The 288,358-nt window shown below is 38.7% G+C and overlaps 3 protein-coding genes, 1 long non-coding RNA gene and 1 pseudogene across 4 annotated transcripts; 4 read left to right on the forward strand and 1 right to left on the reverse strand.

Moving 5' to 3' along the window:
- The first annotated feature begins 17,484 nt into the window (after window positions 1–17,484).
- Window positions 17,485–18,483, forward strand: LOC143636451 (uncharacterized). Its single transcript, XM_077104039.1, has 2 exons — window positions 17,485–17,875; window positions 18,101–18,483. The coding sequence occupies exons 1-2, from the start codon at window positions 17,485–17,487 to the stop codon at window positions 18,481–18,483; spliced, it is 774 nt and encodes a 257-aa protein (XP_076960154.1).
- Window positions 18,484–34,172: 15,689 nt separating this feature from the next.
- On the forward strand, window positions 34,173–193,833 carry LOC143636452 (uncharacterized; annotated as a pseudogene).
- Window positions 69,554–81,318, forward strand: LOC143636444 (flavonoid 3'-monooxygenase-like). The gene is made up of 3 exons (XM_077104033.1): window positions 69,554–70,018; window positions 70,300–70,737; window positions 80,571–81,318. The coding sequence occupies exons 1-3, from the start codon at window positions 69,575–69,577 to the stop codon at window positions 81,213–81,215; spliced, it is 1,527 nt and encodes a 508-aa protein (XP_076960148.1). The 5' UTR covers window positions 69,554–69,574; the 3' UTR covers window positions 81,216–81,318.
- LOC143636438 (uncharacterized) lies at window positions 71,947–73,433 on the reverse strand. The gene is made up of 4 exons (XR_013154243.1): window positions 73,388–73,433; window positions 73,246–73,318; window positions 73,001–73,150; window positions 71,947–72,047 (listed from the first exon to the last, which is right to left on the reverse strand). It is a non-coding gene; the product is annotated as an uncharacterized LOC143636438 (long non-coding RNA).
- Window positions 193,834–194,665: 832 nt separating the features above from the next.
- On the forward strand, window positions 194,666–195,019 carry LOC143636453 (uncharacterized). The gene has a single exon (XM_077104040.1). It carries the CDS (start codon window positions 194,666–194,668, stop codon window positions 195,017–195,019), a length of 354 nt encoding a protein of 117 aa, XP_076960155.1.
- The last annotated feature ends 93,339 nt before the right edge of the window (window positions 195,020–288,358 follow it).

Genomic DNA, 288,358 nt, shown 5'->3' on the forward strand with positions numbered 1-288,358 from the left:
AACACTTCATAGCTAAGATCAATTACTTGTATTTTTTCAGCTAGACTGGCTTTAAGACTTCTGATATCTTTCTCACTAGCTTTTATTTTAACCTTGTAACTGTTTTCTCTAGTTTTAGTGTAATAATGATCTTCTTTTATTGTTTTAAATTGAGCATCCAAACTAACAAACTGATCAGTTATTGTTTTCAATTGTTCAGACAGATTTTCACATTTCGTACAAGGGAGTTTAGGACTTACCTCAGAAAGTTGATCGTTCACTTCTGCCATGTAAGCTCGATTTTCTCCAGTCACTTTCTCACTTCCTGCAGTTTCGATGTTCACCAAACTGGCCTGTTCGAACACTTCCTCAACTTGCAGATTCCAATTGTATTCTCCGTTCTGTCTGGATATCATCGACCTATTCTCGTTACTTCCCCCATTCGGTTGTGTTGGCCTGTTCTGACTACGTTCCACTCGTTCATTTGTGCATTCTTTAGCAAAGTGTCCATTCTGTTGACAGTTATAACACCGAACCTTTGACTTATCAAACCCTGGTCTTTCACCAACAAATTTTCTACCAGTCTTCTTCATAAACCTTTTAACTCTTCTTACTATCATCGCCATCTTCCACTGCAGATCCATTTCCTCCAGATCATCAGCATCGATCTGATCATAGTCTTCGTCTAAAGTTGCAGGGTCAACAATTTTACCTTTAATGTAATTTTCGTACGAAGCAATGAAAGATGCATAGAGAGCAAACTGCTGTTCAGCAGATTTAACACTCATGGGCATCTAAGAGTAGTTGTTGTTCGGAACACTTGAAGAAAAACTACCCTTTGTTGTTTGAGGTTTAGAAGTATTTGTTCCACCAGCTACGAAACACACATCACCGTCCATGTTGAGAGTTACATGACCATCATGAGTTGAGTTAGAGCTCGAGTCTCCCTTTGAGTAGTAAGCAGATGATTCTGACTTCGAACTTGAACTTGAATTAACTTTTGCACCATACATTCCCGGATCCTGAACCTGATCAGTTGGTGTCTCTTTTCGAACCATGTTAAGTTCAAAAGTTCGTAGTTTGTTGACAGCTGTTTCCAAGTCAATGTTGGCAAACTCTTTATCTTCTCTCATCAAGACAGTGTACATCTCCCATTTCGGTGGGAGAGCATCAAGGAGTTTTTCTACGATCTCCTCTTCTTTGTAAACAATGGAATAATTGCTGAGTTCGGTCATCAGGTGATAATATCTCGTGATGATATCATCAAGTGATTCATTCTTCAAATACTTGAACACCGAGAATTGGGTTTTGAGTAGCTTAATCTTGGATGTACGTATCCCCACATTACCTTCAAATCGGTTTTCAAGCGCTTCCCATAGCTCTCTAGCGGTTTTATATTTCCTGAAGGTGTGAAGAATCTCTTGTGGAAGAGCCATTGTTATCGCAGCATGAGCTTTGCTTTCAGCCTCATACATCTTCTTTTCTTCCTCTTCCATCTTGTTGTATTTCTTAATTTGTTCACGACCATCATACAAAGCCGTTGGTGGAATGTATCCATCTTGAATGCACACCCACATCTTAGTATCTTGATATTTAACATACTGCTCAAACCGATCTTTCCAAGCCACGAAATCGGTTCCCTTAAGCATTTTCGATGCCTTAGTAGCTGAACCTGCTTCCACTTCCATTTTCACCAGTTCTGTAATATTTATAGAAGTCATCTTTGGAAGAAATATAAACGAGCACTCAAAGAAACTAAAAATAAAAATTTTATTCTGAACAGTACTGTAGGCGAAGTTAAACTTAACTTCGCTTAAGTCTTAACTTCGCTTGAATTCTTAACTTAGCTCCTATTTAAATTCGCCTGATTAGGCGAAGTTGTAGATAACTTCGCTTAAGTTAAGCGAACTTGTGAGGTAGGCGAAGTTGTTAATAACTTCGCTTAACCTTATATCTTCGCCTAAACCCTACAAACAGTAGCGGCAACTTCGCCTGATGAACAATTGTTTTTGCAGGTTTGATTTTGACGTTTTGCGAGGTATGCGAAGGTGCAATGGGTTGTTTTTGATGGTGGGAGGTGAGTAGGACACAAAAACTCGGTATATTAACGTAAACTCGTCCCGCGAATAGTCGAACGGTACGATTTCTACACCCGTGTGATAATCCCGAACCACACAATCACGAGCAAAAGCTCTGATACCAATTGTAGGTTCCCAGCCGGATCTACACGGAATATCTCGTTCTACGTAGGTGCGGAATCCCTACGTAAGACGATACGAGCGTAGAAGACGATACACGTTAAACACAATCAAACACACGTTACAATACACCAAGAACACGTTGTATTGCAACTGATAACACGTGATACACCGATCACTGATTACACGTAATGAACAACTCTATTACAAACCTAGCCGCAGCTAAACACTTATAACATACGACAACTTCGCCTAACATGTTTAGGCGAAGTTGTTACTAACTTCGCTTGTTCCACAAGTTCTCTCATATCAGGCGAACTTGAGACAACTTCGCTTAAATCTAAATACAAAACATACTAACTCGATTACAGACACTATATACTGAACTACTGACATCATGTACCAACCGTAACCTCGAACGATGAGGTTTTTGCTAAAGTGGTTTCGAGTTGAGCTTAAGTTTGTAATTGTGATTTAGTTTTTAACTTAATTATTGATAAGCCACAATGGGTCGAGACCTAAGTTACGTCTCGAGGGGTAATTAAGTAAATAAAATATTTTATGCGTCAGCTTATTCACCAGCAAGTGTTGCTGACGTATTTTTATAATGTTTTACAGGTAACGAAGATTAGGCGCTTGGGGAAACGAAGTGATCACTAGGCGATCTGATGGCTTAGATAATTTTGTTAAATATTAAACTTGAAATGTGGTTTTCAATAAACAATCTTTTGTAAACACCAAACGAGTATTTTTATAATCCCGTGTTTTGATATGCAAATATTGATATTTTAATCCATGACAATATTTCCGCAATTAAACCGTAACTCTGATTTATTTACAAAAACGGAAACAACTAAGAGTCACACGCCTAGGCCTAAGATGGGGGTGTGACACCTCACCCAAGATGCATACCCGCACTAGGTTTGAATAATTACTCACATCTTCACCACTGTGTTCCCCACCTATACCGTTTTTTTAAATTTCACGATTCAATTGTTCTTGTAATTGTTAATCCATAGAAACTTGCCATATCACTGAGTCAATCCCTATACCCACGCTATCCAATTGAACATGGGTTGTAGAAACCCTTTTTTCAACTTCCCTATTTTCCTCAACTTCCATCTCACAAGAATCAGTAACCTGTAATCCTTCTGCGATAGCTATTGATTGTCTCTAGGCCCCTTTCCCCTATCAGGCCCATGTTCATTTAGGCCTTACAAAACATCAAGCCCAAAAGGATCTTCCACTCTGAAACATTTCTTTAATGTTCCCTCTCAACTGCACAGTTGGAAAAAACATGTGCCATAGACTTAGGCCAGAACCCAAGAGGCTTTATGGATCTCTTTGCATTATCTTTGCTGGATTTTGCAGAAAAAACGTGTTTCCCACCATTCGTTTGACCAGACTCATTAGTGACTTTCCCATTCCCCCATACATTGGGATCCCACAAAAACGGCTCCTCTACCTGCATGTGATCTTATCGAGGCTCCTCTTTCGACTCACGCCTCCCTTCTAGTAGCTCCTCACCTACCTCTTGACTTTTTGACTCCCCCACACTTGACTCCTTTGCCATCATCAAAGCTCCCTGGCCTTTAGTATCCTTCTCCTTCACCACCTTATTTCTTGTCAACTTCACGATATCAATCCTACCGATACAATCAGGGATCCATTCTCTTATATCATCTGTCACACAAGCCATGTTCCCCTTCCAACACAATAAAACTTTATTTTTAATTCGATCCCTAACCCCCACTAAAATACCCACACAGTCCACTGATAGGTCCCCATTGTTCCAATTAATTTGTGACTTATGTATCACCTTGCCAAACCTTTCTCAAATTGAGTTGAAGACTGAATCTATCGAGAGATGAAGAGGCACCCAAGTACTTTGAGCCAAACAATTCTATTAACCCGAAGAGGCTAGCCGAACCACTTCTCCAACACTGAAAACCATACAGACCTGAAAAAACACCGATCCAATCCCCTAAACAGGTCTTGGATCTAATGAGTCCACAGGGCAGGATACAACAAAGACTAACACGATATGAGCACAACCTCCAGAAGTCCAATGACAGAAACCTGCAAAACAAGCACCGTGAGCTCGTTATGGGAAGGACAAGATGGGGGGTCTTTCCGTAACCACCTCCGGAGTGAAAATATGTACAGTTCTAATGGAGAGAAAGTACTTAAGTAATTTAAGTAGATAGTGGGGAGTGAATGAATACCTCATGCAGGTTGAGAGAGTATTTATAGCCGAAGGACGTGGGAAAATGATTGGTCCAGCTGTCACATTCTAGAAGATCTCTCGTAACAGTCTGGATATGTGTTCTTATGTGATAGATTGAGCTATACGTACCATGTGTATCGGTATAACAACCTGGACGCACGTCGCTCTATGATAGGACTAATTAATCCCTGGCCATGTGCACGGTTATAACAACCTGGTCAGCTGTCCTGAATTCATTGGTTGACGGTCACGTAATCTTCAAGTAACGATCTTGGTAAATCTTCTAGAAGGTAATTAGTTAATTACAGTTGTCATGTGGCATTGCCTTCCGTTCATCCTAGCGGGTGAATATGTTACCCTGCGGATGACTTTTGAGGATGACTAGATGCTTCCGTGTGTGGTTAGTTATACGGTGTGATCCATATGTCGCGCGGGTGAGGTATGAGGAGCTTCCCTCTGACCCGCAGGTGATACTTAAGGGTATTTGGGTCTTTTTTGGTACCCTACCTCTATAAGTCTCCCAGTCCATTGTTTCTTCCGCGTAAATTTTTCTGCGGGTGGAATATTGGACTTAAGGTATAATTTGGGGGTTTTTGAATTTTGTAATTTGGTGGAAACATCTTCTGTTGGTGGTGTTCATAACCATGAAACGGACAAGTTGAACACTTGCAGGTGCGTGCACAGGTGACGAGACATTTATGCCGCTGTCACTGTACCCGACTGTGCACCTTTTTCTCTTTTTCAAATTGCCCGCGTGACGTGGCGTCTGACGAGTGGGTGACAACTTTCTCTCTCCACTGTTCGTATCCCATCGAATTAATTGCGATGGGTATAAATAGAGAAGTTATATTTTTGTTGAAGTTTTATCGCCTTTTATATCTTATTTCTTCTTCGTTTTTTTCTCAATCTTTTGATTAGTCCATCGATTCCGTTCAAGATTGCTGGTTGTTTTCCGTTCACTATTGGGTCGATGGCTAGTGATACGAGATCTTTGGTACCGAGCATCGATACTACAGAGACCAATTAGGATATCTCTAAGTAAGAAACGCTTCTTCATACTTACGGTATTTCACCCGAATGGGGACCAGAATTCCCTAACGCCGGGTCTGTTGCAAGTATGCCCCTTGCTGGCAAGATGGCAGAGTACTCCGACTTTTTTTACCTATGGGAATCTTCGGTTTCCGATAACCAAGTTCTAGGTATTAAGCACTTATGGGATCCATCTATCCCAGTTACATCCTCTTGCACTCATATGAATCTGACACTTCGAATTCTTGTGTAGGGCAAAGGGGATGTTTCCTCAAATCGACCGATTCCCCGTGTTCTATCGAATGACCAACCGCGGCGGGTGGTTCAAATTAAATCCGATATCTGAAAGTATTATCGGAACTGTGCCCGAGGGGGGCTCTGAAGATTGGCGCAGCAAGTTTTTTTGGATTACAGAGGACGTCGTTCCAGACGCTATGGTCCGTCGTCCTGCTAACGAGGCACTCCCGGAGGTCTTTACGGCTCCTCATGAGGGCCAAGAATGGTTCCGCGTCTTGGTTTCGAAACCATCACCAATGCAGGCCATGCCGGAGGAGGCCTTAGTATGGGCGGGTATGAGCCTCCTGTGGCCATATCTGGATTTGGAGCTCGTCTTTATGGGCGAGATTGAACGTGAGTTTTATTCCCATTTTTCCCTTTTATGTCATATAAAACTTCTGACTGACTTCTTGTTATGTGTTCTTTAGGTGAAGGGCCTATGCTGAATGCCCTCTATGAGAATAGGGGTTGCACAGGAAAACGTATCGGTGACGTGAAAGAAACGGCTGTCCTGGAGAGGATACGGGGTCAGTTTCTTTTCCCTACAAAGGTGCGTGCGGAACCGATGGATTTGGAAGCTATCTTCAAAACAGGTGCGTATATCTTTAACCCTCATCCGCTCAACGCTCTTACTTCTTATTGGGTGATCGTCATTCTTTCTTAAAGTAACGAGTCGTCATCCCAGAAGAGGAAGATTCCGATGATGCTTCTGAAATTTCATCAATCTCGCATCTGTTGGCAGAACTGGATCGGAAGAGAAGTCTCTGATCCTCCCAGGCAAGGGACGCGGGCGTTAGCCATGCGGATGCCGAGGGAGGTCCGGCGACGAAGAAACGTCGGACACAACGTCCAAAGAAGCAAAGGTTCAGCCTTGCTGACCGCATTAAGCGGATGGCCGGTAAGTCAATGTGTTAACTGTACCTTTTCTTTTTATGTTTTCATTGATACTTAAGTAAGTTCTTTGTTGTATGTAGATCCAACTGTTATTACTGGTGGGAGTGTATCCTCGGAGAAACCACCAACTCCACCAGCGGAAGACGAAAAATTACCATCCTCTCCAAAAGATCAAGGGGCTCCTCTTCCTCAATTGGAATCCGAAGATCCTCTGGCCTACTTGTTTGGGACTGACGATGCTTCAAGTTTCAAGGGGAAGGATCTAGAGGTGGAGGATGAAGCATTGAAGGGGCACGAGTCTTTGCACCAGACTCCACCACGCTCTGTGGCCTCTCCAGCACCTTTTTCAACATGTGATGTAGAATGGTTGTACTCTCAACGTCCGCCTTTCGGACGTTGAACGAGTAGTGGCGAATGACGCGTCTCGTCAGTTGCCCCCTCATTCTTCTTCTTCTACCTGGGTGCATCCCCAAGCATCAAACTTTGATTATTATGGGGAGCCTAATTCGGGGGAAGATGACCACCTGTTTATCTCCAATTGGGATATCGTGAATGGGTCCCGCTTCACCGATCCAGACACTTGTGCGACGTTTGTCAATCATTGTGTCCCGACTGCGGAGCTGATCCATCCGCGTAGTCATTCTCGCCATGATCTTTATATGGACTATTCTTTGTCCCTAGCCAATACCATGGCTTGTGGACAAGAAATTTTGCGTGAATGGCGATCGATGGAGCAGCGGTGGGGCGAATTGACCCGAGCCACTAATGAGGCCAAGAAGCAAGCTCATGAGCAACGCTTAGCAGCTAATACTACTAAGTGGAAATTGTCTGACGTCGAAATTGCTTTGAAGGCTGAAGTTGATAGACATGTTGTTGCATCCCGTCAGTGGAAGGAGTCTTGCATCAAGCAAAATGCCATCCTTCAAGCTGCTCAAGATGAAACTCAAAGAAAGAAGGAGGATTTGGCCATAGCGCTTGATGCCAACTCGGCCTTGGAAGCCCAGGTGACCCGCCAAGGTGCTCTTATCCAAGAACGTGAGGCAGGGTTGAAAGTACAGAAGGAGCAGGGGGAGCTCAACGAAAAGAGAGATGTTGATATACATGCTACCTATGACTCGCTTCTGCAAGCGCGTGATGAAGCGGAAGCCCGTGCAGCTGAATACCTGGACGATAAACAGAAAATTGTTGACAGGTTTCATGGGTTCCAAGAACGGGCGGAGCAGGCGGAATGGGAGCGACGATGGCTGTTGAGCCAAGGTCTTATCGTGGTACGTTTCTCTCCTTGTTCCCTTGTTACCAATATTTTTTTGTTGCTAATTTTGCTAACGAATCTCTTTCTCGTTGGCAGGTGATTAAACATATTAAGAAAGGAACATAGCTGACAGATAGCCTTGCTTTTCTGCTCACTGCCTCCTCCAATTCCGGCCGCGTGACAGGCTTTAATGAAGGAGTGGCATATTCTCAAGCCGGTCGTTCCTTTGAAGAACATCCGCTGCACGGACTCGATGTCGCTCAGGAATACGACATGCGTATTAAGGAATATGATAGTTTGACATTTCTTTTGCAAGAGATGCTTCTTGAGTTTGCAGTGGCGAGAGACGGCGTGGATCAATTGAAGGAATATCTAGAGGGGGAGCTAGAGGATGCTCCGACTATTCCTCCGGAAGATATCCCTCCTCAAGACCCATAGAATAGATTTTGTAATTTCCATTCATATTTTGTAATTATCTTTTAATATTAATGAAAAGAGATCCTTTTTGTCAACTTGTGAATCCTACATTGTATTTCTTAATATATTTTGAGATACTTTTTTGAGATATTTGAATGTGCAAGTGGGGGGGGGGGGAATGATGACGTGGCGAAAAGAGAACTGTCGTGAAACAATTGATAAGATGTGTATGACATCTTTATAGTAGTCTATTTGCTTTTTAGCCTTTTCCGCCTGACGTGTCACCCTCTAATTTGGATGTGTTTTCACTCTCCCGGGCGTCTTATCTATCGCATTAATTGCGATGTGTATAAATAGGGGGTTCCAACTTATATTCATTCTTATCTCCTTCTAATTCTTAATCTTTTCCTCTCGAACTCTAGATCAGAGATCCCAGGACTCATTCTTGAATCTTCAGATCTAATCTTTTCGAGAACGTGTAGACGTCTTGATATTTTTTGATGGCGGGAAACAAGAAGAGTACTCCTGCTATTGGTGAAGTTGTGATTAATTTTAAGAAGCATTACAGCGATATTGTCAACGTTTACGGCCTGGCTTCGGAATGGGAGCCTGAATACCCAGCGGTTGGGTCTGTTGCCACCAATCCACCGGCCAAGAAGATGGCCGTCTAGGCGCATCATTTCACTACAGGGAATTTCAAATTACCTGTAACGAACTTTATTGAGGCGATCTTAACGACGTATGGAGTCCACCTATCGCAGGTCCATCCCTTCGGGATGTTGATAATTCTTCATTTTGAATTCTGTTACCAAGCCCGCGACATGGAACCATCCGTTGGTATGTTTACGGTTTTTTACAAAATAACCAGTCGCGACAGGTGGTTCAGTTGGGCACCACCGGAAAGGAGATTATTGGTACCGAATGGTACCGTACCTCCATGAATGGAAACCAAAGTTCTTCTAGATCCAGGAGGATGTCATCCCATTCGCGATGACTTATCGCAAATCCGATGCTGAGATGCCGGTGGTCCATGGCACCACACAGGTGAACCTCCCGTGGTTCACAACTTTAACCAGTACACCCACCCCTATGCGTGCGATACATGAGGGAGCACTGGTGAGTGCAAGGATGGCCCTCTATGGCCGTTTCCTGATTTGGAGCCATACTACAAAAAGCCCAATAAGAGTAAGTTTGTCTTTTCTTTCCTAGGGTTCTACTTGAGTTCTGACTGTTCTATGTTGTTTATTTAGGTGAAGGTTCCGTCCTCAGCACGCTCCTAGACCACGAGGAAGGTCTTATGGTGTGCCGTCCTATTGATCCAAAGGACGCCCATTCTTGAGCGCACCCGCAACAATTTCTTATTCTCCACCACTCTCCGCCCTGAACCCGTGGTTTCCGAGGCAATGTTTGCCAAAGGTGAGGAGTTCGTCGCCAAAGTTGAGGGAGTTTTGAAACATCGTCCCTTAACTACACTCACTTCCAGCAGGGTGATAGTGCTTCTTTCTTCGAGAGAGGAGTCGTCACCCTGTGAAGAAGAAGAGTTGCCCATTGGTGCTACTGACTCTTTGAATGTCCCGCGTTTAACTGTAGGTTTGACCCGCAAGCGAAATTAGAATCCGTCCACCAGTAAAGTGGCGGGTAAAAAGGGTGATGATGTCACCATCGAAGATGAAGATCGAGCTCCTAATGTCATCTCCGAAGAAGAACATCGAGCTACTGAGATGTCATCATCAAAGATGAACATCGAGCTGCTGCTGCGGATGTTTCCAAAATATCCGGGAAACGCAAGGTGCAGTCCACCAAGCCTGCCTCAACCAAGAAGCATGAAAGGACGAAATTGGAAGATCACCTTCTGCAGCTTACACCTACAAGAGTTTCTTCAGGTATTCTTAATACCGCTAAGTTCAATAATTGTTTTTATTGTACGTTTCTGATAGAGGGATATTGTCTTACAGAATTTATAGAGATTCTTCTAAGGATCTTTCAGATCTGAGTGGATCTACTCCTCCTCTTCCGCCACCAACCTCTCCGTCAAAAGTTGTTCAGGAGCCGATTACTATTGTTGAGACTCCTCCTCACGAGGGCGAGAAAGAGGTTAACCCCAAGGAAACCTCTATTTCTTCACCTCTTCGTGTGTTATTTAGGTTTAAAAACCAGGAGGGGCCTAGCATCTTTGCTGATGGTCTGAAGGCTTCTTCATCTACACGTGAAGAAGATCCCATTATACATCGTCCGCGTTGGTTTGTGAGTCAAGACTCGGCCTTTGTAGAAGCAAATGTTTGTCATGAGTATCTGATCAAAAGCCTTCCTCTTGCAGAGAGAGAACATCAACGTGGGCATCCGCATCAAGAGTTGTTGAGTTCTTATTCGCACTCCATGGCTAATACCATCTCTACCAGTCAGGAAATATGTCAAGACAAGCTAGCCATGAATGGTGTGTGGGGGGATTTGGAGGTCAAAGCAGCCCAGGCGGAAAGAAGACGGAGAAGCTATGAAAGAAGCCAAAGACAATAGCATGGCTGCTGATAATGCTGAACGACAGTTGGCGGATGCCAAAACAGCAATAGAGGCGGAGAAAGCTCGCCGATTTTTTGCTGAGGAAGCCAAAATTTCCCTCCAACATCAATTGGATGAATGGGACGAGCTGATAAAAACTCTAAAGGCTGAGTCAGCGGCCAAGGACGAACGCCTTGCTACTCTTGCAACCATGAACAGGGAGCAAGCCTTGGAATGTGCTGAGCACAAGATGGAACATGTCCGAGCCAAGGCGGACAAAAGATGGTTACTAGCGGAAGGCGTTCCGCGAGTAATTTCCACTTTTCTTCTGATTCTTTTATAAAAAGTGACTATATCTAAACTTTTTGTTCATACCCTTTGTTTCAACAGGTTATTTCCCATATCCGGGAGGGAGATGAACTTGAAAACTGTCTTTCTGTGCTACTAACCTCCTATTCTCAAGCTGGTCGTCAGACAGGCTTTCAAGAAGGTCTTCGATTTGCAGAAGAAAAAAGACTTCTTGAGGAGTTTGCCTTTCATGGTCAGGACATCGCCAAAACTCTCATTGAGAAGACGAAGACATTCGATAACTTGAAGTTTGTTATCGAAGAGCAGATAACAGCGTTTGCCGAGAAGGAGGATGGTATTGACCAACTAAAGGCGCTCCTTATTGCTGATGAAGATCAAGAAGACGCGGAAGACGAAAATGCAGTATAGTAGTTGTAATTTTTTGTAAACTGTATATACTTGTCTTTCTTGTACTCCTTATGACAATCTTGTAATCCCATTTGATCATAAATAAGAAGTTTTTTTTATCCGGTATACTTTGTCTTATGCTTCATAATATAAGTACTTGTAGGATCTTCTTATTTGTGAATAAAGGATTGCATAGTGGAATGCGGACCAGAAAATGTATGTTACGTAAAACTGAAATGTATGCTTAATAAAACTTTCCATAAAAAAGGGCGTAAGCCAAACTGAATTACAAGCTAAGACATTAGATGTCGTTCTACTAATCTATTAGGCACGCAGACCAAAATAAAATGTAAATAACAAGTCTTGTTAAATGTAACACTTCTTCAACTGTGCCACGTACCATGTTCTGGGGAACTCCGTCCCGTCCAACTTCTCTAACTTATAAGCACCCTTGGACAATACTTCTTTAATCTTGTAGGGGCCCTCCCAAGTTGGGGCTAATTTGCCCGGAGGCTCTTGGCCCGATGCCTCATTGTTGCGGAAGACGAAGTCTCCCGCATCAAAAGTGCACTACTGGACCCGCGAGTCATAGTATTTCTGCAATTGGCATTTGTAATTATGTTCGTGGATCTGCGATAACTCCCTCCTTTCTTCAAGGAGGTTGAGGTTCATCCGCAACTCTTTGTTGTTATCATCGATCATCAAAGTTCGTGCGGATGGAACGCCGATTTCAGCTGGGATCGTAGCTTCAGTGCCATAGGTTAAAATGAAGCGCGTTTCGGAATTACTTGAATTCTTCTGGGTGAGAAAGGCCCAAAGTACATGTGGCAATTCATCGACCCATCCTGTTCATTTAGTACCCAATCTGGCTTGAACCCCTTCTTTGATCGTCCGGTTGGTCCGTTCGACCTGACTGTTAGCTTGCGGATGAGCCGTAGATGTGAAAATCTGGGTAACGTGAAGTTCTTTCAACCATTCTTGCAATCCGCTATCCGCAAACTGAGTCCCATTATCACTCACAAGTTCCAGCGGAAGACCAAATCGACATATTATGAATTCCCAAAGGAATTTCTTGACACTTGATGTCGTAATGGATGCGACTGGTTTGGCTTCCACCCACTTGGTGAAGTAATCAATAGCCAAGATTAAAAATTTGATACGTCCTGGGGCTTCTGGGAAAGGTCCCATTATTTCAATAGCCCATTTTTGGAACAGCCAAGCGGAAGTTACTGGAACAAGTTCATTCTTTGGTCGCAATGTATTGGGGGCATGACGTTGACAAGAATCGCATTTCCTGATCTCTTGTACAACATCCATATGCATCCCCGGCTAGTAGTATCCGACGTTCATGAGTTTTGCTACGACCATTCTCGGGCCCGCGTGAAGACCACAAATGCCTTTATGAACTTCCCTAATCAAGTAATTCGCGTCCTCGGTGTCTACACACCTTAGGAGTGGGCCAAGGAAGGATCGTCTATTCATGACGCCATCTAGAATTTGTTAGTTCAAGGACTTGTGCCTTATCTTTCGATTCGCGGTCTTCTCCTCTGGCAGAACTCCTGATGACAAGTAAGCCATGAGTGGTGTCATCCAGGATTTCGTGTTGGCTTTCGTGTTACAATATCTCTGAAAAAACATAACGTTACCCTTATTTGTTTAAAGCTCAACCAATTAAAAGCTAAAACCAACTAAAGCAAACCAAAGTTTAAAGTTCAACCAAATTAAAGCCCAAACCAAATAAAACCATCTTCCGTTGTTCCCTAATGCTTAGATACTTGGTTTAGGCCGGACATCAACATTCAGCATAACAAAGTTTCATTTAGCCACTGTCCACCCTACATTATCCAGACCCCTTGTTGCCCTCCTTCGATCACCGGAACCCCACGCCGCAGTAAGTAACCGACGGCCGGGGTAGCCTCAGTCTCTCTTCCATGGTTCGACTTCTACATGTTCAGTTTAGGTATTCTTCTACTTTTATATAAAATTAAAATTGTTAATTTATTTATATAAATTGTTAATTTGAATTTTTTTATGGGCAATTGAATATTTGAAAGAGAAATTTATTTTATTGAATATTTGGATAATGTAAATTGGAATTGATTAGAGATTTGGGGTTTATATATATTTTTTTCCTAAAATTAGGGAACTTGGAAGATGAAACGAAAAAGTCTTATTAGCAATTATTTTGAACGAAAATTCAAAAAAAATGATGATACTGGTCTAACACCATGTTAAAAAAAATTATTATATGAAATAAGGTAAAAAGGATATCGGTTATTATATAAATTACGGTTAAAATATTCGTTTAAATTTACATCGTATGATAAAAAAAAATTTGAACATTACTCCAAACACTTCTGTCTAAATCCGCCAATGTCACGAACATCCTGTTCAGACTGCAAATATAATAAATTTGTTCTTAATATATTTCATTGTAATTATGCGTGGTAGAGCGAATACTCTATAATATATATATTTATGCAGTCCTCTTAATTATTCAACATACTTAAAGTAAACATAATTCTCCACCCACCAATGAACAAAAACCTTTGAATGAATCCCAACGACTATGGAGACAATAATGCAACGACAACTACTGCTACAATATTATAATAAGGAACAATAAATTATAAATACTACACAAAATTTAATGACGACCCCGGCTTCGGTTTCAAAAGGAAATTTCATAGTTCGATGTTGATGGCTTAGTTTTAAATACTTAAAAGACATGGTTCGATTTTCAAGAATAACAAAATTTGTCATAAAAAAGAAAGGATATATCTTAACAGCACAATATTCATAATCGGAATAGATATATATTTTAAACTAATTAGTGTTAATTCAACAATTGAACACTTCAGCCGGCAGTAGGCATATAGTCTATAAAAAAAACAAAAATATATATATATATATAGGTATTGGATAATTTCAGAAGTTTTTTTACCAGCGAGAAGTACGAGAAGTGAATATGTAACTCCATTAATCCCTAATTTCACTCCATTTCTTATGTGTAGGTGCGTATATACGTGTGTAGCTACGTATGTTTGTATATGTGTATGCATGCTTGTATATGTGTATGTATGTTGTATGTGTGTAGGTACGTAGGTTTTAGTGTGGCTCGGTACATTTATATGTATGTAGGTAGGTTTGAATGTGTAATTAAGACATAAATACAACCAACCTACATACATATACGTAACATCATAAGAAATGGAGTGAAATTAAGGATTAATGGAATTATATCTTCACTTCTCGCACTTCTCGCTGTAATATCACATCTCGCAAGATCCATCCATATATATACATACATTAAGTTCAGGAGAGAATGATATTACTGAGATAAATGCGAGAAATGAATATGAGCCACTAGTTTTATTTTAGGTTTTAAAACCTTAAAGATAAATGAAAAAAATGTAAACGCAACAATAAATGCACTCTCAATTTAATTAGTATAACCATAATAAATCTCTCTCTAATTAATATCTACCTAATTAACAATAATAATTAAAAAAATAAAAACACAAACTTAGTTTTATAATATATTTACATCATCTTCACTTTATCCAACAAAAAATACAATTTATTCATATAATACTAGTTCTTTATATTATAAAAACAATATGTGTTCATTCAATTTATTAGCATGTATCAACGCGTAATTTTAGCAATAAATTTCAAAATATATTATATATTTTTTAATTGATATATCTAGAAAACTATCGCCATAAATAATAAAAAAAATGTCATACAAATGTGTTATTAAATAAAAACAATAAATATACAACTTACACAAAATTATATAAACTACACTTGTTTTGAGCATTAAAAACGTACAACATACAAAAAACATATAACTTACATATTTAATTCCAAATCAACATTATATAAACTACACAAAGATACATATTTCCTACACGTGTGTAGGTTATAAGTTTTCTTATTCTTCGAACAAGTGTGGGTTATATGTTTTTGTATATGTTGTATATTTCACATTTAATGCAAACATATGTAAGATAGTTTTTTATATTATTCATCACAATGTAACTACGTGTTGATAGATATTGATAAGTTGAGTTGGAAGAAATTGATTTCAAATAGAAAGAAATTTCAATGTACGAATAAATTGTATTTTTGTAGGATAAAATTTTCATGCGTATGTTATATGTCTTTCATATGTAGGTTATATGTTATCGTGTGCGTGTGTATTTTATTGATGAAAGAAGGAAAGTAAGAATTTAAGAATGAATATATATATATATATATATATATATATATATATATATATATATATATATATATATATATAGAGGTAAGGTACCAAAAGAACCAAATAACCATAAGTATCACCCACGGGTCAATAGGAAGCTTCATACGGGACATCCACGGGACGTATGGATCACCCGCATAACTATGTAAAGGAAGAACGTCCTTATACCACACGCCGAAGCATCCCGGCACCGTCAAACGTCATCCGCGTGATAATTCATCTACCCGTCAAGATGACCGGAAGGCAATGCTAGCAGAACAGTTGTAAATAACCGTCTGCTTTCAAGAAGATTTACTAATGTACTTTCTTGGGAAATACGTGATCTCTCAACCAATGGCTAGAAGACACCTGGCCAGGTTGATATAACCGTGCACATGGCCAGGAATTAACTCGCCCTATAATTGAGCGACGCGTGTCCAGGTTGTTATACCCATGCACATGCAATGTATAGCTCAACCTATCGGAAGAAGACACGTGTCCAGGTGGTTACGAGAGCATCTTCTAGAAAGGGACAGCTGGTCCAATCACATTCCCATATCCTTCAGCTATAAATACCCTCTCCATCAGCATGAGGTAGACATCCACTCTTCACTATGTACTCTCAATACTTTAGTACTTTCTCTGCATCAGAACTGTACTTATTCTCACGCCGAATGGTGGTTACGAGAAGCCCCCCCCCCCCCCCGTCTTGTCCTTCCCGTAACGAGCTCAAGGTGTCTGTTTTGCAGGTTCCAGTCACTGGAATTCGGGAGGTTGTGCTCATATCGTGTTAATCGTTGTTGTATCCTACCCAGTTGACTCATTAGATCCAGGACCTGTTGAGAGGATTGGATCAGTGTTTCTTCATTGGCGCCATCCGTGGTGGTGTTAGATATGCACGAGTTTTTGTTGGTTTTTTGGTTCGTACGATATGAGTAAGCTTCCTGAGGGGCCGACGGGATCTCATGTACCTATTTCATGAATCACTGATACTGAAGCACCTGTTGGCCTTACTTCAAGTGTATTGGCACGTATCACGGCACCTGGAAGTTCCACTCCAGGTGACCTAGGACATGCCAGACTCCAGCAGGTCCTACTCCGACGAACCTAGGGCATGTCACAGCGCCAGGAGGTTCCAGATCCGGCAATCCCGGGCGAATTACGAAAGAAACTCGTTGGACTCGCTCAGAATTAGGTCAGGAAGACGATTCTGACGAGTCCGAACCGGTGGGGACTTATCATCATAGTTCCATAGCTAGGGGACCCTAGTCTCTGGACGAGTGGTTCGGACTCCAGGCAGCGAGGAGGAGTCAGACTCCAGGCTACATGAAGAGCGACTCCAGGCTCGTACTCTAAATTATGAGGAATCTCCTAGGAAGTCTCTCTCCCCTCCTCCAACAGCGAGGAGGAGTCAGATCCGTCATAGCGTTCAAACGGAGAAAGATCCTAGGGAAGTTTGGAGACAGCATGACCGTCCCCGTATGGTCATGCGTGTGCCATCTTACCTTGACGAGTATTACAGTTACAACCCGTCATACCGTCCAGGTGATAACAGTTATTAAAGTGGTGATAGCCGCCTTCATTTGCACGAAGGAACTAGCCGTCCGCATGCGGTAGTTCGCCAGACGGGTTATCACAGTGATGCTGAGGAAAACTTTTCTAAGCATATCGTCTGGCTGCTTTCGCTGAAAAATCAAAGTTCATTGCACGAATTGCAACTGCCTCATTTCCAGTCAATGCTAAAATCCCAAAATGCGTAGGGAAGTATGACGGGATGACTGATCCTAGTGATCACTTACTGAACTTTGTGGCTGTGGAAGGAGTTAGCGGTTGGACTCTCCCATACTGGTGCCATATGTTCGCATTAACTTTTACTGGTGCAACGCGGGAGTGGTTTGAGAAGCTTCCGGACGGACAAATCAAGAGCTGGGATGACTTTGTAGCCAACTTTTCTCAGCACTTCAGCCAGCAAAAAAAACACACTCGTGATCCGTCCGAAATATTAGACGTTGTTAGGCGGAACAATGAGTCTATTGAAGACTTCATTACCCGTTTTAATAATGAAAGTCTTAATACCAGCGGAGTAAGTGAAAATATGTTGCGGGGAACGTTCCGCAAAAACTTGAAGAGTGACGAACTAATTTGGACATTGACTGGAAAAGATGGTATGCCCACGTCTTGGAATGATATTATGACTGCGGCGAAGCTGTTCGCAAGAACCCAAAAGACGTTGGCAACCAATAATCAGAAATAGAATTTAAAAGTCAAATTCCAAACTCCGCGGCTGAACAAGCAGGAAAAGGGAACTATTTGGTCTAGACTCCAGCCGTCCGTGGAGGCGTCTAAGTCATTTGATGCCAGATATCTGAGTGGCAATAAAAACAAAGCAGGCTCCTCAACTCGAGGCTCTAACAACTGGACTCCACTTTCAAAGACTCCCGCTGAAATCCTCACTACGGAGGATGTGAATTTTAGGAAACCACAGCCACTCACAAGGAGATCATTCCTTGATTCCAAGAAACATTGTTCGCATCATGACGACATCGGTCATAATACGAACGAGTGTGTTGCTCTAAAAATTAAAATTGAGGCGGCTGTGAAATCAGGAAAGCTTGGACATTTGGTCAAGGGTGGAAGACCCGGGATTGGTAAGGCTCCCGCGCGAGATAATCAGGGGCCGCCCAAAAAGCAAGTAAAGGATCTCAATGTCCATATGATTCAAGGTGGACACAGGGTTAGCGGGAAAAGGAGAGAATTCCTAGATGAAGAGTGAAAAAATGAGCCTGTGATTTTTCCACGAATCAAAGGCGGTCCTTGTAATAAGAATCCTTTGATTATCACCAATATTTTTGGCCATTATCGCTCACAGTACGTTTTCTTTGACACTGGTAGCACGTCGGATATAATGTACGAACTGTGCTTTGAGCAGTTAGATGAGGAAGATAAAGAGAGGTTGAAACCCATTACGCTCTTGTATCTGGATTTGGAGGCGAAGTGATGCACCCGCGAGGGGTAATATCCTTTCCGGTCACTCTCAGTGACGAAATCGATTCAAGAACCGAAGAGGTTGAGTTTTTGGTTTTACCAGCAAGATCAAAGCATGAAATTATCTTGGGTAGGGAAGCGATTGGTGACTTCAATGGCCATCATTCTATAGCACACGGTGCGGTCGGAGTTCTGACTCGCACTAGTGTGGCTATCATTCATATCAATCGCCATTGCTTCGCGACAGTGATGTGTTGTAAAACACACTTACTTTCCTTATGATTTTATCATGGTTTTTATGCTTAATTTTTTATTTTATGAAAGTATTGGGGGTTAAGTGCAATAATTTACAAAGTTTAAATGTTAATTGTAGATTTTTGAAAGATGGTGAAAAAAGAGTTAAGTTGGAAGATTCTAGGGGCCTTTTTGGTCAAGTTTCAAAACTACAACTCAAGGCCCGACCCAAGACCACAAGTTAGATAGAGAAGTTGTGATTCGAGTTGTAACGAGTTTACGAGTTGTGTAATCAGTGATTTGATATCACGTGTTTCCAGTTGCAATACAACGTGTCTTTGTTTATTGTAACGTGTGTTTGATCGTGTTAACGTGTATCGTCTTCTACGCTCGTAACGTCTACGTAGGGATTCCGCACCTACGTAGAACGAGATATTCAGTGTAGATCCGGCTGGGAACCTACAATTGGTATCAGAGCTTTTGCTCGTGATTGTGTGGTTCGGGATTATCACGCGGGTGTAGAAATCGTTCCGTTCGACTATTCGCGGGACCAGTTTACCGAGTTTTTGTGTCCTACTCACCTCCCACCATCAAAAACAACCCATTACACCTTCACATACCTCGCAAAATCCAGAAATCAAACCTGCAAAATCATCGTGTTCATCAGGCGAAGTTGCCGCTACTGTTTGTAGGGTTTAGGCGAAGATATAAGGTTAAGCGAAGTTATCCACAACTTCGCCTACTTCACAAGTTCGCATATCTCAAGCGAAGTTATCCACAACTTCGCCTACCTCACAAGTTCGCTTATCTCAAGCTAAGTTATCCACAACTTCGCCAAATCAGGCGAATTTAAAAAGGGAGCGAAGTTAAGAATTCAAGCGAAGATAAGACTTAAGCGAAGTTAACTTTAACTTCGCCTACAGTACTGTTAAGAATAAAATTTTTGTATTTCGGATTTCTTTGTGTTTTTGTTTCGTAAAAGATGACTTCAATAAATATTACGGAACTGGTGAAGATGGAAGTGGAAGCGGGTTCAGCTACTAAGGCACCGAAGACGCTAAAGGGTACCGATTTCGTGGCTTGGAAGGATCGGTTTGAGCAGTATGTTAAATACCAAGATGCTAAGATGTGGGTGTGCATTCAAGATGGATACATTCCACCAACTGCTCTGTATGAGGGTCGTGAACAGATTAAGAAATACAACAAGATGGAAGAGGAAGAAAAGAAAATGTACGAGGCTGAAAGCAAAGCTCATGCTGCAATTACAATGGCTCTTCCACAAGAGATTCTTCACACCTTCAGGAAGTATAAAACCGCCAGAGAGCTTTGGGAAGCACTTGAAAACCGATTTGAAGGTAATGTAGGGATTCGTGCATCCAAGATTAAACTACTCAAAACCCAATTCTCGGTGTTCAAGTATTTGAAGAATGAATCACTTGATGATATCATCACGAGATATTATCACCTGATGACTGAACTCAGCAATTATTCTATTGCTTACAAAGAAGAGGAGATCGTCGAAAAGCTTCTTGATGCTCTCCCACCGAAATGGGAGATGTACACTGTCTTGATGAGAGAAGACAAAGAGTTTGCCGACTATGACTTGGAAACAGCAGTCAACAAACTACGAACTTTTGAACTTAACATGGTTCGAAAAGAGACACCAACTGATCAGGTTCAGGATCCAGGAATGTATGGTGCAAAAGTTAACTCAAGTTCAAGTTCGAAGTCTGAATCATCTGCTTGCTACTCAAAGGGAGACTCGGGCGCTAACTCAACACATGAAGGTCATGTATCTCTCAACATGAATGGTGATGTGTGCTTTGTAGCTGGTGGTACAAATGCTTCTAAACCTCAAGCAACCAAGGGTAGTTTCTCTTCAAGTGTTCCTAACAACAACTACTCTAAGATGCCCATGAGTGTTAAATCTGCTGAACAGCAGTTTGCTCTCTATGCATCTTTCATTGCTTCGTATGAAAATTACATTAAAGGCAAGATTGTTGATCCTGCAACTTTAGACGAAGACTATGATCAGATCGATGCTGATGATCTGGAAGAGATGGATCTGCAGTGGCAGATGGCGATGATTATAAGAAGGGTTAAAAGGTTTATGAAGAAGACTGGTAGAAAGTTTGTTGGTGAAAAACCAGGTTTTGATAAGTCAAAGGTGCGGTGTTATAACTGTCAACAGAATGGCCACTTTGCGAAGGAGTGCACAAATGAACGTGTAGAACGCAGTCAAAATAGGTCTACAAAACAGAGTGGGGGTGGTAATGAGAATAAGGCCATGATTTCCAGACAGAACGGGGAATACAATTGGAATCTGCATGTTGAGGAAGTGTTCGAACAGGCCAATTTGGCGAACATCGAAACTGCAGGAAGTGAGAAAGTGACTGGAGAAAATCAAGCTTACATGGCAGAAGTGACAGATCAGCTCTCCGAGGTAAGTACTAAACTCCCTTGTACGAAATGTGAAAATCTGTCTGAACAACTGACAACAATAACTGATCAGTTTGTTAGTTTAGATGCTCAATTTAAAACATTAAAAGAAGATCATCATTACACTAAAGCTAGAGAAAACAGTTACAAGGTAAAAATAAAAGCTAGTGAGAAAGATATCAGAAGTCTTAAAGCTAGTCTGGCTGAGAAAATACAAGTAATTGATCTTAGCTATGAGGTGTTAGAAGAGAAAACCAAACTAATAGCTGAAAGGGATAAACAGATAGCTGATCACCAGGTGAAAGTGGTGGAACTAAACAGAAAACTTGAGCAATTTAGAAATTTCCTCCGCTATACTTGATCACCTCGTAAGTCATCAAAGTTCCCCAGTTAAAATGGGAGGAATTGGATATCATGAAGTTCCACCACCTTATAATCATAACTACACTTATGATCCTAGTAATCAGAAATCTGTTGATGTTGAAATTGGTCAGACAGTTCCGGTTAAGGTTACGATTAAAGATCCAGAAGTTAGTAAAGGCGAAACGAGTAAGCCTGTTTCTAATGTTAAGATTTCTGCTCCTAGTCCTGTCTCATCAAATTCGGACAAGACATCCGAGTCGAGTGAGACAAAAGAAGAGGCAGTATTACCAAGATGTGGAGAGGCACATAAATCAAATGAAAAGAATTCTCCACTAAACCCGTATGTCCCACCATATGTTAGACAAACGGGCAGTAATGCAGCCTCAACATCTAAAACAACTATTGATAAGAAAGTTGAACACAAGAGTTGTTTCCGATGCAATCAATTAGGACACCTGATTGCTGATTGCCCTCTGAAGCAGAGATTCAGAGGTATGAGGCATTCGAAAACTGAGAATAGAACTAACAGTAATCACTATAATGGTAAAAATGAAAACTCATCAAAGTTCAGAAATTGGACTAATCCAGGTTTTCAAAGAAATCGATCTCAGTTTTTCCCTGTTAACAACCAAATCATGAGTAATAATTCATTTAATTCACGAAGGTTTGGATGGCCTCATAGTCAATCTACAAGAAGGTATCCTTTTAGGACTTACAGATATCATACTAATACTAACTTTGGACAGCCAAAGTACGGGATGTATCGACCCAAGACCAATAGGTCTTGGGTCCCCAGATTTTAATCCTCTGCTTTAATCGTGCAGGAACAGTTGAACAGGGCTGCAAACAATCTATGGGTTGTGGATAGCGGCTGTTCCCGGCACATGACGGGTAACAAGAGTTTGTTACACGAATGGAAACCTGTTCAGGGAGGAAGAGTAAGTTTTGCTGGAGAGAGTGGTGGACGGATTACAGGAATTGGGACGGTGACTAATGGTAAAATGACGTTAGAGAAAGTGAATTTCGTTGAAGAACTGAAGCATAATCTGCTGAGTGTATCGCAGATCTGTGACAAAGATTACACAGTGCACTTTACCAAGAATGAAGCGATCGTACTGTATCCTGGTTTCAAGATACCAGAGGATTGGATAGTAATGAAGGCTCCAAGGGAAAAGAATACGTATGTTATGGACATGAGGTCGACTGAGATGGCAACAGAAGAATCTTGTCTTCTGTCAAAAGCAACTGAATCGGAGTCCGAGTTATGGCATCGAAGAATGGGGCATATTCATCTTCGAAAAATGAACTACATTGTCAAGAATGGGCTAGTGCTGGGTGTTCCCTTGAAGAATTTCAACTTTGAAGACCAATGCTTATCGTGCAAAAAGGGAAAGCAACACAAGAAATCCCATCACACCAAGAAGGTTAATTCAATTGTCAGTACCCTAGACCTACTTCACATGGACCTCTTCGGTCCCGTGAATGTAAAAAGCCTAGGTGGAACATCATACTGCTTGGTGATAACTGATGATTTCTCTCGATACTCTTGGGTAAATTTCCTGAAGTCAAAGGATGAAACGGTTCAGATGGTAATAAATTTGATTACCAAGGTTGAGAATATTATGGGGAAAAAGGTTAGTACATCAGGAGTGACAATGGGACTGAGTTCAAAAACTATCAGATGGAGATCTTCTGCTTACAGAAAGGGATAGAACACCAGTACAGCGCTCTGTATACTCCGCAACAAAATGGGGTGGCTGAGAGGAAGAACAGAACGCTAATTGTAGGACCCAGAACCATGTTGGCTGATTCAAAATTTCCTGTGGTGTTCTGGGCTGAAGCTGTTGCTACAGCCTGTTATATCCTTAATAGAGTTTTAACTGTTAAAAGATTGAATAAAACATGTTATGAACTTATGCATGGGAGAAAGCCTAACTTGAGTGTACTTGAACCATTAGGGTCCCCGTGTTCGATATTAAAGACAAATTCTAAATTTGGTGAAATATCCGACGAAGGTATTTTAGTCGGATATGTTGTTGGGACTCCCAACAGGCGAGTCTTTAATATATCTACCAGCAACGTTGAGGTGGTGTGTAACACTGATATCACGAGTTACAAATCACCAATACCAAGCACGGGACCCGCTGGGGCTTTCGACTATGATAGGCTTTTTAAATCTTTTAACATGCCTTACTTGGATTGTGCAGAAGTTGATGAGAGAACTGCTACGAAGATGCTTTATGATGAGGAAGACAATTATGTGCAACGACCGCAGTACGATGAATGTTAGCCTTCCTCGTCAAATGCTGTTAATACCCCTGCTGCCTCTACAGAAGAGGAATTCTTCAATCCGTTTCACTCTCAACAACAATCACCCATTGATGAGCTACCTTCGAACCTGGAAGACAATCTGCAAGTCAGTTCGGTTCCGACTACGAGAGTTCACAAAAATCACCCTTTGGAGAACGTGATAGGTGATCTGTCCGACGGTGTACAAACAAGACAAAGCTTGAATGAGCACACCTGTGTTTACACAAGCATTAAAGATACAGGCATCATTAACGAATGCTTGTACACCTGCTTCATAAGTCAGATTGAACCAAAGAACTATCAAATGGCTCTCAAGGACAGCTCGTGGGTTGAAGCCATGCAAGAAGAGTTAGCCCAGTTCAAGAAGATGGAGGTTTGGAATTTGGTTGCAAAACCGAAAAATGTGCATGCGATTGGCACAAAATGGGTTTTCAAATGCAAGAGAGATGAAAAAGGGATAATTATCAGGAACAAGGCGAGGCTGGTTGTAAAGGGTTTTAATCAGCAAGAGGGGATCGACTACAATGAAGTGTTTGCTCCTGTGGCGAGATTAGAAGCGATTCGATTATTTTTGGCATTTGCTGCACACAAGGAGATGAATGTGTTCCAGTTAGACGTGAAGAGTGCGTTTCTTAACGGTAAAGTCGATGAGGTTGTGTACGTTGAGCAACCTCCGGGTTTTCCTGACCCAGACTTTTCTGACCACGTGTACAAGCTAAGTAAAGCGCTTTATGGGCTACATCAGGCCCCTCGTGCTTGGTACGCAACTCTATCCGATTATTTGCTTGAGAAAGAATTTGAAAGGGGAAGGATAGATAGTACACTGTTCGTTAAGAGAAATGGAAGAGACTTTCTTCTGGTTCAAGTCTACGTGGACGACATCATCTTCGCTGCATCAAAAGTCAAATGTGTCAAGAGTTTGAAGCCATCATAAAACAGAGGTTTGAAATGAGTGCTATGGGTGAACTAACTTTCTTTTTAGGATTGCAGGTTGATCAGAAGAAAGATGGGATGTTCATTCATCAGACTAAGTATGTCCATGACGTTCTCAAACGCTTCAAGATGGAGGACAGCACTCCATTTGATACTCCAGTCTGCGTCAACCATAAATTGGGTGCTGATTCAGACAACGATGCAGACGTGGACCCAACCCAATATCAGGCAATAATAGGTTCTTTAATGTACTTAACTGCTTCTAGACCTGATATTATGTTTGCAGTTTGTCTTTATGCTCGCTTTCAGGCAAACCCAAAGGAATCTCACTTGAAGGGTGTGAAGAGGATACTGCGATATCTCAAAGGCAAGCCCAAGCTAGGGTTGTGGTACACGAAAGGAGGAGACTTGGAGTTAGTCGCCTACACGGATTCTGATTATGGAGGGTGCAATCAGAATCGGAAGTCAACAACAGGTGGATGTCAGTTTCTTGGAGGCAGATTAGTGTCATGGCAGTGCAAGAAGCAGACCTCAGTCGCCATTTCAACCTGTGAAGCAGATACATGGCAGCATCCAACTGCTGCTCCCAGGTTCTTTGGATTCAACAACAGTTGCGCGATTATGGTCTGAATTTCACTCATACTCCTATTTGCATTGATAATACTGCTGCTATCTCAGTAACTAACAATCCCGTAAAGCATAACAAAACTAAACATATTGACATCCGTCATCATTTTATACGGGATTGTGCTGAGAAGAAACTGATTGTGCTCGAAAAGGTTGATACGTTAGATAATTTCGCTGACTTGTTCACTAAAGCGTTTGACAAAAATCGTTTTCAAAACCTTGTTGAGCTAAATGGGATGATCAATCCCGAGTAACCGTGTTTTGTGACTTTGATTAAAAAAAAACGTCACTATCGCTTAGAATTTTGTCGGTTGCCTCAATTTGAAGGACATATCTTCGGATATGTTTGGTCCTCATTTCTACTTGTAGAATATGAGGATAGCCATTAACCAGATGACTGAAAGTGACTGGGGCGGTTTATGATGTGTTTTTAATTCTTTCGCTGAAAATTAGTCGTTCATACTTATTTAGAAGGACACATACTTGTATGTGGTCGGTCCAGCTGATCCATTGGATCTTTAGGATAGCCGTTTACCTGAAGACTTCGACTTGATCGGGGCGATAGAAGTTAAAATTTTTTTTGGGAGATGAAATTATTTTTCAAGTCTACTACTTTGTAAGAAGTTCCTTTACTATGTTTAACAGAAATTTGATCCAACCTTGGAAAGTGATAGATAAACTGATTCTGTGTGCTTAACTAGTGAAGTTATTAGGCCTAAAAGACATTAGAACAGTCATTGTATGTCATGGTAGCTTTTTATGGTGCGTAAAAGTAGAAGTGATACTAACTAAATCTACTCGATTTTACGTGGAAACTCCTTAAGAGTTGTGTAGGTCTCCGCATATATCTTTCCGAATGATAGGCAGAAAAGCGATTACCCAGTCATACACGAGCCCGTGAGTGTTCTGATTCCCGTGAAGAGAGCGTGTCAAGAAACTGCAGTGATCCAGATTCGGGACTTGCAGTTGTTTACTACTCTGAAGTTGTGTAAATACTTAAAAAAAAATGTGTGTGTGTTATTGAGACATTCTAGAGTTCATAATGTTAATACTTCTCAATCAAGATGTAAGAAAGAGAACGGGAAGAAGAGTCTAAAGATTGAAGAGGATTTACTATTTAATCAGACACTACGGGTCGAGGTCAACTCGGGGTGACTTGGGGAAAGCCAAATACGCTTTGAGAATAGATAGGAGGCATCATAATCTCTGAGGTGTTGCCCATTTAAATTTTGAGCTTAATTGAACCTAACCCGTATCACAGAAGTGATGAAAACCATTTTAAGTTATTTACCTGCTTACAACCTGTTTCTTTATGTCATAATACAGCTAAACATGGATCTGTGTGACAGTCACGTAATTAGTATGATTCCTGTTCGGATCTTTTCTAAAACATGGTAGTCCCTGTCGAGACTGAAATTTGATCCCGTGTACTTTATTTTAAAAAATTTTTCTACTTATGTAGTTGTATGATTTAATACCTGGTTACTTGGTCTTGATCGTATCATTTAACGCTTTAAAGGATGTTTTAAAACTTAATTGCAAATTGTTAAAATTATAGGGGTTTGTTGTGAAAATTTTCAAATCAGCGAAGTTATCCATAACTTCGCCTGCAATAGGCGAAGTTATCCAAAACTTCGCCTGTATAATCTCTGACCCTATATAAAGAAATTCTTGGTCAAAGCTTTTCATTATTTTCAAACCAAGCGAACTTATATCCCAGTAACCCTAAGCGAAGATATCTCGATCAATCTGTGTTTTCATTCTCAGTTTCTAATCCGAGTTATAGGTGTGTAGTGTCGATTTAATCGTATAATCACTGTCAATGATGTTAATCAAAGGTCGTATCGACCCGATTCGCGACCCGTTTTGTCGAAACCTCAACACCCGATTTTCAACCTTGTTATTACGTGGTCGTAATCAACTTGCGCGTCTAGATCGTCTCAAAAACATGTTTTACGAGATCCTCAATCTCCAAATTCACCAACTACACGTCGTATTGAAAGTCTAACTGTTGCCGATTCATATTCCGGCGAAGTTACAGTTTAGGCGAAGTTATCCGTAACTTCGCCTGAGGTTTAACTTCGCCTGATAATTAAATAGGTAACAGTATATGAGGCGAAGTTGTCGTTAGGCGAAGTTATCATTAACTTCGCCTGGCCCTTTTTACTTAACATTGATCAGGCGAAGTTCAAGTTGAGGCGAAGTTGTTCCCAACTTCGCCCCACCTCTAACTTCGCTTATACAGAATAAATCATAACTTCGCTCATGGTAACAGGCGAACTTGTGATTTGCCTCGACGTTTCTCTAACTTAGTCTGTTTTTATTGCAGAAATGGCAGCTGTAGCTGGAGCAGGTGGTGCAGGTGGTGATGAAGGTGGAGACAACAACCGACAGTTTTTCCCGGGGCATAACATGTACATCACATTGGACCCGGATGCGAGTGGTGTTGATGATTTCCGCGAGATCATCACATTTCTACTTCGCTTGAGTATATTCCACGCTATTACCACAACACTGCCTATATCTTTGCCAAACATTGAAGATTTCTGGCAGACAGTGGAATATGACTGTCGAGTCGAGCCCCCGGTTATGCGTGCAACGGTCAATAATCAGATAGTACAGTTCTCGTCTGAACAGATCAGGGTGGCGTTACAGTTTGGGGATGAAACGCGAGACGATCCTACAGACTTTGTGGCTCCATTTCGAGATGGTGCGTTTCTGAGAATGGGATATTCTGGTCCTTTGGGGGATACTCAAAGACGCAAGGGGTTCTTGCTAGACCAGTGGCACTTTCTCATGCACGTGATGATCGTGTGTATGTCGGGAAGAAAGGCCGGTACAGACGGGATGGGCGTGACCATGCAGTCGGCGATGACTGCACTGACTTACAATAAGCATTACACCTTTAGTCAGATGGTATTTTACGAGATAGATCGTCAGAGAAGAGCGGTGGCGCGTGAGAGATTTCTTATGTATCCAAGATTCCTACAAATGATCTTGAATCATGTTGCTCCCACGTTACCTCAGCGCCAACCAATTAGATATGTGGAAAGTGTAAGCAAGAGGATCTTCGCTCAGTGCAGATCATCCAGTGCAAGAAGCAAGCCTGAGCTCCGTCCTCGACATACTCCATTATTCGGGTACTTAATCAACCCAGAGTATGTTCCAGCTCGAGGGGACGAGTTTCGGGATCCTCAACCACAACAGGCTGGAGCACCTCAACCACCTGAGGTACAACAAGATATACCTGCTGCTCCTGTTGTGTCACCGGAGGAAAATGTAAACCTTGATGAAGCGTTTGGTGGTCAAGGCTTCTTTGATATGGAACGTGTTGATCCAGAGGAAAATGTGCAAGTCTCGGTTGCACAGGTTACTAGTGTGGATGTTGCTAGGGCAGCTACGACTGAGGCTGATTCTGATTCTTCAGATAATGAAGTGGCTGAAGCGAAACGAATTTTGGTAACACAAGAACGGATTCATGGGAAGAGGAAGAGAGTCGATGATGACAGTGAGTCAGACTTTGAGGAAGAAGTACATCAGTTGGTCCGTCGATCGAGAAGGGAACGGACAGGTGCAGGTTCGGGAGCTGGTGAGAGCTCAAGGGTGGTACGTTTCTCTCCACCCGCACTGTCTGGTATGACTATAGTCCCTACATCATTGCCTGTTACAGGGACAAGCGCCACGGACGTTCCCGTGGTGGCTACTTCATCCTCGTTTGGCATCCCACCCACTACATTCTAACTCTCGACTCCGGAGATTGTATCTTTGCCACCTCCAACTCTTACTCCAACGGAGGTCGTGGCAAGATTTATTGAGTCGACAGTTGTAGCTACTGCAGGGTTGTTAGTTACGATACCACCTGCGGTTACGTTTATGCCTACTTCTGAGGTCCCGGTTACATTGGAAATCCCTCCTCAGTACACTCAAGATATATCACATCTGAGGTTTGATTTCGATGCAACCTTATCCGATTCGGAACGAATAGCAGCACTTGAAAGTGTCGTGGCAGAACAATCAAGGGTAAATCTTATCCAGACCCATGCTATTCAGCGTCTCGTTGCAGAGAATCAGATACAGTCGTCCCTGCTGATCGAACATGGAAAAATAATTGACGCTTTGAAACTGTTCTTGGCATCTTAGGGGGAGACGAGCTGTAAGGGTGATGAGCTGAGGACGAAGAAGCGTAATGATAGAGACGATGATCCCAATGCATCGAAAGGTGCAGGTGGAGAGTTGCCAAGAACTGAACAAGCTCTTGGGACTTCCACATCTCAGGGGGAGTCAACGAGTGCAGTTGGAGGTTCGGGTGATGATGTGGTGGTCGTAGATGCTGAGATGATGTTAGATGATGTTATAGGTGATGAGGATGTGTTACCGGTTGATGAGATAGAGAAGATTGGGGCAGAGATTGTTATTGATAATGAGATTGAAGAGGGAGAGATTGTAGAGGAGAACATTGAGCATGAAATTCCGGAAGTTGATAAGGCAGATATGAGTCAAGATATGGGAAGCGATGAGACAGAATGGGAAGAGCAGCCAAGATGGAAAGAAGGCTACGCTCAGTGGTTTGTAAAGACTAAGAAACCGGCGGTCCCTACTATGTTCAAGAAAAGTTACAACATTAGAGGTTATGCTGAATCGAAAAAGGGGATTATATGCTGGTTATATGATGAGCAGTTGAGGCACTTTGTGATTAAAAGGTATGATGGGGTTCAGTACTTCAAGAGGCTGTTGAGATCGTTGAATACATTGCCTGAGTGTGAAGTGAAGGACTTAGCCAGATTGGGGTTGATAAACAGGAGTGATGATAACATGGCTAGGGTCATTGGAAAGATTGTATGGAAGGAAAGTATAAAGGAGAAAAAGTTCGAGCTGTTGAAACCACAGAAAGGAAAGCTTATTGAAGACACAGATAGAGGAATGAGAGCAGATGGCAAGCCTTGGATGATCATGAAGTATAAGCCGATCCGGTGTCTAAAAGAAGTACCGATGAAACAAATGCCCAAGGATGTGCTCAAAGATTTGAAGTGGTGGTATGTTGATTGTGAAACAGCTGAAGCAGTAATGGAGGATGAAGATGAACAAGAGCTGCTGAGAGTGTATGATCCGATGCACTTGGTGAATTTGTCTCAAGCTGATCTGCAGGTGCTGAACGAGAAAAAGATATTTTATATTCCTGCTTGGAAAAAAGAAGCGAGGAAATATCAAACAGTTGTATCAGTTTGTGTACGAGAAGGAGTTCATGCTTGAAGATGAAAGATACAAGATTGTTGAAGATTACAAGACACGTGCTTGAAGATAGAGATATGAAGCTACTGCCAAGGGGGAGTCTGTTGGTACATGATGTCAGTAGTTCAGTGTATAGTGTCTGTAATCGAGTTAGTTGGATTTGTGTTTTGGATGTAAGCGAAGTTCTCACAAGTTCGCTGATATAGGCGAACTTGTGGAACAAGCGAAGTTAGGGACATTTTCGCCTAAACATGCTAGGCGAAGTTGTCGTGCTTTATAAGCTGCTAGGTTACGGCTTAGATAGAGAAGTTGTGATTCGAGTTGTAACGAGTTTACGAGTTGTGTAATCAGTGATTTGATATCACGTGTTTCCAGTTGCAATACAACGTGTCTTTGTTTATTGTAACGTGTGTTTGATCGTGTTAACGTGTATCGTCTTGTACGCTCGTAACGTCTTACGTAGGGATTCCGCACCTACGTAGAACGAGATATTCCGTGTAGATCCGGCTGGGAACCTACAAGAGGTAACCAAAATTCCAACTGGAGGAACGGAAATCAGTCCGGCTTCCAGCAACGTCAGAGCCTATTCCAGGATTCCGGTGAGGGAACGAGTAGTGGGGAGAAGAAGCCCACGTTAGAGGAGATGATGGCACAGCAGACACAGATGCTGTCGCAACTCATGACTCGAGAGGAATCCCGTCACAAAGAAACTCAAGAGAAATTCCGGGATCACGAGTCATTCATGAGAAATCAAGGAGCGTCAATTCAAAATCTTGAGCGTCAGATAGGAGAGATAGCAAGTCGTCTAAATGAGAGGTCGCCAGGTACACTTCCAAGTAACACTAAACAAAATCCGAAGGCGTTCGCGAAGGCTGTGACAACAAGGAGCGGTGCAGGGGCACATAGCGAGCCCGTTATTCAAGAGGCGACGAGAGGAGTCGTTAACGAGCCTGCGGTAGATGTAGAGGAGCAGGTAGACGAGGAGATTCAGTTGGAGTCTCCACCGGCCAAGGTGCATCAGAGGCACAGCCCCAGAAGTTCAGCACAGGCCGAGAACCAACCATTACCCAGCACACCACCGAGAGTCTACAAACCTAGACTCCCATATCTCGGGAGAGTCCGTAGGGATAGAGACGAGGAGCAGAACTCCAAATTTCTTGATCTTCTGAAGCAACTTCATCTTAATATTCCTTTCCTTGAGGCACTTACGCAAATGCCCAAATACGCAAAGTTTCTTAAGGATATTCTTTCGAACAAAGAGAAGTTAGCCGAAGTCTCGTCCATTCCTCTGAGTGCTGGTTGCTCTGCAGTCTTGCAGAAAAAGTTACCAGTAAAGATGTCCGATCCTGGGAGTTTCACAATTCCCTGCATCTTGAGTGATAATACAGTCGTCCATGCGCTGGTAGATCTTGGTGCCAGTATTAATCTCATGCCGTATTCCGTGTATCGCAAGTTGGGTCTAGGCGAACCGAGGCTTACCGTATGAGTATCCAGCTTGCTGATCGTTCTGTGAAATATCCCTGAGGGGTGGTCGAGAACATGCTTGTTCGTGTCGACAACTTCATCTTCCCGGTGGACTTTGTCATCCTGGACATGAACGATGACGATAGTGTCCCACTCATCCTGGGCCGACCATTCCTTGCCACTGCACAGGCATTGATCGATGTCTGTGAGGGTAAATTAATCTTAAGAGTTGGGGATGAGAACGTCACCTTTGACGTTCGACAGTCACTGAAACACCCCAAGTCTGCTGATGACTCCTTATACTTCATTGATACCATCATGGAGCATGTCGGGGAGTTTCTCAGCGAAATTTGTGGAGGATCTGCCTCCGAAACCCAGATTCTCGATAGGGAGATTCCGGAGATTGAAATGGTTGTCGTAACCAATCAGTCCTTAAATGACGACACCGAGTCGCATACCCCTGAATCTGGCGTGTCTGCTGAGATCGTACGAGACGATCCGATGGACCGACCTTCAGTCGAGAGTCCTCCTTCTTCCTTAGAGCTTAAGGATTTACCTTCCCACCTTGAGTATGCATTTTTAGATGAAGAGAGGAAGCTTCCGGTTATCATTGCATCTGCTTTGACCGAGGTCAAGAAGGAGAAGTTGTTGAGGGCGCTACGAGAGCACAAGGAGGCTATTGCATGGAAGATTATCGACATCAAGGGTATCAACCCTTCGTTTTGCACTCATAAAATCCTCATGGAGGAAAATTTCAAAACTGTCGTCCAGCCGCAACGGCGGCTTAATCCGAAAATGCAAGAGGTCGTAAAGAAGGAGATCATTAAACTCCTTGATGCCGGGATCATTTTCCCCATTTCTGATAGTGCTTGGGTGAGTCTAGTCCAAGTGGTTCCTAAAAAGGGTGGCATGACTGTCGTCACCAACGAGAGGAACAAGCTTATTCCCACGAGGACTGTGACGGGATGGCGAGTCTGCACCGACTATCGCCGACTGAATGATGCCACCAGGAAAGACCACTTTCCTCTCCCATTCATTGATCAGATGTTAGAGCGTTTAGAAGGTCAGCAGTACTACTGCTTCCTAGATGGTTTCTCCAGGTACTTCCAGGTTCTGATAGCTCCCGACGACTAGGAGAAAACCACTTTCACCTGTCCTTGCGGAACGTTTGCTTACAAACGTATGCCGTTCGGACTTTGTAACGCTCCGGCCACATTCCAGAGGTGTATGGTGGCCATTTTCCATGATATGATCGAGGACTCCATGGAGGTGTTCATGGACGATTTTTCTGTATTTGGGAGTTCCTTCGATCATTGTTTATCAAATCTCGAGAGGATGATGTCCCGCTACGTTGACACCAACCTAGTCCTTAACTGGGAGAAGTGTCATTTCATGGTTCGCGAGGGCATTGTTCTAGGTCATCGGATCTCAAGTGCGGGGATAGAGATTGACCGCGCAAAGGTCGAGACCATTTCTAATCTTCCCCCGCCTACTTCTGTGAGATCAATTCGTAGCTTTCTAGGTCATGTCGGGTTCTACCGCCGGTTCATCAAAGATTTTTCTAAAATCGCGAGACCCATGACCAAACTTTTGGAGACGGATTCTCCATTTGTTTTTTCTAAGCAGTGTATCGAGGCGTTCGATCTTCTAAAAGAAAAACTCGTTAATTGGTCGTTACCATTCGAATTGATGTGTGACGCGAGCAACTTCGCAGTCGGAGCGGTTCTTGGACAACGGAAGGATAAACATTTCCATCCGATCTACTATGCGAGCCGGACCTTAAATGACGCACAGGAAAGCTATACCACCACCGAAAAAGAGCTTTTAGCTGTGGTGTTCGCTTTCGAAAAATTTAGGTCCTATCTGGTTTTGTCCAAAATGATTGTTTACACGGTTCATTCCGCTATTAGATATCTTTTCAGCAAGCAGGATGCTAAGCCTCGTCTTATCCGATGGATCCTGTTGCTTCAAGAGTTCGATATAGAGATCCGTGATAAAAAGGGGGCCGAGAATGTGGCGACTGATCATCTTTCACGTCTAGAGGGAGTTGATTTAGGAGATTCGGGAGTTAGGATCGACGATCATTTTCCGACGGAGAGTCTGATGTTTGTTACTGCACAAGAGGAAGGTTTTCCATGGTTTGCTGATTTCGCGAACTATCTCGCTGACGGATACCTCCCAAAGATGCCTTACCAGCAACAGAAGAAATTCTTTGCTGACATCAAATTTTACCTTTGGGACGATCCATATCTTTTCCGCATTGGTGCTGATCAGCTTATTAGAAGGTGTGTAGATGTCAAGGAAGGATGGCAAATTTTGAGCCATTGTCATGTGGGACCGACTGAAGGTCACCACGGTGTGAGTTCTACGGCAAAGAAAGTCTTTGATTCTGGTTTATACTGGCCGTCTATCTTTAAGGATGCTCATCTGTTCGTTAAGAGTTGTGATCGTTGCCAGCGTGTCGGTAACATTTCTTCGCGAAACGAAATGCCCCAGAATGCCATTCAAGTTTTTGAGGTTTTTGATATTTGGGGTATTGATTTCATGGGACCATTTCCATCTTCGCGTGGAAACAAATACATACTCGTGGCCGTCGATTACGTGTCTAAGTGGGTTGAGGCCAAAGCACTACCCACCAATGATGCCCGAGCGGTAGTCCGTTTTCTAAAAAGTCTATTTGCTCGTTTTGGAGTCCCGAAAGCCTTGATCAGTGATCGAGGTACTCACTTTTGCCACTCGCAGATGGATAAGGCGTTGAAGCGTTATGGGGTCACCCATCGGCTTGCGACCGCCTACCACCCACAGACTAGTAGGCAAGTAGAAGTGAGTAATCGGGGATTCAAACGTATTCTCGAGAAAACGGTTGGTTTAAATCGTCAGGATTGTTTCGACAAATTAGATGACGCTCTGTGGGCCTTCTATACAGCCTACAAGACTCTGACTAGTTCCACAGCATTTCGGATGATTTATGGGAAGGCCTGTCATCTTCCTGTTGAATTGGAACACCGCGCGTCATGGGCCCTTCAAAGGGTTAATCTTGATTTACCCGCCGCAGAGGGTAATCGTTTCCATCAATTACACGAATTAGAGGAGCTCCGGTATCACGCATATGCACAATCATTTCGGTATAAGTAGCATACGAAGGAACTGCATGACAGGAAATTGAAGGGTAATAAGCAGTTCAAGTGTGGGGATAAGGTTTTACTGTATAACTCACGGTTGAGGTTATTCCAGGAAAAGTTGAAATCCCGATGGTCGGGACCGTTCACGGTCACTGAGGTTTTCCCGTATGGCACGATTGAGATACAAGATCGAAGCGGGAAGTTTAAGGTGAACGACCATAGATTGAAGCACTACATAGGAGAGCCGATACCTGATCAGACAGTCGAGGTGTTCTACCTTGACTCATTCACCGAGAAATAGGCGTGATGGATGCATCACTCGGGAGACAACCCGAGTTGTAGAGTTTGTATTATGATTCTCTTTATTATCTGTTTTTATTTGTTTTATTTTTATTTATATTTATAAAAACATAAAAATAAAAAAAATCAAAAAAAATCAAAAACACAAAAATATGTTTATTTTTAATGTTTTTGTTTTCTGTTTTGTACGCCGCTACATGCGAGCGAGTTTGAGTTTTTACAGGTATTATTATGCGCATGGTAGCTCTGATGGCGTTTTGGAACTGGTTCACCCGAGGTTGCGGCCGCGAATGAAATGCTATAATGTCGTTCGTTCGAGTCATACACAGCTGATGAAGCATCTGCATCTAAACCAGGGGAGTAACCCGTTCTCTATTTTAATTTCTGTTCTTTCAAATTTTAATTTTATGCTTTACGTTTTATTTTTATTTTATTTCTTTTCCTTGTTCTCATCGAGGACGATTTCGTTCTAAGTGTGGGGATGGGAATTTATTTTACTTAGTTGTAGAAAAAAATTAAAAAAAAAAATAAAAGTTTTCGCTTGTTTTTCGTTTTCGTACGTTGTTTATGTTAAAAAAAATGTCCCTTGTTTTTAGTTTCTTTTGCATTAAAGTGGGAGATGATGATATTTATCGGAAATCGGTTTTTCAAACTACTAATAATATGAGATAAATAATAGAAAACGCACTTAACTTGGGATGTGTCGGTAGGCTCAGCCTTGAAAATGAAAGGGCAAATTTGATAAAACGGTTAAACGGAAATCTTTTGTGGGTAAAGCGTTTTGTCCGTGGAAAATAATCAATGAAAGGTCGGGCCATACTCAAGCCTCAAATTTTGGTATGAAAAAGTGGAAGTATCATGAGTTTTTAAAAATTTGAATACGTTATCATATGATGCTTGGGTAGGTTTAACGTTAGAGTATGCCGTGTAGCCTGTGATATAAATCTTAAACTGCTAGTTTAGTGTTTTACACCTCATTGGCGTATGGTTTTATAACCTTAAATCATGTATTGATGGGATGCTTCGGGTCCGGAGACCATGGGTCTGTATGCAATCTATTCATTTGGGTATTCACAATTCCTAAGTGGGATTGTGGATATTTAAAATAAAGCCAAAGAGCAAACCCTTATAATTCTATAAACATGATCACAAAAAGTACAAAAGTACAAATACACTACAGACTTGATCATCCACGCTGTTAGCCATGTGGGGTCCCCTTGCTCGCATCTCATTACCATTAAGAAACAGACCACAAGGGACACGCTACGTGTAAGCCCTACAGATGAAATTTTGCATACTCACCTATGGTGATGGATTTAGGGTATTGCTTGATAACGGGGGTATGTCATGTTGTGGGGAACACTAGCTATTAATAAATTGAACCTTAATCGTATCTAATGGCTGCTTGGTAGACTTTGATGCTTAAGCTTAGGTGGATAAACAATACCCTTGATCGTCTTAACTATTCATAAATATTGAGCAACAAAGTTTTAAATCTGCTAACTTTGAGGTTTAAGTCAAGTTGGGGTGGTCTGGTCCGGTAAAAGCTGAAAATAAGCGGGTCTTAATTGTGTAAACCACTAAGTAATATTATTGTCGGATCTTATTTGTCCCGGTAAAGATTAAGGCATGGGTTTAGGTGGACAACAATATCATTGATCGCGGTTTTTGCGTTTTCTGAGCTTTAAAATCTAACCTATATGTTTGATTTGACTTTGATTTTCCGATTCTGATCCAACTGCAGTCAAATCTTTTTCAGGGAAGAAAAAGTCTTAAGTGTGGGGATGTTTGATGTGTTGTAAAACACACTTACTTTCCTTATGATTTTATCATGGTTTTTATGCTTAATTGTTTATTTTATGAAAGTATTGGGGGTTAAGTGGCGGCTAGGGTTTGGTGGTTGTGACGGCTGGAGAGGAAGAAGAACACCAAGGAGAGTCTTGTGCAGCTGCTAGGCATCATCTAAACTCATAATCTCAGCCATAATTCATAAGTATTCATTCATAAACTTTATCTCTTGTTCAAGAACCCTAACTTGTTTAGTTTGATCTTTTTGTTGGATTGTTTTGAAAGTTACTTAGAGATTGATTTGTGTTTGATTGTTCTTGATCATTGAATGAGTTTTCTTATGTTTATGATGAGTTATATGATGTTTAATTCGAATGTATGATGCTGTCCAAACTTAATGAGTAGCTAATCTTGTTTGTTCTACCTAGGTTTGATGAATATTGTTAGGTTTTGACTAGTAATATGGATTGTTAATGATCATGGCTTAAATTGTTAATGTAAAGTTTGATTTAACAGTAAATTAGATTGTGTTTAGTGGCTGTGTTTTGTTTGATTATACCTAATAACCTCGTGCTTTAATTAATTGAATCGGTTTTGATTAGTTGTTGCATGTTTAAGGCTCTTTACTTTGTGTTTAGGGTTTATTTGCGGGAAGTACAACCGTAGGGATAAGTGGGTAAATTAATTAGATAAAATCAGTTGTGAAACACCTTTTTAGAGACCGAGAGGTGATAAGAAGTAAACTCGTCTCATTACTTTTACTTGTTAGAATTAAGATCGTGCGAGAGCGGTTTTTGTTCTTGTCGAGTTTGGGTGTTTGAGCGATTAGTTGGTCTAGTTTAAGTTAAGTTGAATTGTTCCTCTATCCTTGGTTGCGTAGTATTCGTTTCCATTAGGCTAGTGTGTCGGTGAGACCGAGAGGTGAGTCGGCATTAGAACACGTTAATAATTTGTTTTCCCGGTTTGTTCATAAAATCAACTAAGATAAGTTAGAGTTTGTTAGTGAGACCGAGAGGTGATCTGACCTTCTTGAGCGAACCTTAGTTGTGTCATCCTTTAGGACCGGTTTCGTGAGAGTTTTCAATCCATTGTCTTGTCATCTCCTTCAATATGATTCTTACCTATGTAGACGTTTTTATCACTGCAGTCAAAGTTTCTGTAGTTTTGTCAAAAGTTTTCACTTAGTTAAGTTAAGTAGTTAAATCAAATAAAAAAAATCAATTAAATATTTTGGTGAGTCTTGGTTAGAGTTTAGTGATTATAAACGTTTTCACGTGTCTTCGAGTTCGATATCCGGACTTTCCTCATATGTGCTATACGCGACCGGTACACTTGCCGTTTGTGTGAACTAGGATAGATTGTTTGGTTTTTAAAGCTTCGTTGCGACTTGTGTTTTATTTATATATATATATTTTTTCGCACATCAGGTAGCCCGCAGACATGACCGGGGTCTCGCGAAAGATTGTTGAACACAAGTTGCGAGTAAACCCAGTGTTTACTCCAATAGTACAGAAGAAGCTGTCATGTCCGAGCCCCGGTGCGGAAGCGTGAATAATAGTCACTACTAATCAACGGTGTGGAGCTCGGATCTAGGGTTAGGATCGAATCTAACTCGTATTCACTTTTGAATGATGTTAGTTGGACGGATGAGGTGTATTGGGAGAGAGCCTGATTTGATTAACAATCAACAATAAAGTAGGATGAACAATTGTAATCAAAACACAAACAAGATAGAAATTGTAGTATGAAATATTAGTCGAATGATTCTCATTAAGATGAAACACTCATACATACATTCATACATACAATCAATTAAGAAATATCTCAGCCGCCACCAGGAGAGCTCGTCCTGGAGGCAGAGACTCTCTCAAAGGGATAAAACCCTAAATCTCACATATACACAATACAGTCACTCGTACTAGACAAATGAATAAAAACATCTATTTATACTAGTCTAGCATGACTTGGTCTTCAAGCCATCCACCCTTGGTTGAGACCAAAATAACATATTTTTCACCCAAAGATTAATTCGATGCGTCGGTCTAAAATATAAATCCCAACAATCTCCCCCTTAGACCGATGCCATCGAATTTCTTCCATGATCATCTCATAACTCGTTGTCTTTCGTTGAAATTCTCCCCCTCACGTTAAGCTTCTCCCATTGTTCATTTCGAATCATCACTCTTATATCACTTTTGGATATAGTTGTATGGACATATGAACGAGGCTTTGAACTTCAAAGATCAACTTCAAGTAACAAGGTTATCACAAAAAGAAATAAACTCAATGTGATCATCAAATAATCTTCAATTCTTCAAAACCGTTTCTTCCCATGTAAATCATCTTCAAACCATTCCCTGAATTAAGATAGCATTCATGTTCAACCATAACCCATTCTGGACTGTTCAAGTGACTATTTCATAGGAGGTTTAACTCTACTGATCATCCTTTCAACATTGTTTCTTGAGATGACTCTATCTTCTCATCCGTACTAGGAAATCTGAAAACTGACAAACGATGAAACATCTTTGAAAAAGCTTGGATTATTAATCTTGATCAACTTTTCCTTAACTCGAGTCTTTTACTTGATTTGAAGCATGCCATTTGCAATGAAATTCAAAGATTTTTACTCCCCCAATTTCGTTGCAATTGTCTTTAATAAATGTGTCTTCAAATCAAGTGTGGGTGAAAAAATCTTGATCATCCTCATCAAGATTGTAAAAATCTCAGATAAAAATATTCAATAGTTGGTTGACACAAAAAGTGATTAAATCCTTAAGCTTGGTCAACACTTGTTCTTGTAAAGCTTTTGATGAAGTCGTGAAATTGGATGAGGTTTGAATTCCATAAGCTTATTGATGATTGGAGAAAAATTACCAAAATACCCCTGGTATATATCTTCTGTAGAGAAAAGCTTGGTCAAATGGTCAACGGCACCAAAAATCTCAAAAGTTTCTTCAAAACTTTTAAATGTTTCACAAACTCTGTTTCCTAGCACACAATGTGCTTGGGAGCACTTTCCTAGCACAAAGTATGCTTGGTTTCATTTCCAAGCATGTAGGTTCCCAGCCGGATCTACACGGAATATCTCGTTCTACGTAGGTGCGGAATCCCTACGTAAGACGTTACGAGCGTAGAAGACGATACACGTTAACACGATCAAACACACGTTACAATAAACAAAGACACGTTGTATTGCAACTGGAAACACGTGATATCAAATCACTGATTACACAAATCGTAAACTCGTTACAACTCGAATCACAACTTCTCTATCTAAGCCGTAACCTAGCAGCTTATAAAGCACGACAACTTCGCCTAGCATGTTTAGGCGAAAATGTCCCTAACTTCGCTTGTTCCACAAGTTCGCCTATATCAGCGAACTTGTGAGAACTTCGCTTACATCCAAAACACAAATCCAACTAACTCGATTACAGACACTATACACTGAACTACTGACATCATGTACCAACAGACTCCCCCTTGGCAGTAGCTTCATATCTCTATCTTCAAGCACGTGTCTTGTATTCTTCAACAATCTTGTATCTTTCATCTTCAAGCATGAACTCCTTCTCATGCACAAACTGATACAACTGTTTGATATTTCTTCGCTTCTTCTTTCCAAGCAGGAATATAAAATATCTTTTTCTCGTTCAGCACCTGCAGATCAGCTTGAGACAAATTCACCAAGTGCATCAGATCATACACTCTCAGCAGCTCTTGTTCATCTTCATCCTCCATTACTGCTTCAGCTGTTTCACAATCAACATACCACCACTTCAAATCTTTGAGCACATCCTTGGGCATTTGTTTCATCGGTACTTCTTTTAGACACCGGATCGGCTTATACTTCATGATCATCCAAGGCTTGCCATCTGCTCTCATTCCTCTATCTGTGTCTTCAATAAGCTTTCCTTTCTGTGGTTTCAACAGCTCGAACTTTTTCTCCTTTATACTTTCCTTCCATACAATCTTTCCAATGACCCTAGCCATGTTATCATCACTCCTGTTTATCAACCCCAATCTGGCTAAGTCCCTCACTTCACACTCAGGCAATGTATTCAACGATCTCAACAGCCTCTTGAAGTACTGAACCCCATCATACCTTTTAATCACAAAGAGCCTCAACTGCTCATCATATAACCAGCATATAATCCCCTTTTTCGATTCAGCATAACCTCTAATGTTGTAACTTTTCTTGAACATAGTAGGGACCGCCGGTTTCTTCGTTTTTACGAACCACTGAGCGTAGCCTTCTTTCCATCTTGGCTGCTCTTCCCATTCTGTCTCATCGCTTCCCATATCTTGACTCATATCTGCCTTATCAACTTCCGGAATCTCATGCTCAACATTCTCCTCCACAATCTCTCCCTCTTCAATCTCATTATCAATAACAATCTCTGCACCAATCTTCTCTATCTCATCAACCGGTAACACATCCTCATCACCTATGTAGGTTCCCAGCCGGATCTACACGGAATATCCCGTTCTACGTAGGTACGGAATCCCTACGTAAGACGTTACGAGTGTAGAAGACGATACGAGTTAACACTATCGAACACACGTTACAATAAGCAAAGACACTTTGTATTGCAACTGGAAACACGTGATATCAATCACTGATTACAGAACTCGTAAACACGTAAACTAAACTTGTTACAAAATAAGCCGTAACCTAATGAATATATATCACGACAACTTCGCCTGGCATGTTCAGGCGAAGTTGTCACTAACTTTGCTTATCTAACAAGTTCGCCTATCAGCGAACTTGTTAGCTAACTTCGCTTACATACAAACACAAATCCAAACGACTCGATTACAGACACTATATACTGAACTACTGACATCATGCACCAACAGACTCCCCCTTGGCAGTAGCTTCATATCTTTATGTTCAAACACGTGTCTAGTAATCTTCCAAAATCTTGAATCTTCGTCTTTAAGCATGAACTCCTTCACGTACACAAACTGATACAATTCTTTGATATTTCTTCGCTTCGTCCTTCCAAGTAGGAATATAAAATATCTTCTTCTCATTCAGCACCTGCAGATCAGCTTGAGACAAGTTCACTAGATGCATCGGATCATAGACTCTCAGCAGCTCTTGTTCATCTTCGTCCTCCATTACTGCTTCAGCTGTTTCACAATCTACATACCACCACTTTAGATCTTTGAGAACATCCTTGGGCATTTGTTTCATCGGCACTTCTTTCAAACACCGGATCGGTTTATACTTCATAATCATCCAAGGCTTGCCATCTGCTCTCAATCCTCTATCTTTGTCTTCGATAAGTTTTCCCTTTTGTGGTTTCAACAGCTCGAACTTCTTTTCCTTTATACTCTCCTTCCATACTATCTTCCCGATGACTCTAGCCATATTATCATCACTTCTGTTTATCAATCCCAATCTGGCTAAGTCTTTCACTTCACATTCAGGCAATGTATTCAACGATCTCAACAGCCTTTTGAAGTACGGAACACCATCATACCTTTTAATCACAAAGAGCCTCAACTGCTCATCATATATCCAGCAAATGATCCCCTTTCTCGATTCAGCATAGCCTCTAATGTTGTAACTCTTCTTAAACATAGTAGGGACCGCCGGTTTCTTCGTTTTTACAAACCACTGAGCATAGCCTTCTTTCCATCTTGGCTGCTCTTCCCATTCCGTCTCATCATTTCCCATATCTTTACCCATATCTGTCTTATCAACATCTGGAATTTCATGCTCCACATTCTCCTCTACTACCTCTCCCTCTTCTATCTCATTATCAATAACTATCTCTGCACCAATCTTCTCTATCTCTTCAACTGGTAATACGTCATCATCACCTATAAACTCATCATCCATCTCCTCAACATCCACTACCACCACATCATCACCACCAGCTGCACTTGTCGACTCCCCCTGAGTTGTGGAAGTCCCAAGAGCTTGTACAGTTCTTGGCAACTCACCACCTGCACCTTTCGATGCATTGGGATCATCGTCTCTCTCATTTCGCTTCTTAGTCCTCAGCTCATCGCCTTTACAGCTCGTCTCCCCCTGAGATGCCAAGAACTCCTTCAAAGCATCAATAATTTTGCCATGTTCTACCAGCAGGGACGACTGTATCTGATTCTCTGCAACAAGGCGCTGAATAGCATGGGTCTGGATAAGATTCACCCTTGATTGTTCTGCCACGACCCGTTCAAGTGCTACTATTCGTTCAGAGTCTGATAGGGTTGCATCGAAATCAAACCTCAGATGTGATATATCTTGAGTGTACTGAGGAGGGATTTCCGATGTAACCGGGACCTCAGAAGTAGGCGTATACGTAACCGTAGGTGGCAACGTAACTGGTAATCCTGCAGTTGCTACAACCGTCGACTCAATAAATCGTGCCACGACCTCCGTTGGAGTAAGAGTTGGAGGTGGCAACGATACAATGTCCGGAGCCGAAAGTTGGAATGTAATGGGTGGGAGGCCGAATGCAGATGAAGTAGCTACCACGGGAACATCTGTAGCGCTTGGCCTTGTAACTTGTAATGTTGAGGGGACCATTGTCATACCGGACAGTGCGGGTGGAGTGAAACGTACCACCCTTGAGCTCTCACCAGCTCCCGAACCTGCACCTATCCGTTCCCTTCTTGATCTGCGAATCAACTGATGTACCTCTTTCTCATAGTCTGACTCGCTGTCATCATCAGTTCTCTTGCTTTTCCCATGAGTTCGTTCTTGAGTTACCAAAATTCATCTCGCTTCGGCCAACTCATCTTCAGAATCAGAGTCAGCCACCGTTGTAGCTGCCCTAGTCACATGCACACTCGAAACTCTTTCAACTGAGAATTGCACATTTTCCTCAGGGTCCACCCTCTCCATATCAAAGAATCCTTGACCACCAAACTCTGCGTCAAGGTCTACATTCTCCTCCGGTGACACAACAGGGGCAGCAGGTATAGCTTGAGGTGCTCCTGCCTGTTGTGGTGCCGGGTCCCGAAACTCGTCCCCACGAGCAGGCACATACTCCGGGTTGATCAAGTACCCAAAAAGTGGAGTATGTCGAGGACGGAGCTCAGGTTTGCTCCTCGCACTGGAGGATCTGCATTAGGCGAAGATCCGTTTGCTCACACTTTCAACGTATCTGATCGGGCGGCGCTGAGGTAGCGTTGGAGCAACATGATTCAAGATCATTTGGATGAATCTTGGATACATGATAAATCTCTCACGCGCCACCGCTCTTCTCTGTCGATCGATCTCGTAGAAGACCATCTGACTAAAGCTGTAACGCTTATTATAAGTCAGAGCAGTCATCGCCGACTGCATGGTCGCGCCCATGCCATCAGTGCCCGCCTTTCTCCCATACATGCACACGATCATGACATGCATGAGAAAGCGCCACTGATCTAGTAAGAACCCCTTCCTTCTCTGAGTATCTCCCAAGGGACTAGAGTATCCCATCCTCAGAAACGCTCCATCTCGGAAAGGAGCTACAAAGTCTGTCGGGTCATCTCTTGTCTCATCTCCAAAACGCAAAGCCGCCCGGATCTGTTCAGATGAGAACTGAACAATCTGATTGTTGACCGTTGCTCGCATCACCGGGGGCTCGACGCGACAGTCATATTCCACGGTCTGCCAAAAATCCTCAATGTTTGGCAAGGATATCGGCAGAGTTGTGGTAATCGCGTGGAATATACGCGAGCGTAAAAGAAACGTGATGATTTCGCGGAAATCATCAACTCCGCTCGCCTCCGGGTCTAATGTTATGTACATGTTATGACCCGGGAAGAACTGTCTTTGGTTGTCTCCTCCACCATCACCGCCTGCACCGCCTGCTCCAGCTACAGCAGCCGTTTCTGCAACAAACAGGCTAAGTTAGATAAACGTCAAGGCAAATCACAAGTTCGCCTGTTACCATGAGCGAAGTTGTGATTTATTCTGTATAGGCGAAGTTAGAGGTGGGGCGAAGTTGGGAACAACTTCGCCTCAACTTGAACTTCGCCGGATAACAGTTAAGTAAAAAAAGCAAGGCGAAGTTAATGATAACTTCGCCTAACCACAACATCGCCTCAAATACTGTTACGTAATAAAATATTAGGCGAAGTTAAACCTCAGGCGAAGTTACGGATAACTTCGCCTAAACTGTAACTTCGCCGAATATGAAATGGCGACAGTTAGGTTTTCAATTCAACGTGAAGTTGGTGAATTTGGAGATTGCGGATCTCGTAAAACTTGATTTTATGATGATCTAGACGTTTAAGTGGATTACGACCACGTGAAAACACATTTGAAAATCGGGTGTTAAGGTTTCGAATAGACAAGGTCGTAAATCGGGTCGAAACGACCGATGATTAACGTCAATTGTCAGTGAATATACGATGTATCGACACTACACACCTTTAATCGGATTAGAACGAACGAAAAATAAACACAGATGAGATCGATAGATAAGTTCGCTTAGGGTTACGGAAGGTAAGTTCGCTGGGTTTTGAAAAGTAATAAACAGTTTAACCTTAAAATTTCTTTATATAGGGTCAAAATTTTACAGGCGAAGTTATGGATAACTTCGCCTATTGCAGGCGAAGTTATGCACAACTTCGCCGATATTAAAATTTTCAAAACAAACCCCTATAATTTGAACAATTTTCAATTTAGTTTTAAAACAACCTTTAAAGCGTTAAATGATACGAACAAGACCAAGTAACCATGTATAAAATCATACAACTACATAAGTAGAAAAAACTTTTTAAAAATTAAAGTACACGGGATCAAATTTCAGTCTCGATAGGGACTACCATGTTTTAGAAAAGATCCGAACAGGAATCTTACTAATTACGTGACTGTCACACAGATCCGTGTGCAGCTGTATTATGACATAAAGAAACAGGTTGTAAGCAGGTAAATGACTTAGAATGGTTTTCATCGTTTCTGTGATACGGGTTAGGTTCAATTAAGCTCAAAACTTAAGTGGGCAACAACTCAGAGATTATGATGCCTCCTATCTATTCTCAAAGCGTATTTGGCTTTCCCCAAGTCACCCCGAGTTGACCTCGACCCGTAGTGTCTGATTAAATAGTAAGTACTCTTTGATCTTTAGACTCTTCTTCCCGTTCTCTTTCTTACATCTTGATTGAGAAGTCTTAACATTATGAACTCTAGAATGTCTCAATAACTCACACATTTTTTTAAGTATTTACACAACTTCAGAGTAGTAAACAACTGCAAGTCCCGAATCTGGATCACTTCAGTTTCTTGACACGCTATCTTCACGGGAATCAGAACACTCACGGGCTCGTGTATGACTGGGTAATCGCTTTTCTGCCAATCATACGGAAAGATATCTATGGAGACATGCACAACTCTTAAGGAGTTTCCACGTAAAATCGAGTAGATTTAGTTAGTATCACTTCTACTTTTACGCACCATAAAAAGCTACCATGACATACAATGACTGTTCTAAAGTCTTTTAGGCCTAATAACTTCACTAGTTAAGCACACAGAATCAGTATATCTATCACTTTCCAAGGTTGGATCAATTTTCTGTTAAACATAGTAAATGAACTTCTTACGAAGTAGTAGACTTGAAAAATAATTTCATCTCCCGCAAAGAAAATTTTAACTTCAATCGCCCCGATCAAATTGAAGTTTTCAGGTAAACGGCTATCCTGAAGATCCAATGGATCAGCTGGACCGACCACATACAAGTATGTGTCCTTCTAACTAAGTATGATCGACTAATTTTCAGCGAAAGAATAAAAACCCATCATAAACCGCCCCGGTCACTTTCAGTCATCTGGTTAATGGCTACTCTCATATTCTACAAGTAGAAATGAGGACAAAACATATCCGAAGATATGTCCTTCAAACTGAGGCAACCGACAAAATTCTAAGCGATACTGACGTTTTTTTTTTTTTTTTTAATCAAAGTCACAAAACACGGTTACTCGGGATTGATCATCCCATTCAACTCAACAAGGTTTTGAAAACGATTTTTGTCAAACGCTTTAGTGAACAAGTCAGCGAAATTATCTAACATATCAACCTTTTCGAGCACAATCAGTTTCTTCTCAGCACAATCCCGTATAAAATGATGACGGATGTCAATATGTTTAGTTTTGTTATGCTTTACGGGATTGTTAGTTACTGAGATAGCAGCAGTATTATCAATGCAAATAGGAGTATGAGTGAAATTCAGACCATAATCGCGCAACTGTTGTTGAATCCAAAGAACCTGGGAGCAGCAGTTGGATGCTGCCATGTATCTGCTTCACAGGTTGAAATGGCGACTGAGGTATGCTTCTTGCATTGCCATGACACTAATCTGCCTCCAAGAAACTGACATCCACCTGTTGTTGACTTCCGACTCTGATTGCACCCTCCATAATCAGAATCTGTGTAGGCGACCAACTCCAAATCTCCTCCTTTCGTGTACCACAATCCCAGCTTAGGTTTGCCCTTGAGATACCGTAATATCCTCTTCGCACCCTTCAAGTGAGATTCCTTTGGGTTTGCCTGAAAGCGAGCATAAAGATAAACTGCAAACATAATATCAGGTCTAGAAGCAGTTAAGTACATTAAAGAACCTATTATTGCCTGATATTGGGTTGGGTCCACGTCTGCATCGTTGTCTGAATCAGCACCCAATTTATGGTTGACGCAGACTGGAGTATCAAATGGAGTGTTGTCCTCCATCTTGAAGCGTTTGAGAACATCATGGACATACTTAGTCTGATGAATGAACATCCCATCTTTCTTCTGATCAACCTGCAGTCCTAAAAAGAAAGTTAGTTCACCCATAGCACTCATTTCAAATCTCTTCTTCATGACGGCCTCAAACTCCTGACACATGGCGACTTTTGATGCAGCAAAGATGATGTCGTCCACGTAGACTTGCACCAGAAGAAATCGCTCCCTTTTCTCTTGAAGAACAGTGTGCTGTCAATCGTTCCTCTTTCAAAACCATTCTCAAGCAAGTAGTCGGATAGTGTTGAGTACCAGGCACGAGGGGCCTAATGTAGCCCATACAGTGCTTTACTTAGCTTGTATACGTGATCAGGAAAGTCTGGGTCAGGAAAACCCGGAGGTTGCTCAACGTACACAACCTCATCGACTTTGCCGTTAAGGAACGCACTCTTCACGTCTAACTGAAATACATTCATCTCCTTATGTGCAGCAAATGCCAAAAACAAACGAATGGCTTCCAATCTTGCTACAGGAGCAAACACCTCATTGTAATCGATCCCCTCTTGCTGATTAAAACCTTTTACAACCAGCCTCGCCTTGTTCCTGATAATAATCCCTTTCTCATCTCTCTTGCATTTGAAAACCCATTTGGTGCCAATCGCATGCACATTCTTCGGTTTTGCAACCAAGTTCCATACCTCCATCTTTTTGAACTGGGCTAACTCTTCTTGCATGGCTTCGACCCACGAGCTGTCCTTGAGAGCCATTTGATAGTTCTTTGGTTCAATCTGGCTGATGAAGCAGGTGTACAAGCATTCGTTTATGATTCCAGTATCTTTAATGCTTGTGTAAACACAGGTGTGCTCATTCAAGCTTTGTCTTGTTTGTACACCGTCGGACAGATCACCTATCACATTCTCCAAATGGTGATTTTTGTGAACTCTCGTAGTCGGAACCGCACTGACTTGCAGATTGTCTTCCGGGTTCGAAGGTAGCTCATCAATGGGTGATTGCTGTTGAGAGTGAAAAGGATTGAAGAATTCCTCTTCAGTAGAGGCAGCAGGGGTATCGACAGCATTTGACGAGGAAGGCTGACATTCATCGTACAGCGGTCTTTGCACAACATTGTCTTCTTCATCGTAAATCATCTTCGAAGCTATTCTTTCATCTACTTCTGCATAATCCAAGTAAGGCATGTTAAAAGATCTAAAAAGTCTATCATAGTCGAAAACCCTAGCGGGTCCCGTGCTTGGTTTTGGTGATTTGTAACTTGTGATATCAGTGTTACAAACCACCTCAACCTTGCTGGTCGATGTATTAAAGACTCGTCTGTTGGGAGTCCCAACAACGTATCCGACCAAAATTCCTTCGTCGGCTACTTCACCAAATTTAGAATTTGTCTTTAATATCGAACACGGGGACCCGAATGGTTCGAGACCACTCAAGTTGGGCTTTCTCCCATGCATAAGTTCATAACATGTTTTATTTAGTCTTTTAACGGTTAACACTCTATTAAGGATATAACAGGCTGTTGCAACAGCTTCAGCCCAGAACACCACAGGAAGTTTCGAATCAGCCAGCATGGTTCTGGCTCCTTCAATTAACGTTCTGTTCTTCCTCTCAGCCACTCCATTTTGTTGCGGAGTATACGGAGCGCTGTACTGGTGTTCTATTCCTTTCTGTAAGCAGAAGAGCTCCATTTGATAGTTCTTGAACTCTGTCCCATTATCACTCCTGATGTATTTAACCCTTTTTCCCATAATATTCTCAACCTTGGTAATCAAATTTATTACCATCTGAACAGTTTCATCCTTTGACTTCAGGAAATATACCCAAGAGTATCGAGAGAAATCATCAGTGATCACCAAGCAGTAAGATGTTCCACCTAGGCTTTTTGCATTCACGGGACCAAAGAGATCCATGTGAAGTAAGTCTAGGGTACTGACTATTGAATTAACCTTCTTGGTGTGATGGGATTTCTTGTGTTGCATTCCCTTTTTGCACGATAAGCATTGGTCTTCAAAGTTGAAGTTCTTCAAGGGAACACCCAGCACAAGCCCATTCTTGACAATGTAGTTCATTTTCCGAAGATGAATATGCCCCATTCTTCTATGCCATAATTCGGACTCCGATTCAGTTGCTTTCGACAGAAGACACGATTCTTCTGTGGCCATCTCAGTCGACCTCATGTCCATAATATACGTATTCTTTTCTCTTGGAGCCTTCATAACTATCCAATCCTCTGGTATCTTGAAACCAGGATATAGCACGATCGCCTCATTCTTGGTAAAGTGTACGGTGTAATCTTTGTCACAGATCTGCGATACACTCAGCAGATTATGCTTCAGTTCTTCAACAAAATTTACTTTCTCTAACGTCATCTTTCCGTTAGTCACCGTCCCAATTCCTGTGATCCTTCCACCGCTCTCTCCAGCGAAACTCACTCTTCCTCCCTGAACAGGTTTCCATTCGTGTAACAAACTCTTGTTACCCGTCATGTGCCGGGAACAGCCGCTATCCACAACCCATAGATTGTTTGCAGCCCTGTTCAACTGTTCCTGCACGATTAAAGCAGATGATTAAAATCTGGGGACCCATGACCTATTGGTCCTGGGTCGATACATCCCGTACTTTGGCTGTCCAAAGTTAGTATCGGAATAATTTCTGTAAGTCCTAAAAGGATACCTTCTTGTAAATTGACTATGAGGCCATCCAAACCTTCATGAATTATATGAATTATTACTTATGGTTTGGTTGTTAGCAGTGAAAAACTGAGATCGATTTCTTTGAAAACCAAGATTAGTCCAATGTCTGAACTTTGATAAGTTTTCATTTTTACCATTATAGTGATTAGTTCTATTCTCAGTTTTTGAAGGCCTCATACCTCTGAATCTTTGCTTCAGAGGGCAATCAGCAATTAGGTGTCCTAATTGATTACATCTGAAACAACTCATGTGTTCAACTTTCTTTTCAATAGTTGTTTTAGATGTTGAGGCTGCATTACTGCCCGTTTGTCTCACATATGGTGGGACATATGGGTTTAGTGGAGATTTCTTTTCAGTTGCTTTATGTTTCTCTCCACTTTTTGGTAACACTGCCTTTTCTTTTGTCTCACTCGACTCGGATGACTTGTCCGAGTTTGATGAGACAGGACTAGGAACAGAAATCTTAACACTCGAAACAGACTTACTTGTTTCGCCTTTACTAACTTCTGGTTCTTTAATAGTAACCTTAACCGGAACTGTCTGACCAAAATCAACATCAACAGATTTCTGATTACTAGGATCATAAGTGTAATTATGATTGTAAGGTGGTGGAACTTCATGATATCCAATTCCTCCCCTTTTAACTGGGGAACCTTGATCACTAACGAGGTGATCAAGTATAGCGGAGGAATTTCTAAATTTCTCAAGTTTCCTGTTAAGTTCCACCACTTTCACCTGGTGATCAGCTATCTGTTTATCCCTTTCAGCTATTAGTTTGGTTTTTTCTTCTAACACTTCATAGCTCAGATCAATTACTTGAATTTTTTCAGCTAGATTTGCTTTAAGACTTCTAATATCTTTCTCACTAGCTTTTATTTTTACCTTGTAACTATTTTCTCTAGCTTTAGTGAAATGATGATCTTCTTTTAAGGTTTTAAATTGAGCATCCAAACTAACAAACTGATCAGTTATAGTTGTCAATTGTTCAGACATATTTGCACATTTAGTACAAGGGAGTTTAGTACTTACCTCGATAAGCTGGTCTGTCACTTCTGCCATGTAAGCTTCACTTTCGCCAGTCACTTTCTCACTATCTTCAGTTTCGATGTTCGCCAAATTGGCCTGTTCGAACACTTCTTCAACATGCAGATTCCAGTTGTATTCTCCATTCTGTCTGGAAATCATGGCTCTATTCTCATTACCACCCCCACTCTGTTGTGTAGACCTGTTTTGACTGCGTTCTACACGTTCATTTGTGCACTCCTTAGCAAAGTGGCCATTCTGCTGACAGTTATAACATCGCACTTTTGACTTGTCAAAACCCGGTCTTTCACCAACAAACTTTCTACCTGTCTTCTTCATAAACCTCTTAACCCTTCTCACAATCATCGCCATCTGCCACTGCAGATCCATCTCTTCCAGATCATCAGCATCGATCTGATCATAGTCTTCATCCAATGTTGTAGGATCAACAATCTTACCCTGAATGTAATTTTCATACGAAGCAATGAAAGATGCATAGAGAGCAAACTGCTGTTCAGCAGATTTAACACTCATGGGCATCTTTGAGTAGTTGTTGTTCGAAACACTTGGGGAAAAACTACTCTTGGTTGCTTGAGGTTTAGAAGCATTTGATCCACCAGCTACAAAACACACATCACCATTCATGTTGAGAGATACATGACCTTCATGTGTTGAGTTAGCGCCCGAGTCTCCTTTTGAGTAGTAAGCAGACGATTCAGACTTCGAACTTGAACTTGAGTTTACTTTTGCACCATACATTCCTGGATCCTGAACCTGATCAGTTGGTGTCTCTTTACGAACCATGTTAAGTTCAAAAGTTCTTAGTTTGTTGACTGCTGTTTCCAAGTCATAGTCGGCAAACTCTTTGTCTTCTCTCATCAAGACAGTGTACATCTCCCATTTCGGTGGGAGAGCATCAAGAAGCTTTTCAACAATCTCATCTTCTTTGTAAGTAATGGAATAGTTGCTGAGTTCGGTCATCAGATGATAATATCTCGTGATGATATCATCAAGTGATTCATTCTTCAGATACTTGAACACCGAGAATTGAGTTTTTAGAAGTTTAATCTTTGATGCAAGAATCCCCACATTACCCTCAAATCGGTTTTCAAGTGCTTCCCAAAGCTCTCTAGCAGTTTTATACTTTCTGAAGGTGTGTAGAATTTCTTGTGGAAGAGCCATTGTTATCGCTGCATGAGCTTTGCTTTCAGCCTCATACATTTTCTTTTCTTCTTCTTCCATCTCTTTGTATTTCTTAATCTAATCACGACCCTCATACTCAGCAGTTGGTGGAATGTAACCATCTTGTATGCACACCCACATTTTAGCATCTTGGTACTTGACATATTGCTCAAACCGATCTTTCCACGCTACAAAATCGGTTCCTTTAAGCATCTTCGGTGCCTTTGTAGCTGAACCCGCTTCCACTTCCATCTTCACCAGTTCCGTAATGTTTATCGAAGACATCTTTCACGAAACACAAAGAAACCCGAAAAATAAAAATTTTATTTTTAACAGTACTGTAGGCGAAGTTGTGGATAACTTCGCTTAAGTCTAAACTTCGCTGATTCTGAACTTCGCTCCCCTTGTTAAATTCGCCTGATTCGGCGAAGTTGAGGATAACTTCGCTTAAGTTAAGCGAACTTGGGAGGTAGGCGAAGTTGTGGGTAACTTCGCTTGAGATAAGCGAACTTGAGAAGGTAGGCGAAGTTGTGGATAACTTCGCTTAACCTTATATCTTCGCCGAAACCCTACGAACAGTGACGGCAACTTCGCCTGATGAACATGATGGTTTTGCAGGTTTGATTTCTTGATTTTGCGAGGTTTGTGAAGGAGTAATGGGTTGTTTATGATGGTGGGAGGTGAGTAGGACACAAAAACTCGGTAAACTCGTCCCGCGAATAGTCGAACGGAACGATTTCTACACCCGCGTGATAATCCCGAACCACACAATCACGAGCAAAAGCTCTGATACCAATTGTAGGTTCCCAGCCGGATCTACATGGAATATCCCGTTCTACGTAGGTGCGGAATCCCTACGTAAGACGTTACGAGTGTAGAAGACGATACGAGTTAACACTATCGAACACACGTTACAATAAGCAAAGACACTTTGTATTGCAACCGGAAACACGTGATATCAATCACTGATTACAGAACTCGTAAACACGTAAACTAAACTTGTTACAAAATAAGCCGTAACCTAATGAATATATATCACGACAACTTCGCCTGGCATGTTCAGGCGAAGTTGTCACTAACTTCGCTTATCTAACAAGTTCGCCTATATCAGCGAACTTGTTAGCTAACTTCGCTTACATACAAACACAAATCCAAACGACTCGATTACAGACACTATATACTGAACTACTGACATCATGCACCAACAATATATGTATAGCGGATAGTGGAGCCACACATACTATACTTAGATCTAAAAAATATTTTTATATACTGAAACCAACAAAAGGGATCATCAATACAATATCAGGTCCTACAAACTTGATAGAAGGAGTGGGAAAAGCTAATTTAGCATTACCAAATGGTACAAAGCTCAAAATAGAAAATGCTTTATTTTCCCCAAAATCAACAAGAAATTTGTTGAGTTTCAAAAACATATATCATAATGGATATGATACTCAGTCAAGGACTATTAGTAATGAAAAATATTTGCATATCATAAGCAAAGATCAAATATTGAAAAAATTGCCAATGCTCCATTCTGGTTTGCATTATACATATATAAATGTGTCTCAAGCACATATGGCAGTCAAAGAAAATCGTTGCGATTCTGGTATCATAAACTTACGGCATGACAGATTAGGCCATCCAGGATCCACAATGATGAAAAGGATCATTGAAAATACACATGGGCGTCCACTGAAAGGTCAAAAGATCCACAAAATAGATAAAATGTCTCAATGTACATCTTGTTCTCTTGGCAAATTAATTACAATGCCTTCGCCATTAAAGGTCGATAAAGAACCACCAATGTTTCTTGAAAGAATTCAAGGTGACATATGTGGACCAATTCATCCACCATGTGGACCATTTAGATACTTCATGGTCTTAATAGACGCATCCAGCAGATGGTCTAATATCTCTTTATTATCGACTCGTAATGTTGCTTTTGCAAAATTTCTTGCTCAAATTATTAAATTACGTGCACATTTTCCGGATTATACCATTAAAAGAGTAAGGCTTGATAATGCGGGAGAATTTACATCACATGCTTTTGATGATTATTGCATGTATGTGGGGATTGTTGTAGAACACCCTGTTGCTCATGTACACACACAAAATGGCTTAGCCGAGTCATTGATCAAACGCCTACAGCTAATAGCTAGACCATTAATAATGAGGACAAAACTCCTTGTTTCTATTTGGGGTCATGCAATTATGCATGCTGGATCATTAATCCGTGTGAGACCAAGTGAAAATCATAAATACTCTCCCACACAACTTGTTTCTGGAAATGAGCCAAATATCTCTCACCTTAGGATTTTTGGGTGTGCTGTGTATGTTCCTATTGCACCACCACAACGCACAAAAATGGGTCCCCAAAGAAGGTTGGGAATATATGTTGGATATGAAACGTCTTCCATCATAATATACCTTGAACCTTTAACAGGTGATGTATTTATAGCACATTTTGCTTATTGCCATTTTAACAAGACAATATTCCCGGCATTAGGGGGAGAAATGAAAACACTAGAAAGAAATATATCATGGTGTGTGCCATCATTGTTACACCTAGACCCAAGATCAAAACAAAGTGAGACAGAGGTTCAAAAAATAATACATCTACAAGAAATTGCAAATCAGTTACCTGATGCATTTACTGATATAAACAGGGTCACTAAATCTCATATACCAGCTGCTAATACTCCAGCTCGAGTTGAGATTCCGAGCAAGCAAAATAATAATAATGCACCTCCTGAATCCCAAATACGTTTAAAACGTGGAAGGCCAATCGGTTCAAAGGATAAAAATCCTCGAAAAAGAAAGGGCTCTGAAAAGGATACTGACCCTAAGGATGGAATGATTGACAGAACCTTCCATCAGGAAAGAATAAATAATATAACATTCCCTCAGGAAGAAATACATGATTCCAATAAGGAACTGTCAATCAACTATGGTCAATCACATATAATGTGGGATAGAGATGAAATGGAAAATATTGATGATATATTTTCTTATTCTGTGGCAAGTGATATCATGGAAAAAATGATGACCCTGAACCAAAATCTGTAGATGATTGTAAAAATCGACAAGATTGAAACAAATGGAAAGATGCTATGCAAGCTGAATTAAACTCACTAAACAATCGAAAGGTTTTTGGACCTATTGTCATTACACCAAAGTCAATGAAACCTGTAGGATATAAATGGGTTTCTGTGAGAAAACGAAATGAGAAAAATGAAGTTACAAGATATAAAGCAAGACTTGTAGCCCAAGGTTTTTCTCAGAAGCCAGGAATTGACTATGAAGAAATGTATTCTCCTGTTATGGATGCTATTACGTTTAGATATTTAATCAGCTTAGCAGTCTCTAAAAATTTAGAGATGCGTCTTATGGATGTTGTCACAACTTACTTGTATGGATCACTAGACAGTGACATCTATATGAAAATTCCCGAAGGATTTAAACTCCCCGAAGCATTAAGCTCAAAGCCTAAGGAAATGTATTCCATTAAGTTACAAAGATCCTTGTATGGACTTAAACAATCTGGAAGGATGTGGTACAATCGTTTGAGTGATTATTTGATAAGCAAAGGACACACAAATAATCTTATTTGTCCATGCGTCTTCATCAAGAAGACAACATTAGGATATGTGATCATAGCTGTGTATGTTGATGATCTCAATTTAATTGGGACACAAAAAGAAATTAATGAAGCAATTGCGCTTTTAAATAAAGAATTTGAAATGAAAGACCTTGGAAAAACAAATATTGTCTTGGTTTACAAATTGAGCATATGCATAATGGGATACTTGTGCATCAGTCAACTTATACTGCGAAACTTTTAAAACGTTTCAATATGGACAAAGCAAACCCTTTAAGCACACTGATGGTTGTTAGATCACTAAATGTTGACAATGATCCATTTCGTCCTTGCGAAGATAATGAAGAAATTCTTGGTCCCGAAGTACCATACCTCAGTGCAATTGGAGCACTTATGTATCTTACTAACTGTACAAGACCTGACATTTCTTTTGCAGTTAATTTATTGGCAAGATTCAGTTCATCCCCTACTAGAAGACATTGGAATGGCATTAAACATATTTTTCGCTATCTAAAAGGAACTGCTGATTTAGGTTTATTTTATTCTAACGATTCAAAAGAAGGATTAGTTGGTTATGCAGATGCAGGTTATTTATCTGATCCCCATAAAGCAAAATCTCAAACTGGATACGTATTTAAGAATGGAGGAACTGCGATTTCATGGCGTTCTCAGAAACAAACACTCATTGCAACATCTTCAAATCATGCTGAAGTCATTGCATTGCATGAAGCTTCAAGAGAATGCGTATGGTTAAGATCTATGTCATGACACATATTGATTTCTTGTGGACTAGAGAAAGATCGAATTCCAACTCCTATCTATGAAGATAATGCAGCTTGTGTCTCGCAAATGAAGGAAGGGTATATCAAAAGTGACAGAACAAAGCATATACCACCAAGATATTTTGAGTATACTCAAGACAATCAGGTTGAGATGAGATATGTCCAATCAAGCAACAACTCAGCTGATCTTTTCACAAAATCACTTGGTTGAGATGAGATATGTCCAATCCAGCAACAACTCAGCTGATCTTTTCACAAAATCACTTCCCACAACAACATTCAGAAAACATGTTCATGATATTGGCGTGCGCCATGTACGGACAATGTAACAACCTGTAACTTGATGAGGAGCTATATACTGCACTTTTTCCCTTAGCTAAAGTTTTTTCCCATTGGGTTTTCTTTAGCAAGATTTTTAATAAGGCAGTACTTCAAGACCCTGAAGTTTGAAAAGTGTCATCCAAGGGGGAGTGTTATAAGAGTGTCGGTAAGACACTTGCAGGTGGTGGATGAAATTTTCAAACCAATAAGTGAGGATTGTCTCCTCAAATAGTGATTTTGATGTAACATAAATACCGAATGTATGTACGAGTAATATCATCTAAAAAACAATATCTATTATCATCAGCTCCAAGCTTCTTTTAATATCATTACTAATATGTCATTGTTATTAAAATTATAACAAAACACACTTAATTATTGCATCTAATTATAGTCGTCAAGCAACTTTTTTTTTCAGAATTCCACCTCAAAGTCTTCAACGCTCAGCTCAGCATTGATATTATTAAAGTTATCAACATGGTTCACTTCTTTCTCTTTTCCTTTGAGGGAGGCTTGGTACAGTTCACACAGATGTGGAGCTGTGCGACAAGCCTTTTCCCAATGGTTTGTACTTCCACATCTAAAACAAGAAGTGCCATTATTTTCGGACCTACCAGCTTCATTCCATTTATTGTGTTGGTTGGAATTGTTATTTTGTGGAACATGGTAATTGTTGGCTCTCTGGCTACGACCACGACCACGACCGTAAGAATTAGTGTTCCATTTAAATGAATGGTTACGATCATTAAAATGTCTTCTGTCAAAATGACCACGGCCTCGTCCACGACTTTGTTCCCATTTATGACCAGAAATTTTATGAGAATTTTTGTGAGCAACATGTGCTTCTGGTATTGCTAATGAACCCGTGGGACGAGATTGATGATTTTTCATCAATAATTCATTATTTTCTCTACTACAAGGAGTAATGCATTTAGATCAGAGTATCTCCTAAAATTCTGCAAACGATAATGTGTTTGCAAGTTTATATTTGATGCATGAAACGTGGAGAAAGTTTTCTCTAACTTTTCTTCCTCTGTTATGGAATACCCACAAAATTCTAGCTTTGAGCAAATTCGATATAAAGCAGAGGTGTAATCATTTACCCTCTTAAAATCTTGGAACCTAAGACTGTTCCATTCATCTCTAGAAGTAGGAAGTAAAACTTCCCTTAGATGACCAAATCTGCTTTTCAAATCTTCCCATATCATATATGGGTTATCACAATTAAAATACTCATGCTGTAGTAATTCATCAATATGTTTATGGATGAAAACATCAGCTCTTGATTTATCCTGGTCAGAGCAATCATTGTCTTCTTGGATTGTATCTAACACATCCATTGATTTCAAATGTCTTTTGACATTTGCTGTCCAAGACATATAGTTTTCTCAAGAAATGTTGAGTGCAGGGAATTCGAGTTTTGAGATATTTGACATTTTGTTGTAAAACATAATAGAGCAAGTAATAAGATAAATATTAGAATCCATATATATCAATCAACAATGAGATACAATACATTGGTAGAGCTATAAACATATAAAAGAAAAAGGAAATGCCGAAATCTTCATATGGGAGATTAAAAATTAGAATGAGAAGTAGTATAAGCATTATAGTGACTAACAGCAAAACCGGGTGAATCATTTTGAAAGCTTTATCTTGGATAAATTTTATAAGAAGAATGTTTGTTGTAAATTAAATGGGGTTGATAATTGGTTATTTATAGTGAAAATTTATAACCGTTTTAAAACGGTTATATAACCATTTTATAACGGTATCATTACCGTTTGTATGTGTGTGTGTGTATATAATATTAATTATTTTAAAGTGAGATAATAAATAAGATATTAAATAAAGTTTATTTTATAAAATATATAATTATTATGCATAATAATAAGAATAGAATTGTTAGTGTAAATAAATCTAACTTCTAAATGAAAAATTAGTGTGCATATATAAATAAAAGTTAGAATAGTTATCATATTTTAATAACAATGTATATACACATTACTATTGTTACTTAGTATATGTATATGCATATATATATTTCCAATGTACATAATTAAAAAAGTGTTTATGATGCTTATGTGGATACCTTTGTGTCTATTACCTTTCTTGATTAGGATATAAGCGGCTCGTGCTGATAACGTGTTATAATTTTAATAACAATGACATATTAGTAATTATATTAAAAGAAGCTTGGAGATGATGATAATAGATATTGTTTTTGAGACGATATTACTCGTACATACATTCGGTATTTATATTACATCAAAATCACTATTTGAGGAGACAATCCTCACTTATTGGCTTGAAAATTTCATCCACCACTTGCAAGTGTCTTACCGACACTCTTATTACAGTAGGTCAATTGTGAAATTTTGACTTGAAAGATAGCTTGGGAGCAGTGAAGAATTTTTTCAACATTATGCATACAATAAAAAATCACATATATTCAAGACTTATACATACCTGAAAAAGGTTTTGTGGTGGGAGATGTCGCACCAGCAAACTCTCAAACGCCTAATTTTTACTTGAAAGTTTAATGATTGATTAGGAAGTTTCAATTATAAATACCTGGAGGTAGAGAAGTCAGAGATGCAAAATTAATTCTTCAAAAAAGATTTTTTTTTTTTTTTTTTGGAGGGGGTGGGGGCGTCTGATATAGACATAGAAGAAGAAAGGTTAGGGTTTTCGAAAGATAATCAAATATAGACCCAAAGAACCATGTAAGGAAATGATTTCTTACCATAATACAAAGTATGTGATGATATTTTTTCCTCTGATGTGGTGACGCATAAACTGAGACACACAATCAAGAAGAAATAAACGAAAAAAATCAGTTCATAGAATTTATTAGAGATATTTATTAATTAACCTTGATAGAGTTAGGTTCTTACCATATTTTGAATACTAAGAATGATTCTGAGTTCATTGTTCTTCATCCTCCAGATTACCATTACCTTTCAAATCTATATCTTGATTTTCTCTTCTCTCTCTTTATTTGATAAAAATAAAGCAAAAGTATGACATATATATCTGCTAAAAAGTAAAAACTTTATGAATTCAAATTTTGAATTTGGTGTGAACGCGGGCTCAACCATCTATGGCTTGTTCTCTACTTATGCAATAAGCAATTGTACTTCATGGAATATCAATTGTAAAACTCTTAAATTTAAGAGTTTTTGTAAAATTACTCTTTTGTCCCTCCTATACATATATTTTAAGATAGTATAGATAAAAAAAGTCATTTCACACAAAACTCTTATAATTAAGAGGTATAATCATTTTAAACAGAATATACAAGTGTTTATTGCATAAAATATTTACCAACAAACGTTTTCAATAATCCCACCCAATCCTCACAATCCATTTCAAGTTTTGAATTCAGATCTAAACCCTAATATTCTCATACCACACTCTTCCTCAACTGTATTCCCCTTATTCAAAAAGCACCCACCATGACCATCACCATTTTCAATGTTTCACTTACACACCACCGCCAACACAGACAAGTAGTAATAGTTATTATTAATTAATTCAATTGACGTTAAACTACATCATACCACCATAGATGACTTCTCGTAAGCATCTTCAAACCAACTCGACTTGTAATCGTCAGACTCACTCTGATTACACAATATCCACGCCATAGTCTCATCATCCGTACCGTCACCGTCACCGTTACCGTTACCGTTACCGTTACCATCAACTGGACTCAAAGGCTCCGCGAGAGTATTAATATTAGCTTCAACACCGTCGGAATCTTCTAGAACTTTCGCCAGTCAAATCCATGGTGGTTGAGTCATTTATCACGGCATCATCTACAGAGGCGGTGACAGAACAGATAGATAAATCAGACAAGGTCTCCGGATTTCTTCGTGTCTTCTCCGTCTCCTGAAGCTCTGTCCTTACCATTTTTTTCTATGCAAATGGGTAGGCGGTGCTTCATTTTGGTTTCTAGGGTTCTAATTAATCATCGTCGTTTAATTCTTCATGATACACTGGAGGACTGGTTAACTGCTACCAATCTTTCTTCTATCTGCAGGTTAAAAAGGAAACCTAAATTTCACCGGATCAGGACTCCGTGGCAGATCCACAGAGCATGTATCTTGGGAAATTCCATGGCTTATAATTCACACATAAATTAATATTTCTTATTTTTTGGTTGACCGGTGGGTTATTTTGTCGGGAGGTTAAACCAATTGCTACTTTTACTGTCGTTAAGTTCTGAATTGCTGAGCTTCGAGAGGTTTGGGTGGGAATGGTGGTGATAAGTGCTACATTTCAATATGGTTTTGGCTTTTTGTTTGTGTTTTAAATTTTCTATATTAATGTTTTGTCAAATTTATCATTATGTGCTTTATGATTATTCATTTTTCCGTGTGTTAGTCGCAGAAAGGCAAATAAAAAGGGCAGGAAAAACTTAGCAGGCCTCCAACAAAGGTAGTAACTTTAATAGTTTTTGCTCTATATAGATTGTTCAGTTATAGTCCAACCTAATTTATATAAATGATATGATAATAGAAGGTCAAAGGGAGTGAGAACACGTTGGTATGCTTTTGGTTCACTTTATTTGGTTAAGGGCTTGCCTGTTGCTATATAGAAGATTTTTGACATTGTGTAAGTTTTATTCGTTTTCAAAACTTGTTATTTGTTACACATGAATTTTTTAGTAAGGGGATAATAATTTTTATATTTTAAATTCAGAGAACAAGCCGAGAAGGAATTTGACTTTAAGCAATTGGTCATGTTTGCCAAAAAAAAATTAGTTATCTTGGATATTGCTAGAAGAAACTCACATGTGTAGGTATTGTTAAGCCTTTTGTTTTCCTTGAATTTTATAACTTTTTGGACATAGTTATGTCTACATGTTTATTAACAAGCATGCAGATGACACTTTTTTGAATGAATTTGTAAATTATGCATTTTTTAATAACTAAAATAAATTTTTTAAAACTGTTTTTAATTAAGTAAAGGTGATAAGACATGTTTGGATTTTTTAATCACTTTATGATATAACTTGCTATTGTGTGAATTTGAATAAATATGCACATTAAGAACATTTAGTTTGAATTAAATTGTAGCTTCTTAAATCCTAATGGTATTCGTTTCAAACCTGTGACATTTATAGCCCCTTCCCTTAAATTGCATTAGGAATTAGGATGTAAGGGTTTGAAGTTTAAAAGAAATAGGGGTGCAATGGTCATTATAAGGTGTACTTGATGAAACGAGTAACCTATGCATCATGAACTTTCTTTTCCCTTGATTAAACTAATTATGTGTTTTTCAATCCTTAGATGTGTTAGCTGCGTATATTGTTTTCTGAATGAATTTTGCTTCAAGCTGATTTCATGTCTTGAAGCAGGGGCATTTTTGGCAATTTTCATTTATCTTTTGGTGTATTAATATTATCATCGTAAATTTTACTTCTGGTTTCTTGTGCTTATTTTTCTTGCAGTTATTACATCTTATACACATCGATTTAAAAGCTACAAATATTCTTTTGGTTTCATTTGAGTATACCAATGTGCCAGATCTTAAGGTATGATAATGATCTAAAAAGTTTGTGCATACATTATTATTCATATTAATTTGGGCTTCGTAACTTTAATGCAGCTGTTGTGAGATTTTCATAACTTACACTTGCTGATGTTCCTAACTTGTTTTTATCCATTTATTTCAGCCTCTCAAAAGTGCATTTGGTTGGCTTATACTGGCTGCTAATTCCATTTCGGTAGGGTTTATAATTATATGCTCATTTTAAAGGGGATATGAGGATCATAACAAAGATAATGTAGATTCATTCATCCTTTTATGCAGGTATGCATGTCGAAAGGGCTCGGTGCACCAGTAGGAAGTGTCAAGTAGGAAGTGTCATTGTTGGGACAAAAGCCTTCATTGCCAAGTTATACTTATACTGAAGCATTGGTTTTTAACTTTTGGTTAATTATCAATTATGGTTTTAAGTTACAAATATCAAACTTTGTTCCTATAGACAAGGATTTTGAGGGAGCCCTTAGGTGGATTATCACTAAATTGTAACATCCCGAAATTTCTAAAAATAATATTAATTATGGTAAGAAAGTTTACTCAAGATAGTGGAGAAATAATAAAATAAATAGGAGTTATTATGAGTCGGGTTTGTTTGGGTTAAGTAATATGGGTAATGGACTTGGATTAGAAAAAAAGGAAGATGGATCATGGGCTCAAGCTCATGACCTATAATATATATAAACCATAATTTACCCTTAATCTATTCATTTTACACGTATTCCATACACTACCCAAAACACACACTTAGCTATCTCTCATCCTACTTTCTCTCTCTAGCCGAAACCAAGAAGAAGAATCGATTTCCGACCTGAGGTAATGATAGTATGATATTGTAGAGATCCAAACCCGTTAGATCTAGTCGTGAAAAGACGAGCCGACACCTTAACCGTTAAAGTTATGAGATCCAGATGGAATCGGGTATAAACCGACCAAAAGATGAGCTTAGGGATTACCCTAGCTCAGATCTGGATCGAACAGGACGAAAAACGGTGGTGAAACAAGCGAGATCTCGCTTTTCCGGCGAGATCCCGGTTTTCCAGCGACGACGGCGCCGGAAAGGCGGCGCCGGAGAATGTGGTACGAGGCTAAGGTCTTGTCAGGGAATGTTCTGACCTAACCCTAGTTCGTTAGCAAGAGCGTAGCGAACTAACCCTGATTCGTTAACGGAGACATAACGAATTAGTAAGTAATTCGTTATGCCCTTTCGTTAAGCCGAGATGACGAATTGGAAACAGCTCGTTACGCAATTCGTTAAGAAGGGATAACGAACTAGAGGTAATTCGTTAAGGGAATGAATGACGAACTAACCTCAATTCGTTAAGTAGTTCGTTAAGGGAGAACTAACGAATGAACCCCCAGTTCGTTAAAGGTTCAGTTCATTAAAGGTTCAGTTCGTTATAAGGACCAGTTCGTTATAACGAATTAGTTCATTCGTTAAGAACCCCATTCGTTAAGAACTGGATAACGAACTAAAAGTTTGGCAGAATGACAGAAAGGTCCCTGGACTTAGAAAAGAATGATATAATTGCAAAGAAGCCCTCTAACTTTATAAGTTAGCAATTAAAATAATAATTTAAAATCCTAATGGAAAATGTGTTAAGACAGTTAATGAAAATAAAATTTTTCCAAGCTGACCTGGCAGCTTAACCCCAGCCAAGGGCTCTGCCCCTTGGACCCTGCTAGGGGCTGCCGCCCCTAGAACTCCGCTACCAGGGGCGCTGCCCTCGGACCCTGTTCGTTGAGAATTATAATTAATTAGAAATACGATATGGATAGTGATAGTAATTATTATGTGTAATTGTTATACAGTTCGCCATGCACAGCTAAAGAAAGGGATTACCATTAACGGTGAACGTAACCGAGTTCATGTGAGTTTCTAGCCCCATTCCTTGTTATATTTCCGGGGCTGTGTGCATACTCGATGTGATAGTTAATACACTTACCTTAAATGGTAAGTGTATGTCATGTATGATTTATATGTTATCTATATATGTCTTGAATGAGAATGAAGGCTTGTCGGTACGTGAACGATCTTCGGATATTGCACGTACTGTCAGGTTATAAATATAGATATGAATATTGTATGTGATGTAAAGATGAAGACTTGTCGGTGCGTGAACGATCTTCGGATATTGCACGTACTTTCATATTATAAATATAGATATGAATATTGTATGTAATGTAAAGATGAAGGCTTGTCGGTACGTGAACGATCTTCGGATAATGCACGTATTGCCGAGGGAAGTGATTAGCTCCTTACATGGACATTAAACAATAACTTATATACACTTTTCCTCTTATGGATAATATATATAAAGTTCCTTCCATGGATAATGTATAATGTTCCTTCTATGGATAGGCATCGTGTTCCTTCTGTGGATAACATAGTGTTCCTTCTATGGATAGAACAGTATTTCTTCTATGGATAATATATATAGGGTTCCTTTTATGGAAAGTATATAGAGTGTTCGTTCTATGGAAAGTATATATAGTGTTCCTTTTATGGAGAATATATATAGTATGAGAAATAGTAATAGTTCTTTTAATAAATATTACGTGACATTCCTCTTATGGATATTTATACAAGATTAAGATATGTATGTGTGTATGACATGTGTGTCTATTGTATGTCGCCTGATTAACTAGAACTCACTCAGCGTAGCTGACTTTTAGTATGCACGCAGATATATATATATATATATATAGTGAGCTGGCACGAGGATGGCACATGGCATGGATTGAACGGCTGGTATCTGAAGATGGAAGAAATGATGTTTTAAATTTGATGTTTTATGTTATGGCTTTAAAGAAAGGATTAAATATTTTGTAATGAATGGTTGAAGTTAACGTTTCCACGAAAGTTTTAATTAACTCTGATTTGTAGAACTGTGTTTATAAGTAAATCCAACGTCCAATGTAGGGCATCGGTAACAGGGCCTTACATGAAGTTTCAGCGTCTATAGGCCAAGCTTTGAACATGTCACCTAAAGAACGAGAAAAACACTATTTGCATAATTATTCACATGTCATGACCCACACCACTCAAGAATTGGCCAAAATTTTTGTAAGGTACATTTTGACCGATATACATGTTTTACAGAAATTTTGAAAATAACAAAACCAATTAATATTGTCGACTAAGATTATTAGTTGAAAAAGCTATTTTCATAATTATATATTAAATTTAGAAAGTAATGCTATTTTTAAAGGTTGAAACTTAATTATAGCATTTAACATTTTTGAACTTTGTGCAGAGAACTAAACGATACTTTAGTTAAAGCACACTATTACTATTAAATTTTGTTTGCTAGAATTTGATTGACCCGAATAGGTTCTCTGCAGAATAATTAACCTTTTACGAATAATTAGTGTTGTGTTTGATTATAATGCTTACACTTTCTCATGCGGATGCAACTTCAGCTTCTTAAATCATAACTACAAGAAAGTCAGGGGATGCCCTAAATGGTTAATTGAGTGACAATGAGCATCTACTTGCACATATCAAATCTTTGTTTCCGAACGTGTCTTTCCTAGAAGCGTGTTGCTCGTCAATGAGGAAAAGGTATACATTATTATTTTCGTTTATTTATTGAGTTTTTTTGTTTTGTCAAGTTTTATGTGACTACTTCACTCAAAGTGTTGGTATGTTAAGGGAAAATCTCTAAATAAATAACCAAAATGCCTCCACCAAAAGATTTGATAATTTTGACCAAAATAACCAAGTTAAGAGAAAATACACAGTTTAAACAAAATTGTGAAATGCACAAAATATACCCTTGAAACATTTGTGACCAAATTGCCTTTTACTTCTGTGACCAATACATGGTGGTGTCAGAACACTATAAGATCTCTTCATCTTTGACTTTTAAATGCCAAATTGTCCAATTGCGTAAATATATGTTCATCTTTGAATTTAAAAAGTCTAACTTTCATAATGCAATTTAATATTGACTTTTAAAAGTCAAACAATTATCATGAAATAAAATGGCATTTTTATTTCGATTCAGTTTTTATATATTACTTGGAAAAAAATGAAAATTCATAAATTCGATTTATTTTTTAAAGTGTTTTTGTTGCATGCAAAATCAAATCTGTACCCAAAGTTCAGTTTTTACAGAGCATAAAACCAAATTGTTGGTTTTTGTTTGGGTTCAATTTATGTTTTATAAATGATACATGATTTTTATTGTTTTATTTCATTATGTCTTTGCAGGTCGTTAGCTCCTGTCTATGACCACCGACTCTCCATTTAAAAAGATTTAAGATAAAGGCATAATAAAGAATGAAGCGAGACACCCTTTTTTAGTTTCAAATGTTATAACCTTTTGTTTTTTTAAATGATCTTCTCCGCACGGATACATGTATTTCCCTTTTATTGTGTGTAAGTTGTTTTCATATCTCGTCGCATCGCGCGAGTTTATACTAGTATACACACACACATATATACATATATAAATTATTTATGACGTCATTCGGGTCAAACACCGATCTGCCCTCCCGGGGCCAGGTCGGTCCGACCTATGACCCGGTAAGGCGTCCTGGTCGACGCCCGAGCCGGGTCCGAAAACATTGCAATTCAATTGATGTTAATTAAAGTGTGATTGAGGTAATTAAAGTATTTAAATTACAATATTCATGTTAATTCGGTTATTTAAACAAATAAGGAAAGTCAAATTAAATAAATTGTATTAATGGGATAATTAAATATGTACATGAATATACATGATTATTTAAAAAATAAATATACATCAATATAAAAAAATACATCTTATAAAGTCATCCTCAATCCGTGAAATTTGATAATATGAGTAGGACAATAACCTAAAATAATAAAATCGAATATTAATATTGATATTATGGATTATTTTAATTATAATTAATAACCGGAAAATTTTAAAGGTGTTACCAGAAAAACGAAATTGTGAGAATGACCATGGTATCTCGCGTTTTTTCGTAGAATTTAAATTGAAATTAGGTTGTATGACTCGTGACATTCACCTGAAATTATAAAGTATAATATTAATTTTAATGTTATGGAACATTTGATATTTAATTTATAACCGAAAAATTTAAATATCTTACCGGGAAATAACAAATAATGATAATAACCATGGTATCTTCGTTTTTTTGTTGAGAAACTAAAATCAAATTTTCCTTAAATCAATTGGGTAAATTACCTGAAATAATAAAGTTTTGTTATAACATTGATATTATGAAGTATTAGAATTATAATTTATAACCGGATAATTTAAATGTGTCTTACTGGAAAAAAGAAATAATAATACTGAATATGGATGAAGCTGATTTATATTTAGAACATAGAAGAAAAACATGTATAACAAAAAAACATGAAAAATATTAAACTTCAAATAAATATAAAACACCCATTGTTATAGGTATAACACATAAACGGAAAACTTACCGGATAACTTATCGGAATAACGTAAATGCGTAGAAATATTAGCTTCATCGCCGTTTTTGATTTAGAACATAATCTGATTTTAAAAAAATCAGTTAACAATGAAAATAAAGATAAAAAGGTTAGATCTACAACAACCAGAAGAAAATATGATGTCAGAAAATCATATAATATTGTTTGCCATTAAAGTATAATATATAACCTTACCGGAAAACGATTAATCTTGATCTACATTACCGGAATATAGAAGATGGTGGATGGTGGAGTTAGTAAGCTGAGAGAGAGAGAGATTAAAATGATTAGGGTGGAAAATTCTAAAGTTTAAATAGTGTGTGAGATGACACGTGACAGAATATTAGAGCACATAAGAATGTCCACATGCTGACTGGATTACACATGTGAACAACCTAGAAAAAGATTATATATCCAAATTATATTGTTTTAATAGTATATAAAGATGTTATCTAACAAAATTTGGGTGAGAAAACCAAGTTTGAGAAATAAAAGTCAAAACAACACTATTTTTGGTAATTATTCTTAGAGTGTCACTATTTTTATAAATACTTTTACCTACAGCACTATTTTGAGTTAAAACTCTCTATTTCGTTTATCAATAAGCTATAGGTATTAAATCTTTTACAATATTCCTATAATTTATTAAAATATTATTTTAAAGGATGGCATAGTCACGGCCATGCAAACCACCTTTCTACCACGCGTTCTACCTACCTTTCCAACGTATATAAAACTACTACTAATCTACTACGCAACACACTTTCCTTCCAACTGGCCCGTTCACAATCCCAACACCCGTCTCTAAAATGACGATTCTAACCCATCTACTCTACACCTCCCTCACTGCCATAATGTTGTATCTACTCCATAGCCTACGCACACGTCACCCTAACCGTCTGCCACCGGGCCCCACCCCATGGCCGGTCGTCGGAAACCTACCGCACCTCGGCACAGTTCCGCACCACTCGCTGGCGGCACTGGCGGCAAAGTACGGCCCGTTGATGCACCTCCGTCTCGGCTTCGTTGACGTGGTGGTGGCCGCCTCGGCGTCAGTCGCCTCACAGTTTTTGAAAACTCATGACGCGAATTTCGCCAGCCGGCCACCGAACTCCGGCGCGGAGCATATAGCGTATAATTATCAGGATTTGGTGTTTGCACCGTACGGTCCGCGGTGGCGGATGCTTAGGAAGATATGCTCCGTGCACCTCTTTTCCGGCAAAGCACTCGATGATTACCGTCATGTTCGCCAGGTTTTGTAACTTATATCCAAAACGAGACGGTTATATTAAAAACAAGTCCAGACTTTGTTAAATTTTTTAATATTTAATAGACTTGTTTTGATTTTTTTTACGCTTTTGTTTGTTTTTTTCCGGTCATTTTCAGCAGACTTCAATAATTGAAGTTAAAAGATTTACTATTTTAAAAAAGATTTCGGGGTCTTGTGTGACAAGAGCACGAGACACTAGCCAAACTGGGTCTAGGATGGCTCTACCGAATTTCAAACCGTGTGTGATTTGTTTTGTTTGTGCAGGAGGAAGTAGCAATACTCACGCGCGCTTTAGTCAGTGCCGGGGAATCACCGGTGAAGTTAGGTCAAGTGCTTAACGTTTGCACCACAAACGCATTAGCACGAGTGATGCTAGGCAGGAGAGTGTTCGGTGACGGTGATCCCAAGGCGGACGAGTTCAAAGATATGGTGGTTGAGATGATGGTGTTGGCCGGAGAGTTCAACATCGGTGACTTTATCCCTGCGCTTGACTGTCTGGACCTGCAAGGCATTACGAACAAGATGAAGCAGCTACACGCTCGATTCGATTCGTTTCTTAACACCATTATGGAAGAGCATAAATCCGGCAACGGTGGCGCCTCAACTCACAGGGATTTGTTGAGCACGCTGATCTCGTTAAAGGATGATGCCGATGGAGAGGGAGGGAAGCTTTCGGATATCGAAATTAAAGCTTTGCTTCTGGTATGCTCTCACTTCCAATCGATCTTCTTGATGGTTTTTTTTCTTAAAATGGTTCGAAACCAACCCGTGACCTACATCGGGTGATATTTATTGGGTTGTTTGGTAATTTAGTGTCTAATTAATTACATGTCTGACCGATTAAAAGATAGTATTTTAATTGTTCAACATGACTAATTACATGTCTGACCGATTAAAAGATAGTATTCGGATTGTTCAACATGAAGCCTTAACTTAACCATTAAAATGTTTCATGTGTCATTAAAAAGCATAACCAAACATAATCCGCTTGCCTATGATGTAACAAACAAACCTTAATAAATAAATAAGTATATAATAAACATATCAAATACCGTTAACACACCGTCATTGTATTATAGTCTTACAAATTTAATAATAAACACCACGTTTTGTTTTTGGAATGGTTTTAGTTTTTAAACACTATTTAAATAAACTGGAAATTTTTAATATTGCTAAATTAGAATATTAGAGGCATTTATATAATTCCTCTCCTAAGAAAGATCCTTTATTACATATTTTTCCTTCATAAAAAAGTCAATTACATATTTCTCCAATATAAAACATACATATTACATATATATCTATTTTACTAAAACTAGTAAAAACCCGACATGTGGCAACGCAATACTCGTTTATTTTAGTTTATCAATCATCTCATGATATATATATTGTATAGAAACACATGCGTACCAATAATTAAATTTTGGTGTCTCCTGTCATGCTTAAGCATTTGAATAGATGAGATCAATGAATAAACGCAACCTGATTATATTTTAGCAGAGTCAAAATCTTAAGAACCCCATCGAGGGAACCCGTAACCCAATTAAAGTACAGGAATTACACCCCTACCTTGAAGTTGAAAATCAAAGTTTTGTTTATATAAACATGATGTGAAGAACTTTTAAGACTCATCAAGTCTGTAAGAAAGCTCCAATCCTTAGGGTAAAATCATTTTTAACCTAGCAATTTAAAAGCATCATTAGGTAGGTGATCTCTTCTAGAGTTTGAGGGAGAGGCTTCCAATCAGGTTTTTCATACTAATACATGTAATAATGTGGCCCAGTTCATATTTTTTAGCACGACACCATATTCCAGCATATTGCTTCATGCAGTTCCTGAATTTTCTTCCATAGATTAATAATAAATAACAAACACGCTGAACTAAAAAAAAACAAATCAAGAGTCAGGCTTATACCTAGTTAAGCTCAGGCTCAGCTCGGCTCATTTACACCCTTAAGTGTGTATGATGATGCAATAACAGATCCATGATTTATTTGAACCACATTTAAAACCTGCATATATGAAGTTTTGACTATAAATCAAGCTGTAACAACATAGCCCTTTTGACTTTTGAGGTCAAATATGTCAAAAATGAAGTTCGAATACATCGCTCAAGAAAAATCCTTTACACAATTCTTGTTTTATATAAACCACACCATATATTAATTATTTTATTATGTTACATGCATAAAAAAAATAAAAGAAACATATTGTTTTCTTAGAGAATCTGTGTTGGCTCATCACCCATATCTGCCAGCCCATCCAGTTGAACAGGTTTATATTCGACTTGTTAACCAGTTAAAAATTAAAGGAAATTTTTTTTTTAAGAACGTGAAGTTGTCAACCCATTTTATATATAAACATATATTATGATGTAGACCCGTCAACCAATTTATTACCTGTGTAATCATTTATTTGGTTAACGGGGTTATATTTGTAGCTTCCCATGCCAACAACAATTTAGTGTATATTTTACATAACGTTGTAGACAATATTTTATTATAATAATTAATGTCTTAGTTATAATTAAAAAAAGAATAATAAGTATTGTTGTTTTTGTCAACTTGCCTAAACATTGGTCTCTCCTTCAAATCTAGTGAGTTTGCACAAGAAAACTTTAAAATTATAATAACTTTAAGACCTTCAAGAGTTGGTTTATTTTGTTTTCGGCCCTCAACATTTCTCTTTTTACAAAAAAATTACTAAAATTGCCTTTATAATTTATGTTCTTTTGTGTTCGCTTATGTTCGGGCTCGTTCGTTTGAAGTACTAACGAATGAACACGAGAAGTTCATCTTCTTACCGAACAAACACTAATAACAAAATTTGTCAAACTAAGTGTCCGTGTTCGTTCGTTTATTCAGTTAACATTAACCGAAAGAACACGAACATGCCCCATCGTGGTCATTCAGTTCATTTACATAACCATATATTAAAGCGTAAGAACAATAATTCAACAAATTACCGTTTTAGCCCACAACTTTTCAATAATGGGGCACGCCATGTCGGCTCGCATCGGTTTTTAAAAGAGCCAAGCCCAAACACCACCCCCGGTTCGGCTCGTTTGCAACCTTGGTTCGACTTGTGGGTAGCAAATATGAAGCTCTACTACAACCTAATAAAACAAAAGATAGAGTATAATAGTCAACATAAACACAACACATAGGCAAAATTCTAAATTAGTCAATGTAATTGAATTAAAAATTACACCTGAACATCAATGACCAATGGTGGTAGTAAGCAAACATGAAGATTTCACTCATTAAAAATAGCACATGTCATCCTACATAAACGCATGAGTATGAGAACAAAATGAAGAAGTACGGATGACATGAAAATAAAAGTTCAATACCTTTTTCCTTCATATATTATCAATGTGATTCAAAGTACTCGTAGTAGTACCATCTGTAACATAGTTTCCAAAAAATAAAAACAATAGGTTACATCTTCCAATATAATGTAAGAAAAATATATAATTAGTATCTAACGAAAATCTTAAAAATAAGAATCAGAAAACTAAGCTCTAGAAGTCTTAAATCTAATGTATACAATTAGAAATCATGGCAATCGGATTCAAACATTGAAAAAAATAGAGTATTACATAAGCATAATACATTTTGAAAACGACCAATTTCAGCCCGAACCCATTTTGTTTCGAGCTAACTGATATATTTTAAAAGATAACCCATTTTGACTCAAACCAAACTGATACACTTTAGAAGCGACTCATATTGTTTCAAAGTGATTTTGGTCTTTTTAGGAAATTTGTTTGGAAAACGCACTGTGTTCTTACAATGTAAGACTTGATTCTTGAAGAATCAACTTACGTCATGAATATCACCTTAAAAGGGATATACCATCACCTTGTTTATGTTCAAATGAAAGCTAAATGGCAGCTCGGAAAGGAAAATTCTGTTGCTTTAAGGCATCATCATCAACTGCAAGGAATAAGTTAAAATTCAGATACAACCATAAACGCTATGCAACTCGTTTGATAAAGTGTTATAATTTTAAAAATTAACGTCAAAACTGAATTAACCAACATAACCGAACTGAACTAACTGAACCCAACCCATGATGGGTTTAGTGTTATTTTCTCAAAAACCAAGTTACCTGTTCAATTTCAGTTTCGCATGTAATCGTCTGTCAAAATACACAATCGAACCAAACAAAAAAAAACTAAACCGAGCATGAAATAAATTGTGAAGTCCAAAATGTTTTAGGCCAAAAGATGTAATAACTAATTTATCATTAATTAAAAAAAATTAAAACTAAAAGTTTCATGCCCAACTTCATTATTTTGGGCCATTTTATCCCAAAGATTTCAAGAAACCAAACCGTACCCATCGTAAAAATCAACCTAAAACCTAAATGAACCCATTGTTAAAATAAAACAATACAGAACGCATTGTGAAAACCAAAAACTTAAAACAAAAAAAAATCGAAGCCAAACTGAACCCATTGTAAAAACCGAACACATAAACCCAAAAAAAACTGATACCGAATGGCACCTATCTTCAAACCATTCTTAAAACCGAAAAAACCAAAACAAAACAGTTTTCAAATGTATTTTTGTCGAATGACCTTTGTGTCGTATTCACCTGATTTAAGATTCAATAAATTCTCATTATACCATCATAACAGGATAAAAAATACATCAAATTTACAAGCACATTTAAAGCAATATCTACCTTGCAGAATGTATGTGTTTTGTAGTTGAGTGGACAGCTCCCAACTCAGTTCAAACTGTTAAGGTGAATATGAGCTTCATCTAATCCACTTGGCCTTCAAGTGTTGCGAGAATAGCTTGTTGTTTTGTGTTTTCAACTTGACCTTCTACCCACTACCTTTCATTGGTTCCTAAACTGCATATTTAACAAATAATAACAACAATAATAATAAAAATATAGACAAATATCAGGAAGAGAAAAAACAAAAACGAATATCAAACAGTTGCACACGTACATGTATTAAAGCCTTTGCAGTTCTGAAACGCGTTGATGTTGGGATTTATGTGAGTTGCCTTCATCACAAAACCACTACAAAAAAAAGGAATTAAAGCATTTTAGTAGAGCACGTTGAACAAAAATACAAAAGTGTGAAATGGAGTTAAAAGTTACTCAAAGTCCATTCTTAATGCAAACAACCACAATGACAAGATCATATTATCAAATAACTTGAATACAACCACAATAATCATATTAGCAAATAGCTTAACAGTTGCATAACCAAATATTTTGCTGCTACAGCAGACTTAATTTTCAAGGTGATAATGAACACCAACACTACTTTTAACCTAAATCAAAAGTAATTCATAAAAAAAATCTAAGAACCCTAATACATACCTCAAGTTCGAAATCCTAAAATTGAAATAAAATATGATGATTTGAATACAATACCTGCTTGTTTTTGTGTTCATCCACAATATGGTACCACCTATAAAGACGGTGATGGTGCAGATACGGAGACAGATGCAGTGGAACCCAGTCTTAGATTCGTAACCAATAATAAAATTGAATTCGTCATCACCCCAGCTTTCTTTCTAATTGTAATTGGTAGAAATTCATCGAATCTCAATGTAGAGAAAAAAATAGAAGATGAAATAAACCAAATTAGGGTTTGAAAGTTTACCTAAACTGAGCATGATTGTGGTATGGAAGGAGCGAGTTTAGGGTTTACGGAGAGATCAGAGGTAGGAGGTGGAATAGTGAACCGATGCCGTGGTTTGTTGAGAGAGTTTGATGATAGTTTGATGCAAATATTATTTGCAGATTAGAGGAACTCAAAATTTGAACGAGATTGTGAAAATAAGAAAATGAGCGGGCTCTTGAAAAGTTTTGTTGACCAAAATTTTATGCAATAAACACTTGTAATTTAAGTTTGAAAAGATTGTACCTCTTAATTTTAAGAGATTTTGATGAAATTACTTTCTTGTCATTCCTATATGTATATTAATATAGTATAGATTTACTTATGAATTGACTGTTTTACCCTTTATATAGAGAAAACAATAAAAATCTCAATTCTTTTATCTTTCTTCTTCTCTCTTTTTCCTTTCCTTGAACGGGCCTTTGCCTTTACTTCTTCCTCATACATGGCACTAAGCCGTCTTCACCTTTGACATCTTCTCCGGTCGAGAGCTACAACTTCCACCGAACGACCACCACCACCACACAAAGTCCACCGCCATCTTGTTTTACCAATTTGCTTGGTCTTATCTTTGACGACCCCGTGCTTTGAGAGCTGCATGGTAGGGGAATCGGCGTCTTCGGTGGGGCTAGGCAGGCGGAGGGAGACGGTGGAATTCATAGGAGAAAGAGGGAAAGTGTGACCGTGGTCATTTCAACGATGATGAAGTGGCCGGAAACTCGTCGGAGAATCGAGCTTGCCGGTACCGTTTGGCTGTTTGGTTGTTTGGCGAGGAGGGTTTTAAGAGCATTCACAGCCCGTCCCCCATTCTTATCCCTATAATTACAATATAAAACACTAAATTTCTCTTTCTTGTTTAATTAAATAATATTTTTTATACTTTTATCATTGCAGTTTTCTCTATCCTCACTCACAACCAATTCAACAAATATTAAAAAATAAATAGGGACAAACTTTGTTTCCCCAAATTTACAAAAAAAATCACTACATTTCTCTCTCCACCCTATAATTTACACTCAACCATTTAAAACTTCACCCTATAAGTTACCAATCCCCCTCACATAATTATGGGGGATGGGTTGGGAATGTTCGAAGATGGAGCTTGGAGGGAGTTGATTGAAGAACAGTTCTTAATAAATATTTGACAGGATGATGATTCGGGGTAGATTAGGGTCTGTGATATTTTGAAAATCAAGCTTCATTACAAACACAATAGTTGGAGAAGATGATGTTAGGGGTAAATAGGTAATTTCAAATGAAATGGGCAATATGTAATTATTATTTTTTTGGTTGAGGAAATATGTAATTACTAGGTGTTAGTAAGGGGAAATATGTAAAAATCCATTATTATTATTATTATTATTATTATTATTATTAAGGATAAGGGTTAGTGTGTGTCAAACGTGTCGGGTTGGCAAGTTGACAGGTTAACGGGTTGCGGGCTGGCAAGTTGACGGATTAAAATGTGCAACCTGAACCCGACCCTTATTATTATTTGTGTCAAATATGTCAACCCTAACCCGCCGAGACACATAAATTTGGGTTGACCCGAACATGACCCGTTTAACCCATATTTTTAAACAAGTTAATTTATATAATCAGACATACAAATTATAATAAGATCAAACCCATACATTGCAAAATTCAAATGAAATTTAAGCATGAGTCGATTTAGATATAGATGGATTTGACGATATGTTCATGCATATTGATGAATGGACAAAAGAAATGCATTTTGGGTAATGAAATTTTGGTTGAGAATTAAAAAGTGTCGTTGATGAAAAATAGAATTTTAGAGGAGACATAAAAATGTAATAGTGGGAATAAAAATAATTAAAATTTTCAACACATTTTAAAACTAAAGAGGGAATATAAAATTAATTGTAAAATATTTAAAATTAATAAGGTTAACGGGTCAATCCTTTTTTATACAGGTCAACCCAAACCCGACCTGTTTAGAAAACAGGTCAACCCGAACCCGACCCAAAGTCTGTTTATTTCGTGTCAGGTTCGGATTAGGTTTCGGGTCGTGTCAAGAATTTACACCCATAAATGAGGAGTGACCAAGTGGTTTTTTTAGAAAATATATTCAACTAAATATGAGATATTAAGTTAAGGTAATAAAATAAGATGATCAAATGCAATAATAAATTATGATGTTTGAAGTAATTTTTTTATATTTTTTTTTGAACGACCAACTAAGTAACGCCGAGTATTCCGTACATGGCTCCCATTGGCTAAATGTAGCCCGAGCCGGCCACTAGTCCGGACGGATCCAGTCCCTAGCGGTCCACCTATTGATGGATTCACCGGATAAAACCCGACCCCCACGCCCGTCAAATGGCACGACAGCGAGGAGCCGGTAAAATCGGGTGAGATTAGTAATCGAACCCTGGCAAGCCAGGGTCATCCCTCATATCTCCCATATAAATTAGTGATAATGAGTTTTGAAACCTCCTACCTCTCACTTATAAAATGAATGCTCTATCATTGAGCCATAACCGATTTATATGTTTGAAGTAATACTGATATATTACATAATCAAATGCTATATTTGAAAGAAAAAAGTCAAAAAGAAATAGATACTATAAAAAGAAATAAATATTCTAAAATTTGGCCGTTAAAGAAGACACGGTGGAGACGTTTTGATATTTGAAATGTAATGGGTTTGTGATATTTGATGTTTTTCTTTGGGTGTATTTTGGTTCATTATAGAACTGTATATAATTATATATAATACCTGTTGGTCATTAAAAAAAAGAAGAAGAAGACACGTACTTGGATGATTTTTGTGACCACAAGTGTAACTGTCGCAATCATGACTTTATGTGACAAAAATATATAATTAAGGTAAGGGATTCTTCCACACTATCCTGGACTTTCATACACCATTTTTTGTCCTATACGGCTCGTATAGGGCTATATGGTCGTATAGGACCTGAATCGTGTCAGAGGTTGGCTGCCATCGTTTATTGTGTGTCGTATAAAGCCTATACGGGTCGTATAGGCCTATACGGCCGTATACACTTCTTTTAAAAAAAGAAATGATGACCATATATACAATATATGTGATTTATACGGGTCGTATTTGGCTCGTTTATAGACACTTTTTTAAAAAAATAATGATGACCATATATACAATATATGTTATTTATACGGGTCGTATTTGGTTCATTTATCTTAACTGGTTTAAGTGTTGAGCTCAGGTTTAGCTCGTCAAAAGCTCAAGACTGTCTAGGCATATTTGTTGCTTGTATATAATAAAAATTTGAGGTTTTTTTAACATCTAGTCAACATACATTAAAATAAAAATGCACCCCAAAATTTGAGGTTTTTTTTAAATCGTTTTCCGGCGGCGATTAAGGCAGTCTGAATGTTTCTGCAAATGTTTTCTATACGGCCGTATAGCCCTATAGGACCGTATAGCTTTTATTTTCTATACGTTCTTATAGCCCTATACGACTGTATAGCTTTTATGGTTTTGTCTGAATGCAATACGAGACATTTAATGCCTATACGGTCGTATAGGTGTATACGGTCGTATAGGCTGTAAAAAGCTGTTTTTTTTTCCCCTTGTTAGGCATGTATACCCTATACGACCGTATAGACCTATACGAGCCGTATAGGCATGTGGAGGTGGTGTGGGAGGGTCACATCCCATAATTAATAACTAGTTATAAACTTCAACATCAATATATATTTTGAAAGTTGAAACCATTCAATAAAGTATGACAAAAAGACTTTTGCCATTCTTACTTTGGTGTGCCATTCTTACTTTGGTGAGGTGTAGATATAATTAAGATGCAAACATGTAGTAAATAGTTAAATACTTAAATCCCTATAATTTGTAATGTTTAGTCGTTTAAAAAAGAAAAAAAAAACAACGTATGATGTTGAGATGATGAAAAACAGGGGCGGCTCTTGAGGTGTGCGAGTCTCACCCTCGTCCGAGGCACGATTTCGGTAGAGGGCACAAAATTTTTAAACATATATTGGTTTTTTCAAACATTAACAAGTGAAATTGGAAAATGGCTTGTGAAATAATGAGAAAATGAGAAGGAAAACGTACATAACAAAGAAAAAAAAGTATTGCCGGAAAATTTTCCGGTGGGCTTTGAAGTTAAAGTAGGTAAGTTTGGAAGTTGGAGTGGTAATGAAGTTGGAGAAGACAATATAAGTAAAAATATTATTTTATTATTATTACTTTTCTACCACACAAGTTAATATCTTTTTCAAAATTAGCTTTTCCCTCTTTTTTTTGTTTTTTAAATTATACAAAGTTAAAGTAAATTGTTACTTTTACTTGGGTTGATGTGTGATTATAAGTTTATAATCCATAATTCTTCTTAAAATTATTGGATTTTAATCATTTAAAAATTATAGGGCATTTTTTTTATTCATACTTCATTTGGTAAAGTTTAGGTTATTGGACACAAACCAAAATCTATTTGGTAAAGAATGTTAGGCGTTAGTTATTAACAGATATTTACGAATAACCGCTTAGCGTTAGCTATTAATGTAACTGATTTAATTACTATATTTTTTCTATATTTATTGGTATAACGTTATTTTCATTTAAAGATATTAGTTTATATGCGTTTTTCGTTATGGTCTACGGGCCTTTTTATTTCGGTTTGACCGAGGTACGTAAATTCTCGAAAACGCCCATGATCAAAAACATTTCCACCGATAGCTGACTCTAAAGTTATACAAATAGTTAAATTATTGGAAGATATAAATTATATATACGTACACACAATTCGATAAAATTAACATTTGTTGACCGTATAAAATGATACAAGATTATTTCAGATAATCAAAACTTCTGATATTTGTTCATTACTAAATATCGTTTGATGTCTAACTAAAGCTTATCAATGTTCTAGAACTTATTTGTTGCGGGAACAGATACATCATCTAGCACAGTGGAATGGGCAATGGCTGAACTAATTCGCAATCCACAAATACTAAGACAAGCCCAAGAAGAAATGGACAATGTTGTTGGTCGAGACCGGCTTGTAACCGAATCGGACCTTGGTCAACTATCATTCCTCCAAGCCATTGTAAAGGAGAACTTTAGACTCCACCCGTCAACACCACTCTCATTGCCAAGAATTGCATCTGAGAGTTGTGAAGTTGATGGGTATTACATTCCCAAGGGGTCCACACTCCTTGTTAACGTGTGGGCCATTGCCCGCGACCCTAAAATGTGGACGGACCCACTTGAATTTCGGCCTACAAGATTCTTGCCCGGAGGTGAAAAGCCCAATGTTGATGTTAAAGGAAATGACTTTGAGGTTATACCATTTGGGGCTGGACGAAGGATTTGTGTGGGAATTAGCCTAGGGTTGAGAATGGTCCAGTTGCTTGTCGCGACGTTGGTACAAACCTTTGACTGGGAATTGGCTAACGGGATACAACCCGAGAAGCTCAACATGAATGAAGCTTATGGGCTAACTCTTCAAAGAGCTGAGCCCTTGATAGTGCACCCGAAGCCGAGGCTAGCTCCTCATGTATATGAAAGTGGTTAAGCATATCTTTTCGTTTGAAAGTTTAATAATTTTGTATTTCTATTTTGGTTTATTGTTTTAAGTTGAGAACACCCTATGGGAAAGGGTATTTATATTCATAAGTTAGTATTAATATAAGGATTGCATAAATACAAAACATCCTTATAGTACACACAGTTACATACAATAACGAATTTAGAAAAGAAATTGACGGGTTATCCCAAAAATAGTTTTTTGGACATTTGAGCTTGAGGACTAATTTTGCAAATGGTTTGTAGCAAATGTGATTGCAGTATATGATAAAAATAAAAATGCAACCAGCAAGTTTCGAACCCGTGCAGTGAGCGTCCGGCAATTTGGAGTCATGCAGAATAACCACTCCGGCAAGTACAATATGAACTATTTGTAACAATATTTGCACTTCGCCGACAAATTTGAAAAGTAACCCTGGGTCGTTATGGATCCGCCCCAGGTTACATAGCAAGATGCACAAAATATATATGCAAAAAGAACCTGCTCTCTATATCATTTCTTCCTTGATTACTATAAAATGATATTTTGACTTACCAAACTTTTTTTTTAATCAATCAAAATTAACAATTTGAACATTACAAATGATTACACCCAACAAAAGAAAATTTTCAAAGCATATGTATTTTCATAAAACAAGTTTTTAGTTTTATATATTATTTGCAAAAAATTATAGAAATTTGTATTTTAAACTAGTCGTGACGACTAGATTCTTGGTAGCAATGAATAGCTTACAAAGCTGGTTGGGGCGAGTACTTTAGGCTAAACAAATTTTTGGGACGTGTATTTTGAAGCACTAAACTTGTCAGGACGACTTATTTTGAACGAATTTTTATTACTTTTTAATAATCTATTATTCCAAATATTCTTACAAGTTGTCCCGACAAGTTTAGTACTTTAAAATACTCTTTCCTGAAATTTTCTTAGCTTAAAATAATCGTTGCAACCAGTTTTGTAAAATACTCGTTGACACCAAGAATAGAGTCTACTAATTTAAAATACATATTTATGAAATTCTATGTAAATAATACCTAAAACTAAAAACTTGTTTATGAAAATATCTATTTTAAGAATTTTCCCAATAAAAAATACATAAAATGTAGTAATAAATTTTGCACTAAAGACCGTATATCATGACAAGCTTTACATTATTTATTGGGATTTTTACATATATCCCCTTGCTAAGCTTCCTTATTACATATTTACCCAACACTTAAATATTAATTACATATTTTCCTTTTTGTTATGAAATTACCTATTTACCCTGCCATACCCATCAAAACCCATGGAATCACAGAGATTGATATCAAAGGAAATTCCATAAAACTTGTTTAAATTATTAATTTATTCAAAATCTTGTTCAATCCATCTTTAATTTTCTACACCACCAATGTTATTGTTCCTATTTTTCTTTTTTTTCTTGAACGAGTCTGTCTTCATCCTCACACAACACTAGGAGGGAAATAGTGGTGGTCGTCATTTCCGGCAGAAATTAAGTGGCCGGATACTCGTCGGAGATACGGGTTTCGACCACCAACTGCCGTCGGTTTCGTCTCTGTAGCTTTGAACCACCGTGAAGAATATGTTTGATACTTGATGTTCTTTTTCCGGCTAGGTTTTTCCAATTTAGGGTTTCGACGGTAAAAACATGAGAGAAAGAGTTGAAGCCCGAGGATGTCTGCAACTTGGTAGTTGGGTTTATATGTTATATGTATGTGCAGATATGCTTGTTTGTTTTTTATTTTAAAAAACCAATTACTCTAAATTCATAATTTCATTAAGGGTAAAATTGTAATTCAATAGAGTAAATTTAATAAAATGGATAAATATGTAATATATAAGATTTAAGAAGGGGGAAATATGTAAATTAAGGTTTAGGACTGGGTCTATATGTAATAAATGATTTTAGGAAGGAAATACATGCAAATGCCTCTTATTTATTTATTTATGAATTATGACTCGTGTTATTGTGCGACTCGCTTAAGTCAAACGCTAACTGGGCCTATTACTAAGATACTTCTCGTAGCTATAGCCTTGGCTATCTCGATGACACCATCTCGTCAATATAGCTCCTCTCGAGATAAGTCTCTTTTTGTATAGTGAAATTGCGTTAGTAGTTTTAGACTTTGTTCCAAAGTTTTATCGAGGCAAAAGTGGCTAACAAAATAAATATTTTTCACGTCCATTAACTGGATTTGCATTTATTGAGAGGTTTTTAGCAGTTAAATAACAAATACTTAAGAACATATTATTGATTATCTCAGTAATTTGTTTACAGCATTCGTCTCTTATTGCAATACTTTATTTTCATGGAAGTTGTAATTTTTGGCGTTCATATATCCATTCCAAGATAATAATGTTGATCAGTTTTTCAAGTTAGTGATGGAAAAACATGTTAATATGATAAACCTATAATTATACGCGTACCTGCTACAACAGGGAGATTAGTAATCGAATCAGAGAAGGATGTAGACGACATGATTGTCAGCTTGGTCGAGTCCTCCTTTAGGATGTATAGTTAATGATGGTGTTAGGGTTCTTGAGAGAAACCCGGTTTATGAGAGAAGAGAGACACAAAGTTGTATGTGTGTAAGATTAGGTTATGATGTTAATATTTATCTCTTTTTATATACACTCAAGAGGAAACCCTTTATTAGTTAATTAAAGGAAATGTGGTCCATCAACAATTACCAAACTAATATATAATAAGATATAATTAATATTTTGATATAATATTATATATATGATAATGATGGCCATGTCTATAATATATTTAAATGAAGACATAAAAATCTTACATGTCGCGATGTGGTCGTTCCCCATTTTTTTAGAGTCATCAGATTTGCTTGATTTTTAAATGGAGGCTTCTCATGCATTTGACCCGAATTCATGGGTATGAAACTTACCAAACCCAGATATTCCTTAAACGGGTTATAACATCTCATTAAATTAAAAATTATTCTTACCAAATTATTTATGTAAAAATCCTACAAAATAGGATATAATAAAAAATAATATCTTATTTATTTTAAAAAAGACATATATATATATATATATATATTGTTTAAATTAAAAAACCAATTTGATAGTAAAAAAAATAAACGGGCCTTGGGTCTCATCAAACCATAAGTATATTATTAACTTTCATAAATATTATTTATAATTAAAAAACCAATTTCATAGTAAAAAAATAAACGGGTCTTGGGTTTCATCAAAACCATATAGCTTTTAAACCGGGTTATAACATCTCATTTATTTGTGAAACAATTTATCATCAAACCATAAGTATATTATTAACTTTCATACAACAAAAAAAATTTAGATTAAAAAAATAAATAAATATTAGAACAAACAATACAAAACAACTCTCGTAATACGGGGGATAAAAACTAGTATGTGTATATATATATATATATATATATATTCTTAAAAATACATGTATTAGGTTAGTGTTAGGCTAGATAACGTAATAAAAATATAACATCAAATCTAGAGTAAACTGAAATACAAAGAGAGATAAAAATGAGAAGTGTGAGAAATATTTAGTCACACAAAAAACCTCTTAAAAATTTAAAAAAAATAAAATTAGAAAATTATAACTCCAAATATAAATAAAAAACGAAAAAAATTAAAAGAACCAAAATGTTTCCCCCGTCATTCTTGTTAAAAAAACGACGAAAAGATACAATGTTGAGAAAAAAAGGCACAATGCCGAAAATGAATAAACAACACAGTGATAAATAAAAAAAACACAATATATCGCAAAATTTAACACAATTCCGAACAAAATATAATACATTTTTAGTAATATAACACAATATCAAGAGAAAAAACATGTCAATGAAAAAAATACACAATCAATAACAAAAATAAACACAAAACACAATGATAAATAAAAGGGATATTGATTTTAATGATCCGAACTTTGGCCTATTGGCCGATATTAATCTCAACTTAAGAAATTCCCTATATTAATTCAAAATTTCACTATGTTAGCCTCCATTAAATCCTTTAAAAGGGATATTGATTTTGATAATCCGAACTTTGGCCTATTGGCCGATATTAATCTCAACTTAAGAAATTCCCTATATTAATTCAAAATTTCACTATGTTGGCCTCAATTAAGTCCTTTTTTTTAACGGGAACTAACCCGGTTAGTTTTAAATCAAAATATATCACCTTTTTAAGTTGAGGAAAACAAATGGAAAATGAAATTCAACTTAAAAACCCACCACCATGGCCTCTGCCGCCACCACCACCATTGACACCGTTGCCGACACCAACACCGTTTTCTCGACATTACCCTCCTCACATTCTACTTTAGCTTTGCTAGTGGTGGGATATATTAAGTATGATGATGATTATAATATTATTGGCTACTATTTTTCAATATAAGAAAGTCAACTTATAGATAATAGATACATGTAGACTATTAAACGTTTACTTTCAAATTTGTATAAGAACACGTTATTATACTATTTTAATCAAGGCATCAGGGTCATTCATATTGAAATTCTTAAACCATATCAATCACATAATTTAAGAAAAAAATTAAGATTTTCATTAATTTACACTGGGTCTGATTCTTTAAAATATAAAATAGATATATGGATACGAGGAATCAGATATAGAATGTTTTTATAAAATGAACAAATTTTAGAGAGAAATGGGTTTTTTAGTTTAACTATTTACTATGTGGATAGAGATGAGGATTAGAATGTGAATGCTCTTAGTGTAGTTTTCTTCTATAATGACTTTTTGTAAACTCTTTTTAGAACGGCGTTATGCAAATGGACCAACTATCATCATAGAAATCTGACAAAATTTGTGTACTCTGGTAAACTGTGACATTCATTAATTTTCAAACAAAAAAACCAGTCTATATATACATTTATTTGTTTTATCATTTGGATCTTCGATACTAAATAAAAATGAAGAGATAGTTATTTTATTTTATTATGTTTATTTCGTTATGCGTTGCTCGAATTAAGACCCCGTTACCGGTGCCCTACATTGGACGTTGGATTTACTCACAAACACAGTTCTAAATATCAGAGTTAATTAAAACTTTCGCGAAATATAAAACTTTCATTAAACATTACATAATAATTCATAGACATATCTTAAACAAACATTCTTGTCTTTCGTATTAAAACATCAATTATAAAACATCACGAGTCTTCAGATGCTAGCATCTTGTTCTTCTGTCATGTGCCCCCGCTCAAGCTAAAGCTGCCTCATTCTACTCACCTGCGTGCATACTAAAAGTCATCTACGCTGAGTGAGTTCTAGTTAATCATATAACATACAACACCTTCATAATTACATGCTTTCGTTCATACTTTATACTTTCATACATTCGTTCATTATACACTTACTTACCTTCATACATTCTTTCTTTCATGTTCATACTTTACGCTTTAAAGAGCATTACGCCCGACTTTCTTCGAGTATTATTAGGGCCCGGTTCCCTCTTGCCTCGACTATTATTAGGGTTTGGTTCCCTCTTGCCTCGAATATTATTAGGGTTCAGTTCCCTCTTGCCTCGAATATTATTAGGGTTCGGTTCCCTCTTGCCTCGAGTATTATTAGGGTCCGGTTCCCTTTCGTGACCATACAACCATAAATTACCTTTCTTTGTCATTATCATTATAACATTCATACATACTTTTCATAATATCATAAATGAAATGTTCATACATACTTTCTTTCACATACTCATTTCATACGTGCTACACTATACCTTCCTTAATAATACGTGCAATATACGAAGATCGTTCACGTACTGTCAAGCAGTCATTCATAATATAAACATAACTATCACATTCATCATTAAGACATACACTTACCATATAAGGTAAGTGTATTAACATTCACATTGAGTATGCACACAGCCCCGAAAACATAACAAGGAGATGGAGCTAGAAACTCACCTGAATCCTATTACGCTTTTCGTTAACGGTTATCTCTTTCTTTAGCTGAGCTCGGCTAACTGTATATGAATTACGGGTATCAATACTTGTCCTAATCACATTACTCAGGTTTCACAAGAAATGACTAAGTCTGGTCTATTCTAATGGCTTTATAAGGTATTGTATGCATTAGAATAGAATTTACTTAAAATATAATTTAACCCTTAAACACTAATGTATTCGAACACTTTGTATTCGAATACAATGTGTTCCTTTCTTTCTTTCCTTTTGTAATCGAATGGAGTTTACTAGAATACAATTGTATTAAAACCCTATGATATTCAAAGGACATGTAGGTATGCAAACACACCACGTATGCGGATACCTAGAGGGTGTGTGTGTGTGTTTTGATTGTGTAGGGAGGCTAGGAGATGAGAATGAGGGATTTAGGGTTTTAGGGAGGTTTAAGGGAGTATTTATACTCTCTTAAGCCCATGGACCTAAGGCCCATCCCATCCCTTATTTCATCTTTCCCCACCCAAGTCCATACTCTTTATTTTATTTAGTTTTAATTAAATATTAACACATTAAACAAACATAATCTCTTTTATTTATTATTATCCAAATTTAGGATGGTACATCGAATTTAATTGTTCGTCAAAGAACTATCTAATTAGTAGGGATGACAATGGGTCAGGTTTAGGTATTTCCAAACCCATACCCGGTTATTAAAGTCCATCCCAAACTCGTCCCATACTTGTCGGGTTTTAATCGGGTAATTACCCGTCGGGTTTCGGGTTTTCCCATCGGGTTTCAGGTTTCCTATCGGGTTTTGATAAAATACCCGCCGGGTATACATGGCTCGGGTTTTTGACAAAATATAACTAATCGATTACAAAGATGGTTGCCATAAAGATAAAATATCTCAAATAATTAGCATAAACACATTTCGACAAATAATATATCTGGAACATAGTGTGTATATATATAATATAATAAGCTATATCGGGAACATCAGGTATAAGATCGGGTGAATGAGTTTATGTTATCGGGTATATTAGAAATCCAAATCCGTCCCAAACCCGCGAAAAAATTATCCTAAACCCTAATGGGCCGGGTGTTACCCGTCCCATTTATGTCGGGTTTCGGGTTTTCTCATCGTGTTCGGGTTTCATTGCCATCCCTACTAATTAGTGCAAAATAAACCCTTGTATTTAACTTTTGTAGATCTTGACCAAGCACTCAAACCACACGGACCAAATTGCAAGTTTCTAAGATTTCTTTTTCTTCCCACCTAACCCGTCGGAACCGAACCCCCAATCCCCCCCACTCCACCCCTTTTGATCTATGACCCACAAAATAAGGCCGGAAATCAAGGAACTAGTCTCACTTAATCGTTAATTGATCTATCACGCACTCAATTGTTGTTTAATCGTGTAATTTGACTGCTTGTTGACATTCATATCATTAACTAAAGAACCATGACTACATTGACCCCATAACACTATAAAACTCAATCCATAATTCAATTAAATCGTCCTACGCTATCTTAAAAGCATTCCAAATCAAAACCCTCATTCAATTTTACCTCAGAAGGTGTTTAAAATCAAGTTCAAGCTCGTGATCAAGCCGCAAACATTAATATGTCATTTTAATTCAATTGATATACGAACATAGGGTTCTAGTTTGATTTTGCGTCCTCAATAAAATCCATGTCAATTGTAATTGACAGAGGGTATAAGACCTTCAATTGGGATTCCAGGGAGAGATCGATTTGTTTATGGTATAAATATTTTTTTTGTCTCATTTTCTAAACGAACTAGACAACAGGCCAGCTGGCTAGTGCTATATAGTTAAGGTTCTGGACTCTTCGAGGCGCAGGTTCGAGCCCCAGCCGACCTAGTTTTTACTTTTTAGTTTTTTTTGTTTTACTATTTTTCTTTTATTTGAATTGTAGCTATTTTGAAAACTAAGAATGTTTTTCGAGTATCTATTGTATGATTAGACATTATTGTATAGGATCTCCATTCTACACATATACATATACGTTGACGCTAAACGAGAATTTATTTTTTAGAAGTTTAACAGCTTCCGGTCCGTTATATTTATGGGATTACGAAATTGAAATTAAGAGATTCAAATGGAATCATTTGTGATTACGTTTTTAATTTATCACTCAAAATCGAAGAACATGACAAGTTTGTGCCGACGCCGGAGTTATGTTCTCGTTATCATCTTCCCAGAGCATCTAGTTCATTACATATAAGAAAGCATATTTTTGTTAATAGATTTTGAGAGTGGGTGTGGGGTATTTGGTTACTTCAATTTACGACAATTAATTGAGACATAATTCAATTTTGTTAAACTGAAAAACCTAAAGTTGTATTATCTCTGTTCAATTAAAAGTGTTCACATTTTCTTTTTTTGTTTGTCCCATTACAAATGTCAACTTTCAAAACTTATTAGTTAATTTCTAAGTTTACTCTTAAACATACACAACTAACATTAATAAACAATATTGATGTACCCAATTTCCAAGGGCAATATTGTCAATGACACTTTGTGTTTACCCTTGAACTTTGTGTTTTTTAAACCATGACACTTTAATGAGACGAGATGAGTAATAGGATTTGACAATTGAGGTGTAATCACAATTAGTTCAATACCTAAAATTGTAATTAATACATATTTAACCATCATAATTCAATTGTCAAAGCATAAAAACCCTAATATCGATATGAGCGTGAATTAGTTGATAATAACAGTGTTTAATTCGTAATATTCAGTGAACTAACAAACAGAGCGTTTACTTACGCAAAGTTGTTTTTGATTACGCTCAATTAAATTTCACTCTATTACACAACAAAAACGTTCAAATCTAGTTACGCTTAATTAGACCAAGATTGCTCAGTTAAAATACTCTCAATTAAACGCTACAAATTTGACGCTACTGAATGTTTGCGGGTCAATTGAAATTATATTCGTAGTAATCAATTATGTTATTGAAATCGTAAAATTTGGATTATTTAATTTGAATCGTGAAATTTGATCAAATTAATTTGATCATTTTGCTGGTCGCCAAAAAAATTACTGGTCTTAACATAAATGATTCTAGAAATTTGCAATAAACATGCAATAAACAATCAATTTATAAACGGATCTATTAATTTAAGGTTGGAATGAAATTGAATTAAATTACAATTTTTCCACCACTAGTTTTTACATTAGAATCAATGTTTTTATAACTGGATCGGACAGCGAACCGAACGGGTTGCCGATTCACCACTTTAAACGGTTGAATCGGTCGGATCTGCCGAACAACTTTGAAAAAAATGATGTGTGTGGCTGAAATAAAGATTTATTTTTTTAAAAAAACATTTTTTTCATAGTAAATCGGTTCAACCGGTTTGGTTTTCGGTCGGACCAGCCAGTTTATTGGGAGCTAAGTGATGTGCGTGGGGTTAAAAAGTGGTAAAGTGTTGGGCCTAGATTAGAGTGGTTTGTACTTAGTCTACTTATGTTTGGGTTTAGTTTGTAATATGGGCTTGGGCTACAGGCTACGTTTGTAAACCGAGATCCCATCCCTTGGGATCTCGGTGGGCTTTTGATTAGATATTGGGCTAGTTGTTTTGGTTCCATATATATATATAGCATACTTTGTATAGGGTTAAGGGTTGTTCGTTTGGTTGTTTTGTTAGCCGTCTACGTGTTTCATTAGACGAGGTTGTAATCGTGCTTAAGCACCCGACGTATAATATGATACGTGTGTTTTGAAGCATTGCTTGTGTTACGTGTTTGTGTTTGTTCGAGTTCTTGAGTCATCGGGTTTTAGGTTTCCGCACTAATACTTGGTTGGTTGATATCATAGTTATAGTGATTCAGATTCGGGACTTACAATTAGTATCAGAGCCTTAGACCTTATTCAAGCTCGTTATTGTGATATCGAAGATTCAAGATTTGTGTTCCCTGGTGATTTGGTTGTTTTTCCGGCGGGTCACTGTTCGGAGAAGAAGATAGGAGAAATTTTTGGTAAAGATTGGTTTTGGTTTGGGAAGGAAATCAAATCCCATTTTTTCTCAGAAGTTTGTTACATTTAGGTTGACTGTTGGTGAAAACAAGGTTCTCGGCTACTGTTGGTTCTCGGCTACAATTGGTTCTCGGCCAAGTGCAGTTCTCGGCCATAGTTGGTTCTCGGCTAAGGCAACTCTCAGTTGACTTGGTTTTTGGATTTCACCTGTTATCGATCACCAAGCTTAGTTCTCGGTCAACATTGATCGTTCTCGGTCAAAGTTTGGAAAAAATACTCGAGTTCTCGGTCAACTTGGTAATTTGTGATCGCTGTTTGGGCCTGATCAATCTGATTTGGGCTTGATATTTGGACTTTAATAATTTTTGGACGTTTAAAACTCAATTAAATAATCCAGTCTGATGGAACAGTTAACCAATAGTAACATTTCAGCTAACTCATCACTTCATCAAGAACTGGATTCCATCATGGGAACAACCACTTGCATACCCCGTCTCTTGTCTCATGAGGGGTTTAGTGAATGGAAATTTCGTTTCGAGAAATATGTTAAGATGAAAGATGCCAAAGTTTGGAGAAGCATTGTTAGGGGGCCTCAATGAATCACTTATCAAAGGGAAAACTCAATTGAGGTTATTGTGAAGCCTGTTGCACAGTATGACGATGATGATTTTGCCAAAGTTGAGGAAGATGAAAAGGCTCTTTCTACTCTAACCATGGCACTCTCACCCGAGATTGCCCTTCAATTTAGAGAAATTCAATCTGCTAAAAAGTTATGGGAGGCACTAATCGAGGTGTATGAGGGAAATGAAGACATGAAAAGAAGTCGCCAAGACTTACTGCGACAAAAGTTCAACATGTTTAATCATGTTCTGGGGGAAACATTGAAAACTCAACTTCAAAGGTTCATATAATTTGTGACTGAAATGAGATCTGCGAGTATTTATCTGCAAACTTTTGAAATAAACAACTAACTGGTGAACTCATTGCCAAAGAGTTGGGATATGAATGTTGCCATCATCAAGAAGACTAAAGATCTCAACAGAATGTCTATCTCTGAGATGATAGCTACTATAAAGGCATGTGATATGGATGATAAGCAACTTGCAATATATCATGCCAACTCCTACAGTGCAACTGGGTACAACGTTGCCTCTATCAATGCTCTCATCTCTCAAGGCAGTTTATCAATGTTCAAGGCTACTCAACAACCAGCTCAGGAAAACTTCCAAATGTTCACATCTACTCAAGGCCAATCATCTTCCATCCCACCCTAACCAGCTCCAGTATTTTTCACTAAATCTGGTCAATCTTCAAATGGTACTGGAAAAACCACACACTCAGGGGCCACTCCCAGTCAGAACTTCAGTCAGATTCCTTCCATCCCAAAGGAGACTTAGGAGAATATAGCTCTAATGGCAAGTTTCATGAACTGTTATAACACATTTTTAGCTGGAGACTTGGTTCAACCTGTGGTTGCTGCTGAACTTGATCAGATCCATCCTGATGATTTTGAAGAAATGGATATCTCTTGGCAAATCACCATGGCAGTGTTTCGGGCGAAAAAGTTCACTACGAGGACGGGTAGAAATAATTGGAACATGCCTAACAATCAGAAAGTGGGGTTCAACAATGACACTCTTAGGTACTACAACTGTCACGAGCCGGGTCACTTTGCTCGTGAATGCACTAACCCAGCAAAGGATGGAAACACGGAAACGGCATTGGTTCCAGTTGGGAATGCCAGAGGTGAGGCTGGAGGTAGCTCAGGAAATGGTGAAAGAGGAATTGTTGCTTAACAATTCTCTTGGGAGGGTCAGATGGCTGCACTCAACATTGGAAAATGCTACTGAGAAGAAGATCAAGGAACTTCAATTTGCATATATGACGTTCACTTCTCCAAACTCATACGAGGTAAGTTTTCAACCATACTATTTAGATTGTGTTGAGAAAATAAACTGTATAAGCTTCATAATGACAACTTAATTAGAGATATGGAAAGAATAAAATCTGAGAATTTTAAACTTAAGAAAAATGAAAAAGCTTTCCAAGATAAAATAGAAGCTCAACAAAAAGATATCTCTAAGCTTAAATCCGATTTTGGTATAAAGTCTTGTCATCATCTTGATGCCAAACAAGAAATCGCTGAATTGACTGCTAAACTGGAAGTCTCCAAGTTAGAAATTTTGAATCTAACTAGTAAATTTGAAAGGGCTGAACTAGACTTTAAAACATTCGATGGTTCCAGTAAAGTTGTCAACACAATGATTGAAAATCAATTGTGATGGAAAGAAAATGAAGGTGAGGGAATAGGATTCAGTCAAGTTCCCCCACCCTACAACCACAGTTATGTCCCTACCCCTGTTACCAAAGAACATGAGGAAAAGGTAAAGGACATGAAGTACGGTAAACAAGACAAAGATGATAGAACCAATTCCGTGAATGCTGGTCCGTCCACTTCAGATATGAACGATCCCAATGTGTCTACTTCATGTGCAGAAAAAGTAATTGTGAAGGAATGGACTGATGAGGATGACGACCCTTGTTTTGAATTTGATAATGAAATTATTTATGATGTGATGTGTAGTGAAACACACTTACTTTCCATATCATTTTTATCATGTTTTAATTACTTTTTAGTTTAATTATTAAGTTTTATGGTTTGTTTATGCTTGATATTACAAAGATGATTGTTTTCTTGTAGGTTATGAAGTTTGGTGGAAAAAAGAGTTAAATTGAAGAGTTTAGGGGCTTAATTGTGCAACTTTCAAAGTTATAAGTCAAGGCCCGACCCAAGCCCACATCTTAAAAGCCTTTTATAATATTATATTAACTTAATAACAAGAGTGTCCAGCAAATTCATGGATCACAAACCCGAAGTCAAAGACAAAAAAACCTAAACCCTAGAAACCCTAATCTGCCGATCGGAACAACTGTAGCAGCGGCTGGAAAAAGAAAAAAAGAGGCGGCTGAGGAGCTTTGGCTGCTGGAGAAGAAGGAGGCTCGGGGTGATCTTGGGCAGCGGCTAGGGATCTTTTACATCGTTTGTTTCAGCCATATAACTTAAGTAATTCACTCATAAACTTTATTTATTTTTCAAGAACCCTAACTTTATTGATTTGGTCTTTTGCTTTGAATTGTTTTGCAATTGATTGATAGTTTGTCTTGTGATTGATATTTTTTGGATCTTGAATGAGTTTAATCATGTTTAAGTTGATGTTTATGATGTTTTTCTTAAGTATGCATGGCTGTCCAAAATCAATGAGTAGCTAAACTTGCTTATTCTACCTAGGATAGATGATTGTTGAGTAGTTTTGACTTGTTTAATGGATTGTTAATGTTCAAGACTTAAATTATTGATATAAAGTTTAACTAAACCATAAATTAGATTGTGTGTGATGGCTGTGTTTTATTTGTTATTACTTATAATCCTCTTGCATTAGTTAATTGAATTGGTTTTGATTAATTGATTGCTTGTTAGACTCTTGACTTGGTGTTTCGGGTTTATTTGCGGGGTGTACAACCGTAGGGATAAGTGGGTAATATAATCATCTAAAATCAGTTAAAATACACCTTCTTTGAGACCGAGAGGTGATAAGAAGTAATATTGTCTCGTTGCTTTTACTTGTTAGAATTAAGACCGCGCGAGAGCGGGTTTTTGTCTTGTCAAGTTTGAGTGTTTATGTGCAATTAGTTGGTTTAATTTGGGTTAAGTTAAATTGTTCCTCTATCCTTGGTTGCGTAGTATTCGTTTCCATTAGGATAGTGTGTCGGTGAGACCGAGAGGTGAGTCGTCATTTGAACACGTTAATAATTGTTTTTCCGGTTTATTCTTTAAAATCAACTAAAATAAGTTAGAGTTTGTTAGAGAGACTGAGAGGTAATTTGACTTTCTTAAACAAGTTTTAGTTGTGTCATCTTTTATAACCGGTGTCGTGAATATTTTCAATCCATTGTCTTGTTATTTTTATCAAAATGATTCATTCCTAGGTAGACGTCTTTATTCATTGAATTTAAATCAAAGTTTTCAAAGTTTTGTTAAAAGTTTTCATTCAGTTAAGTTAAGTAGTTAAAATAAATTATAAAATAAAACAATTAAATATTTTGGTGAGTCTTGGTTAGAGTTTTGTAATTATAAACGTTTTCACGTGTCTTCGAGTTCGATATCCGGACTTTCCTTATCTGTGCTATACGCGACCGGTACACTTGCCGTTTGTGTGAACTAGGATAGATTGTTTGGTTTTTAAAGCTTAGTTGCGACTTGTGTTTTATTTATATATATATTTTCGCACATCAAGTTTTTGGCGCCGTTGCCGGGGACACGGTTTGAGGCGTATTAAGAACGACTCGAGTTAAGACTTGCCTTGTTTACTACTTGTCTTTCTTAATTGTTTTGTTTGTTAGTTTAAAATAGTTTAGTTTATTATAACTTCTTTTATTTATTTTAATAGTTGTATGCGACGTACTCGATCTCTAGGACCACCAGAAGTTGAAGGATTTCCCGAACCAGAGAGAGAGCTTCTTGAGAGACGTCGTCCAAAACCGTCTTCCAGTTCATCTACATTCGTCGGTAATACGTTCTCTTCTCCTACTTTTTCTGAACCCGTCATTAGGGATAGGATTATGGGCGACGCGAATCCACTACCGAGGAGGACAGTTGCAGACCGGGCCCGTCCGGTCGATGCTGGCGCGAGATCCAGCATTGCTCCACCAGCTATAGGAGTTCAAACGACTTGGCAGATTCCATCTAATGTTCTGAACACGATTGCTCATTCTGTTCAATTTCATGGTTTGCTCAACGAGAACCCGCATTCTCATCTCACTCGTATTACACGTATTTGCGACAGGTTTCATCTTGCTGGCGTTTCCGAAGACGCCATAAAACTCCGAATCTTTCCGTTCTCACTCGTTGATCATGCGATTCTGTGGCTTGAGTCCCTCCCACAGGGATCCATTGCTACTTGGGCTGCCATGCAGACCCAATTTCTTGAAAAATACGATCCTCCGGCTAAGGCCGCTCGTTTGCGTAACCAAATTCATTCTTTCCAGATGGAGGACACCGAGAGCTTCTACGAGGCGTGGGAAAGGTTCAAAAATCTACTTGCGTTATGTCCAAACCACGGCCTACAAGACTGGGCGGTTGTTGAGAAGTTCTACAACGGAGTGACGTACGCAAATCAGAGTATGCTCGACACAGCTGCAGGAGGTAACCTACTGACAACGAAGGATACGGATGAGTGCATTGCCTTGTTTAACGGTTTAGCCATGAGTGGATACCAGCGACCACCAGTTAAGAGTACCAAAACCGTCGATTCCCTATCACGCGGCATGCATTCGGTCGACACGAGCACCGCACTTGCGGCACAAGTTGAAGCGTTAGCAAATATCGTGAAGGACTTGCAGGTGAAAAGTAAGTTATGCGAGATCTATAGAGGGGGACACGATACCGTTCAATACCCCGTAGGTTTCCAGGAGGAGGCAGTCGACTTCGTTAATAATCCAAACCAAAATCAACATTCTTTCAATTCTTATAATTCGGGGTGGAGAGGTAACCAAAATTCCAACTGGAGGAACGGAAATCAGTCCGGCTTCCAGCAACGTCAGAGCCTATTCCAGGATTCCGGTGAGGGACCGAGTAGTGGGGAGAAGAAGCCCACATTAGAGGAGATGATGGCACAGCAGACACAGATGTTGTCGCAACTCATGACTCGAGAGGACTCCCGTCACAAAGAAACTCAAGAGAAATTCCGGGAGCACGAGTCATTCATGAGAAATCAAGGAGCGTCAATTTAAAAATCTTGAGCGTCAGATGGGAGAGATAGCAAGTCGTCTAAATGAGAGGTCGTCAGGTACACTTCCAAGTAACAATGAACAAAATCTGAAGGCGTTCGCGAAGGCTGTGACGACAAGGAGTGGTGCGGGGGCACGTAGCGAGCTCGTGATTCAAGAGGCGACGAGAGGAGTCGTTAACGAGCCTGCGGTAGATGTAGAGGAGCAGGTAGACGAGGAGATTCAGTTGGAGTCTCCACCGGCCAAGGTGCATCAGAGGCACATTCCCAGAAGTTCAGCACAGGCCGAGAACCAACCATTACCCAGCACACCACCGCGAGTCTACAAACCTAGACTCCCATTTCCTGGGAGAGTCCGTAGGGATAGAGACGAGGAGCAGAACTCCAAATTTCTTGATTTTCTGAAGCAACTTCATCTTAATATTCCTTTCCTTGAGGCACTTACGCAAATGCCCAAATACGCAAAGTTTCTTAAGGATATTCTTTCAAACAAAGAGAAGTTAGCCGAAGTCTCTTCCATTCCTCTGAGTGCTGGTTGCTCTGCAGTCTTGCAGAGAAAGTTACCAGAAAAGATGTCCGATCCTGGGAGTTTTACAATTCCCTGCATCTTGAGTGATAATACGGTCGTCCATGCGCTGGCAGATCTTGGTGCCAGTATTAATCTCATGCCGTATTCCGTGTATCGCAAGTTGGGTCTAGGCGAACCGAGGCCTACCCGTATGAGTATCCAGCTTGCTGATGGTTCTGTGAAATACCCCCGAGGGGTGGTCGAGAACATGCTTGTTCATTTCGACAAGTTCATCTTCCCGGTGGACTTTGTCATCCTGGACATGAACGACGTCGATAGTGTCCCACTCATTTTGGGCCGACCATTCCTTGCCACTGCACAGGCATTGATCGATGTCTGCAAGGGTAAATTAATCTTAAGAGTTGGGGATGAGAACGTCACCTTTGACGTTCGACAGTCACTGAAACACCCCAAGTCTGCTGATGACTCCTTATACTTCATTGATACCATCATGGAACATGTCGGGGAGTTTTTCAGCGAAATTTGTGGAGGATCTGCCTCCGACACCCAGATTCTCGATAGGGAGATTCCGGAGATTGAAATGGTTGCCGTAACCAATCAGTCCTTAAATGACGACACCGAGTCGCATACCCCTAAATCTGGCGTGTCTGCTGAGATCGTACGAGATGATCCGATGGACCGACCTTCAATCGAGAGTCCTCCTCTTTTCTTAGAGCTTAAGGATTTACCTTCCCACCTTGAGTATGCTTTTTTAGATGAAGAGAGGAAGCTTCCGGTTATCATTGCATCTGCATTGACCGAGGTCAAGAAGGAGAAGTTGTTGAGGGTACTACGAGAGCACAAGGAGGCTATTGCTTGGAAGATTATCGACATCAAGGTTATCAACCGTTCGTTCTGCACTCATAAAATCCTCATGGAGGAAAATTTCAAAACTGTCGTCCAGCCGCAACGGCGGCTTAATCCGAAAATGCAAGAGGTCGTAAAGAAGGAGATCATTAAACTCCTTGATGCGGGGATCATTTTCCCCATTTCTGATAGTTCTTAGGTGAGTCCAGCCCAAGTGGTTCCTAAAAAGGGTGGCATGACTGTCGTCACCAACGAGAGGAACGAGTCTATTCCCACGAGGACTGTGACGGGATGGCGAGTCTGCATCGACTATCACCGACTGAATGATGCCACCAGGAAAGACCACTTTCCTCTCCCATTCATTGATCAGATGTTAGAGCGTTTAGCAGGTCAGCAGTACTACTGCTTCCTAGATGGTTTCTCCGGGTATTTCCATGTTCCGATAGCTCCCGATGACCAGGAGAAAACCACTTTCACCTACCCTTACGGAACGTTTGCTTACAAACGTATGCCGTTCGGACTTTGTAACGCTCCGGCCACATTCCAGAGGTGTATGGTGGCCATTTTTCATGATATGATCGAGGACTCCATGGAGGTGTTCATGGACGATTTTTCCGTATTTGGGAGTTCCTTCGATCATTGTTTATCAAATCTCGAAAGGATGATGTCCCGCTGCGTTGACACCAACCTAGTCTTTAACTGGGAGAAATGTCATTTCATGGTTCGCGAAGGCATTGTTCTAGGTCATCGAATCTCAAGTGCGGGGATAGAGGTTGACCGGGCAAAGGTCGAGACCATTTCTAATCTTCCCCCGCCTACTTCTGTGAGATCAGTTCGTAGCTTCCTAGGTCATGCTGGGTTCTACCGCCGGTTCATCAAAGATTTTTCTAAAATCGCGAGACCCATGACCAAACTTTTGGAGAAGGATGCTCCATTTATTTTTTCTGAGCAGTGTATCGAGGCGTTTGATCTTCTAAAAGACAAACTAGTTAACGCCCCGATCATGGTTGCTCCCGACTGGTCGTTACCATTCGAGTTGATGTGTGACGCAAGCGACTTCGCAGTCGGAGCGGTTCTTGGACAACGGATGGATAAACATTTCCATCCGATCTATTATGCGAGCCAGACCTTAAATAGCACACAGGAAAGCTATACCACTACCGAAAAAGAGCTTTTAGCTGTGGTGTTCGCTTTCGACAAATTTAGGTCCTATCTGGTCTTGTCCAAAACGATTGTTTATACGGATCATGCCGCTATTAGATATCTTTTCAGCAAGCAGGATGCTAAGCCTCGTCTTATCCGATGGATCCTGTTGCTGCAAGAGTTCGATATAGAGATCCGTGATAAGAAGGGGGGCGAGAATGTGGCGGCTGATCATCTTTCACGACTAGAGGGAGTTGATTCAGGAGATTCGGGAGTTAGGATAGACGATCGTTTTCCGACGGAGAGTCTGATGTTCGTTACTGCACAAGAGGAAGGTTTTCCATGGTTTGCTGATTTCGCGAACTTTCTCGCTGACGGATACCTCCCAAAGATGCCTTACCAGCAAAAGAAGAAATTCTTTGCTGACATCAAATTTTACTTTTGGGTCGATCCATATCTTTTCCGCATTGGTGCTGATCAGCTTATTAGAAGGTGTGTGGATGTCAAGGAAGGATGGCAAATTTTGAGCCATTGTCATGTGGGACCGACTGGAGGTCACCACGGTGCGAATTCTACGGCAAAGAAAGTCTTTGATACTAGTTTTTACTGGCCGTCTATCTTTAAGGATGCTCACCTGTTCGTTAAGAGTTGCGATCGTTGCCAGCGTGTCGGCAACATTTCTTCGCGAAACGAAATGCCCCAGAATGCCATTCAAGTTTTTGAGGTTTTTGATATTTGGGGTATTGATTTCATGGGACCGTTTCTATCTTCGCGTGGAAACAAATACATACTCGTGGCCATCGATTACGTGTCTAAGTGGGTTGAGGCAAAAGCTCTACCCACCAATGATGCCCGAGTGGTAGTCCGTTTTCTGAAAAGTCTATTTGCTCGTTTTGGATTCCCGAAATCCTTGATCAGTGATCGAGGTACTCACTTTTGCAACTCGCAGATGGATAAGGCGTTGAAGCGTTATGGGGTCACCCATCGGCTTGCGACCGCCTACCACCCACAGACTAGTGGGCAAGTGGAAGTGAGTAATCGGGGAATCAAACGTATTCTCGATAAAACGGTTGGTTCAAATCGTCGGGATTGGTCCGACAAATTAGATGACGCTCTGTGGGCCTTCCATACAGCCTACAAGACTCCGACTGGTTCCACACAATTTCAGATGATTTATGGGAAGGCCTGTCATCTTCCTGTTGAATTGGAACACCGTGCTTCATGGGCCCTTCAAGGGGTTAATCTGGATTTACCCGCCGCAGAGGGTAATCGTTTCCATCAATTACACGAATTAGAGGAGCTCCGGGATCACGCATATGCACAATCATTTTGGTATAAGGAGCATACGAAGGAACTGCATGACAGGAAATTGAAAGGTAATAAGCAGTTCAAGTATGGGGATAAGGTTTTACTGTATAACTCATGGTTGAGGTTATTCCCGGGAAAGTTGAAGTCTCGATGGTCGGGACCGTTCACGGTCACTAAGGTTTTCCCGTATGGCACGATTGAGATACAAGACCGAAGCGGGAAGTTTAAGGTGAACGGCCATAGATTGAAGCACTACATTGGAGAGCCGATAACTAATCAGACAGTCGAGGTGTTCTACCTTGACTCATTCACCGAGGAATAGTCGTGATGGATGCATCACTCGGGAGACAGCCCGAGTTGTAGAGTTTGTATTATGATTCCCTTTACTTTCTGTTTTTATTTTTTTTATTTCTATTTATAAAAACATAAAAAAATACAAAAAAAAATATTTTATAAAAATCAAAAAAAAAATTAAAAAATTCAAAAACACAAAAATATGTTTAGTTCTTATGTTTCTGTTTTCTGTTTTGTACGCCGCTACATGCGAGCGAGTTTGAGTTGTTACAGGTATTATATTGCGTATGGTAGCTCTGATGGCGTTTTGGAACTGGTTCACCCGAGGTTGCGGCCGCGAATGAAATACTATACGGTCGTTCGAATCATACACAGCTGATAAAGAATTTACATCTAAACCAGGGGAGTAACCCGTTCTCTATTTTAATTTCTGTTCTTTCAAGTTTTAATTTTATGCCTTACGTTTTATTTTTATTTTATTTCTTTTCCTTGTTCTCATCGAGGACGATTTCGTTCTAAGTGTGGGGATGGGAATTTATTTTACTTAGTTGTAGAAATAATAATAATAATAATAATAATAATAATAATAATAATAATAATAATAATAATAATAATAATAATAATAATAATAATAATAATGATGAAAAAAAAAACAAAAAAAAATGTCCCTTGTTTTTTTTAGCTTCTGTTGCATTAAAGTGGGAGATGATGATATTTATCGGAAATCGGTTTTTCAAACTACTAATAATATGAGATAAATAAAAGAAAACGCACTTAACTTGGGATGTGTCGGTAGGCTCAGCCTTGAAAATGAAAGGGCAAATTTGATAAAACGGTTAAACGGAAATCTTTTGTGGGTAAAGCGTTTTGTCCGTGGAAAATAAGCAATGAAAGGTCGGGCCATACTCAAGCCTCAAATTTTGGTATGAAAAAGTGGAAATATCATGAGTTTTAAAAAAATTGAATACGTTATCATATGATGCTTGGGTAGGTTTAACGTTAGAGTATGTCGTGTAGCCTGTGATATAAATCTTAAAATGCTAGTTTAGTGTTTTACACCTCATCGGCGTATGGTTTTATAACCTTAAATCCTGTATTGATGGGATGCTTCGGGTCCGGAGACCATGGGTCTGTATGCAATCTATTTAGCTGGGTATTCACAATTCTTAAGTGGGGTTGTGTATATTTAAAATAAAGCCAAAGAGCAAACCCTTATAAGTCTATAAACATGATCACAAAAAGTATAAAAGTACAAATACACTACAGACTTGATCATCCACGCTGTTAGTCATGTGGGGTCCAATTGCTCGCGTCTCATTACCATTAAGAAACGGACCACAAGGGACACGCTACATATAAGCCCTACAGATAAAATTTTGCATACTCACCTATGGTTATGGATTTGGGGTATTGCTTGATAACAGGGGTATGTCATGTTGTGGGGAGCACTAGCTATAAATAATTGAACCTTAATCATATCTAATGGCTGCTTGGTAGACTTTGATGCTTAAGCTTAGGTGGATAAACAATACCCTTGATCGTCTTAACTATTCATAAATATTGAGCAACAAAGTTTTAATTCTGCTAATTTTAAGGTTTAAGACAAGTTGGGGTGGTCTGGTCCGGTAAAAGCAGAAAATAAGCGGGTCTTAATTGTGTAAACCACTAAGTAATATTATTGTCGGATCTTATTTTCCCGGTAAAGATTAAGGCATGGGTTTAGGTGGACACCAATATCGATGATCGCGGTTTTTGCGTTTTTCTGAGCTTTAAAATATAACCTATATGTTTGATTTAACTTTGATTTTCCGATTCTGATCCAACTGCATTAGATTTTTTTTCAGGGACGAAAAAGGTTTAAGTGTGGGGATGTTTGATGTGTAGTGAAACACACTTACTTTCCATATCATTTTTATCATGTTTTAATTACTTTTTTGTTTAATTATTAAGTTTTATGGTTTGTTTATGCTTGATATTACAAAGATGATTGTTTTCTTGTAGGTTATGAAGTTTGGTGGAAAAAAGAGTTAAATTGAAGAGTTTAGGGGCTTAATTGTGCAACTTTCAAAGTTATAAGTCAAGGCCCGATCCAAGCCTACATCTTAAAAGCCTTTAATAATATTATATTAACTTAATAACAAGATTTTCCAGCCAATTCATTGATCACAAACCCGAAGTCAAAGAAAAAAAACCTAAACCCTAGAAACCCTAATCTGCCGATCGGAACAACTGTAGCAGCGGCTGGAAAAAGAAAAAAAGAGGCGGCTGAGGGGCTTTGGCGGCTGGAGAAGAAGAAGGAGGCTTGGGGTGATCTTGGGCAGCGGCTAGGGATCTTTTACATCGTTTGTTTCAGCCATATAACTTAAGTAATTCACTCATAAACTTTATTTATTTTTCAAGAACCCTAACTTTATTGATTTGGTCTTTTGCTTTGATTTGTTTTGCAATTGATTGATAGTTTGCCTTGTGATTGATATTGTTTGGATCTTGAATGAGTTTAATCATGTTTAAGTTGATGTTTATGATGTTTTTCTTAAGTATGCATGGCTGTCCAAAATCAATGAGTAGCTAAACTTGCTTGTTCTACCTAGGATAGATGATTGTTGAGTAGTTTTGACTTGTTTAATGGATTGTTAATGTTCAAGACTTAAATTATTGATGTAAAGTTTAACTAAACCATAAATTAGATTGTGTGTGATGGCTGTGTTTTATTTGTTATTACTTATAATCCTCTTGCATTAGTTAATTGAATTGGTTTTGATTAATTGATTGCTTGTTAGACTCTTGACTTGGTGTTTCGGGTTTATTTGCGGGGTGTACAACCGTAGGGATAAGTGGGTAATATAATCATCTAAAATCAGTTAAAATACACCTTCTTTGAGACCGAGAGGTGATAAGAAGTAATATTGTCTCGTTGCTTTTACTTGTTAGAATTAAGACCGCGCGAGAGCGGGTTTTTGTCTTGTCAAGTTTGAGTGTTTATGTGCAATTAGTTGGTTTAATTTGGGTTAAGTTAAATTATTCCTCTATCCTTGGTTGCGTAGTATTCGTTTCCATTAGGATAGTGTGTCGGTGAGACCGAGAGGTGAGTCGTCATTTGAACACGTTAATAATTGTTTTTCCGGTTTATTATTTAAAATCAACTAAAATAAGTTAGAGTTTGTTAGAGAGACTGAGAGGTAATTTGACTTTCTTAAACAAGTTTTAGTTGTGTCATCTTTTATAACCGGTGTCGTGAATATTTTCAATCCATTGTCTTGTTATTTTTATTAACATGATTCATTCCTAGGTAGACGTCTTTATTCATTGAATTTAAATCAAAGTTTTCAAAGTTTTGTTAAAAGTTTTTATTCAGTTAAGTTAAGTAGTTAAAATAAATTATAAAATAAATCAATTAAATATTTTGGTGAGTCTTGGTTAGAGTTTTGTAATTATAAACGTTTTCACGTGTCTTCGAGTTCGATATCCGAACTTTCCTTATCTGTGCTATACACGACCGGTACACTTGCCGTTTGTGTCAACTAGGATAGATTGTTTGGTTTTTAAAGCTTAGTTGCGACTTGTGTTTTATTTATATATATATTTTCGCACATCAAGTTTTTGGCGCCGTTGCCGGGGACACGGTTTGAGGCGTATTAAGAACGACTCGAGTTAAGACTTGCCTTGTTTACTACTTGTCTTTCTTAATTGTTTTGTTTGCTAGTTTAAAATAGTTTAGTTTATTATAATTTCTTTTATTTATTTTAATAGTTGTATGCGACGTACTCGATCTCTAGGACCACCAGAAGTTGAAGGATTTCCCGAACCAGAGAGAGAGCTTCTTGAGAGACGTCGTGCAAAACCGTCTTCCAGTTCATCTACATCCGTTGGTAATACGTTCTCTTCTCCTACTTTTTCTGAACCCGTCATTAGGGATAGGATTATGGGCGACGCGAATCCACTACCGAGGAGGACAGTTGCAGACCGGGCCCGTCCGGTCGATGCTGGCGCGAGATCCAGCATTGCTCCACCAGCTATAGGAGTTCAAACGACTTGGCAGATTCCATCTAATGTTCTGAACACGATTGCTTATTCTGCTCAATTTCACGGTTTGCTCAACGAGAACCCGCATTCTCATCTCAAACGTATTACACGTATCTGCGACACGTTTCATCTTGCTGGCGTATCCGAAGACGCCATAAAACTCCGAATCTTTCCGTTCTCACTCGTTGATCATGCGAGTCTGTGGCTTGAGTCCCTCCCACAGGGATCCATTGCTACTTGGGCTGCCATGCAGACCCAATTTCTTGAAAAATACGATCCTCCGGCTAAGGCCGCTCATTTGCGTAACCAAATTCATTCTTTTCAGATGGAGGACACCGAGAGCTTCTACGAGGCGTGGGAAAGGTTCAAAAATCTACTTGCGTTATGTCCAAACCACGGCCTACAAGACTGGGCGGTTGTTGAGAAGTTCTACAACGGAGTGACGTACGCAACTCAGAGTATGCTCGACACACCTGCAGGAGGTAACCTACTGACAACGAATGATACGGATGAGTGCATTGCCTTGTTTAACGGTTTAGCCATGAGTGGATACCAGCGACCACCAGTTAAGAGTACCAAAACCGTCGATTCCCTATCACGCGGCATGCATTCGGTCGACACGAGCACCGCACTTGCGGCACAAGTTGAAGCGTTAGCAAATATCGTGAAGGACTTGCAGGTGAAAAGTAAGTTATGCGAGATCTGTAGAGGGGGACACGATACCGTTCAATGCCCCGTAGGTTTCCAGGAGGAGGCAGTCGACTTCGTTAATAATCCAAACCAAAATCAACATTCTTTCAATTCTTATAATTCGGGGTGGAGAGGTAACCAAAATTCCAACTGGAGGAACGGAAATCAGCCCGGCTTCCAGCAACGTCAGAGCCTATTCCAGGATTCCGGTGAGGGACCGAGTAGTGGGGAGAAGAAGCCCACGTTAGAGGAGATGATGGCACAGCAGACACAGATGTTGTCGCAACTCATGACTCGAGAGGACTCCCGTCACAAAGAAACTCAAGAGAAATTCCGGGAGCACGAGTCATTCATGAGAAATCAAGGAGCGTCAATTCAAAATCTTGAGCGTCAGATGGGAGAGATAGCAAGTCGTCTAAATGAGAGGTCGCCAGGTACACTTTCAAGTAACACTGAACAAAATCCGAAGGCGTTCGCGAAGGCTGTGACGACAAGGAGTGGTGCGGGGGCACGTAGCGAGCCCGTGATTCAAGAGGCGACGAGAGGAGTCGTTAACGAGCCTGTGGTAGATGTAGAGGAGCAGGTAGACGAGGAGATTCAGTTGGAGTCTCCACCGGCCAAGGTGCATCAGAGGCACATTCCCGGAAGTTCAGCACAGGCCGAGAACCAACCATTACCCAACACACCACCGAGAGTCTACAAACCTAGACTCCCATTTCCCGGGAGAGTCCGTAGGGATAGAGACGAGGAGCAGAACTCCAAATTTCTTGATCTTCTGAAGCAACTTCATCTTAATATTCCTTTCCTTGAGGCACTTACGCAAATGCCCAAATACGCAAAGTTTCTTAAGGATATTCTTTCAAACAAAGAGAAGTTAGCCGAAGTCTCTTCCATTCCTCTGAGTGCTGGTTGCTCTGCAGTCTTGCAGAGAAAGTTACCAGAAAAGATGTCCGATCCTGGGAGTTTCACAATTCCCTGCATCTTGATTCTGTTGAAACTTTGAATTCGAAAGTCTAAAAATTCAAAAATTTCCAAAAAATACGTAGCACCTAAATTTGTCAAAGAGGGATGCTCTAATGACAAACAAGGTGATAAACTCAAGGATGTTAAAAAAGGTCCTCGCATTTTTAAACAAACTGGTCCACACAACTAGTCCAACGAGGAGTCACCCAAAATAATGTTTACATAAAACGTCAAACCTTTTTTAATTGTGGCACTCCTGTTCATATTGCTAGAAATTGTGCACATCGTCCATATGTTCCTTATTATGGATTTTATTAGAGGAATATGCCCCATATGCCTCATACCTCGTACAGGCAGAGATTCAGGCATAACCTGGCTAGTCCCTCTGACGATGATTGGAATCGAAACAAATCTGGTAGGTTTAGTCCTCATCAGACCAGACCTAACATGTTTCGCGAAAGGGTTAGAAAAGGTGTTTCAAATTCAAATATAAACACTAAGTCTAAACCAAAGAAAGAGGAAAAGACAAATTCGTCTTTTTCCAAACCCAAAACACTGGAGGTTACGACAACCATTCGTACTTATAATGCCAAGTCATACAGACATAAATGGTTGCCTAAATCCCCGGCAAAAAAATCTGCAAAATCTACTTTGACGATCAAAAGGATATGTCATTGAAACCCATGACTACTGTAGATGAGTCAGGGTCACCCAGTGTAACTATGGACTGGGTATCAAAATCTAACTGATCCCGCATTTTGTGCAGGGACAGCTATGGAGGAATATCATCAGACCTTGGTGTGTTGATAGTGGCTGTTCCAGGCACATGACAGGAGACAATACCCAACTACACGACATTCAAACATTTAATGGTGGGTATGTGTCTTTTGCGGGAGGAGAAAAGCGAAAGATCACTCAGAAGGATACTGTAAGTAACGGTGTTTTAAAATTTGAAAACGTTAATTTTGTTCCAGAATTGAAGCACGGTCTTTTGAGCGTGTCACAAATTTGTGACAAAGAGTTTTTGACTCATTTTACTAAGAAAGAGTGTCTGATTTTGAAACCTGGTATAATTATACCGGAAGACTGGATTCTTGTTCGATCACAACGAAAAGATAATGCTTATGTGATCGACATGAACAAAAATGTTCCTGATGAAATAACATGTTTGTTTTCAAAAGTGTCTGAACATAACGCCATGCTGTGACATCGTCGTCTTGGTCATGCAAATTCTAAAAACCTTAATCGTCTTGCTAAAAATGATTTGGTACGTGGTCTACCCATTAAGGATTTTGTAACTATTGAAAAATGTGTGGCTTGTGCTTTGGGTAAACATCATCGAAAAACTCATAAGCCAAAGTTGAACAATACTATCTCATCTGTTTTTCAATTGCTTCATATGGATCTTTTTGGACCAGTCCATGTCTTGAGTCTTTCTCGTAGCTCTTATTGTTTTGTTATTACTGATGACTACTCACGTTTCACTTGGGTTTTTTTCTTGTCAAATAAGAGTGAAACTGCAGATTTAATCAAGAAGTTTGTGGTGCTCATGGAGAACCAACTAAATCTGAAGCTGAAGGGAATTCGTTATGATAATGGAACGGAGTTCAAGAATGCATCATTGAATCATTTCTGTTCAGAAAAGGAGGTTCTACGTCAGTACAGCGCCGTAAGAACACCACAACAAAATGGTGTAGCTGAAAGAAGAAACAAAACTCTTATCGAAGCGGCACAGACAATGTTGTGTGATTCTAAACTACCACTGTTTTTCTGGGCAGAAGCTATTAATATGGCCTATTATGTTCAGAATCGGGTGATAATTAACAAATCCAAGATGAAGACTCCATATGAGATTGTTTATGGCCACAAACCCACTGTTGCAGATTTCAGAGCTTTTGGGTGTCCCTGCACACTATTGAATCTCAAGTCCACTCCAAAATTGGGGCCATAGCTGATGAGTGTTATTTTGTTGGTTATGCGGGCAATATAGCTTACAGGGTATACAATAAGTCAACCAAGCAGATTTTAGAGTCATATGAGGTTCGTTGGCTGGAAGAAAATGAGACTGATGTTCGTGTCGGTCCGGACTGGTTATTTGATTATAATGAACTCTTCAAACCATTTAATGTGTTTCCAGTCCTCAACAGAGAACCCTTAGGTGGTCCTACCGTGGAAGCTGCAAAAGATGACCCACAAGTCGTATTTCATATCTCTCCATTTCTAGATGATGATGTCACTGAATTAAATAATGACTCACCCGCAACCAACTCTCAGCCAAAAGAAACTTCAGAAACTGAAAGCTCACCGAACTTGTCTGAAGATGCTGCTATAGTTGAGGGGAGAGTTTCATCCGTCAGATATTCGGGAGCACACTGTTTCCCAATGTCATTCCAAATGAATATGTCGCCAGCACCTCGTACTCTCACAGTACAGAGACATCTGGATGGAAGAATCCTCTTGTTGATGCTAATGAGAACCTGTCTAACTTACAATCTACCGGTGATGTTTCTGATCAGTTAATTCCATCAAGAATTCAGAAAAATCATCCAATTGAAAACGTCATAGGGCCTCTTGAAACGGGCGTGTCCACCAGAAGTCAGACTGGACACATAAATAGCTGTCTGTTCTCTTGTTTCATTTCTCAAATTGAGCCAAAGACGCTAGAAATGGCACTTCAAGAACCCAGTTGGATAATTTAATTTAAGTTGAAGGTTTGGAGATTGGTTAATTTACCAGATAGAAAGAAAGCACTTAATACAAGATGGGTTTTCCTAAACAAACAAGACGACACCGGGGTTATTGTTTCGAAACAAGGCACGGTTGGTAGTTCGTGGTTTTCGTTAGGTTGAGGGACTAGATTACACTGAAGTTTATGCCCCAGTGGCTAGACTTGAGGCCATTAGAATTTTTCTGGCCTACGTATCATTCATGGGATTCACTGTGTATCAGATGGATGTCAAAACCGCTTTTTTGTATGGTGAAGTCAAAGAAGAGATTTATGTGGATCAGCCACCAGGTTTTGTTGACTCTAAGAAACCAAATCATGTTTACAATCAAGACAAGGCACTTTATGGGTTACATCAGGCTCCTCGGGCGTGGTATGCTACTCTGACTACACATCTTCTAGATCATGGCTACAAGCGAGGAACCATTGATCAAACCTTGTTCCAGAAAACTGTCGGAAAAGATTTGATTCTAGTCCAGATCTATGTAGATGACATTATTTTTGGATCCAACAACACTGAGTTATGCACAAAATTTGAAGGTGTAATGAAGAAAAGATTTGAAATGAGCTCGTTGGGTGAAATGATAACAATTCTGGGGTTATAGGTTCGCCAAAGTTCGGCAGGAATCTTACTGCATCAAGGGAAGTATGTTGAGGATATGCTGGCAAAGTTTGAACTTCAAGATTCCAAGAGCGCCAACACTCCCGTGGCAGAAAGGCCTTTACTGTCATCTGAGCCTGAAGGGAGTCCCGTAGATCAAACGTACTATCGATCGATAATCGGGTCTCTGATGTACCTCACAGCCAGTCGTCCTGACATCATGTTTGCCGTTTGCCAATGTGCTCGTTTCCAGGCTAATCCTAAACTCTCTCATTTAATTGCTGTTAGACGTATTTTAAGATATCTGAAGGGACAACCGAAGTTAGGTCTTTGGTATCCCAAACAATCAGAATTTGATCTTTATGCTTTTGCTGATAGCAATTATGGTGGAGATGACATTGACAGGAAATCCACATCCGCCAGATGCCAGTTCTTAGGAGATCGTCTAATTTCATGGCAGTGTAAGAAACAACAGACGGTGTCCACCTCAACCGCCGAAGCGGAATATGTTGCCACATCAGCTTGCTGTTCTCAGGTTATCTGGATGCAAAACCAACTGCTGGATTACGGTTTGGGATTTCTTGATACTCCTATTTTTTATGATAATGATGCTCTCATTGCTATTGTAAAAAATTTTGTTCAGCACTCTAAAACCAAGCACATCGATATTTAAATTCATTTTATTCGTGACTGTTTCGATCGAAAACTGATTCACCTTGAACAAGTTCACACTAGTAACAATGTGGCGGACTTATTTAGAAAACCGGTCGGAACAGCCAAATTTAATGTGCTTGTGAGTTTTCTTAAAATGCTTCGTTTCAAGGATTGAGTCTTTGTGGGTATAAATTTGTACACATTTGTTTAGTTTTGCACAAATTTAGAGGGATAAAATTCAAAAAGGTCAAAAATAGTGTGTGCGCATTGGTTTTATTATTAAAAAACGTTTATTTGTTTTTCAAGATTCATTCTCGCTTAAAATTATGTCGGTTGTTCAAGTTTGAAGGACATATACTTGTATATGGTTGGTCCGGTGTTCTACTCGTATAGTCACAGGATAGCCATTTACCTAAAGGTTGAAAGCACCCGGGGGCAATTACGCTATGTTTTGTGTTTCATATTCTTTCACTTAAAATTATGTCAGTAACTCTAAACTGGAAGGACATGTATTTTCATATATGTTTGGTCCGGTTAACCACTTGTGGCCATACTGGATAGCCATTTACCTGATAGCTTAATGTGACCGGGGTGACTGAATTCTTAACACGTGTGTTTTATGTAACTCTCGGGGAAGTGATATTATTATTCAGTTTACAGCTTTTTAGAAGCTTCAAAATATTTTTAAATGAAAATTGATCCAACCTTTGGAAAATGATAGTTAAATTGTTTTTATGTTCCTACGGGTGAAGTTATTAAGCTTAACAGGCTCTAGAACAGTCATTGATTTGCATGGTAGCTTTCCTACTGCGTAAAAGTTGAACTGATATAAACTAAATTTGCTAAACTTACCGTGGAGAGTCATTTTGAAGAAGTGTGCATGTCTCCATATACATCTCTCCGATGGATACACAGAAAAGCAATTACCCAGTCATACACGAGCCTGTTAGTGTCTTGATCACCAAAAATATTGTGTTATTAAGCTATTGTTAAAAAAAATCAACGAAAGAGTTTATTTTATCTTGTTAAAGTATTTGTTTTAAATGTTTTAAAAGCTTAAAGGGTCAAACTAGAACTACAGAGATGGGGGCACTCAAGTAAGTCCTGTCATGTCTCGAATGAAAGGCTTGTCAGTTCACTGGCTTGTAAATCCAACGTTTAACCTTAAAGCTTAAACTCTTTTATGTATGTATAAAAATCTTTTGATCAAGCACTAGGGGGTTGGAGTCAAATTGGGGTGATCTGGGGAAAGCCAAATACGCTTTGAGAAGAGATAGGGGCATCACAGGTCCATGAGTGATGTCCATCTAAGCTTTATACCGAACTGAACCTAATCCATATCACTGATACAATGAAAATCATGCTAAGTTTGTTTTACCTTTTATCAACCTGCTTCTCTATGTCATAATAACGCTGAACATGAATCCTAGTGACAACCTCTTAAACGATATGATTCCATGTTCGGATTTTTTCATAAAAAGGCGGCGTTTTTACAGAAACTGAAATTTGATCCCGATCTTACAATATTCAAGGGAGTTCTTTTGTACGTTGATCTATATTTATTTTATTTAAGTTCTTTTAATTTATTTTGTTTTGTGTGTTTTATCCCGAAACTACTTAGGTCACTTGAAATTTGTGTTTAAAAGGTTTGGGCTGTATGCCCTTTTGGGTTAATATGTGTTTGGGCTGTATGTCTCTTTTGGGTTAATATGTTTTTGGGCTGTTTGTCTGATTTGAGCCCTTTTAGGGTTCTCGTCCCATGTGCGCTGAGATATAAATACATCTCAGCCTCCGTGTATTTCCCATTCATTAAAATTTCTTGTTTCTCTCTCAAATTATCTTTCAGCCGAAAACCCTTCTTGCTTAAACATATTGAGTTGCGATACTGATTTGTATTTGTTGTCTCACAGGTAAATGAGCATAGGCTCAAATCTAATCTCTCTGAAACATGTGCTCTTGAAGAAATTGACACATGAACAGTCGGTTGTTATGGACAATGTTAAATCATTTGTTATAACGATTTAGGGATCTCGGTTGATATTTTGGGGTTTAATGGAGTTTTTTTCGGTTGTTAATCCGTAAATCAAAGTAGGAATATTGCAGGTTTAATGGAGACTTCAGTAATTTGGAGAAGATGATACACATTCCAAGAAGAAGCTCAAAGGGTTCTCTGTCAAACAACTGTCAAGGAGTTCTCGGTTGACTTTCGTTGACCGAGAACCCCCTACCTTGACTGAGAACCCTTGTTCTCGGTTAGATGTTGACCGAGAACTCTTGTTCTCGGTTGACTTTCGTTGACCGAAAACTCTGATATTGACAGAGAACTCATTTCTTTGACCGAGATCCCTCTATGTGGGCTTAAATCTCACTGTTGGGCTTAACCAATATTGCTATTATGTTCTTATGGGTCAACTAATGAACTATTGGGCCAATTCTTAATCTTAAAGCCCAAATCATCTAATGAGTTTATTTTTACTAACTTGATTCGTTTGGTGCAGTAATGGCTGATCAGACTCCGTTAAAATTTGTGGATACACACAATATTGCTGGACACTTATATGATCCACCACTGGCTCACAAGGAATTCACGTCTATGATCGTCAGACTCAACACTTGCAGGATTTCTCACGCACTACGAGAAAATCCGGTCATATGCATGAAGATGGTGACTGAGTTTTGGAATAATGCCTCAATCAACCAGCGAGGGCAAGATGAAGTTGTGTCGATAGACTACAAATTTCAGAAGAAACCAGTCAGTATCACAGAGGCTATCATCAGAGAGGTACTGTTGTTTGGTGATCAACCAGATTACCCGACAGAATATTCTACTGCTGATGTTACTGAAATCCTCAGCAGAATGGGTTACGCGGGTACTTATTCTCCAGTAATCAAGAAGTTATTTCACCCCTACTGGAGTTTTTTGATACACACGTTTTTCACATGTGTGTCGGGTAGAAAAGGGGGGGGGGTCTGACGAAATTAGCCATACCTGCTATCACTGCTTTGATCATGGAATGGAATTACAATTATTCCAAGTTTGTTTTCAATGAAATGATGAGCAATCTGAAAGGGAAGAAGAAAGAGATGTTCTTTATGTATCCAAGATTTCTGCAGATGATCTCCGATTCTCATTACACCGATCTCGTCAAATCTGTTGATACTTTGGATATGAAGTCAATGGGACCCAACACCTTTGGGTTAATGAAACAGTCCAGGAAAGGATCCAAGATCGTATATCAGGGCCTCAATACTCTGGTGAAATTTGTACGATTTGCTTAAACAGAAGCTGAGCCAATTATAGCTCAGGTTGCTGATGAGCATGTGGCACCAGTTCAACCACGTGCTACGACTTTTGAGATTTTTGATGACGAGGATGAAGAGACAGAACATTGTAACTTGAAGACCGTTCCAAGTGCCCAGGATTTAGAAGATTTTGAAAGGTTCAAAGAACAACTTCAGTCAACTGCTTTGAAGTCTCCTCAGACAGCTGCTGAAAACATTGAAGAAGATTTGACTAAAGAGCTAGCAGCAAACCTCGTTCCACGCAAACGTAGGAAGAAAGATCCAAGGCCTGGCGTGCTAGTCAGTGAACAGAAAACAACCACAACACCAACAACAATTGCAACCAATAGCCCAAAACAACAAACTCACCAACCTGAGTCACATGCTTCAGAGACTCAAGTTGAACCAAGTACAACAACTGCTGAGCCACTGATTCAAGATCAGGTGTCTGATGACTTTGCTCGTGATTTTGATTTTGAATCAGATATTCCACACACGGATGAGGCTGACACACCGTTCAATGCTGCTCCCTCTAGCTCATCAGGCCCAGAAAATCAAGGTCAGTCTAGTTCGAATGTTCCTGATAAGGTTGCCCAGATTCTGGCCATGCAAGAAAAAATTATGCAGAACAAAGGCAAGGGTATTGTACTAGAAGATGCTCCGGTTGACATTCAAGGTCTCCAACATCGAGTCTTTGAGCTCGAACAAGAATCTGTTGTTAAAGATGTACATATTCAAGAATTAAAAGCCAACAACACCGATAAAGATTCCAAGATTAAAGAGCTTCAATATAGTATGGGAGAACTAACTGCTATCTATCTCGATCTCCAAAAAAAACTTGTTCAAAAGTTTGGAGATGAGTTCAGAAGTAGTACTGATAAGTTACCCAACGTTGATCAAGGTGGTGGCTCTACTACTCGCCCAGTAGAGAACATAGATGATTCTGAGACATTGAAACAGTATATGGATGCCCCACCAATCTCCAAAGAAAAATTTGATAGAGTTCATAAAAAACTGCTGGTGATAAAAACTCAAATCAAAATGTCCAATCATCAGATCATCCAGACAGATTCATTGTCACTTTTCCTAAAGGCTTCTCAGATAAATATGGTGATCGTTAGGGATTTGTGTCATGGGGTTTCGATGCTGAAAAGAACATGTGGTGGATTAAGAGGAAGTCCGGGGCCACTGAGTACTATAAGAAGATGAAAGCTTTTGGATCGTTGACTAAAGAGGATCTTAGTGACCTGATAAATTCTCCCTTCACCAACCTAACTAATGATAAACGTGGTATATATTTTTGGAATTTTCTAAGAAGTCAAGTTGATAGAGGCTTTCCAAACATGACAACCGCAGAGTCCTTTCTGAAGAAAGCAAAGGGGGTCAAAGATCCAAAGACAGGGAAAACAATGGTCAACGTCATGTGGCCTGCTACAAACAAGGCCATTCAAATTCCTGTACCTGAAGCGATTCTAGATAACACATTGGACAACATGAGGTTCTGGATGTATGATAGTGAAACTGCCACTGTTGTTGTCAAACTAGAGAAGGGAAAAGGGCAATACAGATTTGTTGATCTAAGGGATTTGTTAAAGTTTGGAGAAAGGGATATCAAAACTCTCAGCTCGTTCCAGATAATAGATGACCCGATCTTTCAAGAGGCAACAAAAGAATACACAAGCATGGCGGCCTCTATTATCAGGTGCAAGTTTTGGGCTGGCGCGTTGAAAGATGCTGATATTGACTACATGGAGCATGATTGAAGACCAAGTTACTAACAAAGGGGGAGATTGTTGGGCCTAGAATAGAGTGGTTTGTACTTAGTCTACTTATGTTTGGGTTTAGTTTGTAATATGGGCTTGGGCTACGGGCTACATATGTAAACCGAGATCCCTTGGGATCTCGGTGGGCTTTTGGTTAGATATTGGGCTAGTTGTTTTGGTTCCCTATATATATAGCATACTTTGTATAGGGTTAAGGTTTGTTCATTTGGTTGTTTTCTTAGCCGTCTACGTGTTTCATTAGACGAGGTTGTAATCGTGCTTAAGCACCCGACGTATAATATAATAAGTGTGTTTTGAAGCATTGCTTGTGTTACGTGTTTTTGTTTGTTCGTGTTCTTGAGTCATCAGGTATTAGGTTTCCGCACTAATATTTGGTTGGTTGATATCTTAGTTGTAGTGATCCAGATTCGGGACTTACATAAAGGATAAAATTTAGCTTTCTCGCAAGACCGTGTTTTAAATTTATATAAGTGATTTCTACTAAGACTAAACACACACAAAATAGGCAAGTGTACCTATCGTACTTGTAGAATAGTATTGGTAAGAACCAAGTATCGATCTGTGGACACAAATATTTCTAATAAAAAATCTTTATTTTAATTCAATCGGAGAGTTTAGTCATTTTGAGGTGATTTTCAAACTTTAATAGAATAACTTATATATAATACATATGTGAACAAGAAGAGAAATTCTAAATGAGTAAATCAATTATATGAAGGTTACCATCTAATATCAAGAATTCACTCCATTCTTCCTTGATGATTATAACGTAAATATGTGATAAACTTGCCCTAATAATATATAATAGAATAGCCCCTCATTTCTAAGTGAACACATTCTATGACATGGCATTGACTTCGATTTCTCAAATACCAATTCTAAGAACTTCGGGTGGTTATAGTTTAGTCACACAACCTCCACTTGGTTGATTTAGTTAGGTTATAATTACACATTCCTTTAATATATGATTTATTTAACTAGCATGATAACCTAAGCAATCTTGTAAACATTGTTATTTCAGAATTACCAACACTAGAAAAATAGATCATGTCTTATATCTCATCGTTTCTAAGTACAACAAGGATCCATGTTTTATCTTAAGTAAGTTATCAAGATATTCTTTTTATCATTTCTAGTGTCCAAGAACATGAGTGAATCATGGATAATTGTTAATATAACTGCAAGATAACCATGTACTTTACCAAACTAAATCACATATTTAATATAATAATCAAGTAAAACAAAGTTTCTTCATAGAAATTAGATGGTAAATAGAGTTTAGCTCATAATGAGCATGGTTATGAACATCAAAAGAGATGAAGATAACAAAAACATGATCAAACTAGAACAATCTAACCAAATGTGGATGAATCTTACTTCTTCAATGATGATGATAATGGATGATGATGATAGCCTCTAAGCCTTCAAACTCTCCACAAGATCTTCAACATGAGTGTAATGTGGGTGTTTTTATAAGTGAAACCTATATAGAAATTTTCTTCAAGCACACCTTTTGAATGTAACATGCACCTCTATTTATAGGCTGTCTGGAAGATCAGGCACGACCCCGTGCTCCATGAGGCACGCCCCCATGTCCAGCTGTCCACTCGAATTTAATGCTCTGTCAGATCATAGATGCTGATTCACAATGTGGACGGGCTTCATGAAGTACGGCCCAGTGTTTCTGGGTGTCTGTTTTTTTTCTTTTGTCTTTTCTGAAAGGTGACCACGACCCCATGTTCTCTGAAGCACGTCCTCGTGTCCAGCTGTCTAGTATTTTGTCTATTCTTGCAGATATTTGTCTTTACTTGCATAGGAAAGCATGGGCCGTGTTCCATGAAGCATGCATGCGTGTTTTGTTGTTTTCTTGGGTTTTCTTTGGCTTTTCATTCGTTTCTTCGTTTGAGGCTTGGATTCACCTGAAAATTAATTTTAACATGATAAGTAGCTATTTGAACTATATTATTTGATAGAAGTTGCAGTTTTTTAGAGATTATTTGATGCTAAAAAGATGTATATTTTTATATAAATCAAACATCCCCACACTTGAACCTTGCTTGTCCTCAAACAAGCTACTTATAAATATTCTCTAAAAATAGCAAGTCTGGACCATTGCTTAAACATCCCTAACAGAGTTCCAAGAAAATTGGAACAAAATAACCATCCTTAAATCATTGGAATATATGTAGTGAAATATAAAATGGCGATTTGTTTTTATGAGCTTATGTTTATGCAAAACGTCACGTTCTCAGAATGTTCACTCACACTTGATTTTATATCTGATCATACCTGTGATGTATATATGTGAACACTCTTAGCCAAAATGTGACCTATGATAAATAAGCTTGTAACAAGTTCAAATCTCCACCTTTTTGAAGGGTTGCGTAGATTATAAGGTAATAGGGGTTGGTTTTGTGTGAGTAGGGATTTGGTATTTTGTGGTGGTTCAAGGGTTTAGGTTAATGATGGTGAGGATGGTAAATACAAATTTTGTTGATTTTCGGGAGTCTTAAGATGTCTTCAATGGTTAGCTCTTTTCTCCCGATTGCTGATTTTTTTAAACAAATCTAGTGACTCTTTCAAGGTCAGGGTCAAGACCAGTTTTGTCGAGGATGTGAATAAGTTCTTCCTCAATCATATACTGACTTCTGAGCATAACCCCCAACTCTAATGGATCATTCGACTTTGAGCCTAATAGCCCCCCACCCTCATTAGTTCGGTATATTCATATTGAGACTGAGTTTGAATTTTTCTACATCTTCCTTCGTAGGACCAGTTTTTGCATCCTAAGCATCGTTCGTATATTTTTGCTCTTCTTTTCATTTCACTTTTGGAAAATCCACAATCACCTCATTCCTAAAGAGAAAAAAATTCTCTCCCTAAGTTCTGGAGACAACCTAGGTTTTGCAAAATATATCCAGCAAAGAAAATTTAAATCGAAAGAATACATTTCCAGTTCTTTAGGGTCTGCTGGTAAAAGACCAGTGTTGTATTTTACCAGTGAGAGGGATAACGTGGTAAGATTTTTTTTTTTTGGTTTTGTAATTTGGAGAATGGTTTGAGGGAATAATATTACCTTCTTCTTTATACAACGCTTCGTGTGGTCTTGAAATGAACACTTACGCCAAGTTCTAAATCACACGAAACATATGACTCACTCAATGCTTTCGAAAAAAATATTTATATGGCATGAGGTTTATCTCACCGTAACTGAGGGATTGGGTATAAACGCCATATTTTGCATAAATTTGTTCCCATTATTACAAAACTTCTTTTTTACCTATTCACTTTCTTGATTATAGTAGATTTTAGTTGGTTATTTGCAAAAACTTTTCTTGTGTTTTCTTTTGGTTTTGCCATAAAAATAAACTTTGTTTGCTATAAAAAATTTGTTTATTAGAGAATATAATTATTTTTGCAAACAGTTGGTCAAGTAATTCCTCTCCCCACACTTGATTCTCACATGGTCCTCAATGTGAAAAGATTCATATAAAGATTCATAATAAGATTCATATGAAGTAAGGTGGGTAAAATGGAAAGGAACTTCCCTACGGGCTAACGAAATTGCGAAAGAGCGTCCCCTGTTTTTTGTCCATTTTCCTGTAGTGTACCTAAATAACATAAACTACACAAAACCAACAAACAACCAAAGCATAATGGTACTAAAAATTCGGTGCGGAATCAACCACACCCCCCACACGAGATAAATAAGTCTACAGTTAAATGTCTCGGCAAACCCGGCCATAACAAACGTCAAACAAACAACCAAATAAAATTTTATCAAACAAACATAATAATAATGTCATCAAGTACTACCACCTAAACCCATGCCCACACCCAGACCTACCATCGCCGTCACTCATCAGTTACCCGAATGTTCCGGGTCAAAGGGTCTCCAATGCCGATCCATGCGCTCACCTAGCTGATGAATGTCCCGCCTCGTTTCCGCGTACTCCGTGGCATGCTGTGCGTTAGATGCAGCGATCTGTCTTATTAACATGTCAAATGAAGCGGTCGCGTGAGTCTGAAAACAGTCAATGAGCCCATGTAGCCCCTAAAATGAGCACTGGCTATGATAAGACGAGCTGGGGCCGACACCTGATGATGATGGGCCACCCGGCTGAGAATAAGTGCGGCGACTGGGTCTTTCTTGGTGGTGATCTGGTCCTCTTCTCAGGTATGTCCTGAATGGTCATTTCGGCGGGGTCCTCAGGATCCCAGATCTGGTTGTAGGCATCTTGAAACCTCCACTTTGGTGGGCTTCGTTCAATCTGTTGGACCATTTGCATACTGATACAAAAGTTGAGATCGAGTGGCATTGGGTCCGGGATTCGTATTCCTTCGCGATCTGCACCATTGGCTTTGTAGAGCTTATATATCCAGGCACCACCAAAGATCGGAGTGTTGGGGGCTTTTTGCATTCGCGTTTGTTTTAAATAGCTAACAGAACAGGTAAGTGATGTTACATGGTACCTCGTTCTTGATGTAATAAAGGGCCCAAAAATCTCTCAAACACAGGACTCCTGGCTTTGGCCATGTTGTGTCAATGTGTGGCTCAACAAGCAGTGAATGTAATGCATCAATGGGTTACGTAAAGTAGTGCTCTTGGTGATGCTTGGAGAATACTGTTCATCTCCATAGCTCAACTGTTCCCATGCTTCTAATCTAGTATTTCCCGGTTCTCCCGTTTCCAAATCATCCTCGCCCGAGAAATTCGTTCCTGCCTCATACCATAAAGCAGAGTCAGTTTCATCGGACATGTAAATACCCCTGTCAATTCCAAACTGTGTCACTGAGGTTGTATACCATACTCCACCGATTCTAAACTGGATAGCCGTGTTGTCCCACATATACAAATCTTTCATCATTATTGAGAATGTAGCCATAAATTCCTTAGTTAGTTCAGTTTTTGATTTACCCCTTTGTCTAAGAACACGTGCCCATGGCCCTTTTACAAGCCTCTTGTATCGTCCTAGTTGGTTTACTTGTTACAATGTTTTGATGCACGCGTAGTAATTTGATTTGGGCTCTCGGGTGTTTAAGTACCCTATTTGTTGGGCGACATTATCCTGCATTGTGTCCTCGGGAAAGATCCTAAAAGCATGCTTATCATCCCCATACTCAGCCATCTAAAATTTAGAACACGATTAGGCAGTGAATTACAAAATTTTAACTGAAAATATAGAATAGAGGCTGAAGCACGACCCCCTGGTTCTTCATAAAGCACGTCCCCATTCTTTTGGGATTTTGGCTAATTTGACCAATTTTGACCTAGGTTGACCTGCAGTTTCTTCCTGTGTTTTTAATCCGAATTTTTTAATTGTTATGATTCGAACTTGCATTTCAACCCGCTTTCAGAATTTATCATCCGGGTTCAAAACCTGATTTACATGGTATGGGTTGTTCAAAAACCTGAACCCGAATGATTTTTCTTCACAAACTCTTTCTATCCTATGTCCTAATCAGGTCAAACCTCTTTTGACAAATCAAAACCCTAGATTATAACAATCAAATATCCTATTATTCGGGTTTTGACCCGATTCAACAACAAATGGGTATGAATTCAGATTTGGGGCTTTCTCACAAACCAATTTTGACCTAGAATGGTAGATTATAACCCTAGAATCATTGAATTGACATACCTTTGTCTTGATATTGGAGGATTGAAGCAAAGATCGGAAGAAAGGTCGGGTGGTCGCTGTTTTTCGGAGGGAGGCGGCTGATTTTTTTAGGGTTAAGTTATGAGAATTTTGGTGTTTTATTAAAAATTCCCGTAACTATACTATAAGGTGGGGCACGGCCCCATGCTTCATGAAGCACAACCCGTGCTGTGGGTAGCAACTAGGTCATTTTTGTGTATTTTTTATTTTAACGAGCTGGGTCATTTCATTCTTTTTTACTGATTTTTTCTGAAGATTAAGGTTAAAAACATAAAATCCTATGAAATTCCATTAACTTCTCAAGCATTCCACGAAATTAAAATAAAACGAATCGAGAAACATAAGAACTAGCTTAATCGATAACAAATCCTAAGACAACAAGACAAGGCTTCTCCTACTCGAAACTACTGATGACCACCATTCTTGAACATGTCTTAATGTGGGGTGGGGCTCTCTTGGCTTCCAAGAGTTCGGAAAGCTTTTTGTCGAGCTTTCCGATTTCTCGGTTAAGGAAGTTAAGCTTGAAATCCACATCTTTCTTGTGACTTTCAACAATGTGGAAGTTTTTGAACCTCAGTAGTTCGATCTTGTTTGTCAGTTCGATCAAGCGAGCCTCCGCTTGAATGTTACTCTCGACTTGGTCCCTCACCACACTTTGAAGCCTCATGATTTCTTGTTCAGGATGTGAAGAATTTTCACCATCCTTGAACTTTTTCTCTGGCCTCCATTCCATTATTTTGTTATTCATTTGGGATATTTTTGGTTTGGCATGAATGGAATAGTGAATTGTGTTTGCATTATATTGAAGGACTGGACGTCGAGCACGGCCTCGTGTATCTAGTTACACGGCCCGTGTCTTTGAAGGAATAAATGTTTCTGATTCAGAGAATTGTACGGCATCAGCGCTTATCATGCTGAAGATTCTAGGGTGACCATGGACCCGTGTAATAGGATGCATGGCCCATGCTTTTGGTCACTAGAATTTTATCTTTGTTTTTCCGCAAAACGCGATAGCAAGGATTTTCGGAACGATGTTTAAGATGTTAATTGAACATAATTTACGAACTAAAATTACTTTCATTAATAAAAGGTCCTAAACATAGAATCAGGGTAAGCCTGAGTATCCTAAAACTTGAAATTAAGTCGGGTTAAGCCCGAAAGTCCTAAACTTGTGCCTAATGCACTTGATTACACATGAAAAGAAAATAAAAATGATTCTAGATTCCACTGAATGGGTCTCCTCCATCAAACGGCCCGGGTGGAGGAAAGTAGGTGAAACGAATGACTTGAAACTGAAACTGTTCGTTTATGTCTCGTAATTCCATCTTCATACTTTCCACTGACTCGGTGAGTTGAGTGAGACGCATCTCTGCGAGGAGATTCATTTCGGTGAGTTCCTTCACAAGCTCTTGAAGCTTGAGTAGTAGCTTGGTTTTGGAAGGGTGCCGGGTTTCGTTTCTCGGTTGGCGAGGAACGGGAATTTCATTGTTCATCTCAGTTGGCATTGTGATTTCTCAGAGGTGAGAGTTGGTGTTTGGTTTGGTTCAAGAAATGCATTGGCAAGAGATGCAATTTATAGCCAAACAGTTGCCAGACATGGCCCCATGATTATAGGAACACGGCCCCGTGCTTCAATGTGAGAAGCACTATCTACCTGACTCAATTAGGTCTCATCTCTTAGGAGTGGTCTCATTTTCTCATTGGGTGAAGGGTACGGAATTAATGATCAAAAGCACTATCTACTTGACTCAAAGAATAATTGCAGCTACTCTTCTAGTCATCTCGGGTTGAAAACCGCTGGGATCTATTTTGAAAAAGGCTGTTGCAGCTAGTCTAGCCGACCAAAGTATGCAGCACCAGCAATCGCTAGTCACGCAACGAATGAAAGTTTTCATAAATTTGTACTAAAAGTAGTAAAATCAAACAAAAAAAATACAAATTTGATTGTCGCATCTAAAAATCTTAATCTAATTATGATTCTTAAACATTGCATTAATCACATTAAACGGTTAAAATTCATAATATCTAATTTCTATTACGGATATGAATTGAATTATTTTTGTTTCCATGAACCGGACCTGACAAATTGAATTGTATACGAATAAATAGAATCAGTTCAACAAAATAATGACTCTGATCATTAGCTTTCTACAACCGATCCAACAACCATTGATATGAACAACACCTGTTCAATTAATTGATCAAATCGAATTGATTTAGGGATTATATGATTAACGAAATCGAACCTGATGTGGCAGTGTCTCAGAAGGCGGATATGCTGGATTTGTGATGAGAAGTTTGTGACGTAATCATGTAATTAACCTCCAACTAATCACCGAAGGCTCCATTTTTACGGTTGGTTCTAGATTCGTATTGCTTCGAAGGCTATTGGTGCTGTGGGTAGAAAAGGAAGTGACCAGTGAGGAAAATGATGGAGATGAAGATGTAGAACAAGTAGGTAGTGGAGGAAGAAGAGAATGATGATTGAAGGTTAATTTGAAACGACACAAGGCGACGTGTTATGACGCGTGTAAACATAAACGGTTTAAAATCGGGTTAAATAAATAAGAGCTCACCATTAAGCTTGTCTTCACAAAAAGGGAAAACAACCAGAGCGCGTATATAGGATTTTAAATGTTTCGTTTACTGAAACAAAGTCGATAAGTTACTTTGCACGACCCGTTGAACACTTTTGCATAATAGCTTCGGGGGCAAGGTAACCAAATGTATCAAAAGCAAAACAAAATGAAGAAGTTTTGATTCTCGGCACATGCTTTCTCATGCTTAGAAATTTAACCTGATTTTGCCTAACACAACATGCCTAACAAAAAATGCGGTATCCCTAAGCTCGACACAAAGTGATAATCCAGTAAGCTGTATACAAGCGTGCTTCCCCTTGCCCATCCAAAACCAAGAACATCTGCTAGCTAGAGAGTAGACCTCCCTTCAAGTGGACCAGACAGGAAATTTACAGGAGCCAAAAGGCATTCTAACACTGCTCTCTGGCGAGTGGATAATTTAAACTTCTCTCCCAAACTAACAAGAATTTTACTATAAAGGGCACTCGCCAAAGCATGTTGGTTTTTTTTTTCGGGGGGGGGGGGGGGGAGGGGGGTGGGCGATGTTTTTCTTCTGAATTTTAATTTTATTTATTGTAAGAAAGTTGATAATATACTTACAATTTGATGATTAAAAAGTTTCACAAATAAATGAGAAATTATAAATCGGTTTGAAAACTATCTGAGTTTGGTGAGACCCATGACCCGCTTATTCTTCTTACTAAAAATTTTTTTCATAATTATAAATAATATCTATTTTTTAAAATATAGGATATTAATTTTTTAGTATATCCCTATGTTATAGGATTTGTTGATCAATTCTTCACGGTGATAATGGAAAACATGATAATATGATAAACCCATTAATTATATTTGTACCTGTTATAACATGGAGAGTAGCAACCGCATCGGAGAAGGATGTAGATGATATAGTTGTCAGCTTGATTGAGTTTCGCTTTAGAATGTATAGTTAAAGATGGTGTTAGGGGTCTTGAGAGAAACCCGGTTTAGGAATGAGGAGACACACAATTTGTATGTGCGTGAGATTAGGTTATGATTTTAATATTTCTCTCTTTATATACACCCAAGGGGAAACCCTTTATTAGTTAATTAAAGGTAATATGGCTCATTAACAATTACCAAACTATATATAATAATGCATAATTAATATTTTAATCTAATATTATACAGTTTAGCTTTTATGTTTTTATTTATTTATTATTATGTGTATCAATCTAATTTTCTTTGTTCACGGGTCATGTTTATGGTGTTGAATTTTGACTATAACATCCTGAAAATTCTAGAATAATATTTAATGTAATACATGCGCCGGGTGAATTATTTGAGTTCGTGGGTTAATGATAATAATATGATAACAAAGCTTAATGGGTAGCGGGCTAGGTTAATAGAATTAATGATGGACCAAAAAGGAAAGATGGGCCTTAGGTCCATGGGCTTAAGGGAGTATAAAAACCCCTTAAACCCTAATCCTTTCCATCCTTATCTCTACACCATAGCCTACACCTTGATAAACACACACAAACACTATTCTCTATCCCGAGTCAAGATTCGAAGGCGAAAACCCGAGATTTTTGGTGCTAGAACGTTGAGACGAACCAAGACAACATCAAGGCTTAAACGTGTTCGTAAACCAGCTCGTTTAAGATACGTTTATATCTAGAAATCGTCTATTAAGGTACGGTTTTGTTTGGGAAACCTTAGATTTGTATGTTAATGATAAAAACGAACCTAGAACTACAAACCTTACTGAAAACTATAAATGATTGATGGGTTAATCGATTGATAAACGAGCCGTAGCTTCTTAGGTGTAAATCGCACCCTCTAAACATGAATGTTAGATGGATTTGATGATTTGGGTTTGTTGGCGCTGTGAATACGAATCCAATGGTACCGATTTCATGTTGTTTCGTTGAGAATTGAAGGTTTAATCGTAGATCTGATGAAGTTTGACTGTTCTTGTTCTTATCAATTTTGACTTTGACCCTAGAGTCAGAGATCTGGGTAAGAACTGTTGGTAGTTCGTTATGGTTGATCAGTTCGTTACGCGTGCATAACGAATGGGACTCAGTCGTGTGAATTGATAATGGATGGGCTTTTAATTAGTTAGCTACCCATTCGTTATATTAAGATAACGAAGCAGGCCACGTCAAAGATAACGAACTAGAGTAACGAATCAGCTAGCGAATTAGACCAGGAAAGGTAACGAACTAACCTAACGAATTAGATGGTGATACGATGACGGATCAGGTTAACGAATAGGGATTTATCAAAGACGAACAAGGATAACGAATCGGGATGAAAAGTAACGAATTAGTTAATGAATCAGGCTTAATTCGTTATAGAGAATGAGTTAACGAATCAGCTTAACCCCAGCCAGGGGCTCTGCCCCTTGGACCCCGCTAGGGGCTGCCGCCCCTAGAGTCCCGCAGCCAGGGGCCCTGCCCCCGGACCCCCGTTCGTTGAGGGTAATAATTAGACTAAAAATACGATATGGAAAATGATGGTTGATTGATACGCGTAATAGTTATACAGTTAGCCGTGCCAGCTAAAGAAAGGAGTAATCATTAACGGAAGAAGTAACTTAGTTCATGTGAGTTTCTAGCCACATTTCCTTGTTATGTTATCGGGGCTGTGTGCATACTCAATGTGACAATTAATACACTTACATTAAATGGTAAGTGTATGCCATGTATGATATATGTGATAGATACGATTGATTGCTTGACGGTGCGTGAACGATCTTCGGATATTGCATGTACCGTCATGTGGTAGTTAAAGATATGATTGATATATATGATGTATGAATGATGTATGTATGTTATGTTAGTAGCTTGTCGACACGTGAACGATCTTCGGATATTGCACGTACTGCCTGGTTAATAATAAAGGTATGACCATTGTGCGTAATGTAAAGATGATTGCTTGTCGATACGTGAACGATCTTCGGATATTGTATGTATTTCCAAGAATATTGATGATTTCCTTATATGGATATTAAATAATAACTTATACATAGAGTTCCCTCTACGGATAATATATAGAGTGTTCCTTTAATGGAAAGCATAGTGTTCCTTTAATGGAAAGCATAGTGTTCCCTAAATGGAAAGAATAGAGTTCCTTCTATGGAAATACATAGAATGTTCCTTCTATGGAGAATTTATACAAAGTGTCATTCTATGGAAAATATATAGCATGGGCAATAGTCATGGTTCTTTTAATAGATATTATGTGTTAGGTATCGAAGCACACACACACACGAACAGAAATCAAAGAACAAAGAAACACGAGAGATTTACGTGGTTCGGTTACAGTGTGTAACCTACGTCCACGGGGGCAACTAGGGTTTATTATTTAGTGATGATAGATTACAAGTACAAGAGATATATTTATAGTCTAGCTAATTAGGGTTTAACCCTTTGCTAATCTTGTTGAACAAGAAACTAATAAACTGGGCTTGAGCTATTAGGGCTGGCCAGGCCCGTCTCTGCCTCTCCTCTAACTTTTGACTAACCCATCAATAGGCTGATGGGCTGGGCTGAAGACAACACATCTCCAACAATCTCCCACTTGGTGTCTTCGGACCTCGAACTGCACCATCTCTTCTGTACTTCTGTAAAATGAAGAATTCCCAGTATCTTCAGTTTTTCCTAGTACCCCATTCTCCTCAACTATTTCTGGAGACCAGCTGAAGCTTTGCAAAGCTTCAGCTTATCCAGCACCACAGACTTGGTTAACATATCTGCTGGATTCTTAGCACCTGGGATATTCTTCAAACTGATTGTTCCATCTCTAACCAATTCCCTCACAAAGTGATACTTTCTCCCAATGTGCTTCGTTTTGCTATGATAGACAGGATTCTTAGCAAGCTTCACTGCACTCTCGTTGTCACAATACAACGAGTAATCAGGCTGATGTTTTCCTAATTCTTCAAGAAAAGTCTTCAACCAAATTAATTCTTTGCTCGCTTTTGCAACAGCCATATACTCGGCCTCTGTTGTTGATAGAGCCACACTTTTCTAAAGTCTTGAAGTCCAGCTCACTGCTGTGCCTCCCACTGTAAAAACATACCCTGTGGTGCTTTTGTGTGTCTCCCCGCAACCTCCCAAATCTGCATCAGTATAACCTCTGAGCATAGTATCTTTACCCTTAAAACACAACCCCATCTTTTGGGTACCCTTCAAGTATCTGAGTATCCACTTGACAGCTTCCCAATGTTCTTTACCAGGATTTGACATAAATCGACTGACTACCCCAACAGCATGAGCTATATCTGGTCGAGTGCACACCATAGCATACATGAGACTCCCAACCGCTGATTCATAAGGAACCTTAGCCATCTCTGATTTTTCTTATTCAGACTTTGGTGATTGTTGTTTGGTAAGATTCAAGTGACTTCCTAATGGAGTATTTCTAGTCTTTGTCTTCTCATCATTCATCTTGAATTTCTCTAACACTTTCCTTATGTACTTCTCTTGAGATAGTGTTAGTGAACCAACTTTTCTGTTTCGGGTAATACTCATCCCGAGTATTTGCTTGGCTGCACCTAAATCCTTCATCTCGAATTCTTTAGACATTTGTTTCTTCAACTTTCTAATCTTATTCATGTCATACCCTGCTATCAGCATATCATCTACATACAGAAGTAGAATGATGTAGGAATTATTGAAATTCTTTATATAGCAACAGTGGTCAGTTTCACAACTCTTGAAACCTATTCTCTCCATGAAGTCATCAAACTTCAAGTACCACTGTCTCGGTGCTTGTTTCAGACCATACAAGCTCTTCTTCAGTTTACAAACCCAATTTTCTTTACCTTTTACTTGAAAACCCTCTGGTTTCTTCATCAAGATCTCCATGTAAGAAAGCTGTCTTGACATGTAGTTGCTCTAAATGTAAGTTCTCTGCTGCAATGATCCCAAGAACCACCCTGATTACTGTCATCTTCACAACTGGAGAGAAGATATAACCGTAATCGACCCCCTCTTTCTGTTGAAACCCTTTAACCACTAAACGAGCTTTATACCTCTTGGATCCATCGTTTTCATCTTTGATCCTGTACACCCACTTATTCTGAAGAGATTTTTTTGTCTTGCGGAAGCTTGACAAGAACCCAAGTCTTGTTCTTGTCTAAAGAGCCTATTTCTTCTTTCATTGCTTGCTCCCACTGGAACGATTCTTTTACCTTAACTGCCTCAGAGTAGCAATCAGGCTCGCCATTATCAGTTAAAAGAACATAATTAACTGAAGGACTTGTACGACCGGGATTAAACCTATCCGGCTGTTTAGTAGCTCTGGTGGATCTCCTGACCCACTTGTCAGGTTGTTGTGGCTGTTGTGGAGGCTCTTCTTCAGAATCTGAGCTTCCACTATCTGAAGACCCCACTGGTTCTTCAACTCCACGTCATTATTATCAAACTCAGGATCTAAATCATCTTCAGGTCCTTCTATAGATTCTGTAACTGGTTCTTTTCTCTGACTTGTGGTTTCGAACTCAACCTCTTCTGTCTGAACCTTTAAGTTGACTGACTTTCTGTCTTTGTACAGCTCTGCTTCATTGAATTCGGCGTGCTTGCTTCTGACTACCTTTCTACTTTCAAAATCCCAAAGCCTATAGCCCATATTTTCTGACCCGAAACCAATGAGTGTGTACTTCTTTGCTTTAGCATCTAACTTGTCATCTTCTGGATTAATGTCATAAGCACTGCACCCGAAAATTCTTAGGTGATCATAATTTACAGCTTTACCCTTCCATTCTTCTTGAGGAATCTTGAATCCCAACGGTACCGAGGGCCCACGGTTGATAAGATAAGCTGCAGTATTAACTGCATCAGCCCAGAACATCTTTGGGAGCCCTGTATTCAATCTCATACTTCTGGCTCTCTCACATAATGTTCTATTCATCCTCTCTGCAACCCCATTCTGTTTCGGAGTTCCCGGAACTGTATTTATCATCTTGATCCCTCTTTCAGCACAATAATCAATAAATTCTTGGCTGATGTATTCTCCTACGTTGTCGGACTTTAAGCACTTAACCTTCAAATCAGTTTCAAGTTCACTAACAGATTTCCATTTCTTAAAAATACCAAAAACTTCAGATTTATGTTTAAGAAAGTAAACCCATACCTTGCGTGTTGAATCATCGATGAAGGTAACATAGTAGTGAGATCCTCCAATTGAAGCGACCGATGTCGGTCCATATACATCTGAGTGAACTAGCTCTAATTTATGAGCTTTTGGTGCTCTACCTGTCTTCGCAAAAGTTACCTTCTTTTTCTTGCCAAAGACGCACGGTTCACAAAACTCAGTCTCGACCCTCTTCAACTCTGGAAGCTTTCCCCTGGCGACAAGCATTTTCAACCCTTTTTCACTCATGTGACCGAGTCGTTGATGCCATAACTTTGATTGACTCAGCCCATTAGTCACTACATTAACCCCTTCATCTGGTACTTCAAACATATATAAAGTACCTCTTTTCTTATCTCTAGCAATCACCATACTACCTTTCACTACTTTCCATTGTCCTCTACCAAAGGTGACATCATATCCCTCATCATCAAGCTTACCAATGGATATCAACATCTTCTTTAAACCTGGAATGACCCGAACATCTTTCAAGGTCCAAGTGGTTCCCAATGGAGTCTTTAAGTCTATGTCTCCCATTCCTGTTATGTCAAGACACTGATTATTAGCCAAACGAACTTTACTAAGCTACCTGTTCGTAGTTTCTTCATCATCTTCGTGCTAGAAATAGCATGAAAAGATGCTCCCGAATCCATAATCTAGTCTTCAACAGGATTCTCGACATAACATATAAGCGCATCATCTGAATCATCTGATGCTGATGTGGCAACGTTCACCTCTTTCTTTTCTTTAGGTGGGTTGGTGCATTGACTTCTGAAGTGCCCGTTTTCTTCACAATTCCAGCAAACTATGTCTTTCCTTGGTTTTGCTGATCTCGACTTACTTATTCGTTTAGACTTTGATCTTCCTCTGTTTCATCCCCTACTATTGTTTCTTCCTCTACCCTCTGTACTGAGTAACGAACTTGTCTCTCCAGTGCTTCTTCTTCTCGAATCCTCACTTAGTATCAAATCACGAACCTTACTGAACGTGAGAGCTTCGGATCCAACTGACCCGGTAACTGCAGTGATTGTTCCTGACCAGCTGTCAAGTAATGAGGATAAAAGTAGGCACGCTTGTAGTTCATCATCTAACTTGAAATTAACGGAAGACAAAAGAGACAAGTGAGAATTAAACAAGTTAATATGAGCAGTAACTGAACTTCCCCCTTTCATGCGCGTGTTAACTAACTCCCATATTAGGAACACTTTATTGGCAGCAAATGGCTTCTCGTACATGTTTGACAACGCTTCCATAATCCCACACGATGTGGTTTGTTCTAGGATGTTGTATGCAACTTTCATAGATAGAGTAAGCCGGATTGTTGACATAGCCTTCTTGTCAAATGCTGTCCAAGCTGGTGTTATCGGTGTAGGAGGAGTCCTCATAGCCGAATCCAAATCCTTTTGTACTAGCAAATCCGTGATTTGCATCTTCCACCATCCAAAATTCTGCCTATCAAATACCACAGTTCTGGTCTTCCCGTCTTCAGCCATTACTTCTGTTTCTGGATTGAACAGAACCAACAACAACAGCAATTCGGTTCTCAAACTGATCAGCAGCAGCAGCTTCGTTTGGTGGGTCAGGGATGACTGCGGTCAACTGCAACAGATCTGGGTTGTCTTCCAGCAAAACCCTAGCAGTTGGCTAGGATCGGTTTTGGGTGGGTTATGGCTGGGTTGGTGTTCTTCGATGATCAAGAGCCGAGCCTGGCTCTGATACCAGTTGTTAGGTATCGAAGCACATACACAAACAAAAATCAATGAACAAAGAAACACGAGAGATTTACATGGTTCGGTTACAGTGTGTAACCTACGTCCACGGGGGAAACTAGGTTTTATTATTTAGTGATGATAGATTACAAGTACAAGAGATATATTTATAGTCTAGCTAATTAGGGTTTAACCCTTTGCTAATCTTGCTGAACAAGAAACTAACAAACTGGGCTTGAGCTATTAGGGCTGGCCAGGCCCGTCTCTGCCTCTCCCCTAACTTTTGACTAACCCATCAATAGGATGATGGGCTGGGCTGAAGACAACATATCTCCAACATTATGTGACGTTCCTCTTATGGATATTTATACAAGGTCAAGATACGTGTGTATGTATGATATATGTATGTATTGGATGTCACCAGATTAACTAGAACTCACTCAGCATGTAGCTGACCTTTAGTATGCACGTAGGTGATCAGACTGAAGAGTTAAGCATGAGGATGGCAAATGGCATGGATTGAACGGTTGGTATCTGAAGATGAAAGAAATGATGTTTTAAATATAATGTTTTATGTTATGGTAAAAAAAAAAAAGATTAATGTTTTGTACCGAATGATTAAAGTTAACATTTCCACGAAAGTTTTTAATTAACTCTGATATTTAGAACTGTGTTTATGAGTAAATCCAACGTTAAAGTGAGGCACCGGGAACGGGGCCTTACATTGACACTACAATAGACTGAACATTTAATTAATTACCATCTACATATACGGAACATTTGAATATATAGAGATTATTAATCTATCCATCTATAATATATATAAACGAAACCTTTAAAAGTTCTCTATTTGCTCCCTAAATTCTTTCAAGCCATCAGATTGCATTATTTGTAAATTGAGGCTTCTAATGCATTTGACCCGAATTCACGGGTATGTGTCTCACCCAGATATTCCTTAAACGGGTTATAGCATCTCGTTAAATTAAAAATTAATCTCATCAAATATTTGATATGAAAATCATATAAAATATGGATATATTAAAAAAATAATATTTGATATGTTTAAAAAAAGATATATATTATTTATAATTAAAAAACAATTTTATAGTTAAAAAAAGCGGGTCATGGGTCTCACCAAACCCAAATAGCTTTTAAACCGGGCTATAACATCTTATTTATTTGTGAAACTCTTGTATCAAAAGTATATTATTAACTTATGTACAATAAATAAAATTAAATCCAAAAAAACAGTCGGTTTTTTCATATATTAAATAAAAGGATCAAAAAAATATATAAATATTATAAACGAATAATGAAAAACAATCCCTCGTAATACGGGGGATATAAAGTAGTGTATATATACATATATATATATATATATATTCTTACAAGATTTTCATATTAAATATTTGATGAGCTTAATTTTTACTTTAATGAGATGCTATAAACCGTTTAAGGGCTATTTGGGTTTGATGAGACCCATGTTAAATACATAAAAAATATTCGTTTACAAATAAAACAATCTGGTTGTTTGAGAGGAGGTAGAAAAAAGAAGAGAGATTTTAAAAAAATCATTTATATTTATTTAAGATGTAGATTATTATCAAGGTTATTTAAGTTAACGTTTTATTTTTTCAACACTAACCATATGCACCAAAAACCCTAAAAAATGAAACTATACTTCTCTTATTTCTTTTATAAAGATTTTTTTTTATCTTCTTGACTTCACTATTCTTTTTTACGAAAAGATTTTACGGTTTGATCAAATTTTTACGATTTATACGCCTTAACGCAAATACTTGGTTAATGTTTTTACGTGTATTTTTATTCGATTTAGTTGTCTTGCCGCAAAATATGGCTCCCGTATACTAGCTTTAAGATAAAAATTTGATGATGATACATTGAAAATAAATTTGTCGGACATTTATGTATTGGGAATTTTTTTTTGAAGAATGTGTAGTCACTATAAATTTTTTGTAACTCTTTCTAAACACTACCCGTAGAAGCTTTAATCTTTTTCTCATAAACTAAAAGCTTCAACCTTTTTGAACCAAACAAGACTTTTAATTGAGTAGAAGCTTTTTCTAAAAATCTTGAAGCTAAAAGCTTCCTGCAAAACATACCCATTGTGTAGCCCATGAGTGAAAACGAGCAACTTAAGCCATGTAAAACCCCATCCTGCCACACGTTTTACCAACTTTTCAAGCGTTTATTTTTAAAACTTTTTTTATAGATACATATTATTATAAGAGCATTCACATCACCTTCTCTATCTTTATCTCTATAATTACACTAATAAACACTACATTTTCTCTCTAATATACAATTTAATAATATTTTTTTTACATCTTTATCATTATTTTTTCCCTCCCCTCAACTCACAACCACTTTCAAATATATTAAAAAAATAAACAGAGAATGAACAATGATCCTTCAAATTTACCCGTCTCTTTAAATTTTCTCTCTCGTACACTCACAACCACTCAACATTCTCTAAAATTTTTTAGAGAATTCTTTCAGGGACGGCCTTTAGGGAGGGCGGGGTGGTCGACGGCCCCCGGCCCGACACCCCGTTAGGCCCGAATTTTTTTTAAAAAAATTTATATGTATTTTTATGAATAACAAGATGTATATTTAATGTTTAAACTCAATTACATAACAACTAGTTTGGCTTAGTAGGAAAGAGGTATTACTCTCAACCAAAAGGTTGTGGGTTCTAGTCTCGTTTGGAACATGTTTAAGCTTATTTTTATATAAAACATTTTTATACAACTCAAATCATAACCAAGTATGGTCATTTAAAAATTTAATTGTTTAAAGCTAACAAAATACTCATTTTACTTGAGGCTCAAAAAAAATTTCGCCTTCGGCCCAAAAATATTTTTGGCTTCTCGGAGCCGGGCCCGATTTCTTTCACAAAATTTTTAGAGGACCTGACGTAAATGCTCTAATCCTTCAATATTTGCTTAGTATCATTAAAAAATAGCAAATTTTTTATACTTTATAAAGAAATCATTCGACGTAATTTTTGAATATTAAGTTCGACAAACTTGACAGAGGCATCCAACAACTCAATAACAATGTTACACAGAACTTGGTAAACTTGACTACTTTACGGGGATTGAACTTGTACGTCAAAGCCCAATATCATGTTGTCTCGACGGAAATACATCTCCAAGGTTCTTCAACGAGCTTGTGATGTAACATATTTACAGAAAATTCCACACAAGTTCCATTGTATATGGTATATATATTTAAGTTATTTACGAATTTGCAAGTCCGGACGTCACCTTACGGAAATGACGAAAAGATGGTGCTTCGTGGCAAAAATCTCGTTCTGCCCAAGTTGCATTACCATGCTGGGAAGGTGAATGACCATGCCAAAAAAGTGCATGACCGTGCACGGACCAAGACATGCTAGTGCACGGGCCCGCATTAGCAGTGCAGATCAAAACGTGAAGGTTATTTTTTTTGCACGCATTTCAAGATCATAAAAATATATATTGTATAAAACATTAAGGAATTTAGGATAAACTCTTTGTCTAACCAGTTTTCAATTATATTTCCGTCACCCAACATTATTACCCTAGCTTTTCTCGGATTTTCGTTTTCACCCCATTTTTTCACTCACTTAGCCATATAGCCTTTTATTATCCATTTTTGAGTTATAAATCCGATTCGGCTAAGTTGAGTCTATTTTTATTTTTATCATTATTATATTATTTTTTTTCATCAATTGGGAACTTTTGTAGCTTCTTTCCTAAGTGTTTACGGCTAGTTTATACTATATATGGCCAAAAAAAAGGAAAGAAAAGAAAAAAATCCATATTAGAAAAGCAATCAAATAAGAAATTTATTTATTTATTTATTTCACCACAGCTAGGTAAAGTTTGTTTTCAAAAGTGCAATTTCTGGTTTGTTAGTTCCCGACTTGTAAAACTGCTTAATTTGATTAGTTAGTTATATTTTTAGATTAACTTAGTTCCGGATTTTCTAGCCGTCGAGCCATGTTTCCTAAAAATTCCTATCCCCAACCCTAAGCCAAGTTACAACCCTCAAGTACGTACTCGTATTTTATGCTTTGTATATGTCATTGTTGGTGGAGATTTAACCCTTAAACAAGCTTATGCTTTGCACAATCACCATCTTGGCATCGAGTGTTCTCATCATACACCATTACATCTATGATCACTAAATATAGTTAAGTGTGTGTGAACGTTGGGAGGTTTTCAAAGTATGCATGTGATGACAATCGATATGTCATGCTTTTTGAATATGTCTTCATCCTTAATAAGCTTGATTGGTGAAACATCAATTGTTGGTTGGTTGGTTGGTTGCAAATCTTTTAAGCCTTGAATACTTCATAGCTTACACATTACACTTGATTCTTCTTGCCATCTAGGAATTTTGTTTTATTTGATTTTGCTTGAGGACAAACAAAGTTTAAGTGTGAGGATGTTTGATGTAAAGTGTACATCTTTATTCATCAAAATTAACCCCATATTTACAGAAAACTCCATACAAATTCATTGCATTTGGTACTTATTTAAGTTATTTGCGAATTTGCAGGCCTGAACATCCACCTGACAAGAAATGATGAAAATATGGTGCTTCTTGGCAAAAATATAATTCTGCCAAGGCTGCACTACCATGCATGGGAGTAGGGGGGGCAAATGGGTTGGGTCGAAACGGGTCATAGGTCAGAACGGGTTAGGGTCAAAATGGGTCAAAGGGTTGTTTTGGTTCGGGTCGGAACAGGTTAGGGTCAACAAGTTCGGGTCAGAACGGGTCCGGGTCGGAATGGGTCTACTTCGGAATGGGTCAAAACGAGTTTCAGGTCGTTTTTTTTTGTGGAACGAAGACGACGGACGAAACGTTTTAGTTTTTTTTTATTTTATATATTGAGTTATGATTTTTTTATTATTTTTTTTAAATTTTTTTGAGGGTTTTTATAAAAACCCTAAAAAATAAAAAAAATAAGAAAATCATAAGTCAAAATATAAATAAAAAAAACAAAACAAGTAAAAAAAAACTAAAATATATTATACGTTGTCCTCATTCATAAAAAAACTGAGAAATTAGCCGAAACCGAAAAGTCGACGAAAACGAAACAAAAAACCAAAACTGAATCGAATTGATCGAAACCGAAAAAGATCAAAAGGAAATTAAAAAACTAAAACCGAACAGAAATGAAACTGAATAAACCCGACCAAAGGAAACAAAAAACCGAAACCGAATCTGGAATCGACCCGTCCAGTGTGAAAACTCGAAAGAAACCGAAACCCAACCCATCCAGTGCGAAAACTCGTGTCGGCACGAAACCTTATCCGAGCCAAAACCTAAAGCGATCTCATTCCAATTTAAAACCCGTATCAACCCGAACCTGCCACTTTTCCTTAAGACACTAACCCACATCGACCCATATCTTTAAATTTGTCGACCCATTTTGACTCGAAAATAAGAATGTGGAATTTCAAGTGACCCATTTTAACCCATTTAGTTCAAACCTATGACTCAAACCAACCAATATAATTTTTAAAACAACCCAAATTGACCCATTTGAAATATTTTTGTTCAAGATTGCCACCTCTACAAGGGAGGTACATGCCCATGTCGGAGAGGTGGATGACCATGCATGGACCAAGACCTGCTAGTGCATGGGCCCTCACCAGTAGTGATGCTCAAAATTTTGAAGGTGCATGACCGTGCACATGATGTGCATGGTAGTGCATGTGCCAGTGCTGAGCCAATGCGCAAATTATCCCGGAAGTGCATGACCATGCCAAATAAGATCATGACTGTGCCATCCTTCTCAGAAAGTTATTTGGACTTTATACATAAAATAAATATGGCAACTGCGATTCTTGTCGTGCGAAAGCATAACATTGACTTGCTAAATCGGTGCACGACGTTGCACCTGATGTGTATGGTAGCTGATATACATCTACTTATAAATCTCGAATCCCTTGTAAAGTTATGTTTATTTAATCTTTTGAGTTCGTTTTAGTTAGAGTTTTGTTTATCTTTTATTAATTAAGGTTTTGAGTCAAAGGTATTTCATATTTATCATGTTTTGATTCGTTTGGTGTCTTGCATGTTAAACTTAGTTCTTATATCTTTTCATGCGAAGTTTATGTTCGTTTTTGCTCGTCAATGATTACATGATTAGTTCACTTAGAGTTTTGATTTGTTTTCATGTAGATGGTGGCTTTGGAGTCAAGGAAAAGAAGGTCTAGAAGTTTCTAATCGTTACTTGGAGTTCAAGGAAAAGATTTTACAAGATTTAATAATATAAAAAAGCAAAAAACGAAATTTCCACCTAGGGCAAGCCGCGCCGCGCGACCGGGGGAGGCCAAGCCCGTCGCGCGGCGTCCAGGGGTTCTGTTCAGCATTATTTTGCGTTTTTAAGGCCCAGCTCGTTATATATATATATATATATATATATATATATATATATATATATATGGATGCAAACGTAAACTAATGAACAACATATTGCAGCCGATTTTGGGAGGAGAACCAATGGTTTGAAGGGTTTTTGGAGCTAGGAATCAAAGAGGATCAAGAAAGCTTTCACGGAGGTGTTCGAGGATCAATTACCAAGGGACTTTGATTCCTTGTTCATTATCATGTCTTTCGTCTTTGTTTATTGTTTGGGATTGTTTTTAATAATGATTCTAGGCTAGACTTCATGTCTACCTAGGTTTGATGAACATGTTTGATGCTTGATTCTTGCTTTGGACAATTGTTTTGATTATGGATTTCGTTATTTTAATAGTAAAAGACTTGATTTTGCTTTTATGATGCATATGAGTATTTTTTATCTTGATTGATTGTTAACTATTACTTCACATAGATATGTTATCTCTTGATTTTGTTCTTTATATTTAAGATTCTTGTTTAATCATTAATTGGTGTTTTTATTATTATGCTTGAATAGGCCTATTAGATCATAGAAGTTATTTGATAGTTGGTTAGGGTTTTAAATGTACGACTAAATTCCAATAGCTATAAGGTGAGGAGTTGTTCATGTTTCTTGGTCAATCGCATGCTAGGATAGATTAGTGACAATATTCTTGCTTATTGTGTTGATCCTTGTTCATGATGTCATGTTAAGCTTATCAAGTTATCTAGGGTTTAGTGTTTCATGAGATTGCTTGCTTTAGATACTATTAATTAACCTTAATTGATAACTGTGAAGAAATCAATCCAACTGATTGCTTAATAATCTAATATTCATTCTTTAGGACTTTACTTGATGCGATTGAGGGTCATATAGGGTTTGTTAGATAAATACGTTTAGAAATCAGTTTCCATATCATGTTATTTGTCCATTGCTTGATGATTGTTGATACATGGGATTCTTACCTAGGTAGATTCCTTCTCTGATTGGTTTCGATCTTGTGTTTGATTGCTTGTTTTTTAGTTTTCTTGTTTATTTAATTTCTTAGTTTAATATTAGTTTAAAAACCCTCTTAAAACATTAATAATAAAATAGTCGCGTCGTAAGTTGAGTCTAATTAGCTAATTAACGTAATTTATAGAGTCCTATTTGTTCGATATTCCGGACTTACATAGCTTTAATACAATTGATCGGTTCACTTGCCGGTGTTTTGTGTAGTTGAGTCTTAGGTCTAGTTTTTATTACTTGTTTAATTTAGTTCATATTTAATTGACTGTTTTCACCACATCAGTAGCGCACTTTCTCCAGAAAGCTTTATAAACTCTCATTAGCCTTCATTTTTAGGTGTGGAGTCTTGGGAATTATTTCTCAACTATGTGTAGAAATTTAACGAGAATTCAAGAGAGTTTTGAAGGCTTCTAAGTTCGAACAACACAAGAGCCCTCATTCCATTCTTCAATCTTTGCTTGATTTTGGCTTGCATTTCCTTGTTCAAGAACATGTTTTGTAAGCTTATTTTGAGTTTAATTTTAGTTGTATCAAGCCCTATGGGATAAATACTCTTACTATCTAGACAATTGAAGAGTGCTATTTTGATTCCTGACATAGTGATGGCTTTCTAGTTTAAAGGACCATTTGTTGATACTGATTTCATTTGGTTGCTAGATTTGGCTGTTTTGTCAAACAATTTGGTCTATTTTTATGTCTTGATTGAAAACCCATCATATTAAATATATGTTATTATTAGGTTGGTTGATTGGAATATAGTATTTGTTTTTAAATTCATGATGTTTTACCATGTGTCTAGATAGTTTCTTTGGATTGATTATTTCTTGTGTTTTATTGTATGTTAGTTTAGTTACGAAGAATTCAAATAAATATTTCTTTGTCTGATTAGTCATTTACAAATTTTTAGTACTAGAAGATCACCGTATCCATGGATTGACACTTGGTTCTTATGGACACATTTTTTTTACAAATGATAGGTGCACTTGCATTTCGTGTGTGGTTTAGTTGTAGGTTAAAATCTTTTTTTAAAACCCGATTTGTGTGGAACTTTTACTTATATACATATATATATGTGTGTGCGTGTGTGTGTATGTGTGTGTGTATTTATGTATGTATGTATGCATGTATATAATGTTGGTTCAATTCAGAACTCCACAAAATTTAAGAATTCAAAGAACTCTTAGAAACCAAGCATTTTTTTTAACTTTCTTTTATACATTAACATTATTATAGAGTAGTTTTATCAAATTTTTAAAATAAATTTTCTATTACATATATAAATCACAGGTTTACACATGTGTAAATTTATGTAATAAAAAACTTACATACATGTAATAAAAACTTAGGTATGTGCAAAAACTAATTTTCATAATTTTAATCATAAATATAGATATAAAACTTGATAAAACGACACTCAAATAATATTAATATACAAAAAAATTTATAGAAAAGTGTTAGTTATCAATGGTTCGTTAAAGTTTTTTAAATAATTTAAGAGTTATGAAATGAAACTCATCATATATACCTATACTATATTATAATACATATAGCATGGGCTAAACTGTAATTTGACCATAAACTCTTAAAATTAAGAGATTTACAAATTTTATAGCAAGATATACAACCTGTACAACCCATAAAGCACTTGAATCCCACCCCCACCAAACTCCCTCTTTAAACACCAGCTTGAAATCCTAACACCACATTTCAAACAATAATTATTAATTAAATCCTTATGTTCAAAGAAACTACAAGCATTAAAGCAATTGATTGCTTTATTAAACTTGCAATAAAGTAATATATGTATACATCATTACAACTTCTATGTTGTAGAAATGCTCTATTTTGTTGGAATTAAAAATAAAAACTTCACAATCAAATGTTATATTATCATATTATATTGACTAACTAATTGATCATATTTATATATCTATATTGTATTATAATACATATAGCACGGGTAAAATCATTATTGACCAAAAACTCTTAAAATTTAAAAGATTGATGCAGCGTACTATGAGAATCCGAAGGCCAATCAAGTTGATTCTTGGAATACCCGTGAAGATCCTTCCCCAAACCCCCAAATTCGACCCAAAAGTCAAGAATTTGAAATGACAAAGTAATTTTATTCAATAATTGATCAATGATCAGTCACAAGCATTCGTAACATATTAATAGGGAAACCAAAATAGGTTTGGCCAAAACAAACAGCCAAAGGCCCAACAACAGCCCAAAACAAAACAAGACAACTAGACAAAAAGACAAAAGTGGCCCAAAAGTTTATCTAGAGGCCTTATTTCGGAAAAATAAATGGGATAACCTGCTTATGGCATGTTACCGCAACGTGGCCCACGTTCCAACGGTCGTTTTGACTGGTAGCACGCTTGAAACGGAGGCCCGTAGCCCAAGTTAATCCTATTTTCGGGGTAGCCCATTTTGAAGTGCAATCTTCGGCCTCCAAAAACACCATGGCCCGCTCATCTACACTTTGGCCCACATAAGAGAAGAGATTCACAACTTTTATAGCAAGATGTACAACCCAAAAGCACTTGTATCCCACCCCACCAAACTCCCACCTCAAACACAAGTTGGAAACCCTAACACCCCATTTCAAAATTCAACCACTGTAGTATATCTTTTCTCTACTACAATGACAATCGATCTTACTTGCATTGTTTCTAAATTCTTACTCAATGCATCTCTTCCTTCTAGTTTTGTTAAAAGGTGTAAGAAGAATAGATGAGGGATACAGATCAAATGGAACCTTTGAAGATCGACAATGACTGTAGCGTTCCGATAGTGAAACCAACGATAATCGTTCTGGTTCAACTAATCAGGTAAATCCTATACCAAGATTCATTATTCTTTGTAAATATAAGACCTGATTTAAAACGTTGAGTTAGTTTTCTGGCCTATCTTGGTTTAGGTCACGCTCTGCGAAATGGGTTATGTGTTGGTGTTAATGGTGCATTTCAGTTGCATCGAGGAGATTATTCCCTTTCTTGAGGTAATATATGTTTGGATGTTTTGATTTCGTTTTGGTTTGTCGATTTGATGGTCTATGTACAGTTAAACTTGATTTTTGAACTCGATTTCACATTGCAGGACCGTTGTAGTTGTACTTCATGTAATTCATTATTTTTACATTTATTATCTTTACTTCAAGCTTAATAAAATCTATTATTTTATCTATCATTGACTTTGTCACGTTTGTGGTTCATTTAGAGTGCATTATCGGTCATGCGGTCTCAATTTTATGCTCGAGTCGAAAAATAAGTTATTAATTGAGATTCACCAACAATATGACATCATGATCCTTATTGAAGATGTATCATGTAGGGGTGTTCAAAATCGGATATCCGAAGTTAGGATATCCGAACATTTCGGATCGTAGATTTCACTATCCAAATCCGTATCCGAAATTTTAGATATCCTTTTGAATAATGGAACGGATATCCAAAATTCTGAAAACAAAATGTTTCAAACATAAAGGGCTTAACGATTTATAACAATCTATACCAAATCAATGAACAAAGTTCAATACAATCTCTAATGTTACAAACAAGGTACCAAACATTATAACAAATCTATAAAAAGAGGTTAGCTGGTCAGAACTCGAGCACTGACGATATCGATTGCTTTCGACGAAGACAATAACCACTGGTGTGATGAACATCTGTTAACTGTGGGTTGAAGACATTACCGTCGACTAGATGTAGGTGGAATAAGACAGGCAGACACCATATACGAACTTGATTTGCAAAGACGAATAACCACCGGCGAACTTGATTACCACCAACGAAGAAAAATGGTCAACGTTGAAAGTTGAATGCCGAATGGGACTTTGATGAATAACGGCTTCAATGAAGTTATGAACTGATGTAGGGTTTTCTAATGTTTATATGCATAAATATAATAATTACATTATATTTAAATAAATTAGCATTGCGGATATCAGATATCCGAACTATCCGAACATTCCATAAATCACTATCCGAATCCGAATTTAAAAATTCGGATATCCACAAAATTTCGGATACTCGTATATTCGGATAATTCGGATTCTGATTTCGATAATTGGGCTTCGGGTTAGGATTCAGAATTTTTTTGAACACATATAATTTCCTTTATGAAATTGGTTTATATTTATTTCTTCATTTCTCTATGCTATTTCAAGTTATGATTAGAATGCTAATATATTCTTTACTGGTCCTTTACTTGTGCAGGATGCTTGAGTACATATTTTATCAAATGTTTGTCAAGTAGATGTAGAATGAATAAGCGAAAGGAAATCTGATGAATTGGTAAACTGCATATAAAGGTGATTTTTTTTTGTGAAGTGCTCATGAACCATTCTACGAGAAGTTCATTTATTAAGAAAACGAACAAACATGAACAAAACTTTTTGTTCATTTAAACTAATAAACGAACATTTTGTTCATTTACATTCATGAATGTTCGTTCATATATGTTCTTTCCTTTAAAAATGTTAAAAACATTTAACAATGTAAATTTATGTTTTCTAAAATAACTAACCATGTTAGTAAGCCACCCCTAACCATAGCCACATCTTCATTCTTTGGATTTTGTAATCAACAACTTATCTCTTTGCCTATATTTATCTATATAAGTCAATTGGTGTGCGTGCGGATAATATAGCAAAATGTGTTAAGTTTTTCAATAATAGTTTGTTTCATACAATGTTGAGTTTTATATTTAACTAAACCACACAGAAATAGGCAAGTGTAGCTATTGTATATGTAGTAAAGTATAGGTAAGAACCAAGTATCGATTCACGGACACACTTGTTTGATTTTTACTAGTAAATCGTTGTATTTATTTAAACCTAAAGTAAACATCATTGTATTTTTCGTTTGACAAAGTAAATTTTAAAAGGAAATTAAAAACATACCTCAAATACAACATATTTGGGTTTTAAAATTTTTATAGAGACCATCAAGGAAAAAAGTGTATCATTTTGGTTAGAACTCTTCTTAATTTGGTTTAATAATTAATTGGTAAACATGTGATATGAGTTTGCCATGGTGATTAAAAGTGAGAGTAACACCTTATTCTTAAGTCATCTTATTCCACGATAATTAAGAAAGTGGTACACATAACTTCCTGACCTCCACTAAAACACCATTTTATGTAAACAAGTGGTTTATAAGAAGTATTCATGAGATAACTTAATTTAAAGATGAGACATTCCTTAACTTACTAAGTGAATTGTCCTTGATATTTTAGTAAAAATAACCTTTGTATTATACTTAAAATACCAATTAAGATTAGTTACGTGGTATATGATCAACCTTGAGTTACCAAGTATTAACCCATACAACTCTTGAATAATTATAGAACTCATGTAATAACTACCCAAAATTTGTTTAAAATAGGTTATGTTGCACACTCACTTGACAAGTAATTAACCGATTTTAGTGGATGAATGTCAACAATCCGTTTTCACAACATTGTCAATCATTCCCATTTTTAAGATGATCATTTACTACTAACACTTCATTTGGTCCATGTTCATATTAAGATTTATGTTTTTTTCTCTAACAAATCCTCACTAGACTAGCAATTCCTCAGCTTATCGTCAAACTCGGCATATGGGGTATCTTTTAATAGTATTTTAACATTCCGCATCAAGTGATAATTACAACATAACCTTTACATATTATAAACCAGTCACATCTTTAACAATTATAATTAAACTTTAATTAAGATTTTTTATAAACCAAGATGATACTATGAAAGTTTAGCCAATAGTAAGCATAATTTTATACATCAAAGTAATATATACAAACATGATCAAATTATAACAATTTAACCAATTTGATGACTAATCTTTGATGCTAATGACTTCTTCTAAGAACTTAATCTCATTAATTTTCAAGGGTTGAATGGATGGGATAATTCCATTATTAACGGTGGTGAAAGTAAGTGGGTTGAGTGTATTGGTTGTTCCCCAAGTCCATTGAATGTGGTGGATGAGCATTCAATTTATAGGATAATATAGGCACCTTAACAAGGCCGTGGGGAGTTTGGCACGACCGTGGTGATCAATTTGTCTTGTTGTAATTAATGCTCATTGTCAGATGGTACAACAGAATAGTGAACACGACCATGGAGAGTGTAAACATGGCCGTGGTAAGTCCAGAAGAGTCCAAATTTGTCTTTTTCTCTTGTACTTTCAACATGGGGTGTGTTGAGGTTAACATGGCTATGTTGAGCTTCAGAATTTTTTATTTTGTCTTTTCCTCTTGTTCTTATTAACCTGGGGTGTTTTGAGGTTAACATGGCCATGTTGTGACTTCCTGAATTTTGTCTTTTCTTCGTATGTTCTTAACATGGCCATGCCTTAATCAACCATGGGGCGTGTTAAGTCTATTTTCACTATTTATATAAGTTCTTTTAATTCTTTAGGGATATAATTACCTATAGACAAAAATTATAAATATTAGTGGTTATTTATTCTAATATAATTGCTGATATTACGCGTATTTCGAAATATTTTGGTGCTTATGATGAATATATTATACATTAAATCTTCCCACACATGAACCTTGATTGTCCTCAAGCAAGCTTTTAACATATCCTTCGAACAACACGTTGACTGAAACTAAACATCTCGAGAAATTTTAGAAATTCTCAGTAATCCATAAGAGCAAAATATGGTAGTGTATGTAGTGATATTTAAAACTTTGGTTTGCCTCTATGAGTTTCTTTTTATGCAAAACGTCAAGTGCTAGCAATGTTTACACACACTCAGCTATATATTTGGACATATGTGTAATGTTGTATGTATAACACTCTTAGCCAAGATACAATTTACAGAGAATATGCTTGTCGAGAGATCAATTCTCCGCCCACTTTGAGAAGTGTTGCATACGTTAAAAGATAGTATATTTCCAAAGGTTTTCATGTGTGGGTTATATGTTTTTTCAGGTATTTTGGCAAAGGCGTTTTTCAGGGAGGTACGAATAATCAAGCTTCTTCTTCAAAATTTCTTCTTTTACTTGTTCTTGCTCCATTCTTTGTACCGTAATGTGGTGAATCAACATTTTTTTACAATCCTAATGACTCTTTTATGGTCAGATTGTCAAGACCGGGTTTATCCAAGATATTTTCAGTTCTTCCTTAACACAGCTATGAACATAACTTCCAACTCTAACGGATCGTTCGGCATTGAGCCTAATATCCCCCACCTTCATTAGTTCAGTATATTTGTATTGGGATTGGGTTTTTCTTACTCTATATCTGTAACATCCTAATTTCGATAATAATAATAATAAAGGAAATTTCGTTTGTCAATAACGTGTCGATTATCAGTTTAGATAAATAAACTATAAGAGGGTGGGCTTGGACATTAAAAGATGGAATAAGGGATGGTAATGGGCCTTAGTTCCATGGGTTTAAGGGAGTATAAATACCCCTTAAACCCTAATCTTTTCCATTTTTATTCATATCTACACCATAGCCTACACCTTCAAAAACACACACAAACACCTCCTATATCATATACCAAGATCCAGAGGAAAAGACCCGAGCTCTTTGGTGCTAGAACGTCGTGACAAACAAAACTTACATCAAGACTAGATCGTGTTTGTAGACCGATTCGTTTAAAGTTACGTTTATAAAGAAAACTCATTCGGCTCGTGTAGTATTCCTAGATCTATATGTAAATGGTAAAAACGAATTAAATGCAACGATTCCCATTGAAATCCATTAACGTTTGATAGGTTAATCGATGGTATAAAGAACCGTATATAAACAACAATCAAATACCCCATTAAACATGAATGTTTGGATGTTTGAATGATTGGGGTTAGTAGGCACTGTAAATACGAGCCTAATGATACCATTTTGGTGTTGTTTCATATTGATTCAATGGATAATTACAGATCTTGTGTCTGTTGACCATTTATGTTCATAACAATTTTGACTTTGACAATCTGAGTCAACGAATGGATGAATACTGATGCTTATTCGCTATGAAGGTGAATGGCAGGCCATTCGCTAAATTAGTCATATCGAATAAGAAATTAGCGTGATATGGTAACGAATGAACCCCTTATTCGTCTCATTGAAGTCACGAATGGTCTACTCATTCGTTATTCATCCAATCGCCATGTTAAGACAACGAATCAATGCCATTCGCTATAAGATACACTCGCATTCCTTTATAAGGAATGAACCCTTCATTTGTCTAATAGGGTTCACGAATGCACTACTCATTCATTATACATCATTCGCCTAAATGAGATAACGAATCTAACCATTTGTTATAACGAAAGGAACCATTAGTCATAACGAATGAGGCTTAACCAGAGACCATTTGTTATAACGAATGGGATAGCGAATAAAATAATAATTCAAGAATTCTAATGAAAAATGTGTTAAGGCAGTTAATGAAAATAAAATTTTTCCAAGTTGACTTGGCAGCCCGAACCCAGCCAGGGGCTCTGCTCCTGGACTCTGCTAGGGCCGCTGTCCCAAGACCCCGCTGCCAGGGGCGCTGCCCCCGGACCCCGTAACTAGGGTTTACAATAACTTAGAAGTATGATATAGTTAGAAATAGTTAACTGACACTTGTAATTATTATGCAGTTAGCCATGCACAACTAAAGAGGGGTATTACTAAAAACTCAGAAAGAAACAGGATCCACGTGAGTTCTAGCCCCACTTCCTTGTCATGTTTTCGGGGCTGTGTGCATACTCGATGTGATTAGCTAATACACTTACCCTAAGTTGTAAGTGTATGATATGTGAAAGCTGTGATGTTGAATGTATAATATATGGATGTTTTATGAATGAAATTTGAATGATACTGAAGGTGAAAGAATTAAAAGTAAACAAGTAAAGGTATTTAGATTCATGTATGGTTATGGTATGGTTGTATGGATAGTCGATGGACAAGGGAACCAGATCCTAATAATATTCGAGGCAAGAGGGAACCGGGCCTTAATAATACTCGAGGAAAGTATGGCGAAATGCTCTTTAAAACGTATAAGTATGGATAGAATGAAAGATAAAATATGAAAGAATGAAAGTATGGAAGTAAGGAAGTAAGATTGAAGGTATATACTTATGAGTGTATGAAAGAAAGTAAAGCTGGTTAAGTATGTAGTAATGAACGTATTGTATGTTGCCTGATTATCTAAAAATCACTCAGCGTAGCTGACTTTTAGTATGCACGCAGGTGAGTAGAATGAGACAACTAGCTTGAAGGGGGACACATGGCAATGGAACAAAGAAGCTAGAATCTGAAGACTTATTTTATGATGTTTTAACTGAAAGACATGTTTATTATTGTAAAAACTTTATGATTTATGTAATGAATGGTTGACATCTATATATTTCTGACGTGAGGTCGAAGACTCACTCAAAAATAAACATATTACAACTAATTAGATAGCGGTAAGCGGGTGTTGAACACATAGAGTTTGTGGAAAATGTGTTACTAAGTATCCTTGTAATTAATCTATATTAAACTAAATGCAGAAAATAAATTCAAGTATTTGATTTGTTGATTTTGATTAACGAAAATAGCTGAAAACAATTTAACGATTGTTAACTGAATTAATAAAAAGAATGCTTCCTCCCGATTTCAGGTTTCCATTGTTGATAATGTTAACGTTTACTTTTAGGATGAACTACATAGACATAGTTCGTGAAACGCATTTGATTGTGATAAGAGGGGACTAAGTACTTGGATTGTAAAAATGCAAGGTTGTCACTCGATAATCAGTTTAGTATAGTTAACCCTAATTCCCTTCCAATAAATCCTGATTTCCTATGGCACCAAGAACTGATAGACAAGAACACGAATTATACGATACTAACAATTACTAATCAAACTCACAATCACCATAGCAATACAATCATACGATCAAACTACTATCCCAAAAATAACATAAACGATACATAAGTATTGAATTGAAAACCATACAATTCGGTAGAGAATGTAAAGAGAACTAGCCACACATATTTTGATTCATTATCACATAAATTAGGGAAATCATACGAATCACAAACCCAAAATAATGATTACAATCACCAAAGTATTGTTCTTGCACTCTAAAATTCGTCCCTAAGGTGTTCTAGGATGAAAGATAGCCCATAAGACAAGGCGAAAACAAATATATTATGTTAAAATCGGGATTTACGACTGCCGGACCATGGCCCACGGTTCACACCGTGGGTCATGGTCCCTTCCACGGTCCTAAAGTACCCCACGGTACATTGGTCTCTGCCTCTTTTGCTCATTTGGACCGTGGCCCACGGTGTGAACCTCATCTACAAACTTCATTTTTCATGTATTTTAACGTCTCTCGAATCTTCGGTTCCTTCGGTAGCCTCGTTATACACCATATTATCTCCGGAACCTCCTTTTTGCCTGCAACTAACCACACAACAGTAGTTATCCATTTACCACGAAGTTAAAACTTAATGCATGGATTTTTATATCGATTAAGCACACTTAGGGGTCATCCTCCGATGCACCCCTCAATTACGCGAAAGGTTTTAATTAACTTTGATATTTAGAACTGTTTTTATGAGTAAATCCAACATCAAAGTAGGGCACCGGGATAGGGGCCTTACAACATCTTCCTTCGTGAGACCAATTTCTGCAGCCAAAACATCATTCACATCGTTTTACTCTTCTTTTTATTGTGCTTTTGGAGATCCCACAAAATGGTGGCGTTGGTTGCTCTTGGTGCCACTTTTTCATCACCTCATTGCTAAAGAGAAAGATTCTCTCCCAAAATTAGGTAGGCAACCTAGGACTTGCGAATTGTAGGCAGCAAAGTAAATTGAAATAGAAAGAATGCATTTCAGTTCTTTAGGGTCTACCTGTAAAAGACCAACGTTGAACTCTACCGATAATAAGGTAATTGGGTAGGATAGTATTTTGGTGATAGGAATCACGTTTGTTTTATTTGATTTTTTTTGTGGTTGTTTGTGGTTTCGAAATATATTATCTTTCTTTTTATGCAACATTTCATCTGATCTCGAATAGAATACTCAAGACAAGTTCTAATCTGCAGGAAGTATTTGACTCACTAAAAACTAACCAATATATGAGAATTTTTTTGAATATCTAGATGAAGGCTTAGTTCTCACAAGCTGGAAGGATTGGGTAAAATTCCATATTTTGCAGAAAGTTAGTCTCAATATTACAAACCATATTTAACTTTATCATGTTTTAAGGTAGATTAATTTTTCCAAATGTTTCTCGTGATTTCTTAGTTTCCCAGTTTTTCAAAAATATTTAAAATGCAAATGGTTTTGTTGCTGCAAAAAGAGTAATTTTGAAAATTTTGTACAAAAATGTTGCTATTTAGACTTGGTTTGGCCAAATATAAACCTCCTCCCAACACTGAAATCTCACATTGTCCTCAATGTTAAAAGATTTAAAAATAGATGGGAAACGAGGCTAAAAGGAATTTAACTTCCCTATGAGTCGAGACAAAATTTTTGCTGCTTGTTGTCTCCTTGCACTTCGTCGAGTTGTTTTAGCACTAAAAATATATCCTATCTGCATAACATCTAAAAATACAACCACAACCATAATAAAATATAAAACATAAAGTATGCACGGGTATATTATTACCCATGCTGCTCGGTAAGTGGGCACCATACGTAACTGATAATAAAAATGTTTGATAATCATCCATACGAGGAAAACAAAAATAAAAGTGCTCAAACATAACCACAAACAAACCATTATAATAAGTCACACAACCATCACAAATAAACATGTCATGGATACACACAGTCAATACTCACACAACTGTTAGGGGTCATCAAGGCTCACCTCACAACTACCAGTCCTCTAGGGCCAATGATGGGTACGGCGAACCAGAGCTAATGCATGTATCTCTCATCCAGATCAACCAGAAACTCAGGATCCCAAATCTTGCCATGGGAATCCACCATGCAAAAATTTCCGGTTGTAGGCACTTGCTCTACCATCAGCATAGTCATGCAGATGTCTAGGTCTAAAGGGATTAGCTCTTGACCCTCAGTGTAGTGCAGGTCCATACTGTAAGCCTCGTAGAGCCTAACAATCCAACCTCCCTTAAACAACTTCATTCCCATACACAGCATACAAACAATATTGCAATACCTATATCTTTTGACGCAGTAAAGTGCTCAGAGATCTCTAAGACTGACAGCCCCATATTCTCAGTGCGTTGTGTGATACTGTGACTAAGAACGCAGTGGATATACCTAAAAAGTGGATCTTGCAGCTCGGTGCTTTTAGAGACACTCGGTTTGTAGATTGCTTATAGGTTTCCCGTTAGTAGTCTCCATGCTTCTTTTCTCTTGGTTGTGTCTGCATCTCTCTGCCTTTCTCTTCCTTCTTCTCCCAGGAATGAGAATCATGCTGTGAGCCATATTCCCGTTTGTATCTCATTATGTGTGTATATCCCTGAACTGGTTCCAAAATCTGTCAAAGATTATTTGAACCATGTTCACCTGAGCTTAAAACTCAGCATCTCTTCGTCAAGCAGGTTGTCTGGGTACAATGCTCTTTGCTTGATTTTAAAGGAGGCTAGGAATTCGATGGTAAGCTCACAGTAAGATTTCCTACTGTTTGACTGGAAACGGCTCCAGGGTCACTTACCTATTGAATTGTGCCTCTCGAGTTGATTCAAATTACGGTATGTGTTTTTACTTGCATAAAACAATGGATCCTCCACCAAGTTTTTCATTAACGCTAACTTATCTCGCGATTCTACAATTCCAAGTTCATTTACCGTAAACAACAAATACAGGTGGTCAACATCCACAAATTCTTCATAGTCATCATCATAACTGGCCATCCTTGATGCTTGATAGTGGAAATAGTCGGAATGTGGGTGAACTGGCCAAAAAATCGCCTTAAGGTTTGAGTGGTAATTTAAAATGTGAAAAGGGGGGAGATTTAAACCATAGAGTTCTAACCAGACCTAACATGCCCTATTCCCTCATTTCTATCGGTTTGCACTAGTATACTTGATGTTCTAGTTAAACCATAGAGTTCTTACCAAACCTAACATGCTATCGGTTATTACCCACCATAACACACATTTACACCTTAACCCTCTTCTTGGTGATCATACCTCGCATACAGTTGTACAATCATTAAATCTCCACCTATGTAAATGCTTTGATATGAATGCAAATCAAGAGGTCTTAAACGGGTTATAACGGGGCCAGGTGTAAGGTTATGGAAGGGAATATTTAAAGTAGCTCAAACGGTTTGATCCGACTTATTACTAAACAACTAAGTAAATAATGAAATAACCAACTATATACATCACTAACTTCTCTTTTTTTCTCAATTTTTTTCACTATATAATACTTGAACATTGCATCTCTAACACAATTTTTTTTCTTACATCAAAGCATAATAAATATAATGCTTAATAAATCTTATTGATAAATACTAAAACAATTAAGTCGGATCGTCTCGCAATATAACACCGGGGTTGACTGAGTGAAAGAATAGGCCCAACAAAGTTTTATAAAGGAACCAACCCCCTGCCCTTCTCATTATCCACGCTCATATATGTAATGTATGAGGCCCCACCCCCAAAACCCACACTCACGCTCATCCAGACGAGGCTCAACCTAATTGCCTCTATCGCTTTTGCACTCATGCCAAACTAAGATCTCGAAATGCACTAATTGCACAAGTTCTATCGGAGAATATCAACATTCTCACCAATCATTACTATCTCAATTCTCAAGGGTAAACGAACATGTTATGCAAATTATTGCACCGAAAACATGCTAACCTTCATTAGAAAACTACATAATCTCCTTTTAAAAACAACTTGGCAACATGTTATTTAAGAAATTGTGACCATGAAAAGGGACCAATACCTTAGCCCGCCATCTTACCACTTTCCGGGTTCTTTAATTTTTTTTTTAAATTTTTTATTTTTTTATTTTTTATTTTATTATTTTTTTAGATCAAACGAAATTTTCCTCATCCCCACACTTGGGATACATTATCCCAATGTACGGTTTTAAGAAAAATGAAAACGAACTACGTCTTAAAAACAACCTTCTTTTCAACACAACCCACAATACTTGATCATAAGTATTTCGTCCTCCAACCATCCACCTAAAAATAAATAAAACAAAAATGATAACAACTATACAAAAATATAAAGAACGATGTTCACCTGGTAAGACGAGACTCAATCAGGAGTAATGCGGTTGGGCCGGCCGAAGATGGACGTCATGAAGTCCGAAAATTTCCCAAAGTTAAACGCCCCATCGCCGCCGCTACTACCTTTTCCTTGTGGTGGTGGTGGTACCATTGATTGCATTGGATTGACCCACATTGTATGATGAAGAGGTGGTTCAACATAGCGTACAGAACCGATATACGGTGGTAAAGTTGTGTAATCCATAACTGGTGGATCCGGTATAACTGGTTCCCCTGCATGCCATTGTTCATGCATCCGTCGATTCCTATCATCCAAATATCGCATGTTTATCTCGTGCTCCCGCCCTTAAACTTGGGCACGGTTCCACATTTCCAATCTCTCATGTCTCTCCTTTTCTGCTCGCTCAGCATAGGACCCATGAATGTCTGATGGTCAAATAAGGCACGTGACTCTTCTGACCAATTTCATATGTCGAAGGCCTATGCCTTTCTACCACCTCGTTCATTGACCCTACACGGGCCTAATTATTACCATATGAGCAAAACCAGCCGAATAATTCCAACCCCCGTGTTGGGAACCACTACCACCACCTACATCCCATGAAATCGGGCTCACCCATTTCCTCCACTTCTTCCACTTGTTCATCCACCTCTGCCTCCACATCTTCTCTTATCACCCTCCATCTCACATTATCACTCACAAGCTCGTGATGTCTATCAGTTTATGTGTATACCCATCTCGGTAAATCTGTCAAATTGAACTCTTTGAACACTTTGGTCATTCCCACCGAATCCTCATTAATTACACCATGATTCTTCAATAATGCTCTGATCAGTAGACAATGCGGTATTAACTTCCACTTGTTGGCTTCATGACTGATCCAAATGTTGTGCATTACTATATATTGGAAAGAAATGAGGGGTTTCCCGCACATTAATGCGTACAACACGAGAATATAAATGTTTCTCACTATCGAAATGCCCCCCCGACGGGGCACCATATTGTACAAACAAATAGACATCAACAACTTTGCCTCAATCTTCAAGTCCTTTCTCCTATTTTGATTACTCAAACCTCAACCCCCTTTAAGAACCTTTGCTAACATGTTGTGCCATTGTGGATGCTTGTCGGGACTTTCAAACATATCTTTGACAGAAGGGTACATATATGAGTTGCTCGGTTTACTGTCAAATAGAGCGATCTGATTGAACGTGTCAAAGGGCATCACAACTTCATGTCCACCCACCGTTCTAATCAATTTCATGTCGGACCCCTTCTTGTATGTGGGACATCTCAACGTGGACACCCACTCCTCAATTTCTCTATCATACAAAGTGTTACTCTCTCCATCGTAACACTTAAGAGCTGCTTACCAACCTAAGTCCTTAAATCTTTCAATTAACCCGAATGCCTCAAACTCGGCATCCTTCACCTCTTTCTCGCACATATACCCTTCGATTCTATTTTGCAAAGTGGCCATCTTATCTATGAACAACTCTGGTTTCCATTCAAGTGCATATGTTGACAACACTTTACCCCTCAAATTAGGTTTCTCAGTGGGTACATGAACTCATGCTTGTTTTTCATGCAGTCTTTGCCTTTTTTCTTGAGCTGCTCGGCTCCTAGAAGATGATGCCTTTCCTTTTCCCTTATCCTAGGTTCAACCCATCTACACACAACAATCAATTCAAACAAACCGAGTTAATTCAACGTATACCTCCCCACACTTGCTTGTTACTATGGTTGTGGATAATCACTCGTTAATCACTTTACCAAAATTTCAAAAATTGCCTCAACACATGATTTCCAATTTATCAATATAACAACCATATGTTTATAAAACTTATCCATTATCCACAACCATAATGTACAACCATTATACTAATTACTCAAACAAGCAAGTGGGTATAGTTCACATCAGTTCAATTCTACTAACAATATTTTCAATGTATACAAGGAAATTGATAAACAACATACGTTGATTGTTGAATCGGATGAAAACTAAATCTTTCTTCACACTATAATAAAAACCATCCAAAATTTCCTAAGAAATTCGTCACCCCAAGGTTCAACAAACGGATTAACACTTAACAATGAGTGCAATTAAGCTTGTTATTGTTAATCTTCACGAACATCGAATGAAATAGGGTTAAAAATCTTTGAAATTGATGGTGATATGAAGAAGTTATGATATGAAGGTTAGGGTTTGTAGAGAGGAGTTGGGAAGAAGAAGATGGTTTAAGATGGTGAAAATTGAAATAAATAATGATGGTAGGTGAAATATGTGATGTAGAATTGTGTAAAATTAGGTTATTCTTTTGTTTTTTAAACTAAAACCCGGCTCCCCCATTGCTGTCTCGATCACACCGTGGGCCAAGATTCACACCATGGTCCGCGTTTAGGTGATTCTGTTTGCTGTGTCATGTAAACTGTGGCCCACGGTTCACACCGTGGGTCATGGTTCAAGTATGTCAAAAGTGGCAGACCACACCGTACCATGGTGTGGCTTGTCACCGTGCCTAGCGGTTAACCACCGTAGGCCATGATCTACACCGTGATCCACAGTTCACTTAAATAATTTTTTTAAGAAGAAGAACTAAAATTAACATAAATGACCAGAAATTTACTTATAAAAAATAAAAACTAAAAATAAGCTAAAAATTACCCTACCCCCCCCCCCCCCATGAAAAATCCGAGTTGTCCCCAACATCAGTAAGGAATTTCCCCACACTTGATATGGAGACACTCTAAAGCGAGAAAGGTAATTTTCAAAACCAAATTTGAACAAAACGTAAACTAACTTATACAACATACCTGGACCTTTACGAAGTGGCAACATCCGGTGAGTTTAGGAGGAAACTCACCTTATCATCTTCAAGCATATTTAGTTTTTTGCCTTCTAGGTATGGTTTGAGGCAATGTCCATTCACAACTTGTTTGACTTGATTTTGTATACCTTCAATTTCAACATCACCAAACCTCCCTACTCTTGTGATAACATACGGACCCATCCATTTGCTTTTTAGCTTCCCGGAAAACAATTTGAGTCTCGAATTATACAACCATACTTTTTGCCCAACTTCAAATGTTCTCTTCCTTATCTTAGCATCATGCACCCTTTTAACTTTTCTTTATACGCTGAGGCACATTCATACGCTTCATCCCGGAATTCCTCTAGTTCACTCAACTTCAACTTTCTCAACTTTCCGGCTTCACAATAATTCATATTAACACTCTTAAGTGCCCATAATTCCCGGTGTAGGTTCCCTGGACGGATCACACGAGATATCTCGATCTACTCAGGTGCGGAATCCCTGCGTAGATCGTTACGAGTGTAGAAAGCAAACCAAAAAAACACACACGAATAAACCGAAACACGTTATATATTAATAACCGAACTCACGTGATATGAATCACTGATACAGACTCTCGATTAACTCAAATGACTAACTTAACGATTAACTCGATTCCCTCAAACCAAGTCGTAAGCTGGTATATAAATACACGACAACTTCGCCTGATATGTTCAGGCGAAGTTGTCCATAACTTCGCTTGTTCAACAAGTTCGCCTAGGCGAACTTGTTAACAACTTCGCTTAAACAAAAACATAAATAACATTACAGACTCGATTACAGACACTAGACTATGAACTACTGACATTTATGCACCAACAGACTCCCCCTTGGCAGTAGCTTCATATCTTGATCTTTAAGCACTTGTCTTGTAATCTTCAATCTTGTCTCTTCACGCATGCACTCCTTCTCTAACACAAACTGACACAACTCTTTGATACTTCCTCGCTTCGTCCTTCCAAGCAGGAATATAAAAGATTTTCTTCTCATTACGCACCTTCAGATCAGCTTGCGATAAGTTTACCAAATGCATCGGATCGTAAACTCTTAGGAGCTCTTGTTCATCCTCGTCTTCCATCACCGCCTCTGCTGTCTCACAATCCACATACCACCACTTTAGGTCTTTAAGCACATCCTTGGGCATTAGCTTCATCGGTACTTCTTTCAGGCAACGGATCGGTTTATACTTCATGACCATCCAAGGTTTTCCATCAGCTCTCAAACCTCTATCCTTGTCTTCAACAAGTTTTCCCTTCTGTGGTTTCAACAGCTCAAACTTCTTCTCTTTTATACTCTCTCTCCATACAATTTTCTCAATGACTTTAGCCATATTATCGTCATTTCGATTGATTAACCCCAATCTGGCTAAGTCTTTCACTTCACATTCCGGCAGTGTATTCAACGACCTTAACATTCTTTTAAAGTACTGAACGCCGTCATACCGTTTAATCACAAACAAATTTAATTGTTCATCATATAGCCAACAAATAATTCCTTTCTTCGACTCAGCATAGCCTTTGATATTATAACTCTTCTTGAACATGGTTGGAACAGCAGGCTTCTTAGTTTTAATAAACCAATGAGCACAACCTTCATTCCACCTAGGCTGCTCCTCCCACTCAGTCTCATCATTTTCCATCTCAGTACCCATATCGGCTTTCTCAACATCTGGGATCTCGTGTTCAACATTTTCTTCAATTATTTCACCTTCTTCAATCTCATCTTCAATCATAATCTGTGCTCCAATCTTCTCAATCTCCTCAATAGGCAGCACATCATCATCAAACATCACATCATCCTCTAGCATATCATCATCCAATTCTTTCAACGCATCGATCACATCATCATCATCATCAACCATCACCACCTCATCACCACCAACTGCACCCGCAGACTCCCCCTGAGCTGTGGAAGTCCCAAGAGCTTGAGTAGTTCTTGGCAACTCACCACCTGCACCTTTCGGTGCATTGGGATCATCGTCTCTATCATTTCTCTTATTTGTCCTTAACTCGTCGCCTCTACAGCCTGTCTCCCCCTGAGATGCCAAGAACTCCTTCATAGCATCTATAATTCTCCCATGTTCAACCAGGAGGGACGACTGTAGTTGATTCTCTGCAATAAGGCGCTGAATAGCCTGGGTCTGGATAAAGTTTATCCTTGATTGCTCTGCCACGACCCGTTCAAGTGCAGCTATTCTCTCCGAGTCTGAGAGGGTTGCATCGAAATCAAACCTCATGTTAGATGTATCTTGAGTATACTGAGGAGGGATCTCGAATGTAACCGGGACATCCGAAGCAGTTGTGAACGTAACCACAGGTGGTATCGTGACCGACAACCCTGCAGTTGCAACGACGGTAGACTCTACAAATTGTGCCACCACCTCTGAAGGAGTAAGCATTGGAGGTGGTAACGACACAATCTCCGGAGTCGTCGTCTGTAGTGTGATGGATGGGATGCCGACAGCTGATGTAGCCACCACTGTAACATCCGCAGCGCTTGTAACCTGTACAGAAGTAGGAACAATCGACATACCTGACAGTGCGGATGGAGCAAAACGTACAACCCTTGAAGTCTCTCCAGCTCCCATACCTGCACCTGTCCTCTCCTGTCTTGAACGTCTAATCAACTTGTGGATATCTTCTTCCTCTTCTTCTGATTCACTATCATCCACCGTTCTCTTTCTCTTTCCTAACGTCCTCTCTCTAGTCACTAACATCCTCCTCGCTTCATCCATAATATCATCAAGATCTGAGTCAGCCAATGTCGTAGCTGCTCTAGTAACACGCACTTCCCTAACCTGTGCAGCAGAGACCTGCACCTCTTCTTGTGGATCAAAACGGTCCATGTCGAAGAATCCTTGGCCGCCAAATGCACCATCAAGGTCTACATCCTCCTCAGCCGACACCACAGGCACAGTAGGTACATCTCGAGTTGCTCCTGCCTGTTGTGGTTGAGGGTCTCTGAGCTCATCCCCCCGAGCTGGCACATACCCTGGGTTTATTAAGAACCCAAAGAGTGGAGTATGCCTTGGACGACGTTCAGGCTTGCTCCTCGCACTCGAAGTACGGCATTGAGCAAAGATACGTTTGCTCACACTCTCCACGTATCGTATTGGGCGTCGTTGAGGCAAATTAGGAGCCACATGGTTCAAGATCATCTGGATGAATCTTGGATACATTATGAACCGCTCACGAGCCATCGCCCTCCTCTGTCTGTCGATCTCATAAAAGACCATCTGACTAAAGCTATAACGTTTGTTATAAGTCAGAGCAGTCATTGCTGACTGCATGGTCGCACCCATTCCGTCAGTACCCGCCTTCCTCCCAGACATACACACAATCATGATGTGCATGAGGAAGCGCTACTGATCGAGCAGGAACCCCTTCCGTCTCTGGGTATCGCCCAAGGGACCAGAATATCCCATTCGTAGGAATGCTCCATCACGAAACGGAGCAACAAACTCCGTAGGGTCATCCCTAGTCTACTCTCCAAATCGTAACGCCACCCGTATTTGTTCAGACGAGAACTGAACTTCTTGGTTGTTGACGGTTGCTCGCATAACCGGGGGCTAAACACGGCAATCGTATTCCACCGTCTGCCAGAAATCTTCGATATTTGGTAAGGATATCGGCAGAGTCGTCGTGATTGCGTGGAATATCCTCGAGCGAATGAGGAATGTGATGATCTCACGGTAGTCTTCAACTCCGCTCGCTTCCGGGTCTAAGGTAATGTACATATTGTGACCCGGGAAAAATTGCCTCTGGTTATCTCCGTCATCGCCTCCAGCACCTCCAGCACTTGCTACTGCAGTCATATCTGCAACAAACGAACCAAGTTAGATACACGTTAAGGTTTAACACAAGTTCGCTTATTACCATGAGCGAAGTTGTGATAACTTCTGTATAGGCGAAGTTAAAGTTGGGGCGAAGTTGGGAACAACTTCGCTTCATCTTTAAGTTCGTCTAATAATTAGAATTTAAAAGGTCCAGGCGAAGTTAATGATAACTTCGCCTCACCACAACATCGCCTCAGGCGAAGTTGAGCCTCAGGCGAAGTTACGGATAACTTCGCCTAAACCTTAAGTTCGCCTGAATCTGAATCGGCGACAGTGAGATCGATTCAAACATCGAAAATCTGGTGTTTCTGCCAATTTAGACGATTAAGGTGACTAAAACGCATGATAGTAAAGTAATCCGGACGATCAGTTTGTTCATGAACACGTAAAACAAGTTTTGAAATCGGGTATAGGTTTCGAACGTCCGAGGTCGTTAACCGGGTGTCGAAACAACCTAGGATTAACAACATTGAACATCAGTATAAGATATAGAACCCAAACACACCTTGAATACTGATTGAAATCGGAAAAAAGATAATCGGATGAAAAACGGATTAAGTTCGCTGTGATAATCGAGGATAAGTTCGCTGATATTTCAAATAATGAACTGATGACCTTTGAAAATCCTTATATAGGGGCGAAGTTATACAGGCGAAGTTACGGTTAACTTCGCCTAGGCGAAGTTATTCACAAGTTCGCCTGTTTAACAACATCGCCTATATTTACAAAATCAACCCTTATAATTTGAACATTTTGCAATTAACTTTTAAAACTTCCCTTTCAGAATTAAATAACACGATCAAGTCCAAGTAACCAGATACAAAATTATAAAACTACCTACGTACAAGAAATTTTCAAAATTAAAGTATAAGGGATCAAAATTCAGTCTCGATAGGGACCACTACGTTTTAGAAAAGATCCAAACAGGAATCATACTAATTACGTGACTGTCACATAGATTCGTGTTTAGCTGTATTATGACATAAAGAAACAGGGTGTAAGCAGGTAATATACTTAAGATGGTTTTCATCGTTTCTGTGATACGAGTTAGGTTCAATTAAGCCTCAAAATTTAAGTGGGCAACTACTCAGAGATTATGATGCCTCCTATCTATTCTCAAAGCGTATTTGGCTTTTCCCAAGTCACCCCGAATTGACCTCGACCCATAGTGTCTGATTAAGTTTGTAAGTACTCTTCATCTGGTTCCTGTTCTCTTTCTTACTCCATGATTAAGAAGTCTTGATATGTTGAACTCTAGAATGTTTCAATAACTCATAAGTTTTTTTATTTATTTATTTATTTTTTTTTTATGATAAACATTTACATAGACTTCAGAGTAGTAACCAACTGCAAGTCCCGAATCTGGATCACTGCAGTTTCTTGAAACGCTATCTTCACGGGAATCAGAACACTTACGGGCTCGTGTATGACTGGGTAATCGCTTTTCTGCCTATCATTCGGAAAGATATAAATAGAGACATGCAAAACTCATAAGGAGTTTCCACGTAAAATCAAGTAGTTTTAGTTTGTATCACATCTACTTTTACGCACCATAAAATGTTACCATGACATACAATGACTGTCCTAAAGCGTTTTTTTCAAATATAACTTCACTAGTTAAGCACACAGAATCAGTATATCTATCATTTTCCAAGGTTGGATCAATTTTCTGTTAAACATAGCAAACGAACTTCTTACGAAGTAACAGACTTGAAAAATAATTTCATTTCCCTCTAAAAATTTTAACATTAATCGCCCCGACCAAAACAAAGTCTTCAGGTAAACGGCTATCCCGAAGATCCAATGGATCAGTTGGACCGACCACATACTAGTATGTGTCCTTCTAACTAAGTATGATCGACTAATTTTAAGCGAAAAAATGAAAACTCATCATAAACCGCCCCGGTCACTTTCAGTCATCTGGTTAATGGCTATCTTCAAAATCTACAAGTAGAAAATGAGGACCAAAACATATCCGAAGACAAGTCCTTCAAACCGAGGTAACCGACATATTTTAAGCGATAGTGACGTTTTTTTTTTTTTTTTTTTTTTTTTTTTTTCAAATATAACATGAAAAGCATGGTTACTCGGGATTGATCATCCCATTCAACTCAATAAGGTTTTGAAATCTCGTTTTGTCAAACGCTTTAGTATATAAATCAGCGAAATTATCAAGCGTATCCACCTTTTCAAGCACAATCAGTTTCTTCTCAGCACAATCCCGTATAAAATGATAACGTATGTCAATATGTTTAGTTTTACTATGCTTCACGGGATTGTTAGTTACTGAGATAGCAGCTGTGTTATCAATGCAAATAGGTGTAAGTAATAAATTCAGACCATAGTCGCGCAACTGTTGTTGAATCCAAAGAACCTGGGAGCAGCAGTTGGATGCTGCCATGTATTCTGCTTCACAGGTTGAAATTGCGACCGAAGTCTGTTTCTTGCATTGCCACGACACCAATCTGCCACCAAGAAACTGACATCCTCCAGTTGTTGACTTCCGACTCTGATTGCACCCTCCATAATCAGAATCTGTGTAAGCGACTAGCTCCAAGTCTCCTCCTCTCGGGTACCACAACCCCAGCTTCGGTTTGCCCTTGAGATACCGCAAGATCCTCTTCACACCCTTCATGTGAGATTCCTTTGGGTTTGCCTGAAAACGAGCACAAAGACAAACAGCAAACATTATATCAGGCCTAGAAGCAGTTAAGTACATTAAAGAACCTATAATCGCCCGATACTGAGTTGGGTCCACATCTGCATCACCGTCTGACTCAGCACCCAATTTGTGATTGACGCAGATTGGAGTGTCGAATGGAGTGCTATCCTCCATCTTGAAGCGTTTGAGCACATCATGGACATACTTGGTCTGATGAATGAACATCCCATCCTTCTTCTGATCAACCTGCAATCCTAAAAAGAAAGTTAGTTCACCCATAGCACTCATTTCAAACCTTTTCTTCATGACGTCCTCAAACTCCTGACACATGGAGACTTTAGATGCAGCAAAGATAATGTCATCCACGTAGACTTGCACCAGCAGGAAGTCGCTTCCTTCTCTCTTAACGAACAGCGTGCTATCAATCTTCCCTCTTTCAAACCCATTTTCAAGCAAGTAATCTGATAAAGTTGAATACCAGGCACGAGGTGCCTGATGTAGTCCATACAATACCTTGCTTAACTTGTACACGTGATCAGGAAATTCTGGGTCAGGAAAACCCGGAGGTTGCTCAACATACACTACCTCATCAACTTTCCCATTCAGAAACGCACTCTTCACATCCAACTGAAATACCTTCATCTTCTTATAAGCAGCGAACGCCAAAAACAATCTAATGGCTTCCAACCTTGCGACAGGAGCGAACACTTCATTATAATCAATCCCCTCTTGTTGATTAAAACCTTTAACGACTAGCCTCGCCATGTTTCTTATGATAATCCCTTTCTCATCTCTCTTGCACTTAAACACACATTTAGTGCCTATCGCATGCACATGCTTCGGTTTTTCAACCAAAGTCCAAACTTCCATTTTCTTGAATTGAGCCAACTCTTCTTGCATTGCTTCGACCCACGAGCTGTCCTTGAGAGCCATTTGATAATTCTTCGGTTCAATCTGGCTGATGAAGCAGGTGTACAAGCATTCGTTGATTATCCCTGTCTCCTTGATGCTTGTGTAAACACAGGTGTGCTCATTCAAGCTACGTCTTGTTTGTACACCGTAGGACACATCACCAATCACATTCTCCAAAGGGTGATCTTTATGAATCCTCGTGGTCGGAACAGAACCGACATGCAAATTGTCTTCCAAGTTAGAAGAGAGCTCGTCAATGGTTGTTTCATGCTGAGAGTGAAATGGATTGAAAAATTCTTCTTCAGTCGAGGCAGTAGGGGTATCGACAGCATTTGATGAGGAAGGTTGACATTTATCGATCAGCTGTCTTTGCAATTGGTTTTCTTCCTCATCAAGGATCATCTTCGTAGCAACTCTCTCTTCTTCTTCAGCAATATCCAAATACGGTATGTTAAAAGACTTAAAAAGTTTAACATAGTCGAAAAACTCAGCAGGTCCGTTGCTTGGTTTTGGCGGTTGGTAACTTGTGATATCAGTGTTACACACCACCTCAACCTTGCTGGTCGATGTATTGAAGACACGTCTGTTGGGAGTCCCAACAACATAACCGACTAAGATTCCTTCATCGGCTACTTCACAAAATTTAGAATTTGTCTTCAAAATCGAACAAGGGGACCCGAATGGTTCAAGACCACTCAAGTTGGGCTTTCTCCCATGCATAAGCTCATAACACGTTTTACCAAGTCTTTTAACAGTTAAGACTCTATTCAGAACATAACATGCTGTAGCAACAGCTTCAGCCCAAAACACCACAGGAAGCTTCGAATCAGCCAACATTGTTCTGGCTCCTTCAATTAATGTTCTGTTCTTCCGTTCAGCCACTCCATTCTGTTGCGGTGTGTACGGAGCGCTGTATTGGTGTTCAATCCCTCTCTGAAGGCAGAAGATCTACATTTCAAAATTCTTGAACTCCGTTCCATTGTCACTCCTGATGAACTTAACCCTTTTATTCATAACGTTCTCAACTTTGGTAATCAAATTCTTCACCATCGGAGCCGTTTCGTCTTTTGATTTCAGGAAATATACCCACGAATATCGTGAGTAGTCATCAGTGATCACCAAGCAATAAGAAGTTCCTCCTAGACTTTTTGCATTCACGGGACCGAAGAGATCCATGTGAAGCAACTCCAGAGTACTGGCAATTGAATTGACTTTCTTGGTGAGATGGGATTTCTTGTGCTGCTTTCCCTTCTTGCACGCTATACATTTATCTTCAAAATTGAAATTCTTCAAGGGAACGCCCAGCACAAGTCCATTCCTGACAATGTGGTTCATCTTCCGAAGATGAATGTGCCCCATTCTCCTATGCCACAATTCGGACTCTGATTCACTCGCTTTTGTCATAAGGCATGATTCTGCCGTGGCCATTTCAGTTGATCTCATATCCATAATATATGTATTTCTTTCACGTGGAGCCTTCATCACAATCCACTCCTCTGGTATCTGAAAACCAGGTTTCAACACGATCGCCTCATTCTTTGTAAAATGAACGGTGTACTCCTTATCACAGATCTGCGACACACTCAGCAGATTGTGCTTCAATTCTTCTACAAAGTTAACCTTCTCCAAAGTCATCTTTCCGTTTGACACCGTTCCCATTCCAGTAATCTTGCAACCACTTTCACCGGCAAAGCTCACTCTCCCTCCTTGAACAGGTTTCAAATCGTGTAACAAGTAATTGTTACCCGTCATGTGCCGGGAACAGCCGCTATCTACAACCCAAAGATTGTTGGCAGCCCTGTTCAACTGTTCCTGCACAATAAAGCAAAAGATTAGAATTTAGGGATCCAAGAGCAATTGGTCTTGGATCTATACATCCCAAACTTTGGCTTTCCAAAGTTAGTATTTCGATAATTCCTGTAAGTTCCATTAGGATATCTCATTGAAGATTGATTGTGAGGCCTACCAAACCTCTGTGAATTGAGAGAATTATAACTTGTGGTTTGGTTATTAGCAGTGTAAAACTGAGATTTGTTTCTATGAAAACCTGAATTAGTCACATTTTTGAATTTTAAGTGGTTTTCATTTTTAGCAGCATGATAATTACTATTAGGTTTATTCTCAGCTTTAGTAGGCCTTACACCTCTGAATTGCTGCTTCAGAGGGAAATTTGCAACAAGATGTCCTAATTGATTACATCTAAAACAACACCTATGCTCAACTTTTTTATCAACCGGTGTTTTAGATGTCGAGGCTTTAATACCGCCCGTTCGTCTCACATATGGTGGGACGTACGGGTTTAGTGGAGTACTCTTTTTATTTGTTTTATCTTTTTCTCCACTCTTGGGTAACACAACCTCCTCTTTTGCCTTACCAGACTCGGATGACTTATCCGAATCTGACGAGACTGGACTTTGATCAGAAATTTCAACACTTGAAACAGGCGAACTTGTTTCGCCTCTGCTAACATTTGGTTCTTTAACAGTTACTTTAATTGGCACTGTCTGAGCAACCTCAAAGTCAACAGATTTCTGAACACTAGGGTTAAAAGTGTAATTGTGATTGTACGGTGGTGGAACCTCATGATAACCGATTCCTCCCCTCTTGACAGAGGAACCTTGATCACTAACAAGGTGATCAAGAATAGCAGAGGAATTTCTGAACTGCTCCAGTTTTTGATTCAGTTCCACCACTTTCACCTGGTGGTCAGCAATCTGTTTTTCTCTCTCAGCAATTAGTTTGGTCTTTTCTTCCAAAACTTCATAACTTAAATCAATCACTTCAATTTTTTCAGCAAGTTTTGTTTTTAAACTTTTAACATCTTTTTCACAAGCTTTTATTTTAATTTTATAATTATTTTCTCTTGATTTAATAAAGTGATGATCTTCTTTTAACGTTTTAAACTCAGCATCCAAACTAACATACTGATCAGTTATGGTTGCTAGTTGCTCAGACAAGTTCTCACATTTTGAACAAGTTGGTTTAGAACGTACCTCGGAGAGCTGATCTTTAACATCTGCCATGAAAGCTTTTTCTTCTCCGGTAACCTTCTCACTTTCTTCAGTTTCAACCTTCGCCAAATTTGCCTGCTCAAAAGTTTCTTTAGACAGCAGGTTCAAGTTGTATTCACCATCTTCTCTGGACATCATCGCACTATAATCTTTAGAACCTCCACTTTGCTGTGTAGACCTGCCCTGACTTCGTTCTACACGCTCATTCCTGCATTCCTTTGCAAAGTGACCGTTTTGTTGACAATTGTAGCATCTCACCTTTGCCTTGTCAAACCCCGGCTTTCCACCGACAAACTTCCTTCCCGTCTTTCTCATAAACCTTTTTACTCTTCTCACGATCATGGCCATTTGCCATTGTAAATCCATTTCTTCCATATCGTCAGCATCAATTTGATCATAATCTTCATCCAACATAGCTGGATCAACAATCTTCCCTTGAATGTAGTTCTTATAGGAAGCAATGAAAATAGCATATAGACCAAACTGCTCTTCAGCAACTTGACACTCATAGGCATCTTGGAGTAGTTGTTGCTGGGAGAACTTGGAGAGCAACTACTCTTGCTTACCTGGGGTTGAGAACCACTCGATCCAGCTGCTACATAGCAAACATCCCCATTTGTGTTAACTGACACATGCCCCTCATGTGATGAGTTGGGGCCCGACTCTCCCTTTGTGTAGTAGGCAGCAGATTCAGTCTTCGATCCTGAGCTAGTGTTGACTTTAGCTCCATACATACCTGGATCTTGAACCTGATCCATAGGTGTCTCTTTTCTGACCATGTTAAGCTCAAAGGTTCTGAGCTTGTTGACAGCCGTTTCAAGATCATATGTGGGAAAGTCCTTGTCTTCCCTCATCAGCACAGTGTACATCTCCCATTTTGGTGGGAGAGCATCTAGAAGCTTCTCAACTATTTCTTCTTCTCGGTAGGAAATTGAATAGTTGCTCAATTCAGTCATCAGATGGTAATATCGAGTGATAATATCATCTAAGGATTCATTCTTCAAATACTTGAAGACTGAGAACTGGGTTTTGAGCAATTTTATCTTTGAAGCACGGATTCCTACATTCCCCTCAAATCTGTTCTCAAGAGCTTCCCAAAGCTCTCTTGCTGATGTATACTTTCTGAACGTATGAAGGATCTCTTGAGGAAGAGCCATAGTAATAGCAGCATGAGCCTTGCTCTCGGCCTCATACATCTTTTTCTCTTCTTCTTCCATTTTACTACATTTTTTAATTTGATCACGACCTTCATACTCCATAACTGGTGGAATATAACCATCCTAGATGCATACCCACATCTTCGCATCCTGGTATTTGACGTATTGTATGAACCGATCCTTCCATGCAACGAAATCGGTTCCCTTCAGCAAACTTGGGGCCTTGGTAGCTGACCCTGCTTCAACTTCCATCTTCACTAACCCAGAGATGTTGATCGACGACATCTTTCCCGAAAAGTAAGAAACCTGAAAAATTAAATTTTTTTTTATATTAAAGTACTGTAGGCGAAGTTACGGATAACTTCGCTTGAAGTAGGCGAAGTTGTAGAGAACTTCGCTGAAGAACTTTGCTGATAACACTGCTGATTAACTTCGCTGATTCTTAACTTCGCTTGAGGTAAGCGAACTTAAGAGGTAGGCGAAGTTGTAGAGAACTTCGCTTGAGTTAGGCGAACTTGAGAAGGTAGGCGAAGTTGTGGATAACTTCGCTTAACCTTATATCTTCGCCGAAACCCTACGCACAGTGGCGGCAACTTCGCCTGATGAACACGGAAGATTTGCAGATCTGTAAATCGGATTTTAACGAGGTTTTTGACGGTGTAAAGGCTTGAACACGGTGGTAGGAGGTAAGAATGATCAAAAACACAGAAAACACGTCCCGCGAATAGTCGAAACGGGACGATTTCTACACCCTCGTGAATATCCCGAACCACACAATCGAGCAAAAGATCTGATACCAATTGTAGGTTCCCTGGACGGATCACACGAGATATCTCGATCTACTCAGGTGCGGAATCCCTGCGTAGATCGTTACGAGCGTAGAAAGCAAACCAAACAAACACACACGAATAAACCGAAACACGTTATATATTAATAACCGAACTCACGTGATATGAATCACTGATACAGACTCTCGATTAACTCAAACGACTAACTTAACGATTAACTCGATTCCCTCAAACCAAGTCGTAAGCTGGTATATAAATACACGACAACTTCGCCTGATATGTTTAGGCGAAGTTGTCCATAACTTCGCTTGTTCAACAAGTTCGCCTAGGCGAACTTGTTAACAACTTCGCTTAAACAAAAACATAAATAACATTACAGACTCGATTACAGACACTAGACTATGAACTACTGACATTTATGCACCAACACCCGGTGAGACAACTCCATTGGTAAATGACACCCCTTTCCGTACACCAATGGATAAGGAGTAGTACCAGTCGGTGTCTTGTAAGCGGTTCGATATGCCCATAACGCATCATCCAACTTAACCGACCAATCTTTCCTATCCACCTGAACCGTTTTCATCAAAATTTCCTTAATTTGGTGATTGGAAACTTCAACTTGACTACTTGTTTGAGGATGGTAAGGTGTTGCAATTCGATGATTAACACCATAACGTTTTAACAACTTACCAAACGTGAAGTTCTTGAAGTGCGATCCACCATCACTTATAATTACTCTTGGGATACCAAATCTTGAAAAAAAATTAGCTTGGACAAACTTACAAACCACAGAGTGATCATTAGTTCTTGTTGCAACAACTTCAACCCATTCGACACATATTCAACCGCAACAAGAATGTACATGTACCCATACGAGTTCGGAAACGAGCCCATAAAGTCTATGCCCCAAACATCAAAAATGTCAACCACCAAAATGGGTTGTAAAGGCATTTCATTCCTTTTGATATACCCCCCATTCGTTGATAATTCAAGCATTGTCGGGCATATTCATTAGCATCTTTGAAAAGTGTTGGCCAATACAACCCGCATGTTAGTATTTTATACCCCGTTTTTTATCCACTAAAATGGCCCCACATGCCGATGAATGAGCATGCTTAAAAATCTCATGCACTTCATTTTCGTGTACACATCTTCTAAGAACATGATACGCTCCAACCTTAAAAGGTCCGGTTCATCCGATATGTATTGCTTGACTTTGGACATGAACTGTTGCCTCCATTTCTTTGACCAATGTTCCGGGATCGCACCCGTGGCTAAATAATTAACATAATGGGCATACCACGGTGCGGTTGAGATGGCGTGTAACATTCTTTACTTTTCAAATCCGAAACCCGACCCTGTGATTTTATCTTTTTATTTCTTGTGCCTCATTTATTATTCGAACGCTCGTTACTAATTCCTGCCTTCATTTAAGTATATATATATATATATATATATATTGATAATAACAATCATTTCTATGCAATAATACCCCCCCTAACTAACTTTATACCACTTTGAATCCACAACTAAAGATTAGGGACCAAAGTGAAATTAACTTCCAAGCTTTCCCTCCTCTTTCTTCTTCTTCACGAACCAGCCAAACAATCCCCCCCCCTTGTGATTTTTGATCCATATAATCTGTCGAGAAACACGTAATTGACCTTGTATAAACGTTAAGTGATCAAAAACGCGTCTAAATCATACCTTAATTGTGTTAATCAACAAGGATTTGACAGTCATTCACACCCTAACATACCACGACCCAATTTATCCCGAAACCCTATAAATACAGGTCTATAATGCCATTAAATGGACACACACCATCCTCTTCCCATCACCGTTCAAACCCCCACTGTTAATTGTGTAAACGAGACCTGCAAGACCTTTACTTGGATCCTGTTTGGCCGTCGGCTGTTGTAACCAGTTCAACCTCAATCCGTCTTTGTTATATGTATTAAGTTCGTGCATTTTGCTCGTTGTAATCAGTATTGCAGAAACCCTAACAGTAATTAAGCAATAACATATCGGATTAACGGATTGAATGTTTAGGGTTCTTATAAAATTTGGGGGTTTAGGGCTGATCTGTTTATAAATATTTATCCAAACACTTAAACGAAATACCAACCTAGACCAGTTGGCTGCTGAGGTGCGTTAAACTTCTTAAGCCACCCACTGGCGTGGGTTCGAGTCCTGGCCAGCCCCCTTTTTGGAAACTATTTTTCTTTTAATTGTTTTATTAATTTTAGAAGGTTTATAAATAATTATGGTTAGTAGTAAATATTAAATAAAACTTATTTTGTTAAACTGACATATAAACCGATCTTTTCTTTCGAACTCCGGCTAAAAGCCATCAATATATTTATGTATGTATGTACATTTTTAATAGATTATTTAAGGTTTTAATATTCGAAAAGGGCTTTAAGTTAATATGTACATTTAAAAAGAAGTTGTAAATTAAAATACATATTTAATGAAATATCATTAATCTGCAAGTACTTTATGAAAGTTCATATTTTATATCGGTATTATTATTAGTTATCAATTATTCGCAATGTTAATCTTAAAATGAAATCTTTATTAATCAAAAGTGTATATATAAACATCAAATGTATTTTTAGCTTAAAATAATTATTTAAAACAAATCTCTTTATATGATTTATCCAAAGCCTTATATATAATTACTTTTTGTGATTTTGTATAATTAAAATAATGTTATTTATGATAAACCGTCGTTAAATAAAAGTAATAAAAATTTATAATAAATCTAAATCATGTTTAATTTCCAAAAGAACTCTCCCGATCATAAATCCCGAACCTCTATCTAGTTTTGGATCGTGATTGAATTCATATTTGACTTCCGTAATTATTGCTTTATTAGGATATCTTGTTAGTAATTTCCCAAAGAGCTTGATCTTTCTTTTGTGTCTTGACGTGTCATTTTCTCTTGCTTATTTACTAAGGTGAGTTTACATATCCCCCTTTTCATCTTATATATTTTGGGGGTGACATGTATACCCTATTTACATTACTCGTTTTTAATTCCACATCTATTTCAAACACAATTCAATATATGTTTATGTGTGATTATTGCATGTTCTATGATAATGCTCTATATGCTTAATTGTTTATATTATGTTTCGTGGTTGGTATTTCATCCTCATCTAGTATGATCATACATTTACCCAAATACTTTGATTTCGTTTCAATAAGAACGGGTCCACATCTATTTAGTTGTTTGTGTTTTCATAAGAATTTTAATACTCATCATTTACATATGAATTGTGATTTATCTATATATATATATTTATAAAACTAAAACATATGTATCCTCACCAACATTCGTGTTGACAAACTTTATTTTTATACATGTTACAGGTACAAGTAGTTGATATTATTCAAGACTGAAGACAATAGTTTGACCTTAGGATATCTATTCAAACAATAAATATGATGTAATTGTTTTGCTTATTATAATTGTGTACTTGTTTAGATATTAATGAATTCAATAACTATTGTCACTTTAATTAGTGTCTTCTGAGGTACTGTCCAATCAATACGTTACGCCCCGGCATGTTCTGCCTTTGGTCGGGGTGTGACACGGCGAGCAACTGTTCATCCGGAAACTTTTCATTTATCTCCATCGGATCATCAACACCTTCAAGTGGAATCCGAGACAAGTGATCTGCCACTACATTCTCACAACCTTTCTTGTCCCGGATTTCAAGATCAAATTCTTGCAACAATAATACCCATCGAATCAAACGCGGTTTCGCATCTTTCTTATCCATTAAATATCGGACCGCGCTATGATTCGAATACACCACAACTTTACTTCCCAAAATACACGACCGAAATTTATCCAAGGCATACACCACCGCAAGTAACTCTTTTTCGGTGATAGTGTAATTCAATTGCGCCTCGGGGCATTACACAGTCTAAAATGGCATTCGCCTAAAGACAAAAGTGCCATATGGACAAGTGAAGGTGGTTTTGTGTTGGTCGTCGGGATGAATTGAAATTTGATTGTAACCCGAATATCCATCCAAGAAACAATAACATTTTTGACCAGAAAGTTTTTCAATTATTTGATCGATGAATGCTAATGGAAAATGGTCTTTTGAGGTTGCATTATTTAATTTTCTATAATCATTGCGCACTCGCCACCCGGTTACCTGTCGGTTGGCGATTTGTTCACCATTATCATCTTATATTACCTGGATGCCGACTTTCTTGGGTACTACCTGTGTCGGGCTCACCCATGCACTGTCTCAAATAGGATAAATGATCCCCGCATCCAACCACTTAATCACCTCCTTTTTCACCACCTCTCGCAAATTCGGGTTCAATCTTCTTTGAGTTTCCCTTGTTGGTTTAGCCTTCTCATTAGTAATCATTTTATGCATTACAATCGAAAGACTAATACCCTTTAAATCTGCAAGTGTCCGTCCAATGACAGCCTTATATGCTCCCAAAACCTTTACCAACGCCTTCTCTTGATCTTCCTCCAAGTTTGAAGCAATGATAACCGGAAGGCTTTCATTATCCCCTAAAAATGCATAATTCAAATGACTTGGAAGTTCCTTCAATTCAACCTTTGGTGGACACTCCAAAGATGGCTTTGTGTCCGAATTGATCTTCGTTGGTAAATTCTCAAATTGATGAGTCCACGGTGGTCTTCCTTCTTGCATAGCTAAAGCATCTTGTTTTTGTTCTTCCACCCGCAAAGCACACACGTGTACCTGTTCAGAATCATCACAAATACAAGCATCCACACCATCTTCATCGATTTGTTCACCATTATCATCTTATATTACCTGGATGCCGACTTTCTTGGGTACTACCTGTGTCGGGCTCACCCATGCACTGTCTCAAATAGGATAAATGATCCCCGCATCCAACCACTTAATCACCTCCTTTTTCACCACCTCTCGCAAATTCGGGTTCAATCTTCTTTGAGTTTCCCTTGTTGGTTTAGCCTTCTCATTAGTAATCATTTTATGCATTACAATCGAAAGACTAATACCCTTTAAATCTGCAAGTGTCCGTCCAATGACAGCCTTATATGCTCCCAAAACCTTTACCAACGCCTTCTCTTGATCTTCCTCCAAGTTTGATGCAATGATAACCGGAAGGCTTTCATTATCCCCTAAAAATGCATAATTCAAATGACTTGGAAGTTCCTTCAATTCAACCTTTGGTGGACACTCCAAAGATGGCTTTGTGTCCGAATTGATCTTCGTTGGTAAATTCTCAAATTGATGAGTCCACTGTTGTCTTCCTTCTTGCATAGCTAAAGCATCTTGTTTTTGTTCTTCCACCCGCAAAGCACACACGTGTACCTGTTCAGAATCATCACAAATACAAGCATCCACACCATCTTCATCGATTTATGAGGAATAGAATGATCCACCAAATCTGCCATAAAACATTCTTCACCACTCAAAGAATTAGCAACATTAGTAAAAGCATTAAGGCGCATTTTTCGATTACCAAATGCCATGTCAACTGTACCAAATCTACAATCAATGATTACATGGGCAGTGAATGGTCGACCCAAGATAACAATTTGTTGTTGACTTGGGTCACCCGATGAATAATCTAACACCAAAAAATCCTAAGGTTAATAAATATCCTCCACTTTAACAATTACATCCCGCACGATTTCACGGGGGACTTTATGGGACAAATCTGCCAATAAAACCGTGGTTTAAACACCTTTCAACTGACCAAATTCATATTGGTCATATATACCCCCTGAGAGAATTCTTACTCCGGCCGCAAGATCTAGTAATGCCCTAGACATTTGAAAATCGCCAACTTGAGTATTAATTAAAGGCTTTCCCGGATCTTAGAGCTTAGGAGGAAGATCTCCTTTTAAAACCGCACTTACCCGCTCGGTTAAATCCATCCGCTTAGGCACTTTTTGTTGCCTCTTTTGGGTGCATAATTCATTCAAAAATTTAGCATAAGCGGGCACTTGCTTTATTTCCTCAAGTAGAGGTAAATTCACTTTTACCTATTTAAATAATTCCCACATTTCTTCTTTTTGAGGACCCCGTTTAAAAATTACGTTTTTCTTACCCGCGACAAGCAAAGCCGAAGGAAATGGAACCACATTTGGTTAGACTTCCTTATTTTCATCTTTTAAATTTGCATCTTGACCCGATGTTTGTAATGGTTTTTCAAAAGTGACATGTTTAGTGGGTTTATTAGTTACAATTTCATCATTACTTGCACTACCCGTAATGTCCTCAACTTCCACATCAACCACACCTGGTGATAAATCTTTTTTGTATTCTTTACCACTTCTCAAAACTGTTGGTGCACATTTTGTGGCCGTCGCTTGGCGAATAGTTTAGAATGTTTATGTTGTATGCTGTACACCTAGGTAGTGGTTCACGCTGAAAGTGATCCATTTGAAAGAGCATTTTCAAATGGATACTCATTCGATCGAACCAGTTTCTGATTCGATCGAATGAGTCTGCCATTCGATCGAATAGGACTCATTCGATCGAATGAGTCTGCCATTCGATCGAATAGGACTCATTCGATCGAATGAGTCCTGACCGAATGGCAGCGGGTATAAATACCAGCTTTCAGTCGTGAACAGGTAAGGTTTTCGAGGTTTTTGCGTGCCCGGAGCCCAGGTGCTGTCCGGATGAGGGGGGAGGCCATGCTCGACCTCCCCCTGCCATAGATCGTGATTTCTCTGTTTAAACAAGCATGTAACCGTTCGCGTTTATCAATAAAGTGTTTGTTTTTATCTTTGATCTGTGGTTGAAACCTTCCGTCCCGAACCTGCTCGGATCGTCTCGGTCCCGGCTGAGCTAACAAAGTGGCATCAGAGCCTTTGGTTCTTGATTCTCGGTAGATTCGTGGTAAAAATTGCGTTTTTAGAGTCAAATTCGTTATTTTTACGTAAAATTTCCGGTAAAATCTTGGTTTTTGGTCTTGTGTTCATCGGTTTTGTGTCAAAAACAGTTAATATTGTCATATTTTGGTTTTTGATCAAAGGATTTCGTGTTAAAATTCGGGTTTTCGTCAAGAACGTTCTTCGCGTTCTTCGTGTTCTTCGAGTTTTTGGTTGTTTTGATCCGTTTTTGGGTTGGAATTAAGTTGTGTTTATGTTATAAGTTTAAAAATAGTCATAAAGTGGTCCTCGATCGTCAAGATTTCTTGTTTTTGTTTCAAAATCCGAATTTTCGTCAAAATCTTCTAATTTTGGAAAATCCAGATTTCACGATCGAATCAGTCTATTTTAGGAACCCATTCGATCGAATAGCCCTCCTATTCGATCGAACAAGTTTAAACGTTGACCGAACCAGCTTTTCCCGCCTCAACATACGCTCCCTTCGTTCGATCGAATAAGTCCCAATCATTCGATCGAACCAGTACCCAACCGATCGACTTAGTCACCCATTTGATCAACCCATTCGATCAGTGTCAAATTCGATTGTCATAACCCATCCGATCGACTAAGTCAACATCAGAACCGAACCAAGACCCCATTCGATCGAACTAGTTCCCAATCGATCGAACAAGATACACAACCCGTTTCGTTCGAACCAGATACTTATCCGACCGAACCTAACACCCTATTCGATCGAAAAAGTTCCCATTCGATCGAATCAGCCTCATAACACCAGAACCTTAACCCAAACAGACATTCGATCGAGTCAGCTCACACCCGATCGAATAGACCACTCATCCGATCGAATACAACACATTCGATCAGCAGACTGTTTTTTCAACACTTAGCAAATTTTAAGTGTTTTTCAGTCTTCTCGGAGTTAAGCAAACATGTCTTCAAGTACAAGCACAACCAAGAGGATCCAGTCAATCCTCGAAAGTGACTCGGAATCGGGAAGCTATAACAAGCCTCCTAAGCTAATGGCGTTAAACGAGTTCAACACTTGGAAGACTAGATTCCAGATTCACATAACCGGTGTGAATCCTGGATTATGGGAAGCTGTTCAAACAGCTTGGGTTCATCCGACCAACGACGATGGTGAAGCTTTAAGCTATTTCAGGCTGTCTGATGAACAGAAGACAGCATTTGAAGCTGAAAAAAAGGCTTTCTCACTACTATCACAAGCCCTTTCCAGCGATTTGTTTCACCAGTTCAACCAATTCACTACAGCGTCAACACTATGGAACGCCTTGGTTGAAAGATGTGAAGGGTCGGATTCACTGAGAGATATTCACGCTAGGGAACTAAAGCGTGAATTCGATTTGTTTGGTCCGGAATCAGGAGAAGATATCGAGTCACTGCTGTCGAGATTTTATCATCTCATGTCTGAGCTCAAGGCCTACAACGTTAGAACTACTGGCACTGAGAAAGTGAGATGTCTAGCACAAGGTCTCCCACCCAGTTGGAGCACCTTTCTAACGGTGATGAGAAGAAGTCACCAACTCGAAACAATTCTTCTCTCTGATTTCATTAAAGAGATCAGACAAGAGGATGCTGAACTGAGAGCCTCCTCAAGAAAGCCAAGATCAACACCTGACAAATCGTTATACATGTCAAAATCTCCGTTGTCAGATGTAAATGATCATGCACCGATCAAGACTGCTTTCGTCTCCTCAGTGTCGAATTCAAAGGGGACTGAAACAAGATCGTCTGTTCCACCACCGTCAACTCCCGGTAATGCAAGTACAAACTCCGGAACCAAGCCCATGGAAAAAGCAACGTTAAATACAGAGGGCTTGGGAGCTGTAACTGTTGAGGTTGCCAAAGAACACATGGCAACTCTGGGTACGATTATAGAGTCATACAGTTTGATGGTAGCTGGAAAGTTGGGAAATAGTCATCTGGACAGCGATGACTACGAACAATTGGATGAAGACGACATGGAACGCATAGATATTATGTGGGCACTTGGCAGTGCGTTCCGAAGGGCCAAGAAATGGACAAAGAAAACCGGTCAGGCCCTCACTATCAACAACAAATCCAAGTTCGGCTTTGACAAAAACAAAGTCAAATGTTACAACTGTGGTGAACTTGGTCACTTCGCCAAGGAGTGTTCGAAGCCCAGACGGGAAGGTCATCAATACCCTTTCCGAACCACTTCTTCAACATCCACTCCTACTGCTGCTGCTGCAAATGTCAATCTTGAGAGACAACTGGCCCCTCAAAACCCAACAGCAACCAACAACATCAACAATGAAACTGCTCTTGCAGTTCAAGGAGATGAGGGTGAAACTTGGAACTTCAACATAAATATGGCTGATCTAGATGGAGACTCAGATTCTGGGTCTGTGGTTTCCTCGAAAAACGAAGCATATATAGTCGAGGAACCAGCTACTGAAGTTCAAGTAGTAGATGCAGAGGCTGAAGTGGTAGTTACGGAGATGAAAGAGGATCATGAGAACGAGTCAAACACTCCTCAAACATCTCAAAGTTCAACAATTCACAAGGAGACTGCTAAGGATGAAGAAGTCAAAGAAGCAGAAATTAAAGTAACTTCTCCATCGTTTTTGGGTAGAGCGGGGAAACTATGCTCCGCGTTCATGGCAGACACTTCATCAAATGCCAAGGTAAGTTCTAACCCTTCAACTCCTAAATCTGTAAATGTTAAATGCTTAAAATGTGAGTTGTATGAACAAGAAATTCAATCTCTAAAAGAGAGAATTGAAGATCTCGAGGCTTACAAACAAGCAGCCTCAAGATCTTTAATGGAACTGACTGACGCGCTTGCACAGAATAAGGCTTGGAAGCAGAAAGAGTCTGTTTTTAAAGAAAAGATTGATGGCCTTAAGCGTCAGAACAAGGAACTTGAAATATGTGTTCTTAATCAACAAGATTCTATCAATTTTCACATAAATAAGAATAATGTTTTGAAAAAAGAATTGGAAAACTTGAAAGCTGATTTTGAATCATTAAATTTCAAATTAAAAAGTTATTCAAATTCATCTTATTTATTAGAACACATTATTCCCGAGTTCCGAGGCAAAAAGGAAAAAGGAGTGGGATACAACAATGTCCCACCCCCGATCCTGAATCAATTTGCAAGCACACCAGGAGCTGTGCCGGATGATGAATCAAATGATTATATACCCGAGGACACAAACCAAATTTCTAAGTCTAAGGGTAAAGAAGTCATTGACCCGGCTCCTGAGTCCAAACAAAATGTTGATGCCACAGACTTAGGTTCTACAACTAAATCGGGCCCACCACCATCTAAGTCAAAGGCAACAACAACAAGAAGTTCTCAGAAGAAAAAGTTTAATCCTAAATCTGAGAAAGTCTATGTGGAACATAGTACCCAGTTTGTAAAGGAGGGTAACGTTAATGAAAAACATAATTTCCCAAAACACCCTCCTAGACAAACTCCACCCCAAAATGTCAAATCCAGGGGGTACTATGATAACAGACAAAACCAGAGTTATTTCTCTCCACCAAGTCAAAGGGGGAGAAACTACTGTTTTTCGTGTGGAGAGGTAGGGCATATAGCAAGATTTTGCTATAAGTACACGGATCCTAAGCAGTACATATCGACTCCGGATCCGAGGTATGTCAAGTCACCTCCTAGGAGGAGACCGACCATTGACATTCAAGGTCAAGAACGGTTTCACACACCGAGGTCGGTTTCTCCTCGGAAACCTCAGCCAACCTCACCACACCAATTCCCAAACCCCTCAGATCCAAGTGTTTCCACTTCGACAAGTGAAACCCAGTCTTCAACCAGCTATCTCAAACATGTTGAGAAGAAGACTGACTTTTGGAAACCAAAGAAAACTAACACTGTTGATAACAACGTCAAATCTGAAAACAGTGTTAATGAGGGTAAATGGATTGAATTGTTCATTCGTGATGAAGATGGAAAACCCAAGACCTTAAGGGCTTGGGTTTCCAATGATATTTAAACCTTTTGTCTTTGTGTGCAGGTTGCTCTATATGATCCAAGATTCAACATGTGGATCATAGACTCAGGAGCTTCCAGGCACATGACTGGAAACATGAATCTTCTTTCAAATGTCAGACAAATAAAAGGAGGTGCAGTTTCCTTTGCAGGAAATCAAGGAGGTTTTATCACGGCCCAAGGAATTGTGTCTAATGGGCGAGTTTCGTTTGAGAAAGTTAATTTCATCAAAGAGTTGGAGAACAACCTGTTGTCCATAAGTCAAATCTGCGACAAAGGTTTCAAAGTAATGTTTGATGAACGAGACTGCCACATCTTGTCTAAGGACGTCAACTTTCCTGAAGACAAAGTTCTAATGTCAGCCGCACGCCAGAGTGATCTCTACATTCTGGATATGGCTAAGGCAGGGTCATCATCTCCAACTGCAACATGTTTTGTGTCCAAGGCATCCGAACGTGATACTGTCATTTGGCATAAACGGATGGGACACATAAACGTCAGGAACATGAACAAGCTGGTGCACAATAGAATGGTTGAGGGAGTCAATCTAAGAAGTTTTCATCTCCCTGATTCATGCGTTCAGTGTAAAGCCGGAAAACAACGAAAAAGGTCCCACAAGTCTAAGAGTTTCCACTCCATTGATATGCCGTTGGAACTTCTACATATGGATCTTTTTGGCCCAATCAGCGTCAAAAGTATTGCTGGGCACTCATACTGTCTAGTGGTCACTGATGAATATTCAAGATTCTCATGGGTGTTTTTCCTAAAAGCGAAGTCTGAAACTTTTGGGTGTATTAGTCTGCTAGTCACGACTCTTGAGTCGCAATACAAGCTGAAGGTTCGAAGAATTCGGTCAGATAACGGTACAGAGTTTAAGAACGCAAACGTTGATACTTACTGCAAAGAAAAAGGCATCGTTCAAGAATTCAGTGCTCCGTATGTTCCACAAATGAACGGGGTTGCTGAAAGGAAAAACCGTACGTTAATCGAGACAGCAAGAACCATGTTAGCTGACTCAGTGTTGCCAGTCACGTTTTGGAATGAGGCAATTGCCAACGCCTGTTTCACACTGAATCGGGTTGGCATTGTCAAGCGCCACGGCAAGACTAGTTTCGAGCTTCTTCAACGTCGAAGGCCTAACTTAGAGCACCTGGAACCATTTGGGGCTCTCTGCACGTTACTCAAAAGGCAAGTTGATAACAAGTTCGAGGAGAAGATTATTAAGGGTTACTTTCTGGGTTATAGCGTTCCTCTCAAAAGGGTCTACAACCGATCAACAAAATTGGTTGAAGAATGGTACCACGTCGATGTTCAACGCTACACAGAACCAGCCAAAGGGACAGGTGAAGACTGGTTGTTTGACTTTGACAAATGGGTCAAGTCATTCAATCTGAATGATGTTGCTATTCAAATGATGTATGAGGCGCAAAATGCACCTCCTGATGAATCACAGCAACGCTCATCTCATCCTGGTCCGTCAACGTCTTCTTCCACAGAGTCAACAGAACAAGTTCTTGAGTCATCTGATTCCGAATCTGAAGATGAAACACCAACAGACTTTGTACGACCGGCACCGACACATGTTATTTCACAACCGTCCTCGTCAAATCAAGATGTGTCTATCACAGATCCGCCTCTAACGTCTACTTCAGAGGCAGCACCACAATTCGCTCCAGTTCCTGAGCTGAACACAAACAACATGGAACAAACCGCTCCAGTTCCTGAGCCGAACTTAACAAACTTGGAACAAAATGTTGTCGTTCCTGACAATCCGGTTGTTAGGACTGAACGTGATCATCCACAAGACAACATTATAGGGGACATTCAACAGGGTGTCAAAACTCGTCGACAGCTGAATTTTGGTCTCTACACAGAAATGATGGAGTCAGGATCAGTTGCTCTTAATGCCCATGAATGCTTCTTAGCACAAGAAGAACCACACAGCACCACCGATGCGCTGAAAGATTCCAACTGGGTCTCAGCCATGCAAGAGGAATTATTGCAGTTTAAAAGACTTGGTGTGTGGAAGCTGGTGGATCTCCCCAAAGGACAGAAGAAAATTGGCACTAAGTGGGTACTAAAATGTAAACGTGACGATCGTGGAGTGATTGTTCGCAACAAAGCCCGCCTGGTGGTCCAAGGGTTTAGGCAAATCGAAGGCCTAGACTACAATGAGGTATATGCTCCGGTTGCTCGTTTGGAGGCAATCCGGATGTTCTTGGCGTATGCATCTTTCAAGAAATTCAAAGTATATCAAATGGACGTCAAGAGTGCCTTTTTGTACGGTCACATCGAAGAGACCGTATATGTGGCACAACCTCCAGGTTTTGAAGACCCATATCACAAGGACAAAGCCTATCTGCTCAACAAGGCTTTGTACGGTCTTCACCAAGCCCCGAGAGCTTGGTATAAAGAACTATCCAAACACCTTCTGAACAACGGGTTTAGAAGGGGAACCATTGACTGCACACTATTCTCAAAAGAAAAAGAAGGAGATCTAATTATGGTACAAGTGTACGTGGACGACATCATCTTCGGGTCCACGAATAAAACACTTTGTAAGGAGTTCGAACAAGTGATGAAAGAAAAATTTGAAATGAGCTCCATGGGTGAGATGAAGTTCTTCTTAGGACTTCAAGTTGATCAAAAAGATTCCGGTATCTTCATTCACCAGACAAAATACGTCAATGACATCTTGAAACGGTTTGAGATGTTGAGTTCTTCTTCACAGGGAACTCCTTTAGAGGTTAATCACGGGATTAATCCTGACGAGAAGGGTGAATTGATCAATCCAACTCACTATAGAGGGATCATCGGATCTCTAATGTACCTGACTGCTTCTCGGCCAGACATAATGTTTGCTACGTGTCTCTGTGCACGTTACCAGTCAAAGCCGAAGGTCTCCCATCTGATTGCAGTCAAAAGAATTTTGCGTTATCTGAAGGGTACTCCAGATTGGGGTCTTTGGTATCCTTATGATGACAACTTTGATCTTCATGCGTATAGTGATTCGGATTATGGCGGTTGTAAACTCGATTACAAATCAACAACAGCAGGATGTCAGTTCTTTGGAAGTCGTTTAGTAACGTGGCAATGCAAAAAGCAGACGTCAGTCTCCACTTCAACAGCTGAGGCGGAATATATTGCGGCTGCCAGTTGCTGTTCTCAAGTTATTTGGATTCAGCAACAAATGCGTGACTACGGTATTGAATGCTCTACTACTCCCATATATATTGATAATTCTGCTGCAATTTCAATTACCAAAAATCCGGTTCATTTTAGCAAAACGAAGCACATCGAAATTCGATATCACTTCCTTCGTGACTGCTACGAAAAGAAGTTAATCGATGTGATAAAAATCCCCACTCAGGAACAACGCGCTGATCTCTTCACTAAAGCATTTGATAAACCACGGTTTTTATATTTACTAGAGATCAACGGCGTTAAACGTATATCAGATGATGTTCCTGAAGATATCATTTAAATTGTTTTCATTTTTCTTTTCTTAAAAATTTAAAAAAAAAAAAAAAAATCCAAAAAGATTTTGTTTTTTATAAATTCTAGGGGGAGAAAAGGTTCAAGAAAAACCAAAAACAATATAAAATACAAAAACCCAAAAACATTAAAAAATTTTTCAAAATTTTGAGAAGTTGATCTTGTTACAAGAAAGGTGATAGTACACAGACGCTATCATACTGAGACATCAAAAAGATTTGCTATTTCTGTACAGCTTATTTTCATTTTTCTTATATTAAATTTTTATACATCACTATCGCTTAAAATTATGTCGGTTACCTCAGTTTGATGGACACATTTTCGGATGTGTTTTGGTCCTTATTTCTACTAGTAGATTATGAGGATAGCCATTAACCAGATGACTGAAAGTGATCGGGGCGGGTTTTGATGGTTTTTATTCTTTCGCTGAAAAATAGTCGGTTATACTTAGTTAGAAGGACACATACTCGTATGTGGTCGGTCCAGTTGATCCATTGGATCTTCAGGATAGCCGTTTACCTGAAGACTTTGACTTGATCGGGGCGAAATAATTTAAACGTTTTTTTAAAGACATTCATTTATATTCAGAAAATGAGAAATTGATCCAACCTTGGAAAATGATAGATATACTGATTCTGTGTGCTTAACTAGTGAAGTTATTAGGCTTAAAAGGCTTTAGAACAGTCATTGTGTGTCATGGTAGCTTTTTATGGTGCGTAAAAGTAGATGTGATACAAACTAAATCTACTCGATTTTACGTGGAAACTCCTTAAGAGTTTTGTTTGTCTTCATATATATCTTTCCGAATGATAGGCAGAAAAGCGATTACCCAGTCATACACGAGCCCATAAGTGTTCTGATTCCCGTAAAGATAGTGCATGAAGAAACTGCAGTGATCCAGATTCGGGACTTGCAATTGTTTTACTACTCTGAAGTCTATGTAACATTCAAAAAAAAAAAAAAAAAAAAAAAAAAAAAAAAAAAAAAAAAAAAAAAAAAAAAAATGCTGCCTCTGAAGTGATTACTGATGAGGTATGATGTTATTGTGGGGTAGTCAGGAGCATCTGACTATTTATGGGCCAACCAAGTTTAATTTATTGTCCGCATTCTGAAGATTCTGCTTTGTGGAGAGAATCTGAGTTTGAGTTATTGTGGGGTAGTCAGGAGCATCTGACTATTTATGGGCCAATCATGTTAAATATTTATTTTCCGCATGTGAGAATTCCGCTTTGTGGAGGGAATTCTGTTGAAAATTGGTGATTCGCAATCACGAAGTTAATGATGTGTCTTTGTCTCCGATGATGAATCTGCATACAAACTAATCTGTTTAGGGGGAGTAGCTGTGGATTGGAAGCCTCTGTCATTTGTCCAATACATGTTGGTGAAGTAACCGTGTGGGTGAAGATTCGCCGATAGTAAGTCGCGCAGCGGAAGCGTGCATGTATTGTCATGTCTATATATTGGGATACACGTCAACGTCTGAGGGGGAATTTCTACAGTTGGTTGTTTTAAACAGATTATTTAGTCTGAAGATGTCAGCAATGGAGAACACTTTGCATCATTAACCGAGAGTTCAGTCTAAGGGGGAATCTTGCTGCAATGATGGTATTCTTCAACGTGATTATCAAGATAAAGCAGAAGATTTGACTGAAGATTGCAAGAGGTGTCTACAGCAATTCGCAAGCAACGTCCAAGGGGGAATTTGTTGGTGCACATTTTGTGGCCGTCGCTTGGCGAATAGTTTAGAATGTTTATGTTGTATGCTGTACACCTAGGTAGTGGTTCACGCTGAAAGTGATCCATTTGAAAGAGCATTTTCAAATGGATACTCATTCGATCGAACCAGTTTCTGATTCGATCGAATGAGTCTGCCATTCGATCGAATAGGACTCATTCGATCGAATGAGTCTGCCATTCGATCGAATAGGACTCATTCGATCGAATGAGTCCTGACCGAATGGCAGCGGGTATAAATACCAGCTTTCAGTCGTGAACAGGTAAGGTTTTCGAGGTTTTTGCGTGCCCGGAGCCCAGGTGCTGTCCGGATGAGGGGGGAGGCCATGCTCGACCTCCCCCTGCCATAGATCGTGATTTCTCTGTTTAAACAAGCATGTAACCGTTCGCGTTTATCAATAAAGTGTTTGTTTTTATCTTTGATCTGTGGTTGAAACCTTCCGTCCCGAACCTGCTCGGATCGTCTCGGTCCCGGCTGAGCCAACAAAAACACTAACATGGTTAATAGGAACATTACGAGAAGAGCTATGAGAAGGATTTACCTTAGTGTTGCTTGGCAATTGACCCTTGTTTTTCTTTAGATCAGACACTTTAGTTGCAAGTTGAGCTATTTGAGCGGTCAACGATTGATTGGCCTTATCACGAACATCATCCTTTTGCATGCGAATCTCATCAAGTTGATTTCTCCTTTGCATATCTTGTTGCATCACCTTGAGCATCTCCATAACTTCATTTCCACTTGATGAACCTTAACCCGTGGACCCACTTTGACCACCACCCCCTTGACCTTGGAACACTTGATTATTTCGGCCATGAAAATTGCCTTTGTCGGGTCTACATTTAGTGGTTTGTACTTAGTTCATTTTGATGTATTTTGTGTTTATGTGTTTGTATATATAAACCGAGATCACTTAAAAGGATCTCGGTGGGCTTGTGATTTGTTGGGCTAGCTTGTTTGTTTCCCTATATATAGATAACATGTATAGGGTTTATGGTTGGCGTTCATAGGGAAGATAGCAGTGAACGAGTTTGTGTAACCTAATGCTCAAGTACCCAACGTTAATACAACGTGTGTTTTAATGCATAATCGTGTTTGTTTTTCAGTTTGTTATTGATTGCATTGAATCACCCTACGTTATATTCCGCAATTATGTTAGTTGGTTGATATCATATCGCATAGATCTGGCTTCGGGACTTACAATTGGTATCAGAACCTTTTGAACCATTTAAGGCTCAGTTTGTGTCAGCGGATTTAAGATCTAGTGTTCATGGTGTTTTTTTATTTGTTTTCCGGCGAAGTGTTGATCGGAGAAGAGGGACAGTGGCTGGTTTGGTCAAAGATTGCATTATCCTTGGAAACAATTTAAATCCCATCAATAATGGGATTTGGTTGTTACCATAATCTTCTGGTCAAACAAGTTCTCAGCGCCCTTGGGTGTATTTGGCTTAAAACAAGGATTTCTCGGTCAAATTTCAAGAGATTTCGGCTTAGATTCATCGTTTTCGGCCAGGATTAGTGTTCTCGGCCAATATTAAGAGTTTTCGGCCAATATTTAGTCTTCTCTGCCAAAATTAAGAGTTGTTCTCGGTCAACGTGTGTTCTCGTCAACACAGGTTATCGGTCAACACTGACTGTGAACACATCTTGGGCCTGATTCATCATCGTTGGGCCATGCTTATTGGACTTTTAGACATTTGGACTTAAAAATTGGACTGATTAAACAAAAATGGATCAATTAACTTATAGTAATGAATCATCTAATGCTACTCTGCACCAAGAACTGGATACAATAATGGGTACCACTACTCGCATAGCCTATCTGTTGTCTCATGAGGGGTTTAGCGAGTGGGAATTCATATTCGAAAAGTATGTTAAAATGAAAGATACTAAATTCTGGAGAAGTATCGTTAGGGGTCCTCAAATCATCACCTATAAACGTGAGAACTCTCAAGAAATTGCTGTGAAGCCGGCTGAGCTGTATAATGATAATGACTTTGCAAAAATAGAGGAAGATAAAATGGCTCTTTCAACTTTGACTATGGCACTATCACCTGAGATTGCTTTGGGTTTTAGAGAACTCCAATCTGCCAAGGCACTCTGAGAAGCATTGATTGAGGTGTATGAAGGAAATGAAGACACGAGGAGGAGCCATCAAGATATCCTTCGATAAAGATTTAACATGTTTAATTAAGTTATAGGGGAATCTTTAGAGACTCAGCTTCATAGGTTCATAACTCTTGTGACCGAGATGAGTTCTGCAAACATCAACTTAATAGATTCTGAAAAAAACAATAAGGTGGTGAACTCCTTGCCTCAAAGTTGGGATATGAACGTTGCTGTTATTAAGAAGACGAAGGACCTCAACAGGTTGACATTTTATGTGGTTATGGCTATTATCAAGGCATGTGACATGGATGATAAACAACATGCTATAAACCATGCCAACTCCTACAATTCCACAAGTTATAGTGTTGCCTCAAGTAATGCACTTATCTCACAAGACCACTTTTCTCTGTTCAAAGCTACCCGAGGGCAACAACAGTTTCAACCCCAAAGCAATTTTTAAATGTTCAAGTCCTCTCAGGGTCAATTTTCTCCAGTCTCACCACAACCAGCTCAAGTCTTCTTTGCTAAACCTACTCAATCCACTGCTGCTAATGTTAAGCCACAATAATATGGTGTTTCTCCCAGTCAAAATTCAAGTCAGATTCCCTCCATCTCCAAGGAAACTCAAGAAAACATTTCTTTGATGGCGGGATTCATGAATTTTTACAATGCATTCTTAGCTGGATATCTGGTGCAACCAATAGTTGCTGCTGAGCTTGATCAGATTCGTCCTGATGATGTAGAAGAGATGGATATCCCCTGGAAAATTGACATGGCAGTGCTTCCTGCTACTAAGTTTACTAAGAGAAAGGGGAGAAACAATTGGAATACGCCAAATAATCAGAAGGTGGGTTTTAACAAGGACATTCTAAGGTGTTACAACTGTCATGAGCTGGCTCACTTTGCTCGTGAAAGTACTAATCTAGCCAACGAAGGAAATATGGAAAGGGCATTGGTTCCCGTGGGTAATGCTAGAGGAGAAGCTGGGAGTAGTGATGTGGTCTAAAATAAACATATTATTATACAAATATTTCTTATACTTTTAAATATTTTTAAGCCATGTCTTTAATGAATATTATTATTAATTGGTTCGTATACGAGATTTAAGGGTTCATGAGACGATAAGCTAATACTATGTATGAATTATAGTCTTGCGACGACAAGTAAATTTTTAAACAAGTTTTATATTAATGAGTGCGATACAAAAAAAATGCATGTCTTTTATATTTTGGTCATGAGATAGTAATTTCAAATTCCTCGTGAGATATGCATATTTGAAATGGATAAGTCCATGTAATTTATTTAATTATTAATTATTATTTGGCTCCCTAGAAAAAAACTAGAAGACTTGTTTAACACTTTGGAGCATGGACTAGATCAAGAGATTATATGAAGTCCATGATGAAAGAAGAAAATTAGATAGGCCCTTGGTGAGATTTCTTGGACAACAAACGTGGGGCGGTGGAGGAGTTGTTGGACAAAAGATGATTATGTATTTTTTTTACCCTACTTGCCGCATGACAACAATAATATAATATATTGGTTTTGGAGACGTGAAGTCAGAGACGCACAGTAGAAAGCACAAAGCATAACATTATTATTATTATTATTATTATTATTATTATTATTATTATTATATAATTATTTTGGGGAGTTCTGGGTGTCGCAAGTCAGAGAAGAACAAGAATAATATTTGAAAGGCCATTATCTTTTTGTGAGTTGTAGTCCTAATGCAAGACAGAAGAAAGCAAAGACGAGTTCAAGATTGGTTTGATTTTATTATTTTTATTATGAACTCCATTATTAAACTTATTTATTTATTTTTCTTGAACATGGTTATTGGCTAAACACTTTTAGTTATCCAGGCGTGTGATGTTTCGTTGACTGTTTTGGACTTGTCGGTTTCGGGTTTTGTATATGGGATTTTGATTAATTAAAAGTTTTGATTAGTTTTATTGGATGTTTTGTTGACTGTGTGTTTCCAACTTGTTTATGGTTTATTGAGCTCATTTACCATAGAAACAGAGTTTTGGCATATTATTAGAAGTTTATATTCTTACTAGCTTAAATATCCGACGGGTGATAAGTTGTCGGGTTTGTCTGCGTTGTTAGGGTTTTAGGTTAAATTATCTGACAAGAGGTTTGCCCATTTTTTCCTTAATTTCACTGTTTATCCGTGTCCTTTAAACTGTTCAAAAACCACCCCGTGTACTTATGTGCATTGAGATAGTGAAACCGACGGGTTAGCTGTTTTCTATGGTAATTAATCATAGTTGGTGAACTAACAGGTGAACGAATAAGTCGGTGTGTTTACATGATCTCTAAGATTTCTTTTTAGGTGACACCTTGAGAGTGATTAAGGATCCATTAAGTTTCCTAGAGCTTCATACCTTTAGATTCCCGGTTCCCATAGCATTTTCCTGTAACCGATAAAAGCCTGAGTCGTCACAACTCGGATTCCTTGCCTAGGTAACTCTTACTCTCATATTTGAATTTGCTAAAGTCTTATTCGGTAATTTAATTTTCTAGTTTACTTTAATTTAATTAAGTAATTAGTTTATTTAATTCTTAGGTTTTTAATAAATAAAAAATCTAAAAATATTATTTTCTTAATTATTAATTTAATTAGCTTTCAGAACTAGTCTCGGTATTTAAATTAGTGTCTCTAGGGTTTGATATTCCCGGTCTTCCCATAGCTATTCTACACCCGATAGGTTCACTTGCTTGTTGCTAGTGGTTTGGTTTAGGGTATTCTAGGATTCTATTACTCGTTGTGCTTGGTCATTATTTGCTAAAATTTTATTTACCACTTCGTGCACATCAAGTTATTGACGCTGTTGCCGGGGACACTTCGTAATAGTGAACTAGTTTCTATTTGCTTTTGTTTGTTTTAATTTTAGCTTTAGTTTGATTAATTAGATTTGTTTTATTATTATTTAATTGTTTTTGATTGCTATCTGTCTCTTTATTATAACGTGTGTGCTTTAGGGATAAGCTTGGGTCTTCATTATTTTATTTTTTTTTCAGCGTATGCGACACACACGTTCACTAGGACCACCAGAGTTCACTGTTTCTAACAAACCCGAGAGAGATTTTCGTGAGCGCCGTAGGGAGTTTCGAGAGATTTCACGTGCTCTACGCGAAAACAAGGTACACGTTTCTGATTCTAAATTAGATATGGCTAACCCCCCTAAGCGTACGGTTCACTCGAGAGCGAATTAGGGAGTTATGGGGAGACGGTCTGCTATCACACGTCCGGCGATGTCCGATGCTAATAACTGACAGATTCCGACCAACTTCATGAATTCCATCACTAATTCTGCCCCATTTCACGGACTTGAAGACGAGGACGCGCCTGACCATTTGAACAAATTCCCTCGTATTTGCGACACTTTCCATATTTCCAACGTCACTCGTGCTTCCATCTACCTTCATCGTTTTCCATTTTCTCTAGAGGGTCGTGCTTCATCATGGTTGGATAACCGTCCCCCCTGGGTCCATCACTACCTGGGATAATCTTAAAGCTGAATTCCTTAAGACGTATTTTCCGCCATCTAAAGCCTCGCGACATCGTGATCAGATATGTTCCTTCCTCATGGACTTGACGAGCCATACTCTTTGGCTTGGGAAAGCTTCCATAATCTGCCTAGTAGATGCCCCCAGGATGGTCTACTCGATTGGGGTGTAGTCAAGAAATTCTATAACGGTCTAACCTTTGAGATGCAGAAGAGATTCAATACGTCAGCTGGAGGAAACATGTTAGAGAAGCTGGATATAGATGAGTGTGAGCCGTTGTTTGAGAGTTTCGCCCTAGCCGAGCAGCAGGAGCCGTCCGCCCGAGGTACTTCTAAAACCACCACCACTTCCACTCGAGGCATTTATCATGTCTCGAATGATACTAGCATCGCGACTGCCTTAGAGGCAATGCAAAAGGATATCCGAGAGTTGAAGAAGATCGCTCAAAAATGCGAAATCTGTCGCGGAGGGCACAATATAGTTGATTGTCCGGTCCATCAACAGGAGAAGGTGGACTACTTGGGTAATCATAATCGAGGAGCTAATGATTACGGTAACTCGGGTTGGAGTGATAACTCCAACTATGGTTGGAGGTCGGGGAGGTAATGCTCAGGGTTTTCGGCAGGAGCAGGTTCAGGTTAGTGACCCAGAAGCAGCAGGGAGTTCGAGTGCGGGGAAGAGTAGTGGTATGGATCCGAATCTTAAGGAGCTTCTAACTAGCAATCTACGATGCTTTCTCACCTATTTGATAGAGATAATAACACACAGCAGAGACTGGCTGAGCACGACACCCTATTGAAGAACCAACATTCGTTATTTTTGGATATGTATCGAAAGGTGGATGAGATGATGAAGCAGATGCTACCTAATAAGCAGGTCAGAGCATTTCAGGGCAGCACGGAGCTTAACCCAAAGGCACAGTTGAATGCGGTGACCACCCGTAGTGGCAGAGGAGGTGATTGAGAGCAGTCGGCGACAGATAATGAGGAGCCGATGGACGAGGAGATATACATGGAGACTCCTGTGAGGACGCACAAGAGGCGAGTCCCAGCAACTACCGCGTCAAACGGTGAGTCTCCTGCAGAGAAAGTAGTTGAGATGAAGATTGAAGATAAAAAAGAGTCCCGAAGTCGATCTTACTCGAGTTCCGTATCCTGCTCGTATTCTGCGGCAGAAGTATGCGCAGGAACATAGACATTTCTTGAACATGTTTAAACAGCTAAAAATCAATCTTTCGTTTGTCGAGGCAATCTAACATATGCCTAAATATGCCAAATTCTTAAAATATCTTCTTTCGAATAGGAAGAAGATGGAGGGGCTTTCGACAATATGTTTAAATGAAGGATGATCTGCGGTAGTCCAGAACAAGCTGTCGGAGAAAATAGCAGACCTGGGACACTTCACGATCCTGTGTTTGCTTGGCAGTTCGACTGAGAGCTACGCGTTGGCCGATTTATGTGCTAGCATAAATCTGATGCCAAATTCTCTCTATAAAAAGCTATACCTTGGCGAGCCGGTCCCGACGCACATGAGTTTATCCTTGGCCGACCGTCGGTCAATCCACAGGGAATTGTGGAAAACGTACTCGTTAAAGTCGATAAATTCATTTTCCCTGTGGATTTTGTTATTCTCAACATGGAGGCTGACGATCAGGTTCCAATCATTTTGGGACGACCTTTCCCGATTACTGCTAAAGCGCTTATTGATGTCTTCGACAGCAAAATTACACTTCGTGTAGTGGAGAAGAAAGTCACATTCGATGTCGTCAAATCGATGAGAAACTCCAGTAGTCAGGCCGATTCCGTTTAATTTCATGACACGTTCATATCTCAGTTCGAGCGCTATCTTGACTACATCTCTAGAGTAGATTTGCTCAATTAGGAGGACGAGGTTGATGTTCCCCTGAAGCACGACCTGAGCATTCTTGTTAGCTCACCTTCTGAATACCCCGAGGTGTTAACGGTCGCCGATAGCACCGAGGGACCAATGGAGAGACCATCGATTGAGGCACCACCGTCCCTCGAGTTTAAAGAGTTGCCGCCTCATTTGGAGTATGCTTTCTTGGAAGGTGATGCCGATTTACCTGTCATTATTTCTTCTCAGTTGACGGATGATGAGAAGTCGAGCTTGGTTGATGTTCTCAAGGCACACAAACAGGCTATTGCGTGGAAAGTCATCGACATTCAGGGCATCAGCCCGAACTTTTGCACGCACAGGATACTCATGGAGGATGAGTACAAGCCTATAATCCAACCTCAGAGGAGGCTCAACCCTAACATGTCGGAGGTGGTCAAAAAGGAGGTTATCAAACTCCTCGACGCAGACCTGATAAATACCATCTCCGATTCTTCATAGGCGAGTCCCGTTCAGGTCGTCCCAAAAAAGGGAGGGATGATAGTTGTCACTAACGAACGTAACGAGCTTATTCCGACTAGGATAGTCATAGGCTGGCGGGTGTGCATCGACTTCAGGAGGCTTACGACGCTACTAGGAAAGACCACTTTCCTCTTCCGTTCATCGATCAGATTTTGGATCGTCTATCAGGACGTCAGTTTTACTGTTTTCTTGATGGATTTTCAGGTTATTTCCAGATCCCGGTCGCACATGAGGATCAGGAAAAGACCACATTTACATGACCATATGGTACCTTCGCGTACAAATGTATGCCATTCGGGTTATGTAATGCTCCAGCTACTTTCCAGCATTACATGGTGGCGATATTCCAGGAAATGATCGAGAGTTCCATGGAGGTTTTCATTGATGATTTTTCTGTATATGGGGACTCATTCAATCAATGTCTTTCTAATCTTGAGAGGATGATGAAGCGGTGCATAGAGACTAAGTTGATGCTGAACTGGGAAAAGTGCCACTTCATTGTGACTGAAGGCATTGTGCTCGGGTACAAGATTTCGAAAGACGGTATTGAGGTAGACATAGCTAAAATTGACACTATCAGTAGACTTCCTCCACCGACTAGTGTGAAATCTGTTCGTAGTTTTCTTGGGCATGCAGGTTTTTATCGTAGGTTCATTAGATATTTTTCTAAGATCACCCGGCCATGACTCGCCTTCTAGATAAAGACGTCGCGTTCGACTTCGATGCTGATTGTCTGAAGGCGTTTGAGTTTCTCAAGGGGCAGTTAGTTAACGCCCCTATCTTAGTAGCACCTGACTAGAGCTTACCCTTCGAGCTCATGTGCGACGCTAATGATTTTGCAGTCGGGGCTGTTTTAGGTCAGCGGAAGGACAAGCACTTCCATCCTATCTATTACGCGAGTAAGACCCTCAATGATGCTCAGGATAATTACACGATTACTGAGAAGGAGCTTCTATCAGTGGTCTTCGCGTTCGACAAATTCTGTTTCTATTTGGTGCTGTCCAAAACATTGTTTATACTGATCATGCGGCATTGCGATACCTGTTTGCCATAAAGATGCCAAGCCTCACCTGATACGATGGATTCTCTTGCTTTTCGAGTTCGACATTGAGATTAGAGACAAAAAGGGAGCGGAGAATGTAGCTGCGGATCACTTATCACGTCTGGAGGATCTGAAGAGAGAAGAAATTAGAGAGGATGCCATCGGGGATAAGTTTCCCCACGAGTTGTTGATGATGGTGAGAGTGAGATTTGAGAGATAGCCAGTGTTGTACGTAAGTGCTGAAGAGGAGTGTCTACCATGGTTCTTTGACATTGCAAATTATCTGGCCAAAGGAGTAGTGGTCAAGGGCATGAGTTATCAGCAGAGGAGGAAGTTTTTCGTAGACTCCAGCCACTACATATGGGATTCGCCGTATTTGTTTCGTGTAGGCGCCGATCGAGTGTTGAGGAGGTGTGTGAGTAGGGAAGAGGGTCATGAGATTCTTAGGCATTGTCATGAGGGTTTAACTGGAGGCCACCATGGTTTGTCTTCCACCGCTAGGAAAATTCTAGATTCCGGCTTTTATTGGCCATCGATTTTCAAAGACTCATACGAGTTAGTCAAACAGTGTGACGCGTGTCAGCGCACTGGTAACATCTCATCCCATAATGAGATACCCCAAAACCCTATTCAGGTGTGTTTTTCGACGTTTGGGGCATTGATTTCATGGGTCCGTTCCCTTCATCTCGAGGAAACCGATACATTCTCGTGGCGATCGACTACATTTCTATGTGGGTTGAGGCTCAGGCCTTGCCCACTAACGACGCCCGAGTTGTAGTGGGATTCCTGAAGAGGTTGTTTTGTTGGTTTGGTACTCCTAAGGCCTTGATCAGTGATAGGGGCACACATTTCTATAATACCCAGATGGAGAAGGCGTTGGCACGGTATGGGGTCACCCACTGGTTATACACCGCCTATCATCCACAAATGAGCGGGGAAGTGGAAAACCCAAACCGAGGAGTGAAGCGAATTCTGGAGAAAACTGCCGGAAAGAACCAAAAGGACTGGTCCGACAAGTTGGATGATGCACTTTGGGCTTTCCGTACAGCGTTTAAAACGCCTATTGGGACCACACCCTTTAGGATAGTTTACGGGAAAGCGTGTCATATACCCGTTGAGTTAGAGCATAGAGCATATTGGGCGTTGAAATCCGTTAATCTTGACCTTACCCAAGCTGCGAAAACCGGTGTCTCCAAATTCATGGGGTTGAGGAGTTGAGAGATGAGGCTTACGCTAGATCATGGAGTTATAAGGAGCGTACGAAGGCGTTACACGATCGAAAGATAAGGAAAGTGAAAGAGTTCAAGTGTGGGGATCGGGTGTTGGTTTATAATTCCCGTCTGAAGTTATTTCCAGGTAAGCTTAGATCGAGATGGGTTGGTCCGTATATGGTGAAGGCGGCATTCCCGGATGGTGTAGTTGAGTTACTTGATCATAAGGGGAGAGCGTGGAAGGTGAACGGCCATAGGTTAAAGCATTATATCGGTGGGCCAGTTGATTCGGCCGAGGAAGATGTACTTTTCCTCGACAACCCTACTTTGATTGCTTGATAGGGATAGGCCTCGGGAAATACCCGAGTGTAGAGTTTGTATAATTTTTATTTGTTTTCTATTATTTTTATATTTTGAGTCAGTATTAAGTTTTTAGAGTCTGTTTGATGTCTGATTTGGGTGCTTTGAGCTTTGTTTTGCAGGTTTGGATACTTTCGTTCGTACTCAATCTCCATTCGGACTGGGGCATTCTAGCTTATTTGATTGTATAGGGTACCCAAAAGCTGCGGCCGCAAATAAAATGCTATACGGTCGCTTTATTGGAACATGACATACGCATATCATTGCCATTTTACCAGGGGAGTCTGTTCCATTTCTTTATGCGTTGTTTTATTTTATTTTATTTCTGTTTTATTTTTGTCTTTTTCTTGTCTCCCATTGAGGACAATGTGAAAGTTAAGTGTGGGGATGTGAAACTGACATTTTTAGTTATATATAAAAAAAGAAATAAATAAATAATAAATATAAAAACAAAAAAAAAAGTTATATAAAACAAAAAATATTGAAAACCTAAAAAACAAATGTCCCGAAAATTTATTTTGCGTATAATGAAAAATGATATTATTATTTAAGGTTGATCTTTTAGGACTACTATTATATATGAGATTAACTAACAGATAGCGCACTTAATTTGGGATGTGTCGTTAAGCCCAACTAGCTTTGATAACCCTCTTTAGCAGATTTTATATATCTAATAATTTGAAAAAAGAATGGTGAAACCAAATTTCGATACTTAAGGAGGATTACCATAATCTAAAAACTTTGAGAGGGTAAGACTTAGATGCACTCAAACCAGCACACCACCACATGTCCATATTTTTTTTACGAGCTTAGAAAATAGTTATATATTTAGGGTGATATAAAAAAAAAGAAAAAAAAGGAAAGAAAAAAAAGTATGTTTTGAAAGTGTATTCCAAGAATTGATCCAAAAAGCAAATGAAGTGAGAAGTTATGTATTGTAAAATGCCAAAGAAGCATTCTCAAAAATTGTAAAAGAGGTCAAAGATTCACAAACTAGACGGGGCTGAGAGTTTACGTGTTGCTAAGTGGATAGTGACTCTGAGGTTATCGCTATCGGGGCTCAAGGCTCTTAGTCAATAGATATCAAATTAGGGATTTATAGGACAAAGTCCAATAATATTAAGGAATTGCTCGTAAGGCCTTCACATGACCATTCATCCATCATATTCCACCGAGTGCATCTATTTAGTACCATCAACGAGTCCTTGGCTTATGGTGATTTGTCGAACCAGTCTGCTTTGACGCTATTTCTTCTAGCTCTCTTTGTCTAAGATGGGGTAGGTGTAGCAGTAGCTTTTGAACTTTAAAACTCTTAATGCAATTGGGGGCTTGATAGGCTGGTGGCTGGGTTTAGGTGCACAACAATATCGCCAAATGCGGTTTTTGCGTTTATCTATGCTTAAAAGATAACCTGTATGTTTTAAAGATCGATCTTAAATTATGATTCCATTGCAATATATATTTTTCGGGACGGAAAATGTTTAAGTATGGGAATATTTGATGTGGTCTAAAATAAACATATTATAACACAAATATTTCTTATACTTTTAAATACTTTTGATCCATGTCTTTATTGAAGATTATTATTAATTGGTTCGTATATGAGATTTAAGGGTTCGTGAGACGATACGCTACTACGATGTATGAATTATAGTCTTGAGACGACAAGTAAATTTTTAAACAAGTTTTATATTAATGAATGCGATACAAAAAATTGCATATCTTTTATATGTTGGTCATGAGATAGTAATTTCAAATTCCTCGTGAGATATGCATATTTGAAATGGATAAGTCCATGTCATTTATTTAACTATTAATTGTTATTTGGCTCCCTAGAAAAAAAACTAGAAGACTTGTTTAACACTGTTGGTGCATGATGTCAGTAGTTCAGTGTCTAGTGTCTGTAATCGCGTTTGTAATGTTTTATGTTTTGTATAAGCGAAGTTGCTAACAAGTTCGCTGATATGGGCGAACTTATTAGACAAGCGAAGTTAGTGACAACTTCGCCTGAACATGCCAGGCGAAGTTGTCGTGTCTATATAAGCCATCTGTTACGGCTTATTCGATAATATAAGTTAATAGATTACGAGTTTGTGTATTCGAGAGAGAGAGTCTGTAATCAAGTGATCTTCGTATCACGTGTTTAAGGTTGGTATACAACGTGTTTGATTATCGTATCGTGTGTTAATCGTATTGTTTTCTATACTCGTAACGTCTTACGTAGGGATTCCGCACCTATGTAGAACGCGATATCTCGTGTAGATCCGGCTGGGAACCTACAATTGGTATCAGAGCTTTTGCTCGATTGTGTGGTTCGGGATTATCACGCGGGTATAGAAATCGTTCCGTTCGACTATTCGCGGGACGAGTTTTCTGAGCTTTTGTGCTATACTCTCCTCCTACAAGCTTAAACAACCCATAACACCTTCACAAACCTCGAAAAACCCAGAAATCTAATCTGCAGAAACTTCGTGTTCATCAGGCGAAGTTGCCGTCACTGTTAGTAGGGTTTCGGCGAAGATATAAGGTTAAGCGAAGTTATCCCCAACTTCGCCTACCTCTTCAAGTTTGCTTACCTCAATCGAAGTTACCCACAACTTCGCCTACCTCCCAAGTTCGCTCAACTTAAGCGAAGTTATTCTCAAGTTCGCCAATCCGGCGAATTTAAGAAAGTTAGCGAAGTTACTGATTCACGCGAAGTTAAGTTTTAAGCGAAGTTATCCACAACTTCGCCTACAGAGCTGTTTGAAAATAAAATTTTTGATTTTCGGATTTCTTTGAGTTTTGAGAAAGATGTCTTCGATAAACATTACCGAATTAGTAAAGATGGAAGTAGAAGCAGGTTCGGCTACAAAGGCACCCAAGATGCTTAAGAAAACTGATTATGTAGCGTGGAAAGATCGTTTTGAACAATATGTCAAGTATCATGATGCCAAGATGTGGGTATGCATACAAGATGGTTACATTCCATCTACTGCTGAGCATGAGGGTCGTGATCAGATCAAGAAGTACAAAGAGATGGAAGATGAAGAGAAGAAAATGTATGAAGCCGAAAGCAAAGCTCATGCAGCAATTACAATGGCTCTTCCACAAGAGATTCTGCACACTTTCAGAAAGTATAAGACTACTAGAGAGCTTTGGGAAGCTCTTGAAAACCGTTTTGAGGGCAATGAATCACTTGATGATATCATCACTAGATACTATCATCTGATGACTGAACTCAGCAACTATTCAATTGCATACAAAGAAGATGAGATTGTTGAGAAGCTTCTTGATGCTCTCCCACCAAAATGGGAGATGTATACAGTGTTGATGAGAGAAGATAAAGACTTTGCTGACTATGACCTGGAGACAGCAGTTAACAAGCTAAGAACGTTTGAACTAAACATGGTACGAAAGGAGACACCTACCGATCAGGTTCAAGATCCGGGTATGTATGGTGCAAAGGTTAACTCTGGATCAAGTTAGAAAACAGAATCATCTGCTTATTACTCTAAGAGAGAGTCAGGCGCGAGCTCAACACATGAGGGACATGTATCTCTCAACATGAACGGTGATGTGTGCTATGTAGCTGGAGGGTCAAATGCTTCTCAACCTCAAGTGACCAAGAGTTATTCTCCAAGTGTTTCAAACAACAACTACTCGAAGATGCCCATGAGTGTCAAATCTGCTGAACAGCAGTTTGCTCTCTATGCATCTTTTATTGCTTCGTATGAGAACTACATTCAGGGTAAGATCGTTGATCCTGCAGTTTTGGATGAAGAATATGACCAGATCGATGCTGATGATCTGGAGGAGATGGATCTGCAGTGGCAGATGGCTATGATTGTCAGAAGGGTGAAGAGGTTCATGAAGAAGACTGGCAGGAAGTTTGTCGGAGAGAGGCCAGGTTTGATAAGTCTAAGGTTCGCTGCTACAACTGTCAGCAGAATGGCCACTTTGCATAAGAATGCAAGAATGAACGTGTAGAACGCAGTCAGAACAGATCTACACAGCAAAGTGGTAGTGGTAATGACTATAGAGCCATGATTTCCAGACAGAACGAGGAGTACAACTGGAATCTGCATGTTGAAGAAGTATTTGAACAGGCCAACTTGGCAAACATCGAAAATGCAGATAGTGAGAAGGGAACTGGCGAAAATGAAGCGTACATGGCAGATGTAGCAGACCAGCTCTCTGAGGTAAGTACCAAACTCCCTTGTACTAAGTGTGAACATCTGTCTGAACAACTGACAACTCTAACTGATCAGTTTGTTAGTTTGGATGCGCAATATAAAACTTTAAAAGAAGATCATCATTTCACTAAAGCTAGAGAAAATAGTTACAAAGTAAAAATTAAAGCTAGTGAAACAGATATTAAAAGTCTTAAAGCAAAGCTTGCTGAAAAAATTAAAGTGATTGATCTTAGCTATGAAGTTCTAGAAGAGAAAACCAAACTAATAGCTGAGAGGGAAAAACAGATAGCTGATCACCAGGTAAAAGTGGTGGAACTTAACAGAAAACTTGAACTATTCAGAAATTCCTCCGCTATACTTGATCACCTCGTTAGTGATCAAGGTTCTCCAAAAAGGGGAGGAATTGGTTATCATGAAGTTCCACCACCTTTCAATCATAATTACACTTTTGACCCTAGTAATCAGAAATCTGTCGATGTTGACTATGGTCAGACAGTTCCGGTTAATGTAACGATTAAAGAACCAGAAGTTAGTAAGCCTGTTGCAAGTGTTAAGATTTCTGCTCCGAGTCCTGTCTCATCTAACTCGGACAAGTCTTCTGAGTCGAGTGAGACAAATCAAGAGGAAGTGTTACCAAAAAGTGGAGAGAAAAAGAAAACATCTGAAAAGAAGTCTCCACTAAACCCGTATGTCCCACCATATGTGAGACAAACGGGCAGTAATACAGCCTCAACATCTAAGACAACTTTTGATAAGAAAGTTGAAAACAGGTGTTGTTTTAGATGTAATCAACAAGGACATCTTGTTGCAGATTGCCCTCTGAAGCAAAAATTCAGAGGTGTGAGGCCTTTAAAATCTGAGAAAAGAGCTAACAGTAATCAATTTAATGATAAAACTGAAAACCCATCGAATTTCAGAAAATGGACTAATCCAGGTTTTCAAAGAAATAGATCTCAGTTTTTCACTGGTAACACCCAAACCATAACTAATAATTCATTTAATTCAAGACGGTTTGGATGGCCTCATAGACAATCCACAAGAAGGTATCCTGTTAGGACTCACAGAAATGATTATGATACTAACTTTGGACAACCAAGGTACGGGATGTATCGACCCAAGACCAAGAGGTCTTGGATCCCAAGATTCTAATAATCCGCTTTAATCGTGCAGGAACAGTTGAACAGGGCTGCGAACAATCAATGGGTTGTGGATAGCGGCTGTTCCCGGCACATGACGGGTAACAAGAAATTGTTACAAGATTGGAAACCTGTTCAAGGGGGTAGAGTGAGTTTCGCGGGAGAGAGCAGTGGAAAGATCACAGGAATTGGGACTGTGACTAACGGGAAGATGACGCTAGAGAAAGTTAACTTTGTTGAAGAACTGAAGCACAATCTGCTAAGTGTTTCACAGATCTGTGACAAGGATTATACCGTGCATTTCACGAAGAATGAGGCGATAGTGTTGTATCCTGGTTTTAAGATACCAGAGGACTGGATTGTTATGAAGGCTCCAAGAGTGAAGAATACGTATATCATGGATATGAGGTCTACTGAAATGGCCACTGAAGAATCTTGTCTTTTGTCAAAAGCGACTGAATCAGTGTCCGAATTATGGCATAGGAGAATGGGGCACATTCATCTTCGTAAGATGAACTACCTTGTCAAAAATGGGCCTGTGTTGGGGGTTCCCTTGAAGAATTTCAACTTCGAAGACAAATGCTTATCATGCAAGAAGGGAAAGCAACACAAGAAATCCCATCTCACCAAGAAGGTCAATTCAATTGTCAGTACCCTAGAATTACTTCATATGGATCTCTTCGGTCCTGTGAATGTAAAAAGTCTAGGGGGAACATCGTACTGCTTGGTGATTACTGATGATTTTTCTCGATACTCGTGGGTATATTTCCTGAAGTCGAAGGATGAAACTGTTCAGATGGTAATAAATTTGATTACCAAAGTTGAGAACATTATGGGAAAAAGAGTTAAATACATCAGGAGTGACAATGGGACTGAGTTCAAGAACTATCAGATGGAGATCTTCTGCCTACAGAAGGGGATTGAACACCAATACAGCGCACCGTATACTCCGCAACAAAATGGAGTGGCTGAGAGGAAGAACAGAACTTTAATTGAAGGAGCCAGAACCATGCTGGCTGATTCGAAACTTCCCGTGGTGTTCTGGGCTGAAGCTGTTGCAACAGCCTGTTATATCCTTAATAGAGTGTTAACTGTTAAAAGATTAAATAAAACATGTTATGAACTTATGCATGGGAGAAAGCCCAACTTGAGTGGTCTTGAACCATTCAGGTCCCCGTGTTCGATATTAAAGACCAATTCTAAATTTGGTGAAGTAGCCGACGAAGGAATCTTTGTCGGATACGTTGTTGGGACTCCCAACAGACGGGTCTTTAATACATCGACCAGCAAGGTTGAGGTGGTGTGTAACACTGATATCACAAGTTACAAATCACCAAAACCAAGCACGGGACCCGCTGGGGTTTTTGACTATGATAGACTTTTTAAATCTTTTAACATACCTTATCTGGATTTTGCAGAAGATGAGGAAAGAATTGCTACGAAGATGATATGCGATGAGGAATACACTTTGGTGCAAAGACCACAGTATGATGAATGTCAGCCTTCCTCGTAAAATGCTGTCAATACCCCTGCTGCCTCTACTGAAAAGGAATTCATCAATCCGTTTCACTCTCAACATCAATCAACCATGGATGAGCTATCTTCGAACTTGGAAGATAATCTAAATGTCAGTTCGGTTCCGACTACGAGAATTCACAAAGATCATCTTTTGGAGAATGTGATAGGTGATCCGTCCGCCGGTGTACAAACAAGACAAAGCTTGAATGAGCACACCTGTGTTTACACAAGCATTAAAGAATCAGGCATAATCAACGAGTGCTTGTACACCTGCTTTATCAGCCAGATTGAACCAAAGAACTATCAAATGGCTCTTAAGGACAGCTCGTGGGTCGAAGCCATGCAAGAAGAGTTAGCTCAGTTTAAGAAAATGGAAGTATGGAATTTGGTTGAAAAACCGAAGAATGTGCATGCGATAGGCATGAAGTGGGTCTTCAAATGTAAGAGAGATGAGAAAGGGGTTGTTATCAGGAATAAGGCGAGGCTGGTTGTTAAAGGCTTTAATCAGCAAGAGGGGATTGATTACAATGAAGTATTTGCTCCTGTGGCAAGATTGGAAGCCATTCGACTGTTTTTGGCATTTGCTGCTCATAAGGAGATGAAAGTTTTTCAGTTGGATGTGAAGAGTGCGTTTCTAAACGGTAAAGTCGATGAGGTTGTGTATGTTGAGCAACCTCTGGGTTTTCCTGACCCTGACTTTCCCGATCACGTGTACAAGCTAAGTAAAGCGCTGTATGGACTACATCAGGCACCTCGTGCCTGGTACTCAACGTTATCCGATTACTTGCTTGAGAATGAGTTTGAAAGAGGTAAGATTGATAGCACGTTGTTCTTCAAGAGAAAAGGAAGCGACTTTCTGCTGGTGCAAGTCTACGTGGACGACATTATCTTTGCTGCATCAAAGGTCGCCATGTGTCAGGAGTTTGAGGCCGTCATGAAGAAGAGATTTGAAATGAGTGCTATGGGTGAACTAACTTTCTTTTTAGGATTGCAGGTTGATCAGAAGAAAGACGGGATGTTCATTCATCAGACAAAGTATGTCCATGATGTTCTCAAACGCTTCAATATGGAGGACAGCACTCCATATGATACTCCAGTTTGCGTCAATCACAAATTGGGTGCTGATTCAGACAACGATGCAGACGTGGACCCAACCCAATCTCGGGCTATTATAGGTTCTTTAATGTACTTAACTGCTTCTAGGCCTGATATAATGTTTGCTGTTTGTCTTTGTGCACGCTTTCAGGCAAACCCAAAAGAATCTCATTTGAAGGGTGCGAAGAGGATACTGCGGTATCTCAAGGGCAAGCCGAGGCTGGGGTTGTGGTACCCGAGAGGAGGAGACTTGGAGCTAGTCGCTTACACAGATTCTGATTATGGAGGGTGCAATCAGAGTCGGAAATCTACAACTGGTGGATGTCAGTTTCTTGGTGGCAGATTGGTGTCGTGGCAATGCAAGAAGCAGACTTCAGTCGCAATTTCAACCTGTGAAGCAGAATACATGGCAGCATCCAACTGCTGCTCCCAGGTTCTTTGGATTCAACAACAGTTGCGCGACTATGGTCTGAATTTCTCACTTACTCCTATTTGCATTGATAACACAGCTGCTATCTCAATAACTAACAATCCCGTAAAGCACAGTAAAACTAAACACATTGACATACGTCATCATTTTATACGGGATTGTGCTGAGAAGAAACTGATTGAGCTCGAAAAGGTTGACACGTTAGATAATTTCGCTGACTTGTTCACTAAAGCATTTGACAAATCTAGATTTCAAAACCTTGTTGAGCTGAATGGGATGATCAATCCCGAGTAACCGTGCTTTCTATGTTTGTTTAAAAAAAAAAAAAAAAAAACCTCACTATCGCTTAGAATTATGTCGGTTGCCTTAGTTTGATGGACATTTCTTCGGATATGTTTGGTCCTCATTTCTACTTGTAGAATCTGAGGATAGCCATTAACCAGATGACTGAGAGTGACCGGGGCGGTTTATGATGTGTTTTTATTCTTTCGTTGAAAATTAGTCGATCATACTTAGTTAGAAGGACACATACTTGTATGTGGTCGGTCCAGCTGATCCATTGGATCTTCGGGATAGCCGTTTACCTGAAGACTTTGTTTTGGTCGGGGCGATTGATGTTAAAATTTTTCTTTTCGGGAAATGAAATTATTTTTCAAGTCTACTACTTCGTAAGAAGTTACTTTACTATGTTTAACAGAAAATTGATCCAACCTTGGAAAGTGATAGATATACTGATTCTGTGTGCTTAACTAGTGAAGTTATTAGGCTTAAAAGTCTTTAGAACAGTCATTGTATGTCATGGTAGCTTTTTATGGTGCGTAAAAGTAGAAGTGATACTAACTAAATCTACTCGATTTTATGTGGAAACTCCTTAAGAGTTGTGCATGTCTTCATACATATCTTTCCGAATGATAGGCAGAAAAGCGATTACCCAGTCATACACGAGCCCGTGAGTGTTCTGATTCCCGTGAAGATAGAGTGTCAAGATGCTGCAGTGATCCAGATTCGGGACTTGCAGTTACTTTCTACTTGAAGTTGTGTATATACATGTTAGATTAAAAAAAAAAAATTTAAAATTTTTAGAGTTCATAATGATAATGATTATCAATCAAGACACAAGAAGGTGAACGGGAAGCAGAGTCTAAGATCGAAGAGTAATTACTACTTAATCAGACACTACGGGTCGAGGTCAATTCGGGGTGACTTGGGGAAAGCCAAATACGCCTTGAGAATAGATAGGAGGCATCATAATCTCTGAGTTGTTGCCCACTTAAGTTTTGAGCTTAATTGAACCTAACTCGTATCACAGAAACGATGAAAACCATTTTAAGTAGATTACCTGCTTACAACCTGTTTCTTTATGTCATAATACCGCTGAACACGGATCTGTGTGACAGTCACGAAATTAGTATGATTCATGTTCGGATCTTTTCTAAAACATGGTAGTCCCTGTCGAGACTGAAATTTGATCCCGTGTACCTTTATTTTAAAAGTTTTTCTATTTTTAGAGTTGTATGATTTTATACCTGGTTACTTGGTCTTGATCGTATCATTTAACGCTTTAAAGGATGTTTTAAAACTTAATTGCAAATTGTTCAAATTATGGGGTTTGTTTTGAAAAATTTTAATATCAGCGAAGTTCTGCATAACTTCGCCTTATAGGCGAAGTTATCCACAACTTCGCCGATATATCTGTGGCCCTATATAAAGAAGTTTTAAGGTCAAACAGTTTCATAATTTTCAAAACCAGCGAACTTATCTTCCTAAACCTAAGCGAACTTATCGTATAATCCATCGATCTTGCAGTTGTTCATTCTTTTCCGATTCTAATCCGATTTCAAGGTGTTTAGGATTCCTTTATCGTATAATCAATGCTTTTGAGGTTAATCATCGGTCGTTTCGACTCGATTATCGACCTCGTCTTTCGAAACCTTAAACACCCTATTTCAAACTTGTTTTTACGTGATAGTAAACCACTTGAACGTATAAAACTTCATAAAATCATGTATTTCGGAGTCCTCGATCTCCGAAATCATCTTCTACACGTCGTTCAAAATCCTAACTGTTGCCGATTCAAATTCGGCGAAGTTACAGTTTAGGCGAAGTTATCCGTAACTTCGCCTGAGGTTTAACTTCGCCTGATTATTGATTTTGAAACAGTTTATGAGGCGATGTTGTGATTAGGCGAAGTTATCCGTAACTTCGCCTGGGCCATTTTACTTAACTATTATCAGACGAAGTTCAAGTTGAAGCGAAGTTGTTTCCCAACTTCGCCTCACCTTTAACTTCGCCTATACTGTATTGATCACAACTTCGCTCATGGTAACAGGCGAACTTGTGATTCGCTTTGAAGTTTATCTAACTTAACCTGTTTGTTGCAGATATGGCTGCTGTTGCTGGAGCAGGTGGTGCAGGCGGTGATGACAGAGGTGATCAACAAAGACAGTTCTTCCCGGGTCACAACATGTATATCACCTTAGACCCGGAGGCGAGCGGTGTTGATGATTTCCGCCAAATCATCACATTTCTGTTACGCTCGAGGATATTCCACGCCATTACAACAACTCTGCCGATATCCTTACCCAACATTGAGGATTTCTGGCAGACCGTGGAATATGACTGTAGAGTCGAACCCCCGGTGATGCGCGCAACAGTAAACAATCAGATTGTTCAGTTCTCTTCTGAACATATCCGGGCGGCTCTGCGGTTTGGAAATGAAACAAGGGATGACCCGACAGAGTTTGTAGCTCCTTTCCGTGATGGAGCATTTTTGAGGATGGGTTATTCTGGTCCCCTGGGGGATTCGCAGAGAAGGAAGGGATTTCTGCTTGACCAGTGGCGCTTTCTCATGCATGTTATGATAGTATGCATGTCAGGGAGAAAGGCGGGCACTGATGGCATGGACGCGACCATGCAGTCAGCGATGAGTGCTCTTACTTACAACAAGCGATTCAGCTTTAGTCAGATGGTCTTTTATGAGATTGATCGTCAACGAAGAGCGATGGCGCGTGAGCGATTCATCATGTATCCAAGATTCCTACAAATGATCTTGAATCATGTTGCTCCAACTCTTCCTCAGCGCCGTCCGATCCGATATGTTGAGAGTGTGAACTTCGTCCGCGCCATACTCCACTCTTTGGGTACTTAATCAACCCGGGGTATGTGCCTGCTCGTGGGGATGAGTTTAGGGACCCGGCACCACAACAGGCAGGAGCACCTCAAGCTATACCTGCTGCTCCTGTTGTGTCACAGGAGGAGAATGTGGACCTTGACGCAGAATTTGGTGGTCAAGGCTTCTTTGATATGGATCGGGTGGATCCAGAGGAAAATGTACAGGTCTCGGTAGCCCAAGTGTCGACTGTGAATGTTACTAGAACAGCTGCTACGGTTGCTGGTTCTGATTCTGATGATGAAGTGGCAGAGGCTAGAAGGATTATGGTGACTCGAGAAAGACTACATGGGAAAAGAAAGAGAACAGATGATGATAGCGAGTCTGATTATGAGGAAGAGGTACAACAGTTGATCCGAAGGTCAAGAAGGGAACGTATAGGTGCAGGATCAGGAGCCGGTGAGAGCTCTAGGGTGGTACGTTTCACTCCACCAGCACTATCCGGTATGACAATGGTTCCCTCATCACTACAAGTTACAAGGCCAAGCGCTACGGGTGTTCCCGTGGTGGCTACCTCATCTACATTTGGCCTCCCACCCACTACTTTCCAACTTTCGGCTCCGGAAATAGTTTCGTTGTCGCCTCCGACCGTTACTCCATCGGAGGTCGTAGCACGCTTTATCGAGTCGACTGTTGTGGCCACTGCCGGGTTATCAATGACGATACCACCTGCGGTTACGTCTATTTCTACTTCTGAGGTCCCGGTGACATCGGAAATCCCTCCTCAGTACACTCAAGACATATCACATATGAGGTTCGATTTCGATGCAACCCTCTCAGACTTAGAACGAATAGCAGCACTTGAACGGGTCGTGGCAGAACAATCAAGGGTGAATCTTATCCAGACCCAGGCTATTCAACGCCTAGTTGCAGAGAATCAGATGCAGTCGTCCCTGCTGGTAGAACATGGAAAGATCATAGATGCTCTGAAGGAGTTCTTGGCATCTCAGGGGGAGACGAGCTGTAAAGGCGATGAGTTGAGGACCAAGAGAAGGAATGATAGAGACGATGATCCCAATGCGTCGAAAGATGCAGGTGGTGAGCTACCAAGAACTACTCAAGCTCTTGGAACTTCCACAACTCAGGGGGAGTCGACATCTGCAGCTGGTGGTGATGATGTGGTGGTGGTGGACGTAGAGGAGATGGATGATGGTTTGGTTGGTGATGATGATGTATTACCGAGTGATGTGATAGAGAAGATTGGAGAAGATATTGTGATTGATTATGAGATTGAAGAGGGAGAGATAGTAGAAGAGAATGTGGAGCATGACATTCCAGATGTTGAGAAAGTCGATATGAGTAAACAGATGGCAAGTGATGAGTCTGAATGGGAAGAGCAGCCTAGATGGAAGGAAGGCTACGCTCAGTGGTTCGTCAAAACGAAGAAACCGGCGGTCCCTACCATGTTTAAGAAGGGTTACAACATTAAAGGCTATGCTGAAGCGAAGAAAGGGATTATTTGCTGGATCTATGATGAGCAGTTGAGGCTCTTCGTGATTAAAAGGTATGACGGTGTTCAGTATTTTAAAAGACTGTTAAGATCGTTGAATACACTGCCGGAATGTGAAGTGAAAGACTTAGCCAGATTGGGGTTAATCAATCGAAGTGACGATAATATGGCTAGAGTTATTGGGAAAATTGTTTGGAAAGAGAGTATAAAAGAGAAGAAATTTGAGCTGTTAAAACCACAAAAGGGAAAACTTGTTGAAGACAAGGATAGAGGTTTGAGAGCTGATGGAAAACCTTGGATGGTCATGAAGTATAAACCGATCCGGTGCCTTAAAGAAGTACCGATGAAACTAATGCCCAAGGATGTGCTTAAAGACCTAAAGTGGTGGTTTGTAGATTGTGAGACAGCTGAGGCAGTGATGGAAGACGAGGATGAACAAGAGGTGCTAAGAGTTTACGATCCGATGCATTTGGTAAACTTATCGCAAGCTGATCTGCAGGTGCTCAATGAGAAGAAAATCTTTTATATTCCTGCTTGGAAAGACGAAGCGAGGAAATATCAAAGAGTTGTCTCGGTTTGTGTTCGAGAAAGAGTGCATGCTTGAAGATAGAAGATTGAAGATTACAAGACACGTGTTTGAAGCTAAAGAGATGAAGCTACTGCCAAGGGGGAGTCTGTTGGTGCATGATGTCAGTAGTTCAGTGTTAGTGTCTGTAATCGAGTTTGTAATGTTTTATGTTTTGTATAAGCGAAGTTGCTAACAAGTTCGCTGATATGGGCGAACTTATTAGACAAGCGAAGTTAGTGACAACTTCGCCTGAACATGCCAGGCGAAGTTTTCGTGTCTATATAAGCCATCTGTTACGGCTTATTCGATAATATAAGTTAATAGATTACGAGTTTGTGTATTCGAGAGAGAGAGTCTGTAATCAAGTGATCTTCGTATCACGTGTTTAAGGTTGGTATACAACGTTTTTGATTATTGTATCGTGTGTTAATCGTATTGTTTTCTATACTCGTAACGTCTTACGTAGGGATTCCGCACCTACGTAGAACGCGATATCTCGTGTAGATCCGGCTGGGAACCTACAAACACTTTGGAGCATGGGCTAGATCAAGAGATTATATGAAGTATATGATGAAAGAAGAAAATTAGATGGGCCCTTGGTGAGATTTCTTGGAAAACAAACGTGGGGCGGTGGAGGAGTTGTTGGACAAAAGATGATTATATATATTTTTTACCCTACTTGCCGCATGACAACAATAATATAATATATTGGTTTTGGAGACGTGAAGTCAGAGACGCACAGTAGCAAGCACAAAGCATAACATTATTATTATTATTATTATTATTATTATTATTATATATTTATTTTGGGGAGTTCTTGGTGTGGCAAGTCAGAGAAGAACAAGAAAGAATATTGAAAGGCCATTATCTTTTTGTGAGTCGTAGTCCCAATGCAAGACAAAAGATAGCAAACACGAGTTCAAGATTGGTTTGATTTTATTATTTTTATTATGAACTCCATTATTGAACTTATTTATTTTGTTTTCTTGAACATGGTTATTGGCTAGACACATTTAGTTATCTAGGCTTGTGATGATGTTTTGTTGACTGTTTTGGACTTGTCGGTTTTGGGTTTTGTTTATGGGATTTTGATTAATTAAAAGTTTTGATTAGTTTTATTGGATGTGTCTCTTGCGTATTTACTTTCGATTTGTGTCTGATTGAATATTTCACATGTTACTTGATTGAATGTCTTTCGATTGTTAGTTGCATGTTAGGGTTGTTGACTTTGTGTTTCCAACTTGTTATGGTTTATTGAGCTCATTTACCATAGAAACTGATTTTTGGCATATTATTAGAAGTTTATATTCTTACTAGCTTAAATATTCGACGGGTGATAAGTTGTCGGGTTTGTCTGCGTTGTTAGGGTTTTAGGTTAAATTATCTGATAAGAGGTTTGCCTATTTTTGCCTTAATTTCACTGTTTATCCGTGTCCTTTAGACTGTTCAAAAACCACCCCGTGTACTTATGTGCATTGAGATAGTGAAACCGACGGGTTAGCTGTTTTCTAGGGCAATTAATCATAGTTAGTGAATTGACAGGTGAACCAATAAGCCGGTGTTTTTTACATGATCTCTAAGATTTCTTTTTAGGTTACACCTTGAGAGTGATTAAGGACCCATTAAGTTTCCTAGAGCTTCATACCTTTAGATTCCCGGTTCCATATCATTTTCCCGTAACCGATAAAAGCCAGAGTCGTCACAACTCGGATTCCTTGCCTAGGTAACTCTTGCTCTCATATTTGAATTTGCTAAAGTCTTATTCGGTAATTTAATTTTCTAGTTTACTTTAATTTAATTAAGTAACTAGTTTACTAAATTATTAGTTTTTTAAAATAAAATAAATAAAAAATCTAAAAATATTATTTTCTTAATTATTAATTTATTAGCTTTTAGAACTACTCTCGGTATTTAAATTAGTGTCTCTAGGGTTCGATTTTCTCGGTCTTCGCATAGGTATTCTACACGCGATAGGTTCACTTGCCTGTTGCTAGTGGTTCGGTTTTGGGTGTTTTAGGTTTTTATTATTAGTTGTGCTTGGTTATTTTTTGCTAAAATTTTATTTACACTTCGTGCATATCAAGTAGCTCAGGTGATGATGAACGGGGTATATTTGCACAACAATTCTCCTGGAATGATTAGATGGCTGCTCTCAACATCAATAATCAGACTGCAACTTTGCTCATGTTGAAGATGCTGAAGAAGAAAATGCTGTTGAGGAATAGATAAAGGAACTTCAGTTTGCTTTCATGGCATTCACTTCTTCCAGTTCATCTGAGGTAAGTTCTCCATTATGTTCTCAAGCATGTATTGATAAAGTAGATCTTTAAGAATCTCGCAAAAGTAACTTACTTAGAGAAATGGAAACGGTAAAATCTGAAAACCATAAACTCAAGAAAAACGAAAAAGCTTACCTAGATAAAATTAAGGCACAGATAAAGGATTTTTCCAAACTAAAATTTGATTTTAGTTTGAAATATTGTCCCCATCTTGATGCTAAACAGAAAACTAACTGCTGAACTGGAAGCCTCTAAGTTATAAGTCTCAAATCTAACTGAAAAATTTAAAAGGGCTGAACTTGATTTTAGAAAATTTGATGGCTCCAGTAAGGTAGTTAATTCCATGATTGAAAATCAGTTGTGGTGGAAAGAAAATGAAGGTGAGGGTATAGGATATAGTCAAGTACCCCCACCATATAATAATAACTACACTAGTCTTCCTCTTACCAAAGAGCAGGAGGAAAGGGTAAAAGACATGAAGTATGGTAAGCCTGTTAAAAATGAAAAGGTCGACTTAGTAATGGCTGCTGCGTCCACTTCTGAAGTGAAAGATTCTAATGTGTTTGCGTCATGTGCAGATAAACTAATCATTGAGGATTGGACTGATGGGGATGATGACTCGTGTGTTTCAAATAATAAAGACACTAATTCTGATGTTCCTTTAAATTTACCTGTTTTGAACTCTGTTATTCCGACTGTTTGTGTGGGCTTTGTTTTTAAGAGCAAAGATACTTGTGTGGTTGATTCTGTTAAGACTATGAATTCTGATAATTTGGTTTTTAATAAGTCTAAGAGATCGGAAAAATCTAATAAATACTCACCGCCTAAGTTTTTTAAAGAGGGATGCTCTAATGACAAACAAGATGGCAAGTCAAATTACGTGTCAAACGGTAAATGTCAGTTAAAACAAACTGGTCCACACAATCGGTCCAGACAGGGAGCTGACCAAAATAAATTCTTTATAAAACGACAAACTTGTTTTAACTGTGGTACTCCCGATCATATTGCAAGAAATTGTCCACATCGTCCATACGTTCCTTACTATGGATTCTATCAGAGGAATGTGCCTCGTAATACCTATAGGCGAAATTTCAGGTATAATTAGGCTAATCCCTCTGACGATGATTGGTATAGAAACATGTTTCGTAGAGGCAGTAGAAACAGTGCTTCGGTTTCGAAAACGAACACGAGTTTTAAACCGAAACAAGTGGCTAAAACAAAATAATTTTATTCTTCCACTAAAATACCAGAGATCAAGTCATCCATTCGTAAAAATAATGCCAAATCTTACAATGATAGACACAAATGGTTTCCTAAGTCTCCTGTGAAAGAGGCAACGAATTCGATATTGGATGATCGAAATGATATGTCATGGCAACCTATGACAACCGTAGATGGGTTAGGGTCACCCAGTGTAACTATGGACTGGATACCAAAGTCTAAACAATCTCGCACATCGTGTAGGAACAACAATAGAGGAATATCATCAGACCTTGGTATGCTTATAGTGGTTGTTCCAGGCGCATGACATGACACATTTCCCAGCTACACGACATTCAAATCTTTAATGCTGGGTATGTGTCCTTGCGGGAGAAGAAAAATGGAAGATTACTCAGAAGGGTACTGCAAGTAACGGTGTTCTGAAATTTGAAAATGTTAATTTTGTTCCAGAGTTGAAACATAGTCTGTTAAGTGTGTCACAGATCTGTGACAAAGGTTTTTCAACTCATTTCATTAATAAAGAGTGTTTAATTTTAAAACCTGGTATCATGAAACCAGATGACTGGATTCTTGTTCGATTACAGAGAAAAGATAACGCTTACGTGATCGACATGAACAAAAATGTTCCTGACGAGATAACCTGTTTGTTTTCAAAAGTGTCGGAACATAATGCCATGCTTTGGCATCATCGTCTTGGTCATGCAAATGTGAAAAACTTAAACCGTCTTGCTAAAAATGATTTGGTGTGTGGCTTACCCGTCAAAGATTTTGTAAATGTTGAAAAGTGTGTGGCTTGTGCTTTGGGTAAACACAGTCGAAAAACTCATAAGCCAAAATTGATTAATACCATTTCATTTGTTTTTCCATTATTGCATATGGACCTTTTCTGTCCGGTTCATGTTTTGAGTCTTTCTCATAGCTCTTATTTTCTTGTTATTACTGATGACTACTCACGTTTTACATGGGTGTTTTTCTTGCCAAATAAGAGTGAAACTGCAGAATTGATCAAGAGGTTCGTGGTGCTTATGGAAAATCAGCTAAATTTTAAGCTGAAGAGTATTCATTGCGAATATGGCACAGGATTCAAGAATGCTTCATTAAATTACTTTTGTTCTGAGAAGGGGTGCTTCGACAATACAGTTCTGCTCGAACACCGCAACAGAATGGTGTGGCTGAAAGAAGAAACCTGACTCTGATTGAGGCACCTAGAACCATGTTGTGTGATTCAAAACTGCCGCTATTCTTCTGGGTAAAAGCTGTTAATACTGCATGCTATGTTCAAAATCGGGTGCTAATCAACAAGTCTCAAATGAAAACTCCATATGACATTGTCTATGATCATAAGCCTACAGTTGGTCATTTCAGAGCGTTTGGCTGCCCATGTACTCTACTGAACCTTGAGTCAACTCCAAAATTTGGGGCCAAAGCCGAGGACTGTTACATTGTTTGTTATGCTGGTCGTACTGCCTACAGAGTCTATAATAAGACAATCAAGCAGATTATTTAATCATATGATGTACGTTGGTTGGAAGAAAATGAAACTGATGCCCGTGTTGGTCCCGTCTGGCTTTTCGATTACAATGAACTCTTCAAACCGTTCAATGTGCTTCCTGTCCTCGATTCAGAAGTTTCGGGTGCCACTACCGTGGATATGGAAAAGGAATAATTGCATGCTGTCTCGCATATATCTCCAGTTCTGGATGATGATCTCTCAGAATCACCAAATGTCTCTCCGAATGTGTCTCTCAATCATCGAGAGGAGGCTACTGAAACTATGTCCTCACCAACTTCATCAGAAGACACCCATGTAGTTAAGGGGGAGAGACCTATCCGTCAAATTTTTGGGAGCACGTTGTTTCCTGATGTCATTCCAAATGAATACGTCGCCAGCACCTCGTACTCACATAGTACAGCGGCCTCTGGATGGAAAAACCCTCTCACTAAGGTTGACGGAAATTTATCAAACTTACCATCTGCTGGTGCTGTTCCCGAACAATCAATTCCATCAAGAATTCAACGAAATCACCTGATTGAAAATGACATCGGTCCTCTTGAAACAGGCGTGTCTACAAGAAGCCAGACTGGGCACATAAACGGCTACTTATTTTATTGCTTTATTTCTCAAATTGAGCCAAAGTCGGTCGAATTGGCTCTTCAAGAACCAAGTTGGGTGGATGCTATGCATGAAAAATTAAATCAGTTTTAAAGGTATGGAGACTGGTTGAACTGCCAGTGGGAAAAAGAGTTTTGGATACTAGATGGGTTTTCCGAAACAAGCAAGATGACATGGGGGTTATCTTTAGAAACATGGCATGGCTAGTTGTTCGTGGTTTCCGTTAGGTTGAAGGTTTAGACTACACTAAGGTTTATGCTCCCGTAGCTAGACTTGAATCCATCCGGATATTTCTGGCCTATGCATCATTCATGGGTTTTACTGTCTATCAGATGGATGTCAAAACAGCGTTTCTGTATGGCGAAATTAAGGAGGAGATTTAAGTGGATCAGCCACCGGGGTTTGTAGACTCTAAGAATCCTACTCATGTCAACAATCTAGAGAAAGTGTTGGTGCATGATGCCAGTAGTTCATTTATCTCGTGTTTACTTGTGTCTGTAGTCGTTATATTGTTCTTATTGTGTTGAACTTGTTAGTTTGCTTTTCGTTTTAAGCGAACTTGGTGAGTAGCAAAGTTAGGGACAACTTCGCCTAGTATGTTAGGCGAATTTCTCTTGCTTTATAACCTAACTTCGGCTACATGTTTCAATAGACTTGACGGCTGTGTTTTGTAACCTAAGTGTTATGTGTTTTGTGGTTTTTGGTTTGTCTTTGCAATATAACAAGTATTACTTTTTATTCGTGTGTCTTACGTGTGATTTACGTGTTCATCGTGTTAGCATTCGTCTAGTATACGTAGGGGATTCCGCACCCTCGTGTTACGAGATTCTCCTGTGTAGATCCGGTTGGGAACCTACAATTGGTATCAGAGCATTTTGCTCGTGATTGTGTGGTTCGAGATTATCACACGAGTGTTTCTATTGTTCAGTTAGACCATTCACGGAACCATTTTACGTTGAAACACCGCTCCTTTATTAGTTTCTCTAAAATACTCATCAATCGCACCCTCCTGCTACTCCCTCTACCCTTCAGATCAACATAATTAGACTGAAAAATTGAAGCTGTTCATTAAGCGAAGTTGCTGTCACCAAGATTAGGGTCTTTGAGAAGATATAGGATTTTAGCGAAGTTGAGAGATCAGAGAAGTTATAAGGACAGCGAAGTTATAAGGACAACGAAGTTGTAAGATCAGCGAAGTTGTAAGATCAGCGAAGTTGGGGATAAGTTCACTGTTCACTGTTCACAGAATATAGTATTTGGATTCTAGGCCTCGTTTCGTTCAAGTATGACTTCCATAAACATCACAGAACTGGGAAAGATGGATGTTGAAGATGGTTCAACAACTAAAGATCCAAAGCTACTTAAAGGAACAGACTTTGTTGCATTGAAGGATAGGTTCGAGCAGTATGTGAAATATCAAGATGCAAAAATGTGGGTTTGCATTCAAGATGGCTACATCCCACCAACTGCTATGTTCGAAGGTCGATAGCAGCTTAAGAAGTACAATAAGATGGAGGATGATGAAAAGAAAATGTATGAGGCCGAAAGTAAAGCATTAGCTGCAATCACCATGGCACTACCTCAAGAGATTCTTCATACTTTCAGAAAGCACAAATCTGCCAGAGAATTATGGGAAGCATTAGAGAATCGCTATGAAGGTAATGTTGGGATTCGTAACTCAAAGTCGAAATTGTTGAAAACTCAATTCTCGGTGTTCAAGGGATTTAAGAATGAGTCACTTGATGACATCATCACAAGATACTATCACTTGATGAACTGAATAACTACTCCTTGAAGTACACAGAGCCTGAAATTGTGGAAAAGCTTCTGGATGCTCTCCCACCAAAATGGGATATATACACAGTTTTGATGAGAGGAGATAAAGAGTTTGAAACCTTTGATTTAGAAACGGTGGTCAATAAGTTACGTAAATATGAGCTAAATATGATAAGGAAAGAGACTCCTACTAATCAGGTTCAGGATCCGGGAATGTATGGTGCAAAAGGGTCTCCAAACTCAAGCTCTAAATCAGAATCAACTGCGTATTACTCAGGAGGTGAACCAAACTCTGCTCAAGATGGTCATATGGTGATGAATGTGGATGGTTACATATTCTTTGTAGCGGGTGGAAGTAGCTCATTAAAACCTCAATCCTCAGCTGGTAACTCCTCAGCCAGTGCCTCTAACAAGAATTACTCACAAATGCCTATGAGTGTGAAATCAGCTGAACAACAGTTTCTCTTTATGCCTCCTTCATCGCCTCATATGAGAACTACATCAAGGGAAAGATAGCCGACCCTGCAACCTTGGATGAGGATTATTATCAGGTAGATGCTGATGACATGGAAGAAATGGATCTGCAGTGGAAAATGACAATGATTGTAAGAAGGGTGAAAAGGTTTATGAAGAAGACTGGTAGAAAATTCGTTACAGAGAGACCGGGGTTCGACAAGTCAAAGGTTCGCTACTACAACTGTCTACAGAATGGACACTTTGCTAGAGAGTGTACAAATGAAAGAGTCGAACGAAGTCAGAACAAGCCTGCTCAACAGAATGGAAGTGGAAATGAAATTAAAGCTATCGTTTCTCAACAGAACGGTGGGTATAACTGGAATATACAAGTTGAGGAGGTGATTGAACAAGCAAATCTAGTAAACATAGAGAGTGGAAGATGTGACAAAGAGTCAGTGGAGAATCAAGCATACATGGTGGAAGTGAACGATCAGCTCTTAGAGGTATGTTCGGAATCTCAGTGTGAACAATGTGAGAAATTGTCTGAACAACTAAAATGCTTTAACTGATCAGTATGTTAACTTGGATAAAGAATTAAAAACGTTAAAAGAGGAGCATCACTTTTCTAAAAATAAAGAAAATAGTTTCTCTGTAAAAATAAAAGCTAGTGAAAAAGATATAAGAAGCCTTAAGGCCGCACTTGCTGAGAAAATCCAAGTCATCGATTTAAGCTATGAAGTCGTGGAAGAAAAGACTAAAGTTATAGCTAAAAAGGATAAACAGATAGCTGATTACCAAGTTAAAGTGGTGGAATTAAATAGGAAGCTTGAACAGTTTAGGAATTCATCCATGATGCTTGATCATGCCCTAAGTGTTCAACGTTCCCCTATCAACAAAGGGGGAATTGGATATAATGAGGTTCCACCACCTTTCAATAATAATTATACTTATAATCTTTGTAATCAGCCATCTGAAAGTGTTGAAACTGATTAGACTGTAACGGGTAATGTGAACGTCAATACGGTACCCGTTAAAGTCGATAAAAGCAATACTAACGATATTACTAATGTTAGTAACAAAACTGGTCAGACATGTTCTCCTGTCACAAGTCAAGGTTCAAATTTCGTCAACTCTGTCAACAAAGATGATGAAGTTGTGTTACTCAAACGGGGGAAGAGTTATGTTTTTGATGAAAAGAAATCTACTTTAAACCCATTTGTTCCTCCCTATGTTAGGCAACCTGTCAGTAACGCAGCCTCATCTTCTGCTACAACTTCTGAAACGAGTGTTCGGACAGACACTAGTTGTCCAAACAGGAGTTGTTTCAGGTGTAACAAGATAGAACACCTTGTTAATGACTCTCCTCTGAAAAGGAGAAATTATAAAAATATGAGGCCAACTAAGACTGAGAATAAAACGCACTTTAAAACTGATTCTGGTAATAATAATAATGCCTCCGACTTTAATCGTTGGAAAAATTCAAGTTTTCAAAGAAACCAACCTCAATTTTACAAAAGAAACCACAGATTAGGTAATTTTGAATACAAGGATGCTAGAAACTCAAGAATGTTCAATTGGCCTCATAACAAATTTTCTAGATATCCTCCATTCAGCTCAAATATAAACTTCCCTCAATGGAACTTTGGGCAGCCAAGGAGTTGGATACCGTTTAATCGATTTGATCAACCCAAGACCAACAGGTCTTGGGTCCCTCCTTTTTTATTTGTTTCTTTAAATGTGCAGGAACAATCGAACAGGGCTGTGAACAACATGTGGGTTGTCGACAGTGGCTGTTCCCGGCACATGACAGGTAACAAGAAATTGCTACGTGATTGGAATGCTGTTCAAGGAGGAAGAGTTAGTTTTGCAGGAGAAAATGGAGGAAAAATTACTGGAATCAGTATGGTTACCAATGGTAGAATAAAGTTGGAGAAGGTAAATTTCGTGGAGGAGTTGAAGCACAATATCTTGAGTGTCTCTTAGATATGTGACAAAGAATACACTGTACATTTTACCAAGGATGAAGCTTTCGTGCTTTATCCAGGTTTTAAGATCCCTAAAACCTGGATTGTGGTGAAAGCTCCAAGGGAGAAGAACACATATGTAATGGACATGCGGTCAATCGAGATCGCAACGGAAGAATCATGTCTACTGTCAAAGGCATCAGAGTCTGAGTCAGAACTGTCGCCCCAAAGGATGGGTCATATCCATCTCCAAAAGATGAATTATATCATCAAGAATGGACTGGTACTTGGGGTTCCTTTAAAAATTTTCAATTTTGAAGATCAATGTCTGTCATGCAAGAAAGGAAAACAACACAAGAAACCGCATCACTCCAAAAGAGTCAACTCAATTTCCACAACCCTAGATTTGCTTCACATGGATTTGTTTGGTCCCGTAAATGTCAGAAGTCTAGGTGGAACGTTTTACTGCTTGGTTGTGACGGATGAATTTTCACGGTACTCATGGGTTTATTTTCTGAAGATAAAAGATGAAACAGTTTAGCTGGTAATCAACTTGATTACCAAAGTAGAAAATATTGTTGGGGAAAGGTCAAGTTCATCAGGAGTGACAACGACACAGAATTCAAGAATTATCAAATGGAGATGTTTTGTTTGCAGAAAGGGATTGAACATCAGTTTAGCGCACCATATACTCCGCAACAGAATGGGGTAGCTGAGAGGAAGAACATAACTCTAATAGAAGGTTCCAGGACTATGCTGGTAGACGCTAAACTTCCCGTGGTGTTCTGGGCTGAGGCTGTTGCCACAGCCTGCTATATCCTTAATCGTGTTTTAACTGTTAAAAGATTGAATAAAACTTGTTATGAATTTATGCATGGTAGAAAGCCTAACCTGAATGGTCTTGAACCTTTTGGGTCCCCATGTTCGATTTTAAAGACTAACTCAAAGTTCGGTGAGAAGGCTGACGAGGGTATTCTCGTAGGCTACGTTGTTGGGACACCCAACAGAAGAGTCTTTAACCTATTAAATAATAGGGTTGAGGTGGTTTGTAACACTGACATTACCAGTTATAACCCACCAAAGCTAAGCATGGGACCGGTAGAGGCTTTCGACTATGATAAGTTATTTAAATCTTTTAATTTGCCTTCCTTGGATTTTGTAGGGACAGAAGAACGAATGGTCACTCAAATGCTATTCGATGAAGAAGAGACCGTTATACATCGTCCAGAATGTAGAGAAAATCACACTACCACTCCAAATGACGTTGAATCGCCTGCTGCCTCAAATGAAGAAGATTTTTTAAATCCATTTCACACTCAACACAACTCATTTGAACTCTCTTCGAATCTTGAGGAAAACTTACAAGTGGATCCCGTTCAAACTTCTAAGATCCACAAGGATCATCCCCTGGAGAATGTAATCGGTAACCCTTCTGATGGTGTGCGAACCAGAAGAAGTGTGGAGGAAAACACCTGTGTGTATGCAAGCATTAGAGACACTGGTATTATGAATGAATGCTTGTATGCCTGCTTCATCAGTCAGATTGAACCAAAGAACTATCAGATGGCATTAAAGGATAGCTTGTGGGTAGAAGCCATGCAAGAAGAACTGGCACAGCTTGATAAAATGGAAGTATGGCAGTTGGTTGAAAAACCAAATGATGTGACTGCAATCGGTACTAAGTGGGTTTTCAAATGCAAGAGAGATGAGAAAGGGGTAATCATTCGTAACAAGAAAATATTAGTTGTTAAAGGGTTTAACCAGCAGGAAGGGATAGACTACAATTAAGTATTTGCTCCTGTGGCACGATTGTAGGGAATCCGACTATTCATGGCCTATGCTGCACACAAAGAGATGAAAGTATTTAAGTGGATGTTAAAAGTGCGTTTATTAATGGAAAAGTCGATGAAGTAGTATATGTCGAGCAACCTCCGGGTTTCCCTGACCCAGACTTCCCTGATCATGTGTACAAGCTCAGCAAAGCATTATATGGCCTACATCAGGTCCCACGAGCTTGGTACGCAACTCTGTTAGATTACTTAATGGAAAATGGATTTTAGAGAGGGAAGATCGACAATACCTTGTTTGTAAAAAGGAATGGGAGTGATTTTCTTCTTTTCCAAGTCTATGTGGACGACATCATCTTTGCTGCCTCAAAAATCTCTATGTGTCAGGAGTTTGAGATAGTCATGAAAAAAAGGTTTGAGATGAGTGCAATGGGGGAATTAACTTTCTTTTTGGGTTTACAGGTAGATCAGAAGAGGGATGGCATGTTCATTCATCAAACTAAATATGTCCACGATGTCCTCAAGAAGTTTAAGATGGACGACTCCACTCCGTTTGATACTCCAATCTGTGTGAATCACAAACTGGGTGCTGATACAGAAAGTGATGACGATGTGGATCCCACTCTGTATCAAGCAATTATAGGTTCTTTAATGTATTTAACTGCTTCTAGACCTGATATTATGTTTGCAGTTTGTCTTTGTGCTCGTTTTCAGGCGAACCCCAAGGAATCACACATGAAGGGAGTGAAGAGGATTTTGCGGTATATTAAAGGAAAGCCCAAGTTGGGTCTCTGGTACCCAAAAGGAGGAGAACCGGATCTGGTAGCTTACACCGAGTCTTATTATGGAGGATGTAATCAAAACAGGAAGTCAACAACCGGTGGATGTCAGTTTCTTGGAGGAAGATTGGTGTCGTGGCAGTGCAAGAAGTAGACCTCTGTAGCCATATCCACCTGCGAAGCAAAGTACATGGCAGCATCGAACTGCTGCTCCCAGGTTTTATGGATACAACAACAAATGCGCAATTATGGTATGAATTTCACTCAAACTAACAATCCAGTTAACACAGTAAAACTAAACATATTGACATTCGTCATCATTTCATACGGGATTGTGCTGAGAAGAAATTCATTGTGCTTGAAAAGGTTGATTCACTGGATAATTTTGCCGATCTTTTTACAAAAGCGTTTGACCGATCCCGTTTTCAAAACCTTGTTGAGCTTAATGGAATGATCAATCCCGAGTAACCTTGTTTATCATTTGTTTTAAAATAAAAAAAACATCACTATCGTTGAAAACTATGTCGGTAGCTTAAGTTTGAAGGACATATTCCAGAATATGTTTGGTCCTTACATCTACTTGTAGACTATAAGGATAGCCATTAACCTAATAACTGAAAGCGACCGGGGCGGTTATGATGAGTTTTGTTCTTTCGCTGAAAGTTAGTCGATCATACTTAGTCGGAGGGACACATATTCATATGTGGTTGGTCCTCCTGATCCACTGGATCTTTAGGAAAGCCGTTTACCTAAAGACTTTGACTTGATTGGGGCGTCTGATTTTAAATTTTTTTTTTTGGGAAATGATATATTTTTTGGGTCTATAACTTCGCAAGAAGTTTCAATATTAGTATTGAAAGTGAAAATTGATTCAACCTTGGAAAGTGATAGATAAACTGATTTTGTGTGCCTAACCGGTGAAGTAATTAGGCCTAAAAGACTCTAGAACAGTCATTGTATGTTATGGTAGCTTTCTATGGTGCGTAAAAGTAGAAGTGATACAAACTAAAACTTCTCGATTTACTATGGATTATCATTTTGAAATGTGCATGTCTCTACATATATCTCTCCGAATGATAGGCAGAAAAGTGATTACCCAGTCATACACGAGCCCGTGAGTGTCTTGATCCCCCGCGAAGATTACGTTAGTTTTCTGCAGTGATCCAGATTCGGGACTTGCAGGCATTCATTATTTTAAAAAAATATTATTATCGTTAAGTCTTACGAAGATTATTTGTTATCAAAAATCAAGAAAGAAGCATCGACTAAGAATAGTAAAAGCATATTCAAAGTATCAGAAAGCTCAGAAAGTCGACATTTGGATATTGATTGATCAGACACTACAGGTCGAAGTCAACTCGGGGTTATCTGTGGAAAGCCAAATACGCCTTGAGAATAGATAGGAGGCATCACAATTTCCCAAGTGATGTCCATCTAAATTTTGAGCTTAATTGAACTTAATCCGTATTACAGAAGCAATGAAACCATACTAAGTTTTATACCTACCTACAACCTGTTTCTCTATGTCATAATAACGCTGAACATGGATCTGTGTGACAGCCTCTTAATCAGTATGATTCCTGTTCGGATCTTTTCTAAAAACATGTTGGGTTCTACAAGACTGAAATTTGATCCCGTTCTTTTAAATATTTTTTATGAAGTTTGTTCTATGTTTTATCTTTTTTTTTAAATCTTGGTTACTCGTTTTTGATCGGTTTTTAATCAATTAACAGATGGTATCAATTAACTTACTCCACTGTGGCGAACTTATCTTATAAGCGAACTTAACTATTGGGCGAAGCTAACACAACTTCGCCACTGGGTTTCATAGACAATATAAAAGACATTCAAAGTCAAACTTTTGGTCAAATCTTATAAACTTAAACCCTCGGCGAACTTACCTTTGAATCAACATCTTCCAAATCTGTTTTTCATCTGGAATTAAGGTTCCTCAAGTTCTCTTGATGTATAATTCGTATTACTCGATTATTATGGTGTTACATAATGTCAGTTTTAATTCGATTTTCGTATAAAACCCTTAACACACCTTTTTCAATTCGAGTTAAGATTGTTTTGATATAAATAAGCTCTTTGAAATATTAATCGCACTACCCTATTCATGTAATTACTCTCTGATTGACCATTCTACAACTGTACTGGGTGTACATGATGGAGCGTTTATGCGGCGAAGTTAGGGTTACGGCGAAGTTAATTGCAACTTCGCCAACTCAGGAACTTCGCCAACACAAGAACTTCGCTGCATAAAGTTTGGTTTCTAGTGGTGTTATCCTTGCTTGGATATTGTATTGCATCAAAGTATTCCATATCAAGCGAACTTGTCTGTCAAAACGAAGTTTCCATCTTCGCTTAAAATCTCAACTTCGCAAGTGATATAACAGGCGAAGTTATAATCTGTTAGCACTTTCGACTAACTTAACTCATTTAAGTTTGTAGGTATGGCAGCTGTAGCTGGTGCCGGTGGTACGGGTGGTGACGAAGGCGGAGATGATAAGAGACAATTCTTTCCGGGCCACAACATGTATATCACCTTGCATCCGGATGGTCGTTGATGTAGATGTCGTGCTCTAATCAAAAACAAGTATTTATGATGCATAAATACCCATAACTAGTATGGGTAAGTAAGGTCGTCTACACAGGGAATCAGTGGAAAGTGCAAGTAAAGTTCATGATTACTAATTAATTAACTAATGTGGACAGACGATGTCAAGCGGTTTATAAAGATGATTATTATAACACACGATTACTTTTAAAGCTGTAAACAATTATGAGAGAAATATTCACTTCAGGTCCAGGTAAAGTGATAACCGACTAATCACAGATTCTTTGAGATTAATTGCATAGTAATTACTAAACCAAACAGTTGGGTTGTGAGGACAAACGATACCCTAACCGAATTGTTGATACAACTGAACTCCGGTTTACCCAATTACCAGTTTAAAATATGAAAATCAGTTATAAGCAATGACTAACGATTATTGGTTCAATGACATAAGAGTTAACCCTATGTGATGAACACAACTAGAAAAGTGATGCAAAGTTTGACTATCAAAATCATAAACTGTTTAAACAATCAATTCGTAATTTAAAACAAGATTAAAAATAATCAATCAAGTTCATACTCATTCAAAACATAGAATCTGATCAAAGTTAGTTTACACAAAACCCTAGCCTAAAGTGAGTACAGTGGTATAGCCTGACATCGGCATCACGAAGGATTTGCTTACCTAATGAGAGGATGAAAGCATGAGATGAACGGATGAACCAGAGGCTTCGGGATGGTGGAAAATTGTCCTAGGGCTTGTACTTGGTTGCTAGAATGAAAAACAGGTCGAATGGGGGCTGAAAACTCAATATAATAGAGTTAGGTTTTAATTTCCCGTTTGGAGGACTTTAGCGTGGCGCTAAAGTCCAAGGGGGTGAGACTTTAGCGCGTCTCTAAAGTCTGCTTTCCTGATGTGAGTCTTTAGAGTATCTCTAAACTCCCTTAGCGCCACGCTAAGGGTGTCTGACAGAATTTTCTTCAATTTCTTCATTCATTTTGCATCGGAAAGCTTGCCAATCATTATGAGTCTTTTACATCTTCATTCCAAGCCCCGTAATTCAACCCGATAAGCGTCCTTAACGTCAAGTATCCTGAAACACATAAACACGCTTGAAGTACCAAAGTTCATATAATATTTAAACTAAAAGTAAACAAATAATATAATAATATACACGACTTTTGCCCGACCATCACATCCCCACACTTATCTTTTGCTTGCCCTCAAGCAAACTCTCATGCAACACATATACCTCGATCTATAATTCATCAATTACCACGATTAATACTAGTGAGATATAAGGTCATACCCAAGTCCCAAGAACTGACACTGTCAAAGTTGATAACCCACCAAATAATTTAATGTTACAATTTAAAACTATGGAACCGCCCAAACAAGTGTACTCTGTTTCCGGTTAAGGCAGACATGGTCATACCCTCATAATATAATATCTCTCCTCTCGGTTTAATATCTGGACCAACAAAAAATGTGCTAGTATTTCTCTGCGCTCTATAGCAAGTATGAAAACAATGTAATAAGCTTGGAAGCAAGTCATATCTCCACCCATTACCCAACTTATATACAACTCTTGACATACCGAATTTCATCCACAGGGTTAAAAATAATAAAGGCCAAGGAAAACACGGCTTGTAATGTGGGTTAAACAAACGAAGGAAAAGGCACAAGGCACAAAGTTGGCTCATATGGGATAATGTAGGGTTGGGAGTATTTATTTATTTTTATTTTTTTTATGTAAAGGCCATTATATGTGGGTTTCTACAGTCCTGTTTCTCCATACAGGTGGTGGTATTAAGATCTCGAAATGCATGAGACAACCAAGTTCTAGATATCATGGATATACTGGTTACTCTCTATAATGGCACTCGTATGACATGTGTATATACTATGTATTATATGTGTATTATATATATTTGGGTCAACTCACACACGTACCGGAGGAATAGGGCTGACGATATAAACATGTGTACTTGTCCCCATGACTCGTTATCCCCATCTAAACGGTCCATTTAAATTTTTCTTTTTGAAAAACATTTGCATGGGAAGACTTTTGAGAAGCTTAAAACTAACCATGACCAAAGACCTCTACTTGGCATTAATAATAGCTATAACATATTTACAATTCCGGCTTTTGTGCACAATCAAGGCACTCTAAGGCAAAATTTTTTTAATTTTTCCCCCATCCCCACACTTGAGGTTGACATTGTCCTCAATGTTTAAAATTTAGCATTTAAAAGAACATTAACGAGGACAGGGTTAAAATTGACTGATTATAAATTTTAAAACTTGGCTTAATGTGATGGTCCTAAAAATTATACAACTATACAATTACACTTTTAACAATAAAACTAATAAAACAAAAAGAATTATGAAAACAAAATCACCTGATAAGAAAAATAAGCCACTCAAATATACTCTTGGTTACGCTCAACAAACCCGGCTCTTCAATTCACTCAACAGTATCTGCAAACTCTCACACGTGTAGAAGCATGCTTCTCACAACTGTTAGGATAGGTCTTTTAAACCGTTTGCAAAACTGTGAATTTTAATTACCAAGCCAAGTTATAAAAATTTCATAATTAAATTTGTTAAACTAGAAAAATTGTTAAAAGACCTAACTCACTTTCGTAGGAATCACGATTGCATTTAGCATATGCAACAAGCCCTTTAAACCCCCCGGTAGCCCGGGTGGACGAGTGAGGTTTCGTGAGGGTTTATAGGAAACTACACCCACAAATTTTTAAATACAACATAATATACACGTACCTGACAAGGCCGTGTCACCTCCCGATCAGTGCTAAGTTTTTGTTAAGGTCTTCAGCCGGACCATTACCTAATTTGGCGGTTATGGTGGTCTAATGGAGTGATTACCTTGCTCCACCTCATTCTTCTTACTTCTCAAACACAATGGTAGCTCTAATGCCTCCCACCTTGGACCAAAACATGCCAACCTCCTTTGTTCATTCTCGAATCCGGGTGGTTTCTTTAGCTTATCCTTCTTGGGTGGTTTCTTCTTGTTTGTTCCATCCTTTTCCTTATTGACCACCACTTCCATCACCGTCTTAGTGTTGTTTGTTGAACTTAATGTTGATCCACTTTTTACATCTACAGCATTTAACTCTTCCTTCTCTCGTTCACGCTTAGACCTGTCAAAAACAACACTTTTCTCCTTTTGGTGTCATCCTCACATGTACGAGGAAGACACCCATTAGTAGCACATGACCTATAATATTTATTTTCAAAAGAATAATCATATGAATTTAAAAATATAATTAAAATTAACTTACGGTTACCGAAGGTCATGCAAACTGTTCCGTCTCGGCAGTTAATCTGAGCATTTGATGTAGCCAAAAACGGTCTCCCCAATATCACACATGGTTCTTCTTCTGTCTCAGCTGGTGCATAATCAAGGACAAGAAAGTCTTCTGCATAGTAAAAATCATCAACCTTTACCACAACACCAACCAGCTTACCACGTGGCCGCCTTCGAGTGAAATTAGCTAACACCAAGGTGGTGTCAGCCTCTTGTAAAGGCCCAAAATCAAACTGGTCATACACACTCCCCGGTAGAATACTCACACTCGCACCATAATCAACAAGTGCCTTGGTGGTCTTGAACCCAACAATCTGAATAGAGATGAGTGGTGCCCCTGTTTCAAATTCTTCAACCGTGTCATTCTCCACACTATCTTCGATTGTGATGGCACTGACGTGTGCATTTTTGGAGTTTGACGAACTACTACTTTGATGGCTCGGATTCTTCAAGGTGTCACTTGGTAGTCTAGATGGATTTCTCTTTAAGCTTGCTATTTCTTCTACCAGTTGACTCACCTGTTTATCTCTTGCAGCATTTGCCTTCTCTTGAAGCTCCAACCTTTGATTCAATGCCTTATTCTGAGTCTCTTGATCCGCCTTCATTTGTTTCAATAACTCCATCACATCCTTAAGTGACTCATCTTTATTTCTCTAAGAATTTCCTTGCCCTTGCTGTAACTCTTTTGATAACCCTTATTGTAACCCCTATAATCTCTCTGATTGTACCCACTCTGACCGCTGCCTGAACTATTACCGTATTGTTTTTGGTTCGACTGATAACCTGTCTTCTGAGAACTGCCTTGAAAATTCGGGTTCTGTTGTGTGTTCGGGTTTCCATAGCTGAAGTTTGGATGATTCCTGAGGCCAGGATGATAAGTATTTGAGTTCATATTATTGTATTTCCTTTCACCCTGCACATAGTTGACCTCTTCTTCTTCTTATTCTTTTTCTTCAGTTTCTTCATCTTGCACAACCCCACAACTCGCAACCTCGTGTCCTAATTCCCCACAACCTTCACATACCGGATATGTTTTTCCTGAATTTCCGGCTCCTTGTACACCTGCAACCAATAACCTATCCATATTCTTTTCCAGTCTATCCATTCTATCATCTGAACCATGACTTTCAACTGCTTTTACCACTGACCTTTTTGACATCCTGTTCGACTGTGCCTGCCTCTTTGAATTAGTCGCATGTCTCTCCAAATGTCCCCAATCCTCGTTTTCATCATTTGCAAGAAAAGATCCATTCATTGTGGCTTGGAGGTCACGAACATTATCATTTGAGAGACTATCATTAAATGCCTTTATCAATTCCCATAAGGCAATCCCATTATGTGGACAAGTCCTCAACAATCATTTAACCCTTTGGAATGATTCATAAAAAGTTTCACCGGTGATTTGCTGAAAGTTTCGAGTGTTGTTGCGGGCCTCTGTGGTTCTCTGTGGAGTATAATACTTATATAAAAACTGTTGTGCTAAATCTCCCTAAGTGAAAATACTAGCTGATGGCAACGATAGAAATCACTGCTTTGCCGCATCTTTCAAACTGAACTGGAAAACTACCATCTTTACCTCTTCCGCATTAAAATCTTGACTCGATATGAGTGCGCATATCGAGTTGAAATCACTCAAGTGTAAGTATGTTCTTCTGTAGCCTTTCCATGAAATGTCGGTAATCCCGTTAAACTGTTATGCCTTACCGAAAAAGTTATTCCCCGTTTGACTGGAATGATGATTGGTAGAGGATTCGTAGCCACTTGTGGAATGAAGTGCCTTTGAACGCCTCTGACTGGCGGTGGAACAAACGCCCTTGGAACTCCATCATCAAAATCATAATACGGCTGTTCATGGTGTTGTTGTCGTCTCGGTGTTCGATCTCTCTGATTTTCTGGATGATTCTGTCTAATTTATTTGTCATCACGGGGATCTTGTTGCTGATATCGACCCCCTTGTTCATCTCTGTGCTCCTCCTCATCCTCAGAATCATAACCAAAGTCATCCCCTATGTGCCAATTTTCCACCCGTGCACGAGCACGATCAATCTTGGGTCTTTCCTCTCTCAAATCATTGTGTCTTTGACGGTTCACTGGGGCTGATCTGATTGACAAGTGGTCATCCATGTTCCTGGGATTACGGTTAACATTTCTTTGGTTGAACAGATTGCGGTTTCTATCATGGTTAACATTCTGGTTTTGTGGAACTGGCTGTTCTTGGTTATTTTGTTTGTAGATATTCGGGTCCCTTCGGTTTCGGTTACTCATGGTCTCTTCTTTTGGTGTTATGATTTCGGGTATTTGGTTTAGTATGCGTTTCTGAGCTGCTCGGTTTCGTCTTGCTGTTTTCTCTATTTCGGGATCAAATTGGTGCGGCTCTTTCTCACGGGAATATCTCGTCTGCCTCAACTTGTAAGGTTATCTGCACAGACAAAAACACTAACACCCCGCGTAAAATCAATGAAGAAAAATTAAAAGCAAAAAAAAAAGCCAAGCTAAATTAGCACTTTGTGCGTTGATTCCCCGGCAACGGCGCAATTTTGATGTAGATGTCGTGCTCTAATAAAAAACAAGTATGTATGATGCTTAAATACCTATAACTAGTATGGGTAAGTAAGGTCGTTTCCATAGGGAATTAGTAGAAAGTGCAAGTAAAGTTCATGATTACTAATTAATTAACTAATGTGGATATACGATGTCAAGCGGTTTATAAAGATGATTATTATAACACACGATTACTTTTAAAGCTGTAAATAATTATGAGAGAAAGATTCACTTCAGGTTCAGGTAAAGCGATAACCGACTAATCACAAATTCTTTGAAATTAGTTGTGCAGTAATTACTAAACCTAACAGTTGGGTTGTGAGGACAAACGATACCCTAACCGAATTTTTGACACAACTGAACTCCGGTTTACCCAATTACCAGTTAAAAATATGAAAATCAGTTATAAGCAATGACTAACGATTATTAGTTCAATGACATAAGAGCTAACCCTATGTGATGAACACAACCAGAAAAGTGATGCAAAGTTTGACAATAAAAACATAAACTGTTTAAACAATCAATTCGTAATGTAAAACAAGATTAAAAACAATCAATCAAGTTCATGCTCATTCAAAACATAGAATCTGATCAAAGTTAGTTTACACAAAACCCTAGCCTAAAGTGAGTACAGTGGTTTAGCCTGACATCGGCATCACGAGGGATTCGCTTATCTGATGAAAGGATGAAAGCATGCGATGAACGGACGAACCAGAGGCTTCGGGATGGTGGAAAAATCGTCCTAGGGCTTGTAATTGGTTGCTAGAATGAAAGATAGGTCGAATGGGGGCTGAAAACTCAGTATAATAGATTTAGGTTTTAATTTCCCGTTTGGAGGACTTTAGCGCGGCGCTAAAGTCCAGGGGTGAGACTTTAGCGCGTCTCTAAATTCTGCTTTTCTGATGTGAGTCTTTAGAGTATCTCTAAACTCCCTTAGCGCCGCGCTAAGGGTGTCTGACATAATTTTCTTCATTCATTTTGCATCGGAAAGCTTGCCAATCATTATGAGTCTTCTACATCTTCGTTCCAAGCCCGCAATACAACCTGATAAGCATCCTTAACGTCAAGTATCCTGAAACACATAAACACCCTTGAAGTACCAAAGTTCATATAATATTTAAACTAAAAGTAAACAAATAATATAATAATATACACGACTTTTTCCCGACCATCAGTCATGGAACTGGTGACTTTCGTGAGATCATTTCGTTTCTCATTCACTCACGTATCTTTCTTGTAATTACAACTACTCTACCGATATCTCTACCAAACATTGAAGATTTCTGGAGGACAATTGAATATGACTGTCGGGTTGAACCTCCAATGATGCGTGCTACTGTGAACAATTAAGTGGTACAGTTCTCGGAAAATCAGATCAGGGAAGCCCTACAGTTCGGGGTTGAAACCACTCAGGATTCTTCTGAGTTTTCAGCTTCTTTCAGGACTGGAGCGTTTCTTCGTATGGGTTACTCAAGTCCGTTAGACGATTCTCAAAAAAGAATGGGGTTTCTATTGGACCAGTGGCGTTTCTTGATGCATGTGATGATTGTGTGCATGTCTGGTCGCAAGGCTGGTACAGACGGTATGGGTGCGACAATGAAATCTGCAATGGCTGCACTGACGTACAACAAACCTTATAGCTTCAGTCAGATGGTATTTTATGAGATCGATCGTCAATGATGAGCATTGGCACGGGAACGGTTCTTGATGTACCCAAGATTCTTACAGATTATTCTCAATCATGTTGCTCCTAATCTGCCACAACGTCGTCCTATCTCCTATGTAGAAAGTATAAGCAAGAGGATTTTTGCACAATGTAGGTCATCTAGTGCTCGTAGTAAGCCTGAACTTCGTCCAAGGCATACTGCATTGTTCGGGTATTTAGTGAATCCTGCTTATGTTGCTCCTCCAGAAGATGAATTTAATGATCCGGCACCGCAACATGGTGATATTCCTCAACCACCTACTATGGTTCAACCACCACCCGTGGAACAACAAGCACCACTTGTTGACCCTGTTGATCTTGAAGTTGCCTTTGGAGGGCAAGGCTTCTTTGATATGGAAAGGGTTGATCCTACTGCTGAACTTCAAGCCTCATCGGGTGATGTTTCTGTTATGCATGCTTCTACAGTTGGTCCATCTGTGGGTCCGTCTATTACTTCCGTGGATGATTCAGAGGAAACTTTATTTAATTCTTCCACCGACGATGTTGTGGAAGCACATCGTGTTCTCGTCGCACAAGAAAGAATCCAAGGAAAACGAAAGAAGGATTCTGTTGATAGTGAGTCCGATTTTGATGATGAGATGTATCAACTTGTACGAAGAACAAAGAGGGCCAGAGCTGGAGAGAGTTCAAGGGTTGTCCACTTTTCCCCACCGTCGTTATCTAGTATTTCTATGTTTCCTGCTTCTTCGGCTGTTCCTTTGCCGGTGACCTCGGGTGTACCTTTGGTGCCCGTATCTTCACCATCTAGTATAGGTCCATCTACGGTCCAGATGTCAGCACCGGAGATTGTTTCGTTGCCACCACCTGCTCTTACTCCAACTGAAGTAGTAGCTATGTTTGTTGAGTCTACATTGGTAGCTACCGCTGGGTTGTCTGTTTCGATTTCACCCTCTGCTACTATACAACCTACTTCTAATATTCCTGTAAGCTTGGAAATTCCACCACCGTATGCTCAGGATACGTCTCACATGAACTTTGATTTTGATCCAAATTTTTCTGATTCTGAGAGGATTGCGGCTCTTGAAAGGGTGGTTGCTGAACAGTCGAGGGTAAATGTTATTCAGACTCAGGCTATTAATCGTCTGGTGGTAGAGAATCAACTTCAGACTACACTGCTTGTTGAGCATGGTAAGTTGTTTGATCAGCTGAAGTAGTTCTTAGCATCTCAGGGGGAGTCAAGTTGCAATGGTGATGAGTTAAGAACGAAGAAAATACAGGACAGAGATGATGATCCCAATGCATCGAAAGATGCAGGTGGTGAGCTACCAAGAACTGAACAAACTCTTGGAGCTTCCACATCTCAGGGGGAGTCTGCTGGTCCATCGGGCAGTACTGGTGATGAGACCGTGGTTGTTGATGATGAGGATGAGTTGGGTGACGATGTTCTCACTGCTAGTGAGATTGAGAAAATTGGTGAAGAGATAGAGATCGATAGTGGATTAGAGGAAGGAGAGATAGTTGATGATAGTGTTGAGCATGATATTCCAAGTGTTGATCAAGAAAATGTGGTTCAAGATGAAAATGTGTCGGGTGATTCTGAATGGGAAGAGCATCCAAGATGGAAAGAAGGATGTGCTCAATGGTTCATCAAGACAAAGAAGCCAGTGGTACCTACAATGTTCAAGAGTTATAATATCAAGGGTTATGCTAAATCAAAGAAAGGCATTATTTGCTGGTTATATGATGACCAGTTAAAGTTGTTTGTGGTGAAAAGATATGATGGGATTCAGTACTTTTTCAAGGGATTGAAATCGCTCAATACGTTGCCTGAGTGTGAAGTGAAGGACTTGGCTAGGCTCGGGTTGATTAATAGAGGTGATGACAATTTTGCTAGAATGGTTGGAAAGATGGTATGGAAGGAAGCTATTAAGGAGAAAAAGTTTGAACTCTTGAAGCCTCAGAAAGGAAAGTTGATTGAAGATAAGGAATAGGGAATGCGGGCTGATGGCAAGCCCTGGATGGTGATGTAGTACAAGACGATTTGTTGTTTGAAAGAGGTTCCTATGAAGCTAATGCCCCAGGATGTGTTGAAGGATCTCAAGTCGTGGTATGTTGATTGTCAAACCGCTGAAGTTGTGATGGAAGATGAAGACGAACAGGAGATCCTGAGAGTGTATGATCCAATGCACTTGGTTAATTTGTCTCAAGCTGACTTGCAGGTACTCAATGAAAATAAGATTTTTTATATACCTGTGTGGAAAGACGAAGCAAAGAAGTACTAGAGGGTGGTCTCTGTCTGTGTGAGACAGGGCGTTCATGCTTGAAGACAGAGGGTACGAGCTTTTTGGATTATCAGACACGGCAAAGATGTTAGAGATATGAAGCTACTGCCAAGGGGGAGTCTGTTGGTGCATGATGCCAGTAGTTCATTTATCTCGGTATGATGTCAGCTTTAGTTTTTGGTCAACGCATACTGTGCATCATCATCTCAACAAAACCAACAACCAGCCTTTCAACAATCACAATCAAGCTACCAATATCAACCCCCACCTTTCATGCAACATTCAAGAACACAAGGTGACGGTTACAGGTTTGGGTTTGACAATGAATTTGAGGGGTATGAAGTGGAAGGTTACTACATGGGATGTGATGGAAGCAAAAGGGTAAATCTGGGAAATTTTGCTTATGGTCAATGTCATCAACTGGAACCGGTGCAAGAGCTTAATAGACAACCACCACCGGTTGTTCAACAACAAGCTCAACAACAACCGGTTGTTGTTCAACAACAAGTTAACCGCCACCGGTTATTCAACAACCGCAAGGGCAACATCAAGATTAACAATTCAACAACAAATGCCCCAACCACAGTTTCAATAAATTGCACCTCCAAGGGCTGTTTATAGGCAAATGTGTCAACCAAAAGTACCAATGGGGGTACTAAGAAGACATGCAAGAGAGATGGTAAGGGGTACTGAAGCTCATTTCCGACCGATAATTACTAATAATCTGTCTATGGTGGTCGTTCCTCGCAATCAACAAGGGAGGTCACTTGAGGTGAGAAAAAATTCCCTCCAAAGTCTACTAAAGTATAAGGGTCTAGCAACGGAGGAACCTTACTTTCACTTGGAGGCATATGACTCCATTTGCAATACAATTGGGTGGGGGTCAAGGTTTTACATCAGATGAGGTTAAGTTGGTCTTATTTCAATTTCCATTGGAAGACAAGGCTAAGAGATGGTTTTACACTTTGCCTTCAGCATCTATTTATACTTGGGCTGAAATGCAACAAAGATTCTTGGAAGAATTCTACACGGCTCAAAAGACCAATGATGCAAGAAGGAGTTTGAGAACCTTCCAACAACAATAGGGTGAGATGTGTCATGAAGCATTCGAGAGGTTTAACATGATGATTAAAAATTGTCCTCATCACGGTATTGCTCTTTGGGAGTTGTTGAATGATCTTCATGAGGGGTTGAGTATGGAAGATGAACCGGATTTGAGATCAATCACAAATGGCACATTTGGTACTAACGAAGAACAAGATGATTGGGCATATTTGGAACAAATGGCGGTTACATCAAAGCGAAAGGTTCAAACCGGAAGAAGAGCAAGACCGGCAGTCGGAAGATCACAAGTACAAGCCGTGGAAGAAGGAGGGGTACAAACTACTAATCAGGTAATTGATGTTTGTACGAATTGTAATGAATTGGGCCATGCTTTGGAGGTGTGTACGATGGGTCAAGTGCAAGTAGAAGAGGTGAATGCACTTCAAGGGGGAGGTGGTGGGAATTACAATATGAACTCCAATACTTACCACCCCGGGTTGAGAAATCATCCGAATTTCCGATATGGAATCCGGCTACTCAATCCAACCCAAATTTTCAAGGAATTGAAGGAAATTATGTTCCTCGCTAACAATATAACAATCAAGGCTGTAAGCCCCGAAACCGGATCTATGCAATATGATATCAACCAACAAATGTTATTGCGGAATATAACGTAGGGTGATTCAAGACAATCAATAACAAAACAAAAAACAAACACGATTATGCTTCAAAACACAAGTTGTATTTACGTCGGGTGCTTAAGCACTATGTTACACAAACTCGTTCACTACTATATACCCTATGAACACCAACCATAAACCCTATACATGTTATATCTATAGGGAAACAAACAACCTAGCCCAACAAATCCCATGCCCACCGAGATCCTTTTAAGTGATCTCGGTTTACATTCAAAAACACATAAAAACAAAATACATCAAAATGAAATAAGTACAAAACACTAAATGAAGACCCAAAAATCCCCCCCTTGGTTTGTAGCTTCATCCATTAGTCATGTTCCATGATATCCACATCCGCATCCTTCAAACCTCCTGCCCAAAAACCTGTTCCGATAATAGAAGCTGTCATTCTAGTATATTCCTTAGCGGCTACTTCAAAAATTGTATCAGCAATGATTTGGAAAGTGATGAGGGTCTTTATATCCCGTTCTCCAAGATTGAGCAAATATCTTGGATTAACAAACTTATACTGACCTTTACCCTTCTGTAAACGTAAGACCACGGTAGCAGTTTCACTATCAAACATCCAGAACCTCAAATTTTCTAGGGTCCCGTCTGGTATTGCACTAGGCACAGCAATGTGAGTGGCCTTGTTTTTTGTAGGCCACATTACATTGACCATGGTCTTTCCTACCATTGGATCCTTGAACCCCTTAGCTTTCTTTAAGAATAATTCCGTAGTTGTCATTTTCAGGAAGCCTCTATTAACCTGATTCCTCAAAAAATTCCAGAAATTTGTACCTCTCTTATCATGAGTTGGATTGTGAAAAGGTGCATTGATCAGGTCGCTGAGATCTACCTTCGTCCACGATCCGAAGTCTTTCATCTTCTTATTATACTCAGTATTACCGAACCTTCGTTTAACCCACCACATGTTCTTTTCAGCATCAAAACCCAATGACATAACTCCAGAACGATCATCATATTTGTCTGAGAATCCCTTACGAAAAGTGACAACAAACTTGTCTGGATGATCAGACGATTCAACATTCTGATTGGAATTCTTCATAATGATGATCTTTTTCTGAATGTAATCCGATTGTTCAGCGGTCTTGGGTGGAATTGAAAGATAGTGCTACAGTGACTCAGCAGCATCAGCATGTGCAGAAGTTTATGCACTGGAGCTCCCACCTATATCAGCAGCAGTTGTCTTCACAACGGGATCCACACTGTTGTTGAATTCGTCACCAAAAATCTGAATAAGTTTCTGTTGAAGATCAAAGTACATAGCAGTTAAGCCTCCCATGTTGGACTGAAGCTCTTTGATCTTAGATCTTTGCCAGAGTTGCTAGCATCGATCCCTTGAATACGCACGTCTTTTACGACCGAATCTTGTTCGAGTTCAAAAAGTCGACGTTTCAGAGCTTGTACATCTACAGGAGCATCTTCAAGTACGACCCCTTTTCCTTTATACTGTAAATAAGTGTCTTGCATGGCGAGACTCTGAGAAACCTTCTCGAAAGCACTATAGCTTGACTGACCCTAATCAATTGGGTTAGATGATCCAGATGGTGCATCAAAATGTGGGACATCTGCCTCTAAATCAAACTCATGAGCTACGTCGTCAAAGACTTGTTCTTGTGTTTGAGGATCAGTAGTGGATAGACTTGTGTCAACATGAGTCTCAGGAATTTCCGACTCATATTGTTGTTTTTGTTGTTGTTGGATTGTTGTTGTAGCTTTAGTGACCAGCACGCCAGGTCTCAGATCTTTCTTCCTTTGTTTACGTGTATTGGGATCGGCGACTGGTTCCTAAGGGGGTATCATATTCTTCATTCACAGTGACTGCTTGAGGAGGCTTTAAGGCAATCGACTGTAGCAGTTCTTTGAAGCTCTCAAACGCTTTTAATTGCTCAGAAGATGAAGCATTTTCTGGTTCATGGTGTTCAGTTTCTTCATCATCTAAAATAATCTCAAGTGTAGCAGTACGCCTCTGAACCGGCAACACATGCCCTTTAGCAACCTGAGCACTGACTGACACAGTCTCAGTTTCAGCAAACCTGCCGAATTTAACCAGATCGTGAAGACCCTGGTAAACAACTTTTGCCTCTTTCCTCGATTGTTTCATCATCCCAAAGGAGTTGGGTCCCATTGACTTCATATCAAGCGTCTCGACAGACCATGCAAGATCAGGATAATGTGAATCGAAGATCATCTGCAGAAACCTGGGATACATAAGAAACATCTCCTTTTTCTTCCATTACAAGTTACTCATCATTTTGAACACGAATTTTGAATAGTTGTAGTTCCAGTCCATGATCAGAGAAACAACCGCAGACATCTGGGTGTGACTAATATCATCAGATCCTCCTTTTCGTCCCGACACACAAGTAAGGAATGTGTGTATAAAAAGATCTCCAGTAAGGATGGAATAATTTCTTAATTGCTAGAGGATAAGATCCCTCATAACCCATTCTTGTTAACACTTCAGGGATAGCAGCGGTCGAGTATTCCGTTGGGTAATCAGGTTGATCCCCAAATAACATCACTTCACGTTTAATGGCCTCCGAGATGACGACCGGCTATGCCTGAACCTTGGAGTCTATAGTAACAGCTCCACCTATTCCCCGCTGGTTGAAAGAAGCATGATTCCAGAAATCCATGATCATTTTCTTGCATATCACGGGATTTTCTCATAAACGTGAGAAATCCAGCAAGTATTGAGGCCGACGATCATGGACTTGAACTCCTTGTGTGCCAAAAGAGGATAAAACAAGTATCCAGCGATATTGTGAGTGTCAACGAACTTTACTGCTGTCTGATCAGATATTACTACAACAATCGATTCAAGTTAGAAATAGTTTACACAATTTGAACAACAGTCATAAGTTCAAGGATATGATTTTAATTCTTTACACATTTAGGACCAATTTTAACAAAAACATAATAATGATTTATAATAGATTTCGGTTGAAAGAGTTGATATCGGTCAAAGGAAAGACTTTTCGGTCAAAGATGTTCTCTGTCCAGTCCCACTGAGAACCCGAGTTCTCGGTCAATAATGAGAGATCTCGGTCAACAAAAGTCAGCTGATAACTCTTGGTTTGACCAAAGGTTTTCGGTGAAGCCAATAGAAAAGAAAACCCCTTTGAATTCTACCTAGAAACTCGTGTCATCTTCTCAAAAAGACCGATAACACCATGGATGTGACCTGCAAAAACTCCTAGGGTCCCAATAATGGCATCTAACCAGAACAAATATCCAACATTATAAGAGTTCTTTGTATCAATCGTTCAAGATGGACCCGGACAATTATGTAAGTCACAATCAAATACGTCATCTGTCGATCCTTTACCTGTTATCGAACACAAATAAGCTTAAGACACAATTAAACTTGATTAAGATACCAGGAGATTAGGGTTTTCGGCCAGAGAGATGAAAAGTGAATGTGATTTTAGATAATGACAATAATGGAGACCCAAAATCTTTTATATTTCTAAACAAATGGGCCGAGAAACCGGATAAGCCCTGCCAAATGAGCCCAGATCAAAAGATTAAGCCCAAAATTAAGTTATTAAATAACTAGTAAACACACTCAAAGCCCAAAAGGTTTTAACCAAATCAAAAATAGCGCATTTATAGCACTTGTTTCGAGAAGAGTACTTTTGAGATGAAAATAAATTCAAGCAAAAATAGAAAAACAAAATAATAAATAAAAATAAAAATAAACAAAAATATCACAAAACACCGGTCTTCTTTTAATTTACCAAAGTATTGGGATCAAATTTCAGTTTTAAATAAAAATGCCGCCTTTATGAAAAGATCCGAACATGGAATCTTATTAATTAAGGTACTTTAACAAGGATTCATGTTAAGTGTTATTATGACATAAAGAGACAGGTTGATAGCAGGTATAAAGACTTAGCGTGATATTCATTACGTCAGTGATATGAATTAGGTGCAATTAGGCATAAATCTCATATGGACATCACTCATGGACCTGTGATGCCTCCTATCTCTTCTCAAAGCGTATATGGCTTTCCCCATATCACCCCAATTTGACTCCAACCCCCTAGTACTTGATCAAAACTTTTATAAAGACTGGAAAATTTTAAGTTTTAAGGTTGAAAGTTGGACTTAAATGCCTTTCATTCAGAGTTTTTAGGACTTATTTGAATGCCCCACCCTTGTAGTTCTAGTCTGACCCTTTAAGCTTTTGAAAAACTGAATTTTAATAACTCAAATCATATACATACTTATATAATTTTTTATATATATACAACACAATATTTTTGGAGATCAAGACACTAACGGGCTCGTGTATGACTGGGTAATTGTTTTTCTGCCTATCATTTGGAGAGATACATATGGAGATATGCACATTTCTTAAAAATGACTCTCGACAGTGATTTTTGCAGATTAAGTTTATATCACTTCATCGTTTACAGATCATGGAAAGCTACCATACAAATCAATTGCTATTCTAGAGCCTTTTAAGCTTAATAACTTCACCCGTTAGGCACATCTAAACAATTTTTCTATCAATTTTTCATTTAAAAATATTTTGAAGCTTCAAAAAGTAGTTAAATGAATAATCATATTATTTCCCAAAGAGTTACAGAAGACACAATTTAAAACTCAGTGAACCCGGTCACTCTTAGTTTTCAGGTGAATGGCTATCCCGTGTGTCAACAAGTGGCTAATAGGACCAAACATATATGAGAATACATGTCCCTCCAGCTTAGAATTACCGACATAATTTGAGTGAATGAATTTAAAACAAAACTACATCACAATCGCCCCAGATGCTTTCAATCTTGAGGTGAATGGCTATCCTGTGAATCTATGAATAGATGATAGGACCAAACATATACAAGTATATGTCCTTCCAACTAGAGCAACCGACATAATTTTAAGCGAGAGTGAATAAGCAACCTTTTAAACCCACACCCTTTTCTATAATTTTTTTTAACAATAAAAAAACACACACACACACACTCTTTTTGAAATTTTTCTTTTATTTTTCTCCCCCTAAATTTGCGCAAAAATAAAATATGCACAAATTTATCCTCAAAAAGACTCATTCCTCAAAACGAAGCATTTAAAGAAAGCCAACAAGCACACTAAACCTGGCTATCCCGACCGGTTTTGTAAATAAGTCCGCCACGTTATTATCAGTGTGAACTTGTTCAAGATGAATCAATTTTCGGTTGTAACGGTCACGAACAAAATGTATTTTAGTATCAGTGTGCTTGGTTTTTGAATGTTGAACCGTATTCTTAACGATTGCAATTGCAGCGTCATTATCGCAAAATATAGGGGTGTCAAGAAATTGTTGGGTCTATACTTGATGGTTTGTACTTAGTTAGTCTTGATATTGGGTTTTGTATGTAAATCGAGATCCCTTATGGATATCGGTGGGCTTTGGGCTTCTTGTTGGGCTTAGGTATTGGCTATCCTATATATAGAACATACTGTATAGGGTTTACGGGTTGTTAATTTTGATAGTATTGGCCGTTCACTTTGTTTGGTGTACGAGTATTGTAAGCTAAAGTTCTTAAGAACCCGACGTTAATAATAACGTGTGTTTTGAAGCTTTTCATCGTGTGTTTTATGTGTTCTTGCTTATTATCTTGAATCATCTTGGGTTAGATTTCCGCATTAACATCAAGATACTTGATAACATATAAAAAGATCCGTCTACGGGACTTAAAATTGGTATCAGAGCCTTTGACCTATTCAGGCTCGTTATTGTGATATCAAAAAGATTCAAGATCTACGTATTTTGGTGATTTGTTTGTTTTTCCGGTGAACAGTTGATCGGAGAAGAGAAAGGTTCAATTTTGGTGAAAGAATAGTTTTTTTTTTTTGAAACAAACCAAATCCCATAAATCTCTGGAGTTTTTTGCAGTTAAAATCCTACTGACTCTCTAGTTTTCGGCCAAGATTAAATTTGCTAAACAAGTAATCATAGTTCTCGGTAAGAATCAAGAGTTTTCGGCCAAAATCAACTGATTTCGGCCAATTTTTTATCGTTCTCGGCTCAGTGTAAGTGTTTTCGGCCAAATTTTGTGGTTCTCGGTCACCAACTATTGTTCTCGATCAACATTCTTAGTTTTTGTCCAACTCTGGTTCTCGGTCAGCTTTAGTTTTCGGTCAACGCATACTGTGAATGTAGTTGGGCCTGATGATGCACCAAAAGTGGGAAACAGGTTGGAAATAGGTGGCAATGTTGATGATGGTGAGTAGGTGTACTGAGCATTGATGGGTTCGGTTGTGTGAGTTGGTTTCAATTCACTTGATGCAGTAGGTATAGTAGTAGTGATCGATGGAGGTGTTGATGGCAATGTTTGACCCGAAGTGGGAATTGGTGATTCCATGGTGTTGTTCGATGCAGTTGGAGAATCAAGAAGCTTGTTCTCCCAAAGTAGAACTCGGTTTCTTCTAAGTGTTTCATCAATCTCAAGATCGATAACTAGTGGTGATGACCTGTTAGAGCCTCTAGTATGCATACACCTATTGGAACCTGCACACTAACACAACCAGCATAAACCCGAAAATAACAAATGAAAACTACAAAAGCTAACACACGTTGCACACTACTCCCCAGCAACGGCGCCAAAATTTGACATGAGGTCGAAGACTCACTAAAAAATAAACCAATACAACTAATTACATATCGGTAAGCAGGTGTCGAACACAGAGAGTTTGTAGAAATGTGTTACTAAGTAGCCTTGTAATTAATTTATATTAAACTAAATGCATAAAATAAATTGAATTATTTGATTTTGATTAACGAAAATAACTGAAAACAATTAAACGATTTTTAACTGAATTAATAAAAAGAATGCTTCCTCCCAATTTCAGTTTCCAATGTTGATAATGTTAACGTTTACTTTTGGGATGAACTACATAGGCATAGTTCGTGAAAATGCATTAGATTGTGATAAAAGAGGACTAAGTACTTGGATTGTAAAAACGCAAGGTTGTCACTCAATAATCAGTTTAGTATAGTTAACCCTAATTCCCTTCCAATAAATCCCGATTGCCTATGGCACCAAGAACTGATAGACAATAACACGAATTATACGATACTAACAATTACTAATCAAACTCACAATCACCATAGCAATACAATCATACGATCAAAATACTAACCCACAAATAACATAAAAGATTCACTAGTATTCAATTGAAAACCTTACAATTCGGTAGAGAACAAAAGAGAACTAGCCACACATAGTTTGATTCATCATCACATCAATTAGGGTAATCATACGAATCACAAACCCAAAATAATGATTACAATCTGTTGGTACATGAATGTCAGTAGTTCATAGTCTAGTGTCTGTAATCGAGTCTGTATTGTTATTTATGTTTTTGTTTAAAGCGAAGTTGTTAACAAGTTCGCCTAGGCGAACTTGTTGAACAAGCGAAGTTATGGACAACTTCGCCTGAACATATCAGGCGAAGTTGTCGTGTATATAAATACAAGCTTACGGCTTGGTTTAGGTGAATCGTTTAATCGTTCAATCAATTAGTGAGTTGTTCGTGAGTTCAGTGAGTCTGTAATAGTGATATCGTATCACGTGTTCGGTTATCAATATAACGTGTTCGTTTATCGTATCGTGTTTGTTTGATTTGCTTTCTACACTCGTAACGATCTACGCAGGGATTCCGCACCTGAGTAGAACGCGATATCTCGTGTGATCCGTCCAGGGAACCTACAATTGGTATCAAAGCATTTGCTCGATTGTGTGGTTCGGGATATTCACGCGGGTGTAGAAATCATCCCGTTTCGACTACTCGCGGGACGTGTTTTCTGTGTTATTGATCATTCTTACCTCCTACCATCGTGTTCAAGCCTTTACACCGTCAAAAACCTCGTTAAAATCCGATTTACAGATCTGCAGAAACTTCGTGTTCATCAGGCGAAGTTGCCGTCACTATTCGTAGGGTTTCGGCGAAGATATAAGGTTAAGCGAAGTTATCCACAACTTCGCCTACCTTCTCAAGTTCGCCTAATTCAAGCGAAGTTCTCTACAACTTCGCCTACCACTTAAGTTCGCTTACCTCAAGCGAAGTTAAGAATCAGCGAAGTTAATCAGCAGTGTTCGTTAGCGAAGTTCTTCAGCGAAGTTCTCTACAACTTCGCCTACCTCAAGCGAAGTTATCCGTAACTTCGCCTTCAGTACTTAAAAAAAAAAAAAAAAATTTTTCTTAATTTTTCAGGTTTCTTACTTTTCGGGAAAGATGTCGTCGATCAATATCTCTGAGTTAGTGAAGATGGAAGTTGAAGCAGGGTCAGCTACCAAGGCCCCAAGATTGCTGAAGGGAACCGATTTCGTTGCATGGAAGGATCGGTTCATACAGTACGTCAAATACCAGGATGCGAAGATGTGGGTATGCATCCAGGATGGTTATATTCCACCAATTATGGAGTATGAAGCTCGTGACCAAATCAAGAAGTATAGTAAAATGGAAGAAGAAGAGAAGAAGATGTATGAGGCTGAGAGCAAGGCTCATGCTGCTATTACCATGGCTTTTCCACAGGAGATCCTTCATACGTTTAGAAAGTACACATCAGCAAGAGAGCTTTGGGAAGCTCTTGAGAGCAGATTTGAAGGAAATGTAGGAATCCGGGCTTCAAAAATAAAACTGCTCAAGACCCAGTTCTCAGTCTTCAAGTATTTGAAGAATGAATCATTAGATGATATCATCACTCGATATTATCATCTGATGACTGAACTGAGCAACTATTCCATTTCTTACAGAGAAGAAGAGATAGTTGAGAAGCTTCTGGATGCTCTCCCACCAAAATGGGAGATGTACACTGTGCTAATGAGGGAAGACAAGGACTTTCCCACTTATGATCTAGAAACGGCAGTCAACAAGCTCAGAACCTTTGAGCTTAACATGGTCAGAAAAGAAACATCTATGGATCAGGTTCAAGATCCAGGTATGTATGGAGCTAAAGTCAACACTAGCTCAGGATCAAAGACTGAATCTGCTGCTTACTACTCGAAGGGAGAGTCGGGCCCCAACTCATCACATGAGGGACATGTGTCAGTTAACACAAATGGGGATGTTTGCTATGTAGCAGCTGGATCTAGTGGTTCTCAACCCCAGGCAAGCAAGAGTAGTTGCTCTTCAAGTGCTCCCAGCAACAACTACTTCAAGATGCCTATGAGTGTCAAGTCTGCTGAAGAGCAGTTTGGCCTCTATGCTTCTTTCATTGCTTCCTATGAGAACTATATTCAAGGGAAGATTGTTGATCCAGCTATGTTGGATGAAGATTACGATCAGATTGATGCTGACGATATGGAAGAAATGGATCTACAATGGCAGATGGCCATGATTGTAAGGAGGGTGAAGAGGTTTATGAATAAGACCGGTAGAAAGTTTGTCGGAGGAAGACCAGGGTTCGACAAGTCAAAGGTAAGGTGCTACAATTGTCAACAAAACGGTCACTTCGCAAAAGAATGTAGGAATGAGTGTGTAGAACGAAGTCAAGGAAAGTCTACACCGCATAATGAGGGAAGAAGAGATTACAGTGCCATGATGTCTAGAGCAGATGGAGAATACAACTGGAACCTGCTTTCTAAAGAAACTTTTGAGCAGGCAAATTTGGGAAAGGTAGAAACTGAAGAAAGTGAGAAGGTTACCGGAGAGGATAAAGCTCTTATGGCAGACGTTAATGACCAGCTCTCCGAGGTATGTTCGAAACCAACTTGTATGTGAGAACTTGTCTGAGCAACTAGCAACCATAACCGATCAGTATGTTAGGTTGGATGCTGAATTTAAAACCTTAAAAGAAGATCATCACTTTATTAAATCAAGAGAAAATAATTATAAAATTAAAATAAAAGCTTGTGAAAAAGATGTGAAAAGTTTGAAAACAAAACTTGCTGAAAAAATTGAAGTGATTGATTTAAGTTATGAGGTTTTGGAAGAAAAGACCAAACTAATTGCTGAGAGAGAAAAACAGATTGCTGACCACCAGGTGAAAGTGGTGGAACTGAATCGAAAACTGGAGCAGTTCAGAAATTCTTCTGCTATTCTTGATCACCTTGTTAGTGATCAAGGTTCCTTTGCTAAGAGAGGAGGAATCGGTTATCATGAGGTTCCACCACCGTACAATCACAATTACACTTTTAACCCTAGTGTGCAGAAATCTGTTGACTTTGAGGTTGCTCAGACAGTGCCAATTAAGGTAACTGTTAAAGAACCAAATGTTAGTAGAGGCGAAACAAGTTCGCCTGTTTCAAATGTTGAAATTTCTGATCAAAGTCCAGTCTCGTCAGATTCGGATAAGTCATCCGAGTCTGGTAAGGCAAAAGAGGAGGTTGTGTTACCCAAGAGTGGAGAAAAAGATAAAATGAATAAAAAGAGTACTCCACTAAACCCGTACGTCCCACCATATGTGAGACGAACGGGCGGTAATATAGCCTCGACATCTAAAACACCGGTTGATAAAAAGGTTGAGCATAGGTGTTGTTTTAGATGTAATCAGTTAGGACATCTTGTTGCAAATTGCCCTCTGAAGCAGCGATTCAGAGGTGTAAGGCCCACTAAAGCTGAGAATAGACCTAATAGTAATTTTCATGCTCCTAAAAATGAAAACCATTTAAAATTCAAAAATGTGAGTAATTCGGGTTTTCATAGAAACAAATCTCAGTTTTACACTTCTAATAACCAAACCACAAGCTATAATTCTTTCAATTCTCAAAGGTTTGGAAGGCCTTACAATCAATCGTCAATGAGATATCCTAAAGGGACTGACAAGATTTATCAAAGAGCTAACTTTGGAAAGCCAAAGTTTGGAATGCTTAGATCCAAGACCAATTGGTCTTGGGTCCCTAAATTCTAATCTTTTGCTTTGTTGTGCAGGAACAGTTGAACAGGGCTGCCAATAATCTTTGGGTTGTGGATAGCGGCTGTTCCCGGCACATGACGGGTAACAAATATTTGTTACACGATTTGAAACCTGTTCAAGGAGGGAGAGTAAGTTTTGCCGGAGAAAGTGGAGGCAATATTACTGGAAAGGGAACGGTGTCGAACGGAAAGATGACGTTGGAGAATGTCAACTTTGTAGAAGAATTGAAGCACAATCTGCTGAGTGTGTCGCAGATTTGTGATAAGGAGTACACCGTTCATTTTACAAAGAACGAGGCGATCGTGCTGAAACCGGGTTTTCAGATTCCAGAGGAGTGGATTTTGATGAAGGCTCCTCGTGATAGGAATACGTACATTATGGATATGAGATCAACTGAAATGGCCACGGCAGAGTCATGCCTTTTGACAAAAGCGAGTGAAACAGAGTCCGAATTGTGGCATAGGAGAATGGGACACATTCATCTTCGGAAGATGAACCACATTGTCAAGAATGGGCTTGTACTGGGCGTTCCCTTGAAAAATTTCAATTTTGAAGATAAATGTATAGCATGCAAGAAGGGAAAGCAGCACAAGAAATCCCATCTCACCAGGAAAGTAAATTCAATTGCAAGTACTCTAGAATTGCTTCACATGGATCTCTTCGGTCCCGTGTATGCAAAAAGTCTAGGAGGTACTTCATACTGCTTGGTGATCACTGATGACTACTCACGATACTCGTGGGTATATTTCTTGAAATCAAAAGATGAAACGGCTCAGATGGTGAAGAATTTGATTACCAAAGTTGAGAACGTTATGGATAAAAGGGTTAAGTTCATCAGAAGTGACAATTGAACAGAGTTCAAGAATTTTGAGATGGAGATCTTCTGTCTTCAGAGAGGGATTGAACACCAATACAGCGCTCCTTATACACCGCAACAGAATGGAGTGGCAGAAAGGAAGAACCGAACGTTAATTGAAGGAGCCAGAACTATGCTGGCTGATTCGAAGCTTCCTGTGGTGTTTTGGGCTGAAGCTGTTGCTACAGCCTGTTATGTTCTGAATAGAGTATTAACTGTTAACAGACTTGGTAAAACTTGCTATGAGCTTATGCATGGGAGAAAGCCCAACTTGAGTGGTCTTGAACCATTAGGGTCCCCTTGTTCGATTTTGAAGACAAATTCTAAATTTGGTGAAGTAGCCGATGAAGGAATCTTAGTCAGTTATATTGTTGGGACTCCCAACAGACGTGTCTTCAATACATCGACCAGCAAGGTTGAGGTGGTGTGTAACACCGACATCACATGTTACCAACCGCCAAAACCGAGCAACGGACCTGCTGAGTTTTTCGACTATGTTAAACTTTTTAAGTCTTTTAACATACCGTATTTGGATATTGCTGAAGAAGAAGAAAGAGTTGCTACGAAGATGATCCTTGATGAGGAAGAAAATCTATTGCAAAGACAGCTGATTGATAAATGTCAACCTTCCTCATCAAATACTATCGATACACCTGCTGCCTCAACTGAAGAAGAATTTATCAATCCTTTTCACTCTCAGCATGAAACAACCATTGACGAGCTCTCTTCTAACTTGGAAGACAATTTGCATGTCGGTTCTGTTCCGACCACGAGAATTCATAAAGATCACCCTTTGGAGAATGTGATTGGTGATGTGTCCTCCGGTGTACAAACAAGACGTAGCTTTGATGAGCACACCTGTGTTTACACAAGCATTAAGGAGACGGGAATAATCAACGAATGCTTGTACACCTGCTTTATCAGCCAGATTGAACAGAAAAATTATCAAATGGCTTTAAAGGACAGCTCGTGGGTCGAAGCCATGCAAGAAGAGTTGGCTCAGTTCAAGAAAATGGAAGTATGGGATTTGGTTGAAAAACCGAAAAATGTGCATGCGATAGGCACAAAATGGGTGTTTAAGTGCAAGAGAGATGAGAAAGGGATTATCATAAGAAACAAGGCGAGGCTAGTTGTGAAAGGATTTAATCAACAAGAGGGGATTGATTATAATGAAGTGTTCGCTCCTGTCGCAAGGTTGGAAGCCATTAGATTGTTTTTGGCGTTCGCTGCTTATAAAAAGATGAAGGTATTTCAGTTGGATGTGAAGAGTGCGTTTCTGAATGGGAAAGTTGATGAGGTAGTGTATGTTGAGCAACCTCCGGGTTTTCCTGACCCAGACTTTCCTGATCACGTGTACAAGTTGAGCAAGGCATTGTATGGACTACATCAGGCACCTCGTGCCTGGTATTCAACTTTATCAGATTACTTGCTTGAAAATGGGTTTGAAAGAGGGAAGATTGATAGTACGTTGTTCGTTAAGAGAGAAGGAAGCGACTTCCTGCTGGTGCAAGTCTACGTGGATGACATTATCTTTGCTGCATCAAAAGTCTCCATGTGTCAGGAGTTTGAGGACGTCATGAAGAAAAGGTTTGAAATGAGTGCTATGGGTGAACTAACTTTCTTTTTAGGATTGCAGGTTGATCAGAAGAAGGATGAGATGTTCATTCATCAGACCAAGTATGTCCATGATGTGCTCAAACGCTTCAAGATGGAGGACAGCACTCCATTCGACACTCCTATCTGCATCAATCACAAATTGGGTGCTGAGTCAGACGGTGATGCAGATGTGGACCCAACTCAGTATCGGGCTATTATAGGTTCATTAATGTACTTAACTGCTTCTAGGCCTGATATAATGTTTGCTGTTTGTCTTTGTGCTCGTTTTCAGGCAAACCCAAAGGAATCTCACATGAAGGGTGTGAAGAGGATCTTGCGGTATCTCAAGGGCAAACCGAAGCTGGGGTTGTGGTACCCGAGAGGAGGAGACTTGGAGCTAGTCGCTTACACAGATTTTGATTATGGAGGGTGCAATCAGAGTCGGAAGTCAACAACTGGAGGATGTCAGTTTCTTGGTGGCAGATTGGTGTCGTGGCAATGCAAGAAGCAGACTTCAGTCGCAATTTCAACCTGTGAGGCAGAATACATGGCAGCATCCAACTGCTGCTCCCAGGTTCTTTGGATTCAACAACAGTTGCGCGACTATGGTCTGAATTTCTTACTTACACCTATTTGCATTGATAACACAGCTGCTATCTCAGTAACTAACAATCCCGTGAAGCATAGTAAAACTAAACATATTGACATACGTCATCATTTTATACGGGATTGTGCTGAGAAGAAACTGATTGTACTTGAAAAGGTGGATACGCTTGATAATTTCGCTGATCTTTATACAAAAGCGTTTGACAAAACGAGATTTCAAAACCTTATTGAGTTGAATGGGATGATCAATCCCGAGTAACCATGCTTTTCATGTAATATTTAAAAAAAAAACGTCATTATCGCTTAAAAGTATGTCGGTTACCACAGTTTGAAGGACATGTCTTCGGATACGTTTTGGTCCTCATATTCTACTTGTAGATTTTGAGGATAGCCATTAACCAGATGACTGAAAGTGACCGGGGCGGTTTATGATGAATTTTCATTTTTTCGCTTAAAATTAGTCGATCATAATTGGTTAGAGGGACACATACTTGTATGTGGTCGGTCCAGCTGATCCATTGGATCTTCGGGATAGCTGTTTACCTGAAGACTTTGTTTTGATCGGGGCGATTAATGTTAAAATTTTTTTTTACAGGGAAATGAAATTATTTTTCAAGTCTACTACTTCGTAAGAAGTTCGTTAGCTATGTTTAACAGAAAATTGATCCAACCTTGGAAAATGATATATATACTGATTAAGTGTGCTTAACTAGTGAAGTTATTAGGCTTAAAATGCTTTAGGACAGTCATTGTATGTCATGGTAACTTTTTATGGTGCGTAAAAGTAGATGTGATACAAACTAAAACTACTTGATTTTACGTGGAAACTCCTTACGAGTTTTGCATGTCTTCATATATATCTTTCCGAATGATAGGCAGAAAAGCGATTACCCAGTCATACACGAGCCCGTAAGTGTTCTGATTCCCGTGAAGATAGCGTTTCAAGAAACTGCAGTGATCTAGATTCGGGACTTGCAGTTGGTTAATACTCTGAAGTCTATGTAAATGTTTATCATAAAAAAAAAAAAAATTAATTATTATGAGTTATTGAAACATTTTAGAGTTCAACATATCAAGACTTCTTAATCATGGAGTAATAAAGAGAACGGGAAGGAGATGAAGATTAATTACAAACTTAATCAGACACTAAGGGTCGAGGTCAACTCGGGGTGACTTGGGGAAAGCCAAATACGCTTTGAGAATAGATAGGAGGCATCATAATCTCTGAGTTGTTGCCCATTTAAGTTTTGAGCTTAATTAAACCTAACTCGTATCACAGAAACGATGAAAACCATCTTAAGTTATTTACCTGCTTACAACCTGTCTCTTTATGTCATAATACAGCTAAACACGGATCTATGTGACAGTCACGTAATTAGTATGATACCTGTTCGGATCTTTTCTAAAACGTAGCAGTCCCTATCCAGACTGAAATTTGATCCCTTATACTTAAATTGTTTAAAGTTTTCTTTTTCTGTAGTTGTATTTGTTTATAACGGGTTACTTGGACTTGAACGTGTCATTTAGTTCTTAAAGGAAAGTTTTATAACTTAGTTGGAAAACTGTTAAACTTATAAGGTTAAATTTTGTAAATATATAGGCGATGTTGTTGAACAGGCGAAGCTGTGGATAACTTCGCCTAGGCGAAGTTATCCGTAACTTCGCCTGTATAACTTCGCCCCTATATAAGGATTTTCAAGAGTCAAACAGTTCATTATTCTAAATATCAGCGAACTTATTCTCCGTTTACACAGCGAACTTATATACTGATCCTACTTGTTTTCTTTCTTCGATCTCAAACCGATTTAAAGGTGTGTTTGGGTTATATATCTTTTACTCGATGTTCGATGTTGTTAATCCTAGGTTGTTTCGACACCCGGTTAACGACCTCGGATGTTCGAAACCTATACCCGATTTCAAAACTTGTTTTACGTGTTCATGTACAACCTGGTCGTTTAGTTATCATTAATATCATGTGTTTGAGCCTCCTCAATCGTCAAAGTTCATCGAAACACCGGTTTTCCGGATTTCGATTAACCTTACTGTCGCCGTTTCAGATTCAGGCGAAGTTAAGGTTTAGGCGAAGTTATCCGTAACTTCGCCTGGAGCTTAAATTCGCCTGAGGCGAAGTTATCCGTAACTTCGCCTGATGCTCAACTTTGCCTGAAACTTAAATTCGCCTGAGGCGATGTTGTGGTGAGGCGAACTTAAAGATGAAGAGAAGTTGTTCCCAACTTCGCCCCAACTTTAACTTCGCCTGGATCCTTTTAACTTAACAATTATTAGACGAACTTAAAGATGAAGCGAAGTTGTTCTCAACTTCGCCCCAACTTTAACTTCGCCTGTACAGTTTTTATCACAACTTCGCTCATGGTAACAAGCGAACTTGTGTTATGTCTTAATGTTTATCTAACTTGGTTCGTTTGTTGCAGAGATGGCTGCTGTTGCCGGTGCTGGAGGTGCTGGAGGAGATGACGGTGATAACCAGAGGCAATTCTTTCCAGGTCACAACATGTTCATCACCTTAGACCCGGAAATGAGCGGTGTTGAAGACTACCGTCAGATCATTTCTTTCCTCATTCGCTCGAGGATATTTCACGCAATCACGACGACACTGCCGATATCCTTACCCAATATCGAGGACTTCTGGCAGACGGTGGAGTATGATTGTCGTGTTGAGCCCCCGGTCATGAGAGCAACAGTAAATAATCAAGAAGTTCAGTTCTCATCTGAACAAATTCGGGTGGCGTTACGCTTTGGAGAGGAGACTCGGGACGACCCGACTGACTTTGTGGCTCCGTTTCGTGATGGAGCGTTTCTAAGAATGGGCTATTCTGGTCCATTGGGCGATACCCAGAGACGGAAGGGGTTCCTACTTGATCAGTGGCGCTTCCTCATGCACGTTATGATAGTATGCATGTCTGGGAGGACGGCGGGCACTGACGGTATGGGTGCGACCATGCAGTCCGCAATGACTGCACTGACCTATAACAAACGTTATAGCTTCAGTCAAATGGTCTTTTACGAGATTGATAGACAGAGGAGGGCGATGGCTCGTGAGCAGTTCATAATGTACCCAAGATTCATCCAGATGATCTTGAACCATGTGGCTCCAACTTTGCCACAACGACGCCTGATAAGATACGTGGAGAGTGTGAGCAAACGTATCTTTGCTCAATGCCGTACTTCGAGTGCGAGGAGCAAGCCTGAACGTTGTCCAAGGCATACTCCACTCTTCGGGTACTTGATAAACCCGGGGTATGTGCCAGCTAGGGGGGATGAGTTCAGAGACCCTCAACCACAACAGGCAGGAGCAACTCGTGATGTACCTACTGTGCCTGTTGTATCGGTTGCGGAGGATGTTGACCTTGATGCTGCATTTGGCGGCCAAGGATTCTTCGACATGGATCGTTTTGATTCACATGAAGAAGTGCAGGTCTCTGCTGCACAGATTAGGGAAGTGAGTGTAACTAGAGCAGCTACGACGGTGGCTGACTCCGATCTTGACGATGTTATGAATGAGGCGAGGAGGATGTTGGTGACTAGAGAGAGGACGTTGGGGAAGAGAAAGAGGACGGTGGATGATAGTGAGTCAGAGGAAGAAGAGGAGGACATACACAAGTTGATCAGACGTTCGAGACGTGAAAGGACAGGTGCTGGTATGGGAGCTGGAGAGACTTAAAGTGTTATACGTTTTGCTTCATCCGTACTGTCAGGTATGTCAATTGTTCCTACTTCTGTACAGGTTACAAGCGCTGCAGATGTTCCTGTGGTGGCTACATCAGCTGTTGGCATCCCATCCATCACACTACAGACGACGACTCCGGAGATTGTGTCGTTACCACCTCCAACGCTTACTCCTTCAGAGGTGGTGGCACGGTTTGTAGAGTCGACGGTCGTCGCAACTGCAGGGTTGTCGGTCACGATACCACCTGCGGTTACGTCCACAACTGCTTCTGAAGTCCCGGTTACATTCGAGATCCCTGCTGAGTATACTCCAGATACATCTAACATGAGGTTTGATTTCGATGCAACCATCTCAGACTTGGAGAGAATAGCTGCACTTGAGCGGGTCGTGGCAGAGCAATCAAGGATCAACTTTATCCAGACCCAGGCTATTCAGCGCCTTGTAGCAGAGAATCAACTACAGTCGTCCTTCCTGGTTGAGCATGGGAGGATTATAGATGCTATGAAGGCGTTCTTGGCATCTCAGGGGGAGACAGGCTGTAGAGGCGACGAGTTAAGGACTAAGAAGAGAAACGACAGAGACGATGATCCCAATGCACCGAAAGGTGCAGGTGGTGAGTTGCCAAGAACTACTCAAGCTCTTGGGACTTCCACAGCTCAGGGGGAGTCTGCAGGTGTAGTTGGTGGTGATGAGGTGGTAATGGTTGATGATGAAGGTGATGTGATTGATGCGTTGAGAGAGTTAGGTGATGATATGCTGGATGATGATGTGTTTGATGATGATGTGCTGCCGTGTGAGGAGATTGAGAAGATTGGCGCAAAGATTGTGATTGAAGATGGGATAGAAGAGGGGGAGATAGTAGAAGAAGACGTTGAACACGAGATCCCAGATGTTGAGAAAGCCGACATGGGTGCTGAGATGGATGAGACTGAGTGGGAGGAGCAGCCTAGGTGGAAGGAAGGCTGTGCTCATTGGTTTATTAAGACCAAGAAGCCTGCTGTTCCAGCCATGTTCAAGAAGAGTTATAACATCAAAGGCTATGCTGAGTCGAAGAAGGGAATTATCTGTTGGATATATGATGAACAGATAAAGTTGTTTGTGGTGAAGCGTTATGATGGTATTCAATACTTCAAAAGATCCCTGAGATCTCTCAATACGTTGCCGGAATGTGAGGTGAAGGATTTGGCCAGGTTGGGCCTGATAAATAGAAGTGACGACAACATGGCAAGAGTGATTGGGAAGATCGTGTGGAAAGAAAGCATAAAAGAGAAGAAGTTTGAATTATTAAAGCCACAGAAGGGAAAGCTCGTGGAGGATACAGAAAGGGGAATGAGAGCAGATGGCAAGCCATGGATGGTGATGAAGTACAAACCGATCCGATGCTTCAAGGAGGTTCCAATGAAGACAATGCCTCAAGATGTGTTGAAGAATCTTAAATGGTGGTATGTTGATTGCCAGACTGCTGAAGCCGTGATGGAAGACGAAGACGAACAAGAAGTGCTGAGGGTGTATGATCCGATGCATTTTGTTAACTTATCGAAAGCTGATCTGCAAGTGTTGAATGAAAAGAAGATATTCTATATTCCTGCTTGGAAGGACGAAGCAAGGAAATATCAGCGAGTAGTCACGGTATGTGTTAGAGAAGGAGTGCATGCGTGAAGATACAGGATTACAAGACAAGAGCTTAAAGATCAAGATATGAAGCTACTGCCAAGGGGGAGTCTGTTGGTACATGAATGTCAGTAGTTCATAGTCTAGTGTCTGTAATCGAGTCTGTATTGTTATTTATGTTTTTGTTTAAAGCGAAGTTGTTAACAAGTTCGCCTAGGCAAACTTGTTGAACAAGCGAAGTTATGGACAACTTCGCCTGAACATATCAGGCGAAGTTGTCGTGTATATAAATACAAGCTTACGGCTTGGTTTAGGTGAATCGTTTAATCGTTCAATCAATTAGTGAGTTGTTAGTGAGTTCAGTGAGTCTGTAATAGTGATATCATATCACGTGTTCGGTTATCAATATAACGTGTTCGTTTATCGTATCGTGTTTGTTTGATTTGCTTTCTACACTCGTAACGATCTACGCAGGGATTCCGCACCTGAGTAGAACGCGATATCTCGTGTGATCCGTCCAGGGAACCTACACAATCACAAAAGTTTTGTTCTTGCACTCCAGAATTCGTCCCTATTGTGTTCTAGGATGAAAGGTAGCCCAAAACACCTGGCAAAAACGAATATAATATGTTAATCGGCAGTTACGACTGCTGAACCGTGGCCCACGGTTCACACCGTGGGTCACGGTCCCTTCCACGGTCCTGAAGTACCCCACGTTACGGTGGTCTCTGCCTCTTTTGCTCGTTGGACCGTGGCCCATGGTTCACACCGTGGGCCACGGTGAACCTCATCTACAATCTTTATTTTTCATGTATTTTAACATCTCTCGAATCTTCGGTTCCTTCGGTTGCCTCGTTATACACCATATTATCCCCGGAACCTCCTTTTAACCTGCAACTAACCACACAACAGTAGTTATCCATTTCCCACGAAATTAACACTTAATGCATGGATTTTTATATCGAATAAGCACACTTACGGGTCATCCTCTGATGCACCCGTCAATTCGGCGAAAGGTTTTAATTAACTCTGATATTTAGAATTGTTTTTATGAGTAAATCCAACATCAAAGTAGGGCACCGGGATCCGGGCCTTACAACATCCTCCATCATGAGACCAATTTCTGCAGCCTAAACATCATTCATATCGTTTTGCTCTTCTTTTTATTGTGCTTTAAAGATCCCACAAAATGGTGGCGTTGGTCCCTCTTGGCGCCACTTTTTCATCACCTCATTTCTAAAGAAAAAGAATCTCTCCCAAAATTATGGAGGCAACCTAGGCCTTGCGAATTGTAGGCAGCAAAGTAAATTGAAATAGAAAGAATGCATTTCAGTTCTTTAGGGTCTACTGGTAAAAGACCAACGTTGAACTCTACCGATAACAAGGTAATTGGGTAGGATAGTATTTTGGTGATAGGAATCGTGTTTGTTTTATTCATTTTTTTGTGGTTGTTTGTGGTTTCGAAATATATTACATTTCTTTTTATGCAGCATTTCGTCTGATCTCGAATAGAATACTCAAGACAAGTTCTAATCTGCAGGAAGTATTTGACTCACTCAAAACTATCCAATATATGAGAATTTTTTGTGAATATCTAGATGAAGGCTTAGTTCTCACAAAACGGAAGGATTGGATGAAAATGCAATATTTTGTAGAAAGTTAGTCTCAATATTACAAACCATATTGAACTTTATCATGTTTTAAGGTAGATTAATTTTTCCAAATGTTTCTCGTGATTTCTTAGTTTCCCGGTCTGTCAAAAATATTTAAAATGCTAATGGTTTTGTTTATGAAAAAAGAGTACTTTTTGAAAATTTTATACAAAAATTTTGCTATTTAGACTTGGTTTGGCCAAATATAATCCTCCTCCCAACACTGAAATCTCACATTGTTCTCAATGTTAAAACACTTAAAATAAATGGGAAACGAGGCTAAAAGGAATTTAACTTACCTATGAGTCGAGACAAAATTTTTATTGCTTGTTGTCTCCTTGCACTTCGTCGAGTTGTTTTAGCACTGAAAATATATTCTATCTGCATAACATCTACAAATACAACCACAAACACAATAAAATATAAAACATAAAGTATGCATGGGTATATAATTACTCATGCTGCGCTGTAAGTGGGCACCATACATAACTGATAATAATAATGTATGATAATTATCCATATGAAGAAAACAAAAATAAAAGTGTTCAAACATAACCACAAACAAACCATCAGAATTAGTCACACAACCATCACAAATAAACATGTCATGGATACACAAAGTCAATACTCACACAACTGTTAGGGGTCGTCATGGCTCACCTCAAAATTACTAGTCCTCTAGGGCCAGTGATGGGTATGGCAAACCAGAGCTAAAGAATGTCTCTCTCATCCTGATCAACCGGGAACTCAGGATCCCAAATCTTGCCATGGGAATACACCATGCAAAAATTCCCGGTTGTAGGCACTTGCTCTACCATCAGCATAGTCATGCAATTGTCTAGGTCTAAAGGGATTAGCTTTGACCCTCAGTGCAGTGCAGATCCATATTGTAAGCCTCGTAGAGCCTAACAATCCAACCTCCCCTAAACAACTTCATTCCCCTATCCCTAGAACATTTTCCCACATCCTATACAACATACAAACAATATTGCAAAACCTATCTGTTTTGATGCAGTAAAGTGCTCAGAGATCTCTAAGACTGACAACCCCGTATTCTAAGTGCGTTGTGTGATACTGTGACTAAGAACGCAGTGGATATACCTAAAAAGTGGATCTTGTAGCTGGGTGCTTTTAGAGACACTCGATTTGTAGACGACTTCTAGGTTTCCCGTTAGTAGTCTCCATGCTTCTTTTCTCTTGGTTGTGTCTGCATCTCTCTGCCTTTCTCTTCCTTCTTCTCTTAGGATTGAGAATCATGTTGTGAGCCACATTACCGTTTGTCTCAATATGTGTGTATATCCCTAAATTGGTTCCAAAATCTGTCAAAGATTATTTGAACCATGTTCACCTGAGCCATAACTCAGCATCTCTTCGTCAAGCAGGATGTCTAGGTACAATGCTCTTTGCTTTATTTTAAAGGAGGCTAGGAATTCGATTGTAAGCTCACGGTAAGATTTCCTATTGTTTGAGTGTAAACGGCTCCATGGTCACATACTTATTGAATTGTACCTCTCGAGTTGATTCAATTTACGGTGTGTGTTTTTACTTGCATAAAACAATGGATCCTCCACCAAGTTTTTCATTAATGCTAACTTATCTGAGGATTCTACAATTCCAAGTTCATTTACCATAAACAACAAATACGGGTGGTCAACATCCACAAATCTATCATAGTCATCATCATAACTGGCCATCCTTGATGCATGATAGTGGAAATAGTCGGAATGTGGGTGAAACTAGCCGAAAAATCGCCTTAGGGTTTGAATGGTGGGTTAAAATGTAAAAAGGGGGAGATTTTAGGGATGAAAATCCATCAGGTCGCTTCACCACGACCTTGGCCAGCTGGGCACGCCCGTGCTAACCTGGTCTGGTCTAGTTTTTTCGTTTTTAACTATTTATCGAACCTGGGATTCGTTTAACGGACTTAATGGACTGAAAAAGTTAGGTATGTCAAGTTAAAACATGATAACATGAAATTTCATTTATCATAGGGATAAATGAGTACACGAACGATAAACATATACTATGAGTGGTACACGTGATGATAAGCTAGAACCTAACCCTAACGAAAACTAATTTCATAATCTCGATCCTCTTCGAAACAAGGTCTGCATTTGGGAATATCCTGCCATGAAGTTGGTTTGGGTTGCCCTCTCGGCTTGGTTCTGGTTAAGTGGAGAATGTTAGGCCGCGATTTTCTTGAGGTTTTCTTTTAGCCTTGCCATCCTGCGGTCTACATGATAGTGTTCGAAAAGTAATGTTTCAACCATGTCATGTAGTTCTCTGTTCCGCTACTCCGCCTTCATGTTGATGCTGACTAGCTCGTCGATTCTCTCATGAAGGCACATGAGTTCCTAAACTACATCTATTGGCACCTCTCAGTGTAACATTAGTAACTTTGCAAACCCGAAAATCTGACCCGTTTTATATTTTTGGTTTTTATTTATAAATACGTGTATAAATATAAATATATATTTCATGTTTCGTCTTATGCATTTTTTATGTTCGTTAACTGTCACGTTTTGTTGTTCCAACGTATTCGTAATTATCTTTTGTTGATTTAATAATAATTACAACGTTTTTTTAATCATTATTCATTCATGTTCTATTTCCTGTTATTCATTAACGAAATTTCAAGTTTTAGCATGTTACTTAAACGAACCTCCGAGTCTTAAAAGTGTATAAAATAATCGAGATTCAAACTATACGAGTATAAAACGTAAAAAATCCAAAAATATTAAAGCATATCAAGTTTATCAAGTTATGTATATTTATAAAGTTTAAGGTTCAAAGAGTAAATAAAGTTTAAAAACAAAACATAAAGGTTTTAATAGTTAAGGGGCTAATATGTAATTTATTTAAATTATAATAAAAAATAACAAAAATTTCCCAGCCCTCTTCTCCACACCCCCCCCCCTTCCGGGTAACCTTTAAGCGTTTTTCCAGTAAGCCGGTCGGCAGCGGCGTTTTTTCGGCAAGAACAAAACAAGGTTTTTAACCTATAACTGACCCGTTAAGTCATCCTAAGCGACTTCTCCACTAATGTTAAACATTAATATACGGTTTATTTTGTCATTAACATTAACTCTAATTAATCACCCACTCATCGGACTATAATAAAAACTCTAACAACTCAAATTAATCATCAAACGATCCAACTGAGACTATAAATAGGACACTAATCATGATCTAAACTTGTTGCAAACATAAAATTTCACAAACAAACTCTTTAAATATCTCATTTGATCATCAAAGTTTACTTATCCGGCGAGTCTTGTTCTCCATCATTTCAGCATCAAATCAAGTAAGTATTATATGTAATCTAATCATTTCAAGATGTCTAATAAAACCCCTAACCTAACTTGAGCAAACATGGAACGGATTAAGAGTATAGAATCTAGGGCTTGTTTGGAAGAAGGTGAAGTTGAAAGTTTGTTTATATTTAATTGTTTCCATCTTTTATACATAAAACCCACGTTGGTCCAGTGGTTAAGTCATTAAGATGTGGTCCAAGGGACACGGGTTTGAACCCGGATCATGCCGTTTATCTTTTTATTTTCTTTTTAGACATTTTCATTTATATATTAAACCAAATAAAATTTATAAAAACTATATTAAATCAATAAAAATTATATTAAGTTAAATAAAATTAGTTATAATCTCTTTTTACCTAAAAACCCGACTTTCGTTTCCGTTAAGTTCTCGTTAGAAACCCGATTTATATTATATTAATAACTATTTTTAGTTAAAAATTATATCACGCTAACATAATTATTTTTAAAGCTATATTCCGTTAAGATCCATAAATCATAAACGCTATAGATCTCAAACCCGTCAAGTTCGTTTAAAACTAGTTTAAATGGAAATGACCTTACTAATCATTTACACTTTTTTATGGAATTGTATGATTTTTATGTACTTATATCAAAATTTGTGTGAACACACCAATTATTCATTTAGTTGACTTTATTTGTATATATGCTACATGCACATCTATTAGAAGTTAATACGAGAAGAAGACATTAGTACTTAGGATATTCATACAAATAGACAAGATGCTTTAGTATGTATTCTTTGTATTTCTTTATTTTATTTCCAAACTTGTGTACTTCTTGTGTAAATTGATTAATGATAATATTATCACTTAATAGTGCCACATGTGTTTTGAGCAATCTGTACGTCACACTCAGGCGTTTCCGCTTTAGCCGGGGTGTTACAGATTGGTAACAGAGTCGTGACTATAAGATAGCACGTTAGACAAAGTGTTATAGTTAGTTATATTTTATATTACTTAATTGTTTAGGTTGCATGACTAGAAATTATGCGAGCCTTATGTGATTTTTCAAAGCACGTACTTGTTACTATTTTACTGATGATGCAATTACATCAATTACACAAGCACACATAAGTCCAAGGCTTATGCCTAAAAACAAAGATTTTTCCAAAAAGTTTCAATAATCGATTTCTTTTGCGGTGCTTAGATAATTCTTCTTTTGAAATATGGTTCTATATGACGGGTATGTAGTAACTGTCAGGTGGACGTGCTTGTTTTCCAAAACTCTTGACACCAAGGTTATTGAAACCTAAGGATAAGCAATGCGCATAAATCCCAATCAGACGTGGGACCCGCTTACTTACCTGGAGAGTTAGGAAAGGGCGTGGACCCTATTAAGCCAAACCATATCATTCTCAACACCATATTCATCACAACTTTGATCTTTCAAACGTGACCATGTTCTCTTTGTGAAAAGAATATGATTACACTCCTAAAGATGTCACGCAAGTCATGGTGATTCATGCGACGTGTGAATCCGACTCTCTATGTTTTACAATGTATTTTAACTGAAAGTCTGTCAAGTCGTGGTGATAAATGAATAATCAGCTTTCGGTACGATTTAATTACACATTTTGATACAAGAATAGTCAAGTTCTGACTCATTTCTTTATTTATATATTCATTTATAGTTTAAAATGTCACACCCTCAATTAGGGCCTAGGCGTGTGACCAATAGTTGGTATCTGTTTTGTAAATAAATCAGAGTTGCGGTTTGTAGCGGAAGTCTTTAAAATATTTATATTGAAAACTTATTAAAAACTTGGGTTTAAATATCCGTTTGACATTTCAAATACATTTCTTTATAAAACATAACACTTTATATTATTTTGAAATAAAATATCTGAGCCATCAAATAGCATCTAATGACTATAACCCCAATCTTCTATTCCTTCTTGCTTGTCTGTTCTAACCTTTCTTGTTTCCCTGTAACATGGGTGGGAAAATACGTCCACAAAGCTGGTGAATAACGCTGACTCTAAAATATCTTTTCAATATCTTTGTGAAACCAACAATAATACCTTTGTGACTACTCATTAGGCTCCCAACTAAATTGGGTTCAAATTACCCTTAGTACCTTGTACAATTAATTATATACACAAATCATTTCTCATCAAGCTTCCGAAGACATGTTGATGATTTGCATGGCCTCGGGAAAATGCATAGTCACCATGTATGAATGGATCCGGACACATGTATACTCTTAATCATAGTGTCTGTTTCTTATTATTGTACACAAAGTTTTTAAGGATTCGTAAATCCTATGCAAACATTCAGACTCATTATAAAAGGTTTAGGGCGTCTTCACCTTGTCTGTTTATGATCAGTTTCTTTTACTGATTCCTGTTTTCTGATTCTTTTTCTTGTTTTGTTACCTCGGACCTATAGTACGAGCATAACATTTTGTATAAATAACTAGATCAGCGATCTAGCTTTAGACCTTTAGTCTATTTCGTATAGCTTTTAACCTTGATAAAATCATTTGTTCATTCAAAACATTTGGACCTTTAGTCCCTTTCTTTATTTACCAATTATATGCTCGTTTCTTCTTCAGGAAGAAATATCTATACTGAATTTCTTCTTCAAGAAGCAACATAATTTCTTAATTATAATCTTTTGTATTATATTTCTTAGTCATAAAGAAATACTATTTTGACTATAACCTTTGCTTAAGAAAAGTAATTTTATTCTTAATCGTAATCAAGGTTCGGCTATAACTTCGACTATGGTCTTAAGCCATATATAATAATAATAACTTAGGCAGAACTCCTTACCTTGCACGGTATTTGGAGTTAGATATTCCTAAGTTTATATGGGAAGCACTTCTACTCTATACGCACGTTTATCGAGGCGTTCTTGATCAACTCTTCTTGGCACGCAAATCGAGGCAATGTTTGGTTGCCGGTGTTGTGCACGTACTTTGAGACGGAATGTCGAGTTACTTTTTGGGTGGCACGCACTTCGAGGAATGCCGGGTACTTGGCACGAATTACGAGGTAATGATTGTCGGGTCGTTGGCACGCAAAACGGTGTTCGGAACCCAAACCGATGTAGAGAGAGTGAAAATCTAGAGAGAGAGTGGATGTGGTGTGTATGAAATGAGCCGGACCCCCTCCTATTTATAGCTGATTTTGGATCCCATCGCGGTACGCGATGGGTCCTCTTCCTGGCTTCGTCGCGTACCGCGACCGACACATGTCGACACGTGGTCTGACACATTCTGCCACGTGTCCTGGTATGCTTCCACGTGTCACCAGAGTGTGACACGTGTATGTTGCGTCATCACGGACCATCGCGGTACACGATGGCCGTCTTCTTGGACTCGTCGCGTAGCGCGATGGGTCCAAATATATTATTTTTCATTTTTAGTCCTTCATCTTTTGTAGCTTGTCGCTTCTGGTCTAATTCTCATTTTCCAAAAATACTAAGGCGGCTCTTAAAGCGCCACATTGCGCCCAACTCCCTTCACCATCTCCGTCGCCTTCGCCATCGCCATCGCCATCGTCCTCGCCCGAGCATGTGTGCGTGCGCATCGGGTGCTACGCAACCTCCGCTAGGACCACTTGATGAATGATATTCATAAAAGAATAAAACTATGGAAAATCTCTTTCTTATAAAGAGCTTCCATTTCTTAACACTTTCCATGTGGGATGGATTTCATCTTCCTTATTTATACCTTAGTGGAATGCCTCCACTTTCTTACGTCTTCCAATGTGGAATGGACTTTTATTATTTTCCTTCATATAAAAATACTTAACTTAGGAACATATTTTTATTTTCTTATTTTTCTTAAAATTCCTTATTTAATATTTTCCCATTACTTATCTTGAGATTATTTTTGTTGATCCTTCAACTTTCCTAAGTTGTCAAATTTGGATCAAAATTTTGGGGATGTTACATCCTCCCCACCTTAGTATGAATCTCGTTCTCGAGATTCGTTGTGTTAAGTGTGAATGGCTCTTACCTTCGGTTGTTAATTAGATTCTATCTACTCCGATTGTTGTTGGTTATAATCTCTATGCAAAATTACTAAGGTTTTTGTTTTGTTGTTAATTTACATCCTTGAATGATGTAACCAGTTAATAGTTCAGAATATCATTAGTAAATATAAATTGATAAACACATTGATCAGTTGTGTTTAACTATTTACCTTACCATTTTGTATTCTAAACATTTACAGACGTTAACTACATTGTTGTTTTGATTCAATCTGTCGAATCTATTCCACTAAGTTGTTTGTTTAGATTCAGTCTATAGAATCTATTCTATCCTTGATCTTGATCAATGACATTCTTTATATTCTAACAGTACCCTTGTACTTTGTTTTAATCACATTTGCTATACTTAGCAATTGTATTTCTTGAATATCTTCAAGCTCTTTTCCTTTGACTTTTTGATCAACCATAGTTGGTAGATAATTCTATCACTCGTATTTCTTGAACGAATTCTTTTTGATGATATACTGTCCTTGTATTTCTTGAACGATATTTTCCAATCATCTTCCTAGATGATAGGTTAAAGCCTTTTTCATTCTAAGTTCCGAATAAAACTTTTCGGTGTCCAGATCTCTTATTGTCTTGTAATGAATATAAGCATTTTTGTGTATTAACACGATCTATATGCTAATATTTCATTTATAACTTAGGGAATTAAATACCCTTCTTTGATTACAAAACTTCTCGTTTAAGAACGAGTTACAATTAATATACAAAAGTTAGCTAGTCTACTTGACATTTCTTTGATGTGATATTGTCATTCATTAATCTTGACTAGCTTTTCTTTTCGGGCATTCAGTCTTAAAGTGACCCGTTTCTCCACATGTAAAACACACTCCTAGCTTCTTTCGACATTCTTCTATTGTGTGTCCTGATCTTTTGCAGTATGCACAATTATTAGTATTTTCTAGTTGACACTTTCCAGTATGTTTCTTTCCACAAGTCTTACAGGCTGACTTGGGAGTACTTTCTTCTTTTCCTAACTTCTCAGAATCTTTAGATTTCTTGGTTTCTTGGTCTTTCTTCTTTTCTTCTTCTAGATTCTTATCATATTGTTGATTAAGTATCTGTTGGTGCATTTTGTGACCGTCGCTATGCAATTTAGACCAGCGGAACGCCACAGGCGAAGTTAGCACAACTTCGCCAACGGCGAAGTTGTAACAACTTCTGCCTTAGGCGAAGTTATCACAACTTCGCCATAGGCGAAGTTAGGAACAACTTCGCCTACTGGCCCAAGCCCAAGCCCGAGAAGATGTTTTGTCTATATATATGTGTGTCTTGTTTAGGTTTTGTATCCAGAAATTAAGAGTAATTGTGTTATAGTTCATTTGTCTAGAGAGTAAAAGAGAGGAAGTGTCGTGAGGGACGACCCGAGGTAGAGCTCACCTCGGGTCGGACGTGTTTCTGTTTATGTTACGGTATGTAACGTGTTTGTTTTATGATTATTATATAAGAATCTGCAGATTTGTTTATCCCGTTCTTGTATTTGTTCGTGTATTTGTTCGTGTACGTGTTTGTGTTCTTCATCTTTACACCAATAAACGAGTCTAGGAGGATTCCGCACTCCTAGACCTCGTGCGGATCTCGTATCGATCGGCGACTCTCCGGGGGGGACCTACAAGTGGTATCAGAGCCTTAGGCTCTTATGCTATGGTTCGAGATCTGCGTTTTGGTGTTTCTGGCACGTTTCTGTGCGTTTCTGGCCGAACAGCGCCGCAGGCGAAGTTATTGTTCATCAGGCGAAGTTGCCGTCACTGTTCGTAGGGTTTCAGCGAAGATATAAGGTCTGGCGAAGTTATGAACAGGCGAAGTTGACTTTAGGTGAAGTTGACTTCTCGGCGAAGTTATAGCCAGGCGAAGTTATGAACAGGCGAAGTTATGAAAACAGGCGAAGTTAGCAGCCAGGCGAAGTTATGGCCAGGCGAAGTTATGGCCAGGCGAAGTTAGCAGCCAGGCGAAGTTATGGCCAGGCGAAGTTAGCAGCCAGGTGAAGTTATGGCCAGGTGAAATTAGCAGCCAGGTGAAGTTAAAAAAAAAAAAAAAAAAAAAAAATTGTTTGGAGTTTTCGTCTGTATGGCCAGGTGTACACGATTATTGTGAGACTGAAGATGTTGTTCCGTCAACGAGTGAAACTTGTTATCTCTTGGTCTTACGTGTGAACAAATACGTGTCAACTCTGGATTTGGAGTTGAGGTTGTGAATGGGATATTGATTGAAACTGGATATTGACACATATTTGTATGGCCAGGTGTACACGATTATTGTGAGACCGAAGATGTTGTTCCGTCAACGAGTGAAACTTGTTCTCTTGGTCTTTCGTGTGAACAAATACGTGTCAACTCTGGATTTGGAGTTGAGGTTGTGAATGGGATATTGATTGAAACTGGATATTGACACATATTTGGGTGTTTGTGGGCAATGAAATTGTTGTTGTTCGAGGTTGACCAACTGAAGAAAGTCAAATTGAACTGAAGGCTTTCGTCATTACTGGATTGCGGTCAGAGCATATTATTTATGTTATTTTCAAGGCGTTCGAGAATTGGATCCGGAAACGTGATGCTTATTTATTAGAGTGAAAATTCTGGAACAAGTTGGATTTAATCGGGAACTAAAGTGTTTATGTTCTTGATCGTTATCCCTGGTGATTGAAGATGCTTCGGATTAATTAATGGTCATGTGTTAGATTCTGTCAAGGTGGTTTTTTGATGAAATTGATCACTTGATGTTGAGTAGTTGAAGATTAAACCTTATCGTATGCCGTCAACGAGTGAAACTTGTTATCTCTTGGTCTTACGTGTGAACAAATACCTGTCAACTCTGGATTTGGAGTTGAGGTTGTGAATGGGATATTGATTGAAACTGGATATTGACACATATTCGGAATCCAATATGCCAGAAATAGTTGATTTGGCTATGGAAGTGGCCGGATACTGTAGGTCCCCCCCGGAGAGTCTCTTATTTCTCTTGGTAACCCATATATATAACGAGTTACTTTATTATATTCCGAAGTTACTAGATGTGGAACCAATCGGCAATACTCTAGGAATTTAGTATTATATTCCCTAAGATTCGTCCAACAACCTTGTGATTCTATAACTCGGTTTGAATTCGATCCATCTCATGAGTTGGGCAGAATTTCTTCAGTATGAGACCTTTGAATGTTTCCCAACTTAAGTTATACATTGTTTCTCGACCCTTGTTTTGAATCAGGGTATTCCACCATTCAAGAGCTCCTCCCTTGAACAATTGTGAAGAATACTGGATAGCTTCTTCACCAGTGCATTTGCTTATGATGACGATTGATTCTTGTTCTTCTAGCCATCTCATAGCAGCTATACCATCCGAGTCTCCATGAAATTCTTTAGGATTGTAAACTTTAAAGTTCTTAAAGTTACATCCTTTTTGGATCTTACGTTTCTTTCTTTTCTTGTTCCTTGGATTGTTATCAGCTGTAGAGCTATCATAAGTCTCTTCGTTTCTAGATTCGCTTTTTCTTTTCTTGTTGGAATTTGATTGACTTTGATTTATAGAAATGTCTTTGATAGCTTCCTTAATCATCTTTTGAGTTCCTTCTTTATATTGGGCGGGAATTTCATTATCTTTATTATTAATGTTTTCTTCGTTTCCCGATTTTTTGGGAGGACTGTTGTGAGAGTTTGCACTTTCTTCTCTTGACATACTACAATAAAATTTAAAAGATAAGTTCAATATTCGAAGAACTTAAAACATATCTTTTATTTATCTCATTATAGTTACAAGAGTGCATATTATTTTTGTTACAATTACACTCTCTACTAAGGTTTTATTTCTTCCATCGAATGATAAATTTCTTAATCTTGCTATCTTTCTTGCTAGTCTCTTTTTCTTTTTCTTCCACCTCCATTTCTTTCATTGTTTCTTCATTTTGAATGTGAACAAAGTAAGGATCTTGAGTTGCCGGAAAATTAAAATATTCTTGTTCGTGAGGATATTCTTCCGGATAAGTCATTACGTCATTTTCCTTTGGCATCATTGGTTTCTTGGATCTACTTGATACGTCTCCATACGTATTTTGATTTTGAATAATCCGAGCTAGTGGAATGTTAGAATCAAATGAATCTGTATCTTCCTTCATTTTTGTTTCGCACGTACTTTCATCGCTAGATATAGGAATTGGGAAAAAAGACGTTCCCATAAATCCTTTTCATTTACCAAATCGAGGCTGACATGATCCTTAGCTAGATTGATAATCGGACATCTGCGCGAGGTTAGATTTTAGGGATAGGAAGACGCTCCTATCTTATTTGTTTTCGTTTATATCTTATCCGTATCAGTTCCGAATAATTTTCTTGATACTTTTCAACTAAGTAACTAGATTGTTTAAATCAATATTTGTATAATAGGTTTTCAAAACTTATCCTTAATCAAAGCCTAGGTATAATTAAATACCTAATTCGCAAAGATTTATAGCTCTGATACCAACCTGGCACACCCTCACTTAGGGCCTAGGCGTATGACCAATAGTTGGCATCTGTTTTGTAAATAAATCAGAGTTGCGGTTTGTAGCGGATGTCTTTAAAATATTTATATTGAAAACTTATTAAAAACTCGGGTTTAAATACCCGTTTGATATTTCAAATACATTTTTTTATAAAACATAACTCTTTATATTATTTTGAAATAAAATATCTGAGACATCATATTGCATCTAATGACTATAACTCCAATCTTCTATTCCTTCTTGCTTGTCTGTTCTAACCTTTCTTGTTTCCCTATAACATGGGTGGGAAATTATGTCAGCACAAAGCTGGTGATTAACGCTGACTCTAAAATATCTTTTCAATACCTTAATGAAACTAACAATAATACCTTTGTGACTAATCATTAGGCACCCAACTAAATTGGGTTCAAATTACCCTAAGTACCTTGTACAATTAATTATATACACAAATCATTTCTCATCAAGCTTCCGAAGACATGTTGATGATTTGCATGGCCTCGGGAAAATGCCGAGTCACCATGTATGAAAGGATCCAGACACATGTATACTCTTAATCAGAGTGTATGTTTCTTATTATTGTACACAAATTTTTTAAGGATTCGTAAATCCTATGCAAACATTCAGACTCATTAAAAAAGGTTTGGGGCGTATACACCTTGTCTGTTTATAATCAGTTTCTTTTACTGATTCCTGTTTTCTGATTATTCTTCTTGTTTTGTTACCTCGGACCTATAGTACGAGAATAACATTTTGTATAAATAACTAGATCAGCGATCTAGCTTTAGACCTTTAGTCTATTTTGTATAGCTTTTAACCTTGATAAAATCATTTTTTCATTCAAAACATTTGAACCTTTAGTCCCTTTCTTTATTTACCACTTATATGCTCGTTTCTTCTTCAGGAAGAAATATCTATACTGAGTTTCTTCTTCAAGAAGAAACATAATCTCTTAACTATAATCTTTTGTATTATATTTCTTAGTCCTAAAGAATACTATTTTGACTATATCCTTTGCTTATGAAAAGTTATTTTATTCTTAATCGTAATCAAGGTTCGGCTATAACTTCGATTATGGTCTTAAGCCATTTATAATAATAATAACTTCGACAGAACTTCTTATTTCGCACGGTATTTGGAGTTAGATATTGCTAAGTTTATATGGGCAACACTTCTACTCTATACGCACGTTTATCGAGGCGTTCTTGACCAACTCTTATTGGCACGTACTTTGAGACGGAATGTCGAGTTACTTTTTGGGTGGCACGCACTTCGAGGAAACACCGGGTACTTGGCACGGATTACGAGGTAATGATTGTCGGGTCGGTGGCATGCAAAACGGTGTTCGGCACGCAAACCGATGTAGAGAGAGAGAGAGTGAAAATCTAGAGAAAGAGTGGATGTGGTGTGTATGAAATTGTTGGTACATGATGTCAGTAGTTCAGTATCTAGTGTCTGTAATCGATTTATTATGTTTTGTATTTAGAATTAAGCGAACTTGTCTCACAAGTTCGCCTGATATAGGCGAACTTGTGGAACAAGCGATGTTAGTGACAACTTCGCCTAAACATGTTAGGCGATGTTGTCGAATGTTATATAGGTTGAGGTTACGGCTTGTTTGCGAAGTGGTTCAGTTTTGTGTAATCGGTGATCGAGATATCACGTGTTATCAGTTGCAATACAACGTGTTCTTTGTTAAAAAAAAAAAAAAAAAAAAAAAAAAACGTCACTATCGCTTAGAATTATGTCGGTTGCTTCAGTTTGAAGGACATATCTTCGGATATGTTTTGTCCTCATTTCTACCTGTAGAGTATGAGGATAGCCATTAACCAGATGACTGAAAGTGACCGGGGCGGTTTATGATGTGTTTTTATTCTTTCGTTGAAAATTAGTCGTTCATACTTAGTTAGAAGGACTCATACTCATATGTGGTCGGTCCAGCTGATCAATTGGATCTTCAGGATACCCGTTTACCTGAAGACTTCGACTTGATCGGGGCGATAGAAGTTAAAAATATTTTTAAAATGGGAGATGAAATAATTTTTCAAGTCTACTGCTTCGTAAGAAGTATCTATACAATGTTTAAAAGAAAATTGATCCAACCTTGGAAAGTGATGGACAAACTGATTCTGTGTGCTTAACTAGTGAAGTTATTAGGCCTAAAAGACTTTAGAACAGTCATTGTATGTCATGGTAGCTTTTTATGGTGCGTAAAAGTAGAAGTGATACTAACTAAATATCCTCGATTTTACGTGGAAACTCCTTAAGAGTTGTGCATGTCTCCATATATATCTTTCCGAATGATAGGCAGAAAAGCGATTATCCAGTCATACACGAGCCCGTGAGTGTTCTGATTCCCGAGAAGATGGTGTGTCAAGAAACTGCAGTGATCCAGATTCGGGACTTGCAGTAGTTTACTTGAAGCTGTGTAAATCTTATTATTTAAAAAAAAAATTATTATTATGTGTTACTAAGACATTCTAGAGCTTATAATGTTAATACTTCTCAATCAAGATGCAAGAAAGAGAACGGGAAGAAGACTCTACAGATCGGCGTGTACTTACAATTTAATCAGACACTACGGGTCGAGGTCAACTCGGGGTGACTTGGGGAAAGCCAAATACGCTTTGAGAATAGATAGGAGACATCATAATCTCTGATGTGTTGCCCATTTAAGTTTTGAGCTTAATTGAACCTAACCCGTATCACAGAAAAGATGAAAACCATTTTAAGTTATTTACCTGCTTACAACCTGTTTCTTTATGTCATAATATAGCTGAACATGGATCTATGTGACAGTCACTTAATTAGTATGATTCCTGTTCGGATCTTTTCTAAAACATGTTGGTCCCCGACTAGACTGAAATTTGATCCCGTGTACTTTATTTCTAAAAATTTATTCTACTTATTTCGTTTTATGATTTTATACCTGGTTACTTGCTTCTTGATCGGATCAGTTAACTCTTTGAAGGAAGTTTTAAAAGTTAATGGCATAATGTTCAATTTATAAGGGTCTGATTGGTAAAGTTTCATATTGAGCGAAGTTGAGGAAAGAGGCGAAGTTGTTTAAACATGCGAAGTTATGGGACAGGCGAAGTTAACCCTAACTTCGCCTGTATAACCTTGACCCTATATAAAGAAATTTTTGGTCAAAGCTCAGTATTATTTTTCAAAACCCGGCGAACTTATTCTCAGTTAACCCTAAGCGAAGTTATATCTCGATCACATCTTGTTGTTTTTCTCAGTTTCTAATCCGATTTAAAGGTTTGTAGTGTCATCATATCGTATAATCACTGACAATGGCGTAAATCAAAGGTCGTTTCGACCCGATTCGTGACCCCGTTCTTTCAAACATCCAACACCCGCTTTTCAAACTTGTTTTAATGTAGTCGTATTCAACTTGATCGTGTTGATCTCTGTCAAAACATGTTTGGTTGAGTCCGCAATCTCCAAATTGACCAAAATCACTTCGTTTGAACGTCTAAACTGTTGCCGCTTCATATTCAGGCGAAGTTACAGTTTAGGCAAAGTTATCCTTAACTTCGCCTAAGGTTTAACTTCGCCTGATATTTAATTATTTAACAGTATATGAGGCGAAGTTGTGGTTAGGCGAATTTATCATTAACTTCGCCTGGCCCTTTTAATTTTTTTTATTAACTGTTATCAGGTGAAGTTAAAGTTCAGGCGAAGTTGTTCCCAACTTCGCCCCACCCCTAACTTCGCCTATACAGAATAAATCATAACTTCGCTCATGGTAACAAGCGAACTTGTGATTTGACTCGACGATTCTCTAACTTAGACTGTTTTTTGTTGCAGAAATGACAGCTGTAGCTGGAGCAGGTGGTGCAGGTGGTGACGAAGGAGGAGATAACAATCGGCAGTTTTTCCCGGGGCATAACATGTACATAACTTTGGACCCGGATGCTAGCGGTGTTGATGATTTCCGCGAGATCATCACGTTTCTTATCCGCTCGCGTATCTTCCACGCTATTACAACAACACTGCCTATATCTTTGCCAAACATAGAAGATTTCTGGCAGACAGTGGAGTATGATTTTCGAGTCGAGCCCCCGGTTATGCGTGCAACGGTTAACGATCAGATAGTACAGTTCTCGTCTGAGCAGATCAGGGTGGCTTTGCAGTTTGGGGATGAAACGAGAGACGATCCTACAGACTTCGTGGCTCCATTCAGAGATGGTGCTTTTCTGAGAATCGGATATTCTGGTCCATTGGGAGATACTCAAAGACGAAGGGATTCTTGTTAGACCAATGGCGATTTTCTTATGCACGTGATGATCGTGTGTAAGTCAGGGAGAAAGGCTGGTACGGATGGAATGGGTGCGACCATGCAGTCGGCATTGACAGCACTGACTTACAATAAGCGTTATAGCTTTAGTCAGATAGTGTTCTACGAGATAGACCGTCAAAGACGAGCGGTGGCGCGTGAGAGATTTCTGATGTATCCAAGATTCCTTCAAATGATCTTGAATCATGTTGCTCCCACGTTACCTCAGCGCCACCCGATTAGATATGTGGAGAGTGTAAGCAAGAGAATCTTCGCTCAGTGTAGATCATCAAGTGCAAGAAGCAAGCCTGAGCTCCATCCTCGACATACTCCATTATTTGGGTACTTGATCAACCCAGAGTATGTTCCAGCTCGTGGGGACGAGTTTCGGGATCCGGCACCACAACTGGCTGGAGCACCTCAACCACCACCTGAGGTACAACAAGCTTTACCTGCTGCTCCTGTTGTGGCACCGGAGGAAAATGTAGACCTTGAAGTTGCTTTTGGCGGTCAAGGTTTCTTCGATATGGAACGTGTTGATCCTGAGGAAGAGGTGCAAGTCTCGGTTGCACTGGTTACTAGTGTGGATGTTGCTATGGCAGCTACGACGGAGGCTGATTCTGATTCCTCAGATAATGATGTGGCTGAAGCTAGACGGATTTTAGTTACACAAGAAAGGATTCATGGGAAGAGGAAGAGAGACAACGATGACAGTGATTCAGACTTTGAGGAAGATTTACATCAGTTGATCCGTAGATCGAGAAGAGAAAGGGCAGGTGCAGGTTCGGGAGCTGGTGAGAGCTCAAGGGTGGTTCGTTTCACTCCACCCGTACTGTCTGGTATGACTATAGTCTCTTCATCATTGCCATTTACAGGGCCAATCGCCACGGATGTTCCCGTGGTGACTACCTCATCTTCCTTCGGCATCCCACCCACTACATTCCAACTCTCAGCTCCGGAGATTGTGTCCATGCCACCTCCAACTCTTACTCCAACGGAGGTCGTAGCAAGGTTTGTTGAGTCGACAGTTGTTGCTACTGCAGGGTTGTCGGTTACGATACCACCTGCGGTTACGTTTCCACCTGTTTCTGAGGTGCCGGTTACATTGGGAATCCCTCCTCTGTACGCTCAAGACATATCACATCTGAGGTTTGATTTCGATGCAACCTTATCCGACTCAGAAAGAATAGCAGCGCTGGAAAGGTTAGTGGCAGAACAATCAAGGGTAAATCTTATCCAGACTCATGCTATTCAGCGCCTCGTTGCGGAGAATCAGATTCAGTCGTCCCTCCTGATCGAGCATGGTAAAATAATTGATGCTTTGAAACAGTTCTTGGCATCTCAGGGGGAGACGAGCTGTAAGGGTGACGAGCTGAGGACAAAAAAGAGCAACGATCGAGACGATGATCCCAATGCATCGAAAGGTGCAGGTGGAGAGTTGCCAAGAACTGAACAAGCTCTTGGGACTTCCACATCTCAGGGGGAGTCAACGAGTGCAGCTGGCGGTTCAGGGGGTGATGATGTGGTGGTTGTGGATGCTGAGGAGGTGTTAGATGATGTTATAGGTGATGAGGATGTGTTACCGATGGAGGAGATAGAGAAGATAGGGGCTGAGATCGTGATTGATAGTGAAGTTGAAGAAGGAGAGATTGTGGAGGACAACGTTGAACATGAAATTCCAATGGGTTGAAATGTCAGATTTGGGTCAAGATACGGGATGTGATAAGACAGAATGGGAGGAGCAGCCAAGATGGAAAGAAGGCTACGCTCAGTGGTTCGTAAAGACTAAGAAACCGGCGGTCCCTACTATGTTCAAGAAAAGTTACAACATCAGGGGTTATGCTGAATCGAAAAAGGGGATTATATGCTGGTTATATGATGAGCAGTTGAGACTTTTTGTGATTAAACGGTATGATGGGGTTCATTATTTCAAGAGGTTGTTGAGATCGTTGAATACGTTGCCTGAGTGTGAAGTGAAGGACTTAGCCAGGTTGGGGTTGATAAACAGGAGTGATGATAACATGGCTAGGATCATTGGAAAGATAGTCTGGAAGGAAAGCATAAAGGAGAAAAAGTTCGAGCTGTTGAAACCACAGAAAGGAAAGCTCGTTGAAGACAAAGACAGAGGAATGAGAGCAGATGGCAAGCCTTGGATGATAATGAAGTATAAGCCGATCCGGTGTCTAAAAGAAGTGGCGATGAAACAAATGCCCAAGGATGTGCTCAAAGATCTGAAATGGTGGTACGTTGATTGTGAAACAGCTGAAGCAGTAATGGAAGATGAAGATGAACAAGAGCTGATGAGAGTATATGATCCTATGCATTTAGTGAATTTGTCTCAAGCTGATCTGCAGGTGCTGAACGAGAAAAAGATATTTTACATTCCTGCTTGGAAAGAAGAAGCAAAGAAATATAAAAGAGTAGTTTCAGTTTGTGTACGAGAAGGCGTTCATGCTTGAAGATGGAAGATACAAGATTTTGGGATTACGAGACACGTGTTTGAAGATAGAGATATGAAGCTACTGCCAAGGGGGAGTCTGTTGGTACATGATGTCAGTAGTTCAGTATCTAGTGTCTGTAATCGATTTATTATGTTTTGTATTTAGAATTAAGCGAACTTGTCTCACAAGTTTGCCTGATATAGGCGAACTTGTGGAACAAGCGAAGTTAGTGACAACTTCGCCTAAACATGTTAGGCGAAGTTGTCGAATGTTATATAGGTTGAGGTTACGGCTTGTTTGCGAAGTGGTTCAGTTTTGTGTAATCGGTGATCGAGATATCACGTGTTATCAGTTGCAATACAACGTGTTCTTTGTTTATTGTAACGTGTGTTTGATTGTGTTTAACGTGTTTCATCTTCTACGCTCGTATCGTCTTACGTAGGGATTCCGCACCTACGTAGAACGAGATATTCCGTGTAGATCTGGCTGGGAACCTACAGAAATGAGCCGGACCCCCTCCTATTTATAGCTGATTTTGGATCCCATCGCGGTACGCGATGGGTCCTCTTCCTGGCTTCGTCGCGTACCGCGACCGACACATGTCGACACGTGGTATGACACATTCTGCCACGTGTCCTGGTATGCTGCCACGTGTCAGCAGAGTGTGACACGTGTATGTTGCGTCATCACGGACCATCGCGGTACGCGATGGCCGTCTTCATGGACTCATCGCGTAGCGCGATGGGTCCATATATATTATTTTTCGTTTTTAGTCCTTCATCTTTTGTAGCTTGTCACTTCTGGTCTAATTCTCGTTGTCCAAAAATACTAAGGCGGCTCTTAAAGCGGCTCACGGCGATGCGAGCGTGCGAAGTGCAAAGTGCGCCATCAAAGCGCCACATTGCGCCCAACGCCCTTCGCCGTCGCCGTCGCCTTCGCCATCACCATCATCCTGGCCCGAGCCCTAGCCCCTGCGCTTTCGCGTCGGGTGCTACGCACCCTCTGCTAGGACCACTTGGTGCATGATATTCATAAAATAATATAACTTTGGAAAATCTCTTTCTTATAAAGATCTTACATTTCTTTATTACTTTCCATGTGGGATGGATTCCATCTTCCTTATTTATACTATAGTAGAATGCTTCCACTTTCTTACATCTTACAATGTGGGATGGAGTTTTATATTTTCCTTCATATAAGAATACTTAACTTAGGAAAATATTTTTATTTCATTATTTTTCTTATAATTCCTTATTTAATATTTTCCCATTACTTATCTTGAGATTATTTTTGTTGATCCTTCAACTTTCCTAAGTTGTCAAATTTGGATCAAAATTTTGGGGATGTTACATAAAAATTTCAAAGTTTGAAAGGTCAAAACCGAATTTCAATTCGATTACTTTATTATTTATATTCATTTACTACTACATTTTAGAAGTGAAAATTTTGAAAGGTCATGGTGATACATGAATGGTTGAATTTCAATACGATTACCTTATTACTATATTCATTTACTATTTTGTTTTAGAATTGAAAAATTCGAAAAGTCGAGGTGCTACATGAACACTCGATTAACAATTCGATTTCACTATTTATATTAAGTTCAATACATTTTCCATATGGTTAGTTAATAATTTGTGAGACTATTTTTTATTGAAATGCGAAAATTTGTGATGGCTCATGTTAATTCCAATTTCGATGTCAAATTTTTGTTTCATACGATTTCTTTTCTGTAATTAATTTTTTGATGTATCTATTAGTCTTTTTCATACTTACGTCCCAATTCACGTGAATTCTTCACGTTTCGTATCATGTCTTCTTGTTTTCCTAGTTGTCGCACTCAACCCACAAAATGACAATCCAAGTTAGCAAGCATTTGGCCTTCGCGGTCCCGATCACCCCACGTTAAACAACACCCATTTCATCGCCATAGTAAAACCAAACACAAAACCTAGCACAACTCTTGGAAACTCAAACCAAACCCAACCGAAAAGCCTCGCACAGAAACACGCTCTTTGTGTAGTATGTGTAAATCCCACCACTTTTCTTCCATGCAATGTCGAAATACTTCAACTTGTGGTAGATTGTAAGGACATAATCCTGATCATGCTAAACAGCATTTACGTTGAATCGTAATGATTAGGGCCGAAATAATATATTTACCATACGATATGATATATAGGAAATATATCATAAAGCGATTAACAACACAAACACTCTTAATACTCAGTATATTGATATAACTTTGCAAGCACAAAACTATTCCAACTGATATGAATCTAACAAGAGAAATCCGATATATAGGTGAATAGTGACAATGTATAAGATCAGGATCCGTATAAACTAATACGGCCGTATAAGCTTATACGCCATATTACATATACGTTTCACTTTACAATGTTTCACCTAATGACAGTTTAGCCCTTTACAATAAACCAAATGACATATTAAGTCCACTAGACCTAGCATTAGACAAAAATGCTATAACAAACTCCCCTTTGGATAATTCTAGATCTAAATTACAACAAAAATCCTAACTTTGATTAACGTCTAACTAAAGATATTGTAGACCTTGGTCGTTTTAACTTGAAATTTTGGATCTATCAAATTACCCAAGGATGTTTTGGCAGCACCCAGGCACTCGAAGACCCAGTCTGTTGACCTCGGTAGAATCTATACAAATGATGATTATTAAAATTTTTATGGAATCACGATCATAGATTTAGGTTATCTATCCGAGAATCGGACAGATGATACTATAAGAAAAATCCACGAGCTTGCGGTGTTAGACTTGAACCGAACTTTAGTGACTTTCCATTCGTCCTGTCCTTGCAAATCCATGACCAAATCAACATTTTATCATCTTCTACATCATCCTCCTCGGCAATCTTCATCTGCAATAATTAAAAGAACATAGTCACTGCACACAATAATGGATACAAAATGACACTATTAGACTGTTTATAAACTCTGTTTCCGATTTTCAGACACATGCACTGGAAAAATCAGTAATCTTACCTTGATATCTACAACCCAGAACGAACTCATATATTAACAGAAATAATATGTAGATCCAGAGAAAAACTCATGTATGAACAAAAAGTGATATGCAGCTACGCATAAGATCAATTTACTTATCCGCTTGATAATCTTATACGTTGATAGAGTTGTACGTGAACTGAAGCGTTTATGATGAGATATAATATTAATAGAATGTTCTAGTGGGATTACTGTTGTCACACATTTCGAAGTTGGCCGAAAAAATGGTGATTCTATATTAATATGTCATTCAGAGTTTACTTCTTTGTGTACTTATACATTTGACAGTCAACCACTAGGTCAAACATCAAATTGAACAAGTCAGTCAACAACGAGTGATGATTTTAGGACAAAGAGGTTCGGAAACACATCAAGAATCACAAACAAATCAAACCCCTATGGATTAAAATCGATTTAAGTCCAATTAAGATCAAAACTCAACAGTTACTATTCAACTCGATAAACCCTTCTCGAATCTTTCAAAAACAGCATAAATTGTACCTTGAATGATATTTGCAGTGTGTGAATCAACCGCAAATACAATGAGCACACAAAACACAGATTTATGAAGTAAAAATTTGAATAAGAATCTGCCGTGTAAGTCTCAAAAAGATATGCGTTTGAGTGACCAATGAAGAGACTCAGGCATATAACAACCCTTTTATACTTACACTTATAAGTTTGTCACACAACTTGACTTATACGTCCGTATAAGTCATTTGAATTTTGACATTTCTCATTTAAAACACATTTAAAAACAAATTATCACACATGATTCAAATCAAGTCCAAATTTATTACCAATAATCTTTTAACAAGAATTGATGTGTTTGATCCAGAAATACACAAGTCCAAGGCTTTGAAACCAAATGTAAACTTTTGATTAGAAAATAACCAAGTCCAAGTTAATAACCTTGATCAATTCTATAAAGCATTTAAATCCCAATATTGAAAAACTTTGTCAGAAAAACAAACTCTCGATTCTGATTCTTGGATATCCAGACCTGAATTATCTTTCACCAAAGTAAAAAAAAAACTCAGGAAAAAAAAACATAACAAATTTTAAAGCAAGTAATCAAAACAATATAAATCAAAAAGACAAATAATACTGAAACACATATTTTTATGAGTTGAGCAAGGAATCATATTGATCAATCAGTTCTTCCATCATGGTTTTCAGTTTTATTATGCTTGATGTTAAGTCAGTTATGGATATTGTTGTCCACTTAAACATTTGTAACAAAAGTTTCATAGACATCATTGATATGATTATGGTTCAATTAAGCACATAATATCTGAACATGATCAGTTTCTAATCTTGATTTAGGCTTATTTTAATTTTTACCATTCACCCCAATTTGACTTAAACCTTAGAACCAGCAGATCAAAACTTTTTTAAACAATTTTAACTTTTGGCAATCATAGTAATGGTTTTCCACAACAAGGCATACCCCCGTTATCAAGCAATACACCAAGCTTCCTTTTCCAAGGATGAGTATGCATGATTTCATATGTCGGCTTACATACATCGTATTCCCCTGGGGTCTGTTTCTTAATGGTATTAAGACACGCGCAAGGGAGGAACAAATGTATGGCTAAATTTTTGATCAAGTCAGTAGTGAAATTTTGTACTTTTGTACATAGAGATCAAGTTTATTGACTTATCAAGGGTTCGCTCGCTTGAGCAGGATTTGAAATATTCTTTCGAATGCCCAGATGAAAACCGCATAAAGACCTCATGGATCCAGAAACCATATGCATCCCATCAATACAGGATTGAAGGCCATAAAACCATACACCATTGAAGTGTAGACCATGTACCAGATGCTTAAATACACTTTATTAACAATTTATTTTTGCGATCTACTGAAACATAAGGCTTGAGTGTGACAGGCTATTACATTTCTGCCATCATTACCAAGATTTTTGCTAGAATACTAACCCATCTTTCAACATGGCAATTTAAGTTTATATCACTTATTCCCTTACTTGTTTGTTCAAAAGCCTACCCATACACGGATCATTAAGCAATAGACTTTTATTCTTCAATTTCCCAGATTTGGAACATGACAATCAATGTACTATCATTTTCCTTTTATGCTTTAAAACTCATTATGAGGAGCAATTTTCTATCGCTTTTAATTATTTAGTTATTTATTTATTTTTTTACAGTTTTCAAATTTTTATTTGAAATTTTTACCAAGCGCCCCATTGAAGTTCCATTCTCATGTAAATGGTTCTCCCGAATATTTACAAGTAAATATCAGGACCAAACATATACAAATACATTTCCTTTGAATATAAGAAACTGACATAATTTTCAGCGAGAGGTCATATTTGAATGTTTTTGGTTTTAATCTATACAAATTGAAATCACACTCTTTTTGTATTTTTCCAAAACCTATTTCTCCCCCTAAAATTAAAAACCATTTAAAGAAACTATTTACAAATAAAATGTGGCTCGATGAATGATTAATCAAAGGTCGGAATCCATAACCTCGGTATCACTCTCTTTCCCACCGCCCATAGACTTTATACTATTAAGCCCCAACAAATACAAAAATCTATTTTTATCGAAAGCTTTAGTAAAAAGATCAGCTTTTCGCTCATCGGTGTGAATTTTATCAACGGTAATCAACTTCTTCTCGTAACAATCACGGATGAAGTGATACTGGCTATCAATATGTTTAGTTTTCGAGTGACTTACCGGGTTCTTAGTTATGGAAATGGCAGCAGTATTATCTACAAAGATAGGAGTAGTAAGAAAATTCAAACCGTAGTCGCGTATTTTTTGTTGTATCCACAAAACCTGAGAACAACAACTCGAAGCAGCTACATATTCGGCTTCACGGGTGGATAGAGGCACAGTCGTTTGCTTCTTACACTACCATGTCACCAGCCTACTACCAATGAGTTGACAGCCGGCAGTGGTAGATTTGGCATTCAGCTTGCAGCTCCATAGTCCGAATCTGAAAATGCTCAAAGCTCAAATACATCGTCTCGAGGATACCAAAGACTGACCCATGGATTCCCCTTAACATACCGAAGTATCCTTTCCACCAACCTTAGGTGAGAGACCCTTGGAAAAGATTGATATTGGTCATATAGACACGTCGATACATGATGTCTGGCCTTGACGCAGTAATATACTTGAGGGAACAAATCATGGAACAATATTGTGTTTCATTGACCTTTTCCACGGTGGGATCAGAATGATTCACAGCAATAGGAGCGCTACTCGGCGATGAGTCAGCCATGGTGAACTTTTCAAGAATATCATTAACATATTTTGTCTGGTGAATAAAGATTCCATCAGACTCTTGTTTGACTTGCAAAACTAAGAATATTTCAACTCTCCCATGGCACTCATTTCGAATTTTGATTTCATAACCTCCTCAAAATCTCTGCACAGAGCATCATTCGTTGACCCAAAAATGATATCGTCTACATAGACCTGGACTATCAGCAAATGTTCATACACCTCCTTAGTGAAAAATGTACAGTCCACGGTGCCACGATGAAAACCTTTGTCTAACAAGTGTTGAGACAACGTATCATACCAAGCTCTCCGGGCTTGTTGAAGACTGTATAAAGCTTTATCGAGCATGTACACTTTGTCTTTAAAAATAGTATTGACAAACCCCGGTGGTTTTCCAACAAAGACTTCTTCACCAAGTTTATCATTCAGGAAGGCAGACTTCACATCCAACTGGTAGACCTTGAATCCCATCCAGGATACAAAAAGCTAAGAAAATTCGAATTGCTTCAAGTCTAGAAACAGGAGCATAAACTTCATTAAAATCAATTCCTTCTTTTTGATTATACCCCCAAATCACTAATCGAACTTTGTTCCTGACAATTATGCCATTTTCATCTCGTTTGAATTTGAACACCCACTTTGTGTTAATACACCTTTTACCCTCAGGTAAATCTACAAGCATCCAAACTCCAAAGCCTTTCAAATTTCAGCAATTCTTCTTGCTGCATTTACCCAACTCTCCTCAGTTAAAGCTTACTTGTTTGTTTTCGGTTCCATTTGAGAAATAAAACACTTAAATGAGAACCGGTTTTGAAGAGGGGAAACTTGAGAGTAATAACAGCTTAAACCTTCATCCAATTATCTTCGAGTACGAACACCAGTGTTTAGATATCCAATGATATTGTCTTCTGGATGATATGATTTCGAGGCATAACTTCACTAGAAACTATAACATCAGTCGGGAGATTCATGACATTTTCATCAGTAATCACCTCATCAGAGAGCACAGGAGTGGTAACCACAGGATCAGAAATAACAGAATTAGGTGTTGGTTGAATCAACGATTCAATCACATCAGTTGGATCTTCACCATCATCGACAAATGAAGGTGTTGCCGGATTATCATCCACATGAGCATCATCATCTAAAATCAAATCTTCATTAAAGATTGGAACTTCTTGTTCACCATTTTCTTGATACACTTCTCTAGAATATTGTTGAAACAACAGTGTGGCAATTTCGTCGGAAATTTCTTCTTCAGGGAATTAGAAACAGCTCCACAAACTATCATAGTCAAACATCTATGAATCACCTTTTTTTTGAATAGGAATTGCATATCTTTGACAATCCACATGTTGTACTTGCACAATACGGTTGATGCTAGGTAAAAATACTCTTCTTAAAGGACTAGCATAACCCACGAAGAAACTTTCCACAGACTTTGAACCAAATTTACCATTAGGATCCAGAACAGTGCATTGGGATCCAAACGGTTCAAGCCACTTCAATGTAGGCTTACGTCTATTAAGTAGCTCAAAACAGGTTTTGCCATACTTATTTACAGTGAGGACACAGTTAAGAGTGTAACAAGCAGAAGCAACAACTTCAGACCAGAAACTCACAGGTAGCTTCGAATCCGCCAACATCACCCTACCTGTTTCAATCAGTGTACGATTCTTTCGTTCAGCAACACCATTTTGTTGTGGTGTATAAAGAGCGCTAAACTCATGAAGAATACCCCGGTCATTACAATATTGAGGCATACGGTTGTTCCTTAATTCAGTACCATTGTCGCTTCTAATTCTTCGTATTGGCAACTTGTATAACATTTCAAGCTTTTTGAATAAGATCATCAAATTGTCAAATGTTTCGTCCTTTGACTCAAGAAACATTACCCATGAGAAACGGGAATAATCATCAGTGACCACCAAGAAGTACAGTTCCCCAGTAATACTTTTCACATTCATAGGTCCAAATAAGTCCATATGAACCCTCTCAAACGGTATGTTGATTGTATTCACAGCTTTTGTCAAGTGTGACCTTTTCTTTTGTTTACCCTTCTTGAAACTTAAACACTCTAAACTCAAATGAAAACCTTTAAGATTCACTCCTTCAACTATTGATGTGACCATGCGACGATTCCATAGAACAGATTCCTTTTCAGATGCTTTGGTTACTAAACACTAAAATTTGCCTTATGTTGATGAAGCAACATTCATGTTCAACACATAAAGATCATTTTCTCTTGGTGCCTTCATTAAGATCCACTCATCTAGAAATTTTAAATCCTGGCTTGTGAATCAAACAATCTAGATTTGTGAAATGAGTTGAAAGCCTTTATTGCAGATTTGAGATATTCTCAGTAGGTTATTCTCTAACTCAGTGATGTAGTTTATGTTTTAAAACATTACTTTCCCATTTGATAGCGTCCCTTCTCCAACAATTTGACCACCTTGATTTCCAACCAATCCCACATACCCTCCACGTATAGATTGGACATTTATTAAAAGATGAAGAGTTCTAGTCATGTGGCGAGAGGCTCCACTATCCATTATCCAACGAGAATCATTTGACCTTGAGAGCCCCTACAAAAATAAGCAGTTAGTGAAACAAGGAAGCCAAAGCCTTCTTGGTCTTGGGTTGTTTCATTTATTCATTCAAAACGTCCTCAAAATCATCATATTCAATATCAGACAATAAATCGTCAGACGAACATGAACTTGATGAAACAACTTATACCTCAAGATGATTAACTTCCACATTTAAAGACTCATCATATTGTTCAACCACTTGATCCTTTATAAACACATAACCTTTATCAATTTTTTCATTAGTTTTAATCTTTGCCACTCGGTTTTGACCAACCGAACCTTTCTTTTTATAAAAACTATCATTTTTCTTGGCCTTTGAAGATTGACCCAATTCAAAAATATTTTTAATCACTTCTTTGTCAACACCTCTCTTTAAAATCTTAACAGGTGGAGGTTTAGGCTTAACCATAGAAACTTTAACATATGGTTTTTATTCACCGCATGTTTACCCTCTTGACAAAATATTTTAGGACACGAATAAAACAATTATCCTTCCTCATTGCAACAGAAACACTTTCTCCTATCAACAAATTTGTTAACAGAATAATCATTAATCTATTGATTTTCTCTTTCAGCCGTAAGTTTGTAAAATTCATCATTTGATTGTCTTGTAAAGATAGCCTCTTTTTGTGCTTCAGAGGTCTCACCTTTCACAAACACAATCTTTTGAAAACCATTTTGTGGTTTTTTAGTCTTTTGGTTATCCTCTTTGAAACCAATACCATTTCATTTATAATAAACACTGGTTTTAGCTAAACTTGAATTTTGATTATCATTTCTACCAGTTTTACCATTTGATTTGGGTTTTAGTTTCTCAGATTGATTATCACTTTTAACACTTTCTTTAGATGAAGTTTCAGATTCATCTAACACATACTCAACAGTTTTCTTACCAATCTCACTATCACACTCAGTACTATGAACAGATTTAACACCATGTTCATCACTCATAGTATCATGTTGTGGTGAATCAGTCACCATGTTCAACGCCTTGATGAATCCTTCGGGTTCTTTTGGAACATAAGAACTCCATATAAGAGGCGGAACCACATGATATTTTGGAATCTCTTTTGAAATAATGTGATCCAAAACATATCCAGAAGCTGAATAACTTGTCATCTTTGTTTCAACACGTTCAACTTCAATTTTAATCAATTCCAATTCTCTTTTAAATTCAGCTTTTTCATCCACATGTTTATTAATGGCAATTTGCTTGTCATTAACAGTGTGAGTGAGCAAAGTAATAGCTTTTTCATCTTGCAAAATTTTGCTCCACAAATTTTTCTCACACTTTTGAAGTTTGTCATAAGCCTCTTTCACATTTTGAAAATCAAGAAACATTTTTGTCATAATCCTTTTTAAGAAAATTAAAATCTGTTATCAAAGAATTAATAACAAATACTTTTTATTCATATGACTCACAAATGCGTTGAATTTTCATCAGGAGAAAATTTTATATGACCAGCCATGTTAGCTTGAAGGATAGAAACATCATCCTCAGTAGAACTTTCTTCTTGATTAGTCAACTCAGACTTGTCACTTGATTCACTCTTTGAAGCAGCATCAATCTCACTAGTTTCCTCCTCTAACTCATCATCACTTCCAAAATCTATCTTCTCATGTGGCACTTCTTCACCATTAAACCAACCTGCAAAACTTTCAAATACATCAGGTGGCAAAAATGATTTAAAAAATTCATTTGGAATTGATTCAAAACTCTTTGGAGAATCCTCAGTAGAAATATCTTCTTCAGCATCAATCATTTCTTTAGTGACATTTCGAATTTCTTTATCAATCTTGTGTTGTTGTTCTTGAGAACATTCACCAACTATCTCTGATATATTAGCTTTGTGAACCACCGAGTTCCAATTGAACCCTTCATCAAGTTGAGCATGACAAGCCTTTGATGGTGAAACATCTTGTTTCTTCTCAGCTTGTGTTGGTGAGATTTGATGATAAATTGCTTGTTGGTTGTAGTCTCGGCTAAACGGATTAAGTGTTGAATCACTAACTTCAGGATTGGTACACTCCCTCTTGAAATATCCTTTTTTCTTTGCATCTAAAACATCTAACCTTTGACTTGTCAAAACCCAGTTTAGCAGTAGTTCCATCCAAACAATTTTTACCAGTGATTTCCCTAAACCTCTGAGCCCTCCTAACCACACTATCCATGCACCAACGGATGTCCAGCATCTCCATCTCTTCTGGGTCTATCTGATCATAATATTCTTTTGTCATATTATAGTTTCCAATACGACCAGCAATTAAGCATTCATATGACTCAAAAACAGAACCCAAAAATGCCATATGCTCTTGAACATTCTCCATTGTAAGACCATTGTTGTTTTTAATATTCACAGCAATATTGCATTGTACAACATCGGAAGATGGACTTTTTGTCTTTGATGTTTGTTCAGGAACATCAGTTGAGGCATTTGTACCAACATAGGAACTTGTGAAGTGAGGAATATTGGTTTGAGAAGAACTTCCAACAAACTGTTATTTGTCACATATGCAGTTTGAATCTTTTGACTTGGTGCAATCACAGATTGTGAAGAATTTAAAAACAAACCAATATCTTGAACAACAGATGAATTTTTTATTTTTTGTTTCTTTCTCAACTCAAGTTCGTGTGCCTCCAATTTCTCAATGAAACGAGCCAACGTGAGTCTTGTTGGACTCGGTCTGCCCAAGAAACATATTAAATTGATGTGGCTAGTACGTTATGATCCAAGTCGGGTCATACCCAATAACAAGCTAGACAAACACCGATAATATTCGTTCATATATGATGTGATCATAACAAATGAATATTAACACTTGAGTTATTTGGAAAGGGGTTTCTACATAAAATGTACTTGTGTAATAAACAAATCATATGGATGATTTATGTTTTATGAAAGAACATTACATAGTGTTATTTAAGTTGGTTAAAAAACAATATGTGAATAATAATAACCAAGCATGTCTCTTAACATATAATAGATTTTATAAGTTATAAGTTATAAACTTATAAAAGTATATATGTATGGATATATATATATATATGTTTAAAGTTTTATAAAAGAAAAGGATAATAACTCTTTCAAATGTAATATTATTATATGTTTGAGTGGATACATACAAGGTGAGTGGAGACATGCAATGGTTATTATTGGTGGAGAGAAAGATGCCTTTATATAAAACCAAGTCTTTCTCTTTCATTCTTTCATAACACACATAATTTCCAAGTAAACTTTTCTCTCTTCCTCTCTTGGGTATTTTCATCCAACATAAGAAAAGAAGAAGAAAATTTCAAGTGCAAATCCTAGCTAGAAGTGGTGTGTTGTTGAAGCTTGGGGTATGCTAGCTAGAGGAGCTTCCATATTCAAGTTCTTACCTTTCAATCATCATCTCTTTCACCCGGTTTTGTCATATTGAAAGGTAGTAGTAACATGGATGGACTTATAGTGACATGCATGTATTTGATAGTGTGTAATTCGTATTTGGATCCGGGTTTGGGTTATGCATGTTTAAAATTGGTTTTATACATATCATATTAACAAGATTTAAAACTTTTATATCCGCTGCGTTTTTGGTAAAATAGGGATTTTATCACTTTGATAATCTTGTTAAAACCCAACAATGGCATCAAGAGTCGCTTATACGAATGCATGCTTCATTAGACCCAAAATTTTTCGGGTTTATGGTGGGTTTCACCATTTGGCAGAAACTTTTTGGGGTTTTGGTTACCCCATGGTTTTTCAAGGTTATACTTTACATGCATGTGGTAATCTTGAAAAACCAAGTCATTTGGATGATTGTTTAGTTTGTCTGGACAAAACCCGAAACTTTCGGTTTGCCTAAGCTTTGGCCGAAAGTTTTGAGGCAAAAAGGGGAACCATTTTGGTCTTGTATTATTGCATATTTGGATGTGTAATAGATGTTCATAACCTAGCCATGGCCTTGTATTTGGTTGAATGATTGTGTTGGTTGTTTGTTCATTCGATTTGGTTGTAATATTTATTTGGGTTTGTAATCTATTTATTCATTCATATGGCTTGTAATAATAAGTAGATTAGATGTATTTCTTTTACTAGAAAAATGTATTAGGATATATTTTGTAAAAGAAGATGCATGGATGGAAGACCAAATAAAATGATGAAGACCACAACACTAGGAGTAAACACTTGGAGCATATGGATGCGGAATCAAGTGGGAGTTCATCGACACAAGTGCATGTTCTTTTGGGTCCCTTTGGAGAGACTTTTTGACACACTTGTCTTCGGTCAACAAGTGTGGTCAATATTAGGAGGCTATGGTTATGAACTTGTGGTTGTGTATATTTTATGCTTGCATGGTTGATTTACTTATTATTTGCAATATGGTTTGCTTAACAACTTAAAATCAACTAGCATAAAATTGGTTCCTTAGAAATCGTTAGGTAATAAAAATTGGTTTTATTAATAACTAATGATTTCATAATAAAAATGGGTTTTATTAATTGGAACTTTGAAAATGGGTTTTTCAACTAAGTACCATACATTTGAATGCATGCAAATGAAAGGTACAATAAATAGTTTTCCAATCTAGAATTTAGAAAACTAAAATCCCTTTTTAAAAACAAGTTAAACACCATCCTTTTATACGACACTAAAGTCACTTGTAGACTTGAAAGTGA

Source organism: Bidens hawaiensis, unplaced genomic scaffold, assembly GCF_021521415.1.
Source record: "Bidens hawaiensis isolate Kalapana, Puna unplaced genomic scaffold, B.hawaiensis_p1.1 tig00007954_1, whole genome shotgun sequence".
NCBI lineage: Eukaryota > Viridiplantae > Streptophyta > Magnoliopsida > Asterales > Asteraceae > Bidens > Bidens hawaiensis.

Bases quoted from the DNA above. Each gene is read 5' to 3' on its own strand.
- LOC143636451 (XM_077104039.1), top strand. From the start codon at position 17,485: ATGACTGATCCTAGTGATCACTTACTGAACTTTGTGGCTGTGGAAGGA. The intron at 17,876-18,100 runs GTATGCCCACGT...AAAACAAAGCAG, and splicing joins GACATTGACTGGAAAAGATG to GCTCCTCAACTCGAGGCTCT.
- LOC143636444 (XM_077104033.1), top strand. From the start codon at position 69,575: ATGACGATTCTAACCCATCTACTCTACACCTCCCTCACTGCCATAATG. The intron at 70,019-70,299 runs GTTTTGTAACTT...TTGTTTGTGCAG, and splicing joins ATTACCGTCATGTTCGCCAG to GAGGAAGTAGCAATACTCAC. The intron at 70,738-80,570 runs GTATGCTCTCAC...TCAATGTTCTAG, and splicing joins AAATTAAAGCTTTGCTTCTG to AACTTATTTGTTGCGGGAAC.
- LOC143636453 (XM_077104040.1), top strand. From the start codon at position 194,666: ATGGAGAAGGCGTTGGCACGGTATGGGGTCACCCACTGGTTATACACC.